General features: G+C 37.3%; 2 protein-coding genes across 11 annotated transcripts; one reads left to right on the forward strand and one right to left on the reverse strand.

The window, feature by feature from the left end:
• Window positions 1-1,959: 1,959 nt before the first annotated feature.
• Window positions 1,960-31,383, forward strand: NCAPG (non-SMC condensin I complex subunit G). The gene is made up of 22 exons (XM_037390068.1): window positions 1,960-2,059; window positions 2,246-2,360; window positions 2,989-3,198; window positions 4,050-4,278; window positions 5,605-5,750; window positions 6,682-6,766; window positions 9,716-9,908; window positions 12,184-12,333; window positions 14,644-14,784; window positions 15,727-15,850; window positions 17,122-17,211; window positions 17,373-17,552; window positions 17,998-18,108; window positions 20,212-20,331; window positions 21,814-22,050; window positions 22,371-22,552; window positions 25,063-25,237; window positions 25,666-25,827; window positions 26,716-26,887; window positions 29,124-29,186; window positions 29,648-29,726; window positions 30,604-31,383. The coding sequence occupies exons 2-22, from the start codon at window positions 2,250-2,252 to the stop codon at window positions 30,728-30,730; spliced, it is 3,087 nt and encodes a 1,028-aa protein (XP_037245965.1). The 5' UTR covers window positions 1,960-2,059; window positions 2,246-2,249; the 3' UTR covers window positions 30,731-31,383.
• A 3,227-nt stretch (window positions 31,384-34,610) lies between these two features.
• Window positions 34,611-120,399, reverse strand: LCORL (ligand dependent nuclear receptor corepressor like). 10 transcript variants are annotated; one of them, XM_037390089.1, is made up of 9 exons: window positions 120,195-120,399; window positions 92,080-92,145; window positions 91,730-91,789; window positions 84,602-84,681; window positions 84,203-84,332; window positions 74,969-75,223; window positions 64,416-64,506; window positions 50,337-55,210; window positions 34,611-35,710 (listed from the first exon to the last, which is right to left on the reverse strand). In XM_037390089.1, exons 1-9 carry the CDS (start codon window positions 120,340-120,342, stop codon window positions 35,697-35,699), a joined length of 5,718 nt encoding a protein of 1,905 aa, XP_037245986.1. In that variant the 5' UTR covers window positions 120,343-120,399; the 3' UTR covers window positions 34,611-35,696. The 10 variants fall into 10 exon arrangements, with proteins under 10 accessions (XP_037245986.1, XP_037246043.1, XP_037245978.1 ...); XM_037390081.1 differs by lacking the exon at window positions 34,611-35,710 and having other exon boundaries at window positions 48,242-55,210; XM_037390117.1 differs by lacking the exon at window positions 34,611-35,710 and having other exon boundaries at window positions 48,242-55,210; window positions 120,199-120,280.
• Between the last annotated feature and the right edge of the window lie 167,959 nt (window positions 120,400-288,358).

Below are 288,358 nucleotides of genomic sequence, written 5' to 3' on the forward strand. Positions count from 1 at the left end.
GAAAAAAACTACATGAAGCTAATTGTACAATAAAAGTATCTTAAACATAAAGATGGTTACACATTATATTCCCCTAGAAAGCATAACCTTACAAAAAACTCATTGAGGATTTGCTGTTGATTATAGGTTTTTGTAGAGTGACTATTTCTCCAACATAAAATAAAAACTTTCAGAAATAAAGTTTACATATAAGATTCTTTGTTACTATTGTGCATATAGAATCTCTTTCCTGCTTTCTAGAAGCATAGACCAGATCTGTATGTTTTAAACGTTAATACAAAATACAAACGACTCACCTTTAGAAAAAGCAGGTATCCATTTTAAACACACACAAATGTATAGTACTACAATATGTCAGGGAAAAAACTGCTATGTGTATAAATGATTTTTAAATTTATTTTTATCTATAGAACACTTTTTCTCTTGCTGTTTCTGTTCATTATTCACATACAGCCTTGTTCCATAATCCTTGGCACTACTGTAAAGCGAAAATAATTGCATTACTTCGTTGATAAAATCTGCTTCTTAAAGAAAACACTGGGAGAACTCAGATCTGGAACAAGACTGACCCCTAGTGCTTATTTTTTTTATTTGTTAGGTGGGTTTTTTTCTTGGCCAAAAATTACCCTTCTTCAGGACAGGTTCTGCATACTGGACCAACTGTCATTTGTTGGTATGTCACCTGTCCTTACTGAGTAACTCATCATTCGAGGTAATCAGACATTTTTTTTTAAGCTTATATATACCTTAACTCCCGAGAGTCTACAATCAACTACTTCTGTTCGCATTTTTAATGCCTTCTGTAGCTCTGTAATTAATACATGCTCAGATTTTTTCCCCTCAGCTACTCATTCCCTGCCCCTGCCTTCCTTCTCATTAGTATCAGTCCCTGTCTTAACAGTATGTTCTGTAACCTGTAACATGTCTCTGGAGTTTGAGCTTAATTATCTTTCCTGTTTTTAATGAGATACAGAATTTACTACTATTCTCAAGTTAAACGATTTCTGGGAAAACATCAGCTTCACAACAAACACTTGAAATGCTTGATTTTGGGAAAATTTCCACTAGTAAAATATTCCATCCAAAAGGAATGCAAATATGTGTTCCAACAAGTCAGTTATCCATGCTATCTATCTTGGCAATCCTCCTTACAGCTGATATAAGAGAGAAGTATGTTTCAATAAGAAACACACGTCTGCAAGTTGGATTCAGCTTAGGTAGTCCACCGAGAGAACCAAGTAATAGCTACTTAACTGGTTACCTACTGAACTTAATCCCCGTTGTCACCTAAATATTTATAATAGGCAAAACCGATCGTTACAATAGGCAAACATATCTTGCTTCAGCTACAGTAGCTGAGCAATTTTTGTCTCATTGGATGGCCGTTCGCTAAAGGGCTTTCATTACTTTTCGACGCAGGCCGAGCTTTCTGCATTTGGTACCCCAAGTGCTTCCGGTGTAAGGCTCCCATTACAAAACGCAACTATACACATTTTTCCAGATGATCACGTCCAGAGGGGCCTTTGGGAGAGTGGCTGAGGGCTGCACCAGTTTGTCAGGTTTATTCAACTATTCTGCACCAACATACGTACTGGAAATCCTCTTACCCGACGCTTCTCCTCAGCCGCTGCACAGCTGCTACCCAGCCTGCTTTGAAACAGCCGCTCCCACCGTCAGCGCCCGCCAGGAAGGCGCAGCCGAAGGCGGCCGCAGCGCCGCACCGCCCCAGCCGCTCCCCTCTCCCTCCCAGCCCGCCCCAGAAGATGGCGGCGCGAGCGCGCGCTCCCCGACCAACGGCCGCTCCGCTAGGCCGCCCGCCGTTGCCCGCCCCCTCGGCGACACGGCGCGGCGCTGCGCGGCACAGCCCCGCCCCGGCCAGGCCCCGCCCTGCCTCCGGCGCGCGCAGACGAGCACGCGCCTCCCCGGCCGCCCACTGAGCTTCTCGCGAGATTAGGAGCGGTACTCGCGCCGAGTTTGAAGCTGGGGGCGCGGGCGCCGCTACCGTTGCTGGTGCGCGCGCGGCGCCGGTCTCCGGTGGCGGCCTAGCGGCTGGGCCGGGCCGTTGGTCGGGACCCTCGGTCCGCAGCCTCGGTCCGCTTGCGGTGGGCGCTCCTTGCGCCGTTAGGAGCGGCCTTGCCGTTGCGGGGCCTGCGCGGGTAGACCAGCTCTCTGCCTTCCTGGAGCCGCGCTGCGCTAAGGGAGCCCGGGGCAAGGGAGTCGCTCCGTGACCGTCTCCTTTCTCTGCAGCCATGGGCGCGGAAAAGAAGCTTCTGCAAATCAACGAAGCGTTTCAGCTGGCCCAGAAGCCGTATCAGAACCGTGAGAAACTTGTTGTGGCATTGAAGAGCACCTACGATCAGGTATGCCTGCCCTCGGGCGTGCCGGCGGCTGGGCGGAGCGGTGACCTGTTAGGCTGAAGGAAAAAGCTGCTTTGCTTCTCCGTCAGGGGGCAGGGACCCTTGTCGGCCGCCTTTCCCCTAAAACAAGCATTGCGGCCAGTATGCCTAAGAAGAGCCCTAAGAATTAAAAAAAACCCAAATAACGCAAAACAAGCCACATACTAAACTGTTGTACACAGTTGTCTCCTGCGAACATGGCTGTGAGAGCCGCCCGCGGCAGGTATTGTTATTTATTAATGATGTTGCTGAGAGGTATTTGGATACCCGAGTAGTAGGTGTGACTGTGTAATAATGGACTGGGGTGTCGTTGAATGAGTATTGCCGTTCTGAAACCTGTTAGCAGGTAAACCTCAACTCCAGAATGGAGCTCGGGGTCCAGACATATGCCTGCTGTGGAGTTAAAGCAAAATAGCCAAGAGGGCACGTAAGCGGGTGTGCCCCAACTGCTGGCTTTGGCGCTTAAAAAATTTAAATGGAAGCTGTCAATTATAAACCCGTTTATTTTATTTTTCTCTGATACTGCTTTTGAAAGATGAACTGGGTAGTTACCTTCTGTTGTGGTTTCATATTTTTTTTTGCTTTTTTTCAGTCGAAAGACAAGGAAGATTTTAATGAAAAATTCATTCATTTCCTTAAGTATGCTATGATAATCTACAGACGGGAACCAGCAGTGGAACAAGTGATCGATTTTGTGGCTAAATTTGTTACTTCATTTTATCAAATGGAGGAAGGGGACGGTAGTGAGGAGGCAGAAGAAGATAATTTACTTATGAATTATGTGTTTGACTTTCTGCTTGAGGTATAGTAACGCTTATTATTAAATCTTTAACATAACAAATGGAAACTTAATGCAGTGGGGGAAAAAAACTTGCTGGCACTTGAGATGTCACCTACAAACTAGAACTAAAAAACTGAAAGCAAGGCAAAGCTAGTGCTTTTGAGTAACCTCTCCTCCCTGGATAACCCAAAAACTGGATTTCAAACGTTAGGGCCATGAGAAAATAAGAACTGTTTTCTTAATTTGTTGTTAGATGTGTCATGATAGGCCTTATTATAGGTGCATCATTAAGTGTGAAATTGTGTATGTGTTATGGAAACGAAATTATACTGTTGCTTTGGTAAGTATAAGTAAAAATATTGAAATATCTTTCATACAAGTATGGTTGGAATACGTATTATTCCTTTCTGCTTATTGCAAGTTTTTATGTAGAGAGATCAACAGTTCCAACTGCATGCAAACACAAATACTGTCATATTTTCTTAAACTAGTGTTTTGACATGGAAAAACTATTGATCAGACCAAGATCGCTAGTCATCATTGCTAATATTTTTTTTCCTAATAATGTTTTATGGAGACAGAGCAGTATATTAGCTCATGTACTGTAGTCTGTATTGAGTGGTATGCATGTTTCTTCCTTTGTGAATTGCTAATTATGTAAAGTGCCACTGATACAGGTGATGGATCATAATTGTTTTCTAGTTCTGTGACTTTTTAATCTTATTAAAAATAAATAGGAAAAGCTTTTGGAATACAGAAGTGCATCTTTCATGTGCTGTATAGAATATTAACTACTTGCATGTGCATATTGTTGGAAATAAGAAATGTGTGATTATGAGTACTACTTTTTTTTTTTTTTTTTCTTCCCTAAGTCTCACAGTGCAAACAGCCATGCGGTTAGGTTTCGAACGTGTCAACTTGTTAATAAGATTTTGGGCACTATGCCAGAAAATGCCCAGATTGATGATGACTTATTTGATAAAATTAACAAAGCTATGCTGATTAGACTTAAAGATAAATTTTCAAGTGTTAGAATTCAAGCTGCCTTGGCCCTGTCGAGACTTCAAGATCCTAAGGATGAAAACTGCCCTGTTGTTAATAGTAAGTACTACTGGGATTTTTCCTTTGTTTAAGAACACTTGTTGATTGACATTACTTTGAAACATTTTAAAGCATTTTTTTAAGTAAACAAATCTTAGAGGGTATTCTTGTAATAATTTGTAAAATGCGCAGCTCTCTGCTGGAGGAGGTTGTAGATGGGAGAGTTGTGTGTGTTCGAGGGGAAAAGACAGAGCAGCTTGAAGGAGAGATCCACTGTGGATTAGATGACAGACAAACCATATTGGGCTCAGGGTCTTCTGTGAACTGAATGTAGCTGTAGAGATAATTGAAAAACTTAATTTTGTCTGAAGTTGTGGCTGTTTGCCCCATGAGAGGCTAACTGGTAACTGACATTGCTTACCTATGCTTTTTTTAGTTGCTTTTTTTTTGTCTCTGTGTGTGTGTGAATCTGGTCTCATGTATGGATCGCTTCCTTTAAGAGATCACCACCCCTGGAACCCAGGTTTCTTAATGCTGTTTTTGTGTGTCTGTGTGTTTCTTTTTCTTCACTTAAGCCTCTGCTTCCATTGCCTTAAGGTAGAGGGACTGTAGGTTTGTACCAGCACAGTTGTTATGTAAATCGTGCCCTGATTAAACTTGGCTATTGTTTTTTGTGAAGAGTAAGTTTGTTAGTTGGGGTTTGTTTGTTATTAAGGTATCTTTTCTGAAGTGGTATTTTCTAAGTGTTTGTTTACAAGTTGCTTATTTAGGAGCTCACAAATTTCATAGTCAATCATCTCACAGAGCAAGATTAATTTCAGTGTTCTCTGAGTAAATTACTTTTGTCATTGCTTTCAATGTTAAAGAATGGTCAAGAATATAACAAAAAGCATTATGTGAGAGTTATACTGTTAGAGTTTATTAGACTTAATGGATATTGAAGTTTTCCACTCACAGGAAAATTTGAGGATCCACCTCAAAGGTAAATGAGGATGTATAGCTAGTGACTAGAGGTCATAAGTAGCCAACATTTGGAAGCATGGTGGGATTTTTTTTTTGTTGTCCCGTAAATTAAAAAGTGGGGTTTTTTTGTAGGTGGGATCTAGAATAGCAATTTTCAGAGTTAGTAACTGGAGATCCTACTTATGACTGCAAATATTATTTTCATAGATTAATTCCTTTTGAGGTCATAGTTCAGCATGTGAATGCATAAAATCTTAGGGCTGGGACTGTAAACTATTCCCTAAATTTGTGTGAGCTGGGCAGGGGTGATGGAGGTGTTTTAATAACAGCTGCTGATTTTTTAAATTTATTTTTGGTATTCTCTGTTTTCCTGTGACGTTTCAAATTCTTCTGAAAAGCTTATTATGACTGTTTCACTTCCAGTCTACAACACATTGCTTGAAAATGATTCAAATTCAGAAGTGAGGCGTGCAGTGCTGTCATGTATTGCTCCATCAGCAAGGACTTTGCCAAAAATTGTAGGCCGCACTATGGATGTAAAGGAATCTGTCAGGAAGCTGGCATACGAGGTGAATTAGATCGCTTTAATTTCAAAGACTGACTTCAGAGAAAAGCTTTAAATTGTTTATTATATTTGACTGGTTAAACACTCAGAACAGTTAAATAATTTATTTTCCTTTACCCAGATTATGAGGAGGAGTGATTTAATGTGAGTTTTCAAGTTAAAACCCATAAAACCCGTGAACTTGATTGCAGAACTTGCTTGATAGAACTCGGCTTTTGAGGATCAGACAGTAAAAGTAGAAAACAACAGATTGTATTCTTACTTTGTATGTATGCATTTTGTGATGTTTGTGAAGCAATTTTTCTTTTCTGTTATTACATAATAGATAATTAATTAAAGTTGGGTTCACAGCAATACTAGTGTAAAAAAATTACATATTTTGATATTACACTTGAGAACTATCAACCATTATTTAGGTTTACATGTGGAGGTAAGGGCGGGAAGGTATGCTACCATGTGTGTTTCTTATGTAGGCACCTTATGCAAGAGCTTCAAGTAAAATGTTCAATTTTTTCATACAGAACCATTTTCTGCTCTTTCTCAATCAGATTAAATTCTGTTTTTTAGCTGAATCCCTATGTTAGTAGGCCTTCAGAAAAGTACATGCTTCAGTTATTCCATTGCAGATATTCATTGCTCTTAGAGCTTTAAGGAGAGAGAGTAGTTTTTGTGTCCTGGTGTTGTATTTAAGTGGAGCTGCCAAGCTTCAAAGCCATTTGTTAACCTATTTCTTAACTTATTTTATTTTACATTTTCTTCCATGCACAAGAATCTGCTTGTTAATGCACTGGTACGATGCTGATGGCATAGGTATTACAGGCTTTTATTGACTTATGATTTCTGTGAATGGATAAGACAGAGTTGAAACCCACAGGTAGTTAATGAATTCAGTTTTTATTTGTAGAAATACATTTTAATGTCTTAATTTTTTTAAGGTTTTGGCAGAAAAAGTTCACATGAGAGCTCTGTCAATAGCACAGAGAGTAAAATTGTTGCAACAAGGACTTAATGACAGATCTGGTAAGAGATTATCTTTTTCAACATCTTAATACATGTTTAAGAAAGAATACTTTCTAATCTTTTATGAATGATTCATGTGGAAGCTGTGATATCAATAATAATGAGTGCAAAGGGAGTCATGAGGTACCAGGAAATGTTTAAGCACAAGAAATTCTGATTGCTGCTTTGGTTTTCCAGTCCCTTTATAGTGGACAAAGCAGAAAAGGACTGTACTTTCAAAAGAACTTGAAAGCCACTGGGCTCTAAAATAGGACCAAATGCTATTAAAATGAAAAAACAAGTGTGATTAAGCACAGAAGTAGAAAAATGTAATTATTTAATTCAGTGTATTTTGAAATATGTTTCGTTACAGATATTTTTGTAACAAATACATTAAAGAATTGAAATGTAAACATTAATATCAGATTGATAATTGTTGGAAATATTTCCTATGTGCTTTTGGAGAGAAATCTTCTCAACTGGTTATTTTCTATTTAACTAGCTTTAATATTTTTTAATGAACTTTTGATTGACCCTCATTCATTTCATCATGAAGCAGCTTTATTCTTTTTGATGTCTTCTGTATTGTATTATTTTTATATAAAGAGCCATTCAGAACGTACCTATAATTGTGTGTGGTGGTGTTGCAAAAGATCAAAAGGTAACATGCATCAGAGCGTGACAATTTTGGCCAGCCTATGTAGAACACAGGGGTTTTTGCCTTTTTTTTTTTTTTTTTTTTCTTTGCAACAATGGCAATTACATACATGACTTTGAGGATAAAAGCTGCTAGTTTTAGTAAGTGCTACTGTGTTATCAGTGTACTTTGTTTGGAAAGTCTGTACTAAACCCTGTTGAATTTTACTCTGAGAAATTTCCTTTATTAGTGTTGCTTGTGAATGGTGAGAAATGACCTATATAGATATTAACTTAAAGAACAAAAGTACTGTGTCCCTTGGTAACTGGAGCTCTTAAAGGTGTGTTATGAATGCATGTTTTTATTGGTTTACCTTTTTCCTTGGCTAGTTGGGGACCATGTTATTATGTTCTTGACAGCAAAGGAAGAGAGGATCAGCTGACTGCTTTGTTATGCTGTATAGAACTACACTTAAAAAGAAGTCCTCCTCCTGTATAATAAGCTTTAATAAGCATTTTTTCCCCACCTACCCTGAATTGTTCTATAGTAGCATAATGAAGTTTGTCAGGTTTTGGTTTTGAAGTCCAGCACTGAAAAATCCATGTTGTGAATTACTGTTTATCAGGATACTAGTTTGATGTTTGACCTAACTAGCTGCTTCTTGTCTGCTGGCTGTCCTCCCCCTTCCCTCCCAGTAATGCTTTCTTTTGACTCAGGGTAAATGAGTTTTTGATGTAGTAATTTCTCAAAACTGGGAGGGAAACTACCTTCGCTATTTTTTCCTGTGATCCTTCATTTGTCAGGAACAAGGATTTGTTACATTCCCTCACTGGGAAGGTACAGTGTTTCTACACAGCCTATATTTCAGTGACATTGAGATGTTCAACATAAAGAACTGCTATCTTTTATGATCTAGAGCAGATACTTTCTCTGTTGGTGTCTGTATCTTCCTTAGGATGATTCTTCATCCCAGCTATTGAGGACTTGCTCTTTTTCTTGATATCTAGAATCACAAGGGAAAGTATCTGCTAGGCTATGTAGTGTGACTGATACCATTACCGTCAAATGCTTTTTGCTGGGCAGAAGAAGTTTATGTTCCAAACTGGCTGCATTTGTATATACGTCCACTAGTATTCCCTCATTTTGATCTGTTTTGTAAATTCTATTATCTCAAATATATATAGCTTTATCAAATTTGCTTATTTGAGTAACTTCTAAGCTAACAGGAGAGGAACTTGCTTGCTCAAGATTGCTGGGTTGAAATTTTGGATGTTTTCCTGTATTTGCTTCAGAGCAAGGGTTTATAATTAAACAAGACCTAGAAAACAATCTAGATTCTGCTTTGTTCTGTTTTTCAGGGTGCATTCAGCTGTCAATTCTCCACTCTCATTTTCTTTCATTCTGCCACGTTCTACTAGTTTATGCTTTTCACCTTCTTGGAGAGATTTCTCTTTCTTAGAACATTAATTTAGCTCTTTCAAGGCCTTTTTACAGCTCTTTTTGAAATCTTAACTATATTTAAGTGCTGTCTTCTGTTATCGTAAAGGTACGTTTAAGAGGAAAAATGAGTATTGTCAGTGTGTGTGGACTTAATTTCCCTTACATTAGATACTGTTTTCTAAAAGGTCCTAAGAGCATACTTGTATTGATCCCTAGTTATTATGTTTTTACTTCCATCAGACTATTAGCCTTTCTACTTCCCTGCTTAAATCTGTGTGTACATATTAATGATTTATGCATTCTAGATGTTCCCACAAATACTTTTTTCCTTGATTAAATAGGACTCTGCTGATCCAGAAACTCTGTTCACTGTGGCAATGGGAAGGAGGGACTTAAAGTATCTTTATGTAAATGTCATAATCCAATTCGTTCAATTATTCAACACAAGAATTCTGTGTGGCAGTTCAGACCTAAATGTCTGTACAGTAGTATCCTGCTTCCAAAAGTGGCCCATTCTGAAATGCATGAAACAGGGCAAGTGTATAACATTGGTTCACCAGAATATTTCCTTGCTCTACAGGAGTTTGTGGTTTGTAGATTTTCTGGGTTGAGGTGCTGTCTTTAGATGTAACAGTTTTTGGATAGAGGTGGGTTTTTTTTATTCCCTGTGGGGGGAGAAAATGTGTTGCGTCAAAGGTGTAGTAGTGCTTCATAAGTAGTTCTTGCTTAACTGTTAGGCTTTTTTCTTTTTTTTGAGGTAACACTAAGTTCAACTGTGTAACAACTTTTCTCCAGAAAGCCTTCTACAGAAAAAAGTTTTGTGAAAATATATGGAAAACTTGATATTTTTTGACCTTAAATGGTTTAAAACATTAAAATTCCTGTATTATTAGATGCTGTTAAGGAGGTAATGAAGAAGAAGCTGCTTCAAGCCTGGTTACGATTTACTGATGGGGATGTTTTAGAATTGCTTCATCGACTGGATGTGGAAAACTGCGCAGAAGTGGCCATCTCAGCACTAAAGGCTATTTTTTCATTATCTCCACTTCATGACTTTGTTCAGAACTTTAAAAACCTTGACAGCAGGTATGCAATTTTCATTCCCAAACTATTTTGTATAAGAATATTAAATTACAGGTGTTAACTAAATGAGGAGCAGACTATTACCTGTGATAAAAGACTGATATTCTGGTTGTAAGCCATGATGTCTCTCCAGTGTTTGTGTACTGAAGTCTTTTGGGTACGTACGCTTTTTTCTTTTTTAAAATATCCCTGTTCATCAGCTGAAAATGATTATGCCAGATAAGCAAGAGGAAAAGATGAAAAATGTCTTTTACTACTTGTTTTCTGAACACCCCAAAAATCACACTCTTAGAATTTAAGAGGAGGCAGCAAATTAATTAACTAAACATGTTTTTCTATGTATTCGTATTTCTTAGTCTAATTTATGGTAAGCTGTACAAACCAGTACAGGAAATAAAACAAAGGCGATGCTCCAATTTACCTCCACAACTGTAATTTCCTCTCGTCTTTTAACCTGTGGTACTTAAAAGCTCTTTTTCTGTTCCTACGCTCTCTGTCTTTCTCCTGGTCTTTCTCACAGATTTTTCTTGTCCTCTTTGGTTTCCCTTCATCCTTTCTGCTGAGCTAGAGGCAGCACAATTTGGGGCTGGTTCAGTTATCCATGAACTGTTTGGAGGATCAATCAGAATGGAATTATTTGGCTTGTATTTCAGTGTTCTTTTGGAGGTATTGATTTGTATTAGCAGAGCTTGACAGAAGTTGGTATCTTAGAGGCTTGTTTTCCTGTGTTAAAGTTTGGTAGCATTTGACTAAGCGAGTTCCTAAGCTATGAAGAGGGTGGCATGATGAATGTTAAGATCCATAAAGCAAAAATGAATGTGTGAAGAAAACAAGAAATAAGAAGTTGTAAGAAATTTCTAAGGGAGGCAAAAAGCGGTGAGAAGAAAGGCTTGAGTTGAGGCAACCAGAGTGGAATGATTATTAACAGTGATAGGAATCTAATCTCGTATGATCAAATGGCAAATTGTCACTGATTAAAAAGTGGTAACAAAAATTGTACTCCATCTTTTCGGGGGAAAATGTGTAAAGTCATCATATGAAGTGTCTTGCGTTATAGTAGTAGCTTATGACGGATGCTTTGAAATCAGCTGAAGCTACATGCATTGCACTCCAAAGCAACAGAAGTGGGCCTATCTAGCTTTAAAAAGCATCAATAATGATGAGATAACTTTCTTACAGCCTCTGGAAACGTGCCAATGTCTTAAGAGGTTCAAAGGAAAAAATTATGTAGTTATGGACTTGTCAGTCTGACTTTGATCCTGTACAAAACAAGGCTTCCATTCTAAAAAACTGGGCTAACTGAGAATTTTTTTAAGTAGATCAGGTAGACTAATGACATTTTGGAAAGCGAGTGAAATTATTCAGCTTGTAATGAGATTATTTGACTTATGGAAAATATTAGGCTTTTTCTTGTATGATGTTTCTGAGTACCGCTTGATTGATGCAGTATCAATATGATAAAGGCTTAGATTTTTGAAGTCTGACTTTTTGTTGAATTTACTTTTAAATAAAGACACTTATCAGATTAAAGGGAAGCCATCAAATGGTCAGTTTTCATCAACATGTTGTTGGGTTTTTTTGGTGGATTTTTTTATTTGTATGTGTGGCCTAAAAGAACAACAAAGTTGTTATCCATAGTTTGCAGGCAAAATGAGATTCAAGGGAGTGAAAAATACCACTGACAGTGACACTGTCTTTTCTGTTTTGAGGTAGAATTGATGCACAACTTAATGTACTGCTTCTGAAAACAAAGATTATATGCCATGCTTAGTATAGAAAACACTATGCTTATAAAAAGGAGTGGGGGTCCTATGTCTAGTAAACAGGATGAGCTTTCAGAGATGCTGAGAGGCAATTCTATTACTTTTTGAATTTGACATACTATGATTGCTACTCAAATACTGTGAAGGTCTTCATGAACAGAAGCTGAAAAAATAATATAATTAATAGTTTAGTTTTGCAGATTTGTACAGTGATAACAACGTTTCATAGTACTTGGGTGGTTGCTCTAGTAGGACAGAAGGACTGAGCAGAATATTCCTGCAAACTGATATGAACAGCCTTGATTTAAAATACTGAGAAGGGCAGTGTAGCGAGAGGCTCGTGGAGATGGAGCTCTGTGTCCTCACCTAAGAAGTTATTTTTGTCAGTCTTAAAGTATTTCTGTGGCAAATACCTTTGACAGGATTTTATTTTCATTTTAGGAAGTAATTTTTTTCTGTTCATTTGTTGTCTTTGACCCTATTTTATTTATCCCTGTGTATTTATTTTTGTTTAGAAAACTGATTCCACTGGAAGACTTAACACCTGAGAATGTGTTATATTGGAGATGTCTTTGTGAATATCTAAAATCAAAAGGTGAAGAATGTGAAGATTTACTAGAACAGATGTTGCCAGAAACAGCTGTATATGCAGATTATTTATTAAGGTACATTGCATTTAAAAATTAATCTCTTACCACTAAAATATATGTATATATTTTTTAAAGTGGAGAATATTTCTTTTATTCAGCTATTCAGGTTTCCCTTAAAGCCAAAGTTGTGCTTGAACAGTGATTTTTAAAAGTTTTGGGGTTTTTTTTTTTTTTAGAAGACTTTGGAGAGGATTTACTTTTTTTACAAAACAAACTGTGAAAAGCAGATTTATAACTTGAAAACAATTTTTGGAATGTCCTTTCTTATGAATTATTGGCAAGATGGACTGCTAGATCAATAGCATAATTTAAATAATAATAGCATTTAAATAATAGAATAATTGTTCGGTAATACGTAGCTATCCTTTGTTCATCTGTTATGTAGGTGGCTGTGTTTGCAAAAAGCTTGTGGAAGGAGGTTTTTAGAGCTTGCAGAAACCAATACTTGTGAAAATAAAATACAGTTTGGCTGCTGTACTCAAGGGAAGGGTTTTTGAAGCTGAGCGTTCATTCCCTTTTTTCTTCCCCTACTCAAACTTATGTTTGAAGGCAGGGACAATGCTTCTAAGTGAGCCAATTACAGAATATTTAGTTAGGAGGGGAAAAATGAATGTTTTAGGGCCATCTTTTTACCAAAGTGAAGAAAGGTAAATTATTTTTTTGTCTTAGCATCTCTACTCTAGTCTTAACATAAAATTCGAATAGAATTTGTTTGTAGGCATGGAGAATGCTGAGAAATCTTAACTGAGGTATTGTACTTGCAAAATGTAGAGTGAAGCTTCCTGGAATGCTTATAAGTTGGATCTGCTGAAAAATGCATTGTTTTGATAGATGTTTCCAATTAAAAATATGCATATTCTTTTCTCACATCAGTGGGTGTAGTATACTAGTAGTACTTATAGAAGTTGCTACTTTTCAATGTGGAATGTGCTAACATATTTCATAAACATTTAATAAATGAAGTGTCTGTGCTTCCTTGATTTTGAAATGTGGATTGTTTGGTGAATGTAAATTTTTTTTTATTCATAATTAATTTAACAGCCCATAAATAATTTATTCTCCAGAAAAAGGTTTTCCCTTTTTTCCATCTAATTTTACTCAAAATGCCTTCAGTTATCTTCCCGTCCAGGAAGAGGCTGAGTAAGATTAACTAGACTAGTATTTGTCTGTAGTATCAACTGTTAAACTGTTCATTGGTGAGCTGTGTCACCAGTTGTTTCATGTAGATTTGCAATTGTACAATCCAAGTCTTTATTTGCACTGTGAAAGTATTAGTTAGGAGCAAGGAACTGCAAGTCATTAGTACTTAAGAAAAAGATGAAGGTTTCTATGCTTTGTTTAGATACTTCACTATTATGTGGTGCAGGTAATATTATTGTAACATGATCAGAAAGCTGCCTACATTGTTGTAATTTCAGATGTCCTTAAGTAGTGGCTACATGCAAAGTTTCTGTCCTAACTTTGAAGACATTTTTTAAATTTGCTAAATTTAATGAGCTGTTGCTGAAAAGTATCTGCAAAGCTGTAGTAAAAGTAAGCTTTTTCACAGCTCTTACCAGTATTTGAATTTTATGTATTACATTATATTCAGTATTGAATTTTGTACATTATATGTTTCACTCCAGATTTTCTGAACATGCATGCTCTAATTGATGGAAAAAACTTTGATAAAAGGACAATGACTCTAGAAAAATAAAGAAACAGAACAAACTGATTACACTTTCCATGCTATGTGGCTGAGTGTATCTGACAACATTGTTGTTCTTCCGTGATGGCATATTTGATCAGATAAAGAACTTAAAATTCACTCCACACTTTAGTGATTTTTTTCTTGTATTTTGTCTTGTAGGCAACATAAATATTTCTGAACATGTAGGAGAATAGACTACCTAAATATGCAGAAAAGTAATAGCTGTATACATGAAAAATGGTACACACATTTATTCCTAAGATGTTGTCTTTATGCAGGGGTACAGAACTGAAATCACATGTACAAATATAACTTGTCATTTTCTGTTTCTCACTATTTTGCATTCTCAACTGAGGGATTTTCTTAATGAAGTGCATTAATAGTTTCAGAAAGTTTATACCATATAATGTATTTTAAAATTAATCTGTGAAAAGGAGGACACAAATATGAATTTTTAAGGTTTGTAACTAAGGTAGCTGTTTGTTTATACAGGACAGGAAAGTGGTGGGGTTTTGTTTTTTCTGGAGGGGAGGTGGTTTGTGTTTGGGTTTTTGGGTTTGGTTTTTGTTGGGTTTTTTCTTAACTTTCCAACAGTGATTCTGAATGTAATTATGTCTGTTTCTATTTGGATTCAGTTACCTTCAAAATATGCCAGTTCTTAGTGAAGAACAAAGAGAAGACTTTACTTCTTTTGAAAACCTGATGACAAAAGAATTTATAGGCCAGCAACTGATTCTTATCATAGGCTGCATGGATATCATGGAGGAGGGAGGAAGGTAAGCTTAAATATAAAATCTGTCTTACTAAGCTTATGGTACTTACGCCTGTAGACAGGCATAGAGTCTGCTGTAATGCTAGCTGGAAAAAAGGCCCGGGCTCTAATGGAATTGTTTCCAAAAGTGTGCCAAATGCAGTCTGGTTACTCCTCTGTAAAAATGAGTTTTAATACAGATATAGCATTGTTTGGGGAGAGAAATTCAGTTGTTTTCATAACATATTCTTGAGATTCTGAAGTTACAAGAATGTTCATTTGGAACATAGTATAAAAAATTAAAGGAGACAAATGCATTGCTTCTCAGCAGATGACAGTAAGTAGCCTATGTGTTTCTTACGTTTTTAAGCCCAATCTACTAATGCCTAAAAGGTTACAGATGTTCTCAATGCCAAGCTGAATTGGAGTGTGTTAACTGAGTCATTCCTATAATTTGAACAGCCTTTTGATGTGAAGTAATAAGTGAATAAATTTGGAAGTTCATGCCATCACAGGCATTTTATGAAAAATTGCAGTTATGATAGTACAAACAGCAATAATTCCAAACTCTCTGTGTAATCTATTATACGTATGCCAGACTGGCAAAATAGTATAACTTGTAATTTATTATTTTTTTTCCCCCTAGTTTCCAGCCAGGTAATTTCTATGAAAACATTCTACAGTATTGATACTCTGACTATTTTCTGCTGGTATGACCTTTCATTGGACAGTAGTGATACCTGATTAAAAAATTTAGCGTTTTCTAATCGAGAGAAATTAGGCAAAATCAGGAAAAGACAAACATTGCTAAGTGAGAAAATATGTTCAGCAGTTAATATAGCTATAGAGAAATTTCTATTACGAAGTCTTCAACACACTAACTCAGAGTAGAATATTAACTCTTATGTCGTCCATTTTCTTGAATAAGCAAACAGATTGGTTTTGGTTTTTTTTCTCCTTGATGCAGAAATCATCTGTTGGCAACTTTACAAAAAATTCTCATTCTACCTGCAACTTCAACAGCTCTTATATCCCTGCTTGTGGAAAGGTTACTCATTATTGTTGAGGATGATGACAGAAGGATTCAAGTTGTAAGTAATTCTAAAGGCTCACTGTTTTCTAGGCTCTAACTTCCCTGTATATAAAATGGCCTTTATGAAGCATTGTTACAGAAATATCAGGAGTTAAAATATTTTTAATTTGGGAAAACACGTATGTTCTTCCCCCACTTTTTTCTTTGCGTGGTTGTATTTAGTGGTTGTCCAAAGATCTTTATCTTTAAAAGATTTGACTGGTGTTGTAAATGTAATCCTTAAATTAGGATTTGACAGCCTGTTTCAGAATCCTTTATCATATTAGATCCAAACAGTTTTAAGTAAAACATTCAAAGTGAGGATTCAAATTTCTCTTCCCTCCTTCTAGCTGGGATGAGTACTAAAAAAAGTTGTATTTTATATGCCAAAGTCTTTATATATAGCATAATTATTTTAAATTGACTCCTAAAAAATAGATTCTTGGTTTTGCTCAAATATTTCAAATGAACCCTGGATTTACCTCAATCCAGTGGGTAAAGCTAGGATATGGTTTGTTACACAATTGCAATGGAAGAACTATGGTAATCGTAACACTGTAGTGCAGCAGTAATAGTAAGTGGGTGCATTTCTGTTATTTTAGTGAAATACACTGATTCAGTACATCCTGTTGATTTTGGTACAGCTTGAGAGGAAGTTAAACTGAGGTCATCTGATACAAGATAAATCAAATTAAGACTGTCCCATCTCATTCAGTCTTAAGTTTTTCCTCATGCTTCATTTCAGTTTTTAAGATAATAGGTCTGACTTTAAAGGAAATGCCTAACGAACTGAAAAACTCTTAGCCTAGTTCTGCTTCTAGTTCTATGGATGTATTTGGCTTGAAATTAAATTGCTTACGTGGCTTCTTATACTACATATGGTGGTTTATAGATCTTTAAATGAGTGTTCTTAGTTGTATTTTGCTTGAAGTAGTAACAGATGAAAAACCTTACTCTCGTTACCACTAATTCTTTTTAAAGCATGTGTTCAGATGTGGAGGAGATGGTGCCTGTTAACTGTTGGCATAGAAACTGCTTAACTTATTCATGCATATACAGTCTTCTGCTTTCTTGCTTGCCTAGGTAAATGGTAGGAAACAGTAGACTTTCATGCTTAGACTGTTGTCAAAATGAGGATTTATTTGCAGTGAATTCGCTGTTAAGGGGAACTACGCAGCTGTTCAATACTTTTTCAGAAGGATGGCTATTTTAAATTTGGAAAAGTTATATGCTTAGTGTCTGACATTTGAGCTAAAATTAATGGCATTAATGTACTGTTTGTAACAATAGATCGCAGAAATAGTATCAGAAGTTCATGAACCAATTATTACAGTCAGCCAGCCTGTTGATGCTGCTGAAATAAGAAAGCGGGAGCTTAAGGTAAGCAAGACTGTAGTTAAATGAGCTTGAAATATTTTTCTTGTTATCTATTAAGAGTTTTATATAGTAGTGTGTTATTGGCTCATGTCAGTAGTGTATTGTTGGCTAATACCACAAAGGTGATAGTATTACATTAATTTTCTTTTTATTTTGTATTTCAGTTGGCTGAAGTAAAAGTGAAACTTTTTGAAGCAAAAGCAGCTTTGGAAGAATGCATTAGTCTGCAAGATTTTAATAGAGCATCAGTATTAAAAGAGAAAATAACTGAGTTGGAACACATTAAAAATGATCTGATAAAAGAAGCAGATCAACCTGAAATTAAAGAAATGCATGTGAAGAAGGTCTCTTCCTTTCCCGTATTCCCAAGTGCTGTTTATGTTTTGATGTTTATACATAGCTTTAAAAGAAAGTGTAGTTTGGCCTTGTATCATGTAAATTTTTTAAATTGGAAAGGTACACTTAGGGTATTAGTATTCTCCTGCATGTGTAGAAGCTGATGATATGCTCTAGCAAACAAAGAAGTGCAGTTAAACTGCTCTTTTATCCTTGACTAATTAAAGAATTCTGAAAAAGGTCTAGTTTTCATTGCTTTTACTCTTAACTTACTGAAAACATGAACCTGAATCTCTTATCATTTATAGACAGATTTTGGTTAATATTCTTGCACAACAAACGTGGACAGGAAATACTTATTTGGGTAGGGAAAAATTGTTTAATGTCCCCATACTCCTTGTCACAGCCATCATTTGTATTAATGTTTTTTTCTTTTCCCTGATCCAATTGAAGAATGATCCTGAAACACTGTTGAAGTGTCTGATGATGTGTTATGAGCTTCTGAAGATCATGTCCCTTTCTAAAGGAATTGATCCAACCATTAATGAAATCATTGAATCTCTGGTATGTAGGATTAAATACTGTTTACGTTATAATAAAAATGGATGCATCATAGCTGGCCTTTACATGCTGGCAGGATGGTTTGTGATTATTTCACAATCACTTTGCTGTATCTGTCATGCTGTGTGTGGTGCTTCTGAGCTTTCCCAGAACCTAGTGTCTTGGAGGTGCAGTCCAGATAACACTGTTCTGAGCTCCTCTGCCAGGACTTGTTGTGGCAGAGTCATACTAAAATAAAACAGGAATACGCTAAATATTTGAGTAACATAACAGTGTTAGACAGTGCTGAGTTATACTGTGCCAAGTGTGGTACTTAAGCATCTGTTTACTACCCTTGCTGGTACTTTAATTACTTGGATTTTCTATCAGCCAAAGTTATGAGATCTCTAATAGAGAACTTTTAAGGCTGGTTGGTTTGTTTTGTTCCCTAGTCAGGAAAGACTTAAACTTGTGTAAAACTTTCTTTCATTCCTTCCATGTATAAGGAAAGATGTTTGGGGGGAATTTCCCCGCTCACCCCCCTCTGTTTTCTTAGTACCTTTTGAAGAGCAAAATATTTCTGTATTGAGAAATAAGGCAGTGGCATTACAGGCCTCTTATAGTCTACAAGATATACTTTCTAGTTTTCTTTGTGAAAGTATAGTTTTTAAGATTAACGTTTCTAGGAATCACAGACTTAACTGCTACTGAGTGTGCAAACAAAATGGAAAACCAGTAATAGGTCATTGTATGAGTGGTGCACCCGCATCTGAATACTCTGGGCAACTCTTAGCCCATCTGTCTAGAAGGTTTATATTTGAATTGGAAGTGGTCAAGAGAAGGGCAAGGAAAAGTATGGAGTCGCTTCTGTGTGAAGAATGACTAAATAAGTTACCTCTTTGAAACTTGGAAGGGAGGATTTAGCAGTAGTCTGAGAGAGGGTGGAAGTCGTAAGACATGAGTTGTAAGACACGTCGTGGAGAAAGTGAATAAGGGTTGGTTGACCGCCCCATAAAGCTGGCAACTAGCAAGCTCAAAACAAATGCAATGAGTTCATTCTTCACGTAACATGTAATCTGTGGAATTCATTGTTGCAGGATGTATGCATGGTGAACACTTGCATAAATTTCAAGGAAGACTGAGCAAGTTCAAGAAAAATATTAGGTAGATAGGAGCAGCCAGCCAGCTCTGGTGTCTCTCTGCTGCAAATTGTTGGGACCTTGACAAGAATTCTTGGAAGTATCTACTTAGTCTGTTCATGTAATACTTTATAGGAATTTGCTTTTCATCTTTTTTGAAAATGAGGCAATGGGCTAGATGACCTGACTCAGTATGGGCATTCTTAGAACTCAAACTACAAAGACAATTGCAAAAACAATTTAGATTAGCTTAAATGAGTGGAACCACATCTGATTTCTTTCAAATGTATAGAAGTATTCTTAGAAATCCTAGTTAGTGTTGATATGCCCCTCAGAAACCTTTTATTTTTCATTAGGTCTTTCTTTTATTTTCATATTTGTGTATTCCACTTTTCTTTCTTCAAGATCCTGCTTTTGTATTGTTCCTGCTAGATTTTCACATATTACATGATTTGGGATATCTTGTTGTTGTTGTTTAAACTTGAACTTTTTAGTAAATCCAAAAATGTGAAATGATGCCATTGTAGCGTTCACCCTGTATCTAGTCTGGGGGTTTTTTGTGTGGTTTTTTACCATTATAGTTTTAAACTATTGCAAGTATGTGTAAGTGGCATCTGTGTCTTGCAGCTTGGAAGTAGATATTGTTTCCCTGCAAGAATACTCATGTCTTTTATGAAGAAAGGTGTAGGTTTGTTGTTGTGTGTGGGTTTGTTTTTTTGGTTTTTGTTCACAATGAGTAGTCAAGTCAATTTTGTTTGAGAACAAATATTACTAAAAACAAACACAAAGCAAAACCCAAGTGATTTTTGCCATTATTTTATTGCTGATTTCAAACAGCATACTCGATCTGCTTCTGTTTGTTTATACCTAGATAAACAGGGTATACAGATGAATTATTTTTAGTTTCATAGTAAGCATGTTTTAGTAGTCAGGTTTTTTATCTTCAATTTAAGCATTTCAATGAAAAGTCTAATGTTATTGTTTCCAGATACTTCCTGGCATAACTAATGTCCATCCAGCTGTGAGAAATATGGCAGTTCTGTGTTTGGGTTGCTGTACCCTTCAGAACAAAGAATTTGCCCAACAACAGCTTGCATTGCTGTTACAGGTAAAATGGTGGGAAATGGAATGATGGGCTATGTGATTTAGTAAACAAATGTAGTATTCTAGCTATAACAAGCTGTTCTACATAATTACGTTACTTGAGAACCAGGAATTCCTGATTTCCTGAAGATTTGGAACTGGAGAGCATGGTTTCATGTAGATTTTTCTGACGTCTAGTAATATTCAAGCTTATGTTGTATCTTGGTAGTAGCATGCCGTTCCTTTGTAAGGGCATCTGTTGTCTTGAAATTTGTAGGGATTCTTCATCTAGAAGATCTCACTTTATTTTCTGAATCTGGATGAACTCTGTCATGTACTTATGTTATTACAATATAGAAAAGAGAAGCCGTAGGATTCTGTAAGCCTTCCTTCCTTGGGAAACCAAACTGAAAATGTGACTGTGTGTGTTTTTACATTTCTGTTACATACTTACCTGTGACCTTGGATATCTGATATAATTTCTGAATTATTAATTTTATATGGATTAAGGAAGAGTTGTTAGAAGATAAAGCAATAATCAAACCAACAAATGATAGCACGGTGAAACATCTATGGTTATGAAACTTGTTGGATGCCGTAATACCCAAATCTCCTTCCTTTGTGGTAAATGTTCTGATGCTGAGCTAATTTATATAACATGTGACACTACTGTTAACTTTTCAGACCCTGGCTTTGAGAAGTGTAGGTGGGCATAGCGCTTTATTAAGAGTGTGTTCATGTACACACTTAAGGCAGGCGTTGAGATGATATGCTCAGCTCAGACAAGATGATAGAGCTTCTGTCACCATAGTAAGAGAACTTTGGGTTCCTAAAAAGTTAGCATATATTATTTTTTTTAATCTGAGTATGTCTCATTTAAATCCTCCTTAAACAAATAAAATGATATTTAGTTGTTTTAGCAACTTAGACTTTAGATATAAATCATTAATTTCTGTAGGTACTAAAGCCCATATTCTTTGTGTAGGCTGCCATCAAAAGCAGGGTATTTGGCTAAACAGAGCTAGGATCTCTAGGCTAACCCATGATACATGGTTTTATCTGAATGTTAATTTGAACTATAGTACCTGGACTTTTATTACCATCTTGCTTCATGCTGTCCTTTTACATAGTGTTTATTTTAATTAAGCTGTTTTTTCTGTAGAACCTAACACTATGGAGCTACTATAGGCAAATAGACTGTCTGTTTGTCCAGTGCCTTTTTAAGAGTTGAACAGTAAAATTAAATCTCACACATGCATGCTCACTCAGTGAATGAAATTAAATTGATTTTATGTAATGGAAGTTGCATAGGTGACTTGATAATTTATTTCCCAGGTTGTGTTATAAATTCAGGTTTAAATTTGTATCACATGTTCCTAAAGCCTGAAATATGTCCCAAGTATTATAAAAAGTTTCCCAAAGTAAATAATCTTATTAAGGTAAAAAAAAAAGTTAACATTGGTGGTCTACTGTAAGATAATGTATGTATTTTCCTTACTAAACCTAGGTTTTACAAGTAGACAATATAAAGGTAAAGCTCAGTGCTTTAAAGGTGCTCTTTGATCAACTAATGCTGTTTGGGATTGAGCCATTTAAAGCTAGAAGAGGCAATGACTCTCAAAATGAAGATGCAAACATTAGAACTGAAAATTGTGAGGGAGAAGGTGAAACAACAGAGGAGGAGGAGAAGGCTGCTACAGTTCAGAGCCTCCTGCAACTTCTTTCTGGTTTCTTAGACAGTGAGGTAAGAAATACTATAAAATTTGCCTTAGTTTTGTTTTAAAATTACTTTTGCAGAAAATGCCATTAGGTTGCATGTGAATGTTACATGATGTATAATTGAAATGAATGGTCTAATGTGTAATAGTTGTCCTAGAAAACGACCACAACTTTGTCACTGATACAGACTAATGTTACTCTTGAGCTAGCTTTGAATTTTGTGCAGGTGCAAATATGTGGATGTAAAAAATTGATTGGAAAAATAGGATGTAGACTATTACTATAAAGTATTAGTGAAAACTGCTGTGGTTGGTGTATTGTGTGTATGATCAGTTCTTTCTTCAGTTTTCAGAACTTAGGACAGAAGCTGCAGAAGGCATAGCCAAACTGATGTTCTCTGGGAGGCTGGTTAGTGCCAAGCTTCTTTCTCGTCTTATTTTGTTGTGGTATAATCCTGTGACTGAAGAGGATACTCAGCTTAGACACTGTCTAGGAGTGTTCTTCCCTTTATTTGCGTATGCAAATAGGTATGGCCTTTGTAAATTGTTACTTACATTGTTAAATACATTGGTCTAGCAGCTTTAGGAATCTTTTGATCTTGCACAAATGCAAATTAGACCTTAAGGTCTAGTTCAGCCTCCTATGCATATTACTTCTGAACATACATAATCTCAAACCTATGACTATTCTGAAGACCTTCCATTAATTCCCTTTTATCCCTGTGGCTTTCCATTTGTTTTTTTTCTTTCCTAAGCCTGTAATTGAAACTGTTCTTCAAGATACTGAATAAAAGATTAATTTCAAAAGATGCACTTTACTTATTTATGCTGTTGAGCACTACAGGTAGACTTTGAAGTGTCTAAAAAGTAGCTAGCAGGAATGCGTAATAATTGGTGCCCAGCAGATATCAAAGCAGCAGTCTGGTTGGTTGTAGTTTGGGTTTTGTTTTTGTTTTGTTTTTTAACCAAAGAATATCCCAGTCTAAATTCACAGCAGATTCAAAATCTCCTGTTTATTTTGGTAGTAGACAAAGGAGGTAGAGAGCTTATGTAAGGAGGTTGGAGCTTAAATAGTAATTCTCATCTCTTTGCTCCAAGGAAAAAATACTTTTCAGTTGCTGCTAGTGGTTTTAGCCAGTCTGAACTAGCTGAGGTTTTAGCTGCCTTTTTTTTTTTTTTTTTTTTCCCCAGTTATGGTTAAGATTTAATCGGGGCATACTGTGTATTACCTTATCTATTTTCCCAAACCAAACTGAATCAAAATTTTTGTGGTCTATAAATTGTCACATTAAGAGTAGTATAAAGGGGAGTTGGTTTGGAGAGGAAAACAATCCAAACAAATTTATTTTTGCTGTTGTCAGCAAAAAAAAAGAGGAAAAAATGCCTAGTGTTCCCCAGAATGGGATTTCCCCTACTTCAATTCTTTTGAAAAAAGGTAACAGGAAAACCTAATTCCATATGCTTCCAGTATCTCTGATACCGACTAATGAATTTAAGCTTTTAATATTGATAATATTTTACCTGTGAATGTTGTCTTCTGACCGTGTCAATGTTTTAGTTTTCTTTGAAATGAGTCCTAATGATTGCCCACCTGAGTAATTTTATGTGTTTCAAAGCCATTTGCAAATGACACACCTCATAGATGATCTTTTTCTTGAAAACATGGTGTATGCTTTAAGCAAAAACTGGAAAAATAAGTGGAGAAAAATTCCTAAATCTTAGTCAGGCTCATTGATTTGGAACCTCTGTTTAGTTAGGAAACCTCATTAACTTTCTGTCTCAATACATTATCTGCACTCTGGATCTCAGATGATTCATTTTAAGATGAATAATGGAGTGTCTTTGCTTACCAATACTGTATCTTTAGGAAAAAATTATTAATTAACCATATGTAATTCAGAACTGTTGGCAAAATTGCCATGCAGAAAAGGAAAACTCAGGTAACGAATGAGATTTGGCTGAGATTTTGGTACTGATCTTGCACTAAACTTTAAAATTTGATTTGTTTTTGGGTGCTGCTCTTAACCTCCCCATCTGGTCACAGATATAATCAAGAGACTTACTTTTTTGAATTTAAATATTTGAACTTTCTGTGAGGAAGAGAAACGTTGATGCTGCCATCTACAGATATTCTGTCATGTCAATAGAGTGGCATGGCATGCTTACAACAGGGACAAGATGCTGTAACCAGTGAACAATTCTTATTCATGGAATATTTTCTAAAGAGTAATGAACCCTCTGGCAGCTCAAAAGGTCTTTTTGTCAGCTGATTTGGCTCAATAATCCAACAGCAGACAATCTGCTTTTTAAAAATTATTTACTTTCTTAGTTTTCTTCTGTAGTTATTTGGGTTCAAATAGTAGGTTAACAAGTATCGGAAACAAAAAGGGTTTCACTTCAACTAATACCTTGTACTTTTGGACACCTTACCTTTTAAATTGTTTTGACCTGTCTCGTGGAACTACGCTTTTAGACAACTTGCTGCAGAACCAAGTGCAAGATGATTTTTAGGTTTACTTGGCAGGAGTTCCTAATCCTTCTGAGAAGAGAAAGCACAAGTATTTTTCCCAAAAATCTTGCTAACCACTGCATTTTTTTGCCAGGCTTTCTTGCTTTCTTATGCAATGAGAAGTATTCCCAAAGGAAACTGCTAGCAGGAAGAAGGAATGAGCAGGGACAGGTTACTCTAAATACACATTTCTCTAAATCTTTAAATTTTTCTGTCCCTTAAGTGAGAATATTTCTGTATGTATCAGGTTTTCAGTAGTATGGATGAACTTTCAAACTGTTCAGGGGCAGGAAGTATTACTTAAAAATTGCTTGAAAATACCATGTGCTAAAAACTTAAAAGAAATTGGTTCTGTGAAGCAGTTTTGATATCTTGATCCTGCTGGATGTCTACGGAGCTTGGCTGCTCTCACTTTGACTGATACATTGTAATGGGTCTGTGAACTTTTATCACAGAAGAGAAAATATAGGGGTGAATTAAGGTTTGATTTTTCTCATTACACTGCTAATGTTTGACTCAATTGAAACAGGTTTAACCAGGAATGCTTTGAAGAAGCTTATCTTCCAACTCTGCAAACACTGTTAAATGCGCCTGCAACTTCACCCTTGGCTGAAATAGATATCAGTAATGTATCTGAACTGTTCGTGGACCTGACCAGACCAAGCGGACTGATGGCTCAGTCTAAAAAGTCTCAGGACTATCAGGTACAGTGTGGCTAAACTGGAGAAAAAGTGTCTTTGTATCTAGAGATTTAAGAACTGACCCCCTTCACTTGGGGCTGTCTGGACTTCGTTGAGATTCCTGGTGTCTGCAACTACATTAAATGAGTAACTGTTCAGCTAATTAAATCTTTTAGCTTGATGCCCTTCCCTGCCCCCCCCCCCCCCCCTCCAGTTTCCCCTCACTCTTACAATTAAAAAAATGCTAATAGGAACTTGCACCGTGGCTAGTTGGCTATATTGGGGAAAAAGATTCATAAAAAAACCAGTTGGTGTATGTACTCAAAATACTGCATTTTAGGAATGTTCACTCTGTAAAATTAGTCATTAGCAGCTTAAATCAGAATCTCACTGCTGTCTTTTGTAAATAGTCCCCAGCAAAATTTCTGATGCCTAATTTCTTTCCTTTACAGGATTTAACGGTGCATGATAGTTTAGCAATGAAAATTTGCAATGAAATCTTGATGGACCCAACTGCGCCAGATGTTCGTCTTCATGCAAAAGCTTTATGTTCACTAGAACTCAGTAGTTCTTTCACAGAGAATTTTCTGGTTCTGCTCAATGAGATTCTAGAGGTAGTACATAAGTTATATGGTTCTTACTTTTGTAATCATTAGCAATCTAATAATCTGATCATTTAAAAATAAAGTACCTTTTGTTTACTATGACAATACGATTAGATTTTCTCTTTTTAACCAGTCTTTGAAAATTCTTTTGGTAAGTCATTTACAAAAATCTGAGCTGATATCACTGCATAATTTACACATTTCAGCTACTGTAGATAGTAAAACCAGTGTGAAAGTGTGCCCAACTTGATACATTTAGTACAGTAAGTTATTTTGATAACTATGGTGTAATTAACTTCTTAATACTGGATTTTATTTAAACAAAGTTGGATTGTTTTTTTTTTTTTTTTCACAGTTTGGGTGGTTTATCCTTTAGTTTAATAATTAACAGTTGAAATGTTACACCTAAAGTTATGATGTAACTGTAAGATCATTAGGCAACATGAAAAGGGTGCCTGATTTAAGGTGAAGTGGGAACAGATTACAAGACTGATGTGAAAGTTTTTACCTTGCTGCTTTTATTAATATGGAAAAATAAAGTAAAATTTGAGTGTGACAGAGGAAGAAAATGTTGTATACAGAAATGCTGAAAAGAATGCTGATCCACTATGGGCATGTCATCCAATGGTAGCTGTGTTCCAGGACTCAGCTGGAAAGGTCCAGTCACTTTAATATTTTTAGGTTTCCTTAAAGCAAGCAAACAAAAAAGTATTTTGGGGTTTCAGTGCCTGGTGTTGATGGAGAAAGTGTTTCTCCTTTCAATTTGATTATCTTCATGTCACACGTTGTATCGTAGTGCAGTAAGTTTAACTAATCCTGTTAGTGGGTAAATTTAATTAATAAAATAAATAGTTGTAAAATTAAGTAGCATTTAAACATTAAATTTCTCTTTTCCAGAAAGTGAAAGATAAATGGTGTCAAAAAGCTATTCAGAAGATCAAGGTGAACTTGACCAAAGATCCTAATGTGAGCAAAGACCACTGTGAAAGGACTGAGGAGATGGGCCTCTCTGAAAGGGCACAGGAAACTGACATCACATTACCTGAAAATACTATTCAAAGTGAAGAAGGTAATTCAGGAGAGGTGTAGTTTAGTAACAGGTGTTTGAAGAGTGACTTCTTTAGATGTTATGAAAATAAGTTTTAGTTTTCCTCCATTAAATTAATCTTGAAAAATGGGAAAAGGTAACATCTAGTAAATGTGTATACAGTTTAAAATATTTGTACTGAAGTATTTTTCCTTTTTTGTTGCTTTTTGATCAGACTCTGTATTTTCTTATTCTCAGTATTACTCCAGTATAACTAGTGCTGTATTTTGAGTGTCAAGCTCGCCCTGTAGCTCATTCTTCCCAACAAAGACAGTAATAAAATGAGGTGCTTTCCCCCCACCCCCCCACTGTTTGGCACACCCATGAGTCTACTAAATACCTGACTAACTCATCTTTAGAATGTGACTTGCTAACTTGGAGAGAGAAACAAGTGCTTTGTGGAGTTTTTAGATTCTGGAGTTACCATGCCTGTGCTTCTTGCAGGCTGTATTGTAGCAGTGTATAGCTGATATCTTTGGTGTTCACATCGGTCCTTGTTATGAGCTCACATGTTGGAGCCAGATTTGGTTTTATGGCTATTTAAGAGCTTGAAGTGGAAGAAGCCGGAAGACTTTCCACCACCTGCACAGCTTATGCAGCTGCATGTGCTTTAGCAGGGTAGATTGTGCTGGTGGCACAAAAAGTCTAACATTTTTCAGCAGAAAAGCAATTGGATGAAACTTGTTTAGGTTTGCTTGCAGCAGTAAAGCAAAGATACTGACGTGAAACTGTTTTCAGCAGATCATGCTTTCTTTCAGCATTCCTTTTAATTATTTATCTTTTCTAGTGGATTATTTCCAGGCTTTAATCTGTTGTTTCTGGAAATGTCAAATACTTCAATTTCTCGTATCTTCTATGTTTATGTCTCCAAATATTTATTGGATGGAAAGTTGGAAGTATGCTTTGAGAAAATAATTATACTGTTTTCTGCTAGCATCTGATAATACTTTTTGGTATGAATTTCTCATGAAGGAGGATTTTTGAACACTTTATGAAAGCAGGCTGTAGGAGAAATGCATTTTTCCCTTTCCCTCTCCCATCCCTCCCCAATGATCCATTTGGGATCATTAAAAATAAAGCAGCATTTACTACTTCAAATTTGTAAATAATAGCTGTGAGCAGAAAGGGCAGCAGATACTATTTTTCTATTTCAATTGCTGCAAAGGAGATTTAGATTTGATGTTAGGAAACAAGCTTCCCAGCGATAAGAGAGACTGCTGAAGAAAGAGAATTCCTAAAATTGTTAGAAATGTTAAGACTAGACTAGAATATTGCAGTTGGAAATGATCTACAATGATCACCTAGTCCAGCTGCTTGACCATTTCAGGCCTGAGCAAAAGTTAAAGCATGTTGTTAAGGGCATTGCCCAAATGCCTCAAACACTGACAGGCTTGGGGCATTGACTGCCTCTCTAGGAAGCCTGTTCCAGTGTTCGACCACCCTCTCAGCAAAGAAATGCTTCCTAATGCTCATATTCACCTGATACAGCTGGTCCCTTGCAGGTTCAGTGTCCTCAAATGGAAAGTCACTGCTCCCACACCCGTGGTCCTCCAACTCAGGACACTGGGCGGCCCGAGGTCTATCAGTATTGTTAAAGGCTGAGGCAAAAAAGCATTGAATGCCTCTGCTTCCCTTCATCCCTGTTAGTCAGGTGACCACTTCAACAAGTATTGGTCAAATGCTTTCTTTAGACTTCGTCTTGCTTTTAACACACTTTGAAAAGGCCTTTCTTGCTATCTGCCACAGCACTGGTCAGTTTCAACTCTGAGCTTTTTGGCATTTGTGGTCTTCTCCCTGCATATATGAACCACAGCTCTGTAATCTTCCTCTGAAGTCTGACCTTGCTTCCAGAGATCGTACCATTTCTTTTTCCTTTTGAGCTCCACGAGGAGTTCCCTGTTTAGCCAAACTGGTCTCTGCCCCGCCTGCTTGACTTCTGACACAATGGAAGGTGCTAAACAATTGTCAGGAATAATTTAGATGTGATTGACCTATGCTGGGGCAGGGTTGTAGCTGATTGACATTTTAGGCTTCCTTCTAGCCTCATTATCTAATTTCTAGTCTAAGGAAAATGGGGGGTTAAAATTATGTGGCTTTTTAATGTAACAGCAAAACCTCAAAATATTAGGACTTAAGATAAATTAAGAGTTAATTATCTATGACTTCTGCATGTGCTATTCTGTTTAAAAAAATAATAAAGATGCTTTTCAAACTCCAGTTAATGAAGACAATAGTAAATCAACTGCAAAACTGAGATCTACCAGAAGCAGAGCTGGGAAAGGTATGCATTAGCTTTTTCTGGCTACAATACTAGTTGTTTTTAACAAAATAATTTCATGCTAACTTCTTGTGAACATATAGATACAAAAACCATTCAGTCCTCATGCTCCTTTATAGTTTTAAAAAATTTTGTTAAAAGGTTAAAATAGTCTGTTTTGTGGAAATTTTTAGAGGCTGTTAGCCTCTCCCAACAACACAGTTTTAAAAAAGAAAAAAAAGTCAGACTGCAGGATTTCAAGGTGATTTGGCCAGTCATTTATGGTAATGTACAGGTGTTTATGGAAGAAGTGGCAGGTACATTGTGGGTTTTTGTTGTTGGTTCTGTTTTGTCACCACATTGTGTCTGTGGTGACTGCATATTTATCTGTTTCAATCCAATATCAAACACTGAAGAGATACAAAACTAGTTTAAGAAAAGAAATGGTGCCATGATATAAAAAAGAGATTTTTGCTTATACTTAGGACAACGGAAAGCAGCAGCAGAAGTGAGGTCTGTGAGCAGAAGAAAAACTGGCACAACTGTAAAATGCGGTAGTGAAAGGTAAATCCTTTTCTCTCCACCATCAAAACCATAATGTTTGTTCTAGCCAGGACATGTAATTCAAGTGTTTTTATTTCCCAAAACCTGTATCTTCAATATCCTCTATTCCTAATACACAGATAAATATTTGAGAAAAAATCTTCTTTGAACTGGTACTTTTGAAACCCTCGCAGGTTTGACAGCTTCACATTTTGTTATTGTTGCCTAAGAGCCTGAGGATTTTTTTTAACATACCTTTTGTGTGTAGAGTTAACATACTTTCTAGCCAACAGATTAGTTTTTTCCCTTTTTTTTTTTTTTTTTTTTTTTTTTTGGCTTGCATTATTACTCTTCTTCCAGTCACCTGCTTTTTTAACAGCTGTTCTGTGGAGGAATCAATTTTTTTATATAAACTTTTTCCCCGTCCCCCTCCACGTTTTTGTGGCTTGTTTTTCAAGATGTAGTTCATAAGCTTCTGGAAATGACTGATGAGTATACACAATGCATTCCTTCCATTATGATCTTATAGGATACAAGCATTAAAACGACATTATCTCTGTAATTTTCAGCTGTGCTCACTCTTTCTGAAGCAAGTAATTCATGGACTTCAGGGTCACCAGAGTCAATCATTCCTATTTGCCCATTTGGTCTGTTTATTTTGATACCACTTAATCTTTCGGGAGTTTTGCTTATTTTGCAACTGCTAGCACTTGGTTATCTTTACTGATACTGCTTTGTCACTTAGAAAACATTAATATAGTCTTCTCAAAAAATAAAGAGCTTGTAATTACTAAGTAGTACTTCTGCTCTATAAGACCATGTTTCAAGTTTGTTAATATAAAAATTCTTCAGTTTGCTTAGACTTTTTGTCCTTACTTTAAAATATTTCACATTTCAGTGGTGATGAAATTCCACAAGCGGTCCCAATATCAAGTTCAAGGCCTTCAAGACGAGCAAAAACATTGGCACTTGAAAAAACAAGAATGAATCTTTCAGCATTTCTGAGTAAGGAAGCAGATGAATGAATACACAAGGAGAGAAAGTGTGATCTTTGCTAATGCTGGTAGTTCAAATCAAATCTTATTTTCCAAGTCTGATGTTTTGTTAGTCATAGTTAACTTCTTACGTTATGATCATTTATAATTCTAGATTTTTCTAAAACTTTTTTTTAGATAGATGCTTTTGATATCTTTCCCAATATGAAGTCCATCATTTGTGTAATAGAAACATTAAAATTTTACCTGAGCAAAACTTGGATTTATTTTTTTTTTTAACTTTATTGAGAAGAATGCTTTTTATCTGCAAATAAAAATGGCTGTTTGTGGGAAGTACTTACTAGTTAAAGCTGCTTTGATATTTTATGTTATTCAGAGACTGTCTCGCCTGGAGGGGTTGCTTGTGATGGCAGCAATTTTGAATGCACCTACTTTCTTCATTTATTAGTCTGTGCATCTGCTGGCCACATTTTGTTGTTCATGTTAGGTAAAATAGGATTAATCTCAATTATGAGTTCTGCTTCCTGCAGATGCGTCCACTTTATTTAAACTAATGTCAAAATGGTAAAACTGAGTTACTGATTTTACAAACCTAAGCCTGGAAGTCTGCTACTGATCTTGACTTTGCAAAAAAAAAAAAAAAAAAAAAAAAAAAAAAATCATTAGTGTACTTTGTACTTTTAGAAAAGCATAAAAATATTTGTGGTACAAAATAAGATCCAATAAGGAAAGGGATGCTTAAGAACAGGAGGGACAAAAACCCGAAATACTTTATAGAGACAGTACACAGACCTTATGAAGTGGCATACAACTGCGATTTCTTTCTAGCTTTGAAGTTCACAAGCCTTTTTTGAATGACATTATCTAGGAATAGTCACGCGTTTTACAGAGATGATAGAAGATTAAACTGCACGTAGTAGTAGTCACTGGTGGCTGACAGATTAACTCTGGAAATGCTAGTTTTTTGGTTTGGAAACTGTCAATCATGCCTGTCTGTTACAATATAGGTAATTTCCAAGGTAGTCAGAGAAAACTCAAGTGATTGCTTGACATGCATCTCAAGTACTGATGCCAAATGTAGCTTTTTAAGGAACTTGCACTAAAAATAGGTAAACATACTGTAAATGATGCTTGGTAATGCTCAGAAGTGGTTTATGCAACAAGCGAAAAGTAGTGTTCTCAAAGTGTAAAGCCCGAACTATTATGCTATTTTCAAGCTTGCGTATGGAAAACAGACAGGATTGTGTTGCTTTTCCTTCCTTTCAGTTTTTGTTGGAAATGTGTCAGACTACAAAATGCCATGACACGCTTTGCTGCTGATATTTGCTATTCAGAAGCTTATGTAACTGTAAATTATTTTTATTCGTAATTCTAAGCAGAATTTGGGAGTCCAGAGCTCCCTCTCTTGATAATTGTTTTCTTCAAATCCCCAACTCGTGTTCTAGTGCGAGTTTGCATACATGCAGCCACTTGAGGTTAGAGATGGTGCCTGTTCCCTTGAATGCCACCTGAACATAGTTCAAAAAGGTGAAGCATGTATTTCAGTCTTCCTCAGCTGACTGTCAATTAAAGCTTCACTTGTGCTTTAGCCTTTTGTTGTTGTTTGGTTTTTTTAATTTCAGTTACATTATTTATTTCATCCTCACTCCCTCACTTTTGGGTGGTGGTTTGTTCTTCTGCCACTAATACACTTTCAACAACTGCTGCTAGCCCACTCTTGTTAAAATGAGGTGAAAGTAGGGTTGAAATGACCTATCTTCCTGGCTGCTTAATTAAAGAATAAAACTTTAATCCCCAAGATATTTTAATTGACTTAAAAACAGCCTCTTCGGTACTCTGAACCAGTTAGTGTGCATCCTCTCTTTTTGCTAGCTAAATGCAACAGTGGGTCAAACATGAGCCACACTAGACCTAGTCTTGACTCACAGAATAGTTTGGGTTGGAAGGGACCTTTAAAGGACACCTAGTCCAACCCTCCTACAAACAGCAGGGACATCTTCAACTAGATCAACCTGGTCCTGAATGTTTCCAAGGGTGGGGCATCTACCACCTCTCTGGGCAGCCTGTTCCAGTGTTTCACCACCCTCACTGGGAAAAATCTACTCTGAATCTACCCTCTTAGTTTAAAACAATTGCACTGCTAAATAGGAGGTTCACATGGGCTTACTTCTCTAGAGCTTGCCCAGGTCCCTCTGGGTGGCATCCCCTCCCTCAGCTGTGTCAACTGCACCACTTAGTCACCTGCAAACTTGCTGAGTGTGTACTAGAGCCTGCTGTGTCATTGAAGATATGAAACAGCACTGTTTCCGGTACAGACCACTGAGGGACACCGCTTGACACTGATCTCCATCTAGACATTGAGCTGTTGACCGCTACCCTCTGGATGCAAGCATCCAGCCAATTCTTCATCCACTGAACAGCCCACCCATCAAATCCGTCTCTGCAATTTACAGAGAGAACAATGTTGGGGGGGGCTGCGTCAAAGGCCTGACAGAAGACCACGCAGGTGACATCCATTGCTCTTCCCTTGTCCACTGATGTAGTCACTCCATTATAGAAGGCCGCTAGGTTGGGCAGGCAAGACTTGCCCTTGGTAGAGTTACGCTGGCTGTCTCAAATCACCTCCCTGTCCTCCGTGTGCCTTAGCCAAGCTTCCAGGAGGGTCTGTTCCATGAACTTCCCAGGCGCGGAGTTGAGGCTGACAGGTTGGTAGTTCACAGGGTCCTCCTTTCTACCTTTACAAATAGGTGCAATGTTTCAATTTTTTCAGTCACTGGGGACTTCACCTGACTGCCACGACTTCTCAAATATCATGGAGAGTGGCTTGGCAACTATGCCAGTTCCATATTAATTAATGAGAAAATAGCAGTGGTAATTTGTTGTCAAACTTATAATGATCCTGTGTTTGTTCCTACAGTATTTTTTGTTTCTTAAAACCAGTTTTGTGATTGTTTTTGTTTGCTTGCCTGATCAGTCTCTTCAGACTACAGAGTAAAAAGAATTCCTCTCAGTAACAGCCTCCTTTGGCGGGTTGCTATCTCAAGGGTGAGTGCTATACCAAGAACAATTCTTTTTCTAGCTTTGTTGGTTATTGTCTTAAAGAAGTGGTTAGTGAGCTTGGGTTATGCCTCTATCTGACTCTCATCTGACAACTTTTGAACTCATCAAGCAACTGAAACAATATGACACAAAGGAAGGAATCATAATTGTTAAAAGTAAGCAAAAAAAAAAAAAAAAAAAAAAAAAAGCTGCTTGGAGGTGAGACATCCATAACAGAAAGGCTCTGGTATTTACTCAGTCTTTTACATGAGAAAATCCATGTGGTATGTCCTTCAGGCATACGAACGAGATACTGGCTGCATTGGTTCCCCTGCTTGTAAGCCTGTTTCTGTGCCCCTCTTGGGACAGCCCTGACTCCTTGCTGTTCCTTGTGCTTTGGTGGGGCTCCACTGAAGTCAACTTCAGTGCCTCTCCCCCAGGAAGTTTAGTTCTTTTTTTGGCTTTCTTGCTCCACAGAAGCCAAGTGCATGAAATAGTTGAGATACATAAAGACCCACTAGACAGTGTGGCATGCTGAGTGTTCGTTCTCTTAATCATGTTCTGCACTGTCTGACACTTCAGTGACCCAGGATCCTTCTGAGATCCTGTGAAACTTGAAGGAATTCACAACGATCATTTTATTTCAGTTACTGGATTGCACCTCCAAACCAACAAACTTCTGCGAAGAACTGCATCTTCATTCTGTTATGTAAGATGACAATTTTAAGTGATTCCTTAAAACCTTTGTTTTAGAAAACAGTGTCTTCCAAGGAAATTAGCTCTTGGCAAGAAAAGGACAGAAGACTTGTAAGAAGTTGAATTAAGAAACCTCTACTCTAGCTATTGAATGTATGACTCCAGGAAAGAGAAATCATATCATATGGTTTTATTCTAACACTTTTGTTATAGCTCTGTTAATAATAAAGTTTTGATGAATGAATTACATGAACCTTGCTAAAGCTGATCTACACATGGAATGTCTACAATGTAGTCAGCTACAACCATTTACTACTTTGACTAAACTTTAAAATTTTGGTGTTTACATTGAATTTCCAAAGTACACAGGAAAAAAAAAAAAAGAAATAGGAGGAGCATTTACATCCATTTTAATTGGTGGCAGGCATAAATTCATAAAAACAAAAGGGGAAGAAAGACCATTTAGCAGAAACCTCAAAAAGTGCAGATACAGATTTGTTGAATGACAATCTTTCAAGAGATTCTCCTGCAGGCTCGGCATTCCTTTTAGACGTTATGGTCATTAAACACTGTCACATAGAAGTTCTCAAGATAAATGAAGATGAAAGCATACTGCAGAAACAAACTGGTGGTGTGATGCATTTCAATCCCTTTGCAAAGGAGATCTCGGATAATTTACCTTTTTACTGCTTTGCTTCAAGGTAGTCTGTCTCCACCTGTTACAGATTTGTTTGAATTATTATTACCATAAATCTTTACATGGTAACCTATGCCACAAATTACATAATATATTAACTTTCGTGCACAAAAATAAAATCGGGGAAATAATTAGAGAACATAGAAAAATCACAATACTATTAAAGGGGAACATCTGATTTTGATAATAAATTTGTACTGCAAGAATTTCATGATGGTCAGATGTGAAACTGTATATTTAAAAAAAGAAGTACATCAAAATGAATAATGCTAGTAGTAATATAAAGCCAAATCACACAAGATCATTTCAAGATCAATGTAATAAATGCTTATTATTCAGCAGAAAAAAAAATCAGGAACAATGTACAAAATAATAGTGCAAGAACAGCTGCAATCTATTTGTTCTCATCAGTTTTGAGATTTTGGTTAAAAACTTTACAGCTGGCGAGAGATGCTGCTGAAAGACTCAGATTCCACTCAGTGGGCTGATTAAGGCACATCTTTATGGACTTCAAATGTTCATTTTCTGTGTTCATGTCTATTGAATTCTGTGGCTCCGAGACTTTCACTTGTAGCGTGCTGTGAGGAAAGAAGTGGGGGTGGGAGAGGGAAAAAAATGAGAAAAAGTTTAGTATGCTTTCCTCTTCCCCTGCAAACAAGCAAACTGATAAGAGGCAAGATGAGGTGGTGGCAGAGCGTGTTCTGCTGGGTGTTTTTTTTATTGGTTTACTGCGTTATGTTCCAGAAACACTGAGATGAGAACCTGACCGTGCTGCGTTCTCCCTGTTGTGAAAGGACATCAGGCTTGTTTGCATTGCAGTAACTGAGGTCCTGCCAAGTTTTGGAGACTGTCCTAGGTCAGTCTCCAGCTCGTGCTATTCCTCTGCAGAGGAATAAGGGTGTTCTGCAGGCTGGCCCTTCTTAAATAGCATCCAGCTGACTACTGTAAAACCACAGAGCAGGAACTGGGCGAGAATTTGTTTGGGTTTTTTTCTGACGTTAATTTAGTACAGTCATAAAAGGTTTTTATTTTGTTTCAGATCTAGGAAAATAAGTCCTACAAGAAGATAAAAAAACTTAGCTTTTTGTAGGGATCACAAAGCAGAGGCCATAAGTGTAGATTCAGTCATAACTCTCATTGTTGCCATACAGAACCACAGAACAGACTCATAGAATGGGTTGGGTGGGAAGGGGCCTTTAAAGGTCATCGAGTCCGACCCCCTGCCATGGGCACGGACACCTTCCACTAGCCCAGGTTGCTCAGAGCCCTGTTCAGCCTGACCCTGAATGTTTCCAAGGATAGGGCATCCACCACCTCTCTGGGCAGCCTATTCCAGCGTTCCACCACCCTCATCATAAATTCTTCCTTAATATTTAAAGCAGTGTAATTGTGCACGTTCAGAAGACAAGAAGGTACAGTTTGGCAATCCTAATTTTGAACCTCTCCACCCCTGCTATTTTTTCCCCTTTTTTTTCCTGCCCTACCTCTTGCAGTGATGCGTCCTATGTGCAATTCATTGTTTCTCACCATCTTTTTCAAAGATTTCAAGAAGTGCAAGAATGATGCAGAGGTGGAGATATTTTAGAGATATTTCTAATTACTGTGATACTAAAGTTCTAAGTTCTAGGTAGTTTAACTAAGGGTAGGAGGTAATGATCATACTATAAACTGCCTGTGCACAGTTTCTCCTATCAAGGAAGTGTTTAAGCAGCAAGACTCTCTTAATGGCTCTTACTTGCTGCATTTCAGGAAACCAGGTTCATCACAGGCCTTGAGTGTAAATTATCAACGATTGAATCTGCTGAAGTACGGTGTTTGCATGGGTGAACAATCTGGCTGAGGACATTCGGTAATCATAAGACGATAACCTAAAACATAGTAGCTTGTGTTACTCAAATACTGGTGACTGACTTTGGTTGGACTTTTTCCTATGTCATGGCAAGAGGGAAAGACAGCTTGTGTAACAGCTGAAGTGACAAGTCACTGTTACTTTTCACAGATCGTACGAAATACAATTTTCATTCTTTTACATTTTTATGCAAGCTTTCTAGGCTATACGCCTTTCTGACATGGTAGTGAAACAGGCGTTACTGATTTATTAACCCTCGTTCCCAGCCCTCCCTAACTGGGCTATTGCTCCCATGCCCTGCATTTCCTTGTGCCTTTTATTCCCCTGCCTCTGTCTTTTGTCCTGTTTTTGCCTTGTACCCTTTTCCTTCATTCTTTTCTGCTTTGCACACACTCTTGTTGCTCTGGTCTTTTCCTTCACATAGGAAACAGAGTGTGAGCACAGGTGACAGAGAAGACTGTAGTCAACAAGGTTACTTTCTTGAAGTTACCGCCTCTTCAGACTTGAATCTTTGCCCTCACTTGCTGTGAGGAAAATCAAAGCCTTTTCTTACGACCATCGGATTAGTAAGTGCAGACATGAGATGGTGCTGGGGCTGAAGTGTTGCAGCTTTCCTTATCCCCACTGGTTCTGTGCTTTCCAGGTGTGGCCAGGTAGCAAAACTTAAATTTAACAGAAATAATCAACAGCTAAATTAAGAGATAGGGCTTGAATGTTATTTTGTTTGGGGGTTTGTTGTTGGGTGTTTTGTTTCTGTTTTGGTGGTGGCTGTTGTTTTCTGAAAGGAACGTAAATGCCTTGGGAATCAAGAAATGGCAAACTGAAGTAGTATATACCTGCAGCGTGCTTTGAAGCACAGCATTTCTACTGTCTTTAAAGCAGCAGATACAGAATTAATGCTGAGCAAGTGCCAGACAGAGAAAGCTAAAGGTTCAGGCTTCTCAAATGATTTGGCATGTTACTTCTGTGTATAAACTATTGATTGTACTAAGTCAGTATGGCGCATTTTCCAAACACCACTGCTAGCAGTAACACAGCTAGGGTTTGGTGTAATCGTGACCGTAATTCCCCGTTTGCTTGGACTGCAAATGAAAACGCAGAGTGCTGTAATACAACCAAACAGCACTTTCTGAGTAGTCAGCTGAGGGACTTTCCTACTCTTTACTGTTTATTTTTGTACAGGTTTCAAACTGGCACTGAGGTACCTGCTGATAATTGCCATGCAGTAATTCACCTCTTACAGAAGAACCCTAGGACACTAGAGACTTTCACATTTTAAAGAGAATGCGTAAAAACAGAAATAGGAAAGTGTTAGTGTCTTCTTTCAGTTCCCCAGTACAGGTAACATCCACATAAAAAGCTCAAGTATTTTAGGAAATTTTACATTGATAAAAATAAAGTAGAAAATAATATGGTTAGAGATCTGCATTAATGTATTCATTAACCAAGAAGAACCTAGTTTTTCCATCTTTTCATTCTTGTGTGATTTATTTTTTTGCTGTTGATATAACAAGGTACAAAAATGGTGTATTTAAATAGTATTTTTTAAACACAGAATGTAATTAAAGCATAAAATTAAATAGAAAGTTTTAATTTCTCCAGCCAAATCTATCAATAGATTCTACTCTTAAATTTTATTCTGCTTTGCTTACAAGAGGCACACTGCATTAAGCACTCCTAGCAAAAGAAAGAGATGCTTCATACAGCAGCCCTCCTGTCAGGAAGAACTGCAGGTTACAGCCTGATGCCACCAGCAGCCATGAAGCCCGTTTGAGTAGAGCTTGGAATTAGGCTGTATAATACCTCTGCTCAATATCCTCCTGGAGTTCTCCACTACCAGTTCTTCCACCAGGAAGAAAACGGAGGTCCCTTTATCTTCCTAGACAATAGGCATTCGCTAATCTTATATAATGGTCTCTTAGAAAGGTTAGATTTTCCAACTCTGAAGCCATCTGTTTACTTTTCCAGCAATTATAATCTGTTTTGGTTTTATTCACTTGGGATTGACTCAGTTAATCAGTTTCTGTCCATGTGATTTGTGGAAGTGGGCTACAAGTGCTTCTGTAACATGGAACATAAATTCCAGCCATGGCATATTCAATAGTTTTGCTTTCACTAGGAATTTGAAGACAGGCCAACAGTGCTAGAAGCCCAGTGAAAAAGAAGAAAACCATTTATATTTTTAAAAGTTCTTTTAGTGATATTTCTTGAAAATTCAGATGCTTTTCTTCAACTGTAAATATACTACCCTCTACCAGCCCTTGTCCTCTAACTACTCTCGAAGTGCTGGTAACATATTTAAAGGTTAATTTAAAAGATTTCATATTTCAGAGTGCACAATAACTGATTCCAATAACTGTCTTAGAAAGTAAAAGTGAAAAAAAAATATCTAGAAATAAAAGTATACCTTTTTGATCTGAAACAATAGAAATAAAAAAAAATACACCTCAGGGAGCTAAGTTGTATGTTTCTGCAGTCCTTTAGCATGTGCTGTGTAACTGCTCTGTATAAGGAGCATCTTCAGTCTTACAAAGATTTTTGACTGTGAGTGAGCATATGTGACCTACAGGAGAGGCAGGAGGCACCAGGTACCGCACTGAGAACGATGTGGTGTGACACTGTGGTGGACACACCAAGGCCGTGTACAGTGACAGGACACGCTGTTTTGTCAGTGCAGGCTAAGGATGCCCTCATGTGCTCTTGGCTTTCTTTGGATGCTGTTGCACACAAAACCAATGGGTCTAGAAAACTGTCAGTGAGGACTCCAGGATAATTTTTTTTTTTTTTCATATGTTGCAACTCCCAGTTCCCTAATCGCCATTCCTCAATCATCTCTGAATTTACTACTTTTCGACAGTGAGGGGAAAAAGAGGCAATTGCCTGTTACTTTAACAAATCACTGTAGCCAAATCAGAATAATACTGATGGACTGTGAAGTCCTGTATCTAGTCTCCCCTGGCTAAGCAGACAACCCTACGTGTGGTTAAGTCTCCAGGCCTGCTAGGACCTAAAAGGATCATCTCTTCCCACAGAAATTTCCTCCCATCATTAAAGCAAAAGGAATTAAAATAAAATGGTCTTTGAATTCAACCTTCTACTAAAGCAAGCAACAAGGGGCCTTTCCTTGCTCCCCAAAAGCTAAAGAAAACCCTGCCCTTTTCCACACTTCCAGTTAAAATTGCTTGAATACAAGTATTTCTTTGTGAAATATTGCGTTTCTTTCTCTAGTTTTACCAAGTCATTGTTATGATAACAGAAATACTGATTTTTAATAGCAGGATGTGAAAACAATACTGTATAAGTTGACAGGCTGACAAGCATGAAAAGAAAAATAATATTCTTTGAGCTGCTTATTTTCTGTGCAGTTTGGATCTGCGTTCTTCAGGAAAAACAGGAATTTGACACCTGTTCTATGAAAATGACAAAGTTAAAAAAAACATCTGGCTAGCTTAAGTCCATACATTTGCTGAGTTAATCTGTGTCTGCGACAAGTCAAGGCCATGCACAAAAAGTAGGGATAGGGATAAGTGTTTTTTATCTGTTGGGTGACTCCTCTGCACTTCCTATCAAAAAGATTACCATCAAATGTTGTGTGTTTGTATGCTGAAAAATGACTACGAAAGTACCACTATAGGGTTATATTTCTCTAAATCTTTTGCAACACTTACAGATAAAAATGTCCCCACCTAGCTAAGAGCTATGTCAGACTGGTTTTAACCCTCCTGTCTGACAAAAATTCTGCAAATTGCACTTGTTACACACCTCCATCAATGATGTGCAGGTTGATAGCTTGGAAAGTATAAGATCATTTGTGATACACTGCACTGATTTGAGGCTTTTACAGAAAGGTTTCAAAAACACTGAGTAGAAATAGTAAAACTTTAGCAGCATAAAACAATTTTATCTATACAGACTATTCAAACATTTCCCAGAAAAGGAAACAGTGGAATGTATTAGGTTAAAATCTGCAATGACTATAGTAGCCTCAGCATGCTTTCCAATAGAGATTGATTTGATAATGCAACATACATTGAAATTCAAGTAAACTGAGCACACACAGTCAGATTTGCTGTCTCTAAAATTTAAACTCATCTTTCCACAATGCTAAAAAGCAACAACAAAGAAATCTACAAATAAATTTTTAAATGTCTCATTACTGTTTCTCAAAGGGATTCTCATTGTAATAAGAAATAATAGTTTTCAGCTGAGTGGATGGAATCCTATTTGGGAATCAGAGAGAGAGAGAGAAAGAAATGCTCTGGAAATAGATGGAGCTGGGGAGATAAGCAATATCCAGAGAGTCTGAAAAATCTGGACTACTAAGACAAATAAATCAGTACACAAGACAGAATCAAGACAGAAGGTGAACTGAATTGAGACAAAAAGACAGGCTGAGGCGTCAGAACCAGTCACAGTCCCACCTGACATTATGGTAGAAAAGTTTCTTTTGCTCTTCATACTACCTCAGAAATGTTTTCTTGGTTTGAGGGGGAAAAAAAAAAAGTGGGAAGAAGAAAGGAAATAGGAATGAAATGCATACAAAATATATGAGAAAGATAACTAAAAGAGGCTAGTAAGAATTTGCTGAGAACTTGTGGCACATCAGGGAAAGAGGCTTACTTACTGGTAGCTATTTCCTGAAGCTATATATTGAAATATCCACACACTGTTGAAACTTTAATTTGCACTGAGGCAAAATTATATAGCAGTGGATGTTTGTTGCACCTTTTACATCACTAATTCATCTTCAAAGAACACAGCAGAACAGCAAAACCAAACAGCATATTTTATGCATTTTCAGGTGAAAGTTTGTCAAGTGGAATAGATGACAACAGTTTCAGAGTGCAGTCATAGAAATAACGTGACTTTCTCCCCCAAACCAGTCAGCTACAGCAAATATTCTCATTCCCTCAAACATAATAGATCACAGGCAACATAAAAGGTTTAAATTGCAACTTCACTGCAGAAATTGAGAACTGAAACAAGTATTGGAGGGGTGGGGGTGGGTGGGAAGAAAGAAGTTCATCAGACTTGCGCAGCCATGGAAGTACAGAGCTCAGTGCTAATGAACATTCTCCCCAAAATACAGGACGGATTTGAGTGTATGTTGACAAGTTTAAATATAGACAACATTCCTGCCCCCTTTAATGTTATAATTATTTAAAGCAGCCTGATAAAGTTATTTAGAAATGTGATCTTTTGGACAAGAGTCCTTATGTTTTGTAGTAATACAGATTATTTAGCAGTTCACAGAAAGCACAGGGTTCTTAAAGCACAAGGAAACAAAATATAAATGTAAGCTGTCACTGAAATGGGCATGAAGAAGTGATAAAAATTTTAGGGCATCTTTTTCTAGTGCTGATAGTATTAAACCTGTTTAAGAAAAAAATGCTCTTATGATCTCATATTGTTCATAGAATACTGTCTTCAAGATCTTGGAAACAAAAACCAGCTAAGAATCTAACAGTTGTAAGGAAGCATCATTAATTTGATGATGAACAAATTTAATTCTTAGCAACTAGGCACCTTCATGAAACAAGTCTGCCTCTGATCATCAGTTCCATCAAAGAAAACTGCCTAATTTCTAAGCATTACTAGAATTTAGTAGCATGCAAATAAATAAAAAAAAAACCCTAAACACCTGTTGTGCAGATGACTACTGTTGTATTTACCCTAGAAACATACTATAACAGAAAAAAGGTTTTGCTATTTGTATTCTAGTTAATCATAATTAAAAATGGTTTTGAACAAAGTACAGTAAGACTAAGGCTTGGAGGTTCAGAACTATGTATGCTGGTTTGGGCTGTTCTCAGAGGAAACAGAATGCCACCATCTCAACACAGTGATAAATGCAGCTACGTAAATGTTGTCATTGAGCTGGATTAATCTTGTATCTTTAATTCATAATAGTTTTTTGACATTAGAAATGCAATTATGTTATGGAGGGAGATCATCTAATAAATATGATGAGAGTCCCTGGGTGGTTTATAACCCACCAGACTTCTGAGTTACGGAAGGTCAAACAATAATTTGCAAATAAGTCACTTCCTTTTCTGAGATTTCTACTACTTAAATATAATTTAAAAACAGCTGTGAGTAGTAAACTGATAAATATGAATGTCTCAGCAACAAATCTGATATTGAGAAGAATTTCTTCAAACACACATCTCAAGAACTTCAAACTAGAAAGACAGGTATCAACAACCACCACAATTTTAAGAATGGATACCTTCAGTATAGCTTTTAAATCTTTACTTGTATTGTAAATAAATTTCTGAAATTATTGCTACTGAATGTTTTGAAATTTAGACTAAGTACCCCAATAAAAACACTGAAACCTAACTTTAAGTACTTTTCCCCCAAAAAATTTAGCCTCCCTTCCAAATGGAAAACGTGACATAGATAAAAGAGCACCAGCACCACCAAGTGAGAATAAGTTTTGTGGTTTGTTTTTTTTTTTTAATTAAGAAAAATATCACGTGGCATTCTTACAGCTTCTAGATAGGAATTTTTCAACTAGGCTTCCATTTCACGTACAGAAAAATAATCCGTTTTTTGAAGCAAATAATCAAGATTTCAATAGTTTGAAATAGACAACTTTGAGGGCAAGCCTGTATCAGTAAAATATCAAGTATAATCTCTGCGTATTTGTGCAGTCTGCACCTTCAATAATAGGAACCTGTGACAAGATCCACCTGAAAAGACTGACCCCCCTTAATAATCTTAATTTTTATGTATGCATGTATTTTAATGTGAAACGTGAAAGTCTTATTATTCTCATTCCTAGCAGGACCACAATTTGGAAATATTCTACCCTGAGCTGCAAAATGAAAACAAAGAATAACAATACCTACATAAGACCTGCTTTGAAAAACATCAGCGTAGTCACGTTACTCACTAATGTCTTGACAACTGAGAGAAAACATTCAAAACCAAATAAAAATACATAGGCTTATGCTTTTGAAAGGATTTTAATTCCTAAGCTAATGTTAAATCAAGGCCATTTCCACTGGCAGGCATGCAGAAAGAAAAGCAGGTCTAAAGTCAATTATCACTGAAGAAAGTGCTGCAGCCAAGTTAAGATACCTGCCCCACTTAGAGATAAACATGATAAAAGACAGAAGCCTAGATTCCTTTCCCGTATGCTTAGAAGTGGAAACAGAAAGGAACATGCAGCAGTAAGTAGAGGATGGAGAGTAGGTAAGTTGGCATACCCACTGAAAGAAGTTTGTGAAACTCCTTCTAAATTTAATTTCTGAATTAATTAGCTGAATGCAGACATAAGTCAGGTGAATTTCTGCTGCTGAGCAAAAAAAAAAAGACAATAAAATCTGTCAAATTGGCAAGACCAAACAAAATAATAGAGGAAAAAAAAGCTTAGGTCTGCACAAAGCAAGACGTTTCTCTAAAGATTTACTTCTCTTAGTAGAGCAAGAGATGCTATTATTACTACTCCAAAGAACATTGAGGAATAATCAGAGCAGCCTTACTGATGTCTAGAACATGAGAGAAATTAGCATCAGAAAAACATCTCCTTCCTTCAGTTATAAAAAAAAGGAAAGAGAAATATAAATTCCATGACCTGTTCCACAAGAGCAGAACATGCAATTTGCCATGCGAATGGGCACAGAAACAGTAACTTTTCCAGAACTATAAAGTGGCCAGAGCTGTTGGTCCAAAAGCATGGAGCTAGGAAGACAAAAGTCTGTTTATACATCCTGATTTTGGAAAAGATAAAGATCTTTACACTGTAGGGAAAAAAACAAACCAAACAAACCCTGGTCTTCAATAAGAAAAAGTGGATTAAAAAGTAAGCATGCCTATTTAGAAAAGAAGTTCCATACCTGGGTGGTGGTGGTGAAGAAATCTATGACAAAGGCTGACTGACACCTTGCTCATATGGTATTAATAAATCTCTTATCAGGTATAAGAGATACTATGGACTGGCATAAGTACACAATGACAAATATGCAGTAAGCAGCAAAGGGAACGCAACTGGGCTGTGCTCGTCCTGCAGCGCTCTGCAGAGTATGCTTTGGCACTCATAAGCAGAGAGATTGGGAAAAAAGAAAGCTGATGCGTGATCTGAGAATCAATTAAAGTTTGGTACTAAAGGAGAGCAAAGTATGAAGAGAGGATGCAGATGCGTGTGGAACCACTACAGTGTAATGTCTGAATGGTCTGAGAAGCGGTTCAGACGTGGGTGTGGATAAAATAATAAAAGCAATGGCATGAAATAAACAACAGTTCAGCAGGGACCATGACAAAGTACTAATGCGGGTTAGGCAGTTCTTTAACAAAGGCATAGGTGGCTACAGCGGATCACATATGAAGCACAAATCAATGCTATATTGCTGTAAAATTACATGTATCATGACATATAAAAAGCAGTGGGGTAGCTCACATGGGAAGAGATAGTCAATGACAACAGTGTAATTTTCATTATGGGAGCTAAGCTGTTATGAGAAGCAGTTAGACACCCTTTTTGCCCTCATCAGCTTCCCTGAAAAAGTATGCACACTTTCTATGCTTCTATAAGGGAGAAAAAAAAAAAAAAATGCAGAAATCTGCAGGGAAAACATAGCTAGTCTGACTTATTAAAGCGAGTAAGATAAAAAATAATGTTGACAAAAATTATACATTGAGGAAAAAAAATAAGTGAGCATTTAGATGAGAAAACAAGTTAGTCGGCTGAAAGCCGGCAATCCAATAAGGAGGAAAAAGAAATAGCAGATGAAGGAGATACGAAAACTGAAGTAACTCAAGACGATACCTTATGCATTGAAAGGAGAAGACGGAAAGAGATGTGTCTCAAGATCAGCATTATTTTATCAACGTATACTGCAACTTATCAAAATATTATTTTGAGTCATAAACTGACTAGGAACCTGACAAAAATGTGTGGAGTATATTTTAATTACTGCTCAGTTACAATAATTTCAATACTTCATTTGACTAGCAGTGAAATTTCTATTTTATTGTCTAGCTTTTTATAAGGCACTATTAAAAAAAATCCTTGCAAACAACAAAGTAATTTAAAAATGCTAATTAACTTCTAAATTGGGACCTCAGTCTAGGTTCTATTTGCAGTATTTCACATATAGGTACTTAAATTGGTACATTAGAAATGTTCTCAGTTCACAGGTAGCGCATATCCCTATACAAATACATATATAGGTACAGGTCTATAAATCATACATTTCCATATACTTCTATTTTTAAAAAACGCAAATTGGGTTTCCAAACATTTTCTAATAATAAAACATTTTCCAAACATTTCCTAACATTTTCTAATAAAAAATATCTAATAATATCTTTTAAATAACCGTGAAGTAAACTATGTTAATGACGACTCCATCAACTTTCTTTGCTAGATTAGGCACGAGAATACCACCAGGGTTTCTATTGCATTGAAGCCACAAGCATGACACCACCACAGCGGTATACCGCTGTACACAAATACCATCAAGCGGTGATGTCGTGGTGAGTGCACGTGAATGCCAAATGCTGCTCTTAAAATCTTGGGTGTCCCATATAAAACAATTTCCATTCAGATGGATGTATCTAATTAGTTGCGGACTGTTGTAAAAATAGCTGGCTTAATTAGAACCTGAAGGCTGTGAACAGCTTTCAGAAACAGCCTGCTAGGGAACACTCAAGATTCAAGGCCGTTTTAAAGGGCAGAGAGTCTTTCTTTTTGATGTTGACCATAGGAAACACCAGATTAAAAAAGCCTTATGGTAAAAAAAAAAAAGCTGTTCTTAAAATATGGCAAATGTCTTATTTGTATTAAATTAATATCCAGTTACCAAATGAATATAAGGAAGAAGGAACATAAGAAACGAAATATAATTTCTAACAGCTACTCAATGTTTACCTACATTTGAAACAGAATTTCAGATAAATGAATAAATTTAGCACCACTTTGTAAAGCCCTGCAAACAAACGTTTAGACTTCCTCCTGAAATACTCCAAAATAACAAAACATTTCTATTAGTCTCAAATCCTGCTTAAATATCTTTAAGGCACAACTGTGACATTACAGCAAAACAAAAGGATACCGCTAGCAAAAGGATAAAGAGTGAATAAATGCGGCATTGTATTTGGCTTGAAAATCTGAAGGTGTCGTCGTCAAAGGACAGACTACAACTATCTTTTGATTAAGTGAAAGAGGAATTAAAGGAAGGAAAGTCTTTCTAAGAAGAATGAAAAGAAAAATTGAAATTGAATATTTATATTCTCTGCCAACAAATACAATAGATTTTCTTCTAAAACTCCAGACTACTTGAAGAAAAGCCAAATAATAAGGGAGAAAATGAAGAGGTTCATTTTAGATGAAGAAAGTATCCTAGCTTGAAGTGATTGGAATTGATTTTTAAAAGCTTTTCTACGTGAGCTCCCACCTTGATACGAAGGGTAAATAAACAGGTATGTCATATCATCACAGGATGTAGTACTGCTTGCTACTGTAGTAGGTCCACAGCAGCCTCCTTTGCATGTGATAAATCCACACCCTCTCAAGTAGGTTTTAAAAATATTCAGTACATTGTAAGTTCCTAATATGGAGTCTTTTACAGTGTCCCATTTTATTGTTGGATAACAGTTTCTCTTATTTTAGCTTGGCTCTCTTGAAGCCTTTTGGCCAAGTCAGGCAAGTGGGATCTTTAGTCTTATAAGGAAACACACTGAATCACTCTTATGGAAAGAAAAGATAAATGCTTTCCCAAAAACATGCTTACGTAATTTTGCTTGCCACCACAGCGAGTAATAATGTTTCAGTAGAGCTAAAGAAATAAAAGTGGTCAGAACATAGATTTACAGTAAAAAGAAACTGCCCATCATACATCAAATGCATTGATGAAGCAACAGTTCAAAAGTCAAGTAGTAACAAACAGCATATGGACCAATATGTCTACCATCCACCTTATCTTGAAAAAAACAGGCAATATGAAAAAGTGATTAATTCTCTTCTATTACTACCATGAGTAAATGGCTAGTTCCAGTTGCTTGATACTACCTTGAGCTGCAAGAACTCAATGCTTTATTCCCACTTGCACATTTTAACAAAAACTGAATATACATAAAAATTTGATACTAATATTCTGCCTACCTGCCACAGTGCTTTGCAATAAAACAGCATCACACCACCTCCCTCTTTCAAGAATATTCGGTCAGACACCAAGATCAGTAAAACTTGGAAGAAAAACTTCAAATGTTGACCATAAATGTGTATGTAAGAACATTTCAAGCATGACAATGGAACAATGATATAATTTATGATATCACACCAACAAAAATAGAGTCCAAAGAACATACAAATGAATAATGATGTTTTCATGTGCACTGAACTTCCAGATGCAGGAATTATGTTTGAAAACACCTGCATGCACAGCTAGAAATCATGTACCTTCTTTTTAGCCTGTAGGTATACTCTAGACTAAAAATGTTCATATGATTTCCTTGGCTAGTGCAGACAGTACACAATGTTGAATCAACATGCCAAAACAAGACATCCATTTCTATACCAGACAATCCTGATACCACAAGAGAACCCTGAAAAAAGATTCAGGGTTTCAAGTGTGGAGAAAAATCCAGAATCGTAATTCTTTGGTTTTTAACATTTCCTTTATCAATGAACTTTCTATCATATCTTTTCTAAAGACAACGATTGATATGAGAAACTATGAGTAAAAGGGAAAATAACAAAAATTGTAAATGAAACAATGTAAAATATCAAAACAGTTATCAGATTTCCTAAAGATACAAAACTAAACGAAGAAAGTTATCAGGTAAATAAAATTGAGTCCCAATTAAAACTAACATGAGACCATATCACAGTAATAGGTCTTACATTGCCATAGCAAGAAAAAGTTTAAAGATTAATATAGTTTGAATCCAAAATTTTCTCAACTACAGTCAAAAATATGAAATAAAAGTATGAGAGAGCTCTGTCTTCATTTGCAAAAAAGGAACAGAGAGATGTTACCCTTTCCTTTTCTAGTTCTAGCTTTTTTATAGCAATCTTGTGTCAAGGTTTTAACTTCTTAAAACCAAGTTTTTTATGTTGAGTTTGGCCCCAAATCAGTGAAATAAAATACAAAATAATAGACTAAAGATAAAAAATGTTGTACTTAAGAAAAGCAGAGTTACATTGAATGAACTAAATATGAAGAGCTTCATATATTACATAAAGCACAAAAGAAATAAAGTATACAAAAGCCATAATGTTATTTATATTACAACTTAAATTAACTTTTCAATTTATTATCAGGGATAGTTTTCTACAATGTACAATACAAAGGGGGACATAAGATTTGGTCTGATATTCTGAATTTTTTTTTTATTCTTTGGACAACATAATTGAACTAGCTAATACAGTATCTTTTCTACAAATGAATACTTCTGCAATAATTAATTCCTATTGCAGAATTATTTATTTTTTACTTGGTATTTTACACCTTATTTATTTTGCGGAAATGAGTTAAGACTTCTGTTTAAGGAGATCTCTTCACCGAACAGAAGAAATAATTTTGTAAGTGAACCTTCTTTGTAAATAACAGAATAGCCTTTCTGAGATCACAAGCTGTACTATGATGCATTATAAATATCCAGCTTTAAAAATGGATTTCACACCAGCCTAAAAAGATTCCAAGCCAATGCATTTAACACAGTAACTGTATATTGTATTTGTCTAGAATAATTTTGCATTTTTAATTGTTCTGTTAAGGATTTAATGTGCAAACCCTTTAAAGTCAGCAGATTTCATTTGGCGTTGAATGGATGTTAAAATGATCTCTGAATACTTCTCAGAAGTATCTAGTACTATTTTTTACTCTACAATTATAAAACTATTACAGATTTATATCAGAATCAATGACGATTTCTTTTAAACAACTATATGTTAATACACTGAATTTCTTTTTCATTTTATAATTTACCCTTCCTCACAATATAAGAAGCTACAGAGCAGAGTGATATTTTGTTCCTTTTGAAATCAGTAATCAGTTGCGACTGACTTCAGACATGCCATAACTCAATCTGTTGTCTGTCCATCTCAATTACATTAGTTAGCTCTTTTTTTTTTTTTTTTAATCTTGGTGTCTTATCACCATAATAGAATGTGACACACCTATTTTAGCTGAAAGATTTGTGTAAAGTACTATATACAAGTTAAAATTGCACTTTCTGCATTATTCTGATGCTATACAATGTTTAATTTCATGACTTCCCTGAAATTAAAATGAGTATCATGCAATAAAAAAAAAGTATTCAAAGTGCTTAGTTGTTTGACTTCTCCAATTCTTGGAGATTCCAAAGACTGGAATTTTAGGATGAAGGGGGGAACAGGAACTTACCTACTTGGTACTTTGGGTAATAAGTTGCCATTTGTCCACTACTGCATGACTGTCTCTTATGCTTTTTTCTTATATTTGTATCAGTGGTCTCCCATTGTGGAGTTTTTCTTTTGTTTATTCTGATAAGAACTTCAGAACTACCAGCAGGATTATCATCATGGTTTACACTACTTAATTTTCTGCTGTGAAACTGGTTATCCAGCCTTTCAGTCACTTTAGAAGAATTAGATCCTTTAGATGTTTCCATTTCATTTTCTTGTTTCTTTAATGCATTTTGCTTAGTAGAATGGGACCTTAAAAGAGGATGTCTTTTTTCTTCCATATAGGTCTGAGTGCTTTTACTTTCAACAGCTTCAGCAGAATAAATGACATTATTTAACTTAAATGAATTGTGCTGCTCAATATGGTTGATTTTTCTCAGAAATATCCTACAATCTTTAAAGGTTTTGGTTTTCCAAGTATTTTCAAACAGTTTATCTTGGCTTTGTTCTTTTCTAACATTTTGTTGGCAGCAAATTGTTCCATTTGTCTCTGCATGTGACTTAAGTATATTTGTTAAACCAGGATGTGGGTTAAAGTCAGAAGATCCCATCATCTGTTGAACAAATGCATCTCTGGCTTCATTTTCAGTTGGCAAGAGGCTACTCTGAGACTCAACCAAAGTCTGAGTGGGCTGGATTTCTACTGTATTTTTTTCCTGGAGCTTGGGCATTTCATCATTGGTTTCCCCACTTGTACTTTTAAACAACTGGCTTTGGCAAAAGAACTGTAAATTTTTCTTTTTTGATTTCCAGCCTCCAGGAGGCTGATTATAGAGCTTTTTTGTTTGTCCCCACCTATCATGCTGTAACTTCTTAAATTCATTTCTTTTTAATCTGGCTAACGTGAAATTACTTTTCATGCTCAAGACTGGAGACCTCACCATGTTATGTAATATTTGTAATTTCCCTGCTGGTTTAGAAGGAGAGGATAGTGCAAACTTTTTAAAGTGCTTTCTGAAAGGGCAAGTACTAAGATCAGGTTGTTTAGTTTCCATCTTTACCTCTCTAGTACTAACTACTTCTAAAGGATTGCGGGCATTCGCCTTCCTCACTAGAGAGAGAGACTGTGTTTCTGTAGTTTGCATAAACCAGGTGCAGAGTTCATTCATATTACACTTTTTCTGAAAAAGCATTCTTATAGGTGATGTTTCAAGTTCTACAAGGCAGGAGTCTAAAGGATTTGATATTTCAGTACTACAGTCTTGTTCAGTGGGATCCCTTTTTTCACATACACATTTATCAAACTCATTTCCCCCCACTCGCAACCAGGTATTAGTTATCTGTTCAAATCTATTATTTAGTTCTTCCAACAAAGTGTCACTTGAAGTGGAAATAGGCCACCACCTGAGAGAGGGATTCGATGAAAAAATGGGATCCAATGATACTTCATTAATGGGCCCAAATTCACCATCCTTAAGACCCTTTTTTGTATTTCCTGAATTTCTCAGTTCTGAGGTATCTTTGGATGCTGTGCTCTGACTTGATTTCCTGTGTTTTTCCTTTCGATCTTTAGCTTTTTTCAAATGGAGTTTGTAAGATTTACGTAGTAAGGCACTTCTACAAGTAAATGCACTAGAAGATGCTAATGAATGTAAAAAATGCAGCGAGGGTTTTCTGTCTCTAGCAGAATGTCTCAATGGAATTTCACGTTTTCTTGACACTGTTGTGATAACATTGTTTGATCCATCCTCTCTAGAATCTTTCCGCATGCTCTTTACTTGACCTATATTATTGCACAGTTGATTTTTTCTCTCCTGTGGTACGTTTTTTTCCAACACATTCTGCTGTTGCAAAGGAGGCAAACAGTTGCTAATACTCACTTTTCTTTCCTGAGGTGAAACCCTATTAACAGTTACTGATATGCCAGAGATTTTTACTTTTGCTGGCCTACCGGGTTTTCGAATGGTGGTTAATGGTTTCTTAATTGGCTGTATAATATTGCTGCAAGGATGTGGTGACGCTAGGTTACTCTTGATAGGTCTGACATAGTCATAACCACAGACCTTGTTTTCAGTAGAAGAATTCTGTAAGGCTCTTACTATTTCAGTCAAAGCATTTTCAGTTTCTGCACTATGCTTTGCTTTACTGTGGTCATTGGCAAAACTAGAATCAAGGCGTTGTGTGGGCAGAATGCTGATTACATTTAGATTACCTTCAGAAACATGTCTCTTTGTCCTTCTTGACCTTCCAAAAACAACCGTCACAGTAATGTTTTTGTTGCTATTAACTTCTTCCATTACTGCTGCAGCAGATTTGGTACCTCGACTATCACTGCTAAGTTCAGGTCTAGGTTCTGTGCTTTCAGTCACATCTATTTTTGGTTTTGGAGGCCGTCCAATAGGTCTCTTAACCTGCTTAACAACTTGAGGACCTATTTTCTTTGGTCTACCAGGTTTTCTTTTTAAAACTGATTCACTGCTGCTTGATTTCTCCGCAACTTTGTCATTCTGTTTCGCATCATTTAAATTAGCTTGACCAACTGGACAAGAACTTGTAATTGCTTCTGCATAAACACAGCTTGACTCCTCCTTGGTATCATTTTCACTGTAATCACAATCCTTGACACAGATTGCATGAGAAAGAGCTCCTGCGGCCTTTTTGTCTAACAATGTGTTTGCATGCCCCTGAAACAAACAAATATCTGTGCTTCCTTTAGAAGATGCAGCTGCAGATGTCAAAGTATATTTGACTCCTTCACTACTATTAACCTCAGAGACAAACATAAGCTTAATAGGACTAGAGTAGTTTAAGGGAGATGAGATCTCCACAGCTTCAGAAGTTGTATGCGAGTCCCCATTATTGGAAGCTGAACTGGATGAATCAAAGGTCAGAGATCTCAAAAGGCTATCACTAATTTCTTGATCTATAACCATTTCTTGTTTCTTTGTTGTCACACACAGAGCTTTGATTTTACTGCTGCTTAGTACAGGTGAACGTGGAAGGAAGCTTTGTCCTGTGCATCCCATTTCACTCAGATTGAAAGGTAAGACTCTTCTAGCAGCTGCGTTCATAAACTGTTCATAAACATTCTCTTTTAATTTTTGGCTGATTTTGTAACTATCCAACAATGAGCTGTTAGTCTTTCTAGCAAAGTTCATTGTATCTTCTAAACGCTCTACAACAACTTGCAGATTTGTGTCTCTCACAATTTTGCTTATGTCACTGCATCTTTCAGCAGGAACATCTTTATTTATTTTCATTTTTTCCAAACTTTCTAAAGACTTTTTTGCACTGGATGACTTCCTAAACACAATATTGTTCGTTACATACACAGAGTACCATCCAGGGGGCACAATGTTACATTTAGTTCTTCCCAAGTTTCCATTACTTTCGTCCATTAAAGGAATCTCATCAGTCTCTTTTAAGGTTGCATAATCTCCTTGTGTGTTTGCAAGTTTTACCTGGCTGGCTGCAACAGCACTTTTTTCTGAAAGAACTAAAAAGCTGGGGCTGGTTTGAAAATTAGTAAGAGGTAGTTCGAAAGACTCTGTTTGGTGAACTGGAAAGCACATTGGTTTGGTTTGGCAATTCACATATGGATTACTTTCAAAATGTTGCAAAGTGTCATCTTCTACCACCGTAAAACTGTGTCTTTTATTTGGATATATTTTGTCAAATTTTTTTGTAGATTTCTTTGCATTTCTCTCAGAAATTGATTTTTTTCTTACAAGAGTTTCATCAAGGCTTGCAAGCTCCCTCTTGATTTGCAAAGATTGTCGCCGAATGAACGGTGAATCAGGAGAATTATACATTGCACATAAAGTTTCCTGACGCTTGCGAAATCTTGTTTGGATAATTTTATTTTCCATTTGTTTATCATGTTGGCGAAGTAATTCCATAAAGCTGTAATCACTTGCCTTAGCATTATGCAAGAGAGATGTTATGAAGTCTCCTAATTTGACATCATTTTCTGGTGCCCTGTCACTGCTAGAAAGTTTTAGAAGATTTGTTGCTATATCTGTAGTGTCTATTGATTTTAACTTTTCATTAATACGATCCATTAAATCTTGAAAAATGTAAGAATGTTCACCTTTCTCAGCCTTCTCAGAAGTTACATAGTAATTGTTGCTTTCTTGGTCTGTTGCTAGCAACATTCCATCTGAATATTTGGTCTCTTTTCCTCTGCATGTTCTACCTTCATATTCAAATTCTCCTGCGTTTCCTTCCGCTGGCAAGAGGGATGGAGGCTGGTTGATGGATATTTCAAGTTTGTCATTGTCTAAAGTTGGAAAATCTATAACAGATCCTTCCAAAGATTCAAATTCTTTACTCTGTACAGGCGATAGCGGAGGCGGTGATGGGCTGCGGGATCTATTTGAATTTTTAATGCTGTTCAAGAGATCACAGTCCTTAGTTGAGTATGTACATGCTGCTGCTTTCACAGAATGCCTGTTACAATTTTGCATTTGTTCAGCACAATACTTATGAGAACTACATGCTTTGTTCATCATTGTCTTAATACATCCCATTGCTACAGCTTGGCATGACAAAGAATGGAAATCTTTAATACAGACAGACAGAGGTGGTAAACAAGTGTTTGGTTGTTGATTTTGTAAACAGCACCTTTTTGTTAGCATATGTCCATTGCAATTGCAAAATGAAATGTGAACATCCTCTTCAGTAAGGGAATTGGGAGTTTCAGAGTGGACCAAATGTGTTTGCTTGCAACTGCAAACTATAGGAACATTTTCATCTTGTATTAAAAATTTTAACATAGCCAAAGTCTGTTGCCAGTGATATGAACAAAAAGACTCCAAAACTTTGTTTAGTGTTGATTTTCCTTTTTCCAAATTAGCTGTTTCCTCTGAATTTGCATCAGCTGTTGAGCTTGAACTGAAAATGAAAACAAATCAAAACAAAATATAAATTACAGTAAACACCATATCTAATACTTGTTATAATGGTTAAACTCAAGCCTAAACCCCTGAAGTTTGCAAAACAGTTCTGTTCTATTTGCACTATTCAATCATACTTGCAAGTGTCACTAGCAATGATGTGCATTTTATAGCAGCGATAGTCCTGTTATAAGTAAAATAATCAGGAAGAAATTAAGGGACAAAAAGAATAGTTTGAAACATAGCTTCTCATATCTAAAAGTAATTTAGATAGGAGATTAAAGAATGTTAACTTTCTGATATATCAGACTACCTTAGTCATTAAAGAAAAACCTCACCAAGAACCTAAGGAGCTTCGTATTACTCCCATTTCACAAACTGAGGCACAGAGAGGGTAAATTACTTGCCTAAGGTCACAATTCAAAGGTTGTGGCAGAGACAAGAATGGATCCATCTCTCCTGAATCCCACCCTAAGCTGTTCATACATTAAAGTGTATCGAATGCTCTTCAGGATACTCAAAAGATCCTTCTAAAGACATTTTTGTTTAAATATTTTTAAAGAACACTTAATAGGCTAATGGAATATTGAAAAAATAGCCACTTGCTACTGTCACTGTTCTTTGCAGATAAGAGTTTTCTTCTAGTTTTTAAATAAATGACAGTGGTGCATCACAGGCTCCTCATTGCGATATATTAGACACACATACACGCGTGCATGCACACACACACACGGATTCCTTCTTTAAACAGAAACAGAGATAATCACCACTGGAATAAACCACTTCTGTGACAAAGATTAATATCCTTTAAATCTCGAATACAGGGTAGGCCTATATCTAAATAAGACTTCTGAGACGTTGTTCTCAAAAATATTAACTCAAAATAAGATCACTTACACTACCTTAACTATTTAATTGATTTCTTATAAATTATTAAAACTAATGTCACTACTTACCTAATCAATCATTTATATTGAAAAGCTGAAAGTTTTCCATGGTAGAAATTAATACAGATATTTCTTCAATTAAATACAAAATCCTTTTGCTGGATAGCAACTATCAACAGATAGTTAACACCTAATTCAAATGTTTTACTGAAACCAATTGCATGGACAGAAAAGGTTAGAGGAATTCTGTTTTAGAAAAGTATGTATTGTTTAAACATATCACCAAACTCTGAACATGACACTAACTTTTTGCCCTACTATTATCTCCCGTTTTTTGCATTTAAGCCTGCACTTTGCAAAAATTCATTTTGATTAGGCTTACAACTGTATTATCGAGGAACAAACATATTTTAAATTTAATGTGCTGTATTTACATAAAGTTACCTATTCATTAATTAGCTCATACCTGATGTTTTTAGCATCAATAATAACTTTTAGCTTCAGGTTTCTAACTGGAAGTTACACATGCAAATTTGTACTTTTATTGACCCACACGGATTTTAATGTTTAGAGCTTAAAGACAGCCAATTACACTTAGTCATTCCTTATGTTTCTTCCTTCTCCTGCAATATTCAGTATGAAACAGAATATATTCAAAATCAAGCATCTAGATGATAACTAACTCATAAAAGCTTAAGATAATTGTGATGGTACTAGCTGAAATTGCAATTATTTTTAAACTGAAATAATTGAAGACTTAAAAAGAAAAAAAAACCCTTTCCACTTGCAACCTAAAGTAAAACCAGCATTATTCAAGGGCACATCATTATCAGGATTTAACTGTTTTCGAACAGTTAAACTCTCCTCCACTTCACTGAGGAGAGTCTGAGTGACTCAGTCCCACAAACTCAGGAGTCATGAGGCGTTGAAACATTATCACTACACTTGTGAAATCAAAGCTTATTCCAGTAATACAATTACGGATAAAAATTAATTGCCCTCCCCAGCACTATGACTTTAATTAAGTAATGTTCTGAAAGGCCAGACAGAAAAAGATGAACATGGCACTAGGTCTTCAGTACTATTTTGTAAGTTGCAGTAAATTTGTTAAGTACTCATTTGCTAAAAAGAAGGCTGTAGTACAGTCTTTAGACTGAACCTCTGGACAGTTATCTGTCTGTCTGTCTAGACTTGCAAGGTATGTCTAATGGAGTTTCACTGCAGAGCTCTAATTGTAGAGGACCTGTATTCGTAACTACTATTTATATTATACTCATTGTTGGGAGAAACTTCCAGAGCCCTAAAACCTTCTCAGTCAGTAACCAAAACTTCCAAAAGCCTCAAAACTGCTTTGAATTTGCTATGTGGAGATCAGCCTGTTACATAAAGTAATATCCTGGTTATCATACACATATTGGACATTCTTCCAATATGATTTCTTTCCTGGTTATCTACCCTTGCATAACATCTATCAACTGCTTTCCTTTCACGTGTGTTAGTTTCTAAAGACCACAGACAACTTAACTTCATCTATTCTACTGTAGTGGTACCACGCTCCAAATGTTCTTCCAAGTCTGTGAAAACACATTAGTCCCTTACTTATCCGCGTAGTAAGCTCTGTTCCTAAATGGCAACCAACTTAGAATGTTAGAGTAACACATTTTTTTCAAACTGTCTCTCTATAGAGATGTCTATATTTTTAAACAAACTAATTTTTAGTAACTTTTCAATATAATTATGGAATTATATTTTGGTTTCCCATAATTTCTTCCTATAGTCCTTTGAATTTGTGTTGTCATACAGTAGTTTAGACTATCCTCAAGATAAAAGGCTTAAACAGTAATTTCACAGAAGGAAGAGCTATCACCCTCACAACTGCATACTTCCTTCTCAGAAGTCTTATGCTACCTACAAATCACAAGAAAAAAAGATGGCTATAAAAGAGTGGGTAAGAAATGGAGAGGTTGAGAGGTGTGAGGATCAATATGCACTGCTCCCCCGGTACCTTTTGTGCACAGTATCTCTGAAGACAAAAAAGTTACGCACGGAGTGACACTATTTCCCTGCTAGAGGGCAGGGGTAGTTAATAGCATGGAGTGGGCATTGACCGGTGTCCAAAACTGGCACAAAGGCAGAGATGTGATGGGGTTACGTACTAGCCTTTCAGCATGTTATTTTATGTGTAAAAAAGTAAACCTTTGCCTCCTCCACAAATCCAAAAAACTATCAGGAAAGAGCTCTATCAGAGGACTCCCAAAAGATGTCCTTCCCTAGCGTTCTATCCTCTGTCATCCAGAAACAGGTAAGATGGATCAATCTAGCAACTTCTTTGCAGGCTGGGAACAGGAACAAAACTGGAAACAGAACATACTCTCAGGTACTCATACAAACAGTAGAGAACTATTCTAGAAATATAAATTTGTCTCAGAGAAATGTTTGTTTTCTGACTTCACTAAATAAATCCTTCAAAAAAGCTATATATTATCTGTAATATATAATAGATAATTTTTAGCTGCAAACTAAAGGATGTAACTATTATAAAATCAGTTTTCTGAATATCTTCTCATTTATGTATAATTTCTACAAAATCTTCCTTCCTTAAAGCTACTATTTCTGATATATAAAATTCTCATAGTACATTAGTCATTATGTGCTTAATTCGTACAGTTCTTTATCTTATGCCACTGCTAATAAACTTGTGCCTCAGGAGTAAGTCAAATGAGTCAGTGTACAGGCTTTTGTTTCTTTCTTTTTTTTTTTTACTGAATGAGCAAAATCAATCACACATCAGTGTTGTAAATTTATGTGCAAAAGCATTGAAGTGCTTTACTACAAATTACAACGTAGAAACACGTTAACTAAACAATTAAATTCATACAATCAGATTTAGGAATATAACAACACAAAGAAGAAACAGAATTACAGTACATTTACAACACAAGACAAATACATGGAGTTCATTAGAAAATATTGTAATAAATAATTCATGAATTATAGTGCAATTGATTTATGCATAAATATAACTAATTGCCTAAAAATCAGTTGTTAACAAAAATCTGTCAAAAATCAAGGCAGCCACAGAGTTTTACTAAATTACTGCGACAATGGAAATACTGCAATTAAAAAACAAATACAAGTATTTGTACTGTAAACAACTAAAAAAATCAGTCTCACTAAAGTTAATATACAATTTAATATAAAATTGTCATTAGCTACCAGAAATGGTTTAAACAGCTTTACTGAGCAGTAGTTCTAAAAACAGAGGCACTGTTTTTTAATATAAAATACTTGAGAAACATTCAAATAAGTAGAAAGCATGTAGGGCTTGCTTTCGCCTTCATTTAAAATTCTGCTGAAACAGGAATTTTCAGAAATTGTCAATTACTAAGTAGTGACTGGTAACTGAATATACAAAACAGTTCAAAATGTGTAATTTAAATGACATTTAATGGAATACATAGGGGTTGGGGGAGGAGAATCTACACATTTCCCTGCCTTTCCTTAGTTGTGTAATCAAAGGTTAGCCTAATAATTAGAAACAAATATTCTGTTCTTTAAACACTTACAGGTTGAGTATAATCTATAAACTATCAAAAAATATTTTAATATACTATTTCTGACCAAAAAATAAATACAAGTACTAAAATGCTGAAAATTAATTATAATATTACATACAAAACTACTGAGTACTGTTAAGTCAATAGTAAAATGATCCCTGATTTTATGAATCCTGTTAATTTTTTGGTCAGGTCATCTTTTAAATGACATAAAAAGACTGTAACTTGCCTTCAATATAAACTTCTGACTGATATTTATAACATTGTCTGAGAAGTAGAAAACATCAGTACGGTACAAATATTAGGCAATATATTGAAGCCCAAAATTTTTGCAAGTAAAACTGTATAAAGACAAATCTTGAAACATTTAAGTTTTTTTCAGCTTCATTTTTCAGTGGGGATATATTCACAAATTAATCCTTCTGTCCCTCACAAAATATGGCTTAATTCTTTCAAAACAAAAAGATGACCCTGACATCTGCTGTTTTGTGACCTCCTTGTTATCAGGTACACTTCTGCTTCAAAAAAGGATTCATTCTGTAATATGCAAGTAAACCTTCACCACTGAAGAAGATTCAGTATAGATCTGAGAGACCAAAGAACTGAGACATTGGTTGTGCAGTTTCAAAGGATTATCCTGTTTTAAAATGGAAGTTATTTTTTAGTAGCATTAATAAATATGGGCTAGATTTTGCCATCAATATTGCAGTATGCTCTCCACTGAATTTAATGGCAAGTTTATCTATAAATCAAATTACCTGATGTGGCCCATATGCGTCTGATGTCCTGTTTCATTTATATCATTAACCTATACACCTGCAAATTTAAGTGGGGATAAAAAATCATGCATATGCACCAAATGTATAAAAAGTTGGAGAAAAGTCTTTTTCTATGCCAAATTAGATGTATACAGAAAAAATAACATTTGGAGAGGAAAAGGGCATTGATGTTCAGTATTGACTGTATGAAGCAAGCCCCCATTCTTCATATGTAGACATATACTTTGTGATATTACACAAAAAATTAAGTATGATATAAAGTCCAATGTGAATACTTTGAAATTCATGTAAAAACTGCAATAAGAAGGTAATTGGTCTCCCTTAAATTCTATTAAAAGTCACATATTTAAAGTGAACTGCCTAACTTCTAGCTACCAAATTTATAAAGAATTTATATTCTTGAAAGTTCAAAACAGCTTCACCATTTAATATTTGTATTTCTATCAAGACCCTGAACTGCAAATTTGGTTATTAGCAAAATGATGATGTAACTTGGTATTCATTTTGATAAACTGAAAATGTTTTGAAATGTCACAGCAGCAAATACATTACAGTTACAGTGAGGTTTTTCAATAGGAGTGTGACACAATCCTTAAATAAATTTTAAGTAGTCATAACATCAACTAACCATCACGTTTAAACAAAAAAAACCCAAACAAACCCAAATCATTCTCAAGCTCATTCTGTGCACATTATGAACATGCTCTAAGTTGCATTCCAACTTTCTTTTTAAACCTTACAAGTTACCTTATTTGTCAAACTAAAAAGGAAAATTATGTTAAAGTTTAAATTATTTTATGTTCTTAGTATTTCATCTTCATATTTAATAATTCTATAACTACAGTAATTTCTCAGATTTCATAAGTGTACACTTTGTAAACACCAATTTCTTTCTAAACAAACAACAAAATTTTCTTAAAATGATAAAAAAATGCAGTTTATGCCTGCTAAACACACATTTTTAGTAATGAAATGTTTTCCTTACTTGTATTGGATATTTAAGTAACGAACTTTTTTTCTTTCACAGAATGTACTATACCCTACTAATACTTCACAAATCCACTTCCTTGTAAGGAACTAGCTCTTTAAAAAAAAAAAACCCTTGATTTGTATAATCTGAGTTACTTACAATTTATTGCAAGTATTCTGTGAAGTATAAAAGTCTGCTAACCCTTGGTTGTGTATTTCCATAATAAGATGGATTATTGAATGGGTAGGGTGGTTCTTCACCAATTAAAAATTATGCTTCACATGACAAATACTTGTTTTCCCAAAACATCTTTATGCTATTGACTACTAAATAAAACCTGAATCTTTTCACCTATTTATACAAGGATTATATTAAATACACACTATCAGAATTAAGTGAGCAACTCTATAATTCTGTCCACAGTGAAAACCCTGAATAAAACTATTTTTCAAAAGGCATGTATGTGGTTTTTGAACTGTATAATTTCACGTCTTCTGTCAGAGTGAGCATATGTATTTCTCACATAGTGTGTGTATACAGACATACATATACACACACACAAAACAATTTGCTAAGAATTATTCTTTCTACACAGGCTTGCTACTATTTTTGCAGCTGCCAGTCCCTGAATCTGTCATATTAAATAAGCCAGTATCTGGTAATCGGAGTTTCTTCTTCGGCGGAGTCTTCAATGTTCCAGATCTTTCTTTTACTTTATATTCTAAAGTGCTGTGAGGTACCCCATAAATTCCTTGTGCTTTGGAAACACTCATTTTCCCACTCATTACCATTGCAATTGCTTCTTCCATTATTTCATGATCATACTGCCGATAGCGGCCACGTTTTTTTCTTGGTTGCTTATTATCTTTACGATCCAAACTATCTTCTGTGTTTTCTGAGGTTCCATCTACTGTCCCATTCTTAGCATTAAGACACAAAGGAGAGAGGTCCCCATGCAGAAAGTAGGAGTCAACACTTGAGTGAGTTACAGGTCCAGAACATTCAATTTTGTTCTGTTTAGGAAGTATATTTTTCAATTTTTGAAGAGCTGATCCTTCTAAGACTGAGGAGGTTTTAGAAACGTGGTACATAACATCCAGAAGACCAGCAGTATCAGACTGTGGTTTGGACACAGAACTTATTCTTAGCTGAGGAATTTTTAATTGTACAGTAGGACTTGAAGTTTCATACTGTAGATTTTCACTTTTTTCTTTAAACTGAGTGACCATTCTCTGTAGAGTTAACTGGTGGAGGTAACTGGAAGCTGTTGGGAATTTTAATTCTGAGGTTTCAAGTAGACTGAGTTTACTTTTTTCTGTGCGCTCTGCTTGAGCTCTTGCCCACAAGGCTACTTTTTGTAGGACTGCACAAGTTTCTTTACTGTCTTTAAATGAATAACTATCATTGAAATCTCGAGTTTTGTTTTTAAAAGGTGCAGGCTTTCCTGCTGGTAAGGCTTCTAAGTGGAGAAGTAAAGTTTTTTGAGGTATGCCATAAAGTATGCCTGCTTTATTTATGTCCAGTGCTCCAGACTGAATGTCTTTCAAAGCTTTTGAGAGCAAACCATCTGCAAACTCAGCACTTCTTTCCACATAGTCCTCTCTGTGTCTGTGTAGTCTCCTGGATGGATGGAATGAAACGATGGTAAACTGATGTATGAGAGACTCTCACACAGCTATGGAAGGGAAGGGTCCACTCCTTTATTATACTCCTTGCTTCGGTAACATCACTGCTTCTGATACTTTTAAGCCTTTGAGCTGTGGTAGTTAAATGATTATCCTAGCAAAATGTTACAGTTCTGGTAGGACAGTGTGTCAAAAATCATACGCTGGCTTCTACAGCAGCCCTTCCAAGAACTTTATATCCTAGCTCAGTATTGGCAATATTCTCATGTGCTTGCTATGTTCCCTTGTTCGCATACTTGCAGAGCAACACTGTTATAGTTTTAATTATACAATTAACGTTCCATTAAATACCCAAATCCTGAAGGAGTTTTTGTTAGTAGAAACGTGACGTTACCGCTAAACAAGTAATAAAAGAGTCAACCCCCTCATAGAAAATTTGCAGCAATAAGTACATAACTACACACAAACATCCCAGACTTACACAAAACTAGGCTTTCTACAACAGTAAGATAAAGTGCTGAAGCTAACAATCAAGTCCATTTTGGCAAAATAAAACACAGTGTTAAAAACTTCTAGCCACTACTTACAGCTCTCTAATTACAAAGTCATATTAATTTTAAAACTTCTTCATATCAGCAAATTAATAAAATGCATTTTTACATCATTCAAATACTGCTTTGTAGTCCTATTTGTAATAAGTTATCTGGTAAGACGTACAGGTGACAAAAAGGGTCCTGCTATGGCTAGTGGATGGGAGGATGCCAAGATAATAACAAAATCCAACAAAACAATGTGTTTCACTAGATTTGTGGTAGCTTTCAGCAGATGCAATAATGTTTTTGTTGCTGAATAAAGAAATTTAACCATTTGCCACCACACACCATAGTCAGAACCATGATGTAAGTAGAAGTATGATGATAAGAGCTCTCTCTCACACGCTTGCTCCCTCTCTCTCTTATTAAGGAATAGTATAGATAATAGTAATTTAATTTGTTCATGTTAGCTGAAGAATATTTTAAGTCTAAAATATTAACATGGTCATTTTTGTCCAAAATTGACGTTTCCTAAATATCTTCTACTGTGCTATTACTTTTACTGTGTTATGTAATCAATTTTCAGTTCATTTTTAGTAACATGAACTAAAGTTTGGTGATTGTTCTGATAACTTTTCTTTAAACAGAAAAAAAGGAAAAAGACAAATGAAACATATGATATATACGTAGACACACACCTATGAATGACAAAAATTCTTTTGAAAGCAAAATAGGAACCACATGTGTGTGTCAGTATATACAAATATGTTATGAACATAAACCCTGACTTCAGAGAAGAGAAACCTGGATTGTCTTTTACATAAGCTGAAGAGAGTCCTAAATGTTGCTTACCCAGACACTGAGTTTTCAGAACACAATGGATCATATTTTGGTTCTTCCAACCTTGCGCTTTTCTTTGTAGAGAGATCTAGCACTCCATCCCCTGCAAAGAACGAGTAGTGGTGATAGCAGTTGTTTAAGGATGATCTCAGAAACTGTATTAGCAAGTGTTTGTACCTATGGCACAATTTTTAAGGAGTTACTTTATCCTGTAAAATTTCTGACATCTTATTCCTTTAACAATGTCAGATGTCAGCAAATTGGTTTATATATTTGATTTGTAATAAAACTTTTTAAAACTAAAAAAAAAAATCCACTCAGAAAGAATAAAATCTAAAAGAAGAATCTGCCTTAAACACGTGACCGCTTTCCTAAAAATGACATATGCACGTATATATATAGCGTTGTTTACTTTCAAGGCAACCAAGGCAATACACTTGATAATATTATTATCATCCATATATTCACATTTACATACTGTAAACAAACAAGTCTTACAGTGAAAACTGACATAACTAAATCATAGGCTTACAGGATATTTCAGGCTAATAGGGATTTCAAGAGGTCTCTAGATGAACCCCTTCCTCAGAGCAGGGTCAGCTATGAGACCAGACCAGGCTACTGGATGAGAAAGTAATAGCCCTGTTACTGGGATGAAAGCTCAAGCCCAATATAGCGTTTTAAATATATGAGACATGTCATAAAAGGTTTGTTTACACTTATTACCCTGCTGCCCCCACATCTATGTAATAAAGAAACTAGAGAAGTGAAAAGACCTAGACTAGGTGGGAGTCCACCCTGTTAAGTCATTGGCAAATGTTAAATTCAAGATTTAGTTGGCTGCTGAAGTCTATGAGGTATTGAAATAGAAAACAGTATTTTTTAAAATCAGTATTTAAGAATGTTAAAAATTAAAGAAACTAGTTAGCACCTGAAATATTCCTCCTGGTTTAAGTCTTTGGTTTTTGTTGTTTTTTTTTTTAATCACATTTAAATTACAGATAAATCCCCTAAATACATTTAATTTCATACCTTTCTTCCTTGGTTCTCTGTTTCAAACTTGTGCTGTTTTGTGTGCCTGAGCTCTGTGAATCTGATTTTGAGTTTCAACATGTAGCTCAACAGTCAACTCTACAAGCAATCTTATGCTAGCCCTTTTTACATTACTGCCATCTTCATGTTAATGTGTATTATTTCTAAAACATCAGTCAACTCTATATACTTCCCCACAACCTCAGATGCAGACATGAAGCATTGGTTGAATAGTCCAAATGCCAATACTTGAATAACAAGTAAGAAAAATTGTTAGGGAAACTCTCCTTTATACCAATACTACAAAGAAATAGTTTTGTGTGACAATCAAATCAAGCTCTTTGGTTTGGACTGTTTTTGAGAAATTTTGACTGGTTTTCCTCAACTATTTTGTATTATTTGAAGAAGGGTAAAGAGACAAAAAGTAGCATTTGAAAGTCAGCATAAGGGTAAAAAATATTTATAAATACGGCACTTGTCAAAGATGTTACTTTCCTCCTAAGTATGTTCCTTTCAAAGTCTTCCTTAACCCTAAGAAAGTTAAAGGAAGGACTAGTTAACGTTAATCAACCTTTGTGATGCCGTGATATTCCAGAAGGAAAAGTCAATTAAAAACACTGCAGAAATATTCTCCAGGGACTATTTGGCCTACCCAGCTGTAAAGTTATCCTGAATACCTAAGCTCACAACATCCCTGAGTCCTGTGCAACAGACAGGTTTCATTTGCTGTGTTCTGTCAGTCATCCAAAGTACATCTCCCTGTCTTAAGTGTTCATGCGTGTATGTTTCACAACAGTTTCTCCATCTTCAGTTCACATTCATAGGCACTAAGATAAAAAAAGTTCAGAAGAGATAACTGGACAAAGTCACTGGAGAAAAACCTACTTAAAAGTTCACAACTTAGCAAGTTATGAAGAGCTAATCATCTCTATCTATTCAATCTACAAAAATAATTGAAGTTAACTACATTTTTAGGAAAACACATCCCAACAAACGAAACCCAAATACTTTTGCAAGATTCCAAAATAATTTTCATTTCCAGTCTTTCAGAATTGGTTTTGACAACACAAGGCCATCAGTGAGTTGAAAAATGACTAAGAACAGAGTACTGAAAATGCAGGCTCCTGAAACAAAAATTAGATACATTTTGGGTCTCCAAGGGATAAGCAGAACTGCAAAGTCATTTCAGGGTCAAGACAGTTGGTTCCTCCAACACACAAAACTTATTCATTAAGTATATGACAACTCCCTGAAAACAATGCTTAATGGGAAGATGATCCTTAGTAAAAAGTGTGAAAGATGCCAAAAAAGTGATAATACATACAAAATACCAGATAAAGTCACCACACACCACACTTTTATTCAATGATTTCACTCAAAAAAAAATAATCACCCCCAAAAAAACTTCAAAACAAACAACAAACCAAACAACACAAAACCCCCAATGCGGATCCACAAAGGGCCGATAAGTCAAAAAGATTAATTAAAAATACACTGTGGCTCCTGGTTTTGATAGATCTTCCTGCTTTGTAGTAGCATTGTAACAAAGAAGCACCCACAACTGGTAGGAAAATGAGAGCATTTGCTATAAAGCTTTGACAAAGAAATGCTACCTAATGAAATCAATGTATGTATATATAGACAGCAGAGATGTTTACTTTGGTTCAGTAGGTACAAGTCCAAAAAGTTTGCAAAGAGGCATCCGACAGGTGGACAATGAAACTTGAAAACCTGTTATTTGCAAGGTAGGAATAGTGGGTTTTTTTAAGATGAGTCAGAACTTCCTATCATTTCTATCAAATCACTCAAAACAGCTATTTAGTCAAGAATTCTGGACAAGAACTGAATAAGATCAGGAACACGAAAACCCTGTAAGGTGGTTTTATAGAAAAAAAATATTGGAAGTTTTTCAGGTCTGCTGCTCAGTCTTCTAATGAAGTTAATTCCGTGCATATTAAATAATATTGAACTTCAAAGAAATGGCCCAACCTCTGGCCTTTACTTCTCAGCACCAGATCATCTGGTGCAGCAATACCAAGCTGTAACTGTGAACAAAGGTCATCTTCAAAATAATTGGGACTACAATCACTTGAAACTCCTCCAAACCAGTGATGTTAGAGAAACGGCAGGGGGGGGTGGGGGGTGGGCGGGCGAAGAACAAGCAACAGAAACTGTATGGGTCATCCTTGAGTTCCTACAACTGGTATTTCTGTACTGATTCTAGCAAACTTCTCTGGTTTTTTCTGGGTTTCAGGAAACCTCTTGCTAGCTATTATGAATTGCCTTACTAGGTCACATAACCTACTCTACTCAGTCTTCAGTCTCCAGGCATGGGAAAAACTGCACTCAGTGTGGGAGAGCACATCAGCCTGGCCACTATCTGCAGCTCATTCCTCTTCTGCTCTCCAAGTAGCTGCTATATTGGATTAGGAATCTCAGAGATACAACCCTGCCTACTTTAGCTTTAGTTTCTGTCCTTGGTTCTGTTAGCTGAGAAGTTGTCCAAAGCCTTTTTTGAACCCAATGACATTGTCTGCCTCCACAGCCACCTACCACAGCAGTTCCATATGTTTACAAACTGCTGTGCAAAAGCTGCCCCTTACCTGTTTTTCCCTTTTAAGCAGTTTCAGCAAGCCCTGCCTAGTTGTAATATTGTGAGATTTTGTAAATAACAACTCCTCCTTTATCTTAATCATCATACTGTGGTAAACTTCAACAAGGTTTGTCACAGCAACAAAATGACATTATCTCATCTTCAATACCTTTTCTGATGCCTTGCCTTTCACTGACTGTTTTCTGTGCTGCTGTATGTGGAAACAATGTTTTCACAAAACTAGCAGTAAGAATGCCAAAGCCTTTTATCAGTTCTTACCTACTGCTTTGACTAGCCCCCTTTTGCTGACCTGACGCGCTATTTTGTAAAATGAAAAACCGCCAGATGAAAAGTTTATGGCTATATATTGGGTGTCCATGGCAAGGTCTTGGCAGCATCTGCGAGGAGAGGCCAGGGGTGCCCTGTGCTGGACAAAGATGGCTCTAGCTGGTTGCAGCAGACCCACCGCAGCGCACACCTGAGCCCAGCAGCTATTTGGGCAGAACCTCTAGGAAAACATACTTAAGAAAGGGCAAAAAGTGCTAGATGGAGAGAGAAAAGGGGATCAGAAAGAATGAGAAAACAGCAGAAGGAAGCCCAATGGCAGAGAGAAACCATTGGATACAGACTGTGGACACCCCACATCCATTCCCCTTGCACCACAGGGGTCACAAGGGAATCTGGAGTGAAGCTGAGCCTGGGAAAGGGAGGAGGAAAGGTGGTGTTGTAATGAGGGGGTTTTTTTGTTTCCACTACCTGAATTAATAATTAAATACTTAATAGGCAATAATTGCAGTTAATTTTCCCCAAGCAGAGTCTGTTGTGCTCATAATGGCAAGCAGTAAGCAACAACTATTTCCTTAACCCATGAGCTCTCCTTCCTGTTCTTCCCATTTTCTCCCCTGTGCCACTGAGAGGGAAGCAAGCAAGCGAGTGTCTGACAAGGAGCTTGGCTGTTTGCCACCATGGCAGCCAAGGAAGAAACAAACACCTACTCCCCTCAAAAATGTACTTTTTTAGGGTGACCTTTTCATGCAGAAGTATTAAACAAACTGTTTCTTGAATATATTTACAGCTCATACAATTTATCTTTGGGAACATGGCATGTGTACCTTCAAAATGCACACACAATATTTTCCCCCAATACATATGGCAAAAACAGTGTATTAAGAAAATAAAAAGTTATTTTCAGTAATGTTTGGAATTCTTTCTATAGCCCTGAACATAGCTATCAAGAGGCCACACATGCTGTGATCCCAGTTGCTATACTAACTGCAGTATGGATTTTCAAGAGACATGAAACCACTTTTCAGAAATTAAGAATTGTTTCCAATTTCTCATCTGTTATTGAAAAGCCCTTATTTTGCTATAAATTTCGGTGAAGTTACACGCATATTGTTAAAATGGATAATAAAATGCTATTTTAAATTACTTAAAACAGAATTTTTGACTTGGCTATTATTGAAGAAGTAGGAAAAATATGAATAATCCAACAACAACAAAGCTACAGGATAGTGGTAAAAAGTTCATGCATCACACATTGCCAGCAACCTTTTGATGTCTTCCAGTCTATGATGGATCAACGAAACAAGGAAATTATGCAAATTCTCTTGCGTTTTTCTGCTATGTTTACACACTATCATTCCCAGTATGTTCCCAGTAGATACAGCAACAAGAATAAGCTTGTGCAGCTAAATGAACAGATTATTTATTTGTATCTTATACTTCTGCCTTTTGTAAGTCATTTTGCTTTGCATCATGAGAACTATCAACTCTCCCACACCTAGCAAAGGAAAGAAACCTCTGCATCAAAGTTAAATGCTGCTGGGAACACTCCTCAGAGCTCAGCATCATGAGTGCACAAGAAAATAGAAAGTTGCTGCAGGATACTGCAAGACTGTTCCTCACTCAGTGTTTTATTCTGCAACGATGCTGCTTCTTCATTGGCTTAGTTTGGAGGACAAGTAATATTGCAAAAACACACAGTAACACCCTATTTTTTTTAGGTGCAGTGCATGCAAAACAAATTGTCTTTCACTATACAGAGTATTCTTTTCAAGGCCTGGAGAGTCTTAAGAGTTACATGGATTACAAAAAAAAAAAAAAAAAAAAAAAAAAGAGCACAAAAGATATAAGTACTTCTGGAGACAGTTGCTTCTAATTGACTGACGGCAAAGTAACTGCCTGTTTAGTTACCACCAAGATGCACAGGAATTAAAGTGCCCTGCCAAGTTACCACACTTCCACATGTAGAAGAAAGTAGAGCACAATCTGGGACTTTGCTATCAGTCAGGTGTCAACTGGATATCCCTAAATGCCAGTGCTCAAATACAGCACTGAATGATTCGGTACCAGAAGTGCAATGGGTTAACCTTGGCCAGTAGCTAGGCACCTACCCAGCCCCTCTCTCACTTCCCCTCAACAGGGAGGCAGGGACAAATAAGATTAAAAAGGTCATCAAAATGCAATGATAGAATCATTTTGGTTGGAAAAGACCTCCGAGACCCTCAAGTCCCACCATTAACCCAGGACTTCCAAATCCATCACTAAGCCATGTCCCTAAGCACTACACACCTACGCCATTTTTGAACTCTTCTAAGGATGCCAATTCCACCACTTCTTTAGGCAGCCTCTTCCAATGCTTGACCACCCTTTCAATGAAGAAATTGTTCCTAATATCCAAACTAAACCTCCCCAGGCAACCTGGGGCCATTTCCTCACTAGTCATCTGGGAGAAGAGACCCCCACCTGTCCACAACCCCCTTTCAGGCAGCTGTAGTGAGCAATAAGGTCCCCCAAGTCTCCTCTTCTCCAGGCTGAACAACTCCAGTTCCCTCAGCTGCTCCTCATAAGACTTTTGCTCCAGACCCTTTACCAGCTTCACGGCCCTTCTCTGGGCCTTCCAGACCTCTATGTCCCTCTTGTAGTGAGGGGCCCAAACCTGAACACATATTCAAGATGCGGCCTCACCAGTGCTGAGTAACAGGGGGACAACCACTTACCCTGTCCTGGTGGCCACACTGTAAATGATACAAGCCAGGATGCTCTTGGCCTTTTTGGCCACCTGGGCAGACTGCTGGCTCATGTCCAGCTGGCCATCAACCAGCACTGCCAGGTCCTTTTTAGCCAGGCAGCTTTCCACCCACTCTCCCCCAAGCCTATAGCATTGCATGGGGTCGCTGTGACCCAAGTGCAGGACCCAGCTCCTCTTTGTTCAACCTCATACGATTGGCCTCTGCCCATCAGTCCAGCCTGTCCAGATCCCTCTGCAGAGCCAGCCTGCCCTCAAGCAGATCAACACTCCCACCCACAACTTGGTGTCATCTTACTGAGGGTGCCTTTGATCCCCTCATCCAGATCATTGATAAAGATACTAAACATGACTAGCCCCAGTACTAAGCCCTGGGGAACAGGGAAAGATAAATACAGGGAGATCACTTACCAATTACCATCACTGGTGAAACAGACTTGGGGAAAATGGATCTATTGCAAATGAAAATAGATTTGGATAATAAGAAGACGACAAAAATTAAAGCACTTCCTCATCCTACTTTTTCCCATGCTCAACTTCACTCCCAGTTCCTTGACCTCTCCCCCTCACCCCCAGGTGGCACAAGCAGAATTGGGAATGACTGTTACAGTCATTACAACTCTTTTCTACAGCACCTTCTTCCTTAGACTTTTCCCCTGCTCCATCGTGGGTTCTTCAGAGGCTGCAGTTCCTTCAGGAAATATCCAGCTGCTCCGATGTGGGGTCTTCCATGGGCTGCGATATGACTACCTGCTACAGAGTGTTTTCTTCCATGAGCTGCAGGGGAACACCTGCTCCACTGTGGCCTTCTCCTTGTGCTGCAGGGAAATGACTGCTATGGTGCGTGAGGCACCTCTTCCTTCTCCTCTGACTTTGTTGTTCATCCTGCTGTTTCTCGCTCCTCCTGTGAGTGTCCAGCATTTTTGCTCTTCCTTAAATAGAGGCACCGCAAACCTCACTGATGTGCTCCACTTTGGCCTGTTGCAGAGCTGGCTGTGTCTAAGGCAGCCAGCCCCTGACCTCTCCTCAAAGATGCCAGCTACCAAAATTTGCCATGTAAACCCATGTAAACTGGAAAGGCCAGCCCTGAGTATTTTGGGCGTACTCCAGATACGGCCTACAGATACTGCAGAGAAGTAAGAAGCTTTCTTATATGAAGATTATCCAGACATCTTCAGCGAGAGAATCTTTCTTCAATATTGAGCTAGCACTTAGCTTGGATCTGCTCAGTGGAAAAAAATACTTCTAGTGACCTGGAAAATAAAGCTGACTCCTTCCTCTGAACTTAAGCCCAAGAATCATTGCCCTAGCAAATGAACAAAGACTGTTTGGCTATTTAGATCATTCATTTTAAAGACAACTACGGTAAACACAAAATACCTGCCTAAACAGAAAATTTATCTGAAATATTTATATTTACATCATGATCTGCTTCACAGGATTTGAATTAAAAAGATTGATTTTGAGGATCTATCAGAGTCACATACAAATTTGAACTTCCTACTCTACTATAGTTCATTTGGAAATTTTAACAGGAATTGCAAATAGCAAATAAAGAGCTGCATGGTCAATTAAAAGACACTTCTTAGAAGGGAACCATGATATAGCCTTTATGAGTCTCCAGACTGAGGTATGCTATGTTAGACACAGACTAATGTATTTTTTAAATAATGCAATTAGAAAGTTTCACAATTCCCTACTATAGGTACGTAGCACTTCAATATATCCAAGCTTTCTTAGGAAAAGGACAGAAGTGAGGGGCAGGTAGAATAATGATACATAGACCCTGACAACAGCTAGTTGAAAGAACTTTTCATGAATCATTGCACACAACAAATACAAGCAGGCTGACTTTTTCCATGTTGATCCTATTTGCTTGTGTTGCTACTACCACAGTGGAAAGCTAAGAGAGCTCGAACCCAATGTGTTCATGGGAAATAGGAAGTGCAACACTGCTTCCCTAGTAGGCAACAGACGATGGCTCAAAACCTTTCTCCACCTATAGTTTCATTTCCATACTTCCTCTCATTTCAGTAGCTCTAAACTTTACAGCGAGACTAGGATCTAACATCTGCAAAGCGCTCCAGCAAACACGGCCATGCATGTTCTGAGAATCTACAGTATCTTACAGAGCATACAAGTTTTACATAGTAAACTATGTATGCTGAGTGAGTTCAGCCTCAGATGTTTTGCTGAAGACATGCAATTCTAAACTTGCTGTTAAAGCTTCACTGTAAGAAGAATTCAAACGATATAAAAAGAGGGTTTAATACCTCAATCTCTCTAAGTTTTTCTTGGACAAAAGATTAATGGATTTTCAAATACCTCAGGGTGGCAGCAGAATTTTCTTCCCATCCCTGCCTTGCTCACCCTCTGCCTTCCCTTTAATTCACTGGGCTCAGCAAGGCCCAAAACTTGTCTTTGGGGACTTGGCTCCTGCATGGACATTTTAAACTAATTGTTCTTTATAACCACTTGCTGAAGTAAGCAACAGGCTATATTGCTGATATCAGGAGAGTACTTTTTATTGCTCTTGCAAAAGAATCATGCTTCACCCTGGCCAACTATAAATCTCTAAAATTTGTAATCCATTCAGAGCAGAGAAATGTGGAAACACAACTCAGGATTTAATCTGTACAAGGTATTTGCTAAATGCAGGCATTAACTGGTTTCTGCTGATCACACAGAATAAAAGTGGGAATTCCACAATTTCTTAATACTTCTGCTGTCAAAGAGAAAGGATGCTGAAAATTTGATCTAGAACAGGTGTATTTAGCAAGGTAAATCTATGTCAGAGTTCCCACCCTCAAAGGATACATCATCTAATAAAGACCACATCATTAAGCACAAACACATGAAATCTGCTTTCATTCTGACCAATACATTATTGTCTTTTAAAAAACTTTTAACTTTTTTAGTATGGTATGTGACACACAGGTAAACTTTTCCCTTTGCTCTGCAGTATTTTCGGATTAAAATGGACCCTTGTATCTGTAAGAGACAAACGCTGCTTTTGCCACTGTCAGTTGCACGCGACAGTAACAACCCTACCTGAAAATTGCTGCTAATCCAAATAAAGTTCAAAGTCCAAACCACTCTCGTGATTATACTGTTATCAGTTCTGGATAGCAATTCCTTGAAGCAAAGAAATTATTTCCTTTTTTGTAAATGATAATGAGACAGAATTTATTTTTCTTTTTCTAGCTTTAACCTCAATTAAGAAAGTTGCACTGAACTGTAATGATTAATTTATATTCTTTAAAATTAATTTATATTTAATGAATTTAAATTACTAAATTTCCACGAAGTATGGAAGTTTCCTCCCAAATTAATCTTTCTATCATTCTAACCAGCCTGTATTTAAAGATTCAAATTGTCCAAGGGAAGACACAGACAGAATGATCTTTGCTCTCTGAAATTCCATTATCTTTCTCTTTCCTCAGAAGGCTTCTTAACAGCCATTTTTCAACAACATTTTAAACTACTGTTACCTGTGACAGCCACAGGTGAGCTGACTTAGATTCAGTATTCTAAAGCTGAAAAATTCCAAATTATCTAATACAGGCACTCAGGAGTAATAACATTTATCTGCTAACCCAATATGAAAAATGTTTCTAGAAAGAATGTGTTGGTGCTTTTGTTTTGTTTTAACAGTTCTCTAACCATTTTCTTGGTGTTTAAGGGAAAATGTATGGGTTTTCTAACTGTTAAGTGGATGCAACACCAATTTTCCTTCAACCTTATTTTAATAACACAGAATAATATCCCCCCCCTCCGATTAATTACTAATTTGGGAAGACAAAACATACAGATACTTGATACAGACACATACTTATGTTTTTAAGGCAATAAGACATAACATGGTAATAAATAACAGCAAAACACAGATAATCAGATATAGAAATTTACCTTGCTGAGTATTCTGTTCTTGAGTTCGATTCACAGTGAGGTCTAGAGGGCTATCCTGCTCTTCCTGAAGGGAGTTTTCAGTTTGGTTCATTTGGATACTTTTACATATCAGACTTGGTTCAAATGATGAACCATTTCTGTTCTCTTGAATTTTGCTACTTTTTGAAATGTACTCAATTGCAAACTGACGGATCATTTTTTTCATTAATTCCTGAGCAACTAGGGGAATGTTAGGATCACAGTTCTGAGGAAGATCTAGGAATAAAAAAACAACACAGGCAACAGATGTATTAAAAACCCCAATTATTTTTCTTTATATAAATACTTCTTATAAGCACAATAAGTGTGTGTAGTAAGTACACATGTAACAAACATTAATTCAGATATCTACTAAGTTTCTCTTATGAGCATTCCTACTGGAGGTCACTTAGAAGGACATGTTTAGCACACATCAGTAATTTTTACCTTATTCCTCTGTCACAGCAGGCAAGTAAAATTATGTGGATAGATAAATACTACAGGTATGCGAGTCAGCATCTGTATTTATTGTTTTTAAGTTGAACTCTCATTTGCTGACTCTTCATTTTCAGTTTTGAAATAGTTTTGAATAAAAACAGTGGAAGTTAAAGCTATGAATTAATACATAAATAAGTTACTTTCAAAGAACCATAACAAAAATAATTAATTTTGAAGTGCAGTTCTATAGATTAATCATTTTCATAACATAGAACATAGCTTCTGAGGAGCTCATGTTAAAAAAAAAAAGAAAAATTTGTTTCATCTATGTATTAGATTACAATCGCCATCATAGATGTAGGATTATAATGTTAAAACCAATATGACGCTACCTGGAATGTTTTACTACAATTTGTACAGGACAAGCAACTGAATTTTACAATAAAATTGTAAATTTTTTATTGTAAAATCTTACAGGATTTTCAGGACATTTCCAGGACATTTTCAAAGTGTTACCAAGGAAAACATTTGGCAAAAAAAGCTTTAGTTCCTATTCTAAATTTATGTACCTTATTTTTTGTCTGTGTATGTAACAGTCCCATGGAAAGAAGTATTTCATTTTAGATCCAATAAAAGAATCAAACATGAGACACCTATGACTTTTTCTAGCTGACAGACAACATTAAAATAATTAAAACTTCTTATTAACAAGCATAGATGAAACTACACTTGTGAATCACTGAAAGGAATCCTAATAGAAGTACCAGAAAGATCAACAAAATACATATGTGTAACTTCACATAAATAACAATGCAATTAAGACACTCAAAGTAAGCTGCGTTACTCGTCAATGCATTACTTGATTTCACAAGAGAAGCACAACTGCCTATATTCAAGGATCTATGTTCTTCCTTCAAGTGGCAATACTGGTACTCATTTTACTATCCCACCCTTCCTTCTTCAACTCTGCACACACAAATAAAAATACCCTTTTTAATGTTTTAACCACTGCCCATCCTTGAGTTCATAGGTAATAAGTGAAACAGTTTTCATCAAGAAAGGACAGGGATTTAAATTGAGTGTGAATGTGATATGAAGAACTAGCTTATAGGTCAGCCTTGATTGCCTGAAAGAAACACTAAAGGATATGGTGGCAGTTACTAGAATACTTAAATTAGTCTGAAACAGATAAGACAAATAATAAATTGAGTTTTGTTTTCATAGAAGTGGAGAAACTGAAAGGAGTGGATCAGGTAGGTTTGCATGCAAAGTGTAAATTTCCTTATAGGTAGCTTGGAGGATCACACAGCATATTATTCAATCATTTTATGCCAATGAAGCTTTAACCATCTACTAGGAAGAGAGTGGCCACTGAAACAGATCAAAGAATGCTGCTCCAGTTTAGGATGAATGCACAGATTTTGTTTGTTTGTTTCAGGTTTATTCAAAACATATCCATTTTGAGAATTCATTTTCAGAGTATTGCAAGAGTTACAAACATGCACTCTGCTGTGCATGCGATCTGCTGTGTAAAGCATATGAGAGGGAATCTGACTAGATGCTTCTTGTTATTACCTTCTGGTTGGTACTTTATAATACTTATAATGCTTTATGAGGTAAGGTAAAGCTTCAGCATTTTCAAAGACTGAGTATATGCTATACATCTTGGCTTCAACAAACCTTATCCAAGGCATGACAAAACAAGTCTGCTTATGGTTGAAGCACTATCTTCTGACAATCTCTCAACAAGATCTCTAACAAAATTTCTAAAATTGATAAGAATTTCTAGAAGAGGTATGAGGTGAAATTCTAAATGATGGGGGATACCTACAAAGAAAAAGATCTCTCCCTATCATGTAGCACCCAGGCACAGGTATTTGTTTATTGGCATTTTCCAATTCCTAAATAAAGAGTCCAATAAATGTTCAACTGGAATTTTATTATCCTAGAAACATACTTAAAAGGAAAGAAAAAAAATTCAGCAGAAGATATTGAAGCAGTAGGGCAACATGCGTAAAAATGCTAATCTACATACAAAAAAATAACAAAAATGAGGAAAGTTAAGAGATGGAATTGAAAAACTGAATTATGTAGGAACTAAAGTGTCTGCATGACAGGGGAATCTTAGCTCTAGACAATGAAAGCTACTGATCAATAGTTTAGTTTAAAAAATCCCAAACACCAAAAAACCAAACAAACACCAAAAAACATACCCAAACACAAGCAAACAGAAATCTGACAACCATTTCATACAAAATGAAATAGACAGAACATCACCAACACTAAATAGCCTACCAAATAACTGGTCTAGAAGGACCCTGCTTATATAGACAAATTAGTTTGTTGCATGTACCCAAGAAAAACTTCTTTGGAGATTTTTGGAGAAAAGGTGATCATGAGTGCAAATGGGAAAGATTAGTTATTTTACAACCTGGCATGGTCTGTGCCTTTAAAAAGCAAAAGATCATAAAACACAGGGGACGCCTACCATTAGCTGAAAAACACAACAGCCTGGAATAAATTCCTGCTTATTAATCACCACTCCCAGCATCAATTATTATAGAACTGCCAGGTTTCTATTGCTTTTTTATTCCATTTTAGACAATTCACACTGTTAATATTCAAGACTATTTGCATTCAGACACTTGCAGGAGAAGCCTTCTTTTCCACTAGAAGCAAAGTCATCTTTTGACCTATGTGGAAAAACAAAGGATTTATTTTTTTGCTCGTACATTTTCTTTAGTATTAGTTTTATTTCTTTTCTAATAATTTCCAAATACTCCCTATAGAAGAATAAATACAGGAAAAATTCTTGTCTATTCAACTGCTACAGCTACTGGCAGTTTACAGGTTTAAAGTTAATTTACTCTAGAAAGGTATTACTTGGAGCAGTGGGGAGCATTTCAGAGCATATAATCTAGAAGATGTGCTCCAGGGGTGCATCTGAGGTGTTCTGGCTGCTAATGCATACTCAAGCTATGGGGCTAGGCCACAGTTAGTCTAAGCTTAACTGCCATAAATGCAAATAGCGTCAGTATCACATTGACTGTTCTGTTGTGTAAGTCACAGAATTGTAGTCCATGTTGGAAGGACCTTGGGATGTCCCTAGTAACGGCCTGCTCAAAGCAGGGAAGACTGAGATCAAATCAGGTTGCTCTGGGGTTTATCCAGTTAGGTCTTGAATACTTCCATGGATGGAGACTGTACAGCCTCTCTGGGTAGCCTGTTCCACTGCTTGCCTGTCCTCATTTTTCCTTATGTAAAAAAGAGCCTCTCGTTTCAATTTGTCTGTAATATTCCATTGTCCTGCTGTGCACCACTGTAAAGAGTTTGACCCTGTCTTCTCAGTAACCTCCTCAGAGGTACTAGAAAGCCACTTTTGATCCATTCCTATTAATACTGCTTTGCTTCCTAACAGACAATGAAGCTGTGCATACATTACTTCTTCCTCATAATAGAAGTTATTTAGAGTATTTAAGTTCAAAATAATTTCCCACTGCTCTCCAAATGACATAGAACAGAAGCAAGAGAGATGTTAGATAATCAAAGGTATGAAGAAAAAGTTATATGGTTTCATATACTTGTTTTTGGTTTCACACACTGTACATTTGTGAAAGAAAGCAGACTTTTTAAGGCTAAATGCAACTTTGACATAATGTTTTATCAATACAAGACTCCCGAGTGATCACAATCGGGTACACGCACTTGAAGTGCATTACATAAAGTCTAATTACTTACATTCAATGGCTGTAAGTCCATATTTTTATTATAATGGTACAACAAAAACATGTAGATACCTGTAATTTTAAGTTCACAGTGGTAAAGTCTCACTAAACATAGGAAATTTGTAATTAGCTGTATAAAATTTTTAAATGCAACTTAATGTATTTTGGGGTAAGAGAAGTTAGGTCTCTGAGCTTAGTATCACTAGGAAATATTTCTTAATTATTATCAGCAGATGGCACCAGATATACTTTGTATGACCTAAAAAGTCTTTATTCTATGACATTTTATGTTTTATTCTAAGATTCCAGAAGTCATTATTATAGCCACTTACAAAGTTTAAAATCTACATGCCTACATCTGTCTAAACTTCTGTTTTTCATGTAGTTGATTTAAAACACAAGGCAGATGTATTTACTCCATGGATCATGTATGTATCTACATACTACTTCAAACCCAGCAGAAGAGTCTCTTAAGGATTTGGAGTAAAAGGCAGCTCTGATATTCCTCTAGTTTCTCTCTCAGATCAGATCTACCGATATTAGGATAAGAAAAAGCTAAATGATACATTTGTGTGATGTAAACTGCTATTTTCTGCTTCTAATTGTCAAGATTGTCAAGACAGTAGTAAAAATTATGTGTAATTATGACTAATTGCAATGATTTATTGTAATTCAAAGCTCACATTTAGGATTAAGTCCTCAATTTATGTACTGCACCACCCTGTAACTATTAAAATTCTTGTTCTTAAGTATTCTGTACATTAACACTATGTGTGTTCATTAGACTGCAATGCACAAAATAATGACCGATTTAACTGATAGTTCACATGTGCACAAGCAGGACAATGAACCAAGAGTTAAAAGTTCCCAAAATAGTGTTCACAGTAGTGCTCTATTTCTTGAAAAACCAGTATTTTTTCACTAAAAAGTCAAAATAGCGACTTAATTTCTCTTCTGATACAACACCAAAAGGCAGTGGAAATCAGCAGGAAACCACAACCCCTTTGTACATTATAACCCTGTTGTGCGAGTAGTAGAATTAAGAACACCTAGTTACTTATCACTGTGTTGCCTGTTTTCACTCCAGATCTCCCCTTTTCAAAAAAAGCCCACATTTTCTAGAATGACCCAACCTCAACATCCAAACTGTCCCAGCAATATTCTTAGCTCTACCCATAAATTTGTCCAACTCACCATCAGATCACCAGCAAGTTAAAAACAGAATATGGTAATTTATTCTGAGCCATGTAACACGATTAGTTTAACTTAACTGATCAACCAAAAGAATAAGGGCCAAGTTCACTCTAGTCTTGTGTTCTTATAAACATTCAACGTTTTTCCTTCCTCTGCTTGGATGGTAATTTTCAATACTCTACATACAGTCATATCTCTAAGGATTTTCTTAAATGTAGTTGTAAATGACCAAAAAATCCGGAAGTCAGTGAAGACAGTAACACTGGTGGGCAGTCAACACAACAAGTATGTTTTACTTGCTTAAGAGAGCAGCTGAAATGCCGCTAAACATTCTTTCCCGATTGCCTTGAGGAAGACTTTCATAGAAGTTTTGAAGCACAAGCTGTGACAGAGTTCTCAGTTCTTACAGAAAACCTTTCAGACTTTGAAAGAACAAATTAGATTTCTTAAAATTATTAATAAAAAGGAAACTGCAGGTGTATTGGATCAAGTAGTGTGTACATCTCAAAACTACACCTCAGAAAGTAACACTTGTTTGTAGTCTGACATTATGTGTGCAAAATTACATTTTCACAGGTTTGCCAACTTCTATATACACCATGCAAGAAGCATAACCAGCTCATGACATTTATGAATCTGAGCTATAATCAAGCAAAGAACAGAAGAACTCAGAGAGTTAAATGCAGGTATACAGTGTGGTGTAAGAAAGCCCTAGTTAGGAATGGAAATATTTCAGAACACAGGACAGATACCTAGAAACTAGGAATAACTTCAAAAAACTTCCAGGGAAATTATTTTGGTATGGAAAACACAGCACTAAAGATACTTGACTGAGCTGCCCAGAGAATCTGGAAGATTCAAGTAATCTTGACCATTTTCTCCCCTTTTGTGGCTCCATTCCTTAATTTCTACAAAAGCTTTTCAGGTCTCTGTCTTTATCTGGTTGGTCTTGTCCTGAAGATAGAACCTGATTCAGAGCCCTGAATATATTTAAATGACTTTTTTGTTTGTTTGTTTAAAGAGGTCACAATCTGCACGGAAAAAAAGCTTCCAAGAACGCAAAATGAGGATCATGGCAACCCAGAAAGTTAATAATCCATGATTGAAATGTCTGATCGAGCTCTTAAATAGCTATGGTCCTGCCACATGCCACATTCTATAATACTCATAGTAACAAACAAAAAAAGACTAATATGTATTTTCTAAAGCACATTACAGTTTTTCTTCTTAACTGCTTCTTTGACAAAAGAAAATTGATGTTTTTTAATGTTATTTAAGTGGAAAAGTATCACAGTCTACTCTGCTTACAACACCAAATGGCTAAAGAGATGTCACACTTAGGAAGAAAGCATCTGAGTTTCAGATATATTGTTTAATGGAAACTATCAGTGTTTAATGACAAAAATTACTTTACCGAGGTGTCTGCCGAGGATAGGCCTTTCCTACAGACATAGTGAAGACAAGTTCCTAATATGAAGATTTTATTACTTATAGCCTCTCGCGTTTACCCAGCCTGGTTGTAATTCTATCATCCTCGTAAAAGAAAAGAGGAATCATCTTCATCTGATATTCTGCAGACAGATCCTCATCTATGAATGCCTGAGTGCTGTATGTTGTAGACAATGATATAACCTGGTTGCATATTTTGAGATCTGAGGTAGTTTCCCAATGTAAAAAACACCTCACACACATACACAAACAACCACACCACACACATAAAAAGCCCCCAACAACAAAAAAATCTTCAAATTAAAAAATCCAGCCATATACTATTTTTTAATTATTTACTAATAATTAATAACAATCTAAAATAGAAGGATAATGAGAACAATAAACACAACTCTCAAATTTGCTCACTAGTTTTAGAAGTTGTTCACAGAGACCCTAAATTAAACTGTGCTAGGTACAATATTAAGAGATAATATATAGCCTTGAGGAGTTTGCAATCAAAACAAGTGAAACAAGTGCTACTTCCATTTTAAAGACAGTCAACCACGAATTCCACTATTTTTTTTTTTTTTTTGACAACAAAAGGGCATCTGTTTTACTACCAGGTATAGTAACTGTTCCTTAGCTAAACAATTACTTGATTTTTTAAATTCCTTTTTTCCTAAGTTGATAACTGATCTCAAAAACCTTCAAAAATTCAGAAAGCAGATTTGGAATTTTCCTGGTAAAAGTCTTCATCTTCTTCCTACAAAGCCAAGATAATTACTTAAACGCCTCACAAACTGGTTTCACGTGCCCTTTGCAGATACAAAGTTTTTTTTCCTTTCAACTTCCCATAATTTGAACAACTTAAGAGACTGCTGGAACCTGAACTGAAGCAGTATTCTTAGAAAACTCTCCAGCAAAATACCTCTTCTTACCCAGGAATACACAAGTCCTTTAGAGAATCACAGTAACAATCAGTAAAGGCTTTATTTTTGTTTTTAAATAGACAAAACCTTTTTAACCCAGCATTACTGATCTGGCAGCTCAAAAAACCTAAGGAAGATGCTAAAAGCCAAGAGCTCATTGTGAAAAACTTCACAGAAGTCACTCACTCTGGTAAGTTGAGGTCATGCCAAGTTTCACTTCTCCCATGATAAAAGTTCCTCTCAAGGAGTATCAAAAAACAGCATCTCCAGCAGAAGCATAAAGCAAGTGCATGTTGAAAAACATTGTACATCAAGACCAAGAAAAGATCTGAGAAAGTAGAAATTTGAAGGAATTAAAATACCTGCCCAGGGAGATATCATTCAACTAGGCCTAAGATAAAAATATAAGAATTTCAGAAATAATGAGGTGCAGCTTCAGTGGACATATTATTTCAAATGGAAAATAGTTGGTTTTAATGAAAGCCAGGGAATGAAGATGGACTCCAAATGCTGTTGAACTCCATTTAAAGTTCTTTGAAGTCCAAAGCAAAACATAGGCTGAACAGACAGATGTCCCATACAGAAAAAGATTCCACCCACTCCAGGTTCAAGGACATAGTAATCTCTTACTGCTACAGCAGGTAAAGGGGAGAAAATTTCATTTTCTTCACCCATCTATGTGAAGGAAAAGAATGTGCCTGACACTAATTCTTTGTTAGAGCAAGAGAGGGTTGTCACCCTAATCATACTCAGCTATTTCAATACCCAAGTACACCTACCAAATCCAAGAAAAATCTGTGAAAGTTGTAGTTACTGTGGAGAGCTGCATTCACATTATTACACAGAAATTTAAGGAAGAAAATGAGGATTTTTGCTGCTGTTGATAGTGACTAGTTAAGTAACTTGCATGAACCAAGCTGACTTGGCAGTCACTCATGTACTGCTATAACTTGCTGAGTGCCAAAGAACAAGGATAGTAAAAGAATTAATGAGCTACTAAATACTATATTTTGACAAGAATTTTCAGCTTCTGACTTGAATGTATTTGAAGTAACAGCTTTTGTGCAAGATCCCAAATTCCATTTTGTAATCTGTAAGACACATTCTCTCACCTAAAATGGTCTTCCTGCTGAAACTCAGAAGTGAAAGTTTAGGAACAGAAAACATTTAAAATTCCAGAAAATGTCTTCATGCCAACATCAGGTGCCAAAGTAGCAGCTCATGGTAAACAACCCAATAAAATATAATGAACAGGGATTCAAGAGAATAACACACAATATAATAGGACTAACAGCAACAGCAAGTAGGAAGAATAGCGCTTCATTTGGTGATTCAAGTAAGTGAAGAAAAAGATTAAGGAAACCAAAGGAACAACAGAAGGAAAACAGCATTCAGTAGGCAAACAGAAAACTACTTAGAGAATCAAAATCTCCACTAAATCATTTGATTCTTCTAGATTTGTGTTATATCTCTTAATATAAAAGACACGCTTTTATTACCTTTCTTTCGAAAGAGTGCATTTAGATAGTTTTCTGCTTGGCATTCAATCTTATCAGTGTTGGACTGGCCCTGAGATGACAGTTCCTCTGTAGGCGTTGACTGTGAAGAACCGATAACTGATGCACGATCCTAGAAGACATACAAAGATTATAACATCTCCATCAGAAGTTAGTCTACTAGTAGTACAAGATACAGTTAAATTACTGAGCTACTGAGTCAAGAAGAACCACTAAAGATATCTACTATAAAGCCAAACCACCTCACTCCCTCTCATAGCCAAACTCCCTTAAGTCAAAATGCAGTATTAACCTATCTGCAAAATCCAGTTCTCTGATTCTTACTTTCATACCAAAGACTGGGTGTTGGGGAGTCATGCTTGATATCATGTTCATACTTACACTGACTGTTTCTTTGTGTAAGTTACAAAAGGAACATTTCTCATCCATAGACCAGTCAGTCAGCTCTTCTGGCTCACAGTCTTAAAAAAAGAGAGAGCGCTAGATGTTTTAAACAAGTACAAATAGATTTTGAGAACAAAATACACATCCTATAGTTCTCTTAAATAAATTTCATCATAATCTAATACGCATTTATTAGTACAATGTAGTCAGTAGTATTCAATTCTCCCAAAATTTCCAAGTCTTATCCGGCTCACATGGCTCAGCTTGCAAACATCAGAACGCACTTTTCTTAAAAGGAAAGGTAAACTCGTACATTTAAATTGATTACCTATCACAGTTACTGGAGACATCTGAATATTGTAGATAAAGTTCTGAATTCCAGTCATCATTGCTTTCAATTTTGTAGTAAACTAAGCTAGGAGTTAAGATATGGACTTCTCACCATCTAAGCTACAAGTGTTGTACTTCAAAATATTTTCATTTATTTGATACCATGTAAACCAAACCCCTATATTCACTTGTAGCACTTATTTAGAAAACTTTGAAGTAACTTTATATTTTACCAGAAGATGATGTACTTTGGTCTTAAGGGAATATAGGACTTGAACTGATCACCCATATCAAGTCCAGTCTTCTACTGAATGGAGACACGCCATCTATTCCCTTGAAACAAGTTACTAAATTCCATTTCAAGAGTTAAGAGGTTTCAACCACATACTCCTCCTCTTCCCAGATCACCAACTGCTTTAAAGCTTTTTCAAACCAACTGTGCTAACAGTTAAAATTAACCTTCTAATTTCTCATTTGGATTTACTCAGGGCAAATCATTCCAGTTTGCTTTTGTGGCAACATTGTTCTTATCCCCATGAACACTAACTGTTTACAGAGAATATTGTTACCCTGCCTTTACACTTCACTAAGCTAATCTAGCCCACCTGGTTTTCTCTAATGACATTCAACCCCATCTTTTCTGTACCATTCTCACCTGAACACCTGTTTCTTGAACACAGGTGACCAAGATGTCAAGATGATACCTTTCTTTTACATTTGCACCAGACTTACTTAAACTGTAAACAGTACTTTTCCTACAGTATCCTGGTTCTGTCATCATGTCATGATCATCATGAGTCAATCATCGCTGCAGCATTTTGGCAGGTGAATATGAACCTGGTTACCTACAACACCAAGGTCCTCTCTATCCTGTTCATGTGCTGACAACCTAGACAACTTCCCCCCCACCCCTTATGAATTACCAATTATGGTTCCTCCTTTTCCCCGTGCCATTAAGTCACAACCATAGTTCTGGTAGGCAGGTTCTTGAGATTATCTGCTTTCAATAACACACTGCGGTAGTTGACCTCAGCTGGCTGCTACCACTACCCAGTCACACTCTTGCACCCCCATCAACAGAGCGGGCTGGGGAAATAAGATGGGAAAACTTGTGGGTCAAGGTAAAGACAGGGAGATCACTTACCAGTTACTGTCACAGGTGAGCCAGGCTCAACTTGAGGGAAGTTATTTATTACCAACAAAAATAGATTTGCATATTGGGAAAGGCAGAACTAAAATCACCTTACCACCTCTTCTTGCCAGGCTTCAACCTCACCCTTCATTCCTGACTCTTCTACCTCCTCCCCCACCCCAAACAACAGGAAGAGAACAAGGAAAAGGGGCTCTCAAGTTCACAACAGTTCCTCTCTGCTGCTCCTTCCTCCTCACATTTTCCCCCTGCTCTAGAGTGGGGCCTTTCCCATGGGTGACAAGCATTCATGAACTGCTCCAGCGTGGGTACTTCCCACAGCTGCAGGTCTTCACAAACTGATCATGTGTGTCTTTTCCACAGGGCACAGTCCTTCAGGGAAAGACTGTTCCACAGGTCCACAGTTCCTGCCAGAAAACCTGCTCCTGCAGGGGCTCCTCTCCATGGGCTGTGACTCCTGCCAGGAGCCTGCTCTCCCTGGGCTGTAGCTTTCTTCAGGGCATCTTCACCTGCTCCAGTGTGGGGTCCTCCATGGGCTGTAGTGTGGATATCTGTTCCAATGTGATCCTCCATGGGCTGCAGGTGAAGCTCTGCTCTGTGCCTGAAGCACCTCCTCTCCCCTCTTCCTTCTCCAACCTCGATGTTTTCAGGGTTGTTTCCCACACCTTCCTTCCACCCCAAACCACTGAGCTTTTTCTTTCTTAAAAATATACTATCACAAAGGCACCATCCAAAATAAAATGAATCTGAAAAAATTAGGTTCTTAAGTTGAGTGCAAATATAAGCCAAGTAACTCTGTTATTATTTAAATGTAGTTTGCTGAGCTCTAAAATACTAATTCAAAGCAGAATTCTGTATTAGCAATGTATTATATGCTTCCAGGGATGCAAACCAGCAGTTTTGACAGGTTGACAGCTGATTATCAAAAACAGATACAAGATTTTTCTTAACCGGACAGTAACAGAGGATAATGAGTTATTTTTCTGAATTAATCTAGCTGTCCCAGCCTGTTAAAACCATTCCTTTCAGATGTCCATAGATGAAAAAACCCACACTACTTTTTCTGCTGGCTGACAGCCAGCTGAATATGAGCCAGCAGTGTGCCCGGGAGGCCAAAAAGGCCAGGAGCATCCTGGCTTGTATCAGAAACAGTGTGGCCAGCAGGACCAGGGCAACGATCATCCCCCTGTACTCAGCCCTGGTCAGGCCTCACATCAAATCCTGTGTTCAGCTTTGGGCCCCTCACTTCAAGAAAGACATGAAGGTGCTGGAGCGTGTCCAGAGATGGGCAAAGAGGCTGCTGAGGGGTCTGGAGCAAAAGTCTTATGGGGACCAGCTGAGGGAACTGAGTTTGTTTAGCCTGGAGAAGAGGAGACTCAGAGCTTATCGCTCTCTACAAGTCCCTGAAAGCAGGCTGTGGACAGGTGGGGATCAGTCTCTTCTCCCAGATAACTAATGACAGGACCAGAGGAAACGGCCTCAAGTTGTGCCAGGGAAAGCTGAGACTGGACATTAGGAAGTAGGTCTTCACTGAAAGGGTGGTCAAGCATTGGAAGAGGCTGCCCAGGGAGGTGGTGGAATGACCATCCCTAGCAGTGTTTAAAAACCATGTAGGTGCAGTGCTTAGGAACATGGTTTATTGATGGACTTGGCAGTTCTACGTTAACAGCTGGACTAAATCTCAAAGGTCTTTTCCAGCCTAAATGATTATACGTTCATATTTTCAGTTTTCTTTGCAACTACAATAAACCTACTTATGAGTGTTGGGATTCTGCATGTAACTCCAACACAGGTTTTATATTTTCAGATAAACTCTTCTGCCTCGGAATCCTGGAGTTCCACTGTTAAAAGTCTAATTAGAGAGCAATCCTTGTGTGTCACGAAAAAAAGTAAACGTTGAGAAAGATCAGCTCAACATAACACTAAATTTATTCAAAGTAGTATGAACCATGTACAACATAGCACATTAAGTATGCCGATGAGCTAAGCAAAAGTGCCATCAAACAGCATGTATATACCAGATATATCAAATGCCAGTCTCGGGTCACCACCACAAGAAACATACCAAGACCAGTATTCGTTTTTAACTACATATAATCATGTTCTCAGAAAGATCAGAGGCACAGATGACACTTTAAGCAGCACAAACTTTCTCTTAGCTGCATTCAAGTTCAGATCATGATCATTTCTCCTCGCCACTTTATCCTGCTTAGTGTCAGCTGATGAAAGATGGGCTGACAACATTCAACACTAGCTGGCCCTTGAGAAAAAGTTGCTAAGACTGTGCAAAGAACATTTTAATATTACACACAGTACAGATTACTACTTGAAACCAAAATATTTTAGTACAAAGCTGTTAACCTATTTCCATTTTTTAAGAATAAGATGGTGAACTTTGACAAGAACTACTGCCTTTTTACGTTTAAGCCATTCTAATCTTTGTTTCCCCAGTCATGCCAAATTAAGCAAATACATACGGACATCTGTAGTACTGAACAGATTTCATGTTTACCTCTTTAATGGCTGAATTTAAGCTATTTCATATTTAGATTTACTAGACAATTATTTCACATTTTCTTTCCAGTATTTTCTGCATTATTAACATCCCAATAAACTTCCAAGCTATTTGTGACAATTCTGAACAAATCATTCCCTTCCTTTTCATATGGCACTACTGCTTCCTAATAAGTACATCACAGTATCTAAGGTGTTTATTGCATTCTTTCATCTTTTAATTTCATAGAAACTTGAACAATAATAGAGATTCAGGTTTCTAAAAATTTTTCACTCTATTACTTTATATATGAATAAATATTCCAGAACAACCTAAGGAAAAATAAAACATACCCTCAAACAAACCTTTCATCCTGTATAAAGGGGTTTTTTCCTGGCACAGAAAGAATAGTAAAGAGACCCGCTTTTCTCCCACAAGGCACTGTTTTTACTTTGTCTATAAGAGAACAGAACCCCAGCATATAATCCCAAGAAAGGAAACACACACACCAGATGATTAGAGGGAAATATTTTTAACAGTTTAGCTAAATATCCCTAAGTAAAGAATAACAATTTACATGTGAATCTACTTAGCTGAAAATGGGTAAAGCAAAGGATTAGGAAGCCCTAAGGATCCGATGACACCAGAAACCTTGAGCTCATTCTGAGCATGACTAAGGTCAGATGCCAAGATACAGAACCTGACACCTTCGCAACCAGAAGCTCCACTATCAAAGCTGTCAGGAAAAAAACTGGTGCTGAATAACAGAGATGAAGAGAACCATTTAAGCAAGCCCAAGCTAATCCTACATATACATCATAAAAATTTCAAGAAAATGAAAACCGTTTTGCCATCTTCAGGTAACTTATTATGAGTGCCTATTCCAGTTTAATTAGTTTGGCTTCTCAGTGAAATAATTTCTGAGGTTTAAAAGATATTTTCTTGGAAAAGTAAAATAACCTAGTAAAACTGAAGGTTTTAGAATAAAAAGAATACCTTTTACCATTTTTTATTAAAAATTATTATTCTCTCAAGAAACTTTGAGATAATACAATACAGTATTTTAACTAGAGATCAAATATTTTTTCAAGACAGAACTAAGGAGGAAACATCAGTTAATACACTCATGTTACATTTTATAAACATTATTAGGTTTTTTCCTATGTTACAAGCAATAGATAAACCCAACAATGTAAGAGAAAAAACACTACTGTAGTTAAGTGGCATATGTCTCAGCCAATTCTCACACAGTTCTGGATAAGAAAGCTGTATAATTTCTTGAAGTTTGTTCAAGGAAACATACACTCTTGCTAACGAGGCATAATGCTGCATGTTAACAGTACTGGTTCTGTGGTTATGACAAGAAAAACTGACACCTTAAAAGATGCTGTGATTTTAACATGTTGCTAAGAGTCTAAAAACTTGAGTTCTGGTTTTGATTCTACCAACTGTATAGTTTAACTAAGGGAAGTTATTTACTTTGTGTCTTAGTTTCAATATCTGTAAAGTGAAAAGTGGCACTCAAATCATGACAGTGGAAAGATTTATAACAAATTTTACTCAAGAGTTCTGAATTAATCTTCATAATGCTGATCAGACCTTGTATTAGAAATAGCCTTGCATCCTACACTATAAGGGCTACCTCTACTGTGTTTCTAGAAAACACAGAGATTTCAAATGGCATTACTGAAATTACAGATACTATTTCTATAAAAATGAACAAAAATAGTAAGGTAAGGTGGTCATCCCAAACTAACACATCATCTCTTCTGCAGTTGTTCCAGAAGTAAAATCAATTTTACAGATGTGTCAAACATGGAAACAGGATTTAACTGTTTAAAAATTCAGCCACACTACTTACAGATATTCTTACAAATTGGAAAAAAAAATCAGGTTTTTAAAACTTTACAGGTAAACATGAATTTAATTTGCAGGACAAAGTCACTGGGACATCAAATAGCAAAGGTCCTCTACAAGCAATGGAAATAGCAGGTCTTAAAAAAGTTACAAGAAATCTTCAACAGTTTAAGGCAAATAAGCTAAAACTTTTCTTGTAAGACCACTCAAATATATACATGCAGAACCTCTAGAGAAGCAATATAAAACCTTATTGTGTACTAGCAGGCTCCTTTAACTGTAACTCTTATATTCTGGTCATTAGCACAGTACCTTCTGCCTTCTTACACAAAAGAAAAAAACACACCAAAAAGTCCTGAATTTTCTTTCAATAGGTAAACCTTTTGATGCAAAAGAATAATAAAGCTTTGATCACTAATCAATATAAAGCCCAATACACAGCAACCATTGGAATTACAACCAGAAAAAAACCACAGACACTGTACACTACTATAACAATGGCCTGTTTCTTTTCCCGAGTAGTAATATGCTTACTTATCACAGCAGATGGGAGTACTACACATGAAAATAAGCTTTAACCCAAATTTACATGTTTCTTAAATGTTTTTAAGTCTGACTAGTGGCATGCTTAGCTTTGTAAGCCACAAAAAGCATTCTTAAAACATTGGTAAAGTACTATTTGGAGTTCTCCCCCCTCCCCTTGAAAATATGGTCTTATGCATATGATACAGGCCATGGAACTTGCAAAACATGAAGAGACCAAAACCATAACCTAGTTAACACAATCATTTCAAACCTATTTAAGCAAACGTAACAGTATATGTCACTCTGCCTCATGTACTAGCAGTATGTAAGTTACAAGCTTTACAAATTACACTGTCAGATAATGTAAAGAAATAAAATGGAATGGAACATTTTGAAGGTTCGGTAACAGAAAGAACATTTTTTTTAAAGCCGTCAAAATGAATTAGGCACAACACTTCAAAGCAATTTTGTGCTGGATCTTGCTTCTCTGCTTCTGTTAAAGATGGACAAATCATTTCATACTTAACCAAGGATTCAAGTGTTATTGACAGCTTTCCAGCAAACTCCAAACCATCTGGAATAAGGCTACGTCTTATAAGGGTAATGAAAAATATACATTTTTATATATACAAACACACACTCAAATATAGAGATACTTTTTATAGATACACAAAAAATAAAAATAAAGCTTAATTTATATATAAAGATGTAAAAAAATAAGCTTAAAATTTCTCAACCACTACAAGATGACCAAACTAGTGTTCATTACCTTCCTTTTCCCAATTAATGCCAATAGGAAGCTGAGCAGCTTGTCCTCCCTTTCTAAAAGCTGTCCAAAAAATAAAGTAGGAGATTTACTTTTCTGGAATACTTAATCTTTCTCATGAGAGCTTCACAGGAAACTTAGCTAATCCAAAATTTCCCTGCATAGGAGCAAAACCTAGGTATCATTTTACTTAGCGTTTTGCCTATGCTCAGTATTGACAAGAACATAATAAATAAAGATTAGAAAGAAAAACAGTTGAATATTTCCTTTTTAGAATATACACTTTAAACTACCTTTAACTAAAAAAAAAGGTAATAAATTAAGGTAATTGCACTAAAAGCTGGCTCATTTACCTTCAAATAAACTGAGGTCTCTTCGTAGCCTTGGTCCATAAAGCCCTTCTAAAATACTTTCAAAACCTGGAGACAAAAGAAACATTTAAAACAGTAAATCAAAAGTTTCTTAAAAGAAATGAGATTCGAGAACACTGGCAACAAGTATTCTCAAATTCTGAGAGCAATTCCAAGGACTGTTACATTTATCACACAAATATTTACTCCTTCCACTACAGCACTATTCAACAGAATTAGAAGATAAATATAAGATAAGGCAACTGCCATCTGCACACAATCAGCCTATTAAGCCATGCCCCAACAACCTCATTAGACTTAAAATAACTACCACAGAATCTTAAAGGTGGGAGGATTAGCCTCACAGCTCTACACAAGTGAAGTAGTCTCTTTTGCACTGAGAAATAAAACAGGGGTTAGGGGGAAGCGAGAAAAAAAAAAGGGGGGGGGGGAAACTTCAAAATTGGAAACTTCTCATTTATGATCATCTGAAATTACATAATTTGAATAGTCTAATATTTATACAAATACAAAAATAAAGCTCATTTTGCTTCTGATATCCTCCATATCTGTACAAAAACATTTTAAATTTGAGGATTAGAGAAATCCAATTATTTTCCAGATTTACCAGCTAGTCTGTTCAGGTATTTGGCAAAAATCACATAGTGTAATAAGGGAGAAGAGACACAGAGCTAACCAAGTGATTAAAGAAGAGCAGCAAAAACATCAACAAAAAACCCCAGAAGAGATGTATAGCAACTGATGAAATATGGTGAGAATTTATATCAACATAACAGTAGTTTTGTTCAATATAGAAACAGCTTCCAAGTGCCCCTTCTTTTCTCCTTACAAATAATAAGCTTATTTTCAACTAAGAGGATAACTCCAAGCAGCATTTGAAGGTTCTTATTCTTCATACTTGAGACCTGCCTATATTAAAGATAAAGCTATTTTGTGGTACTTTGCAAGACTATTTTATATCACATAAAAGATACCAATATCAACTAACCAACCTCAAACAACATCATTCAGAATCATAAAATTTGCTCATCAGCTGTGACACTCTCTAAGGCAACACAACATAGTACTTTCAAAAAATGAAATTTACTTTTGGTTTAGATTGTATGTACCCTAGTATAATGAAGTATAAGGAACGGTATAATTTACCATTCCAGTCAGCACCCCAAACTTCCTTGTTTTTTGGGTGCCTACCTTCTTCCCCCTGCCCCAGGTCTGGAGGGTGTTACTTGTTTTTGCCTTTACTTTTGTACTTATACTGTCTGCTCCTGCCTATGCAAAAACATGAGCACACAAAAAACAGCCCTGCAATTTCCAAACAGGCTAATACGAGATGTATGGAAAAGATGGTGGTTAGCACACTGTGGATTTTTTCCCTGAGCAAAGGATACACCAACCCAATCCTCTGCTCGTTCACCAAACATTGTTCCATCCAACCCATCCAAAGTGATGTTTCTCTTACAAGTCCTCAGAACTTCCCCATTTTTACTTCCTCACCTTTGGATAATGAGTCCTTTCTTTTATAAGTAGGATTAGTTGTACAACCTAATGATGTAGAGAAAATATTTTTCTATCTGTATTCTAAAGTTTTCCCATACTACTTCCACGCTGTGCAGTTCTCTACAAAGTTCTTCCACTGCTTTTTAGCGGGATCGATACAATTTTAAATTAGCCTAAACAGGATGACAAATCTTTCTAGTAAAACTACTGATGAATATATGCTGGCATTGTTTCATTAAATGTAACCATCTGAACATGGGCATTTCAAGAAACCTTTGTTTTACCTCATGAGACAGTATGCATAAGTAAATGGTAGTAGTAGTTTTGGAACTCTTCAGAGCCTGAAGAGCCTACAGATGCCAGTAAGAAATACACTTTTGCTTATACCTCTTGTGATGTACCAATAATAATAAAAAAAAAAATCACTCTAAGTAAATTTACAGAATTTTTTGTATCTCTTGGCGGCCAATTGCCTCCTTGATTCCAAACTACCCTTCAAAACTACTGTTTCTTGAGCCCTGACTCTTTCTAGCTACAAACTGAAAAGAAACATTGTTGGTTTTATTAATTTGCAATGCCCCAATCTGTCAAAATCCCTTTACCTCTATTAAATTTATGTTACTTGTTTTACTTCTCGTATCTTTATGTAAAAAAGATTTCTTCATTACTGACACCCTTTATGATCCAAGTCAGGTTTCTCCAACAGTCTTCATAAGGAGACATTTATGTTAGTCTCTTAATGCAACTAAAAGTTTCCACAGTTTGCTTTCCTGAACAAAGTTGTGAACAGTTCTTTTCCCTACATTAACTCTCCCCCCACCCCATGACCATCCTTTACCAAACCTATTGCTTTCCTCACTCAGGGCTAGGATGAGGACTCCCAGGATGCATGAAGCTGGAAGTTGTGACCTGCAGCAATAGGAAGGGGCTCTGTTTTTCCACTGGTAGCTATTCAGGTGCTGAAAAAGCATGCAGCCCAGGAAAGAGGTGAGAAGGAACAAGCACTGCCGGAAGCTAAGCCCGCTTCATGGGTCGCAGCCAACGTCACTAAAAGGAAGCAATGGGTGGCAGTAATTGCAAATTCCCAGTGGGATGAAGGTTTCTGCACAACAGCCAGACTGGCTGTCTTAAAAGCTCTGCTGCTTGGCTGTGGTCCAAGTGCTGCAGAGAAACTCTTACAACTCATCTGACCACTGCAATATTAGTCTTATGTACATGGCCACCATGATACTGCCGAAGGACATCTTCAGCTGATCAAAGCTAACTACAGGTGTCCAGGGAAAACAGTGAATGACACCTGAGCCCAAGTGCTGATCCAGGGGAAAGGCTCCGACAGGAGCAAACACATCCTGTGGATCAACATCTAACAACATGGCTGCAGGCAGAACTTCAACTCTTAAAGGCATTAAGATCCTCTGAGAAACTGAGAGTGCTTGAGAGAGATAAGACCCACTTGATAACGTAGATCATTATTGCCAACAGGCTTGTCTCATAAGGAGGGCTTCAAACTAGCTTTGCCAGGAAGTTGAGACTGAAGCCTAGAAAGCAAGAGAATGGCAGAGAGGGTAAATGCACAAGACAACTCAACAGTGAGGATCTTGCAGTCCCCCTGAAAAAGTGGCATAAGCAGGGACACATCTGAAGTAACTGTATATGAATGTATTCATCACAGGAATCAAACTGCAGAGCATAATAATTTTACTGTTGAGTACGTGGTATGGCAAGACAGTTCACACAACTGGAGAACTGCAGTGGATGGATACTGGCTTTTAAGAAAGGAGAAACTAGAAAGACAAGGACAGCATTTACACTTTATGCAAAAAACTTGAACAAATGGAGCGTGGAACAGGCTACAGGACAGATGAAAATCCATGGGTCAGGATCCAGGGGAACATCATGATGAACAGCTGTTACAGACTGTCCAAACAAAAGTAAGTAGACAAAGCCTTCCAACAAGAAAAAGTGCAGCACAATCACAGGCCTTAGCTCTCATGAAAAATACCATTCACCCTGACGTCTGCTGAGAATGCAACATGGTGTCACACAAGCAACCCAGGAGATTTCTATAGTGCTTGCAGGACAAACCTGACTGAGGTGGTGGACAAGCTCGATAGAGGTGGCACTCCGCTAGACCTGCTACTTATCAAGGAAGAACTGATCAGCGACCTGACAGTTAACAGTGGTCGTGGTCACAGCAGCCACTAGATGGAATTTAAGATCCCAAGGGAAGCGAGGAACCCGTGTAGCTGAATGATGGCTCTTTGCTTAGCGGTCTCTGACTTACACCCCTCACCCAGGAGGTGGGGTGCAAAGGAGTGCAGCAGTCCTACCTCTGGCTGTCTTGTCTAGACCAGAGAAGCCTTAAATAGGCCAAAGGCCTATAGCAAAGTTTTTCGTGGGTTATCCTACCGACTCTTTATAAAGTAAAAAAAAAACCACCACAATACAGGTAACAGTAATTGCCACAAACTGTTATTCTGTGAATTATCTCCAGCATGTTATCTGTCTACAGAAGTTCACTCAGATTTAAGAGAGTATTAAAACAGGATTATTAAAACAAAAGTAATTCTTCAGACTGCCTTCACAACTTTTAAATAAAGTCTTCTTCAGGAGAAACTACTGTTCAAGTGTTCATAGAACTTAATGATTTGTTTTCCATAATGTTTTATCACTGTAAACTATTTAGTGTCTGTCACATCTTAAAAGCCTATGTACATTAGGAAGTGTATGTTGCCACATATGAACAGTACAGGCTGTAAAATTATTTGTTATGAATAAAACAGAATAAAGATTAAATGGATACATTCCATGGAAGCTTCCCAGATTGTGCACTTTATACAGGCTTACAGAAGTATTCAGGAAAGACAGGAGGATTCTTCCTCACTGCATGACTACATACTGCTATAAAGTAGATGAAAAATAGCTGTAGCATGGGTATGTGTGATGAGAGCCTCTTCCATCCAGAAACTTGTAAATAGCTAAGATGCACCCGTCAGTGTGGAAATATTCCACGTTGCACCAAGCCTAAAGAAAAATCACAAGGCGCAGACCTAGAACTTTTAATACAAGTTGGCCTAGGTTAACTTTGAGCAAACATAGTAATTGAACAATTTTACAATACAAATTGAAGTCAAACAGGTTTAGCTATACATTAGCTATTGTTTTTTGAAAAGTTGTATGTCCATAATGTCTGAGACAAAAGTTATTTCAGCCTCACAGCTGATCCCAATTCAACACCTGCTCAAACTGCACCTCTCCTCATCCTTCCCTCCCCACATATTCTAGGTGATCACAACGGAGACTGCATATATGCTTTCAATAAGTCTGTTCAAATGACTCAGACTATGTGTTAGGAGAAAACCAAAGAAGAATAAATATGATGCAATAAATGCAAACTGACATTTGAGTACTGCTTTCAAATGCACCACTTGGCAGGTCTGAGGATAATAGAGGTAATTACAGTACAGTTGGGAAAAAGAACAGTAGTATATGTACAGGCTATATTAGAATGTTTTTGATAGGTTTGGTGTATGCTACATCATACTAATTACTTTATTCCCCTAGTCCTGTTTATGACCATACTAACTCCAGTATTTGTATCTTCTTTTGAAAAACAGTTCCATAAAAGCAGACATATTTCCATCCACCTTTGACTCTTCATTCCTTCACAAGTAGTCTTTTTTCCACTTCTATTTACATGTTTCTGTTTCAGAAGTAATCTGATTCTACAGCTTTAGCTACAAGGCTTTTTTAGTTGTTAAAAGTCACTACATTTGAGACATTTCACTAAAATTTGATCCTTTTTAGTAAAAAAAAAAAACAAAACAACAAAACCCAACTTTTTCTTTGCTCTACTCAGTTCTAGAACACAATACTACTAAATCTCAGTGAGGGGCCTTATAAAACTTAGGAAAAGTATAAATACAATTGATGCAGGGGCATATACAGATACTTGTCTAGTCACTTGTAACAGGGTAACTGGGGATCCATGTAACTAGCTGTCATGCTGCAGCCACTGAGTTTGTTTTTTGGGTTTTTGTTTTGTTGTTTCGGGTGGTTGTTTTTTCTTTTTTTTTGTCAGTGAAGGAAAACCCTATAATTCAAATTGTTATCACACCAATGACCTCACAATAATTCACCTAGAAAAACCCTTCACTTGTACTTGCTCCCCCTCCACAGGTCTGCTGCAGCTTTTTCCAGTTTAGGGAAGTATGAGCAGAGGAACTGATAAAAAGCTTTCAGTGCAAACTTTAATAAATTCACTTTTTGGTTTGATGTTTTTCCAAGCCATAAAGAGTGTTTTATTCATATCTCTGGATGCATACCAGAAATGGTAGATGAATGTTACTTATATAGACAGACAAAATTTAAATTGAAGAGGGAGATGCTTAACAATACCACTCATCCGTTTCATATTTACTGCTCTATTTTTCATCTTAATGCTGAAAGGTTACCCATTAGAAGGCTTCATATTCCCTCATAAGTATGTCTTAAGGAATTTGGAAAATACCAGGTGCATGCAAATTAAGTTCTGCTTTTTCCCTTCTTCTCCAGCATACCCTCAGTTAAGCATAGGGTAAGACTGCTACACACCACTTTGAAGGACAAGCCAAGCATGTATATTTTTACTACAATGAAATGAGACTTTTAGCTTAAAGCCGTACAAGTCTCTGGAGGCACCACAGCAGAATCATAGGTCGGAATCTTCCCTCCACTTTGTGGCTTCCTATACCAAGAATCACATCTGAATTACAGTAGTTCAGGTTGGTTTACTGAAGTCCAAATCACTTGTTATTTAGCTTAAGTAAAATCAGGCCTTGCCCCTCCTCCTATTTAAAAGAAGGCTCTTAAGTAACATGCATCAGCAAGGAAGATTTATGTCTCCTCATTTTGGAGTTTATTCAATATTCTAAGCAGAGTAAATGGAATGAAAAGTTACAGTAGAAAAAACCTGCATGTTCTAAGCAGTGTGGAGTTTAGCCCATTAATGCCGCTTTTTAAATCAAAACTAATGTGAAAGTAGGTTCAGAATTACTGATTTCAATTCTTAGAGGATTGTAAAATTTAACAAATGGTCTTTAAAATGTAATTAGGAAAATCCAAAGAATAGGATTACATTTAATGAGATTGGGCACAGTACTGCCAGACACAGCATTAAAATGAAACTTCCTTTTTTATTTTTTAGTGTTCTATAATAGTAGTTAGTGTTACTTTATCTAGTTGTTAAAGAGACTCGATTACAATGAAAATTTCAGTTGCTGCTTCTGCATTTTCCTTTGACCACAGGAACACTGTCATCTAGTTTTCATATATTCACATTTTGAGGTGGTATTTCTTAATCAATGGGGACTATTACATAAGTTGGTTGTATGAGGAGCCTCAGAAACTAAGACCACATTGGAAAGAAACTATGGGCAAGTAAGGACCAAAAAACAACTCCTGCACACCCCAGTTTACTGCCCTAACCAACAGGCTGACCTCCTTAATTGCTAGCCTCCCTTGCCCCATATACTTTTATTTAAGTGGTAGTAACTTCATGGCGAGGTACAACACAAGTCTGGAGCTATAATTCACTGACATAACTGAAGTTAACATGAGAAGTAAGAATTTCCCTTCATATGTGAAAATATATAAGCGTTAAGACATCAAGCTTGGTTCTTCCAGAGCAATGACTTAAAAGACATTCCCCCCCCCGCCCCTTACAACTTTGCCCCCTTTCACTCAACTAAAAAGTGATCCCTTTGAAAAATAAGTGTAATTTGAAGAAACATTTTATATAAATGACAAACTTTACTTCTACTTCTCCCCATTCTACATAGTTTCACAACTGCATTATTTAATTTGGCTCAGTACAGAAGTGTATCTGAAGGAAGTTTTGTGGTTTGCGTTACTAAGTCAGCTATCTTGGATTTAAACAATCATACCACAGACAAAATTCAGCTTCATTAGTTCTGTCAAGCATTAGAACTGCTTTTATTATTTTTTGTAAACAAGTAACCCAGGCAGACAGAGCACCAAGTCTCTCAGTTTCTCTGAAAGGGAAACTGCTTCTATTCAAACACACTCTCAACAGTGCTTCAATATTTATTTTAAAATACAGGTGCAAGACTAGAAATCAGTAAAGGCAAAGAAGTCATCTGCCTTTTTTTACAAGTTATCCCTTTCATAAGAAAGGGACTTAGCGCTCATGTTCAGTCATCTTTTAGTTTCTAATCACATAGACTTACAGCCTTCTGAAGTATATACCCCCATTTTACAGGTGCTGCTTGCATGCTGCATTCCACCATATTTGACACTGCAGAAGGTCACTGGTTCTGCTGAAAAAGATGGTTATCTGCGTGTAAGTTTTGTGGGTTTTTGGTCTCCAAATAAACAAGTGGTCTCCAGCTTCCAAATGACAGGAAAAAAATTAATTGCATCAGAAACTCAAACCCCTTAAAAATATCTCTGTTTATTACTCAGACATCACCAAGTTCCTTTGATGCATCAGACCACTCAATTTAGAAAACATTTTAGCAGTTTTACATAGCACTAATTCAAAATTTTGAGAAGTATTACATAGTTATCTCAATCTTTTTCTTCATTACACCTAGTTAGCTTTATCCTACCATTAAGGATACAAGCAGCAACTCCCTTACAGCTTAGTAAAGGAGATATTCTTTAAAGACAACAGTTTTTTTCATTTTTATAAGAGTAGAGCATTTAACAGAGTAACTTAAATTAGATGTTAACATCTCCATCTGTTTCTTTTGCCTCTCCATTTCTTCCACAGGTCAGCAGCTGTCCTCTCTGCCCCCTGACCCACATACTGACAGCAATAGATGGATTCATAATCTTAGTCTTCTTTCTATATTAACATAATTCTCAAAGTAACAGGGATTTCATTGTTTTTCTGTTGTTTTGTTTTTAATCTGCTATAACAATTGGGAAAGGATTAACCAGGTTATGAAACCACTGAAGCACTAAGTTTAAAACAAAAACAACCCACAAACCCAAACACAAACGACAATCAAACACTCAAACAATCACCTTTTTGCCGTTTATACAAGCGGTAAGAAAAAAAACCCACTAACTTGCTGGGCAGAATACTCAAGATATAGGGCATCATGACAACAGAAACAAAGATTAAAAAAAATTTATTCAAATGTTGTATTTTCCTGGTTTTGATGTCACTACAGAATATGTATTCAGTAAAATATGTTACTTGATACAACGCTGGCCAGATTCTCAGGTAAAAAACTGCCCATTTTTCTTGCAGAATTCTTCGACGTAATTTAGGCTGGATTTTACATAGGGGAGTGGGGGTAGGGAGGGGGTTTCTGTTGAATATGTTGTCTAGCTTGAATCCACTTTTTGCTTATAACACTAAAAAAACCCAGTATTCTTGTAATACAAAGTTCTAAACATTTTACTTAATACACTCATTTTCTTTACCGTATTGATTCAGATCCCTGAGCAAACAGGAACCAACATACCAGAGATTCCAGTGTCAAAGGGAGGAAATCCTCTATTTAGACTCCAATACAAATTCCAAACCATAACTTAAAAAGATATTTGTCCTCTGCAAATCTTGACTCCAAGAATTAATGTAGTTGAAGACACTGCTTCTGCCACAAAGAAGAGACAGGGTGACCAAAAATGAAATGAGACTACAGAACAGCTTCAGTTCTAACTGGTTACTTTTCACTTCGGATAAAAATCCTTGTTTTCAACTCTCTACCCTGTGCTTGAGGGAATGCAGACAGTGATGAAATAGTTTCAAAAAATATATAGATCAAAAGGACTAGCTATAATATTAAACAGTTTTAAGCATCAAGCAGAATACAAAAACAGGAGTAATATTCCAGTGCTAGGAAGACTGACGTTGCCCACACCTCAGAGGCAAAACAAAAAGAGGAAATGTCCTGCCTCCCCCATCCAGTTGCTCAAAACTTTTGAAGAAAAGAGTGGCCAACACGGGGGGGGGGGGGCGCGGGAAGAGAAAAAGGTTTGTGGGTTAAGACTGAGATTAGCATCAATTCTGAGTTCAGGTCCATTTTTCAAGTACTTATAAATCACAGTAAGAAAAATAAGGTTCAATAAAAAATGAAGCATCTCCACACTACAAAGTAATGTTCTACACCAGTAAGTAAGTGTCCTTACAGACTTGTAAACAGAAGAGCCCACATGACACCTCTTACTGTAGACAGACACTGTCAAAATTAAAATTAGAATTAATTTCTAATGTAGTATCAAGACACTGAGAAAGTTGTGCTATTTATAATTTAAAAGGTGTAAGGAAACCACTTCAGAAGTGACAGTGCTGCTCTGTGTATAGAGGGAAAGATGCTTTTAAGCAACAGTAACTAGAACTTAGTTTCTGTTCTCTCTAGAAAGTCTTCTTTCTTTGAAGAGTGATGTACTCACAGATGTCACACAGGGACATTTAGAGATGGAATTGGTGTGAGTATCAGTATTCTTCAAACACTGAAGCTTATCCTACTGCCTTTCTTTTTTCAAGATGCTACATCAAAAAGTTATCTAGATATGAACTGTTACTTAGAACAGTGCTGGTGATAGTTTGGGCCAGTTCATAGTTTGTGTCCTTAGAGAAGAAGAATCAGAGGGAGTAAGTCATGGTAAAAGAAGATCACATCCAGCTTAGAAAAATGCTCATGACTTCCTCATTTGGTATCAATTTAACTGTTTGACAACAGAAGAAGACTAATGCCCAAAACTAAAACTTGGGAACTGTCACTTTCAAAAGACCATGTGCCTGAAGCATGTGTTTGTTTCTTAACCATAACTTTAATATGCGTGAGGACTGAAAAGTTTGGCTATTTCACTTAAAATGTTTAGGTTTGCCAGACAAAGGCATCTTTTCTACATGAAGGTCTAGTCAGACGATCACTAAATCATCATAAAAAGTGAAGTCTGCAGCAAATCTGTAACGATGAATAGGTCACAACATTGCTTTACTATTAGGCAGCACCATACATCTTACCAGCATCTGGGAGAAAGTCTAGCAGCCAACTAATGAACAAATAGGTCTGGCACAGTTCCTGGATTATCAAAATCCAAGAATGTGAAGCTTTCTGCTAAGGTAGAGCTAGCTGAAAGCTGTTAAGAGAAAAACACAGTTATCAGAAAACGCCAGTTCAATGAGCCGAAAAAAATACTTAATTCAAATAATTCTGACCCTGATGGACTTTTGAGAAACTGAAGCTTAGGTTTCTGTATTACACCATGGGTCTACTGCAAACTAACGAAGTTCCAAACCTTCAGAAGCGTTCCATGCAACCGATGACCAACAGTGAGTTTAATAAGTAAGTGGAACTTAAGGAGATTCAGACTTCCATGGGAATTTTCAGGAGGTTTCTTTTCAATTATCATATCTGCATCATTCAACAAACCTGTCTACTCCCCACAAACTGCAAACCATCTTGAAATTATGAACATGAGAAGTCATTCTGATCTCCCAGTAGATCCAACTCCTTCCTATTCAGAGACTATTTGTTGGTCTCTATTATTTAAAGAAAAGTTTGAATGATTGAAATCTGCAACTAGACTGCACTAAAATGGTGGTCCCTGAAATCAATTGACACATTTCTTATCTGCTGAAGCTATAGAATCAAAGGCACCTTGTATCTAGATGCCAAATTGTAACAAGGTAAGTGAACTATCAACCCTACAAATTTCAGTGCTGCATTCTTTGAAGAATTTATTTCCAAACATATTAACACAAATACTGAAACCGGCTGATTATAAAATATTTTTAATAATCCTAGACATACCATAATTTTACCAATAAATGAGTGCAACATACCTTTAAACTAACAGTTCATTAAAGTTTGTCATGCTTACTTTTCTGCATTTTATAATACCTGTGCCATGTATTTTCTCCTTTAACTTACAGATTGTTTTTATGAATACCTAGGTTTTAAAAAAATTATAAATAAATAAACCAACAAAACCCCCTCAAACAGCCATCATTTTTGTATCCAGCCAAGACCTGGCTTGACAAATTAGACAAAATGTAGAGCTGCAACATGTCAACTAAGTCAACAAGAATTGGACATTTATCTATGTAAAAACTTCACTTGAAATAAAACTTACTAACCATGTCTCCTTTCCCTAAAAGATTTTCTAGAATTCAGGGTTAAAATTGCAAGTGTCTCAGATAATCCAGTTACATTGTAAGAACTCCAAATTTAGCTTAACTGTCATTTCAAATCAGTAAACAAGCTCAGTGCATAAAAGAAAAGATGACATTGCTCAAAGTAGGTAAGTAATGTATCTCAACTTACATGTCATGGACAACCAACCTGTAATCTACATTTTCTAAGCACACTTTTATTGAATTTACACAATACACTGAAAAGAATACACATGAGTTGCTAATTGTTTAACATTTGATCAAGAAGGCTGAATTCCCTTGTTTCCCACTGGAGATTGAAAAAGCAGAAATACGGAAACGGAAACTTTGCTTAATGTGAAGCTAAAATTTGTACTCTCATCAGATAAAAGATGTCAGATATAAGAATAGAACAGGAAAAAGAGTCTCCTGGTTTTGCTTTTAGCATTTGACACAATTCAAAGATTAAGCAGGTGTGTTTGGGTGGGGGTTTTTGTTTGTTTTTTAAAGCAATTAACAGACATCTGTACAAACTTTTGATAAAACTTCCTCCTAACCACTAACTGGCCCAAAACAAAGAACAAAATGGTAAGATTCACAGTATGAGACTTTGATTCTCATCTACTGTAGAACAGAATTCATATAGTATTCAAATGAAACCACGTCAGTTCTGAGAATTTATTGGGAGATAAATACATTAATAATATATGTATAGTAATGTTTTATAGAACATAATCAGAAGTTAATTACAGATTAGTTACAAAATTTATTATTCTATAAACACATTACTAACAACTGTCAATGTGACTTGGGGAGCAGGGGGTGGAACACCATAAGGGAAAAACAGACACGTATTTCAAGTACCTAGAGGCCAGACTCTGAATACTTTAGTCACGTAGAGAACAGACAACTGCTCTTACAGAAGGCGGGTGGGTTTAAACAGTAGGCTATCCTGTCTTAGAAACATGCTGTTCCTTCCGTATTCCAGCACTGGCTCTTCCTTAGCAGAAGCAAACATCCATTATTTCCAGACAGACATTGATTCTCAGTTCTAAATTTTTAAAATTTTTAAATTTTAAAATTAACTTTAAAAATAGTAAGAGATATCTCTTCATTTCATACTGTGCAAAAAAGGAAAAAAATCATGTCCCTATTTTGTTTCTTAACAAAAACTCAGTGCAAATTCTGTACTTAGTTTAAGCAGCTAAAAAAAAAAAAAAAAAAAAAAAAAAAAGCCAACCAAAAAAAAGCATTTGAATCAGGAGTTTTAAGCCAAACAGCTACCAGGGGTCTGGGTGTTTTTTGGTGGTGGTTTTTTGTTTTTTTTTTTTTTGGGGGGGGGGGTTGTGGCTTTTTTTGTTTGGTTGTTTTTTTGGTTTTGTTTTGGGGGTTTTTTTGGGGGGTGGGGGGCGCAGGGTGTAGTTGGACCATGAATTTTACAGTTAAGGTAAAATCTTTACCAGATTTCACTTTTCCATTGACAATCTAGTGAGTTTCTTTGACACAAGACAGCCATATCCTATTGCTTCCCCCAAGTCTCAAAGCAAGACAAAACAGGAAACTTCAGTACTTTAAGAAGGAAAAGTACCCTACAGATCAGCTTAAAGAAACAATTCAGAAAGACAACAGCAACCACTTAGGGAACCCAACTGAACTGCAAGGTCAAGAATACAGGAATAGGATTTCTTAAAAGAAAAGGGTGATTACAGTCTGTATTTCCAGTAAGAGGGAAACTCCTGCAGGAACCAGATAAAACTGTTCCAGCACTCTGGAAAACTTCATATGAAGTTACTTATCTGGTACCAAACTTCTTAATCAGTCTCATAGGTCAAGGTTACTCGTATGCCACACAGAGCAAAACAGCCTTTATCTGTAAGGCTGAGAATGAAGGAGGAGAAAATGCCAGAGTACCATTACAGACATACAACTGATGAAGCTGTTTAGTATCCGGTTCGTAACTGTTCTGTATGCCACATAGTCAGGTTAGTTGGTTGTTAAAGGGCAGGTGGAGAAGTACAGCACCACACAGAACAAAGGACAGTTAACAGCTCTTCAAATACACCATCCAAATGACTGCCAAGCAGCTACTCTTGCAGACAACAGTAGAAGAGGCTATTCTAGTTCTTCCCAGTTTGTGATGCTGGTGGTTGAATGAGGCAGGCAAGGTAAGCAGAGGGTGTGTAACCTGTTGTTCCTACCTAGGATGAGACCTGGAGAAAACAAGCAGTTGCTCTACTGCCTTTAAAACATTCTCTTTAATACCAATTTCCTCGAAGTTATTTGGTTCCTCAGAAGATTCTGAAAAGATGCCAAGATCTCCTCAGACAGTATGAAAGAGCCAGAAATGACTGACTAAACCAAGTACCAGCCCTCAAAATGCTACTGTATATGACAGCCTGAATAAGGGCCTGAGAAAGTTGGGCCAGCAAAAAAAACCCTTCCTGAACAACTGGACAATCATTCTTAAAGTCACCATTTAAGAGGCATATTCATCAAGTAAGACCACAGATTTCAATAACCAAAATAATCATACTAAAGCAATTTTACTCAGGACACACTACCATGGGTTTCTCACAGCTTTTTCTCCTGCAGTGTCACTGCACAAAGCATTGACTGGTTAGGTAAGAAATCCATGATCCCTCAAATTTTCAGTCCACTCCATAAAGGTTTGTGGAACAAATAGCGCTTGCCAGAGATGACAACAATAATTCAGACATGACTGATTTACAGACAAATGCTTCCTCAAAAACTCCTGATATTTTTTGGATTTACCAAATAGTTTACCTCCAGTGAAACCCCCATGTTTTGTTGAGAAGCCCTAGTTTTAAGAAAACACCCTGCTCTGTGCAAGCAGTGAGGTACTAAATGCAGAAGTATTCAGAACTCAATCTGCCATTGTTTCTGAGGACTGTGCACAAAAGTTGATCTAGGGTCACTGCTGAAGCGCAGTATTTCACATCAGCACTGAACTCAAGAGCTCTCTGGACACTTCCAACATTTCAAGAGAAGAACTCCCAACACCACAAGTTATAAATGGAGCATTTCTTATTAAATCCCATTTCCTTGGGGCACAACACACTTGTTCAGGAGTCAGGAGACTTAGACAAGGGTGCAGATGGGAAAGGCACCTAAGGAAAAAAATGGAAAGGCCCAAAATAATTTCTCAGCTCCATATCAGACAGCTGAGAGGACCGGATAGCATGGATGAGGAGTGCATGTTTTTGGACATGGCTATAGCAGACTGGTATCAAGTGCCTATGGGATATACATCTGTTAGAGTCAAGACACATATGAATTGGCATCTCAAGACAAAACTTTGTCAAGTCTGAGGGGAATTTGCACAATGCACATAAAACAAGCATAGAACTGAAAAAAAAGGAGGAAGACAACAAGTGATGCTGAAGAAGATGGTCCAGCCTGCAGAAGAGTTGTTAGACTATTTCCTTAGGGCTAAGTTTTACCTTGCTAAATACATTTTACCAACAATCAAAAGCAGCACACAAGTATACCTGAAGTTCTGACTGATTGCTTCAGCACAGACTACAATATAAGCCCCAAAGATACACACGACACCTCATTTCACATCTGATTATATGAAGTAAAATCACAGGACAACTATAAGCCATTAATTGAACAATTCCTCAGATTTAGGCATCAACAAAAAAAGGTGTGGCAAGACCTCAATTAGGACAGCTTTGAAACAAAGCCTCCTGAACCTCTTTATGGCAAAACTCTAAATATCATCATCAGGATTCTGAGCTTAAAAGCCAGGTACCACAACAGAGTAGAACACACAACAGTGGCAGAATTGCAAAATAAATAGCTAAGATGGTAGAAGTGAGTTTATAAACCAAATTTCTCCAACAGTCATTGTACTACAGCACTTCCAAGCTTGTTTTTAGTCAGTTAAATACTACCTGTGAGTTCTGTACAGTCCGATCTACAGAGGTCTTCATTTTCAACTCCTCAGGCTGAGCAGCTAACCCTTCTTTCTCTCCATTCCTTTTTTCCTCTCCTGTTTAACTCACCTTCCAGCTTAAGCTACAAGCTCCCAGCTTGTTGCCATGATGGTCCGCTATATTCTATACATTCTCTAGGACCTTCTCTCTGCCAAGCTAGTTCAGTTGATGCCAGGGAAGGAGCAGCCTCTCCTACTCCTCAGAAGGCCTACAGGACCCAGTCATAATATGATCAGTTTAAGGAGAAAATAAAACATCTTGTAATAACAGTCTCGTTGACAGGGACAAAATAAAAATATCAAAGTAACAAGAAAAACTGAGAGGAACTTGAGATTCATACAACTGATTATGAAGAAGTCACTGACCTAATTACCTCAAGACCAGAGCACAGGAAAGGGGCAAAACTTAATGCCAATCAGCAATGGCGTATGCTTGCTTAGGTTATATGCTAAAGGCATACATGGCATGATAGAATAATTTAGGTTGGAAAAGACCCTTAGAGATCATTTGAGTCCAACTGTAAACCCAGCACTGCCAAGTCCACCAACTAAATGGTGTCTCTAAATGCCACATCTACATGTCTTTCAAATACCTCCAGGGATAGTGACTCAACCACTTCCCCGGCAGCTTGTTCCAGTGCTTGATAACCCTTCTAGGGGAGTTTTTCCTAATATCCAGTCTAAACCTCCCCTGGCACAACTTGAGTCCATCTCATAAACCAGCAAGTCAGAAAGCTCATAACTGGGCAAATAAAATACAAAGAACAGAATTACCAGATGCCTAAAGAGTTATAATGTATTACTAAAGAGCCAACAAAACTTCTATAAAGGGAAGTTGTACTTCAAACACTACTGAGTTATTTGATGATGTCAGTAGGTATACAGACATGACACTAAGAGTAAATCAAGATTTTGAAATAGCATAATCTGACATCCATCTCCAAAAGCTTTAAAAACTTCCCAAATAACAGAGGTAAAGTCCTTGCGTAGATAAGTAATGGGTAAAACATGTAAGTAAACCATTAGTTTTCACAGCAGGTCACAATCAAGAGTGTCCCTGGGTTGCCTTTGTTCTTCCACCCAAAGAGATGATCTAATGAAGTGACAATCCACTGCCCAGTACAGTCTAGTATTAGCAGCAAAGAAAATGAAGAGCATCAGTGGAACTTCAAAATATTGAGGTATCAAGGTGGCAAAATTGAGGAATATTACCAAGTACATATTAAGCTAAATAGTGGAGAAAGCAGATCTTCATATTACATAGACAGTAACGGGCTTTGAACTGACATCACTCAAGTTTTAGCTTGGGGTTCAAATACACAGTTCTTTGGAAGGCTGAGCTCTGTAAAGGGCATGTCAAATGCTTTGACGTCTTAAAGGAAGATCTCCTGCATTGCTTCCTGGTTTGTCACCACAAATTCAAGATCACATCAGTGTGAATACACGCAGTTCTAGTTTTGCCACCTCAAGAAGAGAGCAGAACTAAGATGAAAGAAGAAAGGAGGGAAGAATGATCAAATTTAATAAACAGCTTCTCTACAAGGAACGTAAGAACTCTTCGGTTTGGGAGATGGAAGAGATGGCCAAGGGAAGATAAATCAGGTCTTCATAAAAAAAAAAAATTGGAAAAAATCTCAAACCCACATAAATAGGAAACATCTCTGCCATCCACTGCTTTTTTAAAGTAATGGCTTCATATGGTGCTTCTTGTTTTGGGACAAACAGAAGTCACATAATATAACCAGGGGACACCTGAGATACACTGAAGTTTTATGTTGCTTTGAAATAACACATCTATGCAGAATCAACAATAACTTATGGCAGAATAATCTAGTAGATTAGTTATAAAAAAACAAGAAAATGTTATTTCTCCCAAGGATCAAGACAAGTGTCAATGAAGGCTAGAAGATTTCATAAATATCATTATAATTTTTCCCTAGCAGTCCCCCACTGGCTGCAGACAGTAGATCCTAGACTAATCAGACTTGCTGTGATGTAGTAGAGCTGTTCTTATCTTATGATGCAAAGACAGATTATTATGACCCCCATTTAACATGGTCTAGACCATACTTTGTCTGAAATACTGTTTAGTATGACTCTCTAGAACCCATTCAAACTGAAACAGGAGGAAAGGGAAATACTCAAATCACAAGAACAAAGTGCTTATTATAGCCTCTATTCCGCAATTGGGACTGTACCACAGTGCAGACAGTAAACTTTGGACAGTATATGCTATTAGCAGTCTGCACTAGCTTGTACATTTGTAGCTACATTTTTTTCACTTGTCTGTGAACTAGTAGTTTAAAATTCAAATCCACTACAGCAACTTTTGAGTGATTAGTGCTCATTATCCATTAACACTCAGGTTTTACTATGCTAAATATGCAGTATCATCTGAATATATGGAAGGGGAAATGAGAAAAATAGAAGGGAAAACCCCTAAATGACAGCATTGCCACAATGCATAAAAACTGGGGATAAATTAAGGCTGGAAGTGTCCTAACTTCTAGACAGAATCAGTTTGGGATCCATTTCCAAAACCAAACAATTAAGTCCTTCGAAACAGCTACCGATTAGCATGTGAAAAACCGATAACAAGGTAGCAGACTTCTGGACCTGGCAAGACTGCCAGAGACTGACATTTCCTGAATAAGGTGGTAGGAAGAAGCATACACCCCTCTTCCTCAAGCACCATGAGATAGGATACCTAGCAGCAGTTCATATAGAAAGAAACAGATGAAATTACACTTGGAGAAAGACATCATGACAATTTTCTGACCAAAAGATGGAAAGTATAATTTGCCTTAGTGAGCATGTTTGTGGTGAAGATGCTCCATATAGAAACATACAAAAGTCAAAAGCTGAGAGAAAACTATTTGTGGAGACACAAAGTTGTCAAGATTGCTTTAATGTCACTGATGATAAAAGGCTTGGAAGCAAAGGCAAACAGGTGGTTTCAAGGAGAAATCAAAGACAGGAAACAACTGCTTATGAAAGTTGAAGGATGGAGAGATAGGGTGGTCCAGGAAGAATAAGAAAATTTAAGGAGTATGAACCAGAACCACACATAAGTCCACAGTCACCGCATTATTTAGCTGGTAGCACAGCAAACTTTTGGAGACAAGAGTTTGGCGCAGTTAGCACTACAGCCCTTATACAGAGCAGTCTAAGGCAGCAGTAGATCCTATTTTTCTTCCCTCATCAGATGGCTAACACCAGAATGACCTACATCTGAACTACAGGTCACAAAGCAGGAGCCATTAGACAATCCTCCCCCATATTAAGATTAGGGGGCTTAATAGCTCCACTTGTGAAGATTTGACTTTACCTATTTAACTGGGCCTTGCTGTGGCATGCTCTCTGTTCCGTGAGCCAAACCGACAGCTGCAATCACAAGCTGGAGTCTTTTAAAGCAGTCTTCTATAATCTACATCATATACAGCAGCAATATTAGTTAACTGTTAATCAAAATATGTCCAGCAGTTTTGCACAAGTAGTAGTTTAACCTGGCATTATGAAACAGTGTAGTGCTTTTAGAACAGAAAATAAAACTTGTAAATAACATGTGCAAAGCTTTTTGACAGTAGTTATAAAAAGCAGCCACATATTCAACCCTGATTAATTACACTGCCCCCTGACCTATTAGTGGCTCAGCAGACTAGAAATGCACTAAAGTTAGTTTATAAAGCAGTGGAATTTTGACTGTGAAAACTACTATTCATATGTAATATTTTTAACTAGCCTTTAATTAAGATGATTTGAAGAAGCTGGGAACTGTGGAATGAGGAAAATAAATATTTATAATGTGAAAATTAAGCATTTTTGAAAGCAGTTGGTAGCATTTTAGAATAAAACATGTTGCAAAACATTTTTTTTCCAATGAACAGCTCTTCAAATGCGAGTAATCAATCCCCAGGTGCCACAAAAGCTAGGATGTCTTGTAATTGGAAAGCAGGACCCTAGCAAGTTATACAGAAACTGAAAGCTGAGGATCACAGTTAAAGCAGTCACAAATTCAGTAAGCTTTTGTTTACCAACAGACTATAAAAGAAAAATTCACATCTAGTGATACTTACTCAGCTCTCACTGCTACTATTCAACACATGCTGCTACAGAGATGCAAGCCTGGATGGATGTTGAGAACCAAACAATTAAAAGCAGTAACTTTATTTATAAAAAAGCAGAGACTCCAGAAGAATTTTGCAAAGAAGAAAACTTTATGTAAGAAGGGGTTAATCCAGCTGCTCAAGACTGCACAGGAAGCTGGTCTGTGCCAGAAATGGAAAGAAAAAGATGACAACCTTACACGTGGGTCTTTGATCTGCAGAGTCATGTGCTGCTGACCACAGCCCATAGAAAGAAATTCAGCCTCTACCCCCCAACGCATTTCTGCGGATTCAGAGTTGCCTGCTCTTTGTAATATGCCTTCTACAACCTTATAAACTCAAACAGATGAGCCATTACCATCCATCTTCCCTTCCCTGCTCTCTCCTCACCTCTTCCTGGCTTCTTTATGCCTTTAGTGGATGGAAGGATGAAGTGGTAGATTAGCAGTAGAAAAAAACAAACCAACTAACCACATAAAAAAAACCAAACCCACCTTGTTTGAGGGTGTAAAGTTGTTTTATGTATGGTAGCTAAATTTATAATGCCATCCTTTTTTCAGAAGTTTAATACTAGACATGTGAATCACACAAATTCAGTTCTGTTCCAACCTATCTTATGAAAGTTCCCTCCAAGCACACGGAAGAAAGCAAGGTTCAAGAATAACATAAAAGACAGCGGTCCTAACTGGGATGAAGAATTTTAGGTTAGCGAAGTCTATAAAGCTCTGGCTGACCTCTACATTTTACATAAAGACACCGAACATTAAAGGTTAGAATAACAGCCTTGTTTGAAGCCCTAATACTTGTGTCACATTCAGGAATAAGGGATCCATTGTAACTATCTATTCAAAACACTCATATAATACAGCTGAAAAGTAAAAAAGGTGAGGGCGGATAAGGGGAAGAGGTACTAATTTTTCTCACTTTAGCTATAGGTAGTACAAGCTTTGGCTACTTGCCAGTAGCTGAGGAATACAGCTCCTCAACAGCATACACTGATCTGATAAGTTCATCAGCACGACACATTCCTATTACACAACTACTAGTACTTATTACTATAGCAAGACAGTTCACTAGACTCAACTAACAGGAAACCAACCCAGAGCAACAACAACAAAATCACAGTAGCCGCCCTGCCCCCCCCCCCCCCCCCCCCAACTTAAACCAGAAGGGCCATTCATTGTTACATGAGACAAGTTCCAGTACAAAGGGAGAACAAATGGAAAGATGTTATTAAGAAGAGCAAGAGCACAGTACCACTCACAATCTTGATCAGGATGACGTTCATCCAACTTAGTTTTCACCTTACTTCAAACCCCCAAAAAACTGTTGCTAAAATAGGCAATTACTAAAAATCAGAAGCCTTGTTCTCTCCAGCAAAGCTACTTATACTTGACTCACAAGAAAAAGCAGGTACATAGTAAACCCGATTAGGAAACTGATCCAAGTTAAACTAGATCTGACCTTTTCTTTCCTATTCTTCCTCCTATCATGTTTTCCCTCCTGTTTTCTAGGTTAGCATTAAGCTAGAGTAGTTACACAGTCTAGTTTGTTGAACTGTTTAGTAAATGAATGCTCATACCAGCTGACGTAAATCATGAAGGTAGGCACAGTGAGTCCGGAAAGAAAATAAAATTGCGTTATGCATCAACAAAAAAAAACCCCGAAAGTTACCAACCTCAAGCATTACCACACAGTTATTGAAAGCCCATTCAAAGGAAGGATTGAAACAGAGTTGCAGTGACACTATCTGTACTTCATTGTTTTAGTTTACACAAACTCCAGCTTAGGAAAATCTTAGTGCCTACAACGTAGGAAGGCTATCAGAGTTTAAATTTGTCAGCTCAACACCAGCCACATAAAAAAGTAAACAGCTACCATATAAGAATATACAGTAAGAAAGTTCAAGCTATGCCTAAAAACATTGACAAGGATTACAGTAGTTCCTGGAACACTTAAAAATTGAACTGCTTCCATATACTGGTATCTAGAAATAAGGAGCACCAAAACCATAATCAGAGGTGTTATCAACATTAATCAATATGTGTGTATCCATTTGCATGCCCTGCCACACATTTCAATTCTGAGAGCAAAGAACTCAAAGCATTGCTTGCACCCTGCAGTCCATGGATTAGTCTGTGTAGCAGGCAGTTTTGTCTTTCATAAAATTTTGCTCCATTCATCCTTACAATTGCAGGTTCACAAGAGATCAGTGAACTTGTACAGCATCTACTGCTAGATGCGCAGAACTTCCTCCCTTGCCTTTTAAACTAAGCCTCTGGGTATCATTAAGGTAACTTTTCTTGTACAGTTTTCCCAAGTAAAAATTTGTCTCAAGACTCAAACATAACATGTCCCTTCAAAAACACATGATGACAGCAGTAAGCAATTACTTCTTCCTGAGAGAATGAGTTGAAATGGATTGTGAAAGGATATGGAAAAGAAGCTGATTTAACACTATATATTTGAAACAAAGTTAATTCAACACAAGCCAAACAAACCCCATGTGTTTTCTCTTAATTCAGTCTGAGGACAGTTAATGTGACGCATACACTACAGCAACTTCCAATGACATTATACACATACTGGCAATTTTTCCTCTTTTGTCAACCTGCTTAATTTAGGGGAAACCAGGCTGGTATGTTTAGGGCTATGTTCCATTCTTGGCAGCTGACAGCATCATAGGCAGCTAAACCAATCCAATGGCTTATTTCTGCTATTACTCATCCTGCTTCTGTTTCACTGTCCCATCCCTGTCCTTGTGCTAGCATCAGCATCCATCTTTTCTGGGGAGGTAGGTTGGTTGGTTGGCTGTTTTTTGCAAACCCCTAACTCTTCTCAACAGACTGCTGACTGGCTACTGAGTTAAAGCAGATCAGACAGTGGTCCAATGAGTGCTGATGCAAGTATACAAGCAACAGGAACATGCAGTCAAGATTGTGATTTCTCCACTCTGGTAATAGTTCTGTGAGACATGATGATGCAAGATGGCACTTTAACGTATTCTTAAGATTGCAGTGCCATAATAAGTGTTCAGTGCTAATGTTGACTTGCACACCTGCCTCTGATACCAGTTTGAGCTATTCCTTTACATGATACCATCTTCACCCACTGCATCAAAAACTGTCTGTGAACCTGTGCTATGATTCTGATCTAGATTCAATTTCTGTTCTTCCAACACTTGCAGTAATGCCGAGATTACTTCCCTGATCTCTTTTACAACTGGAATCACTCCAAGAGTTTCACATCATAGCTCAACGCACGACAGATCCACAGGAACACTTTAAACCAGTATTACTACCCATCATACTGGATGATGGCACTGTGGTCACAGCAAGCTTGTTTGCCATTTCAAGAAGCCAGAGAGCCAAGGAAGCAAAAGAATTGAAAGCAGGTATAATTTTGAAATCATTCTTGCATACAGTCTGTTAATGGCTTGACAGGTAATAGAGCATTGAGCCATCAAAACAATCACTAGCAGATACACACATACATTATAGATGTATAGCAAAATAACTAGTTCTGCCACTACTATTGCAGCAACTGCAGAAAGTCACCCAAAACTGCCAGTAGTATTACAAAAAAAGTGACACTAAGCTGCTGCGAAGTACTTAGAGCCACAATGAAAGTGAGAACACTTCTGCTTATTGTGGGAATAAAGATACTAAGTACTTAATGCAAGCCTGGGGATCACACCAAATGCAGTAGCTACAAATTTTTTGGTTGGGAGTGAGGTGGGGAATGTTCCTCTACCTGGAAAGTGCACTTGAGACCCCTCATGTTCAAAAATAGTAAGCTGGAGCAGAAGTTCAAGTATTTTTTAAAAAATATTGAAAGACTAGATGCATCAAAACACAGTTAGATGCACCAATGTATCCCAGTTTAGAAGGACAAAAGTCTGAAAAAATATAACATGAGTAAAGGAGTATTTGTATGCTAGATTTCACAAGCATACAAAAATGGATTTTCACTTTGATCACATTTCAGTTTTTATAAGAAACCAATACCAAGGCTATTTCCTGTCAAATGTGTGCCATTGAGCTGCAGCAGAGGAACAGTAAAACTTCTACCCTTCCCCTCCCCCAAACAGCAATATATTTTTTTTTAAATAGTTGAAATAATATTTTAAACTTTCATTTTCACAATGAAAGGTTATTCAGAGTTTTTTATATTTTCACAATAAAATGCAATGCCATAGCAAGAAGATTCAATATCCATGACTGGAGTTACCTGGCACTTTCCATTAAAAAGCCGCAAGTTACTGCTCCAAACTCCACTGTAGGCTACTGTGACAACACTCTAAAAAGCACCATCTGATGAAGCTTTTTCTTGCACCCAGCAATTACTAGGTCTCTCCTCTGTGCCTACTTCATGAAAGTTATGGGGACTCAATATACTTGCTAACACTCTACTTGCAAAGTTCAAACAAAATTGGTCAGTGGGATCAATGACTGCTTGGAAAATGGCATAAATCCTGTTTCTTAAGGCTGACCACAGTATGAAGCTAGACTTTTATAAAAGCTCCATACTAGCAAAGCCTCCCAATCCAATGGCATGCATTTAACCAATTCACATTACAAAGCTTTTTTAACCCTTCTGATATTCATCTCTTGCAATTTAAACCACCACAGAGCTCAGTTGCTGGCTAAGTTCAGTACTTCAAGTCTGAGCTTTCTGACACTTTTCCATAAACATAGAATTTAGAATTAGGGTATTTTGTTTGTTAGTTATGCACAAAGACTGTACCTTGGACAAAACATACCAGTGAGTGGTGCTATAAACAGTACTTGTTAGCACATATTATGCTGTAAGAACACCAACAGAATCAAGATCTTCAGGTGCCTTCTAAGAGCATTTAGTTTTGAACTCTTGATCAAGTCATGCAAGGAGTTAGGCACATCTATAAGCACAAGTCTAGGCATCTTAGGAATGTCAGCACTCAACAAAACGTACACAAAGATTACCTACCACCTGAACAGCTATTTTGTACTGAACACCTCTTTAGTATTTCTATGAATATATTCATTCACTTACAAATCTGAAGTCTTTTGTACCTTCAGATATGTTTAGATACCAAATAAGAGAATTCTCAGTAATGTCAGTGAAATTTTATTGCCTTTTTTCTTTTCCAATTTTTAAAATGCTTAAACATTTTTACCCAAGACTTTATATCATATTCTGCAGGTCACAAATTAATGTAACAGGCTGGCAAAACCCAAGCTTTTAATTCTGAAGTCCATGCAGTATTCAAGTTTGCAACTAGGTTTTGAGAAACAAACAATTCAGCAATTGAGCCCTTCAAGCATAAGTCCCTAACCATCAATGAACTTCAAGCACACAGTATAGTGTAAGCAACTGAATATTATTTCTGTCTCAATGTTGCGGATATGAACAATCTGTCAACTACAAGCCCCAGGCTAGACGATCACTGTCTTGGAGGTATTATCTCTGGCTCAGTTTACCATATCCATAAATTAAGCGGATGGGGAATGCTTTACAGATAAAGGATTTCAAAATGCGCAAGTGATTATACTACAGAAATGTAAACATCAAATTTAGTATCAACATGGTAAGTGATACCAGACATCAAAATAGTTACTTATCCAAAGGGTTTAGCAAAAACAATATGACATTTTCAAGGAGTCTGTACTTTCTTGCTTTGTTCCCTGAACATAATGCTTAACAAATGATATCACCTTTCAACATTTTTTTTAATTAAAAAAAAAAAGCAAAGGGTAGAATGATCTGAGACTTTTGTTGGTGGTTTTGTTTTTTTTTTTTTAGGGCAGTAAGCTAGCTCAAGAAATGGGGCAGGCTACTACTTTACCACATAATTTTCCTCACTTTGCAACAAATGTGTGATTCTTGAGAAGAATGAAAAAAGAAAAAAAAGTTATGCCAGATCCATCAAATTCACCACTCCTCTCACACCACGTTGCCATTTCAGCCATCAACCGAACAACTTTTCAGACCTTCCACTTAACACTAAGTTTGCTACACTCTTCAGATCCTTAGAAACATTTTGCCGAGAAAACACAATTAACCATTTTTACTTTGGAAGCTGATTTGAGCTAACCTAGGAGGCCATTTTACACCTACAGAATTTCAAAGGAGTAAAGAAAAAAAAAAACCAAACAACAAGCCAAAGGTGTTAAGGGTACTCTACGTCCATTAACCTGACTACTCACTTTCTTGCCACTTCGTTTACATTTTCTCTCAGATAAGGGCTGCTCAACAGGCATGCCAAGTAACAGTTCTTAACAAAGGTAGCTCTTGACTATTAAACCATAACCGATGTCCTTCCTCCTTAGCAGTTGTCAATCATTTCAGGGCTCCTTTCTATTAATTGAATTTTGCATTATGAACATAAAAATCTATCATATCCTAAATAATTATATTTCACACTGATTGCACTGTTGTGTTGCTTCACACTCACTTTTCTCCTTCTTGGAACAAAAATTATATTACCATTTTACACTTTGCAATTCTCAGTGAAAGAGCAACCAAAAAAACCCCAAAAAACAACTTTGAAGAAGCTCCCTAACCACAATAGGTCTGCCCATCAGAAGACCCAATGTATGGTGATTTTTTTTTTATGGAGCATTCATTACATTTCTTTGCAGCCCTTGTCAGTGTTGGTCATGCTGTGCAATAGCATTCCCTGAGCACATCCAGCAGCATACCATTACCAACTGAAAGTCCCTTCAGTCACCAACTGTCAAGCAGACTTTTAGGATTTTAATTTAAATCTAAAACTGAAATGACATTAAATAACAGGTAAACAGAGGAACGGCCACTTATATACTGTGAGATATTAGCCCATCAGATTTATTACAGCATCTGTGTCAATGACCTACCTTTCCCTATATATACTAATTAAACTGCATTCTTTCCACAAGAAGCGTTGTCTAATGTATTAGTGTACAGAAAGACATAAACATTGTTTTCCTAAACAGTAGTATAAAAGCTCAAAGACAGTGCAAGTGTACACAGGTATCATAATATATAGACAGGTGTTATAACAGGTGTTTAAAAGTGTTACTGGGGCAACACTGCAAGAACAAGAAGTACATGCGCATGAAACAGCTACCAAGTTACTGAAAATATGTAAAAAAACCCCACAAACTCGGACAAAACTAATTGCCTGCAATTATGTGTACCTACTCGTTAGATATTTACTTCTTTCTTTGATCTCGTCTGAAGCACAGGCAGAAACACTGAATGAACTGCTGCTTACCCTCCCCGCTACACCTGTGTTTCCACCGCTCAGCCATCAGGGAGGATCAGCACTGACACTAGCGTGCTGCTTGAAGATCAAGGGGTTTACCTATTTCCCTAAGAAGGGAAACGGCTGTTGAAACGATACAAACGAGCAGTTCCTGGCATCAAAGTGTTCGCTCCCCCTCCAAACATTATAAAAAAAAAAAAAAGAAAGGAAAAAAGGGAAAAGAACCAACAAAAAAGAGAAAAGCACACAAACCGCACCCCAACCCCCACACCCCCGCCCCGCGGCGGCGGCACACGTAACGAGCGCCAGCGCTGGCAGCGGGCAGGCTGCCCGCGGGGAAGGGGCAGCGGAAGCCGGGGCAGAGGCGCGAGCCGTTACCCCGGCGGGCCGCGGCGGAGCGTGCGCCCTCCCGGTCGGAGCGGAGCGGCCCCGGCCTCCCCCGGCCCCCGCCGCCGGGGCTCTCCCCGCGCGGGAACGCCGCCGGGGCGGCCGCCAGGGATCGCGCTCCCCCGCCCCCCGCCCAGACACGCGGGGAAGTCACGTGACCCGGGGGAACCTCACGGCACGAGAGCCACCGGGGCAGCCCCGGGGGCGGGGGGGAAGGAGTGCGAGGGGAGAACTGCCGTCGCCATGACAACTTCCAGGGGGGTGGGAAAACTTCAAATCCCAACCGTCAGTGCAGGAGCGGCTCCCTCTTAAAGGCGCACACACACACGCACACACAGGCGGGCTCCCTCCCCCCCTCCACCCCCTAGGCACTGGCGATGGAGGAGGAGAGGAGGGGGGCAGCCACCGGCACTCACCGCGCCGACGGGAAACCGAGACAAAAGGACCCGAGCCGAGAAGGGGTCTCGGTCGATGGCGAAGGGAGGGACCGAGCAGCCCCGGCCGAAGCCGTAACACCCACCCGCCGCTGCCTTGAGGCGGCTTAGGACCTTCGCTCTCTCCCACAGACCCCGTCTCCGCTTCCGCCGTCCGAGAAAGCCGCTGGAGCCGCTCCTCCATTCCCGCTACGCCCCTCCGCCCACCCCAGCGACCCGGCTCAGGGCGCCGAGCCCGCTCCCCCGCGGGGAGACCCCGCTCCCCGCCTCGCCCCCCCGTTCTCCTCAGGAGCCCCGCTGCCTGCCTGCCTGCCCGCCGTCGCCCCGCGACGGCCGGGGTACCCCGCCGCCCCCCCGCCCCCCGCTCTCTTACCCACACAGTGCATGAGCCGGTGCCGCCAGGAGTCGAGTTCTCGGCGGACTCCCCTGCGCTCCGCCGTGCAGCGGGGGCTCCGGCACTGGGAGGCGGCGGCAGGAGGAGCAGGAGCCGCGGCGGCCATTCTGTCTGTTCCCTTTTCCATCTGCCTCTGACCTCACGCCCGCTCATTTACATACGAGCGCGCGCTCCCCCGGCTCCTCTCCCCTCCCCCCCCCCCCCCCCCCCCCCTTGCCTCGTCGAGCGCGTGCCCGCTCCCATCTTTCCCCCCCCCACCCCCAGCTCAGCATCCGGGGCGGGGAGCGCGCGCCGCCTGGCGGGGTGATTGACACGTGTCCCCGCTCCCCGCGGCGTCCCCCGCCCGGCCGCGGGCCCTCCCGGGCCCCATTCTGCCCCGGCGGAGAGCGGGACGGATCGGTAACCGGGCCGAAAGCGGGCGCCCCCTCCCTCCCCACCGCCGCCCCGTTTCCCATCCGTGTCCCCCCCCGGCCTACAACTCCCGCAGGGCAGCGCGCCACCTGCTCCGGCCCAGCCAGGGCAGGCGGCAGCAATGCACGCCGGGAGCTGTAGTTCGCGGGGGGAGGAGGAACGGTGCCCACCCCCGGCGCTTTCCCCGCCGGGGAGACGCCGCGCACGGTCCTTCCGACGGCTCCGAGCCCCGGCACCTCAGAGCGGCCCTCGCCCCGCGCCTGCCAGCACCGCCGCTCGGCCGGCGGCAGCTCGGGGTTAAGAGGATTTCAAAGAACCGGCGCTGGGCTTGCCCCCATCCCACGGTCCGCCCCGGGTGCTGGCCGTGGCAGGGCTTGCCCGCGGGCCCCCCGCAGGCTCTAACACCCGCTCAGCCACACCTGACCCCCCGGGCTGCTGCCCATGATGGCAGCCCGTTCCCCGCCTCCCCTTATCGCACCACCTGCGCGGGCGCGGCTGCCAGACGAGGGAAGGTGCAGTGCTGTGCCTTCCTAACGAGCTCGCCACACTCACTCCTTAGGGAGAGTTTGAAAGTTCCCTAAACCGCTGCTCAGTTCACCAGAATGTTTTTAACGGCTTTGCCTTCAGCCCGCTTTTTGTGAGGGTGTTGATCCCGTAGAGTCAGACAGGGAGGTAAACTGGGGACCGGTGTCACACAGAACGCAGCGTTATCTCCCCCGCTTTGGAAAAGACTAGTGAGGAAACCAAACTGACTTGCTCCCAGTTAAGTGTCTGGGAGCATGTCCGGGAAAGCTTACTATCAACCCATGAATGACTTCAGAACTAAAGTCGGATTAAGAGAACTGCAACAAAGTTAACACACAAACGCCAGATTGTATTACTTGGAGCATTTGACAACCACTTGGACAGTCAGTTTTACTGCTCTCTGCAGTCACCCTCATGCTGTACCACTAGACTCCAGCAGAAGACAGACATCCCTCAGCACCAGCCTAATGTGACAATTGCTACCCATGCCTTGCAAGAGAGCAATTAGCAGTCTTGAATTCCCCAGACAGAAAAATCAAGATCTTGCTGTTTTCTCAGATCCTGGTGTGTCTTTGAGTGCCTCCTCCTCCCCCATGCTCCCCTTCTCAGAACAGTCTTTGTATGCAGCTTTACTTCAGCAAGAAATGGCGTTTTCTGTGCGCATTTGCAGGCCATGATAGGAAACAGAATTTAATAAGGCCGTAGAAAAGAAAGACACCCTTGCTTCTCCCCTCCCTCCTCCATAAGGGTTGAAGGAGCAATGCTGGAAAGAATCATGTCACCCCTACCTATACACTTATTTGTTTTCTTGTGCTAGAGGATGAGCAGAGTTAACAACAGCAGGACTGTGTCAAAGCTGCAGAGGAGCTTCAACTGTCAACAAAGAACGGGAAGCCATTCCCCACTTACTCATCCCTCTACATAATCTGTGTAGAGTGTCAGTGCAACCAGAAGCAGAGCTATTTGGGAATGGAGCCCTTACTACCATTCAGTGGAGCATTTCAGGAGAATGGCGAGACTGGAAGTACAGATGAAAAGGCAGCCTATTTCTTCCCCTAGCTTTTCGTTGTGGCAGCCAGCAAAAAATAACAAGCAGCTGCTTGCCAGTCTCCTTCACCTCAAATCTGTTGTGAATACCTTGGCTCTCTTATTTGCACTGGACTTCCAAAGAGCAACAAAAATCATCAGTCTTGCATCAGAGAAATGGCAAAAACCAAGGCAACTCTGGGAAGGCACTGTCAAACCCCACACAAATGAAAATGCAACCTTATTCAGATAGACTGCATCACTTTCAAACTAATAATATCCTCCAGTAAAAAACAATTTTTTTGCCATAAAAAGGACTTAAAAAAAAAATCTGTTACCCATTTGCTTCTCCTGCAAACCTTCCATGGTGGATATTTCCTTCTGAACTTCTGAAAGATGTTCTTTTTTTTGCAGTTAAAGACATATTCAGGGATTGCTTGCAGAGCACGGCCCTGAAGGTCAGTTCTGCTTCCAGTGGAATGAACAAAACTTTGGTAACAGATCGCAGGTCATGTCTTTTCTTGTAAAGAAATTTCATAAAAAAATAAACTTTGTCACTTCTGTAAACAGCTAATTGAGCTTAATGATTTCAACGCACAGGGGTTTTAAACACTGTTCATTTAACTGGATCCCTGAGGTTATCTGACATGAACCAGTTTTGTAGGGACACCATTGCCCACACCTGAAAAGTTTTCTTTTGAGATGTCTATGATTAAATAAAGAGCAGAGAAGAAACTGCACGCCCCCGCCCTTTTTTAATTCATCACACTTCTTGTAGTTTGAAAGTTCCTCCTGTTTGAGAGACTTCCTCATGCATGAAAGAAAAAAGAAGTAAACCTGGCTAACAAAGTTGGTGGGTAGATTTCAGGGAGCAGGATGAGGAAAGGGGAAAGAAGGATTTTCAAACTGAGCTTTTATAGTTGCCTAGATTTTGAACTCCTAGGCCTTCTGAAAATACTATCTAGATATCAGACATGCTGTAGAGACTAGGTTTTGAAACAGTCCCTCCCTTTGAGTTGTTCTGTTCTTCCAAACTTAAAACTGAACCAGGTAACTCAAGGATCCTGCTTTGTCAAACCGTCAAGGTTGTTATTTTTACATTAGCTGCACTGTTTTTTCTTCTCTATGAAAATGACTTTCCAGCCAAGAAGTCACTTCTTATGTGGATTTGTACTTGATTTTATAGAAGCAGCTCCACTTTTCTGAGCAAGGGTTGAATCAAAACTCCAAGGCTGATGGAGGGGCAGAAGCTGGAGCAGTGAGGGATAATTTTGATTTAGTTAATTTTAGCTACCTATCCTAGCTTATTTTTATGGGATCTGAGAGTCAGTTACTTAGAAATGGCTCTGGAGGCAAAGTCCAGTGCAATTTTGTTTGAAGCTACAGGAATTATTACTGCTTTTCTTTCTGTATGTTTCATCTCACATTAATTTGAGGGTAAAGAGAAACTAGAATTGTCACAGATGCTTACAGTTTGATACCACAACCCCATCAAAATCTGACATTTTGAATTAATTTTTTTGAACACACATTGGGGAGATTTAACTATCTTATTGAAACACAGAAAAATTGTTCATCACCAAAACCTCTTTATAATTAATCCCCAAAGGTGAAATTCACTCCAGTATAGACAGCTTTGCATGGCTCTTTGTCACATAAGTACTGATCTGCGGAAACTGGGGGTAAGGATGAAGTGTAATTAAAACAGTCTAACTTGAACAGTCAAAACCCTGTAGTAAGACTTTTGCAGATACTATCTTGATGTGAATACATCCTGAAGTGGTGAGCTTCCTCTCTCAACATGAATGCAATTTGTAAACCCGGAATTGCCAGTGTCTTGCTAAAGCAGAAGGAGTTAAATGGTAAATTGTGCAATAGTTTTATGGACGAGTCTTGTAGATAATAATTTATATTTGAAAGATATACCACAGCAGAAAAGAGAAAGGTAAAAAGAAACAGACACTAGAGGAGATTTCACCATAAACACTAAGATGATCTTTTAGATACAGGATCTAGCCAAACCGAGTAAGGGTTATTTAGCCATCAGTATGAATATTAGATTGCCAATACATGACTACTTAAACCTATTTGCAATATCCATTTTCTAACAATTTAACACACAGAGAGAATTCAGAGATGCTCATAAGACATACCACTTTCTTTTGCAGTGTCAGGTGTAGGAAAATGTCATTTTAAGTGATCAATTGTATAGGTCATTTTCCCTTTTGAAAAAAAAAAATATTATTTTTCCTCCCTGATCGTTGAGGACGATCTTAAATAGTGCTAGGGGCCTTAGCACATAGCTTCTGTAGAAGAAGCTCTGAGAAGCAAACCCTCCAGTTCTGTTCACTGATGCTTTTATTCATGCTTTGAAAGCAGAATCCCTGTGGTCACTCCTAAAGGCATATTCATACAAAGTATTTAAGTTGCTTTTGAGTTGCCTGCATAAAGTGTAGTTCGAATTCAGGAGCTGGAAAAGTACACCTATTCAAAAGGAACAGGATTTTCCAGGTGCAATCCCATCCTTAGATTCGGGCTGTGATGAGTGGACAGCCAGCACAGAGAGTCTGGCAAGATGCAAAACAGCACAGTCTCATCAGCTAGGATACCATGCATTTCAGAGATTTAAACTGATTCACAGCAAAATACACTGTAAAGCACTGTGGCTGAGTAGGCTGGCAACCTCCAAAAGAGATGTAAGCACAGACAGCTAGGGAATGATAATATTTTTTTCCACTACAGCTAGATTTGTATGGTTTGAGGCATTACTGTCCCACCTACCATTTCACCTACTGCCAGCAGATACCTCCACTATTCCAAGTTTGATATACAACCTATTCTTTTTCCTCCAGGGGAGGAGGAAGGTAAGCTGCAGCAGAAGGAGCTGGACCAGCCGCTGTAGTGCAGTACAGCAAGACTGTGAGAGAGAGGCCATCCCCATCACCTTCTGCTTCCCTGCCTGTCGGGGCAAGCAGCACAGCCCAGGTGAAAAGATTTTGCCTAATCAAATAGTTTAGACTTCGGATTTGCATAACAACCTCAGTTGGTGTGAAGTTACAAAAAAATATCTTTGAAATCCAGAATTATCTTTTTAAAAAGGCTAAAATCCTTCACAGTTAGTTGCTGACATCTGGGTTAGGGGCCCTGTGAGCCTCGAAACTCAGACCAAAAACATTGCCTTGCATGGTCACCAGTTCTAGTAGGGAAAATGAAAGCTCAAACTCACATGAGAACAATTGGAGAAGTTTCAAATTCACACACAGGTGGAAGAATGATCTTTTTGACAGGGCAGAAAAGTGAGGCAACTTCAGGTCTACTCCTTGGCTTTTGGGTCCTCTAGGAGAGGTATGATCTGCAGGAGTTCTAGGCCTCTCAGGTTTAGGCCTTTTATCTCCCTGTGCTCCTATAAAATTCAAAGTAGTTTACAAATGGTGATGCGTGGAGAGGCTATAATTTGATACCAAATATCTTACAGATAAAGAAAAAAATGGCACTTGTTTACATCCGAAATCTCAGGTATAATATTTGGTGTTCAGTGGCTGTGTATCTCAGCAACATATACAATGAAAAATACTGCTGCCCCCTAACTACAGGGCCTGCTTTTGTGAATCTCACCAGCGTTAGCCAATACCACTATCTTTCAAAAATATATGTGCAACTGTATCTATGCACAGGTTAATAGAAAGCTAACCAATGGGAATTTCTGAGTCTACAATAACATTTTTTAGCCAAAACCAGCTCCTTGAATCTCTAGCTAGAGAAAAGTACCAGGAAATTCATGGAGTGAAGCTTTCCTCAAGCAGAAAGGCGGCCCTAAGCCAATCAAGTCAGCGCTGTGTTTGTGCTCCTGTTATTGACCCAATTCTAAGTAAATGAAACGTGATTACTGCAGGCAGATGACCATTTTTCACAAACATCTTTTTCTCTTCTATAGGAAGGTAGAAAATGGGAAAATGCTTCTTAGCCTATGTTCTAGCAGTAGTGCCCTTAAAGCTCTGAGGATCTAAATAGGTAAAATCAAAGTTTGCATCCGAGTGGAAGTTTTCTTATCAGACCATCTAATTAACTTAGCGAAAAGCACCCAGGCTTTCAAGAACATCAATATTCTTCATGTCCTGTCTACTTAAATCAGCTGGTATAGTTAAACAGAGATGTCAGTTCCATGTATCAAACTAGCTTTGTTTGTAGCAAGCAAGCATTATTATAAAACTCTTTGGTAAATGTTTATAAAATAAATGCACTTTGTTTTACATGGGTAACCAAAACATGAATACAGCTCTCAGTTTATACCATTTTAGAATCCACAGTGGAATTTTCATTGGTTAATTTCAGTTTTTTGTTTATCACTGGTCTGTAGAGGCTAAGAGTCTAGTGATACTGTGGCCAAAGGGACATGGTCTCATCACACACATGTTCTGCTATGTAAGAACACACATGCGTGAAGGATGTGTTAGATTTAGACAAACCCCTTGAGCTAGGAAAAAAAACAAACCACAATCCCACACAACTTTTATGGTGAGCTAAGTACATTTGATCAGAGTAGAATCCAAAATGTTAGTTTACAGAATTACTCCTCAGTGCAAACCTATATCTCAGTGCACAGTAAGGTATTAAAAATAGGGCTTTAAACAATACAGGCTTGCAAGATCAAATCAAATGCTTATATGCAAACTGCTTGAAAGACTTTATGGCATTAGAAAAAAACTATTTGAATACTTTGCAGCTAGAAATATAAAAACTTTTGTTCAGTACTAATTTAAAGCATTTATTATTCTTAAAGTTTTCTTATGAGGATGATATATCCTATGTTTCAGTACTAGCCTGGCAGAAAAAGGTGTGTAAAAGAAAGGAGCCAGCTTGAAATGCCAAAAAAATAACAAATTAGTCTTCTATAGATTAGACTGCTGTTTTAACATGTCATTATTTGACTATTAAAATTAAATTTAAAGGGAAGGTAAAATCTGATATATACTCCTAACTGATGTCTCCATAGTGCTATCTATCAAATACGGCTGTTTTTTTCCTTTCACTTAAACTGTTATCCTATGTTCCACACAGCTGAGTAATGTCACTCACTCTCTCTAAAGTTTCCCAGGTGGCCAAGTAACTTAAGTATGCCATCACCAGAGCAACTCTGTAGCTGAAAATATACTGCTATTAAACCCAGAGAGAATAGATCACTAATTGCAGTTTAATATTAGAGATAGACATGAAATACTGAGCCAGCCATCAGAGCAGGCGCTGGTAGTCTAAATTCATGCTATTATTGAGAAGACAAAGAACTGTTTACTGTCTTCATGAATGACTTTTACAATTACACTAGCTAAGAACTTGCTAAAGCTAAGTAATGCAAGGGCTGCGAGTTCTTCTGCAGACAGCAGATTAATTATTGCTCAAGCTAAGAAGGAATTATTTCCCCCAAATCTACCCTTCTTTGTGTGGAATGTCACACTGGGTGGGTTTCCCTATATGAGAGTAGCGCCAACAAGAGTATGTGTCAAGATACAGCATATGTGGAGCATTAAACAGAGGAAGTGGTTCCTTCTCCCAGAAGGATTACAATCTAAATAGAAAGGGAGAGTACCACATAAGCAACAGCCAATTCACAAGCTGGCCGCTCCAACAGTCATTGCTCAGGAAGCAGAGTGTAGGGTACCACCTCCTAGGTCTCTAGCATCTCCCCAGCAGTGGATGCGTGCATAATTCTGGGAGAAGGAAGGTGTATACCTGCAACAGGTTTTTTGGGTTTTGTTTTTACTGCAGAAGTTAATGTTTGGAAGTCCTTCGCACCTCTTTCCAGCTATGGTTTGCCAGCATAGGCTGCAATTTTATAACCAACCTAACCAGCATCCATCATAGGAGGTGGCAGAAAATGAGACTGAATGGATCATTGGTCACTCAAGTAAAGCAGTTTATTTCCTGTAACATCACTTGCAGAGTTACTGCCTCTTGAAGTAGAGCTCTCCATGCTTTGGTTTAAAACAGCTATTTATATTATTACATCTATAAGCTTTATCTTATCAATTTTATGTATAACCTTTCTTTTAGCTGAACCATCTGAGCTTTAGCTTATGCTCTCTTCTGAATCCCCTAGTCAATTCCCTTCTCCTTCCTTTCCCACCAATTCTCTCTTCCACTTTCAAGCTAAACACCTCAAATTGAAAAAAAAAAAAAAAAAAAAGTAGAAGAAAGGAGGAACACTGGATGAAATTCACCACCCTTTTTGCAAAACAAACAGCACATCATGGTTCCTCAGACCCCAAATAATTTGAAAATAAGGACCTAGTTATATTTGAAATGTAGCTATTTCACTAGCTAGATCAGTGTTGTGGGGTTTAGTTTGTTATGGCCTTATATTGCTTCACATAACTGCATTCTTGAAATGTTCAGGGGTTTGTCTGCTCATTCTCAATAGGCTATCTTTCATGTGGTTTTAATCAATCACAGTAGTGCTACAAAATAACATTTCTGTTTTGAAAAGGCAGTTAATTGAATGTAACCAAGGTATTTTAATATTGTCCCTTTTTTCATACTTAGATTTTAAAATCAAACACATGGCATGATTTTTTTGTTCGTTATTTCTCAAGTTTTTTTCAACTTGATTTTCTGATTTTCTTACATTGTCTGATCATTTGCACAATAATTTTTAAAGACTATTTTTGTATTAGGTTAATTCAAACAAAGTAACAGAACAATTACAGATTCACATTAAGTATTTCTTTTTGGGACTATATGAAGTAATCCCCTCAGATAATAAAACAAAAGAATTCACAGTAGGCTGAATATGACAGACTGAATGGTTCCTCATTGGATTCCTGCTGAGAAAAGCAGCCGGCTTTCTCTAGTAGCAGATCTACTGCAGATCATCATAAGAAAAAATGTAACATTGCTGTTGTCCTTTCCCATAATTTGATCATCCCTGGAAAGGCCTTTTTCATTCCAAGTATTCATGGGTTCACATGCAAACAGAATTAATCATTTCCTTCTCTACCTTAAGCAAGTCCGCTTCCTCTAAAACCCCAAATTTGTTTCTTCCCTTTCTTCCTCTTGTTTAAAAATTTAAGTGTTTAAGTTCCTACCATTTGCGTTGGAGGATGTTTTCACAGCAAGATATCTATATTCCCTGGCAATGCCTCCCCACAGCGCAGCGCAAGATGGCTAAGAAACTGGTGTGGATCTAAAAGTGCTATAGCTACATCAGAGCAATGCTGGCGTCCTGCTCCTTCACGGTTGCGCACAGTGATTCAGATATATTCCTTCTCCATCCAGTCTCTCTATTGTATTACTTTCCATTGTGCAATTTTTCTTGCCTTTCTGCTTACGGTTGAATCAAGATAGCTTTTCAACCTTTTCTGCACTGTTATGTATGTAATTTCTTTCGAAGAGAAGCCAAGAGGCTCCTGTCTTCAATGATTCTACGTTCATGGGCTTAAAGAAATAACAGAATTTGTAATGCGAGTGTAAAAGCTGGCAATGTTTTGTTCTTTAAGGTAGGGACTCTATCTTAAGTGTAGTGTTTTACTATTAAAAAAATAATTAACCATAGACTTAAGTTTTACACAAGTATTTTTACAAGCCAAGGTTGTACCACCACTTCATCAGATTTGGTTGACAAGGTTTCATATTGAGTACTTTTTATACCCTTGTAGCAAGCCTGCCCTATCGGGATTATTTCTCATATTCTTAGGCTTTTAGGCATTTTCACAATCAGCTTTTCTCGTATTTATCAACCAGTTGTTACTGCCATAAAATGAATTTGAGTGTCATTCAACTAGTCGTTCAGACTGTAAAGTCAGGGGAGGTGCTAGGAATGTCTTAAACCAACAGCATCAGTTGCTGATGATTAAAGTGGGCTCTAATCTTCTATCATTATATCTACAGTAGTATGAAAACAGAATAGATTTAGCTACAAACTCACGGTAGAAAGCACATAAGCTTTTAAGAATCCAAATCAATTTTGTACTTGAGCTTTTTAAATTTTTTTTTTTATTTTGAAGGTAACAAATCTCTAGTGATGTTATCTCCAATCCTCAGAGTCAAAAAAGCTATAAAAGGTCATATGCTTGCACTAGTAATTCAGCTGTTTCAATCTGGAATTCTTTCAGAACTCAAGTGGATACTCATGTCTTGATGACTTATTTTTAGTGTTTATTTTAGCGACTTGTTCCATAGCTCTTGCATAGCCACTTTGATTTCAGACAACTCCTGTGCCAAGTTCCCTCTTTCTGGAAATAAAGGGTTCAGCATAAGGATCTCCCTAGCTTCTCCCACCTCCAACACAGATGCAAAGAACTCATTGAGCTCCTCACCAGCGGCTTTGTCCCTTGTGAGTGCTCCTTTTATACATGGAGTACTGCTTCTAAAATAAATCTCAGCTCCATTTTCACATTGACCTTATACAACTATTTTGCATGGTTATTGGCAACAGATTATTGGAACTAGCATCTTTTCATTTCTAGAATCAATATTTCTTATCAGTGAAAATATATTTGAAAACATCTTACATGTCCAATGTAGAAAATGAAAGGCTAGGAAAAGCATACTATCTGGAATAAAAATAGAGTCTAAGTGACAGAATTTTCACTGTGTTTTCAGGGATATTAGGACTTTTAGTGGAGATGCTTTTCGGTTTGGTATAGCCTTACCAGGTGTTGCTTGCAAGACGCAAGCTTGATTTGCTGCTGGGAAATTCCTGTGTAGCTCTATATAGATCTGTAGGTTGCTAGACAGGAGCTTGTGCATATGTGAAAAATGATCTCTCCAAAACTATCTGATGAACTAAGACAGAACTTGGCCTGTAAGGCAGAAACCAGTCAAGGTCAGCACAACTTGCTATGATGAACAAGCAACTTCACCTGTAGAGTGCTACGTAAATGTACAAATTCACCAGCGCAAAATCCCCACTCCCTGGTATTCTAGTGCTTATCAGATTTCCCTTACCACAGCTGTCATGTTTTCACCCCAGTTATCACCATTCTTCTCACAAAGTGTCCCTGACTAGAAGGTCAGAGCTTCAACAAGGTCTGCACACTCCAGCACTGGGAAAGCTTGTGCATGTAGTAACTAAAACTCCTCTCCCCTTATTTTCACATGTGGGCAATTAGTTGGTTAAGTGCAGGGGAAACTGATAACACATGTTATCTCCCAGACATTTAAGCTAATTCTGTGCACAGTGAGGGGATAACAGTAACAACTTTCTGCCTCTGTGCAATTACAAAACATTTCTCAAATTTAATCAATCATGCCAATTCTAATCTTGCTGTTTCTTGTCTCTGCAGAGCTAAATGCAGTCACAGCATTCTTTTTTTCCTATGACACACACTTTACTCAGCTGCTTGAACCATTTAGTTAAAACAGTCCTACTTTCTCCTGTTAAAGATACCTAAGAGCACTGTGCTTAATGTTTAAACAGCTCCATGTGTACCCAATTATGAAAGCAATTAATTTAGTCAAAGACTAGATTAACTACCATCTGTGGCCTGATTGTTTGTTAAATTTGAGTACTTCTGATCAAAATTGTCATAAACAAAGTCTTATACAAGATGTGACAGATCAGTGTTGCCCAAGGACGTCTTGATATGACGAGAGTTCAACATTAAGTGGTAAATATTTTTATAGCACTTCTATCACCAATTTGAACAGTGTGTATTTTTTGGGATGCATTTTATTTGTTTCACAGTAGTGAAATCTTGGAGTCTGCTAATAAAATAATGCTGCTGTTAAGTGATTTAATAGATGATACAAGAACCGTGTCTAGGATAAGATGACACACATATACACAGTGGAGGACAAAAAGCCAAGGGGAAGGTATGAAACAAAACAAAGGTGGAGAAACAAATGACATGGAAGCTTGAACTAAGATCAGCCCTCACGATAGGACCCTACATGCATATACAGCTAGTTACCAAATAGGCAATGTCACTATTTAGCTAATCCATACAAAGTGGACAGCTGTAAAAAGAACGGGCACACAATCAAGCCTTACTCTAAGCCCTTGGTGGTATGATAGCTACCAGGCTCTTCTCAGTACTCAGAGATGTCTATTCTAACTTCCTAGGGCAGAGGATAATGTGTTTTATGTCTCCTATGATCTGAGTGAAATTCATAGATTATTTTAGAAGGAAAATGTGACCAAATGGCAGAGCTGCTCTTTCCCCTCCTACCCTCATAACCCAGCCTTTGTTAAAAGTTCATGAAGGCATGGACATAAGAACATCATCACTCTCAGGCCAAAAGTACTCAATGGGTATGATCAATATTTGTTAGTAAACAAGTAAACAATGACAATTTTCTTTTAAGAAATACGATTCACCATGAAATATATTGATTTATATTTTGACGTCATGTTTATAAAGTGGATGAGAGGAAAAAATCAGGTTTGATATGATACCTTAGAAATATTTCAATAATAACATTAAGTCTCTGATAAATGAGGGAGGAAGCAAAGAGGTACTTTTACACTGCAGTCACAAAGTGAGCTATATTCTAAAGTACAATTTTATTTTATTTTTTAAATGATCCTTGCTGACCTGTTTTCTAGACTCTCAATGTACTTGAAAAGGAAGAATAAGAACAGGCAGTAGAATTTTACAAAAAAATCTCAAAAGTGAGATACTGGAAGTAATTTTACTTCAGTTAAAGGATTCTCATTACTTCCCTGCTAGAATATAACTGCTTGAATCACATTAGCCTTTCTAGAGGAACTGATTTGGTCTGTGCTATTGTCCTTGGATTTTTTTTTTTGACCATCACTGCCTACAATATGGTTCCCTATTTTGTAGGAAATGCCTATATTTCTTTTTTCCTATAAGTGTTTAGTCTTCCACTTGGTTATTCTGAGACCCATGCTTTATTTAATAAGCTGGGGGCAATGCAGTAAACTCATTCTCACCATCCTTGATAAATGCAACAATTTTTGCATCAGATGCAAATTTTCATCTTTGGGATTTTCTGTTCACTTTCAGATCATTAAAGAAAAGTTTGAAATAACAATCCATTTTTTAAAGTACCAAATAGTGTTGGAGCCTTCTGTCAACCTTTACTGAGGCCACTAAACAAATTTATTCAGCAAGGATTCCCTATTAACCACCACATTGTCAGGTGTTTCACAGCTTCAAATGAGAATTAAAAGTATTCTGCTATATTTCTAATAAAACAAAGTAAAATATAAATGTTTAGAATGTCACAATTTATTAATTGTTCCCTCATTATTTCAACAGTCAGTAATTTTATATGTTGTTTAATGAAAGGAGAATGGTAATTAAGTAGAGCATTAAGTAACCTCCAAAATGCAAAAGACAGGCTGAAAATGCTTTAGTGTAAAACATGAAATTTCACTCACCATTGAAAGTCTGGGCTTCTGGACTTAATAATACTATAAGGTAAATTAATTCAATATCTGTTAAGACCTTCTCCTCTAAAGGTATGTAGTTTCTTCCCCTCTTTATTTAATCACTTACTTGTCAAAACATTTTGATATACCTGAGATATTTAAGGCATCACATCTAATTTTGTTTTGATTTTCTGTCATACACTTCACAGTGACCCTTCATACAGTGTTTGATGCAACTGTTCTAGCCAACATGGGAACTGGCTGTACCACCTACAGCTAGAAAGTAGTCTTGGAAGCACAGCTGTGCTCTCACTTGGAGCAGAAAAGATTATGGAGTAGGTCTGTCTAAAGATATAAATTTAAGTGATGGTGGTGGTTCTAGACATGGGAAAATGCTCATCATTTTGGTCATCTGGGAAGACGTTTCCTCTTAGTTACAGAAGTATTCAGTCAAGCAATAACATGCCTTAGAGCAGGGAAATACATTTAAAACAAGTCTTCGGGAGACAACATACTTCCTTAAGATGCAAGTTTGTAATATTAAAAACAAACAAGCCAACCTTAAAGGTGAAGAAACGGTTCAACTCTATGCAGAATCCAGATGACCTGCAACAGATTTTTCTCTCTCAGGAAGAAAGCCATATATATATATACACACACACAAAACCCAGTAGCAATCCCTTGTCATATAAGCAAAGCTCAGTATGAAAATTAAAGGAAAAAGAAAGGAATATTGAAACATATTAAACATTTTTTTCCTCCTTCACATTGCTTCTTATAAATATGATAGACTTGGAGAGACAGGTGAGTTTGGTCTTACCAATTCAGCAAAATTATGTAAAGAAAGGGTATTTATAACAAGTTTTTTTCTACTGTATATTAAGAACAATTTCTACTTCTTTTAATAAGTGACAGGCAAGAGAAGCTAGAGGAAGAGGTTGTAAGGAAATTGTCCTGGTACATGCAACAAACCTCCAAGGTACACAAGCTTCTTGAGGTTTCATTTTAGTGAGAACTCATTTCATTTTGATATAGCTTTCTTGAGAAATGTTGACTTACAAATCACCTTTCCTCAAAGTATTAAGTGATCTGGTAGTCACCTTGTTTCTCTCCCTGAGGAGGAATAACAATCCTGGAGTCTATGGAAAGGTTGTTTGAAGATCTGCTAACTTGCCTTTAACATAACTAATGCTCCTATCTCCAGCACCTACAGTGGGCTTTGTAGGCAGTTTCAGCAGATTTTTTTTTCTTTTAAAAAGACCCAAACAAACAAACCAACCCAAAACACAACATCAAAACAGAATCAGAAACCTTTAATGTGCCATCTTCCAAAAAATTAGGGGAAAGGAAAAAAATATTTGCTCACCCAGTACAAACACTGAATAATGAAAAACACATGCTAATCACTGCCCAAATAAGGGCTATTAGTCAGCATCTCTTTTTTTTTTTTTTTTTTTTTCCTTCTAAAGGAGATGCATTTCAGATTAGAAAATAGGATACAAAGGTTATTTCTATCTAAACCTGATCACCTGAACTTAGAGTTATAACCAATCCTATTGTGGTAGTCAATTGAACTTTTTGTACACAGTGTACTTTATGGGTTTTTTTGTTAATAAACCCATGACTGGTCACAGAGAGGATAGCTGCCTGTCTGTACTGCTTTGGCTGTTGCACTCCAGCCAGGTGCAGTTCACAGGGAAGGAGGTAGTTCACCTGGGAGAAGGTTTAGGTGTGAAAAAATAGGATTATTACAACTGATTTCTGTACTACATCATGAGACAAAATCATGTATCTTTAGGAGGGTGAGAAAGAGTCTGAGGAAGAGAGCACAGTGAATTTGCAACTGAAAAAAAATTGTGAAACAGGGTTAAGTTACAGTAGCATGAACACTCAAAGATTTAAGTCTCGGAGTAGAAAGAAGGTGGCATTTTTGGGGAGATTATGCAGAGTGTATTGAGTTTGGGAAACTTTGGTGTAAAAAAAATGAACTGCAAGGAAAGTCATAGCCTCTAAGGGCTCAGCAGGTAGGGGCGGATTTGTTCCTAAACGTATGTCTCAATATTTCTGACTTTGTTCTAGGTACAGGAGTACTTTGTTCTACTTCATTATTCTTTGTCCAATGGAAACTTCTTTTGGGCATTATAAATCTGTAGCATCTTTGGAAGATTTTGTCTTTAAAAAAGGTGAAACTGAACTAACATCAAGCTTCTGGCTGAATTTGGATTCTTTTTTTAATAAGTTTAGGCCTTGATCCTACAGGACAATTTATGTAGACAATTGCTTGCTCTTGTAGCAATTTTCCAAAAATTCCATCCTAGCTTACCTGACTGCAAATACATGGATAAACATATAGCTAAAAAAATAAAGATATTTGTGTTCTTGTTTCCACACTTAAATATATATAGGCAAAATGATTATTTCTTTTGTCATCCTGTAGCTATTTTTTGGTCACTTTTTCACAGGTGAATTTTTAGTAAAACTTGGTTTAAAATGTGCAAGACTGAGGCTATATATGGTATCTTTTTGTTCTGGAGAAAAAGAATAACACAAAATCTGAAATATAAACTGCACGGGGATGGTTTTCCTATCCCTGAAGTAAAATGCAGTGAGTATTTAGCAATATGAATGTTTGCAGAGAGTGAACATCAAACTTTGGACTAATAGGTGCCCTTGCTGATGTTATAACTGCATCTGGTTTGATTCTGGTCTGAGAAGAAAAAGCTGTGTTTATTGAAACCTGGGAGTTTTTCAGAATAGCTAACAACATTGTTTCTACTTTTCATGAAGCATGTTACAGAATGTTTAGTAAACACAAAGGTATGGAATGTTTTTTGTATGAATTCAGTGAACTGTTCTGAATGATAATTTTAATGAATAAATCTTCTCTTGTTTACAATGATCAATAGGACTATACTGACTAGCTCATGTTTTATTTGCTTTGGTTTTTTTCATTTGATTTAATGATAACAACTTTATGTATTTCTCATTCTTTAAAAAAAATTTTAATTAAACTGTATTTTAATTATTTCTTTGTAAATATTTACTCAGAAAGCTTCACCAGGGTGAGGGACAGGAAGCAGCTGTCTGCCACATACACTGAACAGTTATGGTAGGAATTACTGCAAACCTAACAACTGTATCTATTTAGCAATAGAAGCAAAAAATGGTACAAATTGTCATAATATGAGGGAAAACAAAAAGCAAAGGAGAAAGAAAGAAATGTTTTTCCTTCCAGAAATGGTCCCTTGCTTAGAAACATATCAATCTCAAATGACAAAAATCAAACAGATTTCTAAATAAAGGTCAAACTAGTATGACAGCATTAAGAAAACCAGCAAAACTAGCATTAATAGCACTTATTCAGCTTCATTCCTCTTCCTTTAATCTAAATACTTTCCTTCTCTGCTTCTATATAGAAATGTAAAATAGATTCTACATAACGATATAGTTATCAGTTATACCACTGTATGGCTGTAATTCAGGAAAGCACTTAAATAAGTGATTAACTTCAAGCATCCACTTACCCACTTCCCTAATTATGAACTTAAACTCATACCAAAAGTTCTTTCCTGGATTGGTTTTATGCTACGCCTGTTAGCTCTGTGCTCTGCTGCAGACATTTGAGCTAGTTTGAAAGCAGCTTGCTCAGGGGCTGGAAAGAGTCTAACCACAGCTGCCTCGTGTTTGGGGTGATTTCACTGACTTGCTTCCAGTGCTCAAGCTGCCTTGGTAAAGCCGGTTAAATTATGCAGCTTGCAGTATACATTTCCTTCTGTTAGTCTGCTCTGGTTTCTGCAGAGCAGTTGCCTCTTTTTATTTTCCCATGGTCCTGCTATTTCTTTTGTAGGGAAGTGTTTATAGACCTCAAAATCAGAGGAATCAAAATAAAGGACTTATGATCCTGAAGCCGAAAATACAATCCAAAAAGACCTTGCTAAGTAGCAGTTTCATTCTAGATGCACTTGACTTTCTTTGTTTCTTTGCCTTTAAAGGTGTAAATGTGCCTAGACATTAGCTTTTGAGCATATCAGAGGCTGTTTGGAGCCTGCCCATGTTCTACCTCAGCCTGGCAGTGATCTGAGAACTGTTTCTCTACCAAATCCTCTAAGTAGCTTGACCCGGGGGACATTCTCAGAGCATACCTAATGCTTACTACAGGATTAGATCCCTGACAAAATGCAATTGTAATGTTTTTTCAAAACTAATACCAGGGTTCACTTTCTGTAATGGCAGCTATGACTACCTGCAGACTGTCACCAGCTATTCCTGTCTTTAATAGAAAAGTCCTAATCATTAAGTTAGAGTTGAGCTTGCTCTTTCCTGTGCAATTTATCACAAATTCGTTTCTGCATGATGTCACAGTGTCAATAGAACGGACAGAGAGTGCCTTCTTCCCAAATTACCCACAGGTTTGTGGTTATAGATACTTCTTGAGAGGCAGAGGTTAAATTCCTACAGATGAAGCCAAGAGTCGAGTCTGGATCACCTTGCTGGGTTTCCTATTTAAGAGGTGAAGATGCATTGACAAGAAGGATTTGCCAGCGATAACCTGGAAGCTTAAATCTCAAGGATGACTTATCACTGGATATTCTGGGGAAACTGATGTGAGTTAGAAGGTGAACCACTGGTAAGGGAGGGCATGGTGTTCCACCAAATAAGAAAAGAAAAACTTCCTGCCACAGTTTTCAGTCACCGTAGTGCTTATGATTTCTCTTAAAATTCCTGGTTTTGACTAATTTGTACATTTAAACATCAAACCTTCCATGGCACTTTTCTGGACAGCATAAATGCTGTTCACATCAGCATGTGGTTTCACCCGTTGAACCTGTAGAGTTATGCACTGGTGATCAGGTCTTATGTCCCATTTATTTATATTTTTGCAGGTTTACTTTGGACTTGCTGTAGTCTGACCCCATGAACTACTTGTCTAGCCAGGAGTGGACACTATTAGGTGCGCTTCTAGAACATACTTTTTAGCTTTGTTTCATCTGAAAATAATGCAGCTTTTGCACTCTAAACCAATTCTGTAATGTGGATCATAGTATGTGGTGATGAGTGGGAGACATGCTTGAAATCACTAACTTTTGATTGAACTAGAATGCTAATGTAGATGGTCCCAATATAATTTTCCTTCATCAAAGATAACGATCCAATTAAAATTTATTAATAGTGAAATACCCTGTCTGACAACATTGAAACATGAACATGATTTTACTCCTGACCTCAGGTATCACTTTGACATATTTGAAAGAACTATGTAAGTATATGACAGTAGTTCCATACTATCTCAGAGCAAGTCATACATTAAATGACTAGAGCATCAGTTATTTTTGTTGGATGGGTGCTTATTTTCTAACAAAGTAAAGAGATGGTCTTTTAGTATCTTTCAACACAGAAACACAAAAATATTTTTTTTGTAGTAGATATTCCTGCAAAAAAATACCTCATAAAACTTTTGAAAAGTCTTTTTAAAGGCTCGCTTGTGACACTTAACAGTACTTTGGTTTACCCTTTGGGTTTTAATGCTATACCACAATGGAGTACAATGTCAGCTAATTATACTTCAAATTAAAAAACTCTGTCCCCTCAGATTTTGTGCCTGAAAATGACCAGTTGAAGTAGCTGTTCTGGGTAATCTTTTCCCAATTTCAGTGATCTGTCACCATCTTCATGCTTGGCAATATTTACAAGTAGAAGGGAAAGCAAATTCAGGACCATGTATTACCATACTCATTATAAGTGGGTGCTTAAGTCTACACTGTGTTCAGCTGCATGAAGCATGTACTTAAATACTCTGTTGAATGGGGATTCATTTATCATGGTTAGTTTAGGTGCCTGGCCAAACAGCAGCTAAAATGAAGTAGTAGGACTTCAACAGAGTCAGTAGGGTTGAGGATGCTTGCACTGATCTTATTATTAAATATTATTTATTTACTATTTATTATTATCTAACATATTAAAAAATTATTCAGAACTGGGGTAAAATAAGACTAATGCTGATTTGCTCCTGGCTATTAATGCAGACAGAGTTTATTTGAGCTTAATTTTAACTGTTATTTGTAATCTCTTATTTCTTCGTTCTGCATTCTTGCTGCTCTGCAAGAGAGTTTCACTTCAGTTAACATGATATTTGCTCAGATATCTTGTTAGTGCAAACCCTATGGCTGTTAAAACCCACATCTGCTGTTTGGAATTGTAATTAACTCATTTACCATATTTTAAAGAAATCTAACAAGTGGACACATGTTTTCAACAAAAAAAAAAGATTGAAGTTTGCATAGAAGTTTGACATGACGATGGAGTGTCAACATTAAATGTCAGCTGGGTTATTGAAGATTTTGATCATATAATTGGGATTGTTTCAGTGCATTTTATTGTAGTAAGTACGCTAGGGCATGCTCAAGTCAATATGAATCATCAGTGTACTATCAGAAAGATATAAAGTAAATAAGTACTCATATAAGCAAAGCTATACTTCATAGAAAAGACAGGTAATCGTATACATAAAAGTAACATCCTTGCTGCAAATTTGTCCCCTAGTTGTAACTCCATTATCTCTCTCTCCAGGTTCTCAGTGAAGTTATGATGGACATTAATTTTACACACACTGCACTCACTAGTACTGTCATCTTCTTCACTTGTATCCAATAATTGATTTGATTTAGAAGATTTTTGCTGTATTGTGCCTAAGAAATAGAAAGAATTTCACTTTCTATATTCTTGTTGTCAGATTAATGCCAGCATACTATAGGGCTCTTTACTGTTGCTTCCTCACTTCTAGTTTCAATTCTGATAACTAGCAACTACTGTCTTTCCACGCAAACTAAAGTCTTGTCAGTAATCTTACATGGACTATGTCTTGGTCACTCAGTGGCCCAATATATTTTTGTATAAACATACATAACTATGTTTAAGATTTGTGGAATATTACTTCAGTGTTACAGGTTTGCATTTATTTCTAAATTTTAACACAGGAAAATTCAGGCGATCTTTTGAAATTTAATTAATGAATGTTATAGAGTAACTAAATTTGCAGATAGAATAAAAAAATATCATCATTTAGGCCTTAAAACTGAGAATACAAATTGAATATTTTGTTTGAACTTTTGGGGTATTAGTGCTAAGTATAAATGAAACACTAAATCTATATGAAGACATTCACTCGCTCTTTAAAAGTATATTTAATAAATAGGCACAATTTGTGTCTTCAAGCCAGACTCTGACATGGGGAAGTTAAGTGGCAGGTTATGTGTGTCTGATTTTCTAGTTTGACTGTAGTGCAATTTAATGTAGTGCTGTGCACAAGCCAGCATACGAGTTTTTAGGGACCAGGTGTTAACTGGAGATTGTCAGTGTGAAATATCACCCTCTATCAGCCTCCTGACTTCTCTTTCTAACCCTAACAAGATCTACCCATTTCTGCAGCAGTGGTGGTAGAGGCAGAAGGGGCTGGACTGGAGGGCTGAAAGGAGCTGACTATTGGCACTGTGATTCCCAAAACCTCTTCTACACTCTCCCAGCACATACCAAGAAACTTCCAATCCATTTGCAAAACAGAGCTGAAAAAACCAAGACAGGAAATTTTATCTTAGTCTTAGGTATTCTTGCACCTTGTTAGGAGCTAATTCACAATTATTTCTTTTTAGATATATTAATCAATTAATGTTTGCAGAAATCAAGTCTAATCTGGGTGTCAAAGCATTTTACTTTGTGTCACAAACTATTCCTGTGGCAAGTGAAATAATTTTTAAAGATGTACAGTATTTCACAACCATTATGAAAGAAGAATCAGAAAAAAAAAATATTTTTTTTTTAAAAAAAGCGTAGCATATTTTAGCAAGACAATTCACCAAAAATTAAGCTTTGTAGATAGGATTTTATAGGTAGCATTCTTTGGTAGCTACTTAAAAAAAAAAAAAAAAAAGAAAAGAAAGTACAAATTAATGCAGTATTTTGATCTGCATCGTTACTCATTATATTGTAATAACATTTTACAATTTTAAAGATGAAAACTGACATAAGATATAAGTTGTTAAATACTTTAATTTTATCTACATTTTTTGTGTCAAAAATTATTTTGATATTAAAGGACAACTGTAGACTCCTAATGACTTGAATACAGTTTGACTGTTTTCATGAAGTGCTCTGTGGGATGTCAGAATATTTAATTCAGGATGTTAAAAACATCCCAAAATGTCACAATAATTATATCACAGCAGGCAATTAAAACACTGGAAAATGCCAACTGACTAAGTGTGTTCTCTGTTATTTAGGAAACTAATGAGTGAGTGACATATAAAGCAGAAAATACAAATTATAACCACAGAATCCAATATACATAATAATTAATTTTAATATAAAATATATATTAAATTAAAGCAACCTGTCTTAACAAAAGCAAAGAAATACTTATTTAAAGCTACCATTGGAGCCTGAGGCTCTATAATTCCCCAGGCATAAGAAACTGTTTTTATGTTTCCCCTTCATTGTTTAGTTAATTAGTTATATATTTGTATTATGATACTGTAATATAGGCTTGCTTGTGAAGCCCTTATTAACTACAGTGGTTCCATTCACTGCATTGTAATAGTCTCTGCCAAATTCTTCACGTGTCCTTAAATTAGTCTAAAGGCAGCTAGGGAAGATCTGTGTGCTTGTAGGGTGGAAAATACAACTCCCTTCACAGTATGTCGGAGACACTGCAAAATCTGCATCGACTTGGGTAAGTTACAGTGCAAGTAAGGATGCTGATTCCCAGACAGAAAGCAGTAGAGCCTTGGAGTTCTTCTAGCAGAATTCTTGCATTTGAATGACAATGGGTTAATCAAAATGGCAATGCAATAAGAGAGAGATGCTTTTGATTTAATTTGTACAGGGATTTAATCCATAATTATTAAACCAACATCTTTTTCTAGCAGACTCTGTGGAAATCAACTCATCCTATTCAACTTAAGGGAAAGAAGTACTGTAAGAAGCATGACTATTTAAAAGAAAAGAAAAAGAAAAAGGAAGGATTTAATAAAGATGACAGTAGGCAATTATTCTTATTAGTTAATGAGGCTGGAATAACTATTATTACTGCAGCTGAATAGTTTAAATAACAGAAAAATATATGAAGTTCCAAGCAGAAAAAGAAACTGTGAGAGGTGTCTGAGGAATCACTGTCACTGATCCTATGCAAAACTACAGTATGCAACAGTCTGTTTGCTCCATTTCAGGGTTTTATGTAGCAACCATTACCTTGGGATCCAAGAAGTTTAACTGGCATAAAGCATTGCTGCCACTGAAGGGCACAGCCTTAGTTGTTATTCTTGCCCCTTCCCTTCAGAAGTTCATGCAGCCGCAAGGTGAACTGGCTCTGGCACTGATCTGGTTAGAAACTAACCCCCCACCCCCCCATGTAATTTTCAGGGAGATGAGATCTCTGGTGCATCACATGTCTTCCTGAGTGCTAGCACAAGAGGGAGACAGGAACTGGGAAGGGGAAAAGAGGCAGGTGCAACCCCTTCAGCAGTAGTGTGGATCCATACTGAATTAAACACACTGGGGAATCATGACATAAAGCATCATGTTGCATTCCCGATTGCAACAATTCAGACAGAATGAATTATTGCTGCATTGATCTGAGCACTGGAAACATCGGTATTTAGCACTCTTTTAAAATTACTACCTTTCTACAGTTCCTTGACATGAAATCATCCTCAGATTTCTCTAACAGCTGCATGCACTGAATGCCTCAAAGGCATCTTAAGAAAAAGAGTAACAGTTAATCTGCTTTTTATAGTCCCCATTGCCTGTGCTTAACAACTTAAGCAGTATTTTGCACTTCCTTGGTTGTTTTTTACATATCCAGAGTTTCAGCTCTGGTTGGAGATGATCCATTTGTAGCTAAGTTTCTTTTTTGTATCTGGCATCATGTGGTGGTCTGTGATCACTCAGCCCTTAAAATGCTTGCATTGTGTGTTATTTTGAGGGGTGTTATTTTGTTTCTGGCTTTACATTCACATCATTCCTTGGGCAGGTTGTTGAGAACTGATATCTGGATCACCACACAGCCTTCAAGCACCACTTGTTGCTAGTAGCCTTCAAAGGCAAGATTTTTGGCCCAATTACCTATGCTACTACTACTGGGGAAAAAAAAAAAAAAACCAACAAAAAAACCAAAATCCAAATCCACCTTACTCTTCTGTCTCATTTTGAGTCAGAGTGAAGGGAAGAGATCAAAATCTTGTCTTTCTTCATTTGGTTGCTGTTAGGTAAGTGTATATATCACACCTACCTAAAGGGTGATTCCTGCTCTCATTGAAGTCCGACCCAGTGCCCTGAAAGAGACCCCAGTACCCTGGGGGTTTAAAGGCCAAGTAGCTGAGGCATAAAAAATTGCGTTCTTCCATGTCTTCTCATACAGACTAAACAAACTGTTTTCAGTGTGTCAGCTCAAATAAAACTGAGGCTGCTAATTCTGTCACTTTTACCTGTATAGGACCTTTATTTTTTTGTTATAAACACTTTCAGGAGCATTCTTTTTGAGTCATTGAGAAAGGTCTAGGAGTAGTTTGTCTTCTGGTGACAGTTAAGTAAGGACATGATACATATATATATATATTTTTATCTGAGATATATAGATAATGCTTAGAGATATTTATATGTGTGTATCTCAAAGAATTTTTGCTTTGAAGAAAGCCAAGGTAGAATGGGATAGCAAGTAAGACTACTGGCTAGCTCCATCCCAGTATGTCTTGTTGTTCCACAAAGGTCAATATATTCCCCTCACTTCTAATTGCCATGAGATAAAAAACATTTTTACACTCCATATTAAGAAAGAGATGATAATTAAAAAACTCCAAACCCTGACTGTAATGAATTCTTGTGTTTAGCATGGACCTTACTGGTTTACTCTGCTCCATATTTCAGTGTTTTGTTTTGTCTCCTTGCATTAAGGACAGCACTAAATAAGCAGAGAAAGACATACTCCATGAGATCTCTTAAAATGGTAAAGATGCCCTTGCATGAGAACTCTACAATGTCTTCAACTTCACTACCTGTTTGTATTATTACAAATTTAATGTAAAAACTGCTGAAGACTGTAATTTTGAAAGGTGCATCAGTAGCTTCTTTTGCCTTTCAGGACTTATTTTACGTCTGTTCTGGTGTTGGGAACAACTATGGGTGAGGCCTATCTAAGGAAACAATGAAAACAGCAATCCTACCTGTTAATCTGGTTTTCCTGCTTTTCTCTGTATTAATACAGAAACATTTCACTTTGCTTCACATACTGAAGCAGAACTGATTTTTCGCCTTCTGAAGTCTGTCTTTCTGACGTGTTTTCTTTCCCCCCTGAAGACAGACTTTCAGTCTACTTTGCAATGATGTCATCTACATCTTTTAAACAGGTTTATTTTTTCCTTCTTTGCTATGAAAGGATGAATCTTGCAGAGCACCTCTAAAGAAAAGAGTTAAAGAAATCAATTTAACAGGTAGAAATTACCAAATTGTGATTTGCTTGAAAAAGAAAATCTGGACAGACAAAGATTATACTCTCTTATATGAAGCCTTTTCAGTCACAAAGGCATTAGAAAAGGTATTTATAGCTGACCTTTGAAGATTCATCATTTCTTTCAGGGAGAACTATGGAGTTTTTTACTAATGTTTTATACACTTCTTACAGTTAAAAAGACCACATAATTTTCATAACAGAAGTTCTAACAATTTTTAGGAGAACATTGAAGCATATCTATGTGAACAACTTTTTATGTTTAAAAAGGTGAAAGAACTCTGAGGATAATTTTAGTCTGTATATGGTAGAAGGTAAAATATTATAAATAAATAATAGCTATCATATATTTCTCAGCTTGAACTTTGTGATTTTGCTAACAACAGAAATATCTTCCTGTTGTCCTGAGGGAAGATTTTTCTTTCTTTTCTTATAAAAGTATGGCTTCAAATGTTAAAAAAAAAAGGATGGAAGCAGAAAAATATAATTATTGTTTCTGAATAACTAAGAAATTATAACCTCCATAGTTTAAGAAGCACTGTGAAAGACTGATTTTTCAAAGGTGAACTTTCTTTCCTTCATATTTGTTTCTATATTTTCCCTAGTTGAACCTGCTTTTCTAAAAACATATTTGAAGCTGCGAACTGGTACTCTGCAAATGTGTATAAACGACTGTACTTACAGTAACTAAACCCCTTTTGGTACCAGCTGGGTTATTCAATATAGATAAAATTATAGCCATTAGGATATAATAATATTTTATCAATATCCGCCACACTTTTACCTCTCAGTTTAGGTAGCTATAATATAAAAAAAAAAACAACCACCAACCAAAAAACCCCAACCATAACCCCACAGACATTAAATTACATTTACTAGATGCCTTAGGATGTTTCAATACCTAAATGATTGGTACTTTACTATCTTTTTAGCTTTATTAATTTTCTATGGTATAAAGAAATAATATTTAAAAATAATTAAAACAGTCCTAAAAGGTTTTATAGGAACATCTTCACTTCCTGTTAATTATTTTTAATATAAATTCCTAAAATTATTTCTAGCTAATTTTACTTTATTTTCTACCAAAATATCTATTAAAAAGAAAATACATAGCAGTGTTATAAAGTACAAAAAATGGCTCCAGTTCTTGAATTGCAAGAAACTGAAAGTTTGCAGTGAAATTAACTTACCCTTTCCTGTTCTCTGTGTGACCAGAACACTGCAGAATAAAGCATCCAATTTTCAAATTATAGATTAAATTAAAAATTGTATATCTAGTGCTGTCATCTTCTGAAAAAACTATTTTTTTCAAATTTATGATTATTAAATGTGAACCAAGTGTGTTAATCTAGGTCAAGGCCTAACAGTCCCACACAACCTAACCATGGAGCTGAACAACCTCTGTATGTCTACTTTCTCTTTTGTCATCCGGAGTCAGCTGAAAATTCATCATCATGGTATTCTCCAGTTAAAACAAAATCTTTCATTGCAATTAGTCGTTTTTGTTCTACAGCTTTATTGAAAAATAAGAACTTTGTAGGTTTTTGGAGTGATTCTCTTTGTTTGTTTGTTTTTATTTTGCTAAGGGATTGTAAAAGGAACAGAGAAATGAGGAACAGCATTTTGAGGTTATTTGTATTTCATTATTGACAGCTTTCTGAAAGGGAAATCTGCAGTCAAGAATAAACAAGTAAAAATTAATTTCTGCAAAACTATAAAGTGCAATAGTACAGAAGCTGCTATTTCATGGTAGTTATTATAACAGATGCTATTATTTCATGGGGAGCACACAATTCCACTAGAAATCTTAGTGTAAGAGGATAGAGCTTGGGGCAGTTTGCGGAAACATGTCCTGTAGGTCCCTGCGGTCATAAATGAAATACACAAAATCCAGTTAGCTTTTTTAAGGCTGGAAACCATCAATACATTCCTTAAAATAGGATTACAGATTACACATGGGACTGGGAAGACATCTACATGTTCTTTGACAGACCTTGACACTCCTACCAGTTTTACATCTGTTTCAGTCCAAATATAATTTTCAATAAGAAATAAATGTTCATCTCGAAAAGGCAACCTAAACCCTATAAGCAATGTGTTTTGTGTTTATTAGAAGCAAATATGTAAAGACATGATAGCTGCCTTTAGGAACTGTAGACAGGGATCCATGCAGTTGGTGCTTTGTTTTACACTTGGGCCAAGGTCAGAGGATGCAGATCCTCAGAATCAATGCAGTGCAATTAAATGTCAGGTACCTCGCTTTGGACCCTCCTAATCACCTGAAGTTTATATTCTGGATCTCTTTCATGTAGCTTGTACCCAAGAGTTTATTAATATTTAGTTTATTTAATATTTAATTAAGGTGTATGCAAATAATTACTGCTTCATTTTAGGGGCTACATGGAAAACTTTGAGGTGGAAAAAAACCCCATGTGAGCAGTAAAACTAGAAGAGACTAGCTGTCAGCTGATCAGCATCTTAAATCTCTATCTCATCTCACAGAACATCCTGATGTGCTAATGCTCCTGTCCTCTCCCCCTTTTTTTCTTCCTAGCTCCTAAACCACTTCCTGTTTGGCTGGGCATCTAGCAGCTCATGCCAGAGGTTGGCTTAGTTCATATAGATGTGGTCTGGATAACAAGAAAGTGCTGTAGTTACACTGTCTAGCTTTACATGTCAGGGATATGAATTTTGGTCTACTTTCTCCAAACGGCTGTCAATTATCAGACACATTTGTAGAGATTTGCATCTTCATATAAGCTGTTTTGAAGTGGTCAGTGGGATGAAAAACTATTGGAAGACATGGAGTACAGATAACAATTGACAGTGCTGTTACATAAACCTCATTTACTTTGGAAATCAGAATAAAATTGGTGTGGGAGGGCTCAGGATAGAAACTGGGACATATGGGAAGTTTCTTATGGGAAAAAAGCAAAATCGTATTAGCTTGTAAAACATTCTTTTATGTTGCTCAGGTCAGGTAAAATAGCTGAATTTAGATAAATGTATGTTTTCTGGGTTATTTCACTTATAAATTGCTCTGTTTCCAAGTAAATACACAGTTCTTAAACAAAAGTAATATTTTTTGTAGAAAATATCTGATGTACTCATTTCCCCTGGTTTCTGATGTTTAATTTCTCAACAGATCTACTATTTATTCAATTGCCTTGATTAACTTTCTGTAGAATTTAGATGTGATACTGTAAGTGGTATAATAATTGTTTCAGACATTATATTATCCATGCAGAGATCATTTACTTGGACATTTTTTTGATGATTTATGAGGCATACTATATTTGTGATAAAATGTCCTTTGACTTCACCATAATAAGAGAAATTGTCTGCTTATTTAGGGAGTAGGTCTCTAAAATTTTCCAATCTCTTTTTTTGCCATGGATTTGCCTTGATCTGGCCTCTTAACCCAACCTGCCTCTTCTGTTCTTCCACTGCTCATCTGTCTGTTGGCAGAGACAGAGAGATATGAAAAGCAAGAAGATCGAATTAGCCATGACCATGGAAAGTAGGTCAGAAAGCAGTGATAGATTTCTAGTGTTTTTTGGTCTGAAAGCTATTCGACTGTAAAAACCTTTGTGTATTAGTTTTTAGGCTAATTAATTTTTTAGTCAAAAATCAACTCCCTAATTTAATTACTGATTCCTTCATATTTTGTCTTTCATTCATTTCCTGTAACTCTAAGAAATCATCACCGCAGCTGTATGTAAACAACAGGGAAAAATATGTAACTAGCTGGGATTTCGCCTCCTGTGCACTGATGATGTTATTCCTAAGAGACTGTTGTGAGTTCGTTACCTGTTAAACCAAGTCCCTTTCTGTCTTTTCTCTTCAAGTGATTTTAAATATAAAAACGTCATAATTTTTCTGTCTATGAACTCCTGGTACAACTGATAATAATAACAGAAATGTGAAAAGCACTGAAAGGTGAAAACATTAATCAAGCCTTGAGAGGTTTCAACAGCCCTTTTCTTCCTTTATGTCCTCTCCTTGTGAACTGGAAGACTTCAGCCAGCTTCAGTAGCCCTATTCTTATGCATGATGTTTCAGTAGGGAATTAGCCGGGTTGCTTAGGAAAACAGCACAAATAAATAACTCTCACAGTTGGAAGACTAACAGCATACAGTGAACAATCATTAGAAAAAAATCTAGTGTCAAGTTCATAACTGGAAGAAGCAAAGACAATTTAATACCTAACTTCGGCTTATTTAAAAGGACCAGTGTCCCAAACTTTCCAGCAAATCTACTTAGAAATAGGTATACAAAGCATTAATTAAGCACTGGATTAAATTCCATGATTTTCAGTGTTTGAAGAACTAGCTCTGATTTTCTGTGCTGAATAACCACTTCAGGCTTGATTTGTTTCCACTGTCACAAGCGATATTTCCTTGGGGCTGCAAACTGTAAACCTGGTAAATTGCTGTCATTAAGTAATTGTGCTCTCTGTGTGACCAAGGGAGCCAGATTCTAACCTGCTCCAGTCCCGTGCCCCTTCCCAGCTCTGTGTCACTTATGTCATGCCAGGTTCAGTGATGGGAGTGTTGTCTGCTACAATCTGGAGAAAAAACATCACTTGCTTCACTCAAGATAAACAATCATTGATCTGCCCTGGATTCAAAAGGAGAATGCACACAAGGCAATTTCTACCCCTTTCAGCCTGCCTTTTGAGACAGTGAACACTCGTGAGGTATTTTCAAATGACAGAGCAGCAAAAAAGTGGAATGGCTCCTGTGTTGTTCCTGGCAGGTTTGTGCTCCATTCCTGAGCCTGTGTCCCCATTACCCAGGGAACCGAGGCACAAGGCATCTCTGCTGGACACCCACTCAGGCTGTCAGGTTGTTAGCAGAATTTAGGGTGGTGTCTTTTATAATGATCAAAAAGTTCCTTTTTTTTTTTTTTTTAATCTGTAAAAGAGATTAAATGTGCCTGCTTTCAGGTAGTTTATGGTTGAAGAGTACATTTTGGAGTGCAGTTAGAGAAGACTGGCTGGGGGACGGATGTAGTTTAGGGTGGGTCAGTCACTGCAAGTGCTCAAAAGCACACCAAAGCTTTCCTGACTGCTGTGAAAAATATCTCAATGCTATGTCCAGAATGCAAGCAACAATGAAAGAGTAACTGAGGTCTTTAATCTTTGTGTTGTTGTGGAATACATAGAAAAAAATCCTTTATATTTTCAATCTTATAGGTTGCTTTGAGAACAAGCAATGTAGAGTCTATGAGGTAGTGAGGGTTTTGCTGGGAAGGCTCTGAGTGGGTAAGTGCCCTTTGCTTGTGGCGCTCACTCCGGTGCCATTATTAATATTTACAGAAGGCGGCACCTACAACTTTCAGACTTTATAGGAGGCAAAGTCTTTGTCTCAAATTTATGAGCCACCTCAGAGGAATTCACCAGTACTGCACCTAATCTAATAGTGTAACTAAGAAATACTGTTTAAGCTTTTTTTCAGATTTGTGGATTTCTTTTTTTGTCTTTACAGTCTGTGAAGCTATAGTGCTTTATCAATGTAATAAACAGTAGAGCACTGGGATTGACAGAGTAGATCAGACCCAAATGTTCCAATAGCTGTGACCAGTAGTGTAGATTGAAGAAGACAGCACCAAAAACTCCAATAAGCAGCTACAGTAAAAAATTTTCACATACATTAAATGCCATCCTAACTTCTAATACACAGTCATTTGTTTAAACCATGAGTTTAGTTTCTTTCTTAGGTCTTTCAGTTAAATATTTTAGAGTATCTTTAATTAATATATATATTAGAAACTCTACCCCCAAACATCTAATCCTTTCTCAGATTTCATTGTTGTACTGCTGGTGTAATAAGCTCCATGGAAATGTCTTAACTTATTCTGACGGTTTTGGTTTTGTTGTTTTTCTGATCAAGAAACCCTCTTTTATTTTGTGACTTTTATTTCCTCTTTGAGTGTGAGGCATGGTGGGGGATGGAGAAAATAAAAAGCACTTAGCCTGTAAATCTGAAGTGCTCTGTGAAAGAGAGAAACAATGATTCATTATTTTAGAGGAAGACACATTGTGTGACAGCTAGAAATCTGCTTGCCTGCTCTGACCCAAGAAATCCCAGGAAAATCTGCAGTAGTTTGTCTATATGTTCTGCCTTACTAGATCAGCTTGTGTTCTCTGTTGTGAAATGCAAAAATCTGAAATGGATTAAAAGGATTATCTCTAAAAATGCATATTCTGATTATATGACTGATGACTCTCTAACTAGGAGGTTTATTGCAAATGCTTTAAAAGTTTTGGGAGAGACTGGAATCCCAGTAGTCCAACGCAATAATCTACAAGTTTCCAGTTATGCTGTTTTACAAGACAGTATGTTCAGAACAACATGACCTAGCACTAAGTATTTCCAGAACTGATTTAAAATACTTTAAAATGTTTTTTCTGATACTTAATGAAGGAGTAGAATAAAGAAGGAATTTACATATATATGTATGGTATGTATATGAAAGCTGTTAAAAGCCCACCCAGATACAGAATAGGGAACAAACTAGGTGAACAACAAACAGGTTCAAACTCTAAAAATGTAATAAAATACAGTTTTTTCAAAATATAGCATAAAAATAAATGCTAGTATGTGTGTGGATGGGAAAGGGTGGAAAAGAAGAGGAATAAAGATTTTATTGGCACTTCTAAGAATGAGTTGTGTAACTTCTTTGTGAGGAACATACTTTTCCCAGAATTGTGGCTATAAAACCTTTTATCATTATGTGTCCTGTACCCGTTTGATGGTCTTTTCATGTCACTGTCTTTAACTGCATAGAATAGAAAAGAAGCGGATGCAAAATAGGATGATGTAACTGTTACACAAGTTACACGAGTTAATAGTTACACACTAGTTATACAAGCTCGGGACTGACAGTTTTATACAGTTCATTGCTGGAGCCTCATTTGAGTTTCAAGAAGAGTCAATCTCAAATCATCCTATAATGTGTCTTTTCAGAACAGCAACTGACAACTTGTCAGCTTAGTCGAAGAGCCAAGAAAATTCAAACCAACTTCGGCCTGTATTTTTTGAAGGAATTTGAATGGACAAGGAATTCCCCATTTGCCTTGTCCTGCAGGAGCTGGTCTTGAGAAAGTGAGTTTTGGGCTTTCTGAAAATCAAATGCACTTGATATATTTCAAGTTGGGCACCTGAAGATAAAGTACACTCAACCAGCTTTTGAACTTGATGTCCTGCCCCCACCCTGAGTTTTCTTTCAGTTTTCTAAGCTTTTTGCATTTCTCCTGTTTGCTCTACCTATTACCTTTTAGGGTTCCACAAGATGTTGTTCTGCGCTAGTGAATTCCACATTGCTAAAGAAAATGATTAATCAGTATTTTGAAATATTGGACAACATTTTGACTTTGAATTCCCATATGTTTCAGGTGTTGCTCGTCAGTTTATAGAGTATATAGATTATAAGCTATCGGATGGTTATACTGGTTTTCCAAATCTTCTTCCCTGCTCTGAACACAGTTTTGGAGAAAACCCTGTGCTCCAGAAGGGTGTGAGGATGTTCTTTAAAATAAGCATGAACTTGGACTGCATATAAGTTTTCCTGGTTCAGGGTCTACAGAGTAGCAAAAAGATAATTCTCCAAGAGGTCATCAATATTAGGGGTATTGTAAAGATTTAGTAGATACAACTGAAAGCCAAAAAATGAAGTATTTATTATGGGATTTAGTAGTGACAACTTTTCTTCTATCCTCTTTCTATGAACAAACCAAAAACCAGGTTTTCCCACCTGGCTTAAAGTTTTAGGAAAAAAGGATAGAATTGATGCTGAGGTTGGTCTGAGAAGTGATACAGGCTAGATCTGAAAAGCTGTGATTAGGCAACATCAGGATGAGGTGAGACCTTCAGTGAAAATGCTTCACCCAGGGAACAGCTGAGCTGAATCAGGATGAATATAAGTGATTCGGATGACTGAACTAGGAATTCAACCTTTTCATGAGTTTGTAACATTTCTGGAGTAGTAATGATATGGGTAGGTAGGGTATGTAAGGTATGAAAGGTAGGTAAGGGTATGAAAGGGCATGAAAGGGCTGATTCTTTTCCTGCAGGGAAGAGGGAGATGAGGTGCCCTTAAACATTGTGTTAGTGCTCTGTTATTGGGGTTTGGCATATTTAATTCTCCACAGATTTCTTCTGTTGCTGCCACTCCGTGGGACTCATTAGAGGGTTGCTCTGCTTAACTTATCACAATAAGTTCAGTTTCCAGTTATGCTGGAAAAAGTCACTACTTTATATGCATGTACAGCTTATGAGCAACAGTCTTGTCCAAGACATGGGGGAGTCATGCTTCCCTTAACCTGCTTCCAGAACACCCCATTTTGCTTGTGGAAGTGTGTAATAACAAGACCATAATTCTAACTCTATTTGAGAAGATGTAATCTGTAAGGAATGAATATATGGAGGCTATGAGTTTAAGCAATCACTTATGTATTTTCATAATGTGCTGATTAACATGAACTAACATTTTCTGTGAGTAGCTGGCTGTACCTTATTCTTCTCAAGATCCTTTCACAGGTGTGCAGGATGAATATACCATATAAAATTTGGACAAGTGCCATCTGATTTTTGAATATACCTTAAGTAATTACAAGTAGAGATTAAACATCTACATAAAGCAGTAAATCCCTTTTGAACATAAAAATGAGTGCCATTAGCAGGTGGAATTTTCATAAAACCTTTTAAATCTAAAACCACTTTTGCTGCACCCAGAAACTGGCAACATATGGTGGTGAAGCACGGAGTCAGGCTATATTTAGTCCTGTATGACAGGTGTAAAAACAAATGTTTAGATGAAAGAGAATGGGCTTTTTGTTGATATCATATCCTGAAGTGTGTATTTTTCCAGAAGTGAAATGCTTGCTAATTTGTCTTTTGCCTAGTGCATATTTTCATCCTTAGAAGCAGGGACATTCTGTCATGATACAGAGCTCAGTTTTTGCCTACAGGGTTTAACTGTGTTCTTACTAAAGGTAGTTCAAAACTTCCACATTAGCAGAAGCATAAGATGGCTCTTATAATTGTAATGGAAGAAAGAAAGAAAATGGAAAAAATTATAACTTTTTTTTTTTTAAATGTGTGGTAGCATGGCTTACATGTATAATTCTGTAGGCAAATACTTTGGAAAATCGATGACATAAAAAAAGATGGAGTAGACATGGAATCCTTTCTGTGCTTTACTTGGGGCAAAAGCCTTCATCATAGCAGACTTGATTGGAGTGCGCTGGTGCCTGCTATACACTGGGCTTGGTGGGTTTAGTCTGACCAGTATGCAATTCCTTATTTTACTGCTGGATCAATGCACTATTAAGAATTCAGACTGCACTTTATCTAGTAAGGGAGAAAAAAAGGCATTCAGGTATATGCCATTGGCACTGGGGTAGGCAGTTCCAAGCATTCTGCAGTTGCAGAGCTGATCTGTAAGTAACAGGTCCATATTTTGGTTTCTAAGCCCACAAGGTGCACCGGAGTCATGCATTCAAGAATATGCTTACAGCTATGACAGCCTGAAATCATTATTTCAATTACATGAAAGCTGCAAGTCTCATTTCATGGCATCACTTTGAGTGTTAAGGCCTTAAAATACCCTTTTGTACTGAAAATTTGTGACTTGTGCCAACAGTGGCTGTGAAATTGTTAGCAGTCAAGCTCCTGTGCAAGCAGTGTATTGTGATTTCCATTGTATATGAGCAGTGGGGTGCAGTCTTGAATCTGGCATTTGTTTTTTGTGTGTTTTTAAGGTAGTCTTGAATAGGGTTCTTAACTGAATGGGAAAACTCAGCTGGTCTGAAAAGTAATGTATCTTAATTTCAGTGGGAGCTAGTAGCCATTTTCAATGCGTAGGTTTGGGCACTCTATTTAAAGTGTGAAAACTGTAAAACCCCCAAACCCCAAACCCATGCAATATAGAACATTAAGATGTTTCTTATAGAAATTCCTTGTGTTTGGTGGTGGGTGGAAAAGAAGAGCTGAATATGTCCACAGCTGACATTAAAAAAGCCACTACAGCTGGTTACCCTGACCTGCCAGGTGCTACAGGGCTCATGGGCTCTTCCAGAGGCTACTACCCACTGCCCCAGGGTCTACCTCAACTCCTAACTCTCATAGGGACCAGATTTGCTCAGCTTTGCCCAGCCCCAAAACTGACCTGGTTCATCTCTTGGGTTTATTTATTCAGTTGGTATGGCAGCTGGAAAGCATTGAGTGTTTTGCTGCTTAATTGTCACCAGCACCATAGTGTCAATTGTCCAGCAACTTGAATCAAATTTATGCCTTGCCTTTATAAATCAGTTCCTTAGAAAAAATCCTGTAGATTATGATTTTAAACATGTGCCTTTTTAATTGGTTAATTAATTTATTAATATGCAAAACATGCACAGAAAAACTAGTCATTAGTAGCACCACATGTTCAGTACAAGCTATATATGTTTGAAAGCTGTTTCTAGCATTTTCCAGGCTGCATGTCTGTCTCCACAAAGTGCCACAAGTAGACTTTCACTTGTCCTTCAACAGACTAGGGACATCTTTCCTGCCAGTGTCTGCTTCAGTTGCACAGCTATGACAATTAGACTTTGAATTTTTCCTATCTTTATATCATTGTGTTAGTGACCTTTGCCCAGTGGCACCTGAGCATTCATCTGGTCAACGGGAATCTTTTTACACTTGGGATGTAAGCTGGCTTTCGTTATATATGTGTATGGTGCCCAGCACAGTCCTCAATCTGGAGTCACCAGAACTCTACTCTTGAAGTGTTTTAAAGCATCTGAAACTGGCAGCAGAATTTAACACTTCCAGTTGGCATTATCAATCTGTTTTGCTATGTGCCTGAGTGCTGTTTAAAGATCCGTAATAATCAACAAATTTCTATCATTAGAGAGCTGAGACTATGGCATTTAATTTCAAAATAGCAGCATGAGCTCACAATTTAAACAGGAATGACTTAGAAATAAGAATACTGTGTCTGATTCATTTTCTAGAATATGCCCATCTATTGTGAGTTGCATTAAAAAGAATTTTTTTGTAAGCTAGGGATTCTTTAAGTTATAATACCTGTTAGTGTCTTCTTTCACTGTGTGCAATTAAAAGTTGAGAGTGACATACTATCACCAGAAATAAATAGAAGAAATAAATCTAAAATCCAGTTTTACACAAAAAAGGACTCAGTTCTGCTCTGTAAACTGCACTATATCTCACTGTTGTGAACTGGGCATTTCCTTATTTGCACATCACAGTGAAAATCAGGGTCCTAATGACAATGGATTATTATTGTACGTACTATAATTAAATTATAGACAGCTTCCATTTTCTACTTACATTTCACTGCACGTGGGAATAGATTTGTATTAATAATTCAAGCATCAGTTTTTGCAAAATGCATGCCCTGATCCCAGTTTTTTTCCATTATTACAAAAAGTGCTCAGGTCACAAAATGATCTGTAGTTAAAAAAGGAAAAAAAGTCATATTAGCAAAAAGTCAAAGATGATGCACATGAACGAATGAGGATGGCTATAATAACATATTTGGAATTAGAGTAATTTATGACATACATAAGGCAGGAAAAAGGAGAGGAAAACAGAGCAAATACACTGTAACAATGAATTACAGCATTTAATGACAGTCTTGATTACTAAAGCATCTTACAAACCTAATGGTATACAGGACATTGGAATGAACTCTGTAGTGATCTAAAAAGGCAATCTTTTTAAGGAAAGATATCTTTACTAGTCCAACCACAGTATGATAAAAAGGCCAGAGCCTTCAGGTGCATATCTTTTTTTCTACACAGATTTTCAACACCATCCTCTGTGTCAAAGTGTTGTTTCCCAAAAGAGTTGAATCTTTTCCAGTACTTTGTCAACATATACCAGAAAACAAATAATCTGCCTCTTTGAAGAACGATATATTAGTTGGAAAATCAAGTTGTACTACTAACTTTAAATCCACAATTGGATTTATTTGGGTCAGCTTGTATCGCGAGAATATAAAAAATATCCTGCAACTATTCAGGAGTATCTTGTTATTATCTTCCAAAGGTAACACAAGGGGCTTTCCTTACCAAGAGCCTTGCGTAATATATTTGTGTTCTTTCATATAACTTTAATCCGATTTCTGAATCAAATGCCGTGCTGGGTTTCCTTGGTGCGGTGCTGGTGGCAAGGGGGCTGCGGGTGGCCTCTGTGAGGAGAGGCCGGCACTCACAGCCAGTCCCAGTCAGCTCCAGCCAGCTGGGCACAGGGCACCCACCGCTCGGCCCCTCAGCCACCTGTGAGGAGCCTCTGGATACACGTGTGTAGGAGAGAGGAGGTAACACGGGTCAGATTGGGGGTGAGAGAGCCAGGGAGTGAGGAACAGCCCTGCAAACACCGGGGCCAGGGCAGGGGAAGAGGTGCTGGAGCAGGGATTTCCCTGCAGGCCGTGGAGGACCCCGCACCAGAGTAGGTGGATATTCCCTGAAGGAGCTGCGGCCTGTGGAGGACCAGTGCTGGAGCAGGGGAAACTGTGGGGAAGGAGGAGCGTCAGAGAGGAACCCTTATGGACTGAGCAGAGCCCCCCATTCCCCTCCCCACTCTGCACCAGTGCCAGGGGAAGGTAAGAGGAGGTGGGAGCGAAGGAGTGAAGTTGAGCCTGGGAAAACGGGGAGGAAGGTGTTTAATTTTTTTCTTTGTTTCTCACTACCCAGATCTATTATAGCTGGTACTAAATGAAATTATTTTTCTCAAGGGGGGTCTGTTTTGCTCACAATGATAACTGGTAAGCAATCTCCCTGTCTTTATCCAACACCATGAATTTTTCCATCTTATTTTCTCCCCCATCCTGTTGAAGAAGGGTAGGGACAGAGCAGCTGGGTGGGAGTTTAGTCCTTGGGTAAGGGTAACCCACTACAAACACATTTATTTTCCTTAAGACAAGTGCACTGTAATTCAATTTGCCATAAACTAGCATCCAAATGTAACTATAATTCCTAATTTTCTCTATTTCTATATTTTTGCCTTTTAGTAAGAGAAAGACATCACAAAGAACTTTGTTACTTTATTTTATCTTTTCTTCTACAGTGGAAGCTCAGAAAGAGCTGAGCAAACATATTCACACTCAGCGATCCAGTTCTTAAAAATGTATTCATCCTAGTCTTATTTTTCTTATTAGCTACACTGCAGAGTTCAGTTTCTGCATGCAAACAAATTATTTGTTCTACTTTTTTATTTATGACATATAATTTTACTAGTATTCTGTTATCCAAAGAACCAAACTGGGAACAAAAAAAAAAAAAAAGAAAAGAGGCAAAAATGCATTCTGAGCATTGCAAAAACCTGCAAGCGGGCACAGCTATTTCCTGAAGAGCATTCAGCTGTTACCAGTCTGCTGTATGTATACCCTTATGGTCATTGGAAGAAGATGCCTTTGTTGCTTCTTAATTGCTGGAAGACCTTTAAAAGGCTTTCCCTTTCCACCTGTTTCATTATTATAACCAGTACTAAATATGATTACTTAAGATGAATACATGGCTCCTCAGCAACATCTTTGTATAAGAGAATTATAAGCCTGATGGACTGCCCTGTGAAGGCAGCGTCCATTGCCTCCAGCGGGCTGTGGAGAGGCACATTGTGCATCACTCTCTAAAACCCCACTTGGCTGCTTTCCCAGATTGCCCTCCATTCAGATCTGAGTTCTGAATGGTTTTCAATTAATGTAACAAGACTAATTAACTGTATAAGAGTAGGGATTTTCTTACCGTTACTGGCTATGCATCTATTTAATAATTACTTGGAATTCAGTGCTTCTCATTCCAAAAGTACACAAAGCCAGTGGGTTTCTGGGGGTGAAAATAAGGAACACAAATTTCTTTCTTTGCCTCTGAACCTGGACAAATTACAAAGTTACTAGAAACAAGTAGTCTAATCAGAATGAGACACCTTTCTGACTGGCTCTCCAACAACTTTACTGGACAGCTTCTGCTGAAATCAGTATCATTGCTGGCATTATGTGCTGGCATAACAGTGGCATTGCTGTTTTAATTTCACAGCTGGAGATTATCCCTGTGCTGGTACCTAGTGCTCAAAAATAAGAACTGTTAAAAGGAAACATGTAAAAAAATAATAAAAAAATAAAAAGACTCTCCACTGGGCTCTTCTTCATGGGAATGTAATATTTTTGTGATCATGTTTCAACACCAGACAGTGTTAATGAAAAGTTCCCCGTATCACTTTGCCTAACACCTGGTTTGGGGTAAGACCCTGAATGTTGAGAGATCATTTAAACCTCCATTATTCAAGATCCTTACCTTGAGGTTGTCACCAAGTGTGCCACTTTTTTTTTTTGTGGGGGGAACATCACTTGCTGCAAGAAAGTGGAGTATGACCTGGATTATATGAGCTATTAGACACCATCAGATAGTAACAAGTTCTGATAACCACAACCTTTTGATACTTGAATCATGTACCTGAAACCAAAAGTACAGGCATTGATTTGCTAATCCTCTGGGACACCTAATTACTGTTTTTATGAAAATGTATTTTTAAGAAAGAAGTTTGAAATGTAATTATCTGTATGAGAAAGGCACTTTAGTAACATACTGTACCAAATACTTCACATATGATTTTGTGGCTGTGATAAGTACAATAGATGGTATTGTAATAAGTATGCTATCCAATTCATGATTCCTTGTTATCCTATTTATGCACGTTTCTGGGTTAGAAAAGACTTATTTTTATTATGAGAGCTAGTTATTAATCGGTGAGTAGAACTTCAATGATTTTTCTTTTTTTATTAAAAGCATTAAAATAATAAAAGTCTATTAAAGCATGCTCAATTTTTTCATATGAAACCTGAAAGTCGGTAGTAAAAGAAGGAATGAGAAGATGAAAGAAAACAGTAACATTTGTTTGTTTCATCTTATTGAATAACAAACATCAAGATCTGGAAGGGACCCACTTTACTAATAAGAAAATTTATTAATATGCAATAATATGTATCTTTCTGAAAATACTAGTCTTATCTGTAGCACTAATGTGTTATACCAGTATTTTATGTTAAAAGCATTCTACCTAATACCTAATGATTGGTTTCAGTTTGCAAACCAAGAATGAAGCCAAAATTATAAGAAACCCCTACAGTCCAGACTGTTTAAGCATGAGGAGGGAAATTCTCCCAGGCGTCTGGACACACAAACTACAGTCCTGACTGTAGAGTTCTGGTTTCTTTTTTTTCCCCAGTCTTGAATCTTGAGTTTTGTGGCCAGCAACTAAGTAGTAAATGGTGGTAATGGTATTTTCAATTATATCTTTGTTATTCTGCACTCTCATCTTTACAGTTTTCTACTTTTGAAAAACAACATTAGAAATCACTAGGGTGTTGCTTCTGCCTCTTAGATGAAGGAGATTTCTTTGACTATAATATAAGCCAGGGCTATTTGAGATCTGATCTGAAGTTTATTCAATCAAATAGAGATTCCCAGTAATTTTACTGAGGTTTGAGTCAGACTTTGAAGTGGCGCACTGTGATCCCATGTATTTTGAGTGGCATTTATCTGAAGGAAAAGGTCCTGACTGTTTTTTTGATGTGGACAATAGGTTTGTCTTGGCAAAACAGACACAAAACATTACTGTTCTGATTCTCTTCTTTGTGCTGAAGTAAATATTCTACAAGATTCAAGGCAATGAAACTTCAAACATGTAGGATCAGAGAACAGTTTAAGGACAATAAACTGGTCGATTGAGACATATCTACTGAAGGGCAGAGCTCCTACTGATAATTAAGAGAAATGCAATCAATAAATCACCTTTGAAATGTAGCAAATAGCTCATTAGGAGCCACCTACTGAAACTGTTTACCTGATTAAAGCTGTATATGTAATGTGTTGTATATAGAATGAGGCCATTGCTAATGCTTCATTCACGTATCGTATATGAAAATTTCAATTTCTTTTCAAAACACTTCTTAGGGTAAGTTCATAGGAAAAATGAAAGCATTCATTGCTGACCTATGACCATTTAGAAAATCAGTTAGACAAAGATTGACAAATGCATTGTGCAATCTGTTACTATAAATTAAAAAACATTGGCACAGAAGCCAGAAATTAGAAAAGTGGTATCAGCAGCTTTACCATTACTGCCTTCAAAAATACAGCAGGCCATCAACAGTACAGGGAAATGACAGTTTAGGGAAAAGAATGAGAAATATGAACAAAAAAAGATAAATGTTTATATTGTCTTTCAACAGCATTTCATCATTCATATTACTCTCCAGTTGTCTATGCACATTTTCCATCTTTCTCACATTTGTATGTGACAAGAGCTACGCCTTTTGTCATATGAAAACAAAACTATTCCACTTGTATAATCTAATTCTGCTGACTTCCCCAAATTCCTATAATTAAAAATCTATGATTACCAAAAATGACATTAGACTTACTTAATACCAATGTCATAGTTACTATTATCTATTTTTTATATGGAAATATCCTCAAAAGCACTTATATTTTAAACTCTCAAATGCTATAAATTAACTCAGAAAAGTATTATGCTTGTGAAATAGCATGTGCTTCCTTACATGAATCATAGACTTTTTCTAGTTGCCTCAGTAATATGCAGTTAGGCAGTTTCCCAATCATTAGGCATTTCATAGAATCCCAGAGTCACAGAACAGCAGAAATTGGAAGAGACCTCTGGAGATCTAGTACCACCCCCTTGATCAGAGCAGGTTGTCCAGCACTGTGTCTGGTTGCATTTTTAATATTTCCAAGGATGGAGGCTTTGGAGAATATCTCCAGACTCTGCAGTCTCTCAGGGTGATCTGTTCCAGTGTTCAGTCACCCTCACTGTAGAAATGTTTTTTCTTATATTCATTTTTTACGCTGTTTAGCTAAGACCTGATGCAGTTGAGTGTCTGCATAGCTTCCAAACACAAAAGGGCTCTTCAAGAACAAAAGAAAAAGAGCAATTCTAATGGCAAGTTTTTTTCTAGGGCTGGACAGACACACAACGATAAGGGTCATTGAAGGCTATTTGTAAAAAATAGTCTTCAAACACAAAAAAAATTCTAAATCTAAATTTAAATTCTCAAGTATTTAAGGAGTGTATTCATTACTTTGGATTAAAAAAAAGCAAGATCAAGCTATTACCTCCTAAAACATGTTATTTTGCTATTTAGGGCCAATTGGGTGAGGGGAGGAGGAAGTAACATATCAAATATTACTGTGTGTATTATTATGACAGCATTTCAATTGTACTTACAAAAAGCTGCTAGAAAAGACATAATTCTTACTGGCCTTGTTTTCTTTTGATAATATAACACCTCAAGTGTGTAAGTACTTTCTTTGTAACTACCATGGAACACAACTCCAGAAAGGAAGCACCCCTGCAAGTCAGAGTTCATAACTCTGAATTCCCATCCCAAGGATAAGAAGTGTTTTTCTTCTTTTCAACTTCCAGGTTTACCCTGGAGACCCTAAATGGTTCTGACTCAAGAACAAACTTGTCCTTTCATCACATCATGATTTAAATTATACCCAGTCATAATTAGTTTTATTGATTTCCAGGGAGATTTTGCTTGTTTTAAGCTCCAGGTTTTTTTGTTGATTGAGGAGAAAATCTGGGATTTTTTTTACTTCAAGTTTGAAAGGTTTGTGCTCCTTTTTAGACCCCCTCACACCCTTTCCTACTAACACAAACACGTGAAAGCTTTCAAAGGGGTTACTAAGGAAACCAGAAACTATGGTTACCCAGACTAGAGGCACTCTTATTTGTCCAAGGAGATGGAAAGGAGAATTCAGGCAATGCACACTGCAGTCACACTGTAAGCCCTGATCCTTCCTTTTCCCTTCAGCTGCAGCAGACTTTCTGTTTCTCATATTCCCCTTCCAGCAAAGCTATCAAACAAGAATTTTGATTTAGATAAAAGGAGAGAAACATCACTGCAGTAATGTAGATGAATGTGAATGAAGGTAAATGGATTTGGGCAGTATTACTACACCAAACTGGTAAATGAAAAATCCTTCTAACTTCAATTATTCTTCTAGCATTAACATAGTGGCTTGGTCAGCAATGCACCACACTGCCTATCTTTGCTCTGAGGAGTAAGGCATTGTGTTAGCAATACTCTTCACAGAAACTCTTTTCAAAGCCATCACCCTGCACATGCTTGCACTCACTTTTAGTTCTGCTGTCATAAATAGTCTCACTGAATAAATACTGTCAAAAGCTAGTAAATGCTTTATCATTGCTAAGTAATGGTGCTTTATTAGAAGTGAAGGGAGCTTGGAAGCTCATCAGACTGGTCTGGACATATTCAGTTGTGCCTTGTAGAAATCCTTTTACCGCTGAACTCAGCAACAGAACTTTCTCTGATTGCAGGGCATCCAACAACATTTAGTAATGGATAACGAAAAATAATGTATATCGTAATAAAGGAAAAGTTCAGTTTTGACCATGTTCATTCTTTTAAAGCTTTGTGGAAGAGCAGTTTATGCTGCAGGATAAACTCATTAATTTAGAAACAGGGAAATACTAATTACCTATGGCTGAATACATATATATATATCTTTGCTAATGGTCTGATTTGGCAAGCTGACATAGAACATTGAACAGCACCAATGAAAATAGATTTATTGAAATTAGTGAGGTTATTCCTGTGAGGTCATTTGAATCAGGGTTACAAGACTGGACCCTCTGTTAGCAAAAAGTAGAAGTTGTGTCAGAAAGAAATGGCTACAATGTTCAACACAAGGCTTAATGTATTGGTGCATGAAATTGCTAGCATCAAGTATTTTTCTAAGTGAAGCATCCAGAGGAGAATGTGGCTTTCTTATTTAAGCAAGAATAGCAAGTAGGTTTGTAAAAGTTCATGCTCTTTAAGTATGGCTTCTGGAAAATTAAAAAATTGGGAAAAGAATGTCTGTGTATACCACACATCACTGAATTAGGAAAGAAAATGAAACAAACTAGTTATATTATTGGTATATTTTTATTACTGAGTAGATGTGATCGTCAATAGCAAACTGATTTGCATCACACACAAAATGGTTGATGCTGAAAAAAACATTCTGAGCAGAATGGTAACATTTTGTTCATGTAAGCTAGAGAAACAAGGGATGATATGAAATCCCTCCCATTTAGCATATCCGCTTCAGAGGTAGCCAGGATTTTGTTGCTATGAGAGAGGGAGGAAGCTGACCTGTGCTGAATGGTACACAGAGCTTTTTAAAGAGCTAGGAAAAAAAGTCTGATACTAACAGATTAAAGGAGTTCATTAAGTGGGGAAGTCACATTATAAAATGGCACGAAGTCCTCTTTGCTATCTGCATGAATTATGACCTGGGGCTGGCAGTACATATTTTGTTAGATTAGCAAATATTTACAAAGTAAACTACAGTTCAGAGGACATGAAATCTGTGAATTAAGTATTAAAAACATACCTGAAGTTTTACTGCTATCATTTGCTAATCAGTATTTTAATGGGAGGGTTGAGCATATAATATAGAGAACTATTTTCCATTATCAAAATTTAGATGAATGTTATTCTTGCTTTGACAAATACTTTGGAGAAAAAAAAGAAAGCTAATGCATATATTGGCTAGAACAAATGATTTTATGCTAGGACCATTTGTACTACATATGATATGCTAATATGGACCATTTGAATCAACAGTGTCACTCCCTGTTTGCATTTGCAGGTTAAAATTCTTACACAGTTGTGGGGCACAGATTACAAAGGAGATGTTGCCAAGTTTTTGTGCTGGAAGCACTGCAGAAACCACACAAATGCCTCTTCTCTGGGAGGCCCACAAGTCTTGGTGGGAAAAACATTAAAGACAAAGAGCAGAAAGTGGAGGAAGCAAATTAAAAGCAGGAACATTTCTCTCCAGAATCCAGATATGCCAAAGAAGGAGGAAAGTCTCACCTGAGAGCTCCAGAGAGGAAGGAAACCTCCTTTGCTCCTCAGCGAATCTGTAGGGGGGGGTGGGGTGTGGATATGAAGAATAGAGGCATGAAGGGAAATAGTACTCTTCCCCTGCTTGTTCACAAACCTGCAGAGAGAGCTGTAGAAAAGTGGCTAATAGTCTGCTTGATGACTTGTCAAGCTTGACTTACCTGTCCTCTTCCCTGTAAGTGGAAAGGAAGAAACAAGATACAGATGTAGAATATAATGGGTTTCCTTATATCTTCATTCTTTATCAACCCCTTCTACTGTTATACTGTATGTCTTCTATAGCAGCATTATAGAACCAGCAAGTCCTGCTTAAGCTTTGTAACCTATTATGACCAATGTTAACCATGCTTTCTGGTTTTGTCCTACTCAGTGTTTGTGGTATTGTGCTTTTGCTCTGTCATACGCGGTAGCTGTATTTTCTCAGGACAAATTGTTATAGCAGCTAATCTGAAAAAAGAGTGAGCATATTTTACTGCTGGAAGCTTCTTTTGGTTGCCTTGTGACTAACCCCTTACTTTAAACTTTCAGGAGCAGTGAAGAACAATTAGTTGTTGGGAAATACTATATCTTTGAAAAGAAAGGCAATGCCGTCTTTTCCTTTAACGCAGCCTGTTAGTATGGTGTCACCTCTTTTTTGTAACAAATGTAGCTCTATAAGCAGATATAAGAGCATGCCAAAAACAAAATCATTGTTTGATTCTTTGTTTTGACTGTATCAGTCCACTTTTATTCCATGCCCTTTGATGTTTAACTAATGTATCTCTATATTTTAAATGAGGCCTAGTCCCCAGCTCATCACCATAATTTGGGTGGCCCATTGCAGTTTTTAAATACATAGATTTCATCTTCTAAATTTAGCCATTTGATTTTCGATATGAAACTCCGGAAAAAAATGGAGGAGGGGAAGGAAAATAAAAACTGATGACAAGGTTGTATAAACCTTTTTCATTTCTAGAATACAGAAAATCTGGTCTCTTTCCTGGCAAGTGGCAGGAAGATTTAAGAGCCCAAACAGTTTATGACTGTTAAATGGACTTTTGCTACCTATTGATATTCATGTATCCAGACACATTTTTCATTTTAGATTCCCTATTGCTTCTGGCTACAACTACAGAAGATGATGAGTCTACCGGTCAGTCAAGTATGGGTAACTTCAGTTTCTGGAATGTCTAAAATTTTCACCTATGTTTAGGCAGATGACTCCTTCTCAATCTGCCTACTATACAGAGTAAAACTTATCTGTTGAATTATTCTATTGAATATCTGTTGTTAGTGATCCAGTGCTCCATGAAATTCATTTTATGGAGCACTCCTTCCGCCTCTGGGCCCATGACTCCACCACAGCTGGGTCTGTATTTCTATTTTATTTTTTCTTCTGTGTTCAAGTTCTTATCTGTACCTTTAAGTAGGGGATATGAAAGTCAGATCTTTAAGCAGATCCTCTTGCCAAGGAACACCATTTAATCACCTGGTGTGGCTTTCTGTATAATCAAAGGCTGTTATATTGCTTACTGATCTCCCCTATGATCCAAAGATTTCTGTGAGCCAAAATAATTCCAAATGTCAGGAGACTAAACAATAGCATATTCGTTATCCTGGATGATCTGTTGCAAGCAGCAGCAGCAGTTTACACTTTCCAGATCTGGTGATAAATGTATGACCATGTGAGCTGGATACTTCAGTCAGACATGCTAAGAAAGTGGACTGTTCCACAGCAAAGTAGATTGACCTGTAGTGTCCCTTCTCTGTTGTTGACCAATATCATAAGTCTTAAAAAAAAGCTCTCCCTCTGAATACACCTCTTAGTTGTGTGTTGCAGAGGAAAGGGAAATTTTCCTAATATAAATAATGTACTGAATGTACAGGAAAATTCCTGAAGCATGAATTTTGATAAAATACTGAATGAATGCCATACCAGTATTACTGGTTTCCAGTTATTTTAGAAATTTGCAGGTGGGGATTTACTACAAGCTAAAGTGATCCCAGGCCCTTGTTCAGATCACTCTCCCTCCTGGTTGTTCCCATCACTGAGCCATGTACTATGCTTTGGCTTTCTTCCGTCTTCTGGGACACCAGCTTTGTGGAGTGATCTGCCTGCTGCTGTTCCCTTGCTGGTGAGAGCTTGTGAAGCACGTGAGAAGCTGGAGAACAACATCCCAACAGAGGTACCCATACCATTAGCACAGGCAGTCCGTACCTACAATGCCCTGCTTATACATCACTGGCAATGTGAACCATTGTACAGCTGGGCATGGGAGCTCTTCTGTGCCACAGGGGGTGATTGTTAGCCTGAAGTCCCTGATTCACCCTTGAGCTTGCTCATGTCTGACATAAGACAAGAGTCCTTCATAATAGCCCTAGACCGTTCCAGTCAGCTCTGCAGCTAGTTACTGTGGGGATCTTGGATATAAGATTCTCATCTTTAACTGAAATAATTAATTTTAGCAAATGCCTCTTCGCATCTTTCTTTGTCAACAGATGGTAAACTTTTATTGCATCCTTAACATCATATGGGATGTAACATCTCCTTCTGCTTCATTACAAATACAGAATAGAAATGAATAGTGGATGATTCCTTCAAATATACATCACTACTTGTGACTTTAATATCTGTATCTAACAACAAACATGGTAATGGACTTTGATTTTTTTTTTGTATTTTGGCCATAGTCAATTCTGGATTATGCTGGAGAAAGGTAACCAGGAAGCTCTAGGCTAGTGGAAAAATCTGGGTGTTATGAATATTATGAATCTGACTGAAAAGCAAAATGTTTTTGCAGTTACTTGGAACTTACTTTGGGCTCAGTAAAGCTTATTTAGCTCCAGAGCTCAACATTGGCTTTTCCAGGTACATGCTGGTTTTGTGCATTGGGTGTCTTTTGATCATATCACTGGGTAACTTGGGTGCTGGGCTTCAGCCTGCTCCCATTCTGCCATTCACATGCTGCTGTGCCCATCTAAGAAGCTCTCCTGGAGCTGGGGCGCTTAGAAGTGCAATTCTGAGGCACTGAGATGATTCTCCAGGAGCAAAATTAGGGCTGCTGAGTTTGCAACCTCAGCTTTTGTATCACATGAAAGAAGTTGAATTGTTTCTGGGCAAGAGTTGTCCTGGGATTAATGTATCTCTCTTTCGTCATTTCTGAGGTTGAGGCAGCAAGCTCTGTTAGACCCAGCAAGCTCTGCATCCATAGCAATAATATTTCATGATCTAGGTAAATGTCAGTTGACTGTGTGTTTAAATAAGTGGTTCCATGAACTAGTGGAACTAATGAAGTCTGGTTTGCTGCGAGTTTGTATCTTGCAGTTAATTGATTTTTTAACTACATATACTAAACCACAGCATGATCTCACCCTTCTTTATCATCAAATAGAATAAGCAGAATTTGTATAATCATGTTTAAAATATGAAGTACAGAAGTTTGTATTTTTGGGTCCCTTTCAGTATGGTCAGCTTTTTTTTTTCAGTCAGCTGCAACCTTTAAGATGCTTACAAGGATCCATAACCAAAAGCTGATGAAATGTCCAGAAAATATGACAACAAAAGACATTTTTCTTATTACCCAGGTTCTCATAATACTAGAGTCTGGAATGGGAATGATTTAAAGAATTTCCAGAGGGAAGAAAGTGCACCATAATGAAGCTCAGGTTTTGTTTACCTGATTGCCTGGGGTGAAGGAAAAGACATGGCATTTATTTATAAATCTAAATAACTAATTGAAATAAATGTGAGTATGCAAGAGCAAAGAAGCATTAGAACCAGATCATACAGTATAATTGTGTGTTTTATTTGCCAAAGATGTGCTGTTCCATTGAGATCAAATCAGTAGCTGAAATCAGGCAGGTGAAAACAAGTATGTGTGGGGCCTTCATCATACTTTTTATCAGGACATTCAGTTTTTAATAAAGATGAAAGAAGATGACTTCACAATGTCCACTTTTATTTGAAGTTCTCAGCTTCTGTGAGATCATCATTTTTGGCAGAGGCCAAAAGGTCAAGAAGGAATAAAACCTTTATATTCTCCTGCAAATGATGAACAGGTTCTTACCTCAGTATGAGCTCTCAGAAAGATTTCTGAAAAACAGAAACTGGAAATAAAAGTGTAATGAACATTGGTATATTCTGGTTTTGTACAAGATCTGTTAATAGGGTATCTGATTCTACTTATACCTGTTTCACATCAGTTTTACAGTTAGTAAAGTGACACCCAATTCTTTTTCTTGCTTTTCTCTGTTTAAGAAGGAACATAGTTCTTGTGAGTTGCTGTTCTGTACAAAATATGTAACTTAAGTTATATTCAAAATTAATAACCAGTATTGGATAGATGCAAGCTATGATAAAGCTTCCTCAACTGTACTGAAAATATATTCAAAAATATGGAACCACTGCCTTCACCCCCCAGGTGTAAAGAAGGGGTGTTGCCCAATTAAAAGCATATTTACCCCTTTTCTGAGTACAGATATTTTTTCCTGTAAAATTCCCTTCAGTACTTCATAGAAGTAAGTTCTCCCTCCATTAAGAAACCAGAAAAATTAGAATTGAGGTCCAAATCTGACAGAGGCAATGCTTTTGAGAAGTCTGTGGAACAACACATGGGAAAATGTGGCATTTCCAGTCCATTGACATTATGAGTTTTCATTTTCCCTTAGGAAACAACATGCAATATTTACAAGCCCTTGTCAAATTTTAGATTCTTGAAGTGAACAGTTTACTGATAATTGCTTACAGTTTTTAATCTAATATTCTAAAAAATAAGTACCGAAAACCACATTTAGGCACCTAAAAAATTAGAAACCCTCTGTTACCAATTAGTCCCTCCAAGGCAATTGTATTGCTTGAGCTTAGTTCATTTTACATCTTTTATTTTGGTGCCTAACTTTAGGCATCCATGTCTGAAAACTGTGGTATGGTAACACAATTTTCAGTAATAGGCCATTTTGAGACTGTCTACCAAGTTCTGCGTACAGCCCTTTTCCCTTCGCTTTTCACTTGAATTACTATTTGAATTCAAATAGGCACGCTTTGGTGTATCTCTAGCATAGTATTGTGAACTCCTTGTAAGGGCTAACAAATAGTCACAAAAGGGAATGTATTAAAGGCCATTTAATAAAAATAGAAAACACCTGACTGAAGTCCGGAGAAAAAAAATGCGTGATTACTTTAAAAAGTGAGTGTAGGAGAATTTATGGAGTCAGAACTTTTAATCAATTTTAGAGGTTTTAAATCAAATGCAGTAATTTTATTATACTTGAATTTACCACGAAGCAACAATATTTTGAACCACATTATAATGGATAAATTTGACTGAACTGGAATTTTAATAAATTTGACTTCTTTAGAAAGAGTGATTAGAAAGCAGGTGCTCTGATTAAATCTAGACAATTATCGGAAAATCTTCAAAGTTAAGATTCCTTATCAGGAAAGATATTAATTTTCTTAAAAGCTCACCCTAATTCAGTGATACAATGAAGATAACAGAAACAGAAAAACAGTCTATGCAATTGAAGAAAAGCAAAAGAGAGAGAAATGGACTTTAATCTAGAGCACAGAAAATTGTTAATAAAATAAGAATTGCAAGAACATCATGGCTGCTAGTAAAAAGGGTAATACATTTTTTTTTCCCAATCACATTGGGAACAAAGGAGATCCTACTAACAGAATAGGCCATTATGAAATTGGACATGGCTAAAGTGAAGGTAATTACTCAGGAAATGTTCAGCAATTGCTCCTATTCCCTATTTGAAAAGGTTGATATGGAAGAGTTACACAAGAATAAGGAAGAACTTTCTTGCCTGGCCACAGAAGCAGAGCTGATACCACTGCTGATGTCAATAATCAGAGCCTAGAGTTTGAAAAGAGCTGGCTAAGGTATCTAGTCTGCTATTGTTAATTTTAATAAACATTTGAATATTGGGAAAGTTCCATACAGTTGAAAACCAGCCCCATTTGTGCCAGTGATGCAGAGGGGCAAAAGAGATAGCTATGTAAATGTATTCTGGTTATTCTGAAATCAAAACCAAGTGAAATAATGTGAAAAGTTTTATCTGACAAAAACATTGAAGAAGAGGAATACATTTTGTCATAGTTAATGTGTTTTTAAGGAAATAATTTCAAACAGGCCCGATTTTTTTTTTTTTTTGCATTGAATATGAAGTTTGGTGCATAAAGTTTCCTGCAGGTACAAAGTACATAAAGTTTTTTGTAATAATCACAGTGAATAATATTCTGGTGAAAAATCAACTTTATAGCACAGCAAACCAGCACTTGATAAATGGACTAAGGATTAGATATATGAAAGATTTCAAGTGCTGGCCAATGGTGAATCATCGTCAAATGGTGGATTTCCTAGTGAGGTACTACTCAGACTGGTCTTAGACTCAATGTTTTTTCAACATTTCAGCAATGATATGGGGAAACAAATATGAAATCAGTGACGATAAAATGTGAGGATGGAGATGTAAATAATGCTGAAGATATGGTAGTTATTTAGAGAAATCTAGATTGCTTGATTAGCTGGACCTATTCAAGGAATACTCCTATTCAGGAGTACTGTATGTAAAGTGTTCATCGGTGAACTGACACTTTAGGAGACTTCAGCCTAGAAAATGGTGTATATAAGTGATACTTTAAATCTTGTGTCTTTTGTTGTGTGAGTTTTTTCCCTAACAGTCTATGTCTCTGTATCTGTAAGTTTAACCCATCAATTCTGGTCCTTTTCACAGATGTTCAGATCTTTTGGCTATGTTTTTTTCTTCCAGTTTTCATGCATGAAAATCTTTCTTGTGAGGATCTTAGTATCATCTGTATGATAAAATACAAACACACACACACATCTTTTGAAATTTTAGCATGTTGCCTGTAGAATGTAATGGGAACAGCAGTGCAAGAGTCACCTAAAAGATAAATTAAACATACACAGGTGTACACAATATTTTTGGAAAGGTGGTTACTAGCACATATGGAATGTATTTCTGACATAAAAAAAAATCAAAACAAACCAACCAAAAAACCTTATCCTTCTCTCAAAAAATCTCTGTGAAGTACTGGAAAATATGCCTAATTTATGTGTTTTTACTATGTGACTTAAAGAATGCATTGTCTTGCCTTTTTAGTTTTTTTTTCTAGCAGTGGTCAGCACACGCAACTATTCTACTGGTTCTTTTGTTTGTTTTGCTTTTGACTCCCAGAGTGATGAGTCTTTTCTGATACTCATCCTTTCCCTTGGGACAAAATGAAACTTTACCTATATTCTGTACTCTGGTGAGAAAAATGTCCACCTGGAAAGTTGCCTTAAAATTTCCCTCAGTTGTTTTAGCCCTCTTTTCCTTCAGTAGACATACTTATTAATTGAAAAATACACTAATAGATACTTTCCCCTGAGTACTGTTGCAAATTCCATCTCTTCCAGTTTGGTTACTATTAGATTAAATTCACATGGTTTGTTAACCTGGACGGTATTTTTTATAAGCTTGAGTGCTATCAATAGAAGTTTTAAAATATGACGTTTTTTTTGAAACTAATGTAACTGCTTTTGGCACCATACAGACAATGCACTAATCGAAAATTAACACATCTTTTGTGACAAGACTCTTAGTATTGTCATCCACTGCTGCAGTTCTGTGCCTCATGCCTGTGAAGTGATCTTTGAGCTAAGGGTCTTTCTTCTCTTTGCCTTTACTGCCTTACATCTTCTTTCAAATATTGGATCATAATTTGGTTTGTATTATTTGACCAAGTGGCTTTAGTGCAGCATTTGACAACTTATTTAAAGTACGTCTCCTTGTGTGCTTCCAGGTTCATTTCTTGTAGTATTTTGTGTTCTCCATAACATCAGGATTATCATCTAGCTTGCATAAACTTTGGTTTGGATGACTTTGCCTGGCAAGTTCTAATTATTTTAGGATACATCTCACTCCACAGATTTTATATTCCAGATTCCGATTATGATTTTTTACGTTAGCAGAAGCTCAATCTTTCACAATTGCAATATTAGATTTTCAGTTTTATATCAGTCAAAAAAAGTTTCCTCATTCTTTGAACTGTTACATAAAACATATAAATTGTGTTTTATTTTTAATGTGAAAATGTAGAACTTCTCACATTTCAAAATCACAACTTCATAACTATCTTCCTCTGCCTGCCTGAATTAACTAAAATCTGTTAAAAACAAGTACATTAGAATAATTTCTTATCAAATTACAGCTGCTTCTGATTCTTCCTTAGCTGGTGGCTATGTAATATGAGAAGTTTAAGGGAAAAAGTAATTGAGGTTATTGGCTTAAAATTCTTTAGAGGAAAATGCGAGCTACTCCAAGCTAACTATGGCTTTTATATTTGTAAGAATCATGTGCAGGCAAATAAAAAAAATGAGAACAGTTAAAATGTTGAAATGTGAATGATGTGATTTCTCAAAATGTTGAATGTTATGAGCAAATTAATGTAGTATTCATCCTCATAAAGGCAAGATCTTTACCAGGTTACAGTAAACAATATTTGCATGAATTTTATAATAAACACGGAATCTCAATTTTAATTGAAAAGCAATCTGTGTGCTTGAAAGCTTCTTGGGTTTTTTTTTTCCAGCTATATCGGTAAATATAATAGCAGATATTATCCTTGCTTCATTTTAATTGACTGCATCCTTCATATTGGCTTTCTATAACATTTCTGAGTGTGAAGTTACTTTGGGAGGTGCTGACAGTGAGACATTGTGCAGGTCCTGAGAGACAAATGGATGCTACAAGGTAGGGTAGAGTAGGGTAGGGTAGGGTAGAGTACGGTAGGGTGGTGGGCTCCCAATGGTTTCCCTTCTTGCTGCAAGGAATGCTCAGTTGCAGGAGGATGGCTGGTGAGGGTATGGGGCTCAGTTTGGGGCTCTGAGGAATTCCCTACCTGGGCCTAGGGCCTTGATAGTTTCCAACAAGGGAGAGCAATCATAACAACAAAAGGAGAGAAACAGTAGAGTGTCTCTTAGCATCTGTGATTTTTAAGATGACTGAAAAATAAGACATTGCTCTGCTGCAGATTATATAAAGCCACTGTTATTAATTGTTCAGAGTCTCTGGAGGTTCAGTGCTGACAAACTTGAGGGTTCCACTTTGAAATACTGCTGGGTTTGACTCCAAGTTCACAGTAATTGAAATATTGCCTAAGGCTCATACAGGAATGTGAACTGTATGTCAGACTATCTAATTAGTAGCCTTATTGCTTCAGTGAGCCCTTATACGGATGGTGTACCACACACTATGAGGTGGAGGTAAAAAATGCAAAGAATCCATTAATATCTGTAGAAAGACCTGACCTTCAGAAAACTGATGCAGGTCCTGCAGACCAGTATAGAAGCTTGGAAAAACTCAAAGACTTTATATCGAGGACAATGACCGATAGATTTTAAAACACAGGAGCTGCAGAAATCTGTGAATGAAGAGATATTACGTCATGTTTCTACATGATCAGGAGATGGAGAAGTTAGAAAGCATTCATTTACTCTCTGTGACTTAGGAAAGAAATGGTTTCTGACTTTCATAAGAAAGAGATAAAGAAGTTTTTCAGCTTTAAACACTAAGTCTTGGGTTGTGATATGATTGCAAGCACCTGCCTGCAGCCCCTCTGCCAACATGGACCTCAGATAATGAGGAAAATCATTGCTCAAAGAATTATTCGGAGCTGCTCTTCCCTTGTGTCCAACCTAACTAAAAATTAGTTGTTTAAAGGGAGAGAAGGTAGAGCTAAATAATTTTTTATGTATACTTGTGTTAAGAGGAGTCTTAAATCTGCTGAACATAAGTTTACTTAAGAAGTTTATAAATATAACAGAAAAACCTAAAAAAATAATGTGAAAGTGGATATAAGTAGCAAAAACCCGCAACATAATGGCTCTTGATGAATGGTAAAGCTGATGAGTTCTTTGGGTGTGTAATACAATACTTAATGACTAATTTTATTAAAAACTATGTTTGTGGTAAAAATGAGTGGGCAAAGGTGTGAAGAGATATGTCATTTCTGTAAAAGACAAGTAGGAGGAGAATGAGAGAAAATTTTATATAAAGCTCAACAGAGAAGCTGAGAGAATATCATTAAAGAAAATGGTGTTCTCTGAGGTTAGTAAGTTTGTTCAAAATTTTTGTACTTGTTGAAAAAAATCACAGGAAGTAATTTTCCTCCTGACACAGGAAAGTTGTTTGTTGTTCTTTTTCCTTATTATTTTCTAGTCATGTCTGCAGAAATGGTGGCCTTTGTGTACACATGACTAAGAATGTGACTATTTCAGGATTCTTTGGAAATTGGGTCCATAAATTTTTTAAGGCTGTGTGTGAAGGATTTTTAAGATACTGACTTCAGTACTTTTGAAGGATTTGGCTTATGATTTTAAAAAGGAATAAGTAAATGTATTATATTAGATATTTTTACAGTTGCATTTTATGGAACATTTTACACAAAATTATTGAGTGTCTCTATTATGAGACATCTTTTCTTCACCAAAAATCATTCACATGTGAAGATTTCTGGAGCTATACAGTTACTGCTGTCATTTCATTTAGAAAGTGCGGATTGCTTTATTCTCAAGTGTTGCATAAATTTATACAGAAGACTTCCCCCTTTAAAAGCATTTTCATTTTTATGACATATGCTTACACTTATTTTCCTTTTAGATGTTTTATGTTATAATTGAGATGAACATGAAACTTGCAGTTAAAAATTCCACTTATTTCTGTCAAAAGTAGTTCTCTTGAGGATGCTGTGAATTCTCTGCAAAGATAATTTATAGGTAACAATCAATTTCCATCTTTAAGGAAGCTAATAATACAGTTTAGACTGGAAACTTAATACGGTGATACAAATCTTTGGGAACACACCAAATAAAATATCCTGTATGATGTGGACAGCATTTGTTCTAATCATGCATATACACTTCTTACTAGTTTCTGATCATTGCTCTAACATATTTCCTACACTTTCAGATGGACTGTGAAACATAAAGTTCACACTAATTTGGGTTAAAGGGTCAAAAAAGATAAAGTCTCTGTGGCAGAACTTTCTCTCTAGGATGCAAAAGAAGCTTTCTTTGAGTATAGCTATCACATACTTTTTAATCTGATGGATGGAAGAGATGATGTGCTCCCTGGGAGAAGTGCTACATCACCAAAGGCTTCCCTGGAATATCAGCATATTTTTCCTTATACTTAGATATGCAATACAAAAACCTTACCAAGTTATACTCTGCCGGACAGCATACTACTAATTCCCATCTTACTTGGGAAAGACATGTTAAAAAATGAAATGCTTTCCAGGGTAAAATTAATAAATTAATTGTTCAAATATATTTTGACCGTAGTTTTCTATTTTGTCAAGAATTAGGTGGAACAGCTACAGATGTAGCAGGTAAATATGGCTCACACATTGACATGACATTTATTTTATATACATACTATTTCAAATTTATTTTTTTTTTCATTCCCAGAAGGTGGAAAATCTGAAAAATACAGAGTACATAACTTAATAGAGGTCAAGATATAGGAAACCAATTAGGTCCAAGTCTGAGATTCACTGGTTTAAGTTATTTTTTTCTTTTTCCATCAAACCACCAGATTAGTGATTGGTTTGGCATGATGACAAACAGATTTATAGATCTGTACTTAAAGGAGAGCTACAGGTTTTTATTGTGCTACAGGAGCACTCTCACTAGATTATGCAGCTTTCACTAAAGTAAATTAAAACCATAGTTCATATTCATATGAAAAATAAAGCTTTCTTTGAAGCCTGTGATTATTAACATGTTTGAGGTTAAGCAGGTATTTATATAAATTGCTGGATAAGGGCTAGTCTGTTCAGCATTTTGGAGAATCAAATTCAAACGTCCTGAATCAACTGTTACTGATTTAATTTCCATGGCTGTGAGATCTGTCCCTGTGGAATGTGGAGCAAAAAAACCCAGAAGCAGCTTTAGCAGTTACAATGAAGACCTTCTTCACTGATGAGTACTTTATCCCTAAAATTGAGCAAAGTTCTGTGTGAGGAGCCATTTCTTCCACAAGAGATGTGAAAAGGTACAGACCAAACGTGAGAAGAGAAGTGTGCAGGAATATGGGGCTGTGAATGGTCACCTGCATCAGCAGGTCTAATTATCTGTAGTCCTGAGCAGTCATATCAAGTCTGAAGGGTCCACAATATCATCTGTGCTACACACTATATATCTCATAGGCCATAAAACACTTCTGCATCCCATTAGAAACACAAGCTCTGTAATAAAAGATGAAAGTCTTAAAATGTTCCACAGGAAGAGATCAAGAGAGACTGTGGTCATTGTCAGTGCACTAGAAGAATGTTTGTTAAATAACCTTTCTAGATGATCCCAGGAAAAAAACACTCCATATGAACCAAAATCACAGTGATGCAAAAGCTTCCCTCTCAGTCCTAGTTTTAGTGGTCTTTTTAGGAGTAATAATACTGTAAATGGTGTATTTATTATTTTGGATTAACTTCACCAAGTGAATCTGAGACAACTTCCAGTTTTACATATGCATTAATGGATGTGGGAAATCCTTGAATACAAAACTGTTACAGTGTCTACCTGTAAATGAGGCTTTGCTTTAATTTGTTAAATATAGAAATTATATGCTGACAGAATATAACAATAAAAAAACCACTTCCCTTCTTTTTCTGTAAGAAAAAAGGCTGATCTCTTTATGAATTAGTGAAAATCAAATTAAATAAAGAAAACGTTAAATTATTGGTCTAGTATGTGCCATGCTGTCTTATACTGAATTCAGCAAGCACACAGGTGTACATTGTAGGTGTATCATCCAAGATTTACTGTCAATTTAGTGTGATTTATCTTGTTGCAAATGCCCTGGTCTGCAACTCTTGGTGTTCCTTTTATATGAATCAGCCAGGCAGTCATGTACCAAATCCAGAAATATTCTAGGACCATGTAGTTCTTGTGAAGCTTTTAAAATAATTCAGCTTAACTCAACATGCCACGGAGCTCTCTGATAGAAAGAAACTTGTAGGGGAATAAGCAGGTGCTGGGAACTCCCATGTAGCATTTCTGGGATCAAGGTAGCACTTGGGCAAATTGCTTAGACCTGTTTTAGTGCCTACTGAAAACCTGCAGCTCAGCACAGTCTACACAATTCCTTTTGAAAAATGTGGGAACTAGGTACTTAAATAATAATTAAACTTTTGTGGATCTAGCTACTATTAGATAATAAATTTTAGGCACCTAATTCTCTTTGAGATCAACAAGATTAGGAACCTGCTCCTTCCTAGAGGCCTTCTTAAGTGTCCCTCTGCATGTTTATCTCTATTTGTCTGTCCTTTAACATCTTTCCTTAGCTATCTTCATTTGCAAGTTCACAAGCTAAATACATTAAGCATCACAAGGCTAGGGACCACTGAAGTACTTGCATAGATAGCGTGTGTACTGGTCGATGGTACTTCTAAGCCACGTGATACTGCATTCACTTCAGCTAGCTTGATCCTTTCAGAAAGAGCTAGCAGATCAGTTGTTTCCAGAGCTGCGAGGCAGCAAGGTTAGACTTTTTGCTCAGCATCTGTGTTAAAAAGAAAATGTTGTTATAACCTTCAGTGATGGAAGAATACTTGAAGCACGAAAATAGTATTCTTTATAATTGCTTTTGTAAAGCAGTCTGAAACAAAGAAACCGGAGAGTTTTATACGGAGAAGGCAGAACAATGCATGTCAGGGAAAGCTGGACTGTTCTGAACACTGCAGAACAATGGAGCTTCACAGCGCATTTTAGTAGTCCTTCACCGGGCCAAGGAGACACAGCTATAAGGTTTTTCCCTGAAGTATGAATTTTCATTTTGGATAACAGGGATTTTTTGTTTGTTCACTTGTTTTCTGTGCAACTTTTGGAGTCTGAATTGTGTCTTATTCAAGAAAAGTATGCAATCTCAAAAAGTCTTCAAAACCAAGACTGGGTAAAATAGTCAGTTCAAGTCAATTGAAATGCTTTATTTAATAGCTTCAAATATTTCTTCTCTATTTGACGGTGGGTTTTTTAAACCTTTTGTTTTATTGTAATTATACTCTAAACTTAATTTTGGTTCAAGAAAATTAATTTTAAAATTTCAAAGCACCAGGATGAAATGTTTTGATATTTTCTGAACTTTTGGTATGTCATTTTCCTGATTTCCCATGGTCAGTTCTTTCTTGAATCAAATGAATAGGCATTTTCTAATGAAATGAGTGTAACTGAAAGATTCCCATTGCTGTTTTTATAGGCTCTTTTTGCAATAAGGACAAAGCTATTACTATTTGATACCTACATTACATGTATTCTAGTATCTGTAATTAGTGCATATTGTTTTCATCATCGGTTGAATTTTGGGACCTTGTAATGAATATCTTTTGTTTCTTGGAAAGCTTAATTTTGTTACCATGTTTCCAGTAGGAGTTAGTATAGCTTGTCAGTGTCCTCTGCAGACCACTATTGCAACCACTGGCCACAGCAACCTTCATGTCTGTAGTGTTTCCAGCGTAGAATATGAGAAGTGTATATGAAAGGCCTTAAAACTATTAGGCAGTGGTCTTTTGTGTTTGGTCTAAAGTGTTCGGGAGCCACTGTTCCAGATAGTTGTTGTATTCTTTTATCCTTAGGGAGGAGCCACAGGTTAGTGTCAGAAAGAAGGGTAAATTATCCAGTTTAAGTGTTTTAGGGATTATAGCAGCTAGATGGATCCGACTGCTGTTCTGGCATCCTGAAGCAGTTCTGCTGTGACTCACAGAGGTACTAAAGAAGTTATCTGGGTGAACTGATGATGAGAAACTGTCCCTGTAAGTTAGTTAGTGCTCATTCCTGCCCTGCAGGCCCCCAGACCCTGTCTGCTGTGAGAGCGATGACCAGCTGAGATGGGGCAGCATGGGACAGCAAGAGTGTGAGCCGCATACACAGCAAGGTGGCTTAAGGTTTACCCTCCTGTCTCTGGGAACGGATTTTGGCTCAAACTCACCACAATGATGTATCAGGGCAACAGATGAAGATAGAGGAAATGCTAAAGGCCATGAGGACTTGGGGAGTACTAAGCTTTAGACCCAGGAGCCTTACTGCACATTCAGCTACATCAGGGGGAATATGCGGTCAGAGGAGAGGGAAGAACTGGCAATGAAATACAACACAAACAGTAGGTAGCTCTATTTTTAAGTAATATAGATAATTAAAAGAGCAAAGTGAAAGAATTAATTTTAAGTGAAAATGACACAAGTTCACATCTCAGAGCTGTGATGGTCTTTTGCTGTACCTGGAAGTTCTTCATAAAAGATGAGAAAATGTTTAATTTTGAAACTCATCCTATGGATGAAGTCCTGTTGAGTACAAAGAACTGTCGCTTGAGAGAGTACAGATCTTATCCCCCCTTAAATGTGATTTTTTAATATTCAAGTTAGCTGACACAGTTTGGTGTGATTTTTTAGGTGGTGTAGGAATGGACAAGTTCTGGTAGTAATCATACACTCAAATTGAAACTGTATTCTCAATAAGTTTAAGTACAGCTAGCTGACATGATGCTGAATGTGACTTGTCCTTTGCTACATCAGCTGCAAAATCAGCATTATGTTTGCAACTGTTAAAAATGGAACAGGATGAAAATGTCCTGTGTAAGCAGGACTGTTGAGCTACTGTGTAATAAAGAGCTTTTATTACTATTTTATTATACTCTCACACATAATGGAAAAAACTGTTACAATATTCAACATTTAGCTCACATTTCTAAAGTAATTTTGAGAAATGATGTGATAGCTGTTAACAAATCTGCTTTTGGCTTTGCTGCTGTATCAAGCAATATATCATAAAATGACCAAAAGATGGAATGCCTTGGTCAATTTCTTAAGCAGTATTCTGTCAGAAGGTTTTCCTGTACCTCCCGTAAAGACTCATACAACACACATTCATAGAGCTGAGTCTTTCTTATTCACACTTTACCTCTACATCAAAAACATAGCTTCCCCCTTCTTTGTGATATTTAATAAGAAACACTATGCTGCGGTCATATCTTATTTTGTAAAGAATTCATTGTATACAGAAAATATTTTAGAGGACATTTACTGAAAATGTATTAAGGAACTAACCATGAAATTAAATGAATTTATGTTTATGCATTGTGGTTTTTTGTCTAAATTCCAATTAAATGGTTTGGGAAATATTTATAAATTTTGAGGTATGACAGAATATTTTAAGTTGGTTCCAGTACACTGAGCAACAGAATTTCATTAATAGTAGTGAGACCTCCTCCAAATCAAATCAAAGAACCCTAATTTTCATTTTCATCTACAAGGAAATGCCATAAAATTCACACAAATGAATGTGCAGATTTGGATTTTAGAATTACTTGGTAAGTTTTAGTGATCCAATTTCTGTTGACTTCAGAAAACCCCATCAGGAAGTTGTTGCTTTGCAAAATCAGTATCAACATTTCAGCCCACTAAAATCTGTTCAAGGCTGTAGGAAACACAACATTAACATCCTAATTGGAAAGCAGGATCAGCAATCTTTCCTTCTCCTTTTTGAGACACTCTTCAGGCTCCAGCTCTCTTACTTTTCTCCTCTTCTCCTGCTCCCAGAGAGGAGAACCCCATCTACTCATTCCTTCTTAAACGTGAAGACCCTCATTCCGCTCCACAACATCTCAGCAGCCTTTCTGTCTTCTTTCTGCTCCCAGTCTTAAAAGAACTGGTCTAACTCTTCTAGCACTGCTCTCAGTACTGAGAGCTCTACGTATTGCTTTTTTGTCCCTTAGCCCAAGATTTTCCCTAATTTTTTGGCCTGTGTTTGATCTGTCGGTTCTGTATTTTTAGTCCTTGTTCTTAGTTACCTTTGAATAAATGCAAGTAGCCAGTTATGGTTTGTCATGCTTTGAAAGCAGAACAGTAGGAGATAAGCAGCAGCTTTGGCTGTATTCATCATTATTGACACAGCCCTATCAGTCATGCTTACCCTGCTCCATAAAGAAGTTGCATCTTAGTGTATCTTATGATTTTCTGCTCTTCAAGCAGCTACTCAGTCTTCATAATGTTCTGTCTTTTAGGGAGCTGTCAGGCTCTTTTGCATGTGTGTCAGGGTTAGCTATGCCTCTGTGGATGTCCCGACTTGTCAGGTGCCCTTCTATGGTTCCCTAACAGTGGGGGAGAAACATCTGTTAGAGGTCATATGTGCTGGGCTTCCTCCTTGGCAAGGGAGCAGAACAGATATTACCGCTGTGGAGCTTTCCAGTCTGGAAAAACAAAAAAATGAGCTACTGTAGCACTCAATCTTTTGATGTTAAAGCAATCACTCCCTGCCAGGTCTTCAGTGCCTCATTCCTCTTCCTGGGGCCAACCCCCTCTGTAGCAGTACTCACATCAGATGCTGATGCCCTAGGCGCTCCCTGATCCCTCTCATTACTTCCCTTGGCATTTGCCAAATCACCCACTCCGTCTGTGTTCATACTGGGAGTCATGCCCAGACACTTTGAAGCCCTTAGGCCAGGTTGCTCTCCCCAAATGCGCTGTGGTGTCTCTTCTCAATCAGTATAGCTGTTCTATGTCTCCCCAGACTTAATATCTGTGCTACTGCCTCACTTTTTCTCCTCTCATTTTCCACAAAACACACTGAAGATGGTCTGCAGGCAGTGAGACCTCCAAGTCAGAACAGGTGGTCAGTGCTCTGAGACTGAGCTGTCTGTGTCACATTTTTAAACACAACAGCAGGTAAACTAACAAACAGGAGAAAAGTTCAGAAGGAAGGCACCTGCAGCTTATTCAGGCAGTCTGTCAACCTTATCATGCAAAATCTAGTTTTATACTAAAAGGTCCATGGGTTGCTACTTTTCTAGCTCAAGGACATTATCCTTGTTCAAAACAAGTCCTTGGAGCTGATTTTAACCTTTTTTTTCCGGAGTATCTAGTCTGGATAACTCTTCAGTGCTGTGGAAGGCTCATCTGCTCTTAGGCTTTGTGTGTGGACACAGTGGAGCTGTAAATCTTTGTTCCTCTACAGGACTGTTGAGGCTTTCTTGTTCATCCCTTATGCTCAGAGTTATTACTGAAGCCTTCCTAACTTCAGAGTGATAACTCATAAGGCTTTTAGGGTTTTTATTGCCTTTTTGGGATTGTTGTGGTTTAACCCTGGCCAGCAACCAAGCACCACGCAGCCGCTCGCTCACTCCCCCTCACCCAGAAAGGAATGTAAAACTTGAGGGTTGAGGTAAGAACAATTTAATAGGTAAAGCAAAAGCCATGCACGCAAGCAAAACAAAGCAAGGAATTAATTCATTACTTTTCACCAGCAGGCGGGTGTTCAGCCATCCCCAGGACAGCAGGGCTTCAGCACACATAACAATTACTCAGGAAGACAAACACCATAATGCTAGATGTCCCCCCCGTTCCTTCTTCTTCCCCCAGTTTATATACTCAGCATGACGTCACATGGTATGGAATACCTCTTTGGCTAGCTTGGGTACCTGTCCTGGCTGTGTCCCCTCTCAGTTTCCTGTGCTCTCCAGCCCTCTGGCTGGCAGGGCCCAAGAAACTGAAAAGTCCTTGATTTAGTATAAACATCACCCAGCAACAGCTAAAAACATCAGTGTCCTATCAACACTGTTCTCACATCAGAGCCAAAACACAGTGCTGCACCAGCTACTAAGAAGAAAATTAACTCTATCCCAGCTGAAACCAGGACAGGGATCATCTGCCAATAAGAGTGGATCTAATGAAGCTTAGCTAAGTATATAAGGCTGAGCTAGGCCAAACTCAGGTGGTGGTTTCCCCTGAAAACTATGGTGCTTCTTAAGCTGCATCTAGCTCTAGTAACCCTTTGTCATCACTAAGACAACTCCAAGAAATGCAAGAAAGGAATTGAGAAGTGTTCCTGTAGCTCTAACTCTTGATGCAACTGATCCAGTGATTTTTTGAGAGATCAACAGATGCATGCTGTGAGATGAGCGTGAAAGGGTCTGCAGGGTTCAGGATATAACAGTGGGAGGAAAGGCACTGGATATAAGGCTGGCTCTTGGTCATAGGAACATCTGCTCTTCTATGTCTCCTACAACAGTGAGTTGTGAATGGGTTAAAGCCATCAGTCACATGAAGATTTCCTTGCAAATGGTGTTTTTCTTGGCTGTGAGACACACCATAGGCCTGTAATCTGGTAGTGTGTATGCCTATGCCCAGGTTTGCCGCTCCAAGTGTGGGCACAAGGAAATCGGTGTCCCTGAGTAAGTTTTCTCCTTAATGCTAGGATGACCAATGGAAGTGGTGGGAAACTTCACTTTATGTTGGGCCAGAAAGGATGGAGCGGTATAGCAGTTCTCTCCTCCTATGCCTGCTGAGGCCCAGCATGGGTCTTGACGTTTAGAACTATCTTGAATATCTGAAGAAGTTGTTTTGGGGTTCAAGAAGGAGGAGGCGAAGGATGACGAGAAAGAACAGCTGTCTAACTAGTCTGATTCCTTCACTTTATCTCATATCCTCTGCTGTTCCCAGTCTCTGGCCAGCATAGGTGTCATTGGTTGTGAGAACTGGGTCAGACCATGGTTTTAAGGTGATACAAGTCCTGCTTAGCTATTCTGGTTTGAAGTCTAGCTGGTAGAAATAAAAACTATTTAATTCATCTTACTATATATTTCATACAGTATTCCAGGTTTGAAGTGTCTTAGACCTAATTCTTAATCATATAACTTAATCATAAACTTGTATCCTTCTTACGGATTGCCCTAAAATTTCTGTTTCAAGTCTCTGTTTCACAGAGTTTCAGAATTGGAAGACAGGAATAATTTTAAATTTGTTTGAATAAATCTAATTATGCATAACTATGTTTAAAATAATTTTATAGGGTGCTTTTTAGTTTCATTTCTCCTCCCTTTAAAAATTTGTCTTGAAAGAACATCATAACATTCTCTTTAGCTTTCCTCTTTCTGTCTTGTATGTTAGTGATTGACAGATACAACCTTAGAAGTAGCTTAGCAGTTTTTTGGCCTGGGTTCCCTGTCAATGTAGGCTACTATATTGAGCTTTTCCCCCAAGCTAGAACGTTAATAACTTGTGCTTTAGGAATTAAACATCATATTCACAGTTTCGTTGATTCTTACTGATTTTCTTTGAACAAAAGGAACCTTTGTAATGGTCCAAGCTCAGGGTAATAGAGACTAGAGGACTTTTTTTTTCCCCTTTGGATTATTTTTTGTCAGCCTTTCTATTTTGTCAGATTGTTCAATATATCATTTCCTCACATGAGATGAAAGCAGTTATTATGTTTTACTGCCAATTGGTGCAGAAAATGACACAAATGTTTTGCTTACTGAGCATTCTTAAAGTTCTTCTTGAGCATTAGGCATCTATAAAACTAGGGTATTATTTTTATTAGCACCAAGACTTTATTTTTTTTTTCCATTAAGATGCATCTATTTTGGGTGCAAATAACTTAGAACATATCATTAGTAAAATAGATGAGAGAACACTATTGATCAGAGACACATGCATTAAGTATTCTGGTGTCAATATGAACATAAGCTTGTACAGAGGCCTCTTGTTGGCAAGCTCATTTTTAAAAAGTCATTATTATAAATTGCTTCAACTAGTCAGATCATATAAAATCTACTGTACTGTAATATTCCAGATGCTTGATACTGTTCTTCGGTGTAGTGAGTTGCCAATTTCTCCCTCCTGAGAATGTGCTGACAGATTGTAATACAATCTGTTGATGTTCTCGATTGGTAACTAAAGTATATCATTGTCACCCATGCTAAAAAGCTGGGACATATACTGTAAAGTGTATGATTTTGTGAATGTATGCTAGTGTTTTGTGTTCCAGCACTTTCACAACAGTACACAACAGATATACTTGATCTGGTGAGGAGAAGAATTAGAGGCAGGGGAAAACCAGGCAGTTTTATCAGAGCAGCATACTGTAGTGGATCCACTAATTTTATGAACAATACAAGTTAATCATCTTTGTGTGCGTGCTGGTGGCTGGGGAGAGGGAGAGGAAAAGAACAGAGGAAACCATACTTGTGTTAGTCTCTACTCTTCATTCTCTGCTCCAAAAGATCCAGGCACAACAGTCATCCCAGCACAAATTTGCAAATGGTCTTGAAGGTGAATGACAGAAAGGAAGATCACATGCCTGTGCCACAACACCTCACTGAGCTTTCGCAGAGGGCAGAGGCATGGCATCACGTGTACTGTCCCTTTGTGTGCTGTAGTCCATGAAGGGAGGAAGAAGAGGCTTTTGCTGGATGATATGCTTGTGCCGTGGGGTCCAAAAAAAGAATTTGGTGGGGATTAAAACAGTGATAAACATTACAGCCAAGTCAACAACTGGCAATAAATCAGGAGATGTGATCGTTCATTCCCTTCCTTCCCATGTGGGGGAAGATCAGGGATAGAAAGGCTTTTTTGGCTCTCCCTGACATCATAACTCTTTCTGCATCTTCCCTCTTCAACTTCCTTTCCCATCGTAGCCTTTCTTCATTGAAGTTCATTAGGTTGCAGCTCAGGGAAACATTTTAAACATTAAGCGCATTGTCTCTTAGCAATGACCTAGCTACCTAGAATATAGCTGACTTGGTCTGGTCCTCTCACCCCCTCACAACTATACATATTGTAGTTTCTTCTCTGAGCACTTTGGTCATGAGGCTGGAAACTTGGGACACACACCAGCTTGGGGTCTGCCAGTACGTCACACCCGGTAGCTCTTATATCTCAGCATGGGTTTTCACATGTAGCTTCATCTAGGAGTGACTGCATCTGAAAGTAGCAGCCTCACTCCCCCTGTCTGTCTTTGTCCCCCTTCTCCTTGATTGGAAATTGAGCTGTGCAGGTGCAGGGTTTAACTGACTTTCAGTGGCTTGTACAGCAGAACAAACCACGCTGCAAAATCATACCTTATTTTTTGTTGGCTCAATCACCTGTGGTGCACAAACTTGGGGGATCAGACTCAAGACAATTTTAGGAACCTACTCCTGCAGGTAGGACAGGTGTTTTGGGATTAGGGCTGGCCTATTCCAGGAGTGCCCGTTCACATGGGCTCCACAGAGTTGTAACACAAAACTGTGCCCTTGGATTTCCCTGTGGTGATATCGGTACATTCTTCCTTCTGCACATAGTTATTCTGTGCTCAGGGATGCAATGTGCCTCACAGTCATGAGATATTAACATTTGGTCATACTGCGTTACAATAGCAAAGAGAAAGATATGTGTTTTCCTCCGCATTTTAAATGCATAAATATGGGTGCATGACAGGAACTATTCTGTGGTCTCTGTAGATCACACATACACCTGAGGAGATGAATCTTGAGGTAAGAGAATAAATAAGACACAGTGGTTTTATACCTTTTTTCCCTTAAACCACAATTTCATCTTGTCTGCTTTCCACTGCTTCAGGGATTTTTATTATTCCTGCTCCGCCCCCTCCCTCCCCCCCCCCCCCCCCCCGCCCCGGTTAATTTTGGAATACCTGATTAACAGAACAAAGAGAAAAGCTGAGGTGGCAGCTTCACTGCTAGTCTTCTACTAAACAGAAACTGTCTCTCTTTTATTTAGGTGTGGATCAGGCTCTGAAGAATGAAGGGCATGAGACATGGCTGCTTTACCTAAATTCTGAATAGTGCATGCATGTTTGTAAATTACTTTAAGGAATTCACTGGAAACAGCATATAGTTATGTCAGGGTATAATTTGGTCTGAGGAGGAAAATAACTGTTAATTCACAGCTTATTAATTACCACCGAAAGTGTTATTTTTTAAACATGTCACTTTGAAAACAGCTTTTGTTCTTAATTGTTTTTGATTCCATAGAGAAGCTCTGTAATTTCCATAGTGTATGAGGTTAGCTGTGATACACACTGGAACAAAAAGCTGAGTTACGAAGGGTGGATAATGTGAAAGGAATTACTAGGGTTCTGCCTGCATCTTTGAAAAGGACTACCTAAGTCAAATAGGTAGTCCTGCTTCCCTGGCAGTTTGTGAAGCAATTCAGTGGGAACAAGATCAACTGTCTTTGCTTTGTGCTGAATAATACCTCCCACTGGGGAATCAATCATTTCCATGTTGTGAAACCAGCAATTTGTAAAGGTGGGCAAAATTGGTAGTTTACTGTACAAGCAAATATTATTTACATGATATTTTTAGTCTTAGGAGGACTAGGAGTGTTTTTTAGTATTAGGAGGATGGATATAGTTTTCCTGGCTAGTATTCTAGATTAGTACATAGTTAAATTAGTTATTTCAAATATTGCATAAAACTCAGTAAGTAGTTTTTATTTACTACCAGCCAATCAAATATGTAATATTAAATTCACCAGGCTATAGGCTTTCTCCTTGCTGAACATGACCAGTCCTATCTGTGGACTGCTACTGTACCAAGGGAAAGTACTATCTGCATATGGAAAATTTGAAACCCCATACATTTATGTACTGCTTTTCTGGTAGCGATGGTGCTGAAGATCATCTCAAAGGGTCATTACAGGATAAAATAGAGATGAAACAAAGAAATTTATGTCTTAAGATAAATGGTATTCAGTAATATAGACTGTGGTTTAAGATTATACATTGCTGATAGTTTCAGTATTAACTAAGAATTTTCTGTGGTGCCCAATACTTACGCATGAAAATAGCCGTGTTGATGTCAAAGTTTCCAGGTTAATGACCTTTGTTTGTTATTTTTATAACAGCTCTTTCCTTAAAATTCCCCACAAGATAAGTTAGTGATAGTGCTATTAAAATGGAATACAAGGAAAAGAGAAAACTGAGGCACAATTTTTAACAACGATATCTATAAGAGGTTATCTCTAAAACCCCAATAAAATAGTGTCATAAACTTTGTCTTGGATTCTTTCAAATCTCAGTCTCTTCTGACACCAAGCTTAGCAGATCCATTTGGCTTCTAATTATGCATTTCTGCATAGACTGTGGTGAGTTTGGAGACTGTGGCTGCTTTTTTGGGGGAGCAGCCCCTCCTTCGGCTATGTCTACTCATGGGCTTTTCCTTTAAGAGAGCTTCCACAACTCATGAATATATTTTTTTATAAATATGAGATAATCGCAGCATGCAAAAATTTTAAAGTGATCTGAACTGCCATGGGAAAAATTTTGGGTATTCACCTAGCTGAGCACTGCTTAGCAGCGCTGACACATTTCATGGTTTCTCTGCCTCAGGTTGCTAGCCTGTGATGGAGGGATCTCTGTAGCAACATGGGACTGGGTGGAGGAGGTAGCTGCTTGGAAGTGGGATGAACCTTCAGCGAAAGGCAAAACTCCCATAATGATGATAAAATGTAATGCTGAAAAAAGGGTGTCTGCAGTCACCCTTTATGTGGTCACGTGATATGACCTACAAAATGAGAAAGATTGCTTCTCTTGTGTGAAATATTAATTTAAAACCTTTGCATAAAACATTTGGGCTTTGTTTTGATTTTTTATTATTTTCAAGGAAGAAAAAATTAATAATGACAGACTTTGTATATGTACATACTCATTTTTGTGAAGAATCCTGTATTGACATAACCCATATTTTACTGTGGGTTAAGATATGTCACATTCTCTTCTATACCAGGACCATTCTTCTGTCCTTCAACAAATAGGTGTTTGTCTTTAAAGGTTAAGAAATGAGAACCATGGCAGTAGGTCCGTGGGTAATATATACCTGCTCTCACTTGTTTAAATTATATTTCCTCTTTACACTGCGGCTCAGCAGTATCTGGAGACTATTGTTCCCTGGGCTAATGCAATCTTTCCACACGAAAAGCTCTTGATCTGTTGCTTATCTACACTGCAGTTGCTGGCACCAGTGTTTCATGTGTTTGGTGCTGAAATGCATAGAAAGCAAATACATATAATTTCAGTGTTGAGGTATCTTTCTTCTAGAATCTTTAGCTCAGCTTATTTTCATTAAGCAAGGTTTTTCCTGTCAGCAATATACATGCCCTCATGTCCTTCATCCTAGAGAGAGAGTGAGAAATGAAGAAAGGGAAAGGGTCTATGAGGCTTCAAAAGCAAAAATGTTTCGAGCCATGTTGCCTTTCAAACAAAGATAGTGAGATTTACCTTGTGTTTGTGAGCACATACAGAATTATTACATCATTAGCGTTGCACTTTATTACACAGATGCATATGCACACATTCACTCATTTCACTTGTGACATGACAGCTATTAAAAGTGATATTATTTAAAAGAAATAAAAAAAGACCTGGTGCTGTTTGACTAAAAGACTAAAACCTCTTTTCCGCTATTAACATCAATGCAAGTCCATGCTGCACATTAGCTAAGAGAATTAGTTCAATTTATCATAGTCTTTTTTATTCTTGAGTATTTATGAGGTATTTATGGTTGTTCATTTTAAAATGCACATCTGCATAACAGATTGATTTTTTTTTTTTTTAGAGAAGCAACAGCTTGTTTGCTCTTACTAACTTGAACTGGTATGGCTTGGGACTCAACATTTCTGAAAATCAGATTTACAGCAATCTACCAAAATTCATCACACTAACTTATAGCATGAATTCGAAATCTAGAATATCCCTAGCTCTCCTTCAAGTGAACTAATAATATTTATGGATATTTAAAGTAAGAATATTGTCAAAGATCTTTCTATTCAAAACGGATTTGCAAATTAAATTAATTTTCCCTCTAACCCCCCCAATCTCACCCACATCAGAGAACACTATAAAAAAATTAAAAAAATACAGGGGGATGAACTGCCAAAACAACTTAGTCATGCACCAAACTATTCAATTACCAGATTAGCAATAGACAGAGAAGTTAAATCATAATGTTGAAAAATTTAATTTACTTGCCACAAGACATGTATGGTATCGGTCAGCAAAATAGAAGTAAAGTACAAAAGTAATTCCTGTATTTATTGAAATGTGCAAAAAATATTTAAATACTGTAATATATAATTAAGCTTTATATATAATAATTTAGTAAGAGAAAGCAGAGCTTAAAGGACAACTAATACAGTAATATGTCTGGCTTTTCATACACCCCTTTATTTCAGATTATTGTTATTATAAATAGGAATACTTCTAAATACCTTCACATGCAACTTTTAATTATCAGTAATTTGTATTTTATCATCTTTGCATGATCACTCTGTATTGGTGTTATAATTACTTGTTTTTAATAAAAATGAATACAAAATCTGGCATGTGTAAACCCCCTAGCATTACATAATTAGTCCCTCAGTACCCTGGGAGATAAAAAGGCCTTTAACCATAGGAATGTTATCAGCCTCCAGTGACCAACTGTCTTCTCAATAACTAAAGGAGCATGTAAATGTACCCGGATTTAGCCTTTTTAACCTCTGCAGTTACCAGACTCTGTGCTGACTGGCATTATGCCAGGGACATTTCTCTCAGTCTTAAATAAATGCCATAGAATTGTAATCAACATATTGTGTGAGATTCCTGCTGAGCTATATTTCTTTTCATAATGAGCGTTCTTGAGCATTTTAAATCAAAATCAAAATCATAAATAATTTTAATAAGGGATTAAAAAAGACATGAAGTACTCGAATATTTCGCTTTGAAGATTCACTTTTGTGAACAACTGTGGTCAAAATCAACTTTTGAGGTAAAGTTATGAATTCTTTCTGCTGAACCTTCATGGGGGTTTCAATCAGTGGTCCAGTAAGTAATGGGTCCATTTCCCATACCAGAGCTTTCCTTATACTAGGAGACAATCATTTGCAATATCAGTCCCTGGAGAATGGGCATGAATTGAGTTGTAGGCTTATTCTCTGAAGAGTTCAGGCTTACTTATGCCTGGATGGGGTTTCCATTTACGACTGCTCTGGACCACTGTGGTGTCTTAGGCTGCAAGAAGGTTTATGGTATTAAGACTATTATGGTGAGTATGTGTTTTTATTTTCAAAACATGTCCTGTTTGTGTTATTTTTGAAAGGTTACTGAATATGCAGAACAGCTCAAAATGAGTCTAACTGACCAGCTGGCCTAGAAGATTTATCACCAGGAGTTTCATTAGCATCTCTATTTCAGTATTACATCCAGTTCCCTAGTATTGTTGCAGCTACAAAAAATACAGCCCATTTGAGGCTTAATTCCTCAAGCATAGCTCACCATGAATGGTGTTATATGACCTCAGCAGGTATATAGGCCAGATTTGTAAAGAAATGTATAGGTCTCAAGGTACTGAAAAGCTTCATGCTTACTAGTACAGATGGCAGTTACCTGTTTAAGTGCTTTGGAAAATTCCTTAAAGCACGTGTCTGCATTGCAAAGCACCTAAATACCCCTTCACTTAAGTAAATAACTTATCACACCTTACGAGCTGCTATAAACTCCTGAAAATGAAAGGCAAAAGAAACATTAAGTGCAGCATTTAAGCATGCTGTGAATTAGGGCATCCTGTGCAAGTCCAAGGGGTATACAGCTGAGATACTCCACAGGATAAATTAGAAAATGGTGTCTGTACTCATATCTGAGTACTTCTCCTCCGTTTCATCAGATCATGGCTCACTATTCTCCCTGGGGCACATGGCTTGTCACCTCAATTTAGGAAATAGCAAGGTGTCAGTAAGATTTGGCTCAGTGAGACTTGCCCTTGTCAATTCAGTTCTTGCTTTGGGGACTCTGTGTTTAAATGCTCATTAAGAAGATTTTACATGTTACCTTTTTCTCCACTTCAGATCTACTACAACATTACAATACTCTGTGATATAGTTCACTAAGTTAATTATCACTTGTGAAATTCTCCCTCCTCCACCCACCATTTTTTCTACAGCTGTTTAGACATGCCATTTTTCCTCAGTGGCTGTGGCTATGCTGAGGTCCTAATTTGCTAACATTTAAAATGTTTTGTCATCTCAGGTATCTCCCCAAGTTTCTTTTAGTCAATTGCGTATTGCCAGAATTCTGTTAGAATTGGTGAACCCTCTCTTCAGGATGTGATGTTTACTAGATGATAATAGTGGTGGTTGATGGTTTAGAACGAAGGCTGCTGAAATCAGCAGAAAGAATGCAATCCCAATGAGAAAATGGATATTCAGAAACAAAGATACATCATTAATTTGTTAGAAACAGATTCAACATGCATAGTCTGCTGTAAGCAGGCCAAGACTTCTGTTTGACATTTACCTGAGTAAAAAAGGGTAAAAGATCTAGCTAGGAAAGTAAATGATTGAAAGTATTGTACTAAGAGTGGGAAAATTCATACCCGTCTAAGCCATCTAAATGTTTTTCCCTAAATAAACTCGTTAGAAATTGGCAGAAAAAAACCTGAGTAGGAATTTCAATGGTGGCAAGCTATGAGAAGAAACGTAATAATTTATTCCACTTGCGAGTCAGCACCAGTACTTTTTCTTTTCTTTGGGTGACACTGTGCTATAGTTGCTATCTGTAACAGACACGGTGCGGTGGTGGTACAGGAAGAGTTCCTTCCGAGAAAGGCTGTGGTGTAAATGTGGCGGTGCCGGTGTGAGCCTGGGCCCTCTCTGCTTATTGACATGGTGGCAGCAGCACCAGCCACATGGCACAGTTGAGGCTGGCCCTATGGAGGAAGTATCATCCCAAATCTGGGTTCTCCACCCAGTGTGCAAGAGCTGATCAACATAGAGTCCAGGTATTTGTTTATTGCATGCCTGTGCAGAGACGGGCGCTAGGTGGTAAATTCACAAAGCTAGTATGCCTTTTAGCACATAGTAAAACTTTTGACACACTTTGAACAATTTTTTACAATCACGTTTAGTCACACTTAACTGTCATCTGTTTTTAGGAGCCCTATCTCCATTGAAAGGTACAGTGCTCTTTATTCTCACCACTCATGTTCTGTGGGGAGGGGCTTTGTTTGTAGGGGGCTCTCTTTGCTCCAGGGTGGATCTTTTAGTATGCTAATTAGGATAGTTCACACATAGTTGAGATAGTTTTCTGTTTAGTTTCATTACCGATTTGGTTCTCCTTGAGCTTATCTTCTTGTGTCCCATCTTGACACATTTATGGTATCTATTCCTTCTTCCAAGGCCATGTTTTGTTAACTTTTTGTAAGGATTTAAGTAACATCCTCTGTTTTTCAAATGATTTCTTGTTTTTCACTATAGATACTTACATTTCTCTTTTTCTTTTCTTTTTTCTTTTTTTTTTTTTTTTAAATAAAGAATTGTTATATCAGAAGCACACCTTTTTTCTCCTTCTCCAGCTCTCACATGCACACTGCCTGTACAGCAGATGCTTCTTTCTCTACCTCCACAAGGTTCTTGGACACGGTGATAACCCTTGATGCTGGAATGATCCTCTCTAAATCCCTGTGGGTGCTGACGGTGTAATGGCTTGTCAGACCTCTATTTGCCACACACCTCTGTGCCTTTGATCAGAAAGGTAGAGGCAGGTGATTTGGTTTCCTTTTCCCCACTCCTGAGACACAGTTGATGCCCTAAGTCCTATGTGGGCAAAAATCTGCCCCCCTGCCTTACCTTTGTTTTGGATCAGCTAGCAGAGTGGTTTGCACTGGTCCTGCACGAGGACCTGCACAAGAACCATTTTCTTGGGGTAAAAAGTTGTAGTGGGTGAGATGGAAGACTCACTCAGGATGAATTTTGCTTGCAGGCAATATGGTGGTTCAATGTGGGCCAAGTGAACAGAATACAGCAGGTGGAAAAGAAAGCTCAGAGCAATGGAATGATTTACTTGAAAGGATGAATTCAGTTCCTATTTAAATGTAGATTTATATTTCTTAAGCTGAAGATAACTGACTCTTGGACCATCTAATAAAAAAGTCATGTATTCTCCATTACCCAAAATTTCAAAATCAGGATGTGAGGTCATTCTAAAATGCATTCTAACTATACTATATTCTATCTAAACAATAAATTATGCAACCAAACATTGAATCTATGACCAGATTTGGAAGATTATCACAAAACCTCTGTGTGGGGTCTTCAAAAACCACAGAACTATTATTTATGCATTGTCACAGAGAGGGACAATTGTGGAGGAGAGAATGAACTTCACTTTGAATACCAAGGCTGGCCAATATCCTCAGTGCTAATCTGCAGATCCTGGTGGGATCACTTGTGATTTTTGTAAATACACTCTGAAATAAATGACTAAAAACACTCGCAGAGGGCAAGTTCTATAAATTGAGCCTAATCACATAGGTACACAACCACTTTTTCATAGTAATGCATCTTGCCTGTCCTAAAAGTACTTGTTTTCACAATATGCTCTGATTTAATTTACTAAAAAAGGACATTTATCAAAGATGCAGAAACATGTGTTTGTCTTTCTAGGTGAAAGTAATATGTTAACACCTTTTGAATGATATAAGGTATATATAGCAATTCTTTAGACTTCAGGGATATAGAGGGGCAGCAGCTTTGTTTATGAGCACAAAAGCTGCCACTCCTCTGTCAGGTTTGCTCACTTTTGCTAAGATCTTCTAAATCTTGATGTTTCAGCTCTTTGAGTATGATTTTGTTTTGTAAGTAACTTTTTGGAATTATGAAGACTGTCTGAAGAACAAAACACTATTCAATATGAAAAGAGGGGTATGAACTGTACCTTATTTTCTTAAAAGATAAACATCTTGAAGCTTGGACCCCTAGTCATGACCTACCCTGACTTTGCTAGAGCTGTAGGATTTACACTGGGTAAAGATTTGGAGCAGAATCTCTTTATCTGCTATATTAACATGCAAGTTATTTCTCTTTTGGTATAATCAAACACTTCAACTCTATTGACTTAATTTGTCTTTCTGTATAATTAAACTATGTTTTATCCCCCAGAGTTATCATTACTTCACTTTTCCAGGAAGTTCCTAGGGGCTGCTTTCTGTTTACATTTTATGTTTACTCTCTTTTCCTGCTGATTTTCCTGTCAGTTTAATTGCTGTTGAAAACAAATTGTAGGCTATATGCAGGCTGGACAAGTCTCATCTCTTTTGAAGTCTTATCCTTACTGTAGCATTTAGAAATCCAAGCTACCTATCACAGTGATGGGTTTACAATGATTACATGTTTACTAGTTTTTCCATCATTTCATATACTAACATTTATTTCATCAATTCATATGGTGCAATCCCCCATGAATTGGTTTAACTGAGCTAATGTATAATTAGTGTTTCTCTCCACCCCCATGTCTGCTACCTTAACCAGCTGGGAATTCTGCTTATACTTGATGTTCCAGAGAAATCAGAGATTATCAGTGTTTGAACTATTTTCTTACTTCATGTATTTTTCAGAAATGTGGTTCGTTTGTAAATCAGAATTTCAGAATCCATTTTGTTTTTAAAACTTTAAGAAATATTACAAGGGGTAATTTTTAGTGTCTTTTCAACCCCATCATTTACTCATATATTCCTGCTGTGGTGGCCTCCTCTAAAATTGCTGATTTTATGCAAATGGCTCTGTACCTTTCTAGGTTGCAGAGTTATCATGGCATCACAGAGTATGGCCTCTGAGGTCATCTCATTTAACGGTTGGACTTGATGATCTCAAAGGTTTTTCCCAATCTAAATGATTCTATGATTCTATCTGGTCCAATCCCATGCTCAAAGAAGGTCTTTCCAGTTAGACCAGGTTGCCTGGACCCATATCCAGAAGAGTTTTAGATGTCTCCAAGGACAGAGACCAACTCTCCAGACAACCTGCTCCAGGGTTCAACTTTACTCATTGGGAGATGTTTTTTTTTCCTCGTAGAATTGTTCTTCCTGTGACTTTTGTCTGTTACTTTGCATCTTTTTTACTGTGCCTCACCAAGGAGGGTTTGGCTCTGTCTTCACTATGATCATCCATGAGGTAGAGAGCAATAAGGTTCCCCTTCAGTCCCCTCTCCTCCAGGCTGAAGAAACCCACCTTCAGCTTCTCCATGTATGACATGCCCCAGCCCCTGTCCATCTTGGCAGCCCTCCACATTTTGCAAAAAATGATGTTCATGTGTTGTAATACTGTGTAGGACGTAATAATAAATTGTCATAATACATTGAATTTTGGCAGCCTGGTAGAGAGAATACAGGAAAATGGCATGGAAGATCAAAAGATTTTCACTTTTCACCTTTGTTTTCCAAATGCACATGACAGGCAGTATATGTACTAGTCGGAATATGATCCAGTGAGGATCTTCCTAACTATACCTAATAGACACTGTCTTTTAGGGGATTCATTTTTTTGTGTGCTGACCTATAAACCAAGGGTTTTAGCAAATATAAATTGTGTGAATTGCAACATAATTTTTTTAGAAAGTATCTTACTATTCATTGTGACAAATTACTAAGGTATTAATATTTGTTTTCTAGTCTAGTAACTGTAGCACCTGTGAAAGCTTTAATAAAACCAAAATATGTAAAAACCCAGCATACAGGGATTCATGCGTCCTTGTGAGTGTATCTTATGTATTTCATGGAAGATTATTTAGTTTTCATGTATTTTTAAAAGTTATTCCTTCATATGATTGTGAATATCAGTAATTATTTAGAAGTTATGGTGGTGTTTTTTCTTCTCACATTTTTTTTTGAGTGCTGTGACTTGTAAGTGCTACTTGTAGGAGCAGTGCTACTTTTCAGGGCTCTAACACATCTGCTTTGGGGAAAAAAACTCTACAAGACCTAAAAACTCCCATTTTGTGAACTTTGTTCTCCAGAACTGTAATTCAAGAATACTATGTCAGTATGTCCATAACCCCATGAATTTCCTTCAGCCAGATTTGTGTTCAAAGGAGGACTGTAGAGGGAGTTCTGGTTACTTGGTCATTTTATGGCATTAGAAACTGAAAATTACTTTCTGTCAATTTCTCTGCCTCTAGGAGCATCCTCCTCTTAACTTATGCTGCAGGCTCCCCATCCTACATCATACCAGTAGGTGCCATCAGTGAATAAATGATTGGCACATGATTCTTTTAAATAAAAAAAAAGTTTATGTATCCTAGATGTGGTTTCCCGTTTCCCTAGACCAAAAGGCCTGCCTATTAGTCCCCCAGCTTTTACTATATCCCTAGTATGGCATCTTCACTTGTTCCTGCTTCCTGTAAAAATAATTACACATTTTTTCTACCACTATCTGGAATTTTCTCACACCTTCCCTTTCTTTATGTATATGTGTATATATATGGGGTGGTGGTGGTGAGTGAAAGCCTTACAGGAATAAAGGAAACACTAAAACTTGCCCTGATGACCTGGCCGGTGACTGGATGCCTGGGGAAAGCCATTTCAGAAGCAAAACAAAGGTGTAAGGTCAAATGCTTCACAACCTGGCCCAGCCACTCTCCTAATGCACTTTGCTTTTGTTCACTTTGAGAAAAGGCTGTACTGGCCATTTTTGATGGTACATGAAACTGGCAGCCTGAAACACTGATGACTGTATAAAAGACATCTGTGAATCCTCAGACCAATCCCTTAGACCTAGGGGGCTGGGATTTGCTGATGTTAATCCCCTGAGGATTTCAGGTTTTAATTATCCTCAGGGAATCTTTTCCAGGGTGCCACGAGTTAAGTAGATATAAGTTCTCTGATAAACACAATAGTTAAATGAATATTGTAATAAAATTCCCAGTACTGGTAATTATATTTATAGCCTGCTTTTGGTGACTGATGTTAACTCCTAACTTTCCCACAAGACTCAGGTCAGAGGTGCTTCAGTTTGTTGTTTTGTCGTGTGTAAAATGTAATATACTTTCCTAAGTGCAGGATACCTTCCTGAGTAGAACTCTTCATTTCAGTAGTTGCATGGTTTTTTGTTTGCTAATGCATTCAAGATGTGTTTTCAGTTGGTAGCTGGGATTTTGTCTGCCAAGATGTTTACAAGGGGAAGAAAGCAAATGGCAGCAGTATGGCCTAACTGTGTGCAAAGGGGATTCTCAAGGAAAGTAAATTCACTGCAAACATGAAATTTTGCCTGGTGAGCCTGTATACTTAGTCTATGGACCAAAACACTTGATTATACATAGATGAATTGTAATCTGCTCCATAGAAACCTGTGGTGTTATTTCATAATTTTTCAAATGAGCTTGGTACCACAACACGCTGGTTTATTTTCAACTTTTTGAAAGTTTTTAGCTTTTAGATAAACTGTCCTTGTATTGCCCCTGTGTTCACAGCAGCTTGTTTCCCCTTAGGATGACAGAGTGAGAACTGGCTGTAGCAACTGATCTCACTCCCTGTTTTACTTCCTCTAGATCAAGTATCTGAACTGCTATCAACAATTAAAGGGAATTTGCAATTCCCTGGATAATGTAAACATTTGTAGTTAGCAATTACAGAGGCTTTTCACTTTCCTGGCCCTGAAGAAAATATGCTGCTGTTTGTAGCATAATAAATACTGTTTGTAAAGCTTTGAGGTATCCTTCCAGTTGCCAATTCCCTCTTTAACCTTTTTCTGATAATTCCACCAATGACGACCTCCAAAATGTCAGTAGTCTTAGGTGTCTATGAAGTAGGTGAGCTCTCTCTGGCTAGAAAATAAAACCTTTTTCTCTTAATATGAAAAAGGGGCATGATTCTCAGACCTGGGGTAGTGCAAATTCCAAGAGAGACAAGGAGAAGGGTTCCTTGTTCCTGCCTTGGAGTCCATCAAGGGTCAGATAAGTATCATTTTAAGCCCTTGTACGTCTTAGAATATCTTGCTCTAGACAAATTTCCAGCCAGTGAAAGCAGTTTCAGTGCTTGAAGTAGCAGCTGAGCAAGACAAAGGCACTACACTGAAGCCAGAGATAGAACCTATCATTCTTGGCATTGTGTCAAAACACACAAAAAATCCTAATTTATCCAGCGATTAATCCACACCTCCTAGCAGAACTCAAACTACTGCAGCTGAGCGTGACTGCTAGTTATGGGGGGTCATGGTCTAGATCTGAGATGTTGGTATAACGCACCCCCTCATACTGCAGTGGATGGATGCCTCATCTGTTTCCCCATGAGCCCTGTGCTGTGGAGCGGATAAGATGCAGGGTGCTCAGGGCAGACCAGATTATGCCCAGCACTCATTTGACATCTGAATACTCACATCCATGCTGTCAGAACTAACACGTTTGTCTGAAGTCCGCCTTGTAGGACTACCTCTTGTTTGTCAGCAGGCTTTGGAAAGGGAATTCCCAAAGGTCCACACAACCCCATGTGCCACTCCCTCAGTTTAGGATTCTAGAGGCAAATCTCCTCTTAACACAAACTCTGGTGGGCCCTTTCCATAGATGTAAATATGCTGGAGTGGGCAGAGTGGAAACCTTTTTGCAGCTGAAGAAAGATAGATCTTATTACAGCAATTGCCTTGAAATATTCCCCCAGGGGAACTTTTTCAGAGCTGCTGCACACACCTGGTAAGACTTGAAGAGAGAATGGGGAAATCTCTCTTGCATTAGTAGGCAGGGGCTGTCTGACCGCAAGGTTTCCCAGTATGCTGGAATGAAAGACAAGAATGATCAAAACCAAAGGACGACCTGTGAAAAATCATGAAATTCTCAACAAAGGCACAACAGTTATTACTTTTGAGTGTATGCAATGTGATTCATTCTGGAGAGTTTGCAAAGAGCTTAAAACAGTCGTTCTTTGATGCAGACTCTTCTGAACATCGCAAAATGTGTTGTCTCAAAAGTCAATCGATGCTTTATTTGCAATTTAGATTGAAAAAGTGTTCTATTGGAATTGAATATACAATTATTTGTGTGGTTTAGCTTTCAGACTGGTTGCTGTGTTTGAGGTTTTGAGATTGAACACTGACTCATACCAGAGAAATAACCCTCTTTTAATATGTATTCATTATATAATTTTTGTTTAAAAATGAAGCCAAATCAGCAGATATTTAGTTCAGAAAAAAATTTAAAAAAGAAAAAAAAAGCAAACAATGAGCAGATATGTGTTATTTAAGGACTTCGTTGTAGAGAAATGGATCAGTCTTGGTAAACGGCTACCACCCTTGAGGAATTTCAATCTCCAGTACCACAAAGGTAGCTTTTTATTCATTTATGACTACACATTTTGTTAGAGACATTCATATTGGGAATCCTTCTAGTTCCTTATTTTGATTACTGCTCCACTTATTTTTAGGACATTTACTGGGTTGTTTCAAGCTTTCTAGCCTCATTAGTATGAAAAGAGGTTACTAGGGTGTTATCATCTGTGAGTACATCCATCCGTAGGTTCTGTTCTACACAGAACTTGATTTTATCTTTGTTACTTGATTTTGCTACTCTTCTGTCTTAATACAATTAATTTTGTTATCCTATAGTTGCCCTTCTATTGTTCAAACAGGTCAAGCTTCTCTAGGCTGATTATGCAAATATCAGTTTTAAAACTTAGTCCCGTTAGTTCACAGCTTGCACTGTAGCACGTGCTGTACCAATGCTGTATTTTCAGATGTCACCCATACATCGCACTGCAATATTGGCAGCTATTTACTCTTTAAATCCATAGAAAAGGAAAGGAAGAATCTTGTGACTAAAAGACACAAAATCTTTTAAGAGTGGCTGCTCACTTTAACTAACTTACATCTTAGTAAAGATGTATTCCAGTTATCTAGTAGGGCCTCATATCATACCCAGTTTGGGGCACTCTTTTCAGGAAAGAGGCAAAGTATTCAAAAGAGTCCAAGAAAGAGCAATGATTTCAAATTTTGCAAGATGTCATTGTGTGGTATGGTGAGTTGACCTTGGCTGGATGACAGCTGCCCACCAAGCCACTCTATCACTCCTCTCCTCAACTGGACAGGCAAAAGAAAATACAACAAAAGGCTTGTGGGTTGAGATAAGGGCAGAGGAAGGTTCAGCCCCTGTGAATTCACTCCACTTCATACTCACAAATTACCATCATGGGCAAAACAGACTTGACTTGGGGAAATTAGCTTATTACCAATCAAATCTTTCTCCATGGGTCCACAGGTCATGCCAGGAGCCTGCTCCAGTGCAGGCTTCCCACGGTGTCACAGCCTCTTCACGTGCATTCACCTGCTCCGGTGTGGGGTCCTCCATGGGCTGCAGGTGGGGATCTGCTCCACTGTTACCCTCCAAGGACTGAGGGGCACAGCCTGTCTCACTGTGGGCTTCACCATGGGCTGCCGGGGAATCTCGGCTCTGATGCCTGGAGCCCCTCCTGCCCCTCCTTCTGCACTGACCTGGGTGTCTGCAGAGTTGGTGCTCTCACACATTCTCACTCCTCTCCTCTGGCTGTTGTTGTGCAGCAGTTTTTTCCCCTTTTCTTAAATACGTTATCATGAAGGCACTACCACCATCCCAGATGGGCTCAGCTCTGGCCAGCGCCAGGTCCGCCTTGCAGCCAGCTGGCATGGGCTCCATTGGCCATGGGGGCAGCTTTTGGATCTGATCACAGAAGCCACTGCTGTAGCTCCTGCCTTGCCATGCAAACACAATACATGGGGAAGGAGTAAATGATATGGGAATGTTTAGCCTGTTGAAAGGAAGACTATGGAGTGATGAAGTAACAATCTTCTGTATGTAAGGGCTGCTGCAGAGAAGAAGAGGGTTTTCTGTGCTCTGTCCCTATGGTAGCTGAAACAAGATGAATCCCAAGCAAGGGAGGTTCAGATGGGGTGTTAGAATTTTCCAAGGCCCTAGAAATACTAGAATGGGTTGTTCAGGGAAGGGTATGAATCTTCATCACTAGAAGACTTTAAGAGGAGGCTGGACAAGCTGGTCAGGCGTGGCATACAATTGATTCTAGTTGGGGTCATGGGCATTTTCTAAACGTCTGAGATTTCTTTCAACCCCATGATTAGATGTTTCTGTCATAAGTGATGCTGTAGCATTCCTTTATTTGGGACTTAATACATGCAGGAAAAATTCACCTTGAGAGCCAAAAGAACAAGGACAAGTAAATAGTATTTGTGGCTTCAGTGTCTTCTCATTTATGTATTTTTTTCAGGTCACAGCAGATACTGAAAGTATCAATTTATTCCAGTTAACATTTAAAACTAGGACTTACTTTACAGGTGTTAAATGCCCAATAATTAACCTTATTGGCTTTGGTGAAAATAAAACAGGAACATTCGTAAAAGAGAAATTAATATTAATAGAATATTAGCTACAGAATCTAAGTCAAATCACAAGCACTGTTTGGCCTGCTAATTTATTTGACTGCCTTACAGTAGGATCATTTTTTCCAAGGCTTTTCCATCTATGCTAATTCTTATGATAAATCCCTGCAATTGTAATTATAGGATAATTTACATTTCACTTAAGAAAATCATTTAAGTGGGATCAATATAAGTATAGGCAATTCAGAAGTTCAAGTAATTACTTAAAATACCAGTACATTAAATAAGCATCTGTCTTGATTTGGACAGTATGTCAATTAAAACGTAGCCCAAGTACTACTTAGTAAAAGTTACAGCACTGGCTTTAATGCTGCTGTCAGACGTGCTAAGTAAAGGGGCTAAGTTTACCTCTGATTTTGGCTTTGATAAACCTGAATGACTCAGGAGTGAAGAGACCGTGAATGTATGATCGTACACTCCTTGGATCAAATATAAAGGTACCATCCCCTGCCATGGCTGAGGGAAGGGGTGGCAGTGGAAATGCAGTCTGTCATTGCAAGTTGATTTATTTCTCAGTGGAGCAGGAGAACTTCCTGGCCCACAGAACTGCTGTTTAATTTGCACCTCCTTGAGCCAGCAAGGATAAAACCAGCCAAAAATCACTAAAATATGTTTGCATAAGAAAAAAGAACTAAAAAGTGCTTCCAATGGTTGAGTGAAAGCCTAAAACTACCAGTAATAAACAGTTAGTCTATTGCCATGGCAATACAAAGACATTCCTGCCTTTGTGCTGTCATATTCCATTATGGTAGCTATAATGTCACAAACATACTTGCATTTTGCAGGCAAAACAGAAAGAGGAAAGGGAATGAAACAAAAAGCACTACTGTTCACTTGTTTCAGTGTTAAAGGGATGTGCAGAAAATATGCATCACATCTTAATTTTGCCTTAACTTTGTCAGATTCTAAAGCCATTCTCTATATACAAAAAAAAATAATAAATGGAAAAATAGAAATGTTATACAAGACATCTTGCTCACTCCGCCTCAAAAAAAGAGAAACTAAGAAAATACTCAGCTTCCTCTTGGCTCCTGTGGCCTATTTGAAGTACTGGTTACCTTGGAAATTCTCAAAAGCACAGATGCTAGAGGTAGAAAAGACTTATGAGGTCACCTAAAACATTACCTCACCAGCACAAAAAAGCTTTGTGTTGTCAAGATATTTTTCAAGACAAAGTAATGTTCACTGTTAGCTTCCTACCTCAGGTTAGACCTTTAGTTAATCTCTGGAAAGGTGTTTATTTCTTTGAAGTTGTTACAGAGAACACTATCTCTCCAAAGCTAAAGTTTACCCTAAATACTTATTATAAAGATGATTTTTCTAGTTTTAGAACTATACTTGAACAAAACTTCATCTTTAGAACTGGTAGATTTTTGGGGAGAATTTTTCTCTTTTGTAGAGAAACTATATATAAAGAAACTTTTATAACTCATCGTCAGTTTAGCTTTTGTAGACAACAGTTAATCTCACTGGTGTAAATTAGTGCAAATTCACTCAACCTAGTGGATCTGTTAGCACCCTTTGGAGATCTGGTCCTTTGTGTTTGTCCTGAATATAGGAAGGTGTACACTTTTGTCCATCTTCAGCACTGGAACATGCTGGAAACTGCCTGTTTGCTAAAAACATTCAATCACTGTCAGGGTGTGTTTTTAAATTTTTTTCTTTTTCTTTTCCCTTTTTTTTTTTTTATTCTGTGGGCTTCCAGTGGTTTTCAAGTTGCTAGCCTAGCAGAAAATGTATTAGATGATAACTAAGGAGGTGATGTTTCTTCTCCTGTTCTCATCCTTAAAGAATATCTCCTTCCCAAATGTTTTTGTTTCCTGTGTGTAAAATGCAGATAATGGTAATCTTTTGTAAAGAGCTTTGAAATTTGTATTTGAAACATGCTGTTCATAGCAATAGCCTGCAGGCTATTACTACATTTAAATGGACTGCCACCCTGATTTGGAAGAGGGAGGCAGCATTAATCCTGAAGTCTCTTGGACTATAGGACAAGGTTTCAGACTTGGCCCCCCCACTCACTAATCTTTCAGGCACGTGCAAAGATTGTCTCTTTTTTTTTTCCTTTGAGGAGGCATGGACTGAGATGCTGAGTGGTGAGGGAGCCAGTCTGATTCTCAGCCTGGTGGTGCTAATAAAAAATATTGTGATTGTTTTAAAAATAATTGTATTGACCTTTTAGAGGGCTGCCAGAATCAGGGCTGAGCACTGCCAGAATTTGCTTTTTCAATGAATGTATTTGGTGAATGACATTATAATAAGGTTGTGTTTCCTCCATACCAACAGCCTAAATATAAACTGATTATACATTAAAGACAAAATAATGTAAGTCTCATCATCAATGAAATCATACAATTACATTGTGCACTTGAAATAAATTTCCCCACTTTTACTGTAATTGCCAAGAACATTCTGGCTCTTGCCTCAAAAAATCATTGTTTTTTCTTATCTTGCTAATGTTTCTGAGGGAGGAATGCAGGGGGTCCTTAAGCCTGAGAAAGATATTGATGTTATTCCATAAGCCTTTCTGAATAAACAGCAATGATTCTTTGCTCCATGAGTGCTTACAATTTTGGTTGGTTTTTTTTTTTTTTTTTTTTTTTTTTCAGTGGGAAGATGTTTTCATCTGTCTCTAAGTTGAATACATCTGAGATTCCAGAATCTTCATGGTCTATTTGGGTATCAGAAAAGCTGGAGGAAGAATTAAATGTTAGCTTGGGTGCCGCTTTTCTTCTGTTGCTCCCTGAGGACCTCCTACCATATTGGCTGCCTGTGAATTGCCATTTCAGAGGGTATTGTGGATTGGAATAGAATCATGTAGCCTTCCACATGTTTTCTTTTTTTGGCGGTGGGATATTAGATAGATATTGCTGTAGAAATTACTATTTGAGTCTTTTCTACTTTTGATATTCCTTCCCTGCAAATTAGAACTGTGCAGCAGTGTTGCAGAAGGAAGAAGGATAATGTCCAGTAGCCCTCAGGTGTGGACAGAAGATTATGTGAGAGCTTGAAGTAGATTCTCCTCCCTCTCCCTCTCCATTGTGTTCCATAAATGACTGAACAATTGGTTACAGATGGAGAGGGCTCTCCCACATACACCGTGGCAGGCAGTATTAAGGCACACTCAAGGCACATTGTGCTGCCTCAGCTTTTCTAGGTTCTTCTTGAGAGCTGGTGGTCCAGGCAAACTTAATGTAATGGCAGAAAGGTGGTAGAATTGCTTGAAGTTCTAGGGAGCATAGCCTGATTCTTATCCTGCAGTTTTGGCAAAGGCCTAAAAAACATCCTCTGACCAAGCCATGCTGTAAGAAGAACTGTAAACTAGCAGAGTACTTTGTTTCTGAGGTCTAGACTCACGCTTTGTGAGAGTTCAATGCTTTTGATTATACACTATAATTATTGGGCTTAAAACCTGGTGGAAAACAGAAAGGGACTGCTTGCTATAAATAGCTGTGTCACTTTCCATGTGCTGAGTTGTATTGATAAAATGCAGTTTAGGCTATTTTTTTTTCCATTTGTTCTTATTTCTGTGAGTCCTATCAGTGCTATTCACTTTGTTGTGGTGGCGTTTTTTGCTGGCATATTTTTTTTTTTTTCCTCCTTGTTTCTACCTCTGGCCTGCAGGTTTAGGAGAAGTAGCAGGGCTGCCTATTGAATTTCATACCACAGCACATTTAATAGTAAGTAATGTGAGACCAGTTTTTCAATATGTGGTCCATATAGGTTACAAGAAAAAGATGTGTAAAATGTTTGCATTTAGATAAAACCCACAAATGCACAACCACACACTCGTAAACAAAATGGAGCAGAATCATAAGATAATTATCTCCTGAACTTTCCAGGAAAGAAACAAGTTATATGTTATCTTATGCTGAACCTAACTTGAAGCATAGCTTTCCTTTACTGGGGGTTGTGGGGGAAGAAATAAGTAATATTGCTTGGGTTTAATACAAAAGCATTTTTTGCTTGAGGATCCATTTTTGGATTTAAGTATATCGACTCTCAACACCTTTCATATTTCTATACAAAACTGTTAGGCAAGAGTTATCAGAAGAAATTTTGGGACTGAGAAGTTTTCCTTTTTCCTCCTGATGGTGTTTTTTTCAAAAATAAAATTGCATGGAAAGAAAAATTCTTATATGCACATGGTTTTTAATTTTCATCATAGTATACTTACTGTTAGTGCAGACTTTCAGCTGTAATGTAATCCTGACCTTTTGTCAGAAACTTATGAAAGTTTGTAGTTTCAAAAGGCAAAATCTGTCTAAGGGTGCTGTACATTTAAAGTAAAAGCACTGAAAAAAAGAAAAGCATGCCTTTTCACTTAGCCAAAATTTATTTGTCATTCTGATCTCATGCACCCTTTTGTTAAATCAACCAGCCATTTATCGAGTCAGGCATCCTTACTGTTCTAAATTGTGCCTCATGGAGACCTTATTCACTTTAGCTTACACTCTCAGCAGAGAGCCAGCAGTATTTATTATGAGGTCTGAACAGCAGAATAATCACTTACACTGTTTGGGAGATTCTCATGTAATCCTGTTACATCTTGTGATAGAAATTACCAGTCTTATGCAACATGTCAACACAGAAAAAAGTTCATTCTTCTGTGAACTTAAATTTTTTTACCAGAATAATTTACATAGAACTGGTTACAAAGAAATTGCAAAACTGCATAAACTACCATTGATTTTACTAGGCCTCACTTCCGACTTACTGTTTCAAATATGGACTAAGTTTCTGTACGTGCATGTATGTGTGCACACATACACAAAACATTACAAAGTATTTATCATCTTTCTAGTGTTTCCCATAGAATTTATAATGTTTTTCAAAAGCAGAATGAAACATGAAAATATATTTGCAGAACTGAGGAAATGACTCCTAATTCTCACACATAATACATGATATAACATGATGGTAGACAGTGGAGATGTTCTTTCATATTAAGTAAAATACCACTTATGTCAGTTAAATAATTGACCAGCTGCCTCTAACAAACAGGTATACATCAGGGGAAATGTCATGTTAAGAACATTCGGTTTGAGTTAGCAAAAGCTAAGAAACAACTGAGGTAATGTAAAAAAATGTGATGATACTAAACTAAACTTCTTATATCTCTAGAAAACATCTTTAATTGTTCAGATTAAATTTTACATTATCCAGGAGGAGAATGGAAGAGCATGTACTAATATTTGTAAAAAGCTATGAGCACTAAACCAGTAGTCCTAAAATAAAGCGCATTCAGATGTAAAATTTTATTTTAATCAACAATATGGAGAGGATACAACTGGGACTTTCAGTTCACAGCTCAGCTTCTCTTATAAAAAGCCATTCCTCTTTCATTTCCTCAAAGCTTAAAGCAGCCATTTTTGAAAGACAGATTTGTATTAGGAGAATTACTAACTTCTAAACGTTATTTTAAAAGTTGTATGCAAACACTTTGTGTAAATTTAAAAATAATACTTCAAGGAATTCTTCCTTTGTTTTCTGCTAGTCCTTTTGAGTCAGATTCCTGCTTCCTTTCCTAAATAGCTCACACTAATTTTCTGTAAATACAAATGTTCAATAAAGTAAATTGACTTAAATTTTTCTTTAAACAGGCTCATAATTTTAAAATCAGTGTCAGAAAGTGAATTGATTTGAGCATGAGGCTATCCCAAGCCTGTTTAGAAATGTGGATTTTAAATTATGACTTGGTACGTACAGCCATTTTAGCATATTGATCCTCTATCAGCTGGGATGCCTTGGCTGGTACTCCAAGTATCAAGAACCACTCTGTATTGGAAACAAGCTAGGAAATGACACTTCAAGAATAGCCCAAACTTGTCTCCAAATTCTTTTCTCTTAAAAAAAAAAAAAAAAAAGGCAAAAAAAAAAAAAAAAGCAGTATTGTTTCCAGGGAGACTCCTGCAATCCTTACTCTGTTGAGACAGGCTTGGATAGAATATTGCACAGTCAAGTACTTTATGGTTGGCTGCTAAGTTACCGAGTTATGGCAAAGGGTGATTTATGTTCCTTCTTACTGCAGCAGCACATTTCTGTTACATATCATTCTGTCTGTAGCTTAACATCTGATGACAACTGGCAATAAGGCAATTAGGAAGATGCTACTGCTGACTTGAATTATAAATACTCTATTAAATGCAAAAACCCTCATGTTCACAGTTGAACTGTACTGTTGTTGCATTGTGCACTCAAAGCCAGGAAATGTCGAAGTTAAAAGTGGCCTTTACTCTGCCCCCTGGTGTATATGCATTACAATACAGTCTTTAATTACATGATTTCAACAGTTTCTCATATAATAGAGTGAAAAAACACCCCATAGTTTTGAATTCTATCTACAGACACAAAGCTTCCTGTAGTACTCATTTTTTACTCTTCTTCTGTATGAATTAAATGGTCATGACATTTCAGAGCATGCTTTAAATAACGTGTTAAAAGAATTCAGTAGAAAAGAAAAAGTATGCTGAAAATAAATATTCGTAGCAAATAACACATGTATATATGTGAAAAAACATCTTGTCAGAGTAAATTTTCCCTTTGTGACTTATATTTTAGACAGCTTTTATTTATTTTTTGACAAACATGCTTAGGAATGGGACAAAATCTTGTTTTCTTGAAATGTCTCCATATAAAAATGTAACAAAAGCTGGATTTTTTGAGCATTATTACTACTATGTTATTACTCTAATTGCTGCATCTCCTAATCTCTAAGTTCTTTAAAGTATTTGAAGCATGCAATAAAAACGGGGAGTGCTACTTTCCTTTTGTGAGGTGGAGAATTAAAGCACAAAGAGATAGGTCCCTAAGTGGTTTTAGCACTCACACTGCCTTCTGAACTGCTGTCAGTGACACAGTTGGAGCTCAAGACAACATGTACAGATTGTCTTTAAAAACTAGACAGGGTGGCCACTGCTAGTAAAGAAAGCAGCCTGGACTGCGCAGGTTATCAGAGAAGAAAACATGGACCACTTAGCATGGGCCTAGTGGCATGGACTTCAGAATGGACCAGTACCTCAGAGAGGATTCTTCTCTGATAACTTGCACAGTCCAGTCTGCTTACTCCACTAGCAGTGTCCACCTTGTCCACCTTGTCTAGTGGCATGATCACTTAACATTGATAAATCCATTTTACCTTATGCCAGCTGTCCAAACCTCAGCAAAATGCTGAACTCTAAGTTCTGTTTGCAGTGTTAGTACCACTACAGGCACCAGGAGCGCAAGGTCGGTTAGTATCGCTAGCACCTCTCTCAGAAATCTCTTTTAGGATGAAATAAATCTGTATATGGAAATGCACCTCTTTTTCTTTTCACTCTTGGGAGGAAACCTTGATATCTAATGTAGATTTGATACTTTGCAACAACTGAAGTAAAACAAGATCAGCCTGGTTCCAAGAGTCTTGCCCAAAGTTATGTTGTGAGGCTATGGCTGATTGGGATGCAAGACCATGACTGCCTAATTCAGGCTGTTACCCTTAGCAATGGGACGCCCTTCTTGCATTTGCTGTAAAATTGGAACGCCGAGCTTTAAAAGCTAAAGAAACAGCCTCAGCCCTTGTGGCTTGCTAAAAATCCCATAAGCTGGAATAATTTCAATTCTTATGCCCTTTTCAACTAAATAAAATATCAATTAGTGAAACCCAACTGCATTACCGATAATGCTAGCCAGCATGCTTGACTGCAAGTTATAGTGCATTGCCCAAGCCTGAGAGATTATTGAGGAGATGGGACTGCATAAAACTTGCCCATAGAGATACTCAACAGCAACTAAACCTGCATGTAGTCATTAAAAATGAGATACCATTTTAGGGGCTACAATGGAATTTCAAAGTTGAATTTCTTATTAGGTGTCCCAGAACCGAATGGCTCATTGTTATGGCTAGTAGAAACTCAAATGAAATTCTCAAAGAAAAGAATGCTTGGGTAAAGCTTGAAAAAACAGTATGAAGTCGTGCATAATGTTACTGCAGAATTTTTCCCTCCAAAAATCCTCTTTACTTTTCCATAAAGGGCTGATGGTATTTACATGGTTAGACGGCTTAATGAGAAGAGCAAACTTGTTAGAGAAATGTATATCACAGAAGTGCATCAGAATTGATTGAGAGTCAGAGAGATTGTTTTCATTCTGTTGTGCTGTAATATTTCTATTCTATACTTTTTAATCTGCTGCTATAAATTGATTTCATTTGAGTACTGGTGTATTCTGCTCTGGGGAGGCAAAATTTTTTGTGCTTGTGATTAAAACTTCTTTGTCCATGGAAAACTAATTAAAATGTACTAAAAGCGTGTGCTTACAGCTCTTGAATGTTCTTTTTATTTTTGCTTTTGCCATCTGTGTTCATTACAAGAAGAAAGCCTAGCTTCTAATCTTAATATAGCACATACAATGTTTTTGAATAATGACCAGATGAAATATGAAAAAAAAGGAAAACCAATTTTACCTCTGGAAACAAAAGGACATTTTAAAGGGCAAGCTATTATTTTCAGCATCTACTTGTTCTAATTCCAGAATACTGCTGTTAAAATTCATTTCCACCTAAGAAACCCCTGATCAAGGTCACAGCTCTTCTACATTTAGACAACAGTCCACCTGCTGCACTTCTTAGAGAGTACAGAAAACCCTCTCCAAGCTCAATTTTGTGTTCACATGTCTTCCTAAGTCTCTGGTCACATGCATATTAATAGTATATACAAATCAAATGAATCTAGCTCAATTACATATTTATCCCTTTAAAATGTTTTCGTGGTGTATTTTATAAACTCTGTTGAGATGGGAATTGTTGAGCCATTGCTAAAACTAACAAAATCAGTTAATAATAAAAAAAAGACCCTTAGCATCATTTTCATCATTGAGAACTAAAAGAAAGTAGGAAACTAAACTTTTGCATTTTTTTCTGATGCTTTAGATTCTTATCTATATATGACAACACAAATCCAACATGTCATAAAAATGTTGAAATGTTTTGGCCTTTACAGTTTTCCCAACTTGAGGTAAGAAAATGGATTATTTAATCTCTTGTCTGGATCAGACTCATTAGGACTGCGGCGTGTCTTCCTCATTCACAAATGGCAAGCAGAGACCTGATGTCTTGTTTCTCAAGGGCTCTTAAATGCATTACATGCTGTTTTCTCAAAACAATATTTTCCTTGATTATCTGTACAAAGTCAGGCTCCCTTCCTCCTAAATACATACATTGTTATCTTTACTTTCACCGGTTCATGTGTACTGCAAAAAAGCACCTTCGAAGGCTATTCAGCTTCTGATTATATGAAGTAGAGCTGTTTGGTACAGTTTTTGGGTGACATACCTGATTTCCCTATTGAGGGCCCCAATAACAATTTCCTTGAAATTAGTTAAGGTGTATCTTAATGTCAGGTTGTGCTCTTCAGCTCTTGGGATGATTAACTCAAGTGGGCCATTCAATGTTCAGATCTCCAAATTATACAAAATCGTACCCTTCTGTCTGAAAAAATGCTGTGAATCTCAGTCTGCAGTAGATATTGACCAAGATACCAGATAAAGTACCTTAAGAAACAAAACAACACAGACCAAATCCTTAGCAGTGACAGATCTTTACCTGACCTTCCTGCCAATTTACTCTCTCAGAAAAATTAGTAACATACACACCTCTAGACTGAAATTATTATGTCATATATAAAGTTATATATACATTATGTATTATAAAAATATAAGAAGAACTTCACAGAACTCTTCAGATAACTGAAGCACACACGTACATATGTGCATGCCTGTGACCATTTAACTTAAAACACACTGTGTAAATGCCACAGGAAAACCAGTTTTGCTTCCCAAATTTGTGATGAGTGTTAGTCGGATTTGTGGTTCAGTTTACTGGGGTAGATCACGGAGTAAATTATTGCTCAGTGTGAGTAAGGATACCAGAAGGAGGCCCTAACTAATTATGTAGATGTGTTACGATTAATAAATAATAACCACAATTATTGAGGAATAGCTTAACCATTAAGGTCTTTAATAAATGTTTAATAGTTAAAATCCATGATAAACAAAACCAGATGGCAATATAGTATATTGCCAAGTTCCACTTGTGCAGCGCAGGGTATACAGCCTTACTAGTTTTGAAAGTCCAAATGAAATGTATCTTGAATGAACTGACCGTAAGAAAAAGATATTGGAATTCATTCTCATTCTTTGTGACTTTGCATGACTATATAGTGCCCATATACACCTAGAGTAGAAGTGTCCTTTTTGTATCATTGGTTGGTTTATTGACATTATCCATATACTCTAGACAAGTTATTTTGGCTTATTTCTCTGAATTGCTAGTTTCAGAATAAAACTCAATAGCAGAATGGGAATGAATATGGCCTATGTCTATACTAAACCTTTTAATAACACATAGCTTTTAGATTAAGTCCATAGCTATCCTACCACTCCTTGCTTCTCTACAAAAGTGAAATACGTATTCTATTCATTGGAGCTGTGGCTAATCTGCCTCTGTGTAGATGATCTTGGTCTAGATTCCATGTTCGCAACATTTCATGGGAGTTGGGACATTTTTAAATGAGATACAAAGGGTCAATACTTGGATCAGCTTGAGTTACTAGTTTGTCTTAAAGTTGTGTTCCAAAAAAGATGGAAGCCAGTAGGTGCCTTTCTATTGACCAAATGCCTTTGAGGTTACCTTTCTATCTAGAAGAGTCCTGTGATCACGTGGCTGATTGTTAACAGCTAAAGAGCTGCTTTGTAGTAGGGTTCTCAATGTTCTCTCTAAATTAACTTAATTAACTTAAGTCTGATTTTGTTGGGCCTGCCCCTGCTCTTGCTGACATTATTTTCCATTTGTTGTATTTGTTACAACCTCCTTATCATTCCTATAATTGATAAGGTAAGCATTTAACCTAGGGGAGTAATGTTGGACCTTTATGATAAAGGAATAACATGAGACTGGATTCAGTTTTAATGTATGGTGAGTATTACCTGTTTGTCCCATGTAACATGCCAAATACACTCAGAGGGAAGAAGACTCTTCCTCTTAAGGCAGCAAATGATTTGAATCATTTATTTGAAGAATATGTATGCATTGACACATCAATAGGCTGGTGGCTAGGGTCCTAGGTCCAGATTTCAGTCTAGCTACTGGTTCACCTCAGCTAGGTTTTATCTTTACTTTTTAGAAAACAGGAAATGTGTACCCTTAACTTGAATTTGCTCTTGTTAAGATCTGAATTTAACCAAGACAGTCTGTAATTATAAGAGTTACAAACTTTGTGGTATAGACTGGTCTTGCTTCCTGCTAGCCAGCTCATCAAATACTACGGCTTTTGATGCTTATAATTAAAAATTGTCTCTTTCCAGCAAAAGAAAGGAGTGCAGCAACACAGCCCTGCTGTGTTAACCTCAGCAAAAGCAAGGACTTTGATATGGCTCACCAAAGCACTTAAGCTCCTTCTGAAGGAAGTAGCTGCTCTCACAACAGCTCACCCTTCCTATACTAGGAGGCTTTTAAACCAGGGACAAGGGAATAACACCCTCCCTTTCTCCTTGTTTCCCAGCCAACTGTCTTGCTTGCACCCATTTTAGCAATTATATCCAGCTGCCTTTTGGTGTTTGTTGCAGGGCTTATGCCCCTCATTTCCAGGGAAAAGCAGAATTTTTCTTAACAGCAACAGACTGTTTTTCATCATTTCTTCAAGGTTAGCATTCTTGCATTGGCAGTCTTGGATAAAATACTGTCCTTCTTTCCAAGGCGAAGACCAGAACCTACTCTCTTCAGCTAGTATGAGCAAACTTTAAACAAGGCCAGGGACCAAAAAAATACCAATTAACTCATTGCAGTGTTCGAGTCTTCCCTGTTGTGCTTTTGGCCTGTGCTAACCGGCACCTTCCTAAATACCTCTGGGGTTTGTTTTGGGAGCAAGTACAGGCAGAGGACCATTTCTAAAAATTAGCTTTTGTGGGACCCCTGTTTAAAAATATGAGCACAAACTGTTTTAACCTACATGGCTGCGCGGCTGGAAAATGGCTGCAGATGTGCCAATTTCCTAACATGGATTGACATGGTGTAGACATAAACTTTGTGTCTTGGAGGTAAAAGTACTTCCACACATAACACTTCCAGGAGCTTACAGAAAATACGTTTAGGATGATGAAACTCTTATGTACGAGGTTGTCCATAGTTATATCCCAATTAGAGGTCACAAATTACTGGATTTATATAACAGTGTAGATGAGCATTGCTATGCAGAGCATAGCTTTGTTACAGAACAAGAAAAAGAATATAATCAATGACAATAAAAAAGGCTATAAAAATAGGCCTGATAGAAAATAGTTACTTGTGTGGTACAAAATTAGCCCGTGGAACTCGTTGTTATGAGTTTAATTAAGACATTTTGCTCAGTACAATTCAAACATGATTAGGATTTATATGACTAAATAACTAACTGGACAAGTCTGCCTTGGTTAAAATGTGGCTTTAAACCACCATGTAGTTAGTAAGTAAGCCTATAAATAGTCCCTAAGGGTTTCTTAGATTTTGTGCTCTGAATGTTTGCAACTGATAGGAGGACAAAGTGCCTTAGAAAGAGACATGAGCTCCCAAATTTGGAAAAAAAGTCCAAAATGTTCTTTTGGATCTTTTAATCTTAATTCTTAACAGTAGAAAAAGGATAAAAAGATGTTTTTGTAATGTCTGGTGGAAAACTTTGGAAGGCAAAGTAATGCTTAATTCTGTTTATGTTTGCGTTGCAGACAGAGTGGGTGAGAGGTGAAGAAAAATGACATGGGAAGAAGGTGATGTCCAAATGCAAATCCTCAGAGAATTCAGTTCCTTTGAAAATAATTTGCTGAAGCACGGAATGCAGGGATTAATTATTGGATACTTATGATGAATGATAATGATATATACTAAAATTAAGAACTAATTTAAATCTAAAACTCTTCTAGCATTTCCTTACTAGCGAGAAAATAGACTATTTTTTGCTGCATATTTTCAAAGTATTTTGCAGAAAAATTATGATCTGAAGGAACGTTTTTCTAAGTAGAACAATGTTTTTTTGCATGATTGATGATGCACTTTTCTTTTTACCAACTTCCAATTAAAAGATGAAAATTTAACCAAATGTAAAAAATTTTTAAAAATTCTGAATTAACTGAGACTGGAAGGCAATTTTTTTGAGCAATTAGAAGTTTGGCTAATAAAAGAAAAGAATATGAAACAGATGGAAAATGACAGAAAATACATGCTTTTTTCCTGTTAACTTCTTTTTTAATGTAAATTTCCAGCTATCTGCATTGTCTTTTTCCTTTTTAAATGTCATACTTCTCCTTTCTTCTTTCTCCTCCTTTTCAATGTATTGCCTCCTCTTATTTTCTATTGCAACCCATTTTTATGAGTCCTCACATAGCCCTTGCTCATCTTCCAGACAAAATTTCTCTCTTCCTCGCTTTATTTCCGTCTTAACTCTTCCTACTTTCATCATACAGACTTTTTTTTTTTTTTTTTTTTTTTTTTTTTCCTGTGACTCCCAAATTTTCTTGCTTGGAGAGGTAATAGTGGTGTATCAGAAGCAAGCAGAACTGACCTTAGCAACTGATGTTTCTTCTGAGTAATTCCAGACAAATTTGACACAGCGAGATGCTTATGGTTTAAGAAAGAAGGTAGTACCTCAGTCCACTGCAAGGATTTCTACTTGCAGGACAGATGGCAGGTATGAGTAAGATCTCTCACTTCCATTTATGAGGCATTGTGTGGAAACGTGGAATTTTTTCTTTTGCTGCTTAAAGAAACATGAAAATCTTCACCGGTGATGTGGCAGAGTAATAAAATGCTGCCCAATAGATGTATTATTTCTCTTCTGTAAAACATTCATCATAGTTATTCCTCGGAGATAATGAAAGAGATAGAATTACATAACAAATACTAATATTATAATTTCACTTGTAATGAATTATAAATGTATTCAGATAAATGCTCTAGAAAGGTAATTTGCTCTGTAACAGCTAGATTTAAACTGCCAGTACTTGTCTGAGATTTTTACTAACTATCCTGATTTTTACTAGTGTTCCTCATCAATCTATACATTTGCAACTGTATCTGCACCACATGATTGTAGAAACAGCATCATGAAACTAAACACACAGGTAAATGGTTTCACACCTGTTGCCAATACATTTTTTGCATTACATTGTGACTTTCTAGAAGACATACTTTTTTCCAGGAGGAGTTTGTTGTCACTGCATGACCTAAGTTCAAGTTAATTAGTCTTAATTTTCCTACTAAAGAGCTTTTGTAATGTTGACTATGGGGTAATCCTTTCTGCTAGGAATTAGAAGACTCTGAGAATGCAAAGTGTCAAACCCAGAAATGTCTATACGTATACAATTTCAAAATGTTTAGAAAGAAATGCCAAAAATAATATAATCTAATTAAATATGGGCTCCCATATTGTGGCATTAAAACATATACAAATAAAATTTATTTGTTTATCGCCAAATTTGTCCCTGTTGCAAATAAGCACACTACCCTCACACTGAAAGAATGAAATGCTACATCTCAAAACTAGAGCTTTTTAAAGTAAAAAAACCCCACTGAGTAAATGTCTATTTCATAACCAGCTATCCTACCAGCGTATCATCAGTGTTAACAACAAACCTTTTGTAAAAAGTACCCTAGGTGTGCAAAATACTGTATGAAAAAGGCCATAAACAAAGTCACTGCCCCAAACGATTTACCTTCTAAACATGACACAGTAAGCGTAAAAGTGGGAAAGATGATACAGAATGAAATTGTAAACCAGAAAATTATAAGTGGTTTTTTTCGCATCTTATTTCCTAAAAAAATCTTTAGTATAAATGAGGGAATTGTTGGAGAGGTACAAGAAGCAGATTTTGAGAATACCAGATGTGTGAGCCACTAAGGCAGTTTGGCAGGAGTTGTGACATTCAGGTACTCCAGAGGTGTCTGTGCTGCCGTCCTTACCTGCTAGCTGAGATGTATTCCTTAATGCACTTCCCTGAATGTTAAGACACCCATTTTCTCTGCACAACACTTAACTCTTCTGCTAATCTTGTTGGCCATCAAAGTGAGCGAGGCTTGAAGGAAAACCTAATACCACCCCCAACTCCCCCCAGCTGTAAGTAGCAGCATAGAAACATGACTACACCTACCATGGAGGCATCCAAAACAGTAGGTGTTTCAGTGTCTTTTTCACAGTGCTCCCAAACTAGTTCTGTTTTCAAGGTCACTATGACATTTTTACAGCTGTCACTCAAAAAAAATATCACAGAAACTAGCTGTGGTTACAATGGCTGTAGTAGCAATTTAATCTGTTTAAAAGAGTTAAAATAACAGCAAGTTCAATTGGTGAACAGCCTATTTATCTTGTGGTTCAGACATCATTTGAAGATAATGTTTCCTGGAATTGATGCATACCTCTGTGCACACTGAATCCAGGAGAGACCTTTACTTTTTGTAAGAGGGCAGTCAGCTAAGTACTATACTTCCTCTGCCTGATCTGTTATCTTAGACGTTAAGTTACGAAGTTGGAATTTTTCAAGAGGCAGATTTTAAGATGTAAAGTATTCTGAGAAAGAAAAGAAGTTGTTTTTCTCATTCATTCACTTTCTAAAGTCTTATGAATTCAATAGCTGACATTCCATTCCTCGCCATTCATGAAACTTCAGTTAGTGAGGACTTCTCCCTGTGGCTTTGCTTAGTGGACAGTTTGTACATGAGTAGTATTTAGTCCATGTAGATGTGAATATCATTAATAAACTTCAATATCTCAGTCCTCAAAGCTGATCCAATGCTGCACTGAAGCTAGTCATGCCAGGGCAAAATGATGAAAAACCGTGCGTACTACAAATAATACCATGGCACTATTTTAGATTCCTTTTATACTGCTATGAATGACTTAATGAAGTGCAAAGAAGAGGGGATCATTAATGAAATGGGAAATGGGTTTCCCCACCTGTAAAATGGGGATAATCATTCTTACTTTTCCTGAAGAATATTAATAGCTGCTAGAAAAATGTGCTCTGGGTTTGTAATTATTACTGTTAGAAGACAAGCAAAATGAAATGATTTATAATATGCTTTTAAATGGATATCCAGACTATGGAACAAATACTTTTTAGGGCTATCTGAGCACAGTTCGAACACTAATTAACTGGATTAGAATTTGATTTAATTAAATTTCCTTTGTATGAAAAAAATCCTTTTGGATGAATACTACTCAATTCCTCTAATATTTTTTTTTTTGTGATTTTTATTTACTGATTAAACGAAACTGGAAAAGTGAATAGTGAATTCAAAGTAAGAATGCTTGTGGGAGGAATATATACAGGTAAAATTAAATTGGTCTCTGGATCAATTGAAGCTGTAAAAATAACATCATCTGGATCTGTCACCTTGGTGTCGTCTGACCTGTGACTATTTATGTCCATATGCCCATACAGAAACTAGCGTGGACTCCTCAGTCTAGATTACTATCAGTCTCTTCTATGAACACATCTTTTACTGAGCTGTTAAAATAGGAAAGATTTTCAAGAGAATGAAGACCCTCATTTCAGTAAATTTTAGAGGATTGTTCACATGCTTGGAAAAGCTAAAGCATCTATGCATTAATCTTTACATAATAAGATCTATATAGGTCTGCCCTGATGGTGCAGATAATTGTAATGTATTTACTTTGCCTGTGCTTCAATGCAGCCCGCTTTGACCTTGGAAGCCATTTGACCATAATATCATGATAGCATGGCCAAATTAGTCACCCCTGTGAGAGGCAGTAGGTCCAAAGTAGCTGTGATGTGGCTGTAGGGCTTCTGACCCCCTTCTGGTCTCCCTTGAGACCAGGTGCTCTGAGGAACATAGTGGGGCACCTCTGCATCAAGCATCTCAACAGTCACATGACCGTGGACAGTTAATTTCTAGTGATGTTTAGATTGTCTAAGTGGTCCATGACCAATGAACATGCAGGGGAACTGCTCCTCATTAATCATGGTATTTACTACAGGGGTGTAAACCAACCCTTAAATAGACAACCTGAGTATTTCTCAGGGTCTGAAAATCTTGCCCATGACACGTAAAAATGCTTTCAGGTTTCCTTGTTCCTTTTCAATTTTTGAAGTGCTGTATGAAAAAAAGATGTGGCTCTTCATTTTTCCTGAATGCAATAGGCTTTGAAGTGGCCACATTTTCCTCTGAAATGTGTAAGTTCCCTCCTTCTCTGACTTCCCTTGGAGCTGAGAATACTCTGCATCTTCAGTGCCCTGAGACCTTACAGTAAGTGCTTATTCATCATTGCATGAATGCTCAAGTATTTTGGTAACTATAAAAAGTCTTGTATGAGTATGTATTTACATGTATATACACATATGTCCACGTGCATTCGTGAGCATGAGGTTCTGTATTGCTTTCTCAATTACTTTGGGATTTTGAACAATAATCTTTAAATCAGTTTTTATTTTGGACTTTCCTCACCCAGAAAAAAAAATGAGAAAGTTAAGCATATAATTTCAAGAATTACAAGGACATTTGGAAGTTCTGTTTTTACCGTACAAGGCCTGTGATTTACAGTATCCGAATCATGAAGTGCATTTTCAAATTACAGAAGGCTTTAGTGGGAGATGAGAGAGATTGATGTGAATTAGGAAAAAGCTGCAAAAATACACTGCTTTAACTACTTTAGGTAATTTTACAGTGTGTTTGAATTAAGCAAATTGTTTTCAAAGTAACCTAGTGATTAAAATATAGTTCCTGAGAAACACTGTTCATTAAGCTTAGTAAATAATCTAGATGTCTTGACTGAAACTGATTAACTAGTCTCTTGTGTCACGAGAGAAAGAACTTTCATTTGAAACTGCGTATAGAATACTCAGCTTGTGGCATACTAACAGTTTACCCCTAAGAGACACCCATAGTAATATTTTTAAAAAGCATGAATAATCATGAAAAATCTTATATCATCTAGCTATAAATGTTATATTTAATTTGCTTTTTTTAAAAAAATACAATATTCTGAACATTATAATTTGTGCTACAATGCTCTTTCACCATATGTTCTTGTTTATAGAAAACCAGGTGTTGCTGATTTTACCATCTGATAGTCATACTGGATTAAGCAGAAACTCTGCATTTAGGAATATTTCTGCAGTAGAGGTAAGAGGAACAGGGTAACAGTGACCCTTTGTAAGGAAAAATATGATACTTAGCTGTCTGTGCACCCCAGCTATAAACACAATGGTATGGTTTTTAGACTGTTCTCACAAAAGATTGGACTTTTCTCTGGTTAGAGTCCATGGGAGCGTGGAGTCCTGGTTTATTGACATGACCCTAGGGACCCTGGCCAAAAGCTGAATGGGACACACTTGGACCTGGTTTTCTGAAGCATCTTGTGCTCAAAGCAAGAAAGCAGAGCCTGCCAGGGGACCTGGCACTATGCATTAGTCAGGGTGACTGGGCTGGCTCAATGCAATGACCTGCTATGGTAATCTTCCGCTTTGAGTAGTCTCAAAGGGCACAACTGTATTAGTAAATTAAGTGTACTTGGGAACAGCCCTGGATACGGTGGCCAAGGGGAGTGGGGCAGCCTGCATCCCTGCAGCTAAATGCCTCCGAGGTGCTTCCTGGGAATGTCTCTGGGATCTGTACCCAGGAACTATTTGGGAAATTGTTAGCTGGCAAAGAAGAAGTATGCTAAGGACCATTCTAGCACTTCATTAGTACATGTAATTGTGTTCCTGTGTCTGGAAAAGGTTCTGGGATTTAGCTGAGCTGACTGCTGTAGGCACAGCCTACTTTCTTAGCGAAGGTGCTGCTTCCTAGGAGCTGGTAAGCAAAGAAAGGAGGTGATTTTGCTGAATTTATGTACCTGCATCTCAAATACGAAGTATATCATGGGTAAGTTTAATTAAGCTTTGCAAACACTGTCTTTCATGGGGCTGTTTTCTGAGAATGTGATTCACTTCCGATTCAAAAGCAATGTAGCCATACTCACTTAACCAAGCTAATAAATTCTGCTTATTAAGAGGAATGCCTTTAAATCATGGTAATTTTGAAGTAAAGAGGCTTACTGAAAAGTATTGGGCTGATGCTCATTGCAAAATTTTGGTCCCTCTGAAGCCATTTTAACTCCAGTGGAAGTGGGGTTTGGTCTTGCTGCAACTCAGAGTAATTAAACCTCTAATTTTCTAATGAAAGAGATTAAAGACAAAGGCTTTTATGTAAAGACTTTTTTTTTTTATAACTGTAGTTTCCTGCTGTGAGGGCTCTGCAATTTAATTTAAGCATGAACTACCTCAACTCTTTCTGAAATAGCAGCTTGACTGCAGTTTAGCTCTGGGATCCCTGCAGACAAGGCTCCCAGGAGAAAAGGCCTGAAATATCTTGAGAAAAGATTAAAAGCTTCAGTAATGTTCCATTAAACCTTGCTGCTTTTAAAATAAATGGACACTTCATTGCTATAAGACATTTTACCTGTAGTTATTCATTTGGTGTCTCATGTTTTTAAATGACTTTGCCCCCATATTGCAGTCAAACCTTAAGATATTACAGGAAAGAAGGATTAAGGAGAAATATATATAATGACTAGTAAGATCAGAAATGATAAGCAGAATGACTCAAGCTCAAATTTTAATTTCATGTGGTTCTTGATGTGGTTTCAGGATGTTATTGTTTTGCTTCATAGTATCAATTCATTAAAATAATTAGATGTGGCCTGGAAACTAAAAACATCTCACTTGCGTCTTTTAGAGATGGTCAGATTAAAGTGTGTGGGTTTTTTAATAAGCACAAATGGATATGTGCTAAGTATTTTAATGGAACCTGAAACCACAAAACATTTTCCTGCCTGTATGTTTTATAAGCAAAGCACTAAAACTTGGAATAGATTTAAAACTCTCAACACTTTTGTTCTAACCTGATTCCCATTTTAAATGAATTTAGGTGAATATATGATTTTAACATCAGAACTAAATCTACTGCAGTAACCCTCAATTTCATCAATATTTGTGTTAATTATTAGTGCTGTGGTAGCAGGTGTAGAAACTTTTAAGTCATTAATATATCATTGTTACAGGCAGTGTGCTCCTGTATAAGAAGGGGTGGGAGATCTAGTTCACAAAAAATAAAAGTATCTTGTCTTAGTGTGGTCAGTAATATGGAAAATAAGTAAAACTTGAAAGTCCGTCTTCAGCTGTTGCTCTGAAGCTTTAGGCTCATATGATACTAACATTGAGAAGCAGGGATGATTGAAATCGCAACAGGAGTTTTGTAGAAGGTTATAATCTACACCTGTGTTACTGACTGTGTAGGCTCTCTTAAAGGGCTTACCTCTTTACTTTTGAGCCGCTCAGGTAATAATCAGGAGACGTTGCTGCTTCTTCTTCTGTATATTGCTTTTTCTACAGACAGTGGTCAGTTATTTTCTTAAGTTTCAAGTAACTGATTTGGGGAAATGTGGAAGGCAATATTATTTCTGAAAGCATCGAGGTCCTGTGATTAATTTTCTTCAGAAATTATTTCCAAAATCTTACCTAGTATTCCATAAAGTCTTGTCATCATTGTGGCAGGTTTGTGTCTGTCAGCCATTGGATTGTGGTTCCGATGGGAAGGAGCAGCTACAGAAAGCAGTAGCCATAGACAGAAATGTGATCTCGGAGATTGTAACTGTCAGTCCCATGACAGAGTCCAATTAGCTGCGATGGCTCCATGCATTTGGCCATTTTCTAATGGGCAGTCAGTACAGAGACTGGAGCCATGTTGTGATATGCTCACGGTGGCCTCAGCTTGTGGGCAGCTGCACTTGTATCAGACGGAGGTTTCTCAGGAATGCATGTTTTCTTCCCCCGCTTACGTGTTGCAGTAATTTAACCCAGGAATCAAATATGTGGATATTCACACCAGTCAAACTGCTGTTAAAACTGATCAGTGAAGAGCTCCAGTAAGCCTACAAGTGGGAAAGAGAGGTGTGTTTGGATATCCAGTTACAAACGGATTTGAAAATCTTTTAGGAGAAGCCCCTAAGAGAAAGGGGCATATTGCAGAAGGTAGTTGGAACCAAGCATTTTCCACTTTTTACTGGTCCAGCTGCTGACACCTGCTAGGTACTGAGCAACCTGAGAGATGACTCTGCTTGTATGTGATGAGAAAGTTGCTATCCACAGGTGGGCATGGACACTCGGTGATAACAGGAAAAAGTATTTTTGCCTTTTAAGAAGAATCTGCCACCCAGATAAGTGACGAAAGTTCAGAGATGGTTAACTGATCCGATAAAATGTTCATAGCAATAGCTGATGGACTCTGCCAGGGCTCGGTGGGTTAAGTGTTATACCTAACGTTTTACCATACTTACACATTTATTTTTTTTTTAAATTTAGACCAGGGATGTACAATGGACTCATATTGACCTTTCTAAAGTCAGCCTTTCATTCAGCTTTTCATTTTCCTGTGTTTTTGTTTTCTCCTAAGACCGAGACAAAATGTCGGAAGTGGAAATATTTATGAGAGCCATTTAGAAATATAGAAGAATTCAGCTTAAATGAGTTGTGATTGAATTGACTTCACAATTGTTGTAGCAGGGAAACTTAATACAGGGTTGCCATGGAGACTGGTTCTTTGGCCACTGGTCTAACACATTAAAGCCTTTTAGTTGAGCAATATGCTATTTGCAGATGATGCCATACGTGATATTAACAAGTGGTTTGCCTCCATTAAGAGGAAAATATCTCTAAAATTACAGCACTTCTCTTTAAAGTAGAGATATGCAAACCTCCTTGATGTTATTTGAGTAATCAGTGATCTGCATGGCATCAGTTCATGAAAATACGGTGTTCATATAGAGGCAAAACATGTTTATTGCATCAAAACTTAGGCAGACATCCCAGTCAGTGCTATTGAAATGTAAGTGAGTTGGAATGGAGGCTGGCAAGGTGGAAGTCTGGCAAAACAACCTTCTTCTAAGTGAACTCTTTGCTCAGTTCCTGGATGATTTGATATTTTTTCCCATTAACCTTTTTCAAAGTAATTCTTTTAAGTGCAGGGGTGCTTTGACTACCAGGCTTGCACTATACCATGAAAAGACCATTTCCTTTCCTCCCAAAAGATTTATATTTATCACCGTTTAATGAAATTTTGTTTTTATAAATGGCATGCTGTATTTTTATCATGTGACCATCCACACAGTTCTGTAAAGTACATTTAATGGAATAAATGGAAACACACCAAACCGAAATGCAGAAACTCAGCAGAGGTAAACCACTTAATAGCAGTGCCTGTAATGAATTTCCTAACTAACTGGCCCACTTCATAAACTGATAACAGACAGAGACTTTGCTATAAAAGCCCTTGATCAAGCAATGGGCAGAAACAAAATGAGAGGCAGGGCTGTAGCTATCAAAACCCATTCTAGTCAGGCAAGAGCCTGGGGCACTCCCTGTAATGGCCTATTTGCTGGCCAAGTCAATATTTCATTCCTGCAGTCCAGCTGGACTGGAATGCTAAAATTCGGAGTTCTTCAGTCCACCAGTGCTGTGTCAAATAGAGCCTGAATAACACTGGGGTTCTTTAGTTTTTGCAGAGGTTTAGCTTTCTGCAGTATACCTCTGTCACAGAGTTGACCCAAAGAGACCTGAAGCTGGATCAGGACACAATGTTTTCATGGTATGCCATTGTTTCACTGGTGTTTTGTACTGGTCATTCCTGCTAGAGTGTAACAGCATCCACACTAGTTACTATTTTTTAGGAAGAAAGAATTATTTACCATGCAGAAATCAGGTCTCCAAATGTTGTTGTGATATTTTTAGAAATGTCCTGTGGTTCCTGGAGCAGATTTTGGGCTCAAGAGTTTGGGAAAGCATGTCAGTATCAGTATGAAGTTTATATATGTTCCAGTATCCACAAATGTTGCTTCTGTTACAAGGACAAAATCCATAATGCAGTGAACGATCCTACTATATGTTCGTTTGGTCAGCTAGTTTATTAAGGTTGTTTGGCACAAGAGGGCTGTGGGTCAAGCATAGCAATGTAGAGCAATGCCTTTGGAACTTCCATCTCTGGGAACATCATCTTCCCTCTCTGGGAATTCAGCTCACCTTTTTTTTTCAGCTCACCTGAATTCTCTGGGAATTCAGCTCACTTTTCTTCCCACTGTGCAGAGTGCTCTGTACAAGGGCCCCATTTTAATTTTTATTTTCTGTGTTTGTCTGCAGTTAATTTACAACTCAGCAAAATGTATAAATAAATCAAAATGTTCCTTCAATTTGTCCTGCACTGCACTGATTAATAGAGCTAGTTGCTATATTTTCAGTTTTCCAGAATATGTCATTTTGCTGAATTTAAACAAGAATGGGAGACTGAGACTCACTGCCATGCATGAGGATTAGCAAATTATTGACATGGGACACCTAACTTCAAATCCTGAGGTTTTGAGTGATGTGGGGTGTAAAATTGTGATATAAAATAAACAGATTTCATGTAGGGAATATTTTTGAACAAATGTGAAAAATAGATTTTTTTTCCAGAAAATTGTTGAGTATGGTCTGTCTTTGAAAGAAAGCAAGCCTTGCAAAATATATAAATGTGGGGAAAAAACCCAGAACTGTCACCTTCTACTCAGCTTTAGTTATCAGCAATGAATTTCATTGTCATACTAATTTTTATTTTCCTAGTTTTATGAGTTTTCTCTTAAATTCCCTGAAATTTTCCTTTATATTCCTTAATATCAATATAATTTATGTCTGCAGGGATATATTACCAGTAATCAAAATGCGCTAGTACTCTGGGCTTTAAACTGGGCCTCAAAACATGGAGAAGTGATCAGATATTTCAATTTATTAAATCCAATTAGAAAAAAATCACAAAAAATGGAGAGCTGTTATTGAGGCACAAAGAGCAAATAGAATTTTTCCTTTGATACCCTCTTTCTTATCTGAAGTCTTCAATTCTAATAAAGTCCGTACACTCATACTCATTCAGATAATTTTGAGTGATGTGGGATAAAAAATATGATATTTTAAAATAAAAACTGCATTAAACACAATTTCTTAGAAAGAGGTTATACCTCTTATTTTTTAGGTTCTTTGGAATATGCCCCAAAGCCTGCTGAATCAGTAGCAGTACAAAGTTTTTATTAACATGTGGAGATAAATGAAGTTCGTGGTCATAATTTGGCATGGAGCTGGATGGAAAAAATGCCTGGATGGTGTGTGGGCAAGGTGAGAGCGAGAATGATCAGAAACAATGCTTCTGTGGCTGCTTCTGTGGCTGCTACTGGAGGGAGCATCTGCTGGCTGCAGCATTGCCCCAGGCATCCCAAAGGCCTAGGGGCAGGGGAGAAAAATGTGGTTTTGTCTTACTGCTGAACACATGCAAATAGCAAAGGGAACTTCTGCTTCCCAGTGTCACCCCAGCTGATAGCTGAAAAAGAGGGTGGGCTTCAAGACTGGTGATTAGCTCTGGTTACTCTTTATAGAGCACTTACTGCTGCAAATGGCTATGACACCCAGGAGGGACATCTCTGGTGTCTTAATCAACAAGATGTAACACAAGCGCTCAGCCCTCTGGATATTTGGGCCCAATCCTGCAAATTGCTGTGCACTTGCTGGGGGGCACTCAGCACTTCCCTGACAACTGGCATCAATTACAGTCAAGGCAAGGAGAAGTCAGTAGTCCCAGGAGGTGCTGAGCAACTGGCTGGCTGGCTGCCTCTGTCTTCAGGCCCAAGGGAGTGTTGAACAATTCAAAGTACTGCAGGGAAGATCAAAACCTTCAGATGGAATAGAAGAAATTATTCAGCTGCCTAGGAAAGACAACCTTGAATGATTAAGAACTGTGTAAGAGATATTAATAATCACATGACTGAGCATAGTATCCAGTACAATACATAATTCATGAACTCACAGAAAAGAATGATTCACCTCTCCTTGAAAAATAATTAAGAAAGATGCCTGGGATGCTAAGAGTTCACTTAAGTCCCTCATTCTGAAAGAGGCTGAAAACCATCTCTGTATTTATATTCTACTAAGGCATTCCAAAATTCTTCTAAAAAGGGGAATGAAACATGATGTTTCAAATAACTACCAGTCCCCTTTGCAATCATCAGAAAATCAGTTTTTTTTTAAAAAAAATCAGTTTCCAAAAAGTCTTAATTTACATAAGACACAAAACAAATAATATAGCCGTAAACCAATCCACAAATCCTGCAAGAAAAATTCACCAAATTTTCCTGAAATAAAGCTTACAGGTTTAGTTTTCCAAATGAAGCTGAAGAGGTTCAGTTTCTTGTCAGGAATCATTGGCCAGTGCTGTGTTCTTTGTACTGAATTTCTTTGCCTCTTCCCAGAAATAAAGGAAATGTGTTTCCTTATCAGGTTGTAAAACAATACTGGAAAATTTGCAATTGTAATTAATGGTGGCCGAGTACAGTAATGTGAAAAGCTAAATATGAGAGGTTTTGGAAGCATTTTGCAATGCGCTTGCCCCAAAATATTTTCATTATCTTCTGTGATAAAACAAATTAATCTGAGAAAAATCTCTCCCAGATTATGTACCGAAAGAAATTCGTAATTTGGAAGTTACAGAGGTAAAGCACAATTATTTTTCTTGCTACTAAAAACATTTCTTCTGTCCTGAATTTCAATGTAATGCTGTTTCAGAAAGCAAAACATACCAGTGCAATTCCATGGTCTTTCAAGGGCCAAGCAAAAGAGAATCGCAAATAAGTCTGAACCACCCAGTGTTGGGAGAAAGATCTTCATCTTCTTTATTTGTAGACCAGGCTTGCTGCCAATGGGAATTTTGTGGCATTTTGCATCTGGTCAGGATTGCATTATTTCAAGGAGAGGGACTGTCTGTGCATCAGTACAGGCCATTCTCAGCCTGGGCATTTCAAGTGGGACCACACTGTGAGTGCAGTAGTCACTAGCTGTAGGATGATCTGAGAGGTGTCTTTAAAGGCAACTGTGATATGTACATAAAACTGATACAGTGACTGGGTGTGGGGTGTTGTCCTTCCACAGGCAGCAAAACATCTCCCTGTAGCTCTGGAGGCACACTTGTTAAATGGCAACAAAGCTTACAGGTAATTTTACCAGTTTGCATCACAGGGGACATGAGATTAAATTTAGAGTGTTCTTTGGGTAAGGGGGAGAAACATTTCACCTGCATGAAATTAAAATTTCCCAGGGATTTCTTTTTCCTAATATTTGGTCTAATAAGCTTTTTTGTGGGAGTTTGTGCATGTGTGTTGCTATTGTTTCAGAATAATAGTGGAGACTTGGTTATAGCACTCACCCAATTTATTTTGTGTGATAGCAACTTAAATAACTGCTTCATTGTGAAACAACAGATGAAAGACCCCATATCAATATCATGCAGATGAGATATTTAAATGCACATAGGTAATACTTCTAGAAGAATTGTATATGTGCTAAAGACTAGGTGCTTTTCCTTTGAATTTATGGTTAATGAGAGACATCAAACAAACATATGATGTTTACCTTGGTAAGCATTGTTTGTCAAAAAAGAAAAGGTTACTAAATATTCACACTGTGAATACACAGAGGTCAAGACTGTTGTCTTAACAAAAGAACACATCTCTGGTGGAGAGCAAAGACCAGCCAGCTCTAGTATTGTTGTATTTCCTCCTGATAATGTTAATTACTTTGCTTTGTCTGCTTTGCATTGCTTTTTCTGAATTTAACTGGATGAAAGACTTCAGCCAGTAATGATAGCCAGCTTTCCTTTGGATCTCTGCCAGCAACCTATAATTAAAGTGTTTTCTTGAGAGTACCACTGTATAGTACCTATTGTGCCTTATGTCCTTGGAACTTGACTGCAGCAATTGAAAAGAATCTCCAATTTATACCTCTTTCTGTAGCTAGTCACCTCGTGGGACTGTCACAAGTGAAATTTTATAGTTGTATTTCATGGGAATGTAAAAATGAATATAATAAAATGCTTACAGTGAATTAAGCTAACTAGAATGAAGGGACTCGTTCCAGAATAGAAGTGTTCACATGAGGAATTATCAGGAGTGCCGACTGAGCTTCAAGCACACACCCAACATTAATCTGTTATGTTTCCTGACATAGATAAGTCCTAAAAGTTCAAGTCTTGTTTGCTATGCAAGTTAATACTGCTGAGCAGAGGGAGTTTATAGTGGCTTCAGTCGGAGACCTTTGAGAAGCTGCTGTATATGCCCAGCTCCATCAGGCAGATGGAATGGCTTTTTGTTTACTAAGAGCTGAAGCAGGAGAAACTGTTGTGCAAAACCTGGGTCGTCATGGCAAAGCTTCCATGGCTGACAGTTGTTGTGGACAATGTTTTGATGACCTTTGTCTTCTGTCAAAGTGAGATACACCTTGATACAAAGTCAAGACCCAGTCAGCCAAAAGCATTACTATTTGCTCTTAGACAGAAGAGAGTGCTTTCCAGGTACATGGGTTATGAAAAAAGAAAAGCTTAGAGACTATGTACAAGAAAGTTGCCTTTTACATTAATGCCTACCAATTTTACTGTTGATATTTTCTATTTTGGTTATGGGAAATAATACTGTTAGTATAGTTTAAGAGTAAATGGATTGGTTTACACCACTTGTGCCAAAGAAATACCTGGGCTATTTATAATGACTATCAAGTTAGAATCTCTACTTAGAAATTTTTCAGGAAGGTCTGAACATTCGCTGAACTGCTGAGGTCAAGGGCCAAAAATATCCACAGAATATTGCTCCATGCTTGAAATGCCTCAGTAGAGATGCAGCTATAATTAACTGCTACTGAAGCAGAAACTACGAAGTATTCATGACAGCTCTTTTCCCAATAAAAGCTGGGAAATTTGAAGCAGACTCTCAGTTTAAAATCTTAAACTTATTATTTTTTTTATTTTTTTTTCCCTTATAGAAAGGTACTAAAAGCAAATCTATCGAGTTACAGGATGTGTGCTTTAGAGCCGTGTACTTTATTTTTCTGTTATCTCAGCCAGACGTCTATGGTAAGACAAGTTAAACACCTTGCTCCTGGTAGCTTTCTGATCATCTTTGTATCAAAGACACTTAAAGAAGAGGAGAGTCAGTCTATGCTTCAGGAACTGTAAGGAAACAGAAGTTGCTTTTTCGATGGGTAGAAGTATTTGGAAGCTTTCTGTACATTTCTTGAAATGAGTAAGAGTTTTGAAAGAAGCACATTTTGTAAAAGTTTGGGATGAAAATCTGTCTGAGTTTGGATTAACAAAATCCAGTTTTTTTTACATGGAATTTAAACACTGTTCCTGGCAATGTTATTATTGACATGAACCTCAGTATACTGGTGATTTACATAAAGTTTATACACTTTGTTGTTTGGGAATTTCTTGACATATGCATGCAAACTCCTGTGAATACTGTCCTTGTATTAATTTGGTTTAGTTTCTTTATTGTTGTGTTGCATTAATACTCCAAATGATGGTGACATATGAATGATGTTAAACTCTAGGAAGGTGTTTTAAGAATTGATTGTTCTCTTGAGTAAATCAGGAATTCAAGTGTCTTGGAAAAGTCTATTTATATATAGGATCTGCCAACATCCCATTTCTTTCTAGCAGCAACACCAAAGAATCATAAATGATGGCAAAACTCTTCAGTTTCTTAAAAAAAAAAAAAAAAAGGAAAAGTATGAGAGAAATTACTTTAAGATCTATGTAATTAATATCTCCTGCATAGGCTTCATCAAGATGTTGTGCATTCCAGATTGTATAATGATCTAAGGAATTGCTAGGGCCAATAGTTGGTTCCCTTTGCCCAGAGGAAAAATAAATCCAGGAGAAAAGAAACTTGGAAGCAAAGAGCAAAGCTGAAGAAGAAAGACATTTTGGAGTATGTTTAAAAAAACCCCAAATACAAAAAACTTCAGTTTTTATACAATTCAGAGTACATTAAGAACTTCTTCCTTCCATGTGCCAGAACATATGATAGATAACTTTCATGGACAGCTAGAATCCTTGGACCTATGAAACCTCTAAGATCAGCAAATTTAGTTTTACAGCAGAGGCTTTTCCTCGAGGACCTCCCCTTTGCCAATTACAGATTCTGCAAGGCCAGCCTGTTCAATACACCACAAGCAGATGAGCTCACTGTCTTAACTTCTAATGCTCTGTCCAAATCACATGGCAGACTGCTGCAGACGTGATCAGGTCTGAAATAACTCTGCTCCACAGGCAGGAGTCAGGGGCTCCTGGCTCGTTCTCTAGACTTCTTTAAGTATGGCTATTCATTTTCTTATCATGGAAATTTCCTCTTTATTATTACTGGTACAATGGGAGAGAAGACCAGAGATTTTCTCCCTCAAGTGCAGATGAATGCATTGCATTTAGGGGCTCTCTCCCACCTTTTTGCAGACTGAAAGATGGTGCCTTTCCCCGTGGCTAAGCTAATGCAATACAAATCAAAGTGAAACATTTTGAAGCCTAACACTTTTTTCATGCATGGATGCAGTGCCTGAATCTAAAACTGGGGCTAGGCAGAGACCTTCACTGAACGTATGATTCCTTTTTGCCCTTTTTCCAAGTAAGTATTGACTAGTCTATAATCTCATCACTTTCTTTCATACTAAGTAATTATGCTTATTTGGTATTTTAACCAGCTGCTTATAGATTTCTCTTATGGCTATCAATTTTAGCCTTCTATGTTATAGTACCATAGTTAGAGGCCATTTCAGACAGCTTTTGTGTGATCTTTTTCCCAGCTCATAACTACCTGGGCCCATTGCTTATCCAATTTATTTTGCTGTGTTTGTTTTACAGTTCATTTAACTGATTTTTTTTCCTATTGTTTACAATCAGATGCACTTCTGAATGCTTAAATAGGTTTTGCCTTAAAAAAAAAAAAATTGTTCAAATAATTTCCTGGCAATCAGACATCAGTACAAAGGTTTCTTTAACCCAGAGATATTAATAATATATGAGTTAAAGTAAACAAGTTTGGAAGTCCAAGATTCCCTCTGGAGATTACTATTTCAAAATTCTTCTAACTTCATATCACTGATCTAATGGAATTTGGAATTGAAGTCTGTAAGTTCCTTAATTGTAGTATTCAAATGAAAGCAGTACAGAAATGAGATAACATTTGCAAAATGCAATTTTTGATCCAATTCCAAGGAGAACATCTTGTTTTGCTACAGATGTGCTTTAGTACTAATTGATTATTGCTTTAGCAAAAAAAGCTACTTAGAAGTGTTCCAAGATACAAAACTGACACTACAACACAAATTGTATGGCATCGAGCTATACTGTGTTTTCTCTTCATTCATCTTGCTGAAATTAAATATGGCCAGGAGGAGTAATACAGCTTCAGTGAGTCTTATGCTAATGCTTTCCCAGAAAATGTTTTCTTTTCTCCCTAAATTATTGATTGAGCTATTAGAGGTCTGAAATAAAACTTTAATTAGTTGTTAGAGGCTTCACGAAGTATGACCTGCTGGAACATATGAATGGAGTTGAAAGAGAGCCATCTGACTACAGGAATTGCAGCCAGCAGAACAAGACACTTACAAGAAACTTAAGCTTCTGTTACAGATTTCTAGTGTTTTGGGCAAAGTGACTTTTAGCTGAAAGTTGGCTGATGATTTTTAGTTGACTTCATCATGAAGTATAAAAAATATATAAAATACTGTCTTGAATCATGTGTCCTGTCATTTTGAACTGGTAATTTCACATTGGAGTGTCTTGTCTGTCCACAAGCTAGAATTCATCAAGGAGCACGTATCATGTAAAGCAGTGCCCGTTGTTTGCTCGTGAGATTGTTATTGTCACATGCTCTCCACTCTGCATTCTATAGCGTTTTGCTTGAGATAGAGAGAGAAAAGCGGGCTGGAGTTTTGAAAGCAATTGAAGGAACTTGCGTACCTAACCTGTCACTAAAATCCACCCTTGCAATATGTTTGAAATAGAATAAAATAAATATCCCTGCTTCATGTGAATTCAGGTGACAGTGAGGCTCAATGACTTGATGATCTGTCTTCTTAGCTGTCTACTTAGACAGAAACATCTCTTTGCCCTACCCTGTTTAAGTGTCATAGTTGCACCATTCCCATCTCAGACTGTAGCATTGCTCTGGTGATTTCATTTCAGGAGAAAAGCTTGGACTTAATTATCAGTATGACTGTTTCAGGAAAAGTGACTTTCAGCAGATGGGAAAATAACAGTACTAGCAAATATGATTTTATTGCAGGATTTGCAAAGTTTGGGAAGATTTATTAATGATTCTGAAGTCAGATATATCGACGTATCCAAAATACCCCCCACTTCTTATTATTGTCATTGGGATTCCAAAAAACCCTGATGAAAAGCTAAGAGCACAAAATCCTCTGTAATAATAATAGACTTTATGATAAGTGAGTAATGGCTTATATGACACTTCAACAAAGGGGGATGGGGGCTGATTTTCTCTAGGCAGGTAAAGGAAGACACAGTTAAAGCAATCCTCACTAACAATCTTGCAGTCTTCTGGTTTTCTCCCCAGTGAGGCTGAGGTTAGTTTACAAAATACAGGACACCAAAGAACAAAAAGTGCAGCAGAGAGTGTTTAAGAGAACAGAAAACTGCCTAATACGATACTTCAAGACAGTAACAGGGGAAAAAATTCTTGTTCAATGAAACAGGAAGACTCAGGAGAAAGGAAGAATAGGAATCAGTCCATGGTGGCACCAGAGTGTTTGGAAAAAAACAGTATGCCACAGTAACAGAGCTGGCTGAATAGCAGGCTTTACAGTTCACAGATTTTTCTTTTTTTCTTTTTAATTTGGCTTGATTTCAAATTGGAACAAATCCATTTTTTTAAGAAAAATTTCTTCAGAAAATAAATTTCCAGGAAAATGTTTTGGAAACACTGACATACTGTGTTTCCAAAACCACACATTTCCCCTTGACCCTACAGCTGCTAAATGGAACTGGTATTCATGGAGCAGCTCTGTGGGAAAGGGAGGTCTGTGGCTCGGCTTAGGGTTTTCTGGTTTCAGGTCAGCCACCATGGGCAGGCAACAAATAATGGGTCTAAAATGAACTATGAGATGCTTCAGGTTAGGATTTATATTCAAAATTATTTTTTATATGTATTTTACATGTGTTTATATAATTATTTTTATCTATATGCATACGCTTATCTATTTTTCTGGAAAAGTTTGTCTAGAATGAATTGTGGAATTGCTTGTAGAGGGTTTGTATGTGTTTTTTGACTTTTTCACATCCCTGTATAGCAATTCTAAGCATAATAAGCTGACTTGCTTTTGTTATTATGCTTTTCATAATTAATTTTAAAATAAATCCATTTAATTAAACAAAATTAATTAAACAAAATCAATTAATTAAACAAAATAAATCAAACATTTGCAACCCAAAGACTAAAAAAAACCTGAAGTAGATAGATGACACTCTACAATTTCTTCCACTCATATTTATTATGATTGAGTGACCTGGGATATATCAATGTAGCCTGGAAAGATAATGTTTTTTGTTTGTTTGTTTGTTTTTTTTAAGGTTCCCTGTATCCTACTTTTTTGCAATCTTTCTCTAAAGAGTTCCTTTCCCCAAAACGTTTGGCTTCTTCAAGCCACTGTATGATTATACTTCTATGATGCAAGAACAGAAACAACAGCCTTTTTCTTTATTTTTTGTGGCATAGCAACTAGACAACACAGTTTGCATTTTTGAACTGTTGAATGTCCAATACTCACCTTTATGTGATCTACTTGTACAGAACACTCCCCCCTCCAAAAAAAAACCAGCAACCCAAACAACTCAAAACCAAAACCCCCAACAACTTGCAAAAATATGGATAGTTTAAAATGACAAATAAATTATTACTGGTGATACCAGCATGCAGCAAAAGTATGAATAGCTCATGTCAATTATTCAAAATTAATCATTCACTCAGACTAACAGTGGAAGAAAAAAAGAGTGAAAGATATGAAATATTAGAGTGGGAAAACCAGAGAAATTAGGGAAAATATAGAAGGCCTAGATTTTTTTCTAGGTGTGAAATTAATTAGAGCTCTTATAAATATTGGCATGTATATTTTTGATTAAAGGCTTTAGTGTAATTTGCTATCTGAAAAACTAACTGAATTTCTCTTACTTTAGCTGGCAAAAATCTTGTTGAACGTGAAATCTGCAGCTCTTAGCTGATCAGTGTTCCCAAAATGTCTCCTAATGCTTTTCACAATATGTGCAGAGTGTTCAATTTGTGAAGTTACAAAATTCAATTTGGGAATCCAAAGAATTTAAACTTCTGATATGACAATGAAAAGTTTCCCAGATTCATTGCTGTTTTCTATAAATAATAAGATTCTTTATATGTATTTCATTGATTAGAAATAAATAAATTACATATCAGCTTTTCCAATGAACTGTAACATAAGCTCTTGATAATGACTGAGATATCCTTCCCTTGAACGATGATGTCTTTGCTGGCGATGGAGGCCCAAATGTTCCTGCAGACAAATTTCTGAGGTGAACAAGTACATAATTACACATACTCTACTATTTTGAAAAATGTGTGAACAGTCACTATTTGTAAATGTGTTCTTTTTCTATTTTTTTTTCATAAATCACTCATACTTTCAAAATTCTCAGTTTGAATGTTGGGCTTACTGCTTGAAATTTGAGCTCTGTGTATTGATTATAAGACTGGTCATGACAGTCACAAGTTATTTCCTTAGATTTCTGGTTAGATAGTTGTAAATCTTGAATACAGTTTATGATGAATATGTTTGTAGGAAAAGAACAGCAAATTCATCTTACACGTGTTTTTCAATAGGTCTAATGAAAATTCACTTCATAAAAATTTTTGAAAGCAATACCATGAGAAATTAAAATGCATTTGAGACAAATTATCTCTGATGCCAGCCAAAAAATCTCTTTGCCTTCAGCAGCAAGCCAATAACATACTTGGAAGCAGAATTCTTGTGTTTTAATTCTTTATCCCAAGTTTAAATGAAGCTTAAATGAATAGCTAACGTCAACTACCAAATATAATTGTATTAAAATAACTTAAATGAGCAGGTTCAAGACTTCTTCTTGTATTTCTGTGTATCTATATAAATAGATAAATATATATTAAGGAATTGAATATAGATTAGTTTTCAGGGTTTGATTCTACTTTACACATGCCTTAATACTCACTTAAAAATAGGTGATTCCTCTCTATTCAGGGGATTCATTACTGTTTTAAGGCTTAAAATCTCTTCTATAACCCACTTTGTTCTGTATCCTGAGACTTTGTACATTTTCATCAGTTGGCCTTTTGCAATTTTTGCTTACTGAAATATAAAACTGAACAGTTCATCTTGCATAAATATTTATAGATAATAAAATTGGCATGTAATTTGATACTTTTCTCAATTTAAAGGAAAACATTTGGTGGATCTTGTTTATATTAATTGTAAATAACTTGGGAGCGTTCCCATTTTTTAAGGTGTCAGTTCACAGTTCCATTGTAACATAATCTTATCTGAACTCTGTACAATCTGTTCCAAGGCTAGGGAGATTAAAGAACAGAAAAAAGAAAGGGGAAGATGTGTTTTCAATCAATAGCTAATTTATACATGCAAGAGAGATTATTTTTAGTTTTAAATGCATGTTGTTATATTTGGAAATACTTAGTTTAAAATGAAATATTAGAGTGTAAAAGCATGCAAAGATATCTCATTACATTCAACAGAAATCATGTTCAAAGCCTGTATTTTCAGTGGTTGCCTTTTCTACAGTTTTACTCATCTCTTGGTAGTCTTTATGTCTCTTGGTAGTACTTATTGAAATAAGCTGGATTTTTGAGAATGCATTCAGGGAATTCTAGTTGGGCTATTTTACCCTAATAGCCCCAAACACTATTTACTATAATAAACCCCAATGTGCTTATAAGATGGATTGTGCTGTACTGCAGCTTGACATTAGTCTTACTGCTCTCTCCCTCAACAGAGATACATGGACTGGGACACAGGGATTAAAACCAAGGAAGAGCCTTCAACTGAACCAGAATCAGTTTTCCTACTGAAAGAACACTTCCTCATTGCCACTAAAATTTGAGAGCAGGTGAAGCACATGGACATAGTGTGAAACTAACTGTATTTAGTGGTTGTAAGTCCTGGTTGGAATTCAGGGATAAATAATAGATAAAAACCCTCTTAGTTCTTTGGTTAGGTTTTCTTATTTTTAGTTTTTAGGATGCCTTGCCTAGGTGTTTACACATTTACAAATATTTGATCTTCTTTTAAGTGTAGTTTTAACTCAAAATTTCCTGGTATCAGCAAATAAACATGGGAAGCAACCTTCCAGTTTATATAGATGGAAAACCAAGTTGCATCTCAAGTTTTGTACTGCTTGAGCCTCAGACTAGTAATCTCTCTTAAAATCAATATTGACCTGGTGATCTTAATTAAAAATAATTCTGTTTATATTCTTTTGAAATTGTGTTTTTGTATACAGCTGTAAAACTTTACAATACCAGCTGTAGTGCACCTGTAACATACTGTATTTAAACAAATGAGTACTAACCTTCCTTTCACTTCTCCACTCCTCTCAAGCATTCAGGTAGCTAGCAGCTGATAAATCTAGTTTCTAGGTTACCAGCAATCCATATTGTAACACACAGGGAAAAAAATAAAAAGATAAAATAATGTTTTTTATGCACTTATTTAATTATGTTTTCATATTGTTCATATAGATAAAGCAACTTGTGGTCTAAAAATACATTTCATTCTAAGAAAAAGATGCTCCTCTTCAAATTGTGACTAAAATACCTATAAGAGTTGTGAGATATATAAGTTCCTAACTGTTAAAACATGCTGTTGTGCAATATAACATTTAATGCATGCAGCCGTGTAATTATGCATAATAACTAGTGATCATTGTGTATGCTGATAGGAAGGATAAATGGGGGGCTATTGTGTACTTAGCTGGTCTTCTGCACCTGCAGAAAGCAGACAACTCTTCTCACTGTGGAGGAAACAGGATAATGACAGTATGATATGAAATGCAAACATTAAGTCTTCAGAATAAAAAACTAGGAAGAAGTCTATAATTTAAGGTTTGTTATTGTGAACAGCAAAATTATGTTGCGTGCCAGCTTAAAGACAAATAAAAGACTAGTGGAATGAAATCCTTAATTCTCTGTTTACCATACAGCTGCTAAATCCATTATTACTACTTTGGAGAAGATTTATATTGGTTATTTAAGCTTCTGTTTGTGATAAACTCTCTCTATACATATTAAACGCTAATTGGTTTCTGAAGTAAATAATGAAATCATCAGCTTGTGTGTTCTAATATTTTAGACCAAAAGAAAACCAAGCTGCTGTGAAAACATAATCGTTCTAGTACTGCAACTCTCGGCAGGTCTTATTAATGCAGGTGTAGTCCTGCATTAATGTAGCTAAATGGCTTTTGGACACGAGGTGACTTGCATCCAGCCAATTTGGCATGTGGATAGGGTTAGCCTGTGGCTTTCTGCATCCAACAATATAAGCACACACTAAGCTGATCGGTTATTTATAAAAAACAATTTAATGTGTTCAGGAAGCATTACATTCTGCTGAAATGTTTGTACCAGTATAGAGATATGGATACCTGCCATCTGGGGCTGGTGAAAGCTGGTAAAGACTGCTCCAGAAATAATAAACACTGTTTTCAGAGAAGGAAGCACCCCAGAACACCATAGCTGTCAAGGAACCAGTATGTGTTACCAATGTTTTCTCCATTATTTTCTCCAATAAAGGTCTTTGGAAGAAGGGTAGTTGGAAACTGTTCCCTCTCACTAACAACATTTATGTGATATTTAAATTATTAAGGGTATTGTGTCACATCCTTTGTACTCTAAGCCTTGGACCAGGATCTCAAGTAGAGATGATTCAAGAGTGCGTGTGGGCAGGTTTCTTGTGGCATCTCAGAAGCCACTTCTATTGGTTTCACAAGTAGAGCTGCTGTGTGGTGATGTTAAAATATAGCAGATACAAATATGAGATGGAGAAAGCCAGTCCTTGGTCCTCGTGGTTAGACTTCAGTGAGTCACGATTGCTAATCTTTCCTTTTTGAGGGAAACATCTCCTCAGGACTCATTAACAAGTTATCTACTCATCAGTAGTTTAGTTTGTTTTCCTTATGTACCAAACTTTTAAGAGAGCCACTGTAGCAGTGGCAGTGGACAGTGCTAGCAAGTTTTTGTAGTGGTTGGTGTCAGCACTGTCACCTAACTGTCACAGCAGCTATATGAACAGTCTTTCATCTCAGCATAACACAGATAAGATGGCAATGAACTTAAATGCACAGGTTAAATGAACACTTTGAAAGTAATGTCAGATAAAATTGGCTCCAGACAAATACTGATACGGTAAGGTTAGATTGGAGCAGAGGGTCTTACTGTAGTTACAGTTTAACATTTAGTCTGCTGAACATATACCAACAAGCACATCAATGAGATGATTGCTTGTTTGCTGTTCAGCTCTTTGAACGTTCCTGCGAGTCCAGAATACTCCCACTGCAGCCAACTACATTGTGTTGAATTTAAATCAGTAAGTACGTGCAGAACCTCAACAGTGCAGTCTGAACTCATTGCCATAGTCTGGATTGCTGTGATAGGTGCAGGGACACAGTACAAGAATGCTTCTGTTGAACAGCCCATCTGCTTCTAATAAAGCATATATTAACAATAATTAAATACAGTCAAATCAAGAAGGAGAACACAACTCATGTTCATATCATTCTAGAAGAACGTTACTATATACTTAGCATTAATGTGCAATAATCATATTCACAAACTGACAATTCCAATCAGCATCGTAGAACTATACAATTAAAGCATCAGTGTAATTAAGAGCGAAGCTTTCTCGTAGCCCACATTACAAACAAATAACTATACATTTGAATAATGGGCTCATCATGAAATTGGCTGTTAATCAGATCATAATCAGCATTATAGCCAATCATAAAAGAAATGGATTATCTGGCTTAAGAACAAAGCTGCCATTCAGCTCATCTGCAGTCCAGGTTATATGTGTGTGTGCATATTATATCTCGGAGCCGTTGTTTCCTGAGCCTCCAATTTCCTCTGTCTATGATTTTGTGAGGTTTGCGTGTAGTTGAGGTAATAATTGTCAGCACTTGGTAAATGGATGTGAGTAAAGTAGTTGCTTGGTCACCCTACATCCATCAAAATGAAGAAAATGTAAAGAAGTACAAATGAAGGCTATTGTTTCTTTCCGTTCAGGAAAACCATTTTTAATTGTGCTGAATTCCATTAGCGTAAACAGAGTTATTGGTGACATCAATTTCAGGCTTACTGTAAAGAGAATATTTTCACAAATGGCTTGAGGGACATAGTGTCAGAGATGACTTCTAAGACTGTATTACTCCTAAAAGGAGTGTGGACACACTTGCCTACTTTTTCCTTGGCATTATCTTCAGCAGTTTTGTGATGACTCGTATTAGTTTCTTGATCTGACTGGAAGCTGATTTTCCCAGCAAAATGTTTTCATCTGGACAAATCAGCTGAGCTGGTTCACCCCAGAATCACCACAGCCTGAACAGATCAGCAGGGCAGGGAGCCAAGATGAGCCCACGTGTCGTGGTTTAACCCCAGCTGGCAACTGAGCCCCACACAGCCACTCACTCGCTGCCCCTGCAGTGGGACGGAGGAGAGAATTAGAAGAGTAAAAGTGAGAAAACTCATGGGTTGGGATAAAGACAGTTAAACAGGTAAAGCAAAAGCTGCACACGCAAGCAAAGCAAAACAAGGGATTCATTCCCCCTTCCCACCGGCGGGCAGGCTCAGCCACCCCCAGGAGAGCAGGGCTCCAGCACGGGCAACCATGACTAGGGAAGACAAATGCCATCACGGGAACATCCCCCTTTCCTCCTTCTTCCCCAGCTTATATACTCAGCATGACGTCCCATGGTATGGAATATCCCTTTGGCTAGTTTGGAACAGCTGTCCCGGCTGTGAAGTCTCCCAATGTCTTGTGCCCCTCCAGCCCTCACCCTGGCAGGGCCTGAGGAACCGAAAAGTCCTTGTTCTAGTATAAACACTGCTTACCAACAACTAAAACCATCGGTGTGTTATCAACATTATTCTCACACAAAATCCAAAACACAGCATTGCACCAGCTACTGAGAAGAAAATTAATCTATCTCAGCTGAAACAGGACGCAAATGTTTAAAACAGCTTAAGCAAACCTTGAAACTCATTTTAAGGGTGGTCATTTTGATGATTTGCACCAAAGCCTCCGAAATCACCCAGAGTGGTTTAATGGAGTGCCGTTAGCTTTCAATGGAAATAAACACCAAGTAGTTTCTCTGGGAGTTTGTATAAAAGAAGATTTTAAGGCTTGCAACTCCAAATGTTATTTCATTACAAATAAATAAAATATTATTGATATAATAATTATAATGATGACAGATTTTAACTGCTTGTTTATAACTAACAACCAAAAGCCTGGTTAACGATCTGGAAACTAATTCTCCTATCTTCAAACTGTAGATTATTTTTTCGGGGTATTTATCTATTAATAGTATTGTTGTTGTTATACCTGTGGTAATAAAAACCTGTGATAATAAAAAAAAATATGTAAGATTAATTTTGTAGAACAAAGATATGACTCTATGAGAACCACTTGGTACAGCTATAAAAGATGGTTTTTAGTTATGTAAAACTTTCTTCCAAGTCTGAAATTGAAGCAGATTTTTTCAAGCTGAATATAGTTGAAAAATAATTGCTTTTAGTTTTATGTAATTTCATTAAATAATTAGATAATCTGAGAGGAAAACTGCCTGGGTTGGTACCTGTGAAACACAGGGTAACATTTTCAAGCAGGTGAAGTGTTAAGACTATTGGCTGGGATGGAACGATAACCGAATAGGTCAAGGTGATTATTATGTTACAGCAATTGTGAGGCCCTAGAAATCTCATTCCCTGGAAAAATCATGCAGCTATTGGAATTCAGTCCAAAGCACCTGAAGGGTAAATACATAATCAAGAAACTCAACACAGTTTGCCAGGGTGTATTATGCTTGGCCAAGCGGATTGCCGCCTTTAATTGTATGCCTGGTTCTGTGCATGAGAGGGGAATGGTGAATGTGATATACCTTGACTGTCATGAAGTTTTGGACACCGTCTCCCACAGCATTTTTCTTAGTAAGGTGGGGAAGTGTGGGCTGGATGATGGGACTGTTAGAACAAAATTGGCTGGACCAACGAATTTGAAGGGCAATAATCCACAGTTTGACAGCTGGCTGGTGGTTAGTAATGACCATAATACTCTGGGCTTGACATTGGACTGATATTGTTCAATGACCTTCAGCAGTGTTATGAATGATGACCACAGAGTGTACCCTCAGCAGGTCTGTAATGGGAAAGCAGCTGACCAAGAATAGCAACACCTTGGTCTGGAGTGACTTGAATAAATTTTAGGATATGCCTACAGAAGTCTTGTAAGCTTCGACATGGGAAAGTGAAAAGTTCTGCTTCATGGGCAGAATTACCTTGTGCAGACTGGCAAGTGACTGACTGAGAGGTCTGCAGAAAAAGAGCTGGGATGTTACAGGTGATGTCAGACTGTACGAGCCAACAGCCTGTTCTCACTGGGAATAAATTGTGCAAACAGTGTACTGGGCTTAATTTTGAGGACATAGCTACTAGACAGAAAACTCATTACACTCTTGTCATTGGCAAGGCTTGTCAGGAAAGGTTCATTCCATTTGGGCCCCTGACATTCAAAAAATACATAAAGAAATGGGAAAAGATCCAACTGTTGGGCTACCAAGATGCTCTGGTGCATGGAGAACATCTCTGAAGAGAAGCTGAAGGATCTGGGTCTGTTAATCTGGTGGAAAGGAGACTAAGAGCCAGTCTAACATCTGCTTACAACTATTTCAAGGGTAGATATGAAGATGATGGGGACAGGTTTTTCTTGGTAGGATGGATTATGCTAGGAAGGGCAATGGCCACATATGTATCTCAGACATTATGAAAAACATTTTTGCTAGCAGGTAAATGCAGCACTGAACAAGTTTACCACACAGATTATGGGATCTCCGTCTCTGCAGGTGTTTGAGGTTTGGCTAGACCAAGCCTTGACCTACCTGATCAAGTGCTGTCTGGACTTCTGCTTGGAGCGGGATGCTGTACTAGGTGATCTTCAGAGTCCCTGCCCACCAACATCATTCTGTGCTTCTCAGCTTTGAAGGCTGATGCTTCCATTTCAGACTTAAAGAAGGAGTTCTATGCTGCGAAGCTTTGTCTGTTTCTTACCCAATCAGGTGAGCAAATAAAAAATACCAGTTCCACAGTCTGTCCTTCTTTGATAAGGCTAAGCTTGTGCCTGTTATCATCAGTATCCTGTAACACCAAAACCCTCTTCCAACAGTTTCATTTTTGATTACTGTCTTCTTTTGGGCCTCATGTCAGTCAGGCTGTTGTAAATGGATATGAAGCTCCAGCGGTTTATTCAGTTGCTTCTAGTTTATGGTGCTATAGATGATAAACATAGAGATTTGCCTGAGCTGATGAGAACTCTGTGGATATAAAATCAGTATTTATGTATCAACATTAATGATTCCAGGGCTGCATAGTTTTTATGATCGTGCTTTCTATTACATAGAATTGCAAGGTTATAATGAGGTTAGAATTAAAGATTTTTGCTTTCTAAACTCTTTTGATAAAGATGATCTACTTGGAAGATGATAATATTTTAGGAATGCTGGTTGACATACTTTCAGTGTGTAAGCAATAGATATATTTCTTAACTTCTGATGGTCAATACATATTAAAAACTCTTGTTTGAAAGACAGGAGATAAACCCCACCTGTGCTCCTACTCTATGGCATACCTTGTCCTAAATCATTAATTTTTGGTTGAGATTGTATGTAATATATATCAAACATACCGTATGTGATGTCTAAGAGATAATCATAAGCGACAGGAATATTACACTATGACAAGGCAAGGTTGTAACTCATGGGAAAAGAAAAAAGTATATTCTGATGATCGCTTCCACAAACTTTTTATATATATATGTATTTAAAATTATTGTACAAAACAGTGAACTTTTTCCTTCCTAGTTGTGTAATTTCAAGGCAATAAAAAGAAGCATAAGAACATATGGAACATGGACTTTCAAAAAGAAACAGTTGGCAAAACTGTGCTTCAGATTGCTGTCAGAATATCAGCCTTTCGGCAAGCTTGGAGTAGAACAGATGGGAAAAGTCAAAACTGGTAATAGTTTTCCATGCTTAACACAGGAGATCAAGTTAGCAGTTTAATTCATCCTTGGCGTAAGATAATTGCTTTTTCATTTTTTCTTTTAACTGTATTTATAGCCAAGGTCTTTTTGTTCTCTTTCTATGCTAAGCCCAGAGAATCACTATAGATTACACATACGTGCTGAGGCTTACGCACTAGACTATGAAGACCGAGGTAGGAATTAAGGTCTATCTGTCAATGAAGCACTGGATTCCTTTTCTGAGCTGTATGAAATGAAAGCAATATGATAAATGGGAATGGTATGAATGGCTGTGCCTTGTTCAGGACCTGTTTCCACAGGGTGCCTAGCCTCGACAGGCTTCATTTTAACAACTTGGATAATCCTTTTCTTAGGAATTCAGGGGCACTTTGCATGGACTAAAAGCTAAGCACATGCTTGTGCATTACTGGAATGATGATAAATCTCTTTATTGAAGTAACTTTACAGGTTCTCAGCACTTTACAAATACAACTTAAAGATATTTAACCTTAAAAATACTAATAACACAGTTGCTGCTTGTTGAGATATAGCCGATATAATACCACAGCATATATAGGACTAGGTTCTTGTTTCTTGGAGTAGGGGAGAATCTGTTCCCTACACACATTTAAGTTCTAAACCAAAGGCCAAACATCCCATTTCTTTTGAGATCTTCAGTGACTGTATCAATTTTTCACCTGAATAACAGGCAATAGACTGGTTTGCATGTCAGTTGCTCTGAAAAAAAAAAAAAAAAGAAAAGGAAATATTACTCAGGTGAACTGTGTGTCCTAAAGGACTGCAAGTCTTCAGCTACAAGCAGCTTATGTGTAAGACACAAATGTCATTCATGTTCTGCATTCAAGTTTAAAATGTTGAAAGCATGCATTCTCTCCATATACCGGTACCTGCTGTACCGTGACTTAAAGTGGGTAGTGTAAGAGAAATGGGTGATGAGAGCTGGGAAGCTGATTGCTTATGTAATATCACAGTATAGGATCGGTCCAAACAAGAGATAATAATGATAAATTTTGCAAAATATCAATTTGCAATTCAGCTTCTGATAACTTGTGTCCAAAATAATGTAGGGAGGCAATTGGGCCTTCCCATCTCAAAAGCAGACAGAGGATGTCTTTGAGGGAATATTTGACAGCCTTGCAAGGTTCCCAAGGTCCACCTTTGCAGTGATGTCAGTGGAAGCTGGGGATAATGAATACTGCACAAAAATTAAGGGTTCTTGAACAGATGGAAGCCTTCTGGAGTAGAGAGAGCTTTGAGGATAGGGAACATTATGATAATCACTCAGCACTCAGGGTCATACACTAACCTTGTGAAAGATATCCTCTACTTACTTATTTCACAGCAGCCTAGAATTTATGTAATTTGGAAGCCAGTCTGCCCTGGTACTCTTGTTTGACCTCGATGCTACTGTTACTAGGAAGAACATTTTTCAAACTCTTCAGCATGCACGGGTTTGATACCTACTTTAGCACATTTTACACTTGGAAGGTAAGAATTGCACCTATAATCCTTGGATGATGTAGCACAATTCAACAATTTTCTGAGTAAACTTTTGAAGAAATAAAATAATTTTTAGTGGAAAACATTTGAACTGCATTACTTTTGTGTGAAATTTGAAGTTAATGAATGCACATAAAAACTGCTCAATTCCATTTGTTTGCTCCTGTTGATTCTGTGTCCCCCCCAATACTGGAGTCTTGTTAAATGGCTGCAGAGATAAATGCAGGCTAATAGAGCCAAAGCTGTTGAGCTTTAATGAAACGCAAATCATGAACCTTATACTATCAGCTTAGTTAATTTTAAGATTCCTGATTGTAACACCCAAAAAGATAATGTATGTTACAAGTCGTCTTAATTCGGAAGTGGTAAAAAGACTGGGTATTCAGGACCAGTTAGGATGAGAAAATAAAAATATTTCAGAAATATAGTTTAATATTTATTATCTCAGAACAGAAATCAGATTTTGACCAATGCATTGCTCCACATTTACACATATTCCTTCAGGTTTGAGCCTTTCTACCATGGTGTCTCATACAATGTTTTCAGGCTCACATGAGGAGAAAGTATTTTTAGGAGGAAGAGGGCTAGAGGGAAATAGGGTGATACCGCTTTTGCTTTTCTCTTGACAAAGAAAATTGTTGAATTGTCTACTTAAACGATAATTTGTCTGAGCAAGAGATCTTTCATTTTAATTTTCATACCTGTGTATATATAAAGTACGTAGAATGCCCTATCTATAAAAATAAAATACTATCCATAAAGGTGGAAAGTAATTGATAAGAACTTCTTGGTGTTCTTCCTTCTTGGCATTGTTCAAATTCTTCCCGTGATAAGTCTGAGGACAGTAAGATTTGACACAACTTCTGATCACTTCCCATTGGAAGCCCTTATGAAGCAACACTAGCTCTATATACTACGTAGCTGTAACCATCACAACATTTAATTTAAACTAGTAACAGTTCAATGTGTAACATCACCTGCGCTGCTACCGCTTATGTTCTTAAATGCCTGTGGAATCAGCGGGCATGCTGTGGTTACTATGAGTATAGTGGTGCAACCTGAAAGAATAAAGAGCATATCTTCTTCCTTCTATACCTTGTTTTGTTGCTGCGTCACATAGCTTTTAAAATTTTCCTATCGGAATGATGCTATATGGCCAATTATGATGTACTTCCTAGTAAGTAAGAACAGTAGGAGTGGGTAAAAGTTCTTTATTTAGCTCGATACATCTTTCAGAATAATTTTTATAAACAGGTTGAATTTCAGAAGTGTCATTTAGCAGGTAAATATAAAAACATTTTCTGAGAAATCTCTGATTTTGCAAATATGAATAGTTATAATGTCACCCCAAAGAAGTAAGTCCATGTGGCAATGTGTAAATTGGAGAAGGAAACTCAGAAGCTGATAGCTTTGTGAACATACTACAACATGCTCTTAGGGAGGGTTCACACTTTGTCTGAACTTGACCTTGAAAACAAAGTGATTCAAACTGTTCCAGCATTTCTAAAAGACATAAAAGGAAAACACAGATCAATAAGATCCAAAATGTGCTTCAATAACCTAACTTTCTAATGCTATGTTTATTTAATATTTTCTTTTGGGAACATTTTACTTAGTTTACTGTTCCATTACTGTGTAGGCTATTTTTTTGTAATTTATTTAACTGAGAAGCTCTTACAAAATACATGAGGAATGATTTGCTAAACAGTCCCAGAAAAATAATTCTTAAAATATTTTAGTGCCCAAAGTGGTGTTGCTGAAATGGATGCAGGAACAAATGGAATTCTCTGATTTTATACATCAAAGTCATAGTGAGGAGTGGAAAAAATCTAAATACTCAGCATGACTACTTAAATGATAGCAATTGTTTTTCCTGTTTTTACTTTGGAGTTTGGTGATAAAAATACCTCTAATTAATGTTGGAAGCAACTATTATAGCAACTGTGCACAAACTGTGGTTCATGCATTTATACCTTCCTAGGCTATTTCAAACTCCTGCATTTAAACTCAGTTTCTTGTAGAAGAAACTGAAATGAACAGATCTCAAAGGAAACAAAACATTAATGGAAAAAAACAGATCTGTGCTAGATCTGGTCAAACTGCAAAACTGGATCAAGCTATGATCCTGCATGGTCAGCCAAGGCCAGATGTTGGAATTAGGAGATTTCTGTCTCATTCTCCTGTCAAACAGTTTAGAGAAGCTGCTTGGTCTTTATCTGTCTGAGACAAAAGACCTGATGGGAGAAAGCGATGAGAGCACGAAACTTAGTGAGACTGGAAGGAGAGTCTGTAATGAGACCAAGTGACAGAATCAATTAGCTGCCAGGGTGGGACCAGAGACTGGAACAGTTTGGGGAAAGGAACCAGTGGTGCGCTTTTCTGGTCCCCACAGCATGGTGTGCTGAGGGAGGTGCTGGGCACAGGGAGGAATAATATGTGATCAAGTAATTAAAAATCTATCTTAAGGCCTGTTCAAAAGGGAGGTGAAATGATTTTTTTTTCAGATTAATCTAATTCTGGAATTTCCAGTTGTTTGCTCAATGCCACAACTTTAATTTTCTTTTTACATGCTTTGTGTGTGTCTCTCATTTGAAGTATTCTTCAATATATGGAAAGGTTATTTTCAATTGTTTTTAATTTGATTTACAACAGAGCTGGGTTGAGGATCTGGTTTCAACTGAAGGAGAGTAAAAGATAGTAAACAGATCTAATTTAAATATACATTTTAGTGGAATTGCTTTCCTGCTAAGGATTATTTCACACATTACCATTCCCCTGAACTTTTTAAAATAACCTAAACAGACAAACCACACAGTAAGGGAAATTTGCCCTTAAAAATAAGCAAAAATTCTTTCCTCAGCAGGCTTGCAAAAATGGCATTTAAAAACCTCACTTCTTCCCCACTATTTTAAAGGCTGAAACTGGGCACAGATCTGTTTCTGATCATTTATGAGTTAATTACTGCACTTTGTACTGAAATAGCTCTCTGGGATTAAAAATTCTGGTTGCAGCTGTGGAAAGAGAAATTCAGAATATTAATGAAGCAAAGATTTTTGTTATGTTGAGTATTTTTATTCAGTTTTTTGTATTCTATCCTCTTCTGGTATAGACTGCAAGAGAAATATAGAACAACAACAAGCACTGAAACCTGTTTTGATTATTTTTTAAGCTTACGTAACAGAGAGAGGAGAAAGATACATACTTTATATTATTGCACCATAAGTACAACTTCATCACGTTAATATCACTGGGATAATAGGAAGGTATAAGTGGGGAACAGCAGAAGAGGACAAAAGCTCTGCAAGTTGAGACCAACTTTTCATAAGGGATGTTTTGTCCTTTTTAAGATTATAAGATGTAATGCAAATTAAGAAAATTATATGAAAAGATATGCAAAGAATTTAACTGGTTTCTTTTTCTCCTGCCAAGTATTTATTGGGTCAACACTGATACCTAAAATCTCTGGACATTTGGGTTTTTTTTCTCTTTTTAATGTGTGTGTAAGTAAAGACAATGCCCTGGGGCTTCAGGCTTCCAGTGCTAGACTTCAGCTGTAGCAACCATCCACGTGCAAATTAACCATCTACCTTCAAGAAGAGATGCTGCTGCTGCTGCTGAGGCACTTTGATTAAGACTGGTGGAACATGGCTAAGCTACCTTGCAGGAAGAAGCAGACCAGTGGAATTTAGTATTTCTTCTCAATTTTCCTCCTTCCTTCTTGTGGTAGAGGACATTGTTCTCAGCATCATGACTCGTCCCTGTGGCATTTGACTTACAGCTGACTTCTGAATCCGCAGATTCATGTGCAGTCTGACCAGCCACTTCTCCAAGGTGCTTTTCACACCCACGCAGGAGTAGCCAGGAACAGGTTGTCCTGCCAGCACAGGTCCTGCTGCAGGCAAAGTGTTTTCCTGGGGCCTCCTCAGATCAGGACAGGATCAGGCTGGCTGATCTTGGCAGGCCACATCCTGCAGACCAACCGCTAGTTCGTAAAATGTTTTTCTCTTTAAAGTGGAATGAAATTGCACTAGACTGTTTTTTATTTGTGTCACTCATTTTAAAACAATGTTTTCTGAAAGGATAACAAGCAAAAGGATAAAAAGCAAAAAGAACATTAATTAAAATCTGTGACTTACACTGTTACGGGTATCTTAAACTGTCAATAGTCAGGCTGACAAAAATAGTTCTGCATTTGTTGATAATGGAGGGACCTGAAAATATTTCTTGAGTAAATAAACATATATTAAAAGCTATATATTTTTACTCTGCAATGATTTCTTACAAAGAAAAAGGAAGAAATATTTTTACGGCATTAACTATCATAGTTTTGCTTGGGAATCACAGCATCTCCTCTAGGAAGAGGCTTCCATGAGGTGAGTGATTTGCCTGCTCAAATGTGTATAAGTTCTCTGAATCTTTTTTGGCTTTTAATATTGACGGAAGGGAGTTGGGCTGAGCCAGCATTATGTAATGGAATACAAAAAAATACATACAACTAGTCCAGGAAAAGTATTTTGAGCAGTTGGACCACATGCTTTCAGAAAGCTTCCCCGTTGTGTGGCACAGAGCATTAAACAACAAAAGTTACAAAATACAGGCCATGCATGCAGTTATCAGAAAAAAAATCACAGAATTAGTTTAACCGCAGCACTCTAATTAAACAGGAATTAAGCAGAATGGTTTAAAAATTTGGAATGCCATTTTTCTGGAATAAAGCACTTTTTGCATGCATTTAACTTTACTATGAATACTTCCATTGATTCCAGTGGGACTGCTCTCAGAAATAAATTAAACACTTGTAAAAATTTGGAAGATTAGCCCTTTCTCAGTGGAATTATTTTGAAAATATATTGGCTTAATAAGGATTGGCGTAGGTCTAATTTATTTAAGAAGTATTTCTCAGATAAGGTGATATATAGAAGTGTATTTCTAAACACAGAGTTCTGAGACTCTAAACTTCAGTCTAAATTTGGGATAGGCATGCTCCACACTATGCTTCAAAGACTCCACAAGTCTGATGTTCTGAATGTTAGATTTAGATCCTAAATTATTTAAGATGTAGTGATGATGTAGGCGTAGTTCCATTAATTTGGATACAAGAGCTTTGGGCGCAATGCTATTTTAAGGAAGACCTGCCTTTCTACATCATATCAGTGTGCGTATATGCATGGGAACAAATATCTCTATGTATAAGTATGTATATATGCATGGATTAATCAGATTTTGTGACTCAGAGAACAGTTCTACAAACAGCTGTACCAGCACACCATAGATGTGCTATGGTGGGAACTCCGTAAGCTCAAAATGCAGCCGCAGCTTCTCCCTTATATAATTACTGCTTTGGTCTTACCATGCCTAGCTTTAAGGCACATAAGCCCAGGGGTGAAACTATAATGTTTCACAAAGAGCCTGAAGTCCTTAGATGAGAGAGTTAGATGGTTAGGATTGTAATGTGTAACACCCACTGACAGGATCATACCAAGGTCATCCATTGTGAAGTGGAAGGGTTTCTGCATTTTGTTGGAGGCAAGACTTTTCGTGAAAGAACAGTAGCAGAATGTACAAAAAAGGAAGTAAAGTAAGTTGTTTTAGGTGAGCTGCTTAACATCTGAACCTAGAGCAAAGAATCAGATAATAATGACTTTTCACCTACAACTTTTAGCTATGAAGAAGTAGAAGTGAAAAAGTAAACGTGATTTCAAGTGTTTTATGCAAATACAATAAAAGAATATTAGAAAGAAAATTGACCAGTAGGAGAAAAAAAGTTCCTGCATACTCTGCATTTGGCCTTTAAGAAGCAGAGAAAAGTGGTGTGGCAGTAATTAAAAATATATAGTATCATCTTTCTCTGTAAAGCATTGTCAGCAGAGTTAGTGAAAGTCTGTTACAGGGATCAGTGACAATTTGTGACTTTTGAGGAACAAAGAATACCTTTAAGTATTCCGTAACTGCTGATAAAAATCAGGTAAGCAGATACTTGGAAATTACTACCTGTTCTCTTTCCCTGCAGACAGAGGGGCAGAATTTCTCATGCCTATCTGCTGTCAGTTTGATTGATTCAACTGCAGAGAGGGAGTTCATGCTTAGTTTGCTTAACAGTTGTTTATTAAGAATGGATAATGGTACCCTATGACAGATCTAGCTCTACTGCGGTAGTTGCAGTCCTTCCCAAAGAGCTGACATTTACACAATAATAAATAACTATAAACAATGAACAACTATTGTATGGCAGGAACCTAAAGAACATTTATTGTTTGCTTCTTCCCTCCAGTCTCTTGCTGCTCTTGTGCTTGTGACTTTCCCAGGTGCAGCCTTTTGCACTCTTTTCAAAGAAACTGTTTCAAGACAGCAACTACTTAAAAGCCATTGTGCTGCTAACTCAAGAAACTGTGTCTTCAAAATGTTATTAAATTGTTGTTTATTGTAGTAGACTTACACTTGCTATTTACAATTTAGCTTGCTGTTATGAACTGCTTGGAATCAGAACAGGAAATGTTTGGCAAAAAATAACAGCCTGAGTACGCTTCTGAATGGAGATTTTTTTTCTTTTGTTAACCTAACTCAAAAATTGTAAGCTGCAGTGTAAAGTTAAAGTAGTCAAATCCTAAAATGTATGTTAATGTAAAGGATACCCATTAAAACAAAGGAAAACAAATAGTAAAGATCTGTTAACGACTGCATGTGTAACAAATCTAACATGAAGGAATAAATGATCACTCTCTCACACACACACTCTTTCACTCTCACACATACTTGTTTGCATTATAAATTAATGTGGAAGCCTTTCATTGGTGAAATGGGAGAGCCAGTTGTTTGCAATCACATGCACAAGTGAAAGCAGGGGTGTAACTAATTATGCAGTCACTTGTGTCTCAGATGGAAAAAGGATTAACTCTCCATGTGCTGCCTTTTTCCTGTCCAAATGCAGAATATGGTCAACTAACATTTTAAGACTTCAGATATGTAATACAAGACTCTTAGCTTAGAAGTATGAATGAAAAGGCCTGTGACATGTTACTTTTTAATATGGTTACACCATGAATGGCGTTCTTTGTTGTAAATTGGAACTATCTGCTGGATTAGGTTGATGTAAATACAAAAAGTATTAATTTAGAATACTTTGTAAGTATCAAAATATTTACATTTATTTGTATAATCATAAACTTCATCTTGGAAATGTTGTACTTTTAAATTGTTGTATATGGTTTCCTTAGCAATGTATAAACATTACAAATGAAAATTTGAGCTCTCCTTTCTTCTTTCAGCCTGACTTCAGTTTTGGAATGAGTAGAAATCATCCTTTCACTGTGTGGGGTTTTTTTCCATATTTAGTAAGGTTTTATTTAATATGAAGTTCTAATATGTATTTGCTTCACTATGCCTTAATTTCTTTATATCTTATAGTAATATATATATTAGGCATATATAAGGAGTTATTCTGCACAGATCATTAAATATAGTGTGAAGTTTTTCTCTGAAATGATTTTATTTAAATCAGACCATTTCTATTTGTCTGAGTGGTCACGACTAACAAAACCACAGATGCTTTGTGGTGCGTGTTTCTTCACATTTAAATGTTATATTTGCCAAAATGTTCTGGTTTATTAGAGAAACTTGTAAGAAACCCAAAGACAATTAAAGGCCAGATCATATATGTTGTATTGGTTACTCCCATTTAGCATCTCCACAAGTTTGAGAAAGTAGGCATAAACCCAGACAGAATGTGAATGTGCTTTCTCATGTAATCGTTACAGTCACTGTGCTACAGGGTATCAATTTTGTAGCTCCTCAACTCTCTCCTGTGTGGTACTTTTCCATTTTGCACACAATACTTTAATGTTCATTAAAGCAGACGGTGTGAGATGTGAGTAACATTTTAGCCTGTGGGTTGAGGCACCTGGGGTCCAGTCTGTAGTCTGGAAAATGTTTAATAATTTATGCAGACGGAACAGCCTCAAAAGGAAATACTGAGGAAGCTCATTGAAGGGGCTTTACAGCTTCTAGTTCCAGAGTTAGCAGACATCTTTGTATGGACCTTTTCTATGGCAGCTGTAAGCACGTCTTGCTCCTGAAAATCAGGTCTCTAGAGCTGTAAGAACATTTCCAGAAATTCATACACAATTACTGAAACTCTTCAGTCTTGATCTAAGAGGAGGAAAGAATGTATGCTGCCTTTGCTTATGCACTTAGCCTCAGTCAGATAACTACTCTCTGTTGTTGTGTGGGTTTCCACCCCCGCCCCCCACCCCCAACAGTGAATGGAAGGAGAGTAAGAGACATTTCTCTATAGGGTGATCTGGAATGGGAATCTAAAGCAGATGCTTTGATTTTTCTTTTTGGAACCGTCTATCTTTATTAAATATCAATTTGGTTCTTCAAAGTCTGTGCCTCAAGTTAGGCAGTATACTCCTACTATTGTAGTAACCAGCCCTTCCAAAGCGCAACCCTAACATGGGGAGGAAGGAGTTGTGTATTTAGGTCCCTAAGAACTCAGTATGAAAAATGCCCAATGGGCACACACAGTAGTATGTACATGATACTTCTAGGCATTTGAAAGGTTTTTCCTATTAAACTATGGTGAGGTTTTTTTTCTAGTCTCAAAGAAATCTTTAACTTCTCTGTGCATGAACATAAATGCTTTAAAAAAAAACAAAAAAGACAGATGAAAAGAGAGAGACACCACCTTCCCACTTTCCTGAGTCAGTGCTTATACTACAAATGCATATGGTCTATTTACTGGTAAATTTGACCTCTCAGTAACAGTAAAACCTTTCTGGTGCTTTTTTCAATAGTTTTTGTTCCAGTTTTTCTGACTGAGCTTTTCAGAGTAATCATGAACATAAGACTGAAAAAGAGCAGAAGGAACATGGCAGAGGACAGAAGTATTTCTCAGAGTGAACACGTTTCTCTGTGTAGGATTTACTGAAAGGCTTTCCTTTTTAACTGCTTCTCTACTATAATGAGGTATGACAAACTCCTGCTCTGACAGATACCAAACCATATTTGGGGAGAGTGCAGGAAGGCAGGGTTTGTATGATTAACATCACTTTCCATATTCATTCCCTTTCAAGAATCTGGTAGTTCTCAAATACGAATTGCTTTGGCTTTGCTGAAGAATGTTTCCAAATAGAAAGAATTGGAAAACACTGCTATCTTGTGGCCAAAGGGCTAGCAACAACTGGAAAAGACAAGGGTTTACTTGCTCATTTGCTTATTAGATCTGGCTTTATATCAGTAACAATAAAAATATCTTGCATAAAACCTGGAATCTTGAAAAAATAGGTGATTTGTGAAACTTTGAACCTTAGAGGACTGAAAAACTCCAAATAAACTGAGTTTTCCTCTGGCTATGACATTTACGTTACACTCCTAAGTTCAAAATACCACTGTCAGGTTTTTAATTCTGGAGTTTGCATACTTGTCTGGTTAAATACAGTCTGAGCATGCTGACTTGATGCATGTTATTTGGAATTTTCTGGGAATGTTTATGAATGCTAGTTCACTGCAGGTTTTAGCTAAGATAAATCGGTGTTTTAAGCTTTTAGAAGTTCTTTGCACTTTATTTTAGAAAGTTCAGGCATTTGGTTTCTGACTTTCAGTGCTAGGGGGCCAGACTGTCTTCTCTGGTCTTAGCCAACAATTTCTCTCTCATACATCTTGTGATCTCTTGCAGACTGATCCTGCATCTGCTTGAAAACAACTTCAACTGACTCTAATAACATAGGGTCTTTGTGATGAATTTCCCTTGACTTCAGTGGAGTTCTGTGCAGTTTGGTAGAATCCAAAATGTAGGTGTTAATTTTGTTTGTTAGTTAACACTTAAAAATCTCCTATCAAAGAACAATGGGCTTCCGATTTCTGCCTATTTTTTCCAATGTTAACTGTGCATTGTATTTCCAGGTTATGATCCTGTCATAATTACGGCTATTGATTTATCTCTGTAACATCTGTAGCTGATAATCTGTTCTCTGTCTGAATCCCACTGAAGCCTCCAATCCATAAAACTACTTGCTTACTTCATTAATATCTTAAACTTGGGAGAAAACTGAAGACTTTGGGAACAGAGATATCTTTTAAAATAAGATGTTCTAATTTACTGGTATCTTTACTACAACATAAACCACAATGTTATTTGTTTGGGAATACTCTCACCATAATGTTGAAGTTCCTAACATTTAAACGTAAATATTTTTTTTCCTTCCCATACATTTAACATCCTTTTATTTCTAGATATACTGACAAATTCTTCAACCAAAGAAGACAACTTCTGATTTAGTCCTTATACTGATCACACTAATCCATGGAAAGTGACAGTAATGAGACATGAATCTGAGTTATCAAGGACTAAAACTTTCAAATGGTATAGCTCAGGTCAAACTTTAACCTTCCAACACTAAACTTAAAATATTATTCTCAGGTTGTTGATAATATCAAGTTAAAAAAGAAACAACTGTACTGCCAGAAAGAAGTAGTATGCCAGGAACTAAGGAGTGTCCAGTTTGCATATAATCCTTCAGCATGAGGCCCCTCTGAAAAGTGATGATTTGACAGAATTGGTGTTGGCATGGTTAATTGCACATGATTCTTAGTGCTGTATGTCTGAAAGATTGCTGTGATCCCCAAATGCAGAGGGAAGGAATAGCTAACAGAAGAAACAGGAAAACATGTGACCATGTGTAGCATTGTGACAGGAGATAGGATAGGAGTTTTGGCAACTGAATTTTGTTTGTAAATGGGTCAGATTGGAAGACTCTGACTCAAGGTTGCAGAACCCCTTCTGTCCATGTACATTTCTTTGCTTTTATTCACCCCAACTCCACGTTTTGCCATCACAAGATTAATGTTGAATCATCTCAGAATCTGAGACCTGTGATAACCATGGACAGAATTCCATCTCAAAAAACCACAATTGCTTGCTTTTTTTTTTAGCTGCAATTCTTCATGTGTGCTGGAGAACACTCTGGGTCAGTAGGAATAGCTGTGCACATGTTCTGTGTTCTAGTACTGCACAGCAGAACACTCAGTTTGGATAAAGCCTGTGCTTAACTGAAAGGAATCCAGCTGCTTTGCTTCCTTCCTCATTCCCCAGTATCTAAAAGACATCAAACCTTGCTTTCCAATCCAATCTTAATTTCTTTATTATCCCTTAAATCTTAACGTCTCTTCAAAGCATTGATCATTCTAGGTGCTGGATATTGACATGTAGATGGGTTAACAGTGGGGCTGTAGTGAGTCCTATTCAGCAAAATGAGTTAGTGACAGGTTTATGGCCCAGGTTAGTGCATTATGATCTATTCATTGCATTGCAAGAAATAGATACAAAAGTTTTTTTCTTGACAGAATTCTCAGTATGTCTTTCTTACAAATGATTCTTGTGCTGTATTTAAATGGAATGCATAGTGCTTAACAAAGTTTGACTTCCCCTTTAAAATAGTCTAACATTCTCTTGGCCTGTTTAATCTCTGTTAACAAATTAAAATACATGACTGGTGTACTAATATTTTGCCTCTGGACTCATTAGTTAGAATACTTTTATTTCAGGCCCTGGAAAAATCATTCTCTTTCTTCTAGAGCTTAGCTGCCTGAATGTACTGCATTTCAGATTAAATATTCTCTAAACTTGTCTCTGTCCAAGGAAGCAAACACCAACTACAAAGTTACTGGTACAATGCTTTGTAATAATTTAGAAGATCTCTAGGTAACATCTACTGTATGTGTACTGTTTCTATGGTAGCAGTCTTTCAGCTGTTTCATGCTTTCCAGACTAGATTTGTATAAACCAGATGGCAAGTAGGTTGACATTTCAGTTTGAGTCATGCCAATTGAAATCAACAACCTCATGTTAAGTATGCTAATTCTTAATTGGAAAGTATATCCCATTTGGACTGCTGAATTTGCTGAGCTTTCATTGAAGAAGTGTCCCTGAAAATCTCTGTTGAAATCTGCTAGGATAAAGCAGACTATACAAGCAGGGCAAATACCAATGTCTCTAGAAAAAGAATGACTGGGAGGAACTGATGCGTAATTTAAGATTAGACAGTGGTTGGATTTCTTTTTTGTTTTCTTGGGTGTTTTTTGTTGTTGTTGTCTGTTTTTGGTTGTTGGTTTTTTTTTTAAGGAAGAATGCCTTTTTGGACTTGGGGACAGTGTTTAATGAGGCCATAGGAGTCCTGGATAAACTGCAAAATCCCCCCAAATTGGTTTATGTTGACACCTTGGGTTTTTGAAGCTAGGCTCAAAAACATACATCCAGAAGGCTACAGAATTCTATAGGGGCTGCTTCTGCTGCTCAGTGAACTGATAGTTTCTAAGGGTTCCCATTACACCAGTTAGATTTTCAGGGAATGGGACAGAAAGCAAGCAGCAGAATTACCAAAGGAAAAAATAAAACAGTGCTCTTGATCAGCTCAGCTGGTGATCTGAAAGGCAGGCTGCATTCTGTCTTAGCATATTATCATTTAGGGAAGTGCAATACTTGTTTACATTGAAGACGCCGTTTCCTATGGTTGTATAGCTGGTTGACAAAAAAACCCAAAACACAACAGTGGGCTTTTTGTCCTTTCTTTTTCTACAAAAACTCTCAAAGGACAAATCAGATAAATTGACTCAAATGTTTGAAGGAGGATGGAATTATACATTTTAATGAAACTTCTTTTCTGCATTTTGAATAAGAAATTTAAGCAAAAGTTGATGTTTTCTTCTTAAGGACTAACCTTAAAGGATGAGGTCACCTCCTGCAGTTTTATTGTCCCAATTTCTTGTCCCTCACTCCTCACATTTAGCATCCTTTCCAAATGAGAGACAGGAGAAGATAAGGGAATGTTTTCAGAGCACTTGACTTTTCTGATTTTAAATGAAATATTTCTTTTGAAAGTTCAACCAATGTAATAATTTGTAATGGTGCAATTTTATTTGGTTGGAAAGACACTTCCTGTAATGTTGGTGTCTAAAATGAGATTCATTACACTTCTCATATATTTCTTCATATTTTTTTTTAAGAAAAAAGAGAGAAAAAACGAATCCCTTACACATCCCTAGTAAATTAACTTTCAGGTTTCATAGCTGTTAGGTTTCAGGTGTTCATGTTTTACCTTGGAAGATCCAACATTTGAGGGAGTCCAGCACTGAAGACTGAGAAAAAGCAATAAATTTCATAAAATACAAGAGTTTAAATCTCTGAAAAAATTCACGGGAGAGGGCAGGAACACTGGAAACAGTGTGAGCCACGTTTTGGCTGAAGGTTGAATATGGTTTTTATTAGAGGCGTTTTGCCTTATTCTAGGAGTTTTGCATAATCAGCATGCCGTTTTTTACAGAGCTCTGCTAACACAGCTACACAAGCATCTAACTGACATGGCTAAGGCATAAAAAGCCCTTTGTTAAAATGCTGTGGCAAAATTTGGCTTGTTGCTTGTGCAGTCTTAGGGTTTAAAAGGTCTACAACTCCCCATTAACATTTGCTACAGAGTGTGTAATTTCTGTTTTTTGTGATACGATGATTATTGCATGTCTGGCAAATTTTTCTCATCCATACTTTGGCTGTATCTGTGCTGGCTGTGCATAGCTTGTTTCTCTTCTCTGTGGCTAGAATAAGCCATATGGATTAAAGTGAGTGGTTTGGCAGATAGAACCTATGTCTGTGCTGCTAGAGTTTTGCCAATGCATTATGTCTATAAAGTAGTCCTGGTGTTGGATAAAAGGACCCCTCTCATCTCAGATCGTGTAATGAAGATATGCTTCAAGTTTTCTCTGGTTCCTGTGACTGCGTCATGGGAGCAGGGAGTCAGAGAAGTCATAGTGTCACACAGGAACCATTTGAACTCCCCCTTTTTAGGCAGTCCAGCGGTTGGGTCTATAGATAAAGAGGAGGGTCAGATTTTTCTTAACATTTCTCCTATTGAGTCTCCATCTGTAGTTAACCTTGAAGATTGGGACTAGAGCATGTAAGGATCTCAGCCTGCAATAGTTTGGCTAACAGACATGAATCTCTGAGAGAGGGCAAGGACAGCTGAAAGATAGTCTTATAGGAAAGCAAAGAAGCAAAAGACATGCATTGTTTTTACTACACAAATGAAGCTTGTGCCTCTGTGACTACATTTCTTGAGTTAATCTCAACATTTAAAAATCCACCAAAGAAAATTAAATTACATATGTGCTATGCATCACTTACAGATGAGTAGAATGAGTCCTGCTGTACAAAATTATTTACCATTGTGACTGCAGCTGCAGTATTGGGCACATTTTCAGCTTTCAGATGAGAAGAAACATGGCTGGGAAAAAAACCAGAAACCTGTCTGAAACCCCTTTGCAGAAGAACATTTCATTAACTTGGATTGTTCTATATTTTGCTCTACTTTGTCAGACATTGGCTGGAGAAGAAACTAAGAATTCCTTATTAACAGATAGATTTGGTGTCCTATTCCAATCTATTTTAATTGTTTTGAGTACAATTTCATCCTATAGGTGCCATGTGAACAAAAATAATAGATAAGCAGTAAGCAGTATTATTCAAGTCTCTAAAAATGGCAAACTCTTACTTAATCTTGTTCCGTTACATAGAATAAAATTATTTAAATATCATAATTCATACAGATTCATAGAGCAGTCAATGTTTAAGCTTTCAGAGGATTTCTATTTTTGGTGAATCAGTATTATATGTTAAAATAGTTCTGAATACAAATTGCTCTATTCAGTTATAAATGTGGTAGCTACATAATCTTGCAGCTTGTGGAAGTGCTAGGGATCCAAGATCCAAGGGAGTCATGGTGTTCAAAATCTCATTATTTATTTTGAATTTCATCCCTGCCTATAATCACATCTGTCATCTTGTAATTGCTATTTGGGTTATAGCCCAGTAAATTCTAAGAAATATTTAGTGAGTTAACTTTTCTATTATCTATGCAGGTGCATAATTTTGGCTCCCTAGGGCAAGCTTTGCCACAGGCCGATGACTTTTATGGAGTCAAGGAATGGAGTCCAAAGTAATCACTTGCACCTACTAGAAAAAACGTAAAAGTCTAGGATTTAACAGTATATGTAAAATTAGTTAAAAACCACTTCATATGTATATATGATTTGATTTACCAATTTTTTTTTCTGTGAGAGATTATTTTTTTGTTAGAATCTCCAGTAAATGTATTATTTATATACCCTAAGGTGAAATTTTGAAATAAAGGCAAACATCTTAATTCGGAGGTGCAAGTGCATAAAGACCTTGGTATACGGAAGCTATAGCTAGAGCTTGACAAGTGATGTCAATGGAGGTGATGCCAGAGTCGTATAAAGAACAGCCAAAACTACAACAGATGACAAGAAAAAAACTCCAGTGATCACTTTGAACTTCTTAACACTTTGGACCTGAAAGAATTGATTCTTCATGGCCCTCTGAAGAGCCCAAGACTCTGAGGACATGGACTGGTGACATTCTGTTAGCAAGATGATGTACCACTGCTCAGTTTTCTCTATCTGTATATGCAGTCTGCAAAGCTCATCTGTTAGAAGACAGAGTGTGTGGGTACACCACAAGAGTATATTTGTCTTGTTTGTCAAATAGTCAGGTGTCTGGTATCCTGATGTAGGACTTTGGCAATAGCCAGAAGTCTGTTCCAGCTTTAGCTTAAAGTATATTAAAAGATACCAAACACAGGCATCCGAACTTCAGTGGTGAAATATCTTACACTAAAGACAGATTGCATCTACTGAGGTGAAAAGTTTTAAAAAAGAAAGTTTTGAAAACAAACCCCTTCTCTGCTCTGCTCACTCCTAGTAAAGTGTGTTTTTCCCTGTTCTGGTTTAACTTCGTATTTCAGTAACTTTCTCTGACTTCCTTGGTTTCAGCAAACTATATGCAGCCCTGCCTGGGACCTTGGGAGTTTCCTTTCTGTCTTCTCTTGGCTCTGGGTTTGCTCTGCTTACAAGCAAGTTGCCTAGTCCACTCAAAGAAACTACTAGTCTTGCCCTCAATCTTTTTCTGTCTGCCAACAGGGAAGATTCTCTCCCCTTAGCATGCTTAGCTGCTTGTGGGGTAGACCCCCTTTAGAGGGTCTGCCTTACCTGGGATGAAGTAAACAGAGTAGCTTCTTCCTTGCTGTCCTGTTGGGCCACCTTTAAATGAAACATAAAAGGTGAACTGCATATAAACAAAGACAGCAGCTTCTGCTCCCCTCAAAATTTTCTGCCAGACACAAGGATTTGAACTGAGAAACAATTGCTATCACAGCCAGACAGATTTCAGCATAAATTTGTTCCTTGCAGTATACTTGTTTCATTATAAATGCAAATATTTTTATAACCTTTGGACAATTGCAACCTCCGAAGAAACACTTTTTTGGAGTCAGCCTGCTCAACAAGAGCACCTGCAGTTACCTTACTCAGCCATTTGTTACTTGCCATCAGTTAAAGCTCTCCTGTGCCCCTGCTGCGGGGAGGTATGGCTCTCCGGAGGTGTACTGAACTGAGAGAAAGCCTTAGTTTAGCATGTTTCAAAGGACTGATATGGTCCATGATTATACCTGTTATCCCAGATTTCAGAAACTGGCACGTCTTTCAGGAAATGTTTGAGTGCGTGTCTGGTCTCAGCATTTCTCTGCCATCCCAGACTGTCCTTGTCATCCCCCACCCAGGCTCTCCACACACTGCCCACAGCCCAGGACCCCGTTTCAGCTCCCCAGGGCTGTCAGCCCCAGCCCCAGCGGTGCCGCAGCAGGGCTGGCCTCTGGCTCCCCACAGCCCTGCCCAGCCATGGGCCATGGCCCCTGCTGAGCTGGGTATGCCTGCCAGCCCACATCCCAGCTTGGCCCAGCCATTGCTGCGGATTTTCCTGATGGCCTGGTCACTGTCTCTGGGCTGCCCAAGTCCTCCTTGGTGCAGTGGGACAGGCCCTGGTGAGGGAGCAGATGATGGCTCCCAGCTCCCGCCCCACAAGGAGCCGTCCACCGCTGCTGCTCCCTCACCTTCTCAGGCCTAAGTTTGGTTTTATTTTCATGTTTTAATTTAAGCCATGCTGGCTTAGGTCTAGAAATGGACTGATGCAGCCTTCTAGGCATGCATGAACTGTTTCAGTTTTTAAATGCCTGTCATCAGCTGTTGGCTAAACACACCTCAGACAAGTTTTGTTTCCCTTTCCTCAGCCACCTGACTAGGAGCACCTGTGCACCCAGGGCCCCCAGTGGTGCTTCCAGGCCCGTCTGGTGTGACCCACACACCCCCTGAGGCTGCGGTAGGTGTCCTGGGAGCCTGCTTGAGGTCAGGGGCAGGATCCCTCCCAAACTGGATGACACCAGCCTGAGAGGTGACCCCAGCCATATGGCAGTGTCGCATATGAAGGTACGGACCCTATGTGAGATCCTTTATCTCATACGTAAGTGCTGGTTATATACAATCGCTTTTCCACCCAAGTTTGGCCCTTGAATATGCCTATGTGCAGCAAATGAACTTTGCAGCCAGTTCACACTCCACCGAGCTGTTTACTCCCTCCGTACTCATCTGAGGAGATGTCTTCTTTCCAGATCAGGATTTAAGCTGTGGAAACCTTGGGCACCCCCCTCATTGCAGAGGAGTGTGCACAGAATTAATTTGCAGGTGATCTCAGAGAGCCAGATTTAGCGCTAGTTGCTTCCTCACTATATTTTAAGGTATAATCACTCTGCAGCCTGACACCCAGACAATGAACAAGGCCTTTTCTTTATCTCCACATCCAGGGCTTGGGAGCAAGCAGGAAAAGCCTGCACAGATTTCAGAAAGAGCCCTTGCATGGCAGGTCTGTCACATGCAGGATGGAGCTGTCCCAGGGGTCTCCTCGTGTGAACTTTTGTATGTGCATGTATGAGAGCATGTAGGTGTGTATTAAATACACAACATTTTTAGGCGTTTTGTGAAAGTTGTTATATCTTCAACCAACTAATTTAGAAGGGAGATGTTTGAACAACAGAACCCTACTGTTTAGCATATTTACAGATGTTTCCACATGCAGCTCAAATACTGAGACATACTTCAATACTTGAGTACCACTGTGTGTCAGCACGTGAAATAGTGCTCCTAAGAATATTGTCTTGTCAAAAGCTGCAGTTTCATCAGCTAAAACTGACAAGCAATTAAGAATTCTCTCCGGTGGTGGAAACATTTTGCACTGAAACTATAGTTTTTTACAAATGGTTCCTTAATACTTTGTTGGTCGCTGCCATGTAGAAGTTGGATAACTCCATCAGGAATGTACTGGAGTTGAAATCTGTGTGGAAGAAACATTACCTTGTATGGGAAAAAGAATTCCAATAGAAAAAATAATAAATCTATCAATTGTTTTATTCCTAGCCTGGAAGCTGGTTTAATACTAAAGGGGTCCTTTATGTGCCAATTAGATGTAAAGAAATGTCTTAATATTCCTGCTGCTTCATTGTCATTCTTGGATTTTTTTAAATTTATGCAAATCAAAGCACCATGGATTAATGTATTAGCTGCAAAACAATACAGTAATGTCAAAGTTCTTTTGTCACAGTGGAAAGGGTGGAAATCAAAGAGGGCATGAAACAAAACATCAACTAGGAGAGAAAGTCGTAATAGAAATCACAGAAAATATATATCTATCTAGTATGAAAGCTTGACACCAGCAACAAATGCTCACCATAGCATTTTTTTTCTATGTTTTTTTATGCTTTCAGGGTTATTTCCTTAGTCCATTGTTCAAGTTTATATCAGTAAACATTATTGACATTTGTATCCATTTACCTTTAAGTTCCGGGAAAGGCTTTATTTAAATAACATCCCTACTATTGAAATTGTGTGGTGCATGTGCTTTACATAGAAGACATGGAAGAAGATGACCCTTGATCTTTAAGTGTTTTATTTCTATAAGCTTTCAGGGAGAATCTGAGAGAAAGCAAGGCTAAGATGCTTAGATTGAAAAATTGACTTAGAATTGAGACTACAATTCAAGGTAAAATATATTATAGTACATTTGGTTTATCATGGACCAAGATCATAAGTCCAAGAAACTTCAGAGTAGAGCTTTCAGATTTGGGGTATCTTAAAGTCTGATATTTCAGTTTAAATTTCTTGTGTTAATAAAGTTGTCTGAATGCAAAGCCAAACATTGCTGCAATAGATTTGACATTTTGACTAAACCATTTCCTTATAAAAAACCCAACCCTCATTGTCCCCTGAAACTTGCACTGCCATTAGTTTGAACACTGTGACTATACTTTATCATAACAAGGTTTTAACTCTGCTGTTAGTGAAATGATGAAATATCCGTGGAAGATTAATAAGAGCACTTCCTCTTTTTGAACCCCTTCCTTGTGTCTTTTCAGGCCAAGTTAAGGTTAAAGGGATTAGGTGAGAACCTGGAACATTGGGCAAGAGGGAGAACAGGCCAAACATAGCAAGGGGCAGATGTTTGATTTATAAACTGGAGGGGCAGAGAATAAATACTAGTGGAAAACTACTTCAGGTTAACTGAGTAAGCTACCCACATAAGAAATGCAGCAGCCTTTCAGTACTTACAGGGGGCTTACAAGAAAGATGGGGACAAACATTTTATTAAGGTCTGTTGTGATAGGATGAGGGATAACGGTTTCAAACTAAAAGAAGGTAAATTCAGACTAGACACAAGGAAGACATTTTTTTCCAGTGAGGGTGGTGAAACACTGGAACAGAGTGCTCAGAGAGGTTATAGGTACCCTATCCCTGGAAGCATTCAAGGCCAAGTTGGACAGGACTCTGAGCAACCTGATCTAGTTGAAGATGCCCCTGCTCATTGCAGGGGGATTGGACTTGAAAACCTTTAAAGATCCCTTCCAATTGAAGCCATTCTATGATTCTATGATGCTATTGTATTTCAGGCCATGTTGACTAGCAGATGGTTACAAGACTGAGGTTGCTTGAGAGATTCTGGGAATGCACTGCTTGGAGCAACTACTGTCTTAAGGGTGTTACTGTTAGTCTAATAATTTGCCATCATGGACAAAATGGGGGTATTATTTGCCTGGCTTTTGAAGTGTCTGTATTCAGTAAGACATTGTCTCTATTGTTCGGACTACCCCTAGTTCTGAATCTTCACCTGAAGGAGATTTGGTACACAGTAAAGCAGCTGGGCTCTGTATCAGTATAAAGTACTGGTTTGGAGTTTTTCTTGTGCTGTGTTTCCAGGAATGTAAACAGGAAAAAGCATTCTCATTCAAAACCAAGCATGTCCACAAATGGAATTAATATTTTTATAATTATCTATTTGACTCTGCTAGCATCATTAGTGGTGGTAACTTCCACTGTAAGTAACAGCTATTCAGCATAAACCTGAAGAGTGAGGGTTGCCCAGTAGCATGGGAATGTCTTTTATTCTCCATCCAACTGTATGGAAGAAGGCTACATATCTTCTTTTCTGACATGGTTTTGGCTTTGGAATGCTCCCTCCAATCTGAGAAATATCTGGTGCTGTGAATGAGGTTGGGTAGACAACACAGTCGTTTGTTTCTTCTATCAAACATCTTGATTCAGAGCAGGATTCTCTGATGTCTTCAATACCTCTCACAAAAAAATATTCTTCTTTCTGTGGAGTTCTGGGGAAATCTGTTATCTGTAATCTCTTAAACTTCTGAAAAATTTCAAGTAGTGGCAGTAGTAAGCTTGGTGCTTTTAATTGGATAGGCTAACACAGGAAATCAGTAGGCCAGTTTGAAGAGCCAGATGACCTCCACTGAGATTTTGCAATTTGAAATGGTTCTCTAGATCATACTGTGGTTCATCCTTCACTTGGCGACTGCCAAGACTCTGAATATGTCCATGTAGAGTTCAGGAGCTGTAGTGGCCTTCCTCCTACACCCCAGTAAGCCTTTCACAGCCTGAACCATTACTGGCCAGTAGCCACCAGTGTGTCTCATGATGCCCTGGAGTTATAATAGCTCCCAGCTGTTAAGGACCCTTTTTCTTACCTGTCCACATCTAAGCCATCTAGCTAGGCAAAGCTGAAAGATCAGGAGGTCAGCATGTAAGTTCAAATTACCCCTGTTGTGTCTTTGGAGCCTCTCAGGTCCCAGCTGTCTGGGATCTCAGCCATAGCAGGACCCCTCTGGGAATTTTCTGCCCAGTGCAAAAGCCAAAGACAGAAACATGCTGTGTCCTGATTGATGTCCTGATAATTCAAAATGTAGATGGAAAACCCAAATTACTTGTACATAAAAAAGAAAAAAACATTAGTTTCTGGGTTAGTCATAGTTCATGGGAGGTCTGACTCATGAACACTTAAGGCCTGGGGGCTGTAATACTACATTCAGCGTGCTTTCTATTTCATACATAAAAATTGTTTTTATATAAAGTGATGGCTGAAAAGTTACCCAGCTTGAAGTCCAAATTCAGAGTTACAGTTGAAAGCTTGGATTGAACACTAGCAATTGTGTTATGCCTTAAAATGAAGTATTACAGATTACAGGGTAACACAAACTCTGCTGGTTCCCTCAGAATGTGACAATCTGGTAAACCTCTGCAGTTCTGATCTAGGGCTTCTCAAAAGCAAGGGACAGACTGGGATGCTATGAGACTGCAAGGCTGGGTGGCCATCATGTGCAATGAATGGACCATAATTCAGAGGGTTATAAACTATCACCACCTGTTAACCTGCATACACTAGTGTGAGCCCATTTGTGTGGCTGTCAACTGACAAAGACTGTCTCTTAGCCATGACACACTGCCACTACTGTATTATCTGTGTGACCTTTGCAGCTCTTACCATACCCACGCAGTGGTCCCTTGTAGACTGTTGGTGTAGGGCAGACTCTTCCCTGCAAAACTGCAATGGAAAAACTTCAGGGTGAGGATGTGTGGAAGAACTGAGGAATTGGGCACCAGTTTTCCTTCTCAAAGAAAGACTTTACTTTCAGTCTTCTCTTGAGTTCTCTTCATGTTAGTGTATTTATCTGAGGTTGTCTACAGCAATATGGTTATGTATGTCTACAGCAATATGGTGCCATGTAAAGACACCTAAGCTATCTCAGAATAGCTGAAGTCTGGAACTGGGCAAGGCTGACCATGTTCAGAAGGGCCCTCCATGGGAGCCCGAGAGCACTGCTTTGCTGATGCATTTCACTGTTTCCAAGACCCATGCTTGTCCTTACAGCTAGACATGGGAGCTAGGTATTTTGTAATATCTGTTGCTGCTTCCCAACCTGTTGGCTCTAAGTGATAGAATGCACTAGAGCTCAAGACAGCATGCCTTTTCAGTGTCAGTCTGTTCAAAGGAGAATTGCCTAGAAGGATGCCAGTTGTGGCTAATACCCTACCTACATTCTTAAATATACTCAAAGACATTTGAGTATAGTGTCTGTGAATTTGCTCAATTAAAAAAAAAACAACCAACAAACAGCCACACAAAAGTTGGTATCTTTTAGCACCTTTTTTTAGTATGAGATAGCCTACCTTTTAAAAGTGCCCACTTCTCTTTATTGACTTCAGAGCTAAGACTGTGACTAAATGTCTTAACTTTAGGGCAAAAGATGAAACTTGCCCTGAACTGGGAGATAAAAAGCAGTGAAAGCATGTGGTATTTCTAGAATATAACTTTTTTTTTTTTTTTTTAAACAGGTAATTTCCTAGGATTCATTTGCTAATAAGTCAAAGAATGCAGACCAGTGAATGTTGCCCACCATGAATTGTTTTCTGGCTATACAGATTATCAAAGTGATATTGAGCTAATAGCATAGGCAGGCAAATGACATCTTGAATGTCCAGTAAGCTTAGTGGCATTTGTTTTGGTTTGGTTTTTTTTCCCTCCTGTGTTTCTCCTCACTTCATGAGTAGAGACAGCAGTTCTACGAACAATTTACAAGCATGAATGCAAAAAAGGAACAGACACAAGAGAGCATGGAGTTCATCAGTCTTGACATTTATCTGATCTCTTTCATTATGCAAATTCACTAAAACTTAAGGAATTTAATACCTGTAAATTAGTTACTAAGGAAGGTAGGAGCCTACCTGAACTACACCTGATGTCACACTAGGTAACTAAGCTATTGTCTCTTAAAAAAAATGAAAAAAGAAAAAAATCCCTGGATATTCATAATTGTTAGAATACAACCACTGTTAGCTTAATGTCTGGTGGGTTAGGGTTTTTTTCCCTGCCCCCTTCCCCCCCAATTGTAGCCAGTATGCAATATTTCAATTTATTTAGTCATATGAAAACGATTAAGTATCTATATTACCACCTTGCTAAAATATATGGGATAAAGAAAAGACTGTGTCTGATGTTAAAGTTTTATTTTTTGTATCTCTAATTAATGTCTTCATTTTTTAATGCTTGTAAAATTCATTCTGTGCTCAAAAAAATGAACACTGATTTTTTTTGAGAGAATACAATGTAATTTTAAAGTAAATCCAAAAATCTGAATTTCTACTTTAGTTGCTGAATAAAATCTTGATTCAAATACGCAGTTCCAAAACACTGCTGGTGTATTAAGAATTAATGAAACAGTAGATGGCGCTCAATAATTTGCAGGATTTAAAATAGCTTTCTAGAAACAGTAAAACTTGTTCTTTTCAAATTAAAGTAAGGGTAAATTTAGTGGCAGCAATACTATAATTTGCATCATTCTAATCTTCAGGGAAGGGGTCTGCTATACAAGCAGCAGGCTGATTAGGAACTAGAGGCCCACTCAAAATGAATTTTTCTTTGTTTTGCAGTACAAATGCTGTTTGGTGTTATACATGTCACGTTATTGGTAAATGTCCTCCATTATATTGTTTGTTAATCTGTTCAAGCATTTGGTTACTTATTGTTCATTGCTCTTGTTATTAACAATCATGATATTCTCAACTAGCAAATTTATACAAAAAGGTAAAACACTTTGGCTTCACTACAGAATGTTATCTGATTTTGACTTACTATGTTTTGATGTGGAAACACTGACTTTTTAAGATGTTCTCTTTTTTTTTTTCATGTTAAAATTTTTTTTCTGCTGGACAATCTGTTATGTGGGCTGTCTTTATATGTAATGTGGGGAGATAAAATTCATTCCCCACAGTGTTTTCCAGAGGCAAAATGGTTCTCATATATGGTCTACTGTAGTTTTGTGGTGAAAATGCCCTTTGTGACATGGAGGATTAGGTGCTACTCTTCTTTGCAGCTCTTAATGTAACTGTTAAAACTTCTGAGCCTAAAGTCAGGAGCTGAGAAGTTGGATGAAAGGTAAAGATTCTTGTAGAAGAATGAAGCTGGGTTAATTAGCATTGATAACATACAACTGTGGGTTGGCTTCAGGGGCGGAGCGCTGGCTGATGTAGATAAAGTGCAGCTGTGGCTCCTTCTGTCAAGTGGTTGAGAGCCAATGAAGAGGGAGCAGCCAGGGAAGAAGCAAGAGAAGAGAGTGGGCCCTGGATGAGGAGAAGGCAGCAGAGGGGCTGGTATGAAGAGTATGGCATGAGGTGGTAAAAGGCCTTGTTGCAGCTTGATAGTTTGGAGAGTGCTGTGACAAATTCTAGCCTGCGCTTCAGAAGGTTGTGTTCAGTCCCTTTGTGCCCTGAAAGACATTGTCCTATGTGGCCTTGGATAAATCTGAAATCCACAAAGAATGCAGTACCAACAGACAGGCATCTCAGCCTGTGCTGAGGATATGTACCTTAATCCTTCTGTTTCTCAGCTCTCCATTTGTAAAATGGAAAGCGTAATACTGCTTTACTTGCAAGGATGAATATATTATCTGTTTCTGCACTGTGGGATAGGAGATGGAGCAAAGAAATACCTAAAAGTGATATCTAAATTGATATGCTTGAAGGAGTGGTGATGGAGAGAAGCTCTGTACCGTAGAGTACAATGATTGTACATCTAGATGCTTATTCTAATCAGTCTTCCTAAAAATACAAGCAATATGAACAAGATGAACAAAAAAAATGAGTTCTTCCTTGCTGTAGGGAGGATTTTTTAGAGAGCCTATACAAAGTCATAGTTCACCAAAATTAAGTGGTAACTATACTGTGTTATTCTCTTGAAAAATCTCTAAGCATATAAAGAATCAGCAAAAAGCTGGTAAACAGAATTTTTTTTATACATTCCTCTAAAGTTATCTTTTTTTTCATGATGAATCAAAAGGTTATTTATTGTAATCAGTGAAATTAGATCTTGATGAGATCTATATTGAGATACTGATGACTACTTAAGTAACTTGGACCCAGCCTAATGCATAGCAAAAGATTGTCTAGCTGTGCTAATTTCTACTTAAGATTGCCTTGTTTCCTTTCCTGTTTTTATATTCCAACCTATCTTCAACTTTATTGTGCAGTTTTAGATGGCTAACACGCTCAGAATGGTTTAACCTTATGCATGGTTAGTACCAGTTCTTCCTCCTCTGAGATACCATGAATCAACTTGTGTTCTGTAGTGGTGTCATTTTCCATGTTATTTCTCATGTGAGGTGTTTGCTTTCCAGGCTCCCATTAATGTCTAAGATGTCTGTTTTCTGTCTTCAATCAATGCTTTCATTGCAAAAACATCTGGGCTGGCCCACTGGTTCAGCTTCCAGCTAGAAGCACTGGAAGCATGACTGTCAGACCTGTCATAAACTGGAAATGTTCCTGTCTTTATGTTGACATTGGCAGGGAAACTGCTACACTGAAACAATAAAAACTGGACCCAAAGGAAACAGGAGGTAAAACAGGGTATTAGAGCAAAATGAGAAAAGCTCATTTCTAAGAAACAGAATTTATTATAAAATGCCTACACTTGTAGGGTTTTTCTGGGGGGAAGAAAGCCCTGTATGAAACTGTCTCGTTCTCTCAGTGAGAAGCCTTGCTAGCCTTGACAGAGAACAGGATGTCAAAAGGTGTGGTGAGCTTCTCTTCTCTAAAAGCCAAACCACTGTGTTACTGAACCCTGAATTACCATGACAGGGCCCGTCACCTCCTTGACTGCTCTGTACCTCCTTTCTTACCTCTTGTTTGTCTTATGATTTTTAGATTAGGAAGTATCTTTCCTTTTTACAACTTTCTAACTAAGTTAGGAATGGCCTAACTTCTGCTGGGTAGTACTGGAAACAACAACAACAACAAATTGTTAAATAAAAGAAGAAAAAAATATTGGTTATAGTGGCAGTATCTCCTGAGGTATGTTAACTGGTACTCCCTCGGTGCAACTCAGTAAAATGAAACATATATAAAAGAGTGTTCTGACAAATACACAGAAGCAAGTTTGAGCAGTTTTCCTTGTAGTTCCTAGGGTATATTCTTTTGCAGAAGAAATAAGACAAGCGTGCTTGAAAGCTTTTCAAACCTATTCATAGGGGAACATTAATCTCCAGGAAGCACAATAAACACAGATTTTTATTTCCTTTTCCTTCCTTATATAGACAACCCAAGAAATGCTGCAGAAAATGAGGAAACCAGAGGCCAGACAGGAAGCAATATACAGAATCTGAGGCACTGCAGGTCTTGTTATCATTAGACAACCATATGGCTTTACAGAAACCATAGAATAACAGCCATCCTAATAATAGATCAGTGATGAAAGCAAGCTTAACCTTAACCTCATTAAAACAGCAGCTGAGGAGATCTCATCACAATGGAACAATACAGTAGCGTAGAAAAGGATGCCCTAGCAATCATGCCTAAAGAACCATGGTAACCATCTGTATATGGTCTTGTGCTAGCTTGATTTGCTTTTAATATGCACTAGTTTGTTGCAACTCTTGTCATAGTAATGAAGATCCTTGCCTTGGACAGCATTTTTCAAACAGTTGCAAACTTAGCTCTCAACTGTTCATGACAATTCCCTTAATTCTGCTGATGTGTGCTTTGTTTTTTCTAGCCCCCCCCTTATAACATTAACCAGCTCATTGAAATTTCAGATATTCAAAGTTTAAGCTGTGTATCCCTTTAGGCATGAGACAATTCCTTTCCTTCTAGGCTATTTCCAGGGGCCAGTTACCATTTCAGTGTCTACAGTAACTGAGCTTGTGGTGTCCTCTCTGCTGACAGTATTCCGCTACTGTAGTTGATCATTGTTTGACAGAGCTGAAGATCTTTTGTTTCAGAAGAACTGGGGAAGTGTACTGGTAGAAACTGTCATGTGGTTTTAATCCTTGACTTTGCCTCTTCACCAATCCATTTCTGCATTGACTTTATCTAAGGAAGAAGCCTCTGGCCCACAATACAAGCTAATGTTCTACAAGAAGCTTCTGGCATATTTAGAAATACTCCTAGTCTTTCCAGCAGAAGAATCTTAAAATTTTAGCCAAGAAGTAACAATTTATGTTAGGGATCTTATTTTTGCTCTTTTTTTGACAATTCTCTTTGTTTTATAGTAAAAACCTGGACAATGGATGAATTCATCAGCTAGTGTAAATCTGCTATATGGAGGTCCATATAGTTACCCCAGTTTATATTCATAAAAAAATGGAAATCAACATGCCTTCAGAGAAAATCCTCTGGCTCTGACTATTTATAAAAGTAACTTGTGATTTGCTAACATTTCTGTGGTATTCCTTACACTTCATAGTCTGTGTTATGAGTAAGCAGCAAAGATATTGCCAGCTATCACATAGTCTTACCATAGTCTTATTTTTCTGAGAAAATTGATCCTTTCTGATTTAATTTTTGCCAATATGTAACAGAACATTCAGCAATATTGTTGAAGTAAAAACTGGAGTCGTTCTGATGAAATGATATTTGGACCTAGATCAGGTCCACAATAAATTGTTATTCATGTTGTATTAGAGAATGAGTCAGTACTTTGGATTTGACAGGGTTAATTTCCTAAGGAGTTTTAGATGTTGGCTGTAAAATACCTAGAAAAAACATCTGAAAATCTTTTGTGCATACTGTCTACCAGCAGTGGTCGTAGATTTACTTGTAAAGCTAAAATATAAGAGAGATTTTTAGCAATTTCATTTCCCCTGCAATCAAATCCTGTTGTGAAAGATTTCCAAGTTTTGAAGTAAGATTCAAGTTTGATTAGCAAATGACGTTTTGAGTTGGTTTGCTGGAATAGGAAGTGGCTCAGAGTATCTGGGTGATGTCATAACAATTCTCTGATTCCAGAGAGATATATTTGGCTTTGTAAACTGAGTTATTATGCTTATGTGAGCTAATACTTAAAGTCATACTAAATGGGTGTTTCAGTACTTCAGGGAACTGTTAGTGTTTAGGCTTCTGCGAGGCCTACAGAAGCTGGCCTTCAACTCTGTTGCAAGAGTTGTCTCAAAGAAATGTTCCAGTTTCTATTTGTTTGCCAAAATATATAATAATGAGCCAGTTCCCAGGAACTAAGTAGATTACTGCAGGTAATGTAGTACTAGATTGCTGTCTGCTGGAATCTAACAGAGGTGGGGTCTTGAATAGAGTTTTCCTCCAGGAATTTTCCATCCAATATGCCAAAGGAATCCTCACTTTGACAGAAAACAAGAAAATAGCCCCTACAGTACTATCACGCCCCTTGCAGTCATACAAAAGAACTTAACCAAAATTAAAGGGTTAATATTCTGTGATCAACATCACATGATGACATGATGCATTTCAGCAGAGTCACACTTGACCTTTAAAAAATTCTATAAACAGTGCATGAAAAACTGTTAGTGGATGTTCTGTAACAGAAAAAGCAAAGTTCATTAAAGCTTTGTACAAACAGTTTGGATGTAGAAAACAAGTGAGCAGTGGAGGCCATCTGAATCTGAACCTGGGTTTCAGAAGCCTTGGGTGACTGTGCAACAGTGGTAATGTTGAATGAATTGCCGCTTCTTTTTCTTTCTGTTTGGTCTTTTAATAATGAAATTAATATTGTGAGTCTGAATAAGATATAGTGATTGTGAGGACCCTGAAGGCACGCATGGGCCTGATGGCTCTACCACCCACACCTGGGACCTCTATCCACACCCACTGCCAGTGGTCCCAGGGGCTCCATTTCAGCTCCACATCTAGTGCAAGGGCTACTGAATTAGGCATTTCTTTTTAGGAGGACCTAACCTATTATATGAAATAAAGTCAAGTTAAATGAAAATATCCATTGATGTTCAAAAAAAATCTCATTTGCTTAATGTTTGGTAATTTGTGAAGATTTTTACCATTCCAGCTTCATAGACTTGTAAAGTATCTGAAGCTGGAAGGGACTCAAGGATCATGGAGTCAAACACTTGCTCCTTGCAGGACTACCTAAAACATAGAATGCAGCTTCACTTTTATGCTCAGCTATAGTACTGCAATTCAGATACTATATCTGTATCAGGTTCAGTTTCCAATGTTCTTTGCTTTTTTGTAGATGACCTGTGTTTCTGGGCAGACTATCATGATTTTTCTCAAGTGAACAATGACAGTAATTTGGAAGATATCATGAGGTGTTACCTGAATTTCATTGGAAATTTTTCATTAAGTACTCCAACTCAGAAAAAGTAAAGAGGTGATCATCAGCTGTCTGAGCACTACTGCCAAATTTTCTCCATTACAATACTTTTTTCCTTATATCAGACAGTCTTTACAACTTTCATCCAAAGCATTTTGGAGTACTGCATAAATATTAATTATTCTTTGATTATTTTATTTCATTACCCATACCACTAGATAGATGAACCAAAGCTGAAGGCAAAATTTAGGAGCAGAGTGCCCCAACACAGCTGCATAGAAAGAAGGTTAATGTGTTTCTAAAACAGTGAGAAATGAGTAAGCAGCAAGAAATAAGAAATTTGTACTGGATTTCCCTGGAGTTGTATCGTGTGTTGGCAACTTTTTTAAAAATTAAGAAAGGTTGACTTGCATCAGGTGTCCTCCACATAAAACCAGAATCTGAGTATCCTAGCTCCTGCTATTCATTCTGACCACTATGTGATACTTCCTTTGGAAATTTTGGTGCTGAAATAAGACTGGAAGTTATTTCAGTATTGCCAGATATATCCAAGAGTTTTCACTGAACCTCTTAATAAAAGTGCAAGAAAAAAAAAAAAATCCCAAAACAAACCAAACACCGTTGCCCTGTTTCCATCTTTATCAATGTGTGCATCAGTACAAGGCATTGATTCAATACAGCAGAACTTCCCAATTTGCTTTATCTCAGCTGCCATCAAAAGACTCTTATCTAGAGTGTGAAGATGGGCTGAACAAACACTTTCTTTCACTATCCAGACTGATTTGTTGAGTGAAGTCAGACACTGCTACAGTTTGTCATCTTTACTAATCACACTAAGATTGGACTTAATGTTACTTTCCTTAAATTCATGAATGGTCATAAGGTTCCAAGGTATTTTAAAACATTTCAGCACTGCTTTCTTCCCAAATAGGGACTGTGAGTTGAAATTTTGACATTTATAAAAATATTGTTCAAAACCCAATCCAGAAATATCACAATATATCCTTAAGAAGTAGAAGGGAAGAAAACTAATATTTCAAGGAATTATTTATATGCCCCTGGGTATGTGGCACTTACAGTTCTCTCTGCAGCCCTTTTGCATAGTAGTATATTTTCGTATCCCATTAAGGACTATTTCCTTAAGTGTGTTCTGCTGTACTGTGTGCTTTTTGGCATATGGATTTTGATTTGTCATTTAAACCTTACTACATTTTGTTCATTATACTGCTAATATTATGAAACACATCATTATACTCATACTGAATGTCACAGCTCTGCAAGATCAAATCCCACCAGTCTTGTGTCTGAAAATCAGTTTTGAGTGAAATCAACAGGAAGATGACTTCTCCTACCTCCCTGACCTTCCCCTGGCTGCCTCAAAAGATGCTAATGTGCTTCCACCCTTTTTTCCATTCTTTCATCTATGGGAGAAATTTCATGTTCCATTTCTATGTTTGCCTGCTGGATTCTTTCCTGTGGCGTACAGCTTGAGAAATGTCACTTCCATGTGTCTTTGGATTCCTGCCTGTTTGAAAAAAAAACAAACAAAGCATCTTCTTAATCTTCAGCATTGCTGAATTTCACCTCTATGCAGGATTTTCCTTAATTGACACATACATATTTATATATAATTTTAACGAATACTAAAGTGAACACTTAAACTTTTCATAATATTGTTGTGAAGGAAAGTATTTCTATACCATTAGTTTGTTTTCTATTGAACATGAAGGATTTATGATAATTATTGTAATTTAATTATATAATTTTTAAATACTGCCTTTAAAAAATCCAACTTTCTGTGCATTCTGTATTTGCCTTCTCATTCTGTAATGTAGTCATGCTGCCTGTAAGTTGTGAGAATTGTCATTAATGATACATGCTTAGAACCATGTTAATAGTATGATGTTGCCGACACACTGTCCATTGCTACATTAAAGAGAAGCTGGTGCTCCTGTGCTATCTACTCTTACCTGTCAGTGAGGAGTGTGGATTATTTTTATTTCAATAATACAAAGTTTATGAAGAATGCTACCTTTTGTGGTTATACCTATATTGCAGTGGCTGCATTTCATGTTTCCAGAACTATCTTTATATTATCTACTGGGATAAACATGGCAGTACAGCATAGAGCAGCTGGATGCTCAGTGTGAGCTACCCACCCAGATTTTTACTCAGTAAATCAAGTGTTTCTTAGAACCCCACCTGAGCTCGATGCTTTTGCTGGCTCAGGCACATATATTAGCAGAATTGATACCCAACCACTCATGAAGGTGGGCCACCTGGACGCTGGGGGCTTTTCAGGAACATTTCAGAGCCATTCAGGGTCCTTCTCCACCATATGATTAGCAACACCTGCAAAGAGTGCATTGTGGGCCACTGGAAAAAAGTCAGAGTTTAAACTGAGAATCCTCTAACAACAACAACTGGGGAAGTGATATCTATGAACTGCCCTACGTATCTGGAAAAGGAGGGGTGGATTCACTAGTTTATATCTAGCATCAGTAGATTGAGTCTGAAATTATTGAACTGCTTGAAAAATCTTGAAATTTGAAAAATGATACTGCTGAGAAGGGTTTTTTTTTGGGGTGGAGGGGCTATTCCATTTCACTGCAATCTGCAGTCCTACAGGTTTCTGCAGGAGGAAACAACAAAAACCCACAGCCAAAGTGAGTAATAACTCTGAGAAAAAGGAGTAAGTAAATGGAGAAAAAGAGCAAAAGGAAATGTATGGTCCCTCCTTCAAACAAGTAAAAGTCTGACAGTGCTGTAGTGAGTATCAAAAGCAAGTATAGTGCCAGACAGAAAGAGATGGAAAAGTCCTAGGAGGAGAAGGCTCATGTGGCATTTCAACCTGTCAGCTTCCATCAACTACAGACCATCTCAAATTCCAAACTCCATTCCAGGAAAGCTTTCTAGAGAGCTGGAAGACTCATTCTTCTTCCCTGTGGTTAAAGCTTAGGAAGGAGCATGAATAGATCAAAACGTTGAGAGATCATGGCAGCTGCCCCTTTTGGGACAATTATTCCCCTTGCCTGTACAGGTGGATGGCTTTTGCTTGCTTTGCACCATAAGCTGGTGGAATGAGTGCCAGTGTGGAAGGAGCTGAACCTCTTACGTTGGCCATCAGATGGACAGAGAAACCTTAGCAGGCTTCATTTTTAACCAGTTGCTTAGCCCAGTCTATAGGAAGGATGCAAGTGCTGGAACAGAAAGGAAGGATGTAAACCTCTCTGTGTATAGTATGTTAGGGTGGACCTTGTCTGACTTGGCTTGTACGTACATCTTTTACAGCATGGGGTTCTGAGGAACAAGACGTTTTGTATGTAGCTATTGTTTGAAATTGTCTTTCTTGAGCCATATGTAAGCATTACTTTATGATAAGAGTGCAAGGTATTTCAAATGGGTTTTTTTGTGGAAAATGTTGCAATTGAGTTTAATTCAGTATTTCTGACATTCTTGCAAGCAATACTGAAACAGGTCCTTGCACAGGCAAGTCTAGAGAAAGCATATTGTCTAACCAGAACAGACTTTCCTGCAGACAGCTTTGGAGTCATGATTATTTGCTGTGGTTCAGCTTTCAGTAAACTGCATGAGTTGAAGGTGCTCAGCCCTACTTAGGGTTATGGCCAATAACTGAATAATAGTCATGTGAAGATGCATGTGATTGTATACATCCCATAATTAATAACATTCAGATGACCTCACTTACTCCCTTTAATGAACAATTTAACATCCTGAGCACTTGCGACTATTTAGCATTTGAAATATGTTAACAATCTGAACATTTGATGGGAGAACATTTGAATAATTTACCATAAATATTTTTCAAACATTTTATTGTTGTTACAAAATCTGGCGTGGCCCATTTGCTTCATCATATTGCCTAAAACTGCAGCTGTGTACCACAAACAAAAGAGGATTAAAGCCAGAGTAACACATTTCTGGATTTGCATATAATCTGTTTCACTTGCTGTCAAACACCGTGCAGCTGATATGTCTTTTGGGAAAGGTGTACAGTTTCCTTCAGAACTAACATGCAGATTAAATCATTAGAAGTTATTTATTTAGTAATTTTTGTTGGCACCCAGACACTGCAGTACTACATGTATGAAAAACAATCAATCAACAAACTTCTGATGAAACCTGTAAATGCTCCTGAATGTCTAATCTTCTTTCCTTTTCCTTATGAATGCAAAGGTAAATTAAAAGTTTTTCAGATCGGATAGATTTTTACCCTTTAACATGATGTTCTGATTGACTGCTGACAGAAGCCTTGGCCTGTCATGAAAAATGCTTTATCAGAGACCTAGAAAATTCAAGCCTATTGTCACAAGGGTGACATGGTAGATCTAAATCCCACTATAGGAGATAGAAAAGGAAGTAATCTCAGACATAAATGGAATTCTTTAACAAATGAAAGAATGAGAAAATAGACATTCACAGAAGGAGAAAACTGTTAAACTCTTCAGACACACAAAATGGAAAATATCTCTATAGCTTTTGACACTCTGAAGGTAATGTGATAGTTACGCAATGTAGCATTCAGCCTCACTGCAAAATGTTAACAAAAGAAAATCAAGGAATTCAAATGTGGTTTTTTTAATTCCTTATAGTCATTCAGTTCATTTGCTCAACACCCATAGCTCCTTAAAGAAAGAAAAAAAATGTCTATAGGTCCTTAAAGAAATGAAAACAATATAGAAAGTAATTGACATTCTGGAAAAAGCTGAACTTTAATATGCTTTGGTAAAAGAGTACTGCAGGTCCTTTCAGAGAGAATTTATGACACAGACCCACAGAGTCATTAGAGTATGCTAGGGATAAGGGTGAAAGCCTGCTTCATGGTCATTTTTTTGCAGGAATATTTCTGTTTTAAATGGTACCCATGTGCTTAAAATTGGAAATATACTGACAAATGGTGATCTGTGTCATGGAAATTAAGTGGTTTAATGTGTTTTCTTAATTTTATAACACTTCTGTATATATATGGGTGTATAAGGGAGTGTTGGACAGAAGAGGGGAGGCAGTGCAAATCTGAAATCTGTATAATTTCTGAATGTTTTAGGGCTATTTTAGGTTTCTGGTCTGTCCTATTACATACCAGGCCATAAAATTCCATTTGTTGATTGCATCCAGACCCACAATGTGCAGTTAATGACAATATTTTTCTTGTCTCCTAGTATTTTTCAGAAAGAATCCAAATTTGGTTGAAAATCCCCACCTATGGCAAATTTGTTACAGTCGGTTAATAAGTTCTTCCAGGACCTAGAATGGAATTTCTATTCTATTTTGAAATCTATTGACTTCAACTGCTCATTATTGAAATGGTTTTGGTGTTTGGCAGATTATAGAATCCTCACATATTAATGCAGTCATCAGAATGCAGGGTCTGCCATGATAAAGACATTTTTCCTAAAGATTTTCCCTGATGGATCAGGCCAGTGCTAGTGTGGATTCAGACCTAGGACGATGTAGCAATGTTGGAAGAGGAAAAAGAGAAAAGAATCCTGAACTTTGCCTCCTACTACTTCCTCCCATTTCCAGATGGTGAAATGATAACAGAAGAACAAACAAGAATCTTACTTCTTTAAGGAGGAACTAGATTTTAAGGACCTGACCATCATAAAATGCAGTTTTGTTCCTCTTTAATGGTTCTGACAGCAGCAGTGTGATTTATGTATTTTCACTCATGGGTGAATATGTAGGCCTATGATGCATCACAAGTGTGTTGATCTTCCACACAAATGAGCATAACTTTGCACAGGCATAAATGCAAATGGAGTTGAAATTGAGTATCAGAATCTAACAGGGAGTTAGGACATTGTGGGCAGGAAAGGAAGATGTTTCTTGATTCTGTTCAGGTGGGTCTATGAAGTGAGAGCTCTACTTTGGCAAAACAAAAATCCCAAAACCCCCAGAAAACAGAAAAACTCATCTTTTGTCTATGACAATTTTCTCTCCAACAGGTAAACCCAAACTAACTGTAATCAAATAAATTTGGGTCTTCTGTCACAAGGAGCTAAGATGCTAGGCCTGAAGGTAAGGGTGAAAAGTTGGTTGTTGTTTGTTTTTTTTTTTACAGACTTTTTATAAATTAGTCAGAAGAGTTAGTTTTCATTTTAAGCCATTTTCTTTTCCAACTTTTTTTGTCTTATGTTATGTCCAGGCGTATACTAGAGATTCTTACAAATGAAAGAGAAAATAAATTAATATTGTATCATCAGATAGGTGCTCTCTCAATATAAAACATTGCACAGAAGACAGAAGACAAGTAAACTAGATAGGTAACAGAAACTGTTTCTCTTCATAATGCTTTAGGTGAAGTTGCAAATTGAATGAGAAGTCTATGTGGTTATATTCAGATGCTAAACAAACAGACTTTGAGTCCCTTTTGAATTGTGTTTGGAAACTCCCTAAACTTGTTTCCTAGATCACAAAGAAAAGACGTATGGTAGATTTTCTAGCAGTGGGATTTTGCTGGTGAGAAAAACATCATAAATGCTAACAAACGCCAGGAGTTATACCAGTGATGAGGTTCCTGTACACGGCAAATCCAAGATCACCGGAAGTGCTGACAGCTTACTTTTCTATGCACTGAAGGTATGTAATGAAACATATAGAAAAAATAATCCCTCTTTATTCACTGAATTGTAACTGCACATATGAAAATGCCAAATGCTATCGTCACCGGAGAAAGTCTGCTGCTACTGATGTTATGGCTCTAGCAACACCAGCTCCCTGCTTCAAACAGGAAATGTACTTGGATCTGACCAGCTGGAACATCTCTTTGGGAAGGAGTATATATTTGGCTCTTGCACTTCTGAGACACTTGTTACAAATCCAGAAACTATTCACAGACTATAAATGTTTTACTAAGGATATTTCTTCAAAATCTTAAAGAACATTAATCTGAAAAATAAGAGAAATCCATGCTTAAGGCTGTCATCTCATCCTTGTATTGTTAAATTTTGCAGAAGAATTAGTAGGATTTGAGAAGTATGTCCATGTATGATGCTAAGCATATCCTGTGAGATATATCATGCAGAAAGATTTTTGAAAGCCAATAATTCACAGGAAATTTTATTGGGCATTTGCAGTAGACTCAAGTCTGTGAAAACTTTATGTTTTGACTTATGACAGCGCACGAGGGGGTAGTTTCTGAAGTACTTGAATGTCACATCAATCAAATATTTAGATGTGAAATTACTAGCACATGCATCTGAAATGGAGACTAGCCAATGAGCAATTTTCCCCTTTCTATTAGTAACTTTAAATAGTAATTCAGGATTTTAAAAAAACCCCATAGCTCAGCCTGCATCAACTAATTACTTTTATTGACATGCTATGTATGAACATTTTGTGATCTGTCCCCACCTTTTGCCCTATATACTGCTTTCACTGCATCCAAAATGTCAGGGAAACATTTCCCCTGAATATTTGTTTCATTTTCTTATGTGTGTGTGGATAAGAACATCTCTTAAGATATAAAGTGAGCTTAAAGCATTATTATACAGAAGTATATCTGTATAAAGTTTCTGTAGTTGTGGTAGTGGTTCTAGTTAAAAGATACTAATTTTCAGTTATCATCTGCATTTTCTTGGGAAAAAAAAATGTTTCTTTTTAAGATGAGAATTTCCATGTTTGCTATCTGGTTGAAACATAAATTTTTGGAAAGTCTGCGTTTTCATAAATGAACATGGTACTCCATCTACAATTATAATTTGTGCTGGTAAATGTTTCCCACTACTTTTGTTGTTCAGCCAGAAAACTGCGTTTCTTCATCCATCATGAGGGCAGAGTTGAGGTTGGATCAAACGGTGCATGCAAAGTGTTTCTAAGCTGTTTAAGCAAGCTTTAGCTATTTCTGCAGCTGATTTAGAGTTCTTTGATCTGTCTCATTCACTATAAATATAGCAAAGATGTAACCATGATCAAGGCTGAAAGCAAAATATACTGACCTTAGTTACCTCTGTGCTAAAATAATGATGGGAGGCAGGAAAGGAAAGAAAGCAAGAACAATGAATTAAAAGTATAAAGAACCTGATTCTCCACTTATACCAGTTTGTTCCAGTGGATTCCACCTAATTCAGTAAATTTACTTCTGATTTACAATGGTATGTGAAGGCTCAAAAGCAAGCTTCATGTAATTGCAGAGAAATCTGAAAGGAGATGTGATTAATGTTCTGCATTTCTCACATACCACAAATAAGCTAGATTATTATAGGTTGGACCAAGGGAGAGTTTAGATAAAAGGCTTCTTCAGGGAACATAGGCTTTATAGAATAATTTGTGATTTAGTAAAAACCACTCTTGCATGAGCACTGAGCCTGTTCATTGTCCAGAGCAGTGTTCATGGCCTTTTGCTGTCAGGGAAGAGTCCAGTGTTGTGGTAAATTTTGAACATGGCAATTTTACTTTCTTCCATTTCTCCATGTAGCTTTTCAGTCCCAAAGCTGATTTGCTAACTTTACTATATTTCAGCCAAGAGGCAAAATCTTAATTTGTTGGAAAAACACTGTTTATAACTTTGGGGTGTCTGGCAAAAAATGCTGTGGAAAGAGGTTGAAAAAAAGACACAGAAAAGATGGGAAAAGAAAAAAAACCCAAGAACTAAAGCTTGACAATATCACAAGCACGTTTGAAACTCATCAGGCTCTATTATTATAAAAATCAATGATATGAAATCAGGTATCTTCTAATGCAGTTGACTTTTTTATACCATAAATGAGCTAGTCTGACCTTATGGGGAGGGGTAGAAGCTCACAATACACTATTCAATTTATTTAGTGCTATCCAGTCACTGGCATGTTTCTTTTTGTTTTCTTCCCTCTGTATATCTTTCTAAATGGGGCACATTCCTCTTCCTTCAATGTTAACAGCTTTTTCTAAAATTGTTTTCCCTTCTTGTTCAAGGCTATCTCCTTTATATTAATTTGACCTCTAGACCAAGATTCCTGAAATTAACCATATTTATGCCTTGCAGAAATCACTTTGTAACACATGCCCAACAGAAACATCAGAATTATGAGCAAAGTACTTCAAAATTTAAAGATTGAATTAAATTTGGATATATTTAAAGTAAAAATTAGGTTTTGTTTGTTGTTGTTTTTTTTGGGAGCTGGGAAGTAATCTTTGCAAGGAATCCTTTGTCAAGTAAGGGTATCAAAAATAAAAACTGAGCTCAGATAATCTCATGAGTTCAGAATCTGAAGTGTTAAAAACATCTGAGCATTTCTAAATGTAATAAGTAGGCAATACTACCTTAAATGTCTCAAATTAGCCTTTTTATTTCCTATTAGAGTCTATAAAGTTTTGAATGCTTTATATTTAAAATATTTTGCATATCAAAGCTTGTTAGAATGATAGAAAAACATATGAGGAAAATATGTTTTCCAAATGCTAGCTTCTTAAATACAGAAGAAGCATAAACAGTTTCAGCACTCAGTAAAAGGCAAATGTGGGTCCTCAGTATGCATCTTCAGAAAAAAAATCAAAGATTCCCAGTAATTCTTGTTTATTTGCACTGGATATAGAGGTTAAACAATAATATCTTAAATGATATGGGTTGGATTCATTGGTTTTTCCACATGTTAAAAGTTAGGCATCTACTTAAAATTAGTCAATGTAGACTGCCTGTCTAGTCAGTCAATATGTAGGATTGCGATATGGTATTTATAATCTGAGTAATAAAAACATTGTTTTAATCTACCAAACACCCACAAGATGTGTTTGAACTATGATGGCAACGGCCATATTAATAAAAAAAATACAGTAAATGAAAAGTAATGAGGAAAGTTTGTGGTGTGGATATTTTCTAAAGATTTGGCTTCTCTCCATGTGCAGGTTCAAAATATGTAACAGACCAGAGTTTTGAATGTGCCACATATGCCTTGAGCATCTTGCTCCACCACATCTTGCTTTGTTAAGTGTGATGTGGAATAGGGCAATTTTTGTCTTAGTTTTTTCCAGGCTCTGATAAGAAAAATGTTTAAGAACTGCTTGTACACTCTCGAAGTTCTTGGACCACATTGCATTTTGCAAAGTTAGGAGTCACTGAAAGAAGAGGAAATGAGAAGAACTGAAATTTTGACCATAATCACTGTTGAACATCCACAGTTCTTGGAGATGTTCTTCATATCATTGTAAACTTGGAGCCAAAGGGACTTGTACATTAACCCTGCCTCCACCTGGCATTACACAGATGGTAAAGACTTTCCCAATAAATGCCAGATTCAGGCTATCTCTGTGAGATAGCTTATCTTTTGGAAAGATGTTTAGTCTTCAGAAAGGCTTTCAGGTGATAAAGAAGTTGTAACTTTCCTATCTAAGCCATTCCAAAGGATAAATACCACTGGGACTTTCAAAAAAGAAATGCTTTATTTTTAACTTGCCTAGCTTCAACATACACTTCCAATATACCTTTTCCTACAAGATCAAAGCTGGTTGCGGTCAGAGATCTCCTTCTGGTACATGTGCTTGGGATTTCTTTGCAAAACTTTGCAAATTTGAGTGGAAATAAAAAAAATATGTTTATTTTCAGAAAGTGCTGATATTGGCTCTGTCTAGACTGTAAAACAAGTACTTTCTGCACTTAGGCCATGTTCCAAATACAAATAGAAAATGAAAGCTAGGTGCATAGCCAAAAGAAACCTACAGTGTGCTTCAATATGTCCTTCAGACCCGATCAATCAAAACTAAGACTGCTGGGCACACTGCAAAGCATACTTACTCTATGGAATGGTTGCAATCAATAAATCCTAAGCCTTGCATTTAGTATTCACTGGGGAGGAACAGCTTAGGACGCTAATTTGTTCCTTCATGGAATATTAGAGTTGCATGATGAAAAAAGCCACTGGGATGTTTACTTGTGCAATATATCAGCTTTGTTTCAGTTGAAATGCTGGTGCCTTTGTTTTCGTCACTGAAGTGTTCCATATACACTATGTACCTACCAAACCTAGTTTCTGAACAGAATTTGTGTCTGCTTTTCATATTCAGTATCTCTTATATTGTCTAGACTGTAGGCAGACTTACATCTTTAAAGCATATGTAAACTCGGCTATAAGTTCTCTAGCTATATGTGTCTGGGGAAGAATTTGATATGTCATTGTAATTTTAAGGGATTTGATACCAATCTAATTTCAAGATACGTTGAATCTGTTTAATAGAATCTACAATTTTCTGTTCATGATAAATCATGAAAAAATATTTTCTGGAATAAAAGAGAGAGGTTAGATGTTTTACCAGAGGGAATACAGCTTTAAGATATACGTAGATGAAACAATAATTTTGCCTTAAGACTGGAAGAAGAGATCAAATTGTCCAGAATACTAAACAGGGTCTGTCTCCATATAGTCTCTTAAATGTTTATTTAGTTTTCTATGAAAGTTTCAAAATATGTTCAGAATTAGTACCCAGTCCAGAAAAGGTACATACTCTTCAGCATTTCTGAAAATCAGACCATTACTTCAGTGCAAGAAAAAAGAACTTAATAACTTAACTTTAAATACTGAGGGTTTGGTTGGTTTTGGTAATCTTGGCATATTTTTTCTTATTCTGAGTCAATATCAATACTCTGTGCTTGAGCATCCAACACCTGATGTGGCAAGAAAGCTGAATTCTGGGCTGAGAAGCAGAGTATTTGACAGCTCCTGGAAATATTAGTGGTCTAAAACATTCACCTTTTTATCCATCAATAGTAAATTAAAAGTTTATCTGAAAAATGAGATGTTTTGGAAAGAAGGTACAGAAACAAAACTGGTTTTAGTTGCCAATAACTGTCAGGACAAATCTACAACCCAAGTTCATTCTTCCACGAAAAAAAATATTATCAGGTTCCATTTGTCTTCCAGCGTGGCTTCCCTTTACCCAGGAATGTCACATGCCTGACTCTGAATTGCATTTGTTTCTGATATTGTGCTCTGAAAGTACAAGAATGGTAAGAATGTTCATCTTCATAAACTTTGCTGATCAACTTTATTTACTTTCCATACCTGCACACTGTTCTAGGGATGAATCAGCTTGGGTAGTAGGTACTGGTAACTAATGATTTTTCTTCAAGTGACTGACTTTTTTTATCTGAGTAAATCTTAGGTATTTGCAAGTTGACATAAAGCAATTACACAAAATACAGTAGTAATACAATTTATACATTAAATGCATTAATCTTGGGCAAAATATAGCCATGAGCAACCACACGGTTGGAATTCAGTAGTTAAAAAGATGAAATAATTCTATTTGAATATGGCCAGGACACGAGGACTATTGTATTATGTTTGTGAGCAGAACTATTTGGAAAATTAAATGCCTTTAAATATTCATGGCCTTAGTTTAATATTGCATCAAAGAATGGCTGACAGTGGCTGATTTACCTAGCCAGAAATTCTACAGA

Source organism: Falco rusticolus, chromosome 1, assembly GCF_015220075.1.
Source record: "Falco rusticolus isolate bFalRus1 chromosome 1, bFalRus1.pri, whole genome shotgun sequence".
NCBI classification, from domain to species: Eukaryota; Metazoa; Chordata; class Aves; order Falconiformes; family Falconidae; genus Falco; species Falco rusticolus.

What these genes read in the sequence shown, in the direction of transcription:
- NCAPG (XM_037390068.1), top strand. Translation starts at nt 2,250, where the DNA reads ATGGGCGCGGAAAAGAAGCTTCTGCAAATCAACGAAGCGTTTCAGCTG. An exon ending in TGTTTGACTTTCTGCTTGAG is followed by an intron (nt 3,199 to 4,049) that starts GTATAGTAACGC and finishes TTCTTCCCTAAG; the next exon opens with TCTCACAGTGCAAACAGCCA. An exon ending in TACTATTCAAAGTGAAGAAG is followed by an intron (nt 26,888 to 29,123) that starts GTAATTCAGGAG and finishes TTCAAACTCCAG; the next exon opens with TTAATGAAGACAATAGTAAA.
- LCORL (XM_037390081.1), bottom strand. Translation starts at nt 120,342, where the DNA reads ATGGAAAAGGGAACAGACAGAATGGCCGCCGCGGCTCCTGCTCCTCCT. An exon ending in CCGGCTCATGCACTGTGTGG is followed by an intron (nt 92,146 to 120,194) that starts GTAAGAGAGCGG and finishes TTTTGTCTCCAG; the next exon opens with GTTTTGAAAGTATTTTAGAA. An exon ending in TGCACTCTTTCGAAAGAAAG is followed by an intron (nt 75,224 to 84,202) that starts GTAATAAAAGCG and finishes TTTTATTCCTAG; the next exon opens with ATCTTCCTCAGAACTGTGAT.